This window comes from Pseudophryne corroboree, chromosome 4 (assembly GCF_028390025.1).
Source record: "Pseudophryne corroboree isolate aPseCor3 chromosome 4, aPseCor3.hap2, whole genome shotgun sequence".
Classification (NCBI taxonomy): Eukaryota; Metazoa; Chordata; class Amphibia; order Anura; family Myobatrachidae; genus Pseudophryne; species Pseudophryne corroboree.
Window position 1 is genome coordinate 765,195,086 of NC_086447.1, and position 288,358 is coordinate 765,483,443.

The following is a 288,358-nucleotide window of genomic DNA, read 5'->3' on the forward strand; positions in this document are numbered from 1 at the left end:
TCACTATATAATATATTATGTACTCCTGGCTCCTGCTATAACCTATAACTGGCACTGCAGTAGTGCTCCCCAGTCTCCCCCACAATTATAAGCTGTGTGAGCTGAGCAGTCAGACAGATAATCAGATATATATAATATTATATATAGATAATAGATGATGCAGCACACTGGCCTGAGCCTGAGCAGTGCACACAGATATGGTATGTGACTGAGTCACTGTGTGCTGTGTATCGCTTTTTTCAGGCAGAGAACGGATTATAAATAAAACTGGTGGTCACTATCAGCAAAACTCTGCACTGTACTGAGTACTCCTAATGCTCCCCAAAATTAGTAAATCAAGTGTCTCTCTAATCTATTCTAAACGGAGAGGACGCCAGCCACGTCCTCTCCCTATCAATCTCAATGCACGTGTGAAAATGGCGGCGACGCGCGGCTCCTTATATAGAATCCGAGTCTCGCGATAGAATCCGAGCCTCGCGAGAATCCGACAGCGTCATGATGACGTTCGGGCGCGCTCGGGTTAACCGAGCAAGGCGGGAAGATCCGAGTCGCTCGGACCCGTGAAAAAAAACATGAAGTTCGTGCGGGTTCGGATTCAGAGAAACCGAACCCGCTCATCTCTAGTTTTGGTTTTGTGTTCGGTTCCGCGGCCGTGTTTTGGGTTCGACCGCGTTTTGGCAAAACCTCACCGAATTTTTTTTGTCGGATTCGGGTGTGTTTTGGATTCGGGTGTTTTTTTCAAAAAACCCTAAAAAACAGCTTAAATCATAGAATTTGGGGGTCATTTTGATCCCAAAGTATTATTAACCTCAAAAACCATAATTTCCACTCATTTTCAGTCTATTCTGAATACCTCACACCTCACAATATTATTTTTAGTCCTAAAATTTGCACCGAGGTAGCTGTGTGAGTAAGATAAGCAACCCTAGTGGCCGACACAAACACCGGGCCCATCTAGGAGTGGCACTGCAGTGTCACGCAGGATGGCCCTTCCAAAAAACACTCCCCAAACAGCACATGACGCAAAGAAAAAAAGAGGCGCAATGAGGTAGCTGTGTGAGTAAGATAAGCGACCCTAGTGGCCGACACAAACACCGGGCCCATCTAGGAGTGGCACTGCAGTGTCACGCAGGATGGCCCTTCCAAAAAACACTCCCCAAACAGCACATGACGCAAAGAAAAAAAGAGGCGCAATGAGGTAGCTGTGTGAGTAAGATAAGCGACCCTAGTGGCCGACACAAACACCTGGCCCATCTAGGAGTGGCACTGCAGTGTCACGCAGGATGGCCCTTCCAAAAAACACTCCCCAAACAGCACATGACGCAAAGAAAAAAAGAGGCGCAATGAGGTAGCTGTGTGAGTAAGATAAGCGACCCTAGTGGCCGACACAAACACCTGGCCCATCTAGGAGTGTCACTGCAGTGTCACGCAGGATGGCCCTTCCAAAAAACACTCCCCAAACAGCACATGACGCAAAGAAAAATTAAAGAAAAAAGAGGTGCAAGATGGAATTGTCCTTGGGCCTTCCCACCCACCCTTATGTTGTATAAACAGGACATGCACACTTTAACCAACCCATCATTTCAGTGACAGGGTCTGCCACACGACTGTGACTGAAATGACGGGTTGGTTTGGACCCCCACCGAAAAAGAAGCAATTAATCTCTCCTTGCACAAACTGGCTCTACAGAGGCAAGATGTCCACCTCATCATCATCCTCCGATATATCACCGTGTACATCCCCCTCCTCACAGATTATCAATTCGTCCCCACTGGAATCCACCATCTCAGCTCCCTGTGTACTTTGTGGAGGCAATTGCTGCTGGTCAATGTCTCCACGGAGGAATTGATTATAATTCATTTTAATGAACATCATCTTCTCCACATTTTCTGGAAGTAACCTCGTACGCCGATTGCTGACAAGGTGAGCGGCGGCACTAAACACTCTTTCGGAGTACACACTTGTGGGAGGGCAACTTAGGTAGAATAAAGCCAGTTTGTGCAAGGGCCTTCAAATTGCCTCTTTTTCCTGCCAGTATAAGTACGGACTGTGTGACGTGCCTACTTGGATGCGGTCACTCATATAATCCTCCACCATTCTTTCAATGGGGAGAGAATCATATGCAGTGACAGTAGACGACATGTCCGTAATCGTTGTCAGGTCCTTTAGTCCGGACCAGATGTCAGCATCAGCAGTCGCTCCAGACTGCCCTGCATCACCGCCAGCGGGTGGGCTCGGAATTCTGAGCCTTTTCCTCGCACCCCCAGTTGCGGGAGAATGTGAAGGAGGAGATGTTGACAGGTCGCGTTCCGCTTGACTTGACAATTTTCTCACCAGCAGGTCTTTGAACCCCAGCAGACTTGTGTCTGCCGGAAAGAGAGATCCAAGGTAGGTTTTAAATCTAGGATCGAGCACGGTGGCCAAAATGTAGTGCTCTGATTTCAACAGATTGACCACCCGTGAATCCTTGTTAAGCGAATTAAGGGCTCCATCCACAAGTCCCACATGCCTAGCGGAATCGCTCCGTGTTAGCTCCTCCTTCAATGTCTCCAGCTTCTTCTGCAAAAGCCTGATGAGGGGAATGACCTGACTCAGGCTGGCAGTGTCTGAACTGACTTCACGTGTGGCAGGTTCAAAAGGCAGCAGAACCTTGCACAACGTTGAAATCATTCTCCACTGCGCTTGAGACAGGTGCATTCCACCTCCTATATCGTGCTGAATTGTATAGGCTTGAATGGCCTTTTGCTGCTCCTCCAACCTCTGAAGCATATATAGGGTTGAATTCCACCTCGTTACCACTTCTTGCTTCAGATGATGGCAGGGCAGGTTCAGGCGTTTTTGGTGTTGCTCCAGTCTTCTGTACGTGGTGCCTGTACGCCGAAAGTGTCCCGCAATTCTTCTGGCCACCGACAGCATCTCTTGCACGCCCCTGTCGTTTTTAAAAAAATTCTGCACCACCAAATTCAAGGTATGTGCAAAACATGGGACGTGCTGGAATTTGCCCAGATTTAATGCACACACAATATTGCTGGCGTTGTCCGATGCCACAAATCCACAGGAGAGTCCAATTGGGGTAAGCCATTCCGCGATGATCTTCCTCAGTTGCCGTAAGAGGTTTTCAGCTGTGTGCGTATTCTGGAAACCGGTGATACAAAGCGTAGCCTGCCTAGGAAAGAGTTGGCGTTTGCGAGATGCTGCTACTGGTGCCGCCGCTGCTGTTCTTGCGGCGGGAGTCCATACATCTACCCAGTGGGCTGTCACAGTCATATAGTCCTGACCCTGCCCTGCTCCACTTGTCCACATGTCCGTGGTTAAGTGGACATTGGGTACAGCTGCATTTTTTAGGACACTGGTGAGTCTTTTTCTGAGGTCTGTGTACATTTTCGGTATCGCCTGCCTAGAGAAATGGAACCTAGATGGTATTTGGTACCGGGGACACAGTACCTCCAACAAGTCTCTAGTTGGCTCTGCAGTAATGATGGATACCGGAACCACGTTTCTCACCACCCAGGATGCCAAGGCCTCAGTTATCCGCTTTGCAGCAGGATGACTGCTGTGATATTTCATCTTCCTCGCAAAGGACTGTTGGACAGTCAATTGCTTGGTGGAAGTAGTACAAGTGGTCTTACGATTTCCCCTCTGGGATGACCATCGACTCCCAGCAGCAACAACAGCAGCGCCAGCAACAGTAGGCGTTACACGCAAGGATGCATCGGAGGAATCCCAGGCAGGAGAGGAATCGTCAGAATTGCCAGTGACATGGCCTGCAGGACTATTGGCATTCCTGGGGAAGGAGGAAATTGACACTGAGGGAGTTGGTGGGGTGGTTTGCGTGAGCTTGGTTACAAGAGGAAGGGATTTACTGGTCAGTGGACTGCTTCAGCTGTCGCCCAAAGTTTTTGAACTTGTCACTGACTTATTATGAATGCGCTGCAGGTGACGTATAAGGGAGGATGTTCCGAGGTGGTTAACGTCCTTACCCCTACTTATTACAGCTTGACAAAGGCAACACACGGCTTGACAAATGTCCGCATTTCTGTTGAAATACTTCCACACCGAAGAGCTGATTTTTTTGGTATTTTCACCAGGCATGTCAACGGCCATATTCCTCCCACGGACAACAGGTGTCTCCCCGGGTGCCTGACTTAAACAAACCACCTCACCATCAGAATCCTCCTTGTCAATTTCCTCCCCAGCGCCAGCAACACCCATATCCTCCTCATCCTGGTGTACTTCAACACTGACATCTTCAATCTGACTATCAGGAACTGGACTGCGGGTGCTCCTTCCAGCACTTGCAGGGGGCGTGCAAATGGTGGAAGGCGCATGCTCTTCACGTTCAGTGTTGGGAAGGTCAGGCATCGCAACCGACACAATTGGACTCTCCTTGTGGATTTGGGATTTCGAAGAACGCACAGTTCTTTGCGGTGCTTTTGCCAGCTTGAGTCTTTTCATTTTTCTAGCGAGAGGCTGAGTGCTTCCATCCTCATGTGAAGCTGAACCACTAGCCATGAACATAGGCCAGGGCCTCAGCCGTTCCTTGCCACTCCGTGTGGTAAATGGCATATTGGCAAGTTTACGCTTCTCCTCCGACAATTTTATTTTAGATTTTGGAGTCCTTTTTTTACTGATATTTGGTGTTTTGGATTTTACATGCTCTGTACTATGACATTGGGCATCGGCCTTGGCAGACGACGTTGCTGGCATTTCATCGTCTCGGCCATGACTAGTGGCAGCAGCTTCAGCACGAGGTGGAAGTGGATCTTGATCTTTCCCTAATTTTGGAACCTCAACATTTTTGTTCTCCATATTTTAATAGGCACAACTAAAAGGCACCTCAGGTAAACAATGGAGATGGATGGATACTAGTATACTTATGGATGGACGAGCGACTGCCGACACAGAGGTAGCTACAGCCGTGGACTACCGTACTGTGTCTGCTGCTAATATAGACTGGATGATAATGAGATGAAATCAATATACATTATATCACACTAGTACTGCAGCCGGACAGGTAGATATATTTATTATGTAATGACTGATGACGGACCTGCTGGACACAGTCAGCTCAGCAGCACCGCAGACTGCTACAGTAAGCTACTATAGTAGTATGTATAAAGAAGAAAGAAAAAAAAAACCCACGGGTAGGTGGTATACAATTATGGATGGACGAGCGACTGCCGACACAGAGGTAGCTACAGCCGTGGACTACCGTACTGTGTCTGCTGCTAATATAGACTGGATGATAATGAGATGAAAACAATATATATTATATCACACTAGTACTGCAGCCGGACAGGTAGATATATTTATTATGTAATGACTGATGACGGACCTGCTGGACACTGTCAGCTCAGCAGCACCGCAGACTGCTACAGTAAGCTACTATAGTAGTATGTATAAAGAAGAAAGAAAAAAAAAAAACCACGGGTAGGTGGTATACAATTATGGATGGACGAGCGACTGCCGACACAGAGGTAGCTACAGCCGTGGACTACCGTACTGTGTCTGCTGCTAATATAGACTGGATGATAATGAGATGAAATCAATATATATATATATATATAATATCACTAGTACTGCAGCCGGACAGGTATATATATTTATTATGTAATGACTGATGACGGACCTGCTGGACACTGTCAGCTTAGCAGCACCGCAGACTGCTACAGTAAGCTACTATAGTAGTATGTATAAAGAAGAAAGAAAAAAAAAACCACGGGTAGGTGGTATACAATTATGGATGGACGAGCGACTGCCGACACAGAGGTAGCTACAGCCGTAGACTACCGTACTGTGTCTGCTGCTAATATAGACTGGATGATAATGAGATGAAATCAATATATATATATATAATATCACTAGTACTGCAGCCGGACAGGTATATATATTTATTATGTAATGACTGATGACGGACCTGCTGGACACAGTCAGCTCAGCAGCACCGCAGACTGCTACAGTAAGCTACTATAGTAGTATGTATAAAGAAGAAAGAAAAAAAAAAAACCACGGGTAGGTGGTATACAATATTATATATATATTATATACAATTATATATATATATATATATATATATATATTAAACTGGTGGTGACTGGTGGTCAGGTCACTGGTCACACTATCAGCAACTTGCAAGTAGTACTCCTAAGCAGACAATCACAATATATATTATACTGGTGGTCAGTGTGGTCACAATGGCAGTGTGGCACTCTGGCAGCAAAAGTGTGCACTGTACGTTATATGTACTCCTGAGTCCTGCTCTCAGACTCTAACTGCTCCCCACTGTCAGTGTCTCCCCCACAAGTCAGATAATATACAGTCACACTATCTATCACTTCAGCAAGTAACTAGTACTCCTCCTAATGCTCCCCAAAATAACTACTGTGTCTCTCTCTACTGTCTCACTCTCTTCTCTATAAACGGAGAGGACGCCAGCCACGTCCTCTCTCTATGAATCTCAATGCACGTGTGAAAATGGCGGCGACGCGCGGCTCCTTATATAGAATCCGAGTCTCGCGATAGAATCCGAGCCTCGCGAGAATCCGACAGCGGGATGATGACGTTCGGGCGCGCTCGGGTTAACCGAGCACGGCGGGAAGATCCGAGTCGCTCGGACCCGTGTAAAAAAACATGAAGTTCGGGCGGGTTCGGATTCCGAGGAACCGAACCCGCTCATCCCTACTAAATAGTACACTATCTAGTGCATATTGGGGGTAATTCCAAGTTGATCGCAGCAGGAATTTTGTTAGCAGTTGGGCAAAACCATGTGCACTGCAGGGGAGGCAGATTTAACATGTGCAGAGAGAGTTAGATTTGGGTGTGTTATGTTCAATCTGCAATCTACTTTGCAGTGTAAAAATAAAGCAGCCAGTATTTACCCTGCACAGTCAGAAACAAAATAACCCATCCAAATCTAACTCTCTCTGCACATGTTATATCTGCCTACCCTGCAGTGCACATGGTTTTGCCCAACTGCTAACAAAATTCCTGCTGCGATCAACTTGGAATTACCCCCATTGTACTGTGTGTAAATTAACGTACAATGGGGGTCATTCTGAGTTGCTCGTAGCTGTGCTACGATCATCTTCCCTGACATGCGGGGGGATGCCCAGCACAGGGTTAGTCCGTCCCGCACAAATACAAAAGCATCGCACAGCGGTGATGCCTTTGTATTTGAGGAGTAACTCCCGGCCAGCGCAGCTCCTACGGCTGGCCGGGAGTGAATTGTTGCTGTCACTGCCCCCCCCCAACGGTCCGGCCACGCCTGCGCTGGCCGGACCGCTCCGTTTAGCCCCCTCCCGCCCAGCGACCGCCTCTGTCTCAGAGGCGATCGCTAGGCAATGAAAGCTGCCATGCGCAGGCACACTGCGGCACCGCCGCATGCGCAGTTCTGACCCGATCGCTGCGCTGCGACAAACTGCAGCGAGCGATCGGGTCGGAATGACCCCCAATATTGTATCCGATTTGCGTCATTACAATAATGAGAAGCCATATCTATACTATATCTTATACTAAATCCTATTGTGCTAAATCATATGCTATACTTATCGTGTGTATGCACTATTTAGTGTGTTCAGGAGCTAAGGGAAATAGTGTAGGATATCTTAACCTAGCCAAATTTGTTTACCATGTGTACCCAGCTTTATTCTAGGATCTGGCTATTTGGGTGCATTGTATGTGGATCTAGCTTTTTTTCTGTGCACTGTATGTGGATCTGGATTTTTCCATACACTGTATAAAGATATGGCTATTTCAGTGTACTGTATGTTGATCTGGCTTTTAAATGTATTTGTAAATAGTAGTGATGTGCATCGGACATTTTTCGGGTTTTGTCAGAGCCGGCCTTAGGCATAGGCAAACTAGGCAAATGCCTAGGGCATTTGGTATGCTTAGGGGCACCAGCAGCTTCTGCTGATAAAAATGATATGCGGCATGCCTATATTCTGTGTGTGACTGTGGCTGTATCTGCATACGAAATGCTACGTTGCAGTGTATTCCTGAAAATTACTGTAATGTAGCATTTTGTATGCAGATACAGCCACAGTCGCACACAGAATATAGGCATGCTGCTTATCATTTTAATCAGCAGAAGCTGCTTGTGCATCCTAGCTACATAGTATTGCAAATAAGATGCATTTTCATAAACAAAAGGCGCCCGACGTTAGCAGAGCTGCCAGCTGACTCATGCCAGGCATCAACTAGAGGCAGTGCTAGGGGGCACCAGCCAAAATACTGCCTAGGGCATCATATTGGTTAGGGCCGGCTCTGGGTTTTGTGTTTTGGTTTTGGATTCGGTTCCGCGGCCGTGTTTTGGATTCGGACGCATTTTGGCAAAACCTCCCTGAAATTTTTTTGTCGGATTCGGGTGTGTTTTGGATTTGGTTTTTTTTTTACAAAAAACCCTCAAAAACAGCATAAATCATAGAATTTGGGGGTCATTTTGATCCCATAGTATTATTAACCTCAATAACCATAATTTCCACTCATTTTCAGTTTATTCTGAACACCTCACACCTCACAATATTATTTTTAGTCCTAAAATTTGCACCGAGGTCGCTGGATGGCTAAGCTAAGCGACCCAAGTGGCCGACACAAACACCTGGCCCATCTAGGAGTGGCACTGCAGTGTCAGGCAGGATGGCACTTCAAAAAAATTGTCCCCAAACAGCACATGATGCAAAGAAAAAAAGAGGCGCACCAAGGTCGCTGTGTGACTAAGCTAAGCGACACAAGTGGCCGACACAAACACCTGGCCCATCTAGGAGTGGCACTGCAGTGTCAGGCAGGATGGCACTTCAAAAAAATTGTCCCCAAACAGCACATGATGCAAAGAAAAATGAAAGAGGCGCACCAAGGTCGCTGTGTGACTAAGCTAAGCGACACAAGTGGCCGACACAAACACCTGGCCCATCTAGGAGTGGCACTGCAGTATCAGGCAGGATGGCACTTCAAAAAAATTGTCCCCAAACAGCACATGATGCAAAGAAAAATGAAAGAAAAAAGAGGTGCAAGATGGAATTGTCCTTGGGCCCTCCCACCCACCCTTATGTTTTATAAACAGAACATGCACACTTTAACGAACCCATCATTTCAGCGACAGGGTCTGCCACACGACTGTGACTGAAATGACTGGTTGGTTTGGGCCCCCACCAAAAAAAGAAGCAATCAATCTCTCCTTGCACAAACTGGCTCTACAGAGGCAAGATGTCCACCTCATCATCATCCTCCGATTCCTCACCCCTTTCACTGTGTACATCCCCCTCCTCACAGATTATTAATTTGTCCCCACTGGAATCCACCATCTCAGGTCCCTGTGTACTTTCTGGAGGCAATTGCTGCTGGTGAATGTCTCCACGGAGGAATTGATTATAATTTATTTTGATGAACATCATCTTCTCCACGTATTCTGGAAGTAACCTCGTACGCCGATTGCTGACAAGGTGAGCGGCTGCACTAAACACTCTTTACACACTGGAGGGAGGGCAACTTAGGTAGAATAAAGCCAGTTTGTGCAAGGGCCTCCAAATTGCCTCTTTTTCCTGCCAGTATACGCACGGACTGTCTGACGTGCCTACTTGGATGCGGTCACTCATATAATCCTCCACCATTCTTTCAATGGTGAGAGAATCATATGCAGTGACAGTAGACGACATGTCAGTAATTGTTGGCAGGTCCTTCAGTCCGGACCAGATGTCAGCACTCGCTCCAGACTGCCCTGCATCACCGCCAGCGGGTGGGGTCGGAATTCTTAGCCTTTTCCTCGCACCCCCAGTTGCGGGAGAATGTGAAGGAGGAGATGTTGACGGGTCATGTTCCGCTTGACTTGACAATTTTCTCACCAGCAGGTCTTTTAACCTCTGCAGACTTGTGTCTGCCGGAAAGAGGGATACAATGTAGGTTTTAAATCTAGGATCGAGCACGGTGGCCAAAATGTAGTGCTCTGATTTCAACAGATTGACCACCCGTGAATCCTGGTTAAGCGAATTAAGGGCTCCATCCACAAGTCCCACATGCCTAGCGGAATCGCTCTGTTTTAGCTCCTCCTTCAATGTCTCCAGCTTCTTCTGCAAAAGCCTGATGAGGGGAATGACCTGACTCAGGCTGGCAGTGTCTGAACTGACTTCACGTGTGGCAAGATCAAAGGGTTGCAGAACCTTGCACAAGGTTGAAATCATTCTCCACTGCGCTTGAGTCAGGTGCATTCTCCCTCCTTTGCCTATATTGTGGGCAGATGTATAGGCTTGAATGGCCTTTTGCTGCTCCTCCATCCTCTGAAGCATATAGAGGGTTGAATTCTATCTCGTTACCACCTCTTGCTTCAAATGATGGCAAGGCAGGTTCAGGAATGTTTGGTGGTGCTCCAGTCTTCGGTACGCGGTGGCTGAATGCCGAAAGTGGCCCGCAATTCTTCGGGCCACCGACAGCATCTCTTGCACGCCCCTGTCGTTTTTTAAATAATTCTGCACCACCAAATTCAATGTATGTGCAAAACATGGGACGTGCTGGAATTTGCCCAGATGTAATGCACGCACAATATTGGTGGCGTTGTCCGATGTCACAAATCCCCAGGAAAGTCCAATTGGGGTAAGCCATTCTGCGATGATGTTCCTCAGTTTCCGTAAGAGGTTGTCAGCTGTGTGCCTCTTCTGGAAAGCGGTGATACAAAGCGTAGCCTGCCTAGGAACGAGTTGGCGTTTGCGAGATGCTGCTACTGGTGCCGCCGCTGCTGTTCTTGCTGCGGGAGGCAATACATCTACCCAGTGGGCTGTCACAGTCATATAGTCCTGAGTCTGCCCTGCTCCACTTGTCCACATGTCCGTGGTTAAGTGGACATTGGGTACAACTGCATTTTTTAGGACACTGGTGACTCTTTTTCTGAGGTCTGTGTACATTTTCGGTATCGTCTGCCTAGAGAAATGGAACCTAGATGGTATTTGGTACCGGGGACACAGTACCTCAATCAAGTCTCTAGTTGCCTCTGAATTAACGGTGGATACCGGAACCACGTTTCTCACCGCCCAGGCTGCCAAGGCCTGAGTTATCCGCTTTGCAGCAGGATGACTGCTGTGATATTTCATCTTCCTCGCAAAGGACTGTTGGACAGTCAATTGCTTACTGGAAGTAGTACAAGTGGTCTTCCAACTTCCCCTCTGGGATGACGATCAACTCCCAGCAGCAACAACAGCAGCGCCAGCAGTAGTAGGCGTTACACTCAAGGATGCATCGGAGGAATCCCAGGCAGGAGAGGACTCGTCAGACTTGCCAGTGACATGGCCTGCAGGACTATTGGCTTTCCTGTGTAAGGTGGAAATTGACACTGAGGGAGTTGGTGGTGTGGTTTGCAGGAGCTTGGTTACAAGAGGAAGGGATTTAGTTTTCAGTGGACTGCTTCCGCTGTCATCCAAAGTTTTTGAACTTGTCACTGACTTCTGATGAATGCGGTCCAGGTGACGTATAAGGGAGGATGTTCCTAGGTGGTTAACGTCCTTACCCCTACTTATTACAGCTTGACAAAGGCAACACACGGCTTGACACCTGTTGTCCGCATTTGTGTTGAAATAATTCCACACCGAAGAGCTGATTTTTTTTGTATTTTGACCAGGCATGTCAATGGCCATATTCGTCCCACGGACAACAGGTGTCTCCCCGGGTACACAAAAGAGAAAAGAAAACAGAAACAAAGACAAATCTGCTTCAAGCGCCTAAAGTTATTAATAACTGGTTCAAACAACAATAAAGCGCTGCCAAAAAAGCACTGTGTATGTGCCTTTGGTAATTTATGCAAGAGAAAAAGAGAAAAGATTGGCTGCGCTTACAGTGTTGTTAGTATACCATAATTGTGGAGAGCTGACAACCGAGATATATGAAATATATTTATTAAAATAATAACACACTAATAAAAACTGATACACAATATATAGAAAAATTATAAAATTTGTATATACTCTGAAAAAAACGTAAATATATTTGATAAACAGTGTCCACAAATTAGGGTGGTTTTAGCAATATATGGAATATTAAATCAGTGCAGATATAGATTTGTAACACTGTTTAAGAAATGTATCATTACTATTGCATGCTTTAAAATTGTATCGCTTCAAGAAATTATCTTGGTAACAAATCTTGCTACAGGTGCAGAGGCAACATGCACACTGTAGCTAATAAAACATAGAAGTCCCAGCAATGAGTGAAATGACAGTTATTAGTAGTATGAAATTACCTTTCCTGGGGCTATGAGCACCGAGCGTCCTCGGTGGAGTCCACTGTAGCCCACTAACTAATTGAACAAGGAGAGGAGGTGAGCTGAATTGCTCTAACAGAGGCTGCTACTGTATATTTACCGGCGTCTTTATAATGATTGCCAAGACATTCATATGGTCTCCCGAGGGCTAGAGGAAGTCCTTTAATGCCCACTTGGATGAAAACGTATAATGTCCGGTATTTCCAGTCAAAGGTGCTGCTGATGGCCGCTGTTAATTGAGTGCGCTGTGCAATAGCGCTGGCCGGGGCCGCCGTTAATTACAAAGAGAATCCTCTAATGGCTGTGAGCGCCGTATCGTAGCGCTGGCCGTAGGTGCCCTTAATTACAAGGGTAATCCTCTGTTGGCTGAAGGCGCCGTGCAGTGGCGCTGGCTGGAGCCGCCATTTTATCACAGAAGTTCCACCGAGGTAGTGACAGCCACTGGAGATGGAGGAAAGGTGCTAAGCGGTAGCGTTAGCCGGAGCAGCCTCTTGTTGATAGAGGGAATCTTCTATTGAATGGCGGGGAGCGTCCCCGTAAGTGAGCGATGCTAATAGATTAGATCCGGTGATCGGTGATCAGAGTATAGGGGAGGAGTTCCTCCCCTATACTCTGATCACCGATCACCGAATCTAATCTATTAGCATCGCTCACTTACGGGGATGCTCCCCGCCATTCAATTGAAGATTCCCTCTATCAACAAGAGGCTGCTCCGGCTAACGCTACCGCTTAGCACCTTTCCTCCATCTCCAGTGGCTGTCACTACCTCGGTGGAACTTCTGTGATAAAACGGCGGCTCCAGCCAGCGCCACTGCACGGCGCCTTCAGCCAACAGAGGATTACCCTTGTAATTAAGGGCGGCTACGGCCAGCGCTATGATACGGCGCTCACAGCCATTAGAGGATTCTCTTTGTAATTAACGGCGGCCCCGGCCAGCGCTATTGCACGGCGCACTCAATTAACAGCGGCCATCAGCAGCACCTTCGACTGGAAATACCGGACATTATACGTTTTCATCCAAGTGGGCATTAAAGGACTTCCTCTAGCCCTCGGGAGACCATATGAATGTCTTGGCAACCATTATAAAGACGCCGGTAAATATACAGTAGCAGCCTCTGTTAGAGCAATTCAGCTCACCTCCTCTCCTTGTTCAATTAGGTAGTGGGCTACAGTGGACTCCACGAGGACGCTCGGTGCTCATAGCCCCAGGAAAGGTAATTTCATACTACAGGTTGAGTATCCCTTATCCAAAATGCTTGGGACCAGACGTATTTTGGATATCGGATTTTTCCGTATTTTGGAATAATTGCATACCATAATGAGATATCATGGTGATGGGACCTAAGTCTAAGCACAGAATGCATTTATCTTTCATATACACCTTATACACACAGCCTGAAGGCAATTTTAGCCAATATTTTTTATAACTTTGTGCATTAAACAAAGTGTGTCTACATTCACACAATTCATTTATGTTTCATATACACCTTATACACACAGCCTAAAGGTCATTTAATACAATATTTTTAATAACTTTGTGTATTAAACAAAGTTTGTGTACATTGAGTCATCAAAAAACAAAGGTTTCACTATCTCACTCTCATTAAAAAAAGTCCGTATTTCGGAATATTCCGTATTTCGGAATATTTGGATATGGGATACTCAACCTGTACTAATAACTGTCATTTCACTCATTGCTGGGACTTCTATGTTTTATTAGCTACAGTGTGCATGTTGCCTCTGCACCTGTAGCAAGATTTGTTACCAAGATAATTTCTTGAAGCGATACAATTTTAAAGCATGCAATAGTAATGATACATTTCTTAAACAGTGTTACAAATATCTGCACTGATTAAATATTCCATATATTGCTATAACCACCCTAATTTGTGGACATTGTTTATCAAATATATTTACGGTTTTTTCAGAGTATATACAAATTTTATAATTTTTCTATATATTGTGTATCAGTTTTTATTAGTGTGTTATTATTTTAATAAATATATTTCATATATCTCGGTTGTCAGCTCTCCACAATTATGGTATACTAACAACACTGTAAGCGCAGCCAATCTTTTCTCTTTGTCTCCCCGGGTGCCTGACTTACACAAACCACCTCACCATCAGAATCCTCCTTGTCAATTTCCTCCCCAGCGCCAGCAACACCCATATCCTCATCCTGGTGTACTTCAACAGTGACATCTTCAATTTGACTATCAGGAACTGGACTGCGGGTGCTCCTTCCAGCACTTGCAGGGGGCGTGCAAATGGTGGAAGGCGCAAGCTCTTCCCGTCCAGTGTTGGGAAGGTCAGGCATCGCAACCGACACAATTGGACTCTCCTTGGGGATTTGTGATTTAGAAGAACGCACAGTTCTTTGCTGTGCTTTTGCCAGCTTAAGACTTTTCATTTTTCTAGCGAGAGGATGAGTGCTTCCATCCTCATGTGAATCTGAACCACTAGCCATGAACATAGGCCAGGGCCTCAGCCGTTCCTTGCCACTCCGTGTCGTAAATCGCATATTGGCAAGTTTACGCTTCTCATCAGACGCTTTCAATTTTGATTTTTGGGTCATTTTACTGAACTTTTGTTTTTTGGATTTTACATGCTCTCTACTATGACATTGGGCATCGGCCTTGGCAGACGACGTTGATGGCATTTAATCGTCTCGGCCATGACTAGTGGCAGCAGCTTCAGCACGAGGTGGAAGTGGATCTTGATCTTTCCCTATTTTAACCTCCACATTTTTGTTCTCCATTTTTTAATGTGTGGAATTATATGCCAGTATCAATAGCAATGGCCTACTACTATATATACTGCGCACAACTGAAATTCACCACAGGTATGGATGGATAGGATACTTAACGACACAGAGGTAGGTAGAGCAGTGGCCTACTGTACCGTAATGCAATATATTATATAATGGTGGTCAGCAAACTGTGCAAAACTGAAATGCACCACAGGTATGGATGGATAGTATACTTGACGACACAGAGGTAGGTACAGCAGTGGCCTACTGTACCGTACTGCTATATATATTATATACTGGTGGTCAGCAAACTGTGCAAAACTGAAATGCACCACAGGTATGGATGGATAGTATACTTGACGACACAGAGGTAGGTACAGCAGTGGCCTACTGTACCGTACTGCTATATATATTATATACTGGTGGTCAGCAAACTGTGCAAAACTGAAATGCACCACAGGTATGGATGGATAGTATACTTGACGACACAGAGGTAGGTAGAGCAGTGGCCTACTGTACCGTAATGCTATATATTATATAATGGTGGTCAGCAAACTGTGCAAAACTGAAATGCACCACAGGTATGGATGGATAGTATACTTGACGACACAGAGGTAGGTACAGCAGTGGCCTACTGTACCGTACTGCTATATATATTATATACTGGTGGTCAGCAAACTGTGCAAAACTGAAATGCACCACAGGTATGGATGGATAGTATGCTTGACGACACAGAGGTAGGTACAGCAGTGGCCTACTGTACCGTACTGCTATATATATTATATACTGGTGGTCAGCAAACTGTGCAAAACTGAAATGCACCACAGGTATGGATGGATAGTATACTTGACGACACAGAGGAAGGTACAGCAGTGGCCTACTGTACCGTACTGCTATATATATTATATACTGGTGGTCAGCAAACTGTGCAAAACTGAAATGCACCACAGGTATGGATGGATAGTATACTTGACGACACAGAGGTAGGTACAGCAGTGGCCTACTGTACCGTACTGCTATATATATTATATACTGGTGGTCAGCAAACTGTGCAAAACTGAAATGCACCACAGGTATGGATGGATAGTATACTTGACGACACAGAGGAAGGTACAGCAGTGGCCTACTGTACCGTACTGCTATATATATTATACACTGGTGGTCAGCAAACTGTGCAAAACTGAAATGCACCACAGGTATGGATGGATAGTATACTTGACGACACAGAGGTAGGTACAGCAGTGGCCTACTGTACCGTACTGCTATATATATTATATACTGGTGCTCAGCAAACTGTGCAAAACTGAAATGCACCACAGGTATGGATGGATATTATACTTGACGACACGGAGGTAGGTACAGCAGTGGCCTTCTGTACCGTACTCCTATATATTATATACTGGTGGTCACCAAAATTATGCACTGTACTCCTACTATATACTACAATGCAGCACAGATATGGAGTGTTTTTCAGGCAGACAACGTATACTGGTGGTCACTGGTCAGCAAAACTCTGCACTGTACTCCTCCTATATAATATACTGGTGGTCCCCAGTGCCCACAATAAAGCAGTGTGAGCACAGGTATATGCAGCACACTGAGCACAGATATGGAGTGTTTTTCAGGCAGACAACATATACTGGTGGTCACTGTCAGCAAAACTTTGCACTGTACTCCTCCTATATAATACAGCTGCTCCCCATTCCCCACAATTAAGCAGTGTGAGCACAGATATATGCAGCACACTGAGCACAGATAAGGAGCGTTTTTTTCAGGCAGAGAACGGATAAAACTGGTGGTCACTGATCAGCAAAACTCTGCACTGTACTCCTCCTATATTATACAGCTGCTCCCCAGTCCTCCCCACAATTAAGCAATAAAGCACAATCAAGTTCAACAATAAACGGAGAGGACGCCAGCCACGTCCTCTCCCTAACATTTCCAATGCACGAGTGAAAATGGCGGCGACGCGCGGCTGCTTATATAGAATCCGAATCTCGCGAGAATCCGACAGCGGGATGATGACGTTCGGGCGCGCTCGGGTTAACCGAGCCATATGGGAGAATCCGAGTATGCCTCGGACCCGTGTAAAATGGGTGAAGTTCGGGGGGGTTCGATTTCCGAGGAACCGAACCCGCTCATCACTAGTAAATACTATGGATTCTGGTTTCCTGTGGATGTGTGTGTGAATTTACAGCAGTTTTCTCTCCTTTCTTTCTCTAATTCTATAGTTTAATATATTATATGATAGATTGATTGTAGTAACACCCATCCCCACAGCCCAAAATGTGACTATTTAAACAAAATAAATAAATTGGTTTAAGCACCAATTGATGCCCCACCCCAGGTCCACCCACCCCAGGAGTTCCTGAACCTATTTTTCTACAAAAATAGCAATGTACAAGACACTTGCTTATTTTACCTTGCCACTCTAAAGTGTATCAAATATTGTAGATTTTTTGCCATTTAAGCAACCCACACACAGTGAGATCTAATTGTCTGGATTTAAGTAAAATTATGCTTCATTCATGGGATCAAAATAATGTGGTTGACTGACAATAAATTCACAAATTCCAAATTAAAATTTGCTCGACCCCAGATAAAAAAAAAAAAACTCTCTTTAGATTTGCTAAGGCATAAGAGGCGATTCAATTGTTTCCATTGTTCATTTGTTTTAATGTTCACTTTGTTTGTAAATATAATAGTTTTTGTGCATCTGAAAACTTATTGCACACCCCTTGTATAAAGATTAGCATGTTGCTGTGCCATGAGGTTTGATTCCACTGATCTACCTGCAGAACATTAATTTTGCCTTCTCATACGGGATGCGGTTAATATACCACCTGTCGGCACACCTGCATTCAGAATCCCGACAGGCGTTGAAATGCCGGCGGTCGCAATCCCAACCTCAGTTCTGCTTCCCACTCAGGTAGAGGGTCCACGCCACAACCCAAACGGCAGTATAACCTATGGCGAGCAAAGCGAGCCACTGTGCCCGAAGAGTGGCGAGCGGACTGGCTGCCTATCTGTCGGGATTCTGACACATGGATGCCGTTGTCAGGATTCTGACAGCTGGCATTCCGTCCATCGGCCAATCATACCGAATCCTGTCATACAAGTACTGATTCTCCACTAGCATAATGTACTGTATGCTGCACCATCCCTGTCCATGACAGGAAAGTACAGTTAAAGTAATAATTATTATTTTGCCTTTATATTTAAAGACCATTTCATCTTTTGAAGATTTGTCCTGAATCTTTGCATCCATTGCATTAATATTGCATCTCACAGCCCACTTTTGGGGAAGCGCTTAAAGGATCACTGAATCTCGAATACGAATTGCTTTATATATATCAACTACTTATAAAATACTCAGTTATACACTGTTTGCAAAAATTTGGGGAGTTTAGAAACATTAATTCATATTGCGGGAATTGCGGGGTCGGGATTCCATAAGGAGCTAGGTTTGCACTCTGACCTCATGCATTACTGTTGTGCAGGAAATCCAGTCGGGTTGCCGGTGCCAGCATCGCGACTAGGATCACTATCCTGGTGCCGGTATCCTGACCGCAGCCGTGTAAGGCAACATCTTACCCCATCTGCAGCGCAATATGGTTTTAAAAGCCAATCCCGGTGTAGCTTCAGGCACCATGTGCACCAACTAATAATGTTTACAGTAGTTTATTTCAATAATACTTTGACCATGTGTAAAGCAAATAATTAGTTAATTATATTTGACAAATAGTGTGTTACTGTTATCAAGCATATAAAAATTGTGTTGCCATGTAAAGCCAGTTTTACTCAGCTCCTGGCCGGGATGTAATGAAGTCCGAGTTTGGTGGCTGTACGGGTTACCATATGAATTTGGACTTTTTTTTAAAAGGGGCAATCATGTACAAGGCTAAACCATGCCTTGTATATGATTGCCCCTTTAAAAAAATGTCTGCGTTCGGACGGAATCCCGCACGGCCACCGAACTCTCTGGGTTTATCTCACATTTATAAGTCTTATTTTTAAATTGTGTTTTTCTTTGTTCTTTTATAGTATATCTACATTTATAAATGTTACAATTATACAATGAGATTTGATAACAGTACATTTATAAAGAGCACAGATTATTTGAATTGTAGTTTTACTGTGGTTTTACTAAGGGAAAGTCACTGTCCTTATATAAATGCAGAGCCGGCCTTAGGCATAGGCAAACTAGGCAATTGCCTAGGGCATTTGGTATGCTTAGGGGCACCAGCAGCTTCTGCTGATTAAAATGATATGCGGCATGCCTATATTCTGTATGTGACTGCGGCAGTATCTGCATATGAAATGCTACGTTGCAGTGTATTCCTGGAAATCACTGTAATGTAGCATTTCGTATGCAGATACAGCCGCAGTCGCACACAGAATATAGGCATGCTGCATATCATTTTAATCAGCAGAAGCTGCTTGTGCAACCTAGCCACATAGCAATGCAAATAAGATGCATTTTCATAAACAAAAGGCGCCCGACGTTAGCAGAGCTGCCAGCTGACTCATGCCAGGCATCTCCTGCAGAACTAGTGGCGGTGCTAGGGGGCACCAGCCAAAATCTTGCCTAGGGCATCATATTGGTTAGGGCCGGCTCTGTATAAATGAAATGCTGGGTTTAGTGCAGTCCACAATGAGAATATTCCAAAACATCTCTACACAACTGTTCATCATAATACAGCAATCAATTACCTACAGTACTTACAGTAACATGGAGAGTATTTAAACATCACACAAATTGATTTAATATTACACAGACAGGCAACACAACTAGCACAGCTCCTGCTCTTTTTACCTCTATGAAATACTGAAAATAATATTTTTCAAATAGCACTTTACAAACCCTCTTCTATGGTAAAAAAACCATGAAAATTACTTATACCCCATACCACCATGCCTGCTATACAATAGACACATATACTACAGTACGTGGCACTAATTAAAGTTTCCTTATACAGAGCTGTCTGTAACTCTAATAGGCATAATGCCACTGAAATGTAAAAAGTATATTATTCAAGGCATGGGAAGAAGCATTCAGTGAAAATAATAATAATAATAATAATATTAGTTCCAAAATCTGTTGATAAAGAAAAACATGGCGCCATACAAGGTAAAATACGTGATCAGTTACCAACAAAGGAATAACAAACAGAAACCTTAACTTAAAATGTAAAATTTATTTTTTCTTCTTTGTAAATACTGAGCTAGGTTGTATAATGCTGGAAAAGAGGGGCTGTACACAAACTAATTTACCTTGTCTGCTTTTCTTTGAAAATTAGGATTCAATATGAATAGAAGAAGTAATAGTTAATTAAGTTATTTTTTAAGTTTACTATATTTGTCCCATTAGGTAGCTAATAGTTGTATTATATTAAGGTAGTAATGTACCCAAATTTTGATAAGATTATTGTAATGAAGATTCTGCAAAAAATATATTTCTTATATGTATGTATATATATATATATATATATATATATATATATACACACATACAGCAGCAGCCGGCACTACCACAATGGTTTCAATATGCTCAGGTGCCAGAGATAAAGATAAATATAGCTCCAACCAAGAACGGCACTCAGAGACACTGTAGCAAAAAAAACTTCTATTCCCAACTGTCAACATTTCGGGGCTCAAAGTCCCGTCATCAGGACAAAACAACAGCAGCACACAAACATTAACTTACACTTACCCTCCTAAATACCCGAATGCCGCTGACGCCGGTGTCCTCCTCGTCCACGCCCACATCTCCGGACCCGCTTCCGCATACGTCACTGCACATCCGCCTCCGTTTCCGGCCGTCGCCTAGGGGACCCAATCCTGCATTCCACCTGACTCCGGACTGCGTTTCAGAAGCAGGAAGAGATGCATGCTAGTACCACGGGGCCGGAGGGGCTGAAAACAAGGCAGGAACACAGTAATCAGTAAAAAGACATCAATACAAAAAATAAATACACACAATATATACAAACAACATAAGAAATAAGCCACAAATACACATAAATGGAAAAAGCAACTACACAAAATACAAAAATCAAACAATTCTAACTACACAATCTGATGCATAAACTACAGCAGCATACTACAATTGATTTTTTCATTTAAACCACCCGGGGCACAAGTGCCTAATCTCAAAATCCACTTGGTTTCTTTGGAGCCTTGGCGTCCTACGATGATATTGTAATCAGGCCCGCCGATAAAGGCGGGGCAATTGTTATTTTAGACCTACAGTTTTACAGAGATGAGATTTATGCCCAGCTTGCTGATATGGAAGTATATCAGAAATTGCCTGCAGACCCTACGATTCCTTTTCAGAAAGAGCTTGAAGGGATTTTGAATTCAGCAAAACTGGCCGGTAAACTCCCGGATAAAATCTATAAAGCTCTCAAAGTTAAACATCCTAGGGTTCCGCTACTCTACACGCTTCCCAAACGACATAAGAATCCACATAAACCCCCGGGACGTCCGATCATTTCGGCCCCTGATTCCTTATACAGATCTGTTGCTCAGTTGATAGATTCCATTCTGCAACCATTGCTCTTACATCGAGACTCATTTCTAAAGGATACGACCTCTTTCCTTAAAAAGTTACAAGCTGTATCGGATATTCCTCCCAGAACCGTACTGTGTTGTCTCGATGTATGCAGCCTTTATACGGCTATCCCTCATTCTGAGGGTCTTGCTACTATGAGGAACTTTTTGGAGGCTGAACTTCCGAGGACATTGTTTGATCATGATTTATTTTTGTCCCTACTTGAGTTGACCCTTAATCGCAATTATTTTTTGTTTGATGGTTCCTTTTTTTTACAGCTACGTGGTTGTGCGATGGGGTCCCCTGTGGCCCCATCGTACGCCAATATATTTATGTTTGAGCAGGAATATCAAATCTTTTTCTCTGATTCTGAGATTAGTAAGAATGTTTTACTTTATTGTCGTTTCATAGACGATATATTTCTGTTGTGGCCTTTGACCTGATAATCTTGGTCATTGATGAAGCTAACAAAGAATATCAACGCGGTCGAAAATTGCATCATTTGAATCTGAGTCTTTGCAGAAACTGGAAGATGATCCATCTCAGGATTGGATTAGGAAGCTTGAATCTCAATGCCAACAATATAAAAAGGACTTATTAAAATTCAAGCGGAATAAAAAAATGGCTGTAGATGCGGACTACGAGGACTACCAGGTATACAGGTGGCTGTCAGGGGGCGAGCCTGTGAAAGCCCAGCCGAGGTTCCCTAGAGCTAGGAGACCTTGGCACAAAAATAACGCTGCCAAGGACAGGTATGGACCACGCTCTAGTTCTGACAGTGAATTTGCTGTATAGGAAAGAGAGGATGGATCAGGCACTAAGGAAGCCCCTTTAGGGGAAGGTACCCGGGCCGCTGCAAAACCTACAACCTCTCTGCCACCCGCCAGGGTGTCCAAAACAAAAGGGGTTCATGCCGTAACCCAGAAACAACATCGCTAATCTTCAATTTATCCCAGTGGAAACTAGAGCCGGCTGAAGTGGCGGTATTGAGCAAGGGCCTGAGCTTCGTCCCTACCAATCTCCATGATGTCTTCAGTTGGACCAAGGACATTCATTCCTTTTCACGCAAATTGAGGCTCAAAGAGTTTTTTCAGAATACATCTGAAACCTGTGATACCTCCATCTTTTCCAATTTTCTGAAACGTTCATCTAGATCATCTTTTGACCCAGTTTCTACGAATGCGTCTCTCAAATCTTTCCATCGGCTATTGGACGATTCTATCATTAAATTTTCAGCTGCTCCAGCAAAAATGAAGTTTAACCTCTCTAAGGCTGAAACTAAGGCCTTAGGAGCCTTGGCGTCCTACGATGATATTGTAATCAGGCCCGCCGATAAAGGCGGGGCAATTGTTATTTTAGACCTACAGTTTTACAGAGATGAGATTTATGCCCAGCTTGCTGATATAGAAGTATATCAGAAATTGCCTGCAGACCCTACGATTCCTTTTCAGAAAGAGCTTGAAGGGATTTTGAATTCAGCAAAACTGGCCGGTAAACTCCCGGATAAAATCTATAAAGCTCTCAAAGTTAAACATCCTAGGGTTCCGCTACTCTACACGCTTCCCAAACGACATAAGAATCCACATAAACCCCCGGGACGTCCGATCATTTCGGCCCCTGATTCCTTATACAGATCTGTTGCTCAGTTGTTAGATTCCATTCTGCAACCATTGCTCTTACATCGAGACTCATTTCTAAAGGATACAACCTCTTTCCTTAAAAAGTTACAAGCTGTATCGGATATTCCTCCCAGAACCGTACTGTGTTGTCTCGATGTATGCAGCCTTTATACGGCTATCCCTCATTCTGAGGGTCTTGCTGCTATGAGGAACTTTTTGGAGGCTGAACTTCCGAGGACATTGTTTGATCATGATTTATTTTTGTCCCTACTTGAGTTGACCCTTAATCGCAATTATTTTTTGTTTGATGGTTCCTTTTTTTACAGCTATGTGGTTGTGCGATGGGGTCCCCTGTGGCCCCATCGTATGGCAATATCTTTATGTTTGAGCAGGAATATCAAATCTTTTTCTCTGATTCTGAGATTAGTAAGAATGTTTTACTTTATTGTCATTTCATAGATGATATATTTCTGTTGTGGGGTGGGGGACATGACTCTTTGGTTGACCTTATAAGTGGGATCAATGGGTCTGGGTCCCCATTTAAATTCACGTATACTTGCAGCTTTACTGATATTCATTTTCTTGAAGTGAATATTCATCTTGAAAATGGACATTTGTCTACTCAGGTTTTCCATAAACCCACTGACCGGAACACCCTTTTATTAGCATCTAGTCACCATCCTGAGCCCCTTAAGAAAGGGCTCCCATGGTCTCAGATGATGAGGATAGCTCGCATTGCATCTGATCCCTCTGGAATTCCAGAGGAGTTAGATGCGCTTGTATTGAATTTTGCTGCCCATGGCTATGATTTGAATCTACTTAAAGCACAAAAAGAGGAAGTATTAGGCATGTCCCGTCAGTATCTATTAGAGCCTACTAGTAAACATCATAAAAATAGGATCCCGTTTCCTAGTGATTTTACCTCCTCTAGTGCAGGGATTAGCAGAGCCATGAAGGCCCTTTGGCCCATTGTGTCCTCTGACCCTGAGCTAAAAATCTTTCATCATACTACTCCGTTGATGTCCTTCCGTCGTGGGAGGAACATCAAGGATAGAATTGTGAGAACTGATATTACGGGGATGGGTAACCCCAGACCCCCTAATACTTACTACAAGCCGTCTGGATGTTATCGATGTAGTGGGTGTGTCACATGCAAGTTCATGCTGAATTGTAAATCTTTTAAACACCCCCACTGTGACAAGATCTATGATATTAGATTTGTATTAACCTGCTCTACATCGTATGTAGTTTATATCATTATTTGCCCATGCGGTTTAATGTATGTGGGCCAGACGACCCGCAAATTTTCTGAAAGGATGGCTGCACATAGATTAGCCATTAAGCTCATTTTAGAGGGCAAACTTATTGATCAGCCGGAAGCGAAACACTTCAAGGGTGCTGGGCATACTTTAGAGTCCCTCCGGTATTTCATGATAGACCATGTACCTCTCAGTTTGCGGGGTGGTGATAGGGCAAAGTCCCTTTTAACCAAAGAAACCAAGTGGATTTTGAGATTAGGCACTTGTGCACCGGGTGGTTTAAATGAAAAAATCAATTGGAATATGCTGCTGTAGTTTATGCATCAGATTGTGCAGTTAGAATTGTTTGATTTTTGTATTTTGTGTAGTTGCTTTTTCCATTTATGTGTATTTGTGGCTTATTTCTTATGTTGTTTGTATATATTGTGTGTATTTATTTTTTGTATTGATGTCTTTTTACTGATGACTGTGTTCCTGCCTTGTTTTCAGCCCCTCCGGCCCCGTGGTACTAGCATGCGTCTCTTCCTGCTTCTGAAACGCAGTCCGGAGTCAGGTGGAACGCAGGATTGGGTACCCTAGGCGACGGCCGGAAACGGAGGCGGATGTGCAGTGACGTATGCGGAACTGGAGATGCGGACGTGGACGAGGAGGACACCGGCGTCAGCGGCATTCGGGTATTTAGGAGGGTAAGTGTAAGTTAATGTTTGTGTGCTGCTGTTGTTTTGACCTGATGATGTGACTTTGAGCCCCGAAACGTTGACAGTTGGGAATAGAAGTTTTTTTTGCTACAGTGTCTCTGAGTGCCGTTCTTGGTTGGAGCTATATATATATATATATATCTATATCTTTATATTCAATGGCATCACCGATATTTGGTGGGTGCCATTTTTTCCAGTCGGCCGCGGTGCGCCTTATATCACCCGGTCTCTATTATTATTTATTTTTAATATTAAAGGTTATGTTTTTAATATTGGAAGCTATGTCTTCACGCTACTGTATGTAGTTTGTAACATCATATTTACATGTAGCTTTTTCTTTCCCCTGCGTTTTGAGCCACCGGGCACCCCCCTGACACTCTGTCCACTAGTGATGAGCGGGTTCGGTTCCTCGGAATCCGAACCCCCCCGAACTTCAGCCTTTTTACACGGGTCCGAGGCAGACTCGGATCTTCCCGCCTTGCTCGGTTAACCCGAGCGCGCCCGAACGTCATCATCCCGCTGTCGGATTCTCGCGAGGCTCGTATTCTATCGCGAGACTCGGATTCTATATAAGGAGCCGCGCGTCGCCGCCATTTTCACACGTGCATTGAGATTGATAGGGAGAGGACGTGGCTGGCGTCCTCTCCGTTTAGAATAGAAATAGATAGAGAGTGAGAGTGAGACACTTGATTTACTGGAGCTTAGGAGTACTCAGAGAGTGCAGAGTTTACTAGTGACTGACCAGTGACCACCAGTGCAGTTTTATTATTATTTAATATAATCCGTTCTCTGCCTGAAAAAAAACGATACACAGTGACACAGTATACCATATCTGTGCTCAGCCTCAGTGTGCTGCATCATCTATGTATATCTGACTGTTCTGAGTGCTCACTGCTCACACAGCTTAATTGTGGGGGAGACTGGGGAGCAGTTATAGCAGGAGTACATTAACAGTGCACACTTTTGCTGCCAGAGTGCCACTGCCAGTGTGACTGACCAGTGACCACTGACCACCAGTATATTGTGATTGTCTGCCTGAAAAAGTTAAACACTCGTCGTGTGGTGTTTTTATTCTATAAACGCATTCTGCTGACAGTGTCCAGCAGGTCCGTCATTATATAATATATACCTGTCCGGCTGCAGTAGTGATATATATATATATTTTTTATATCATTATCATCCAGTCTATATTAGCAGCAGACACAGTACGGTAGTCCACGGCTGTAGCTACCTCTGTGTCGACAGTCGCTCGTCCATCCATAATTGTATACCACCTACCTGTTGTGTTTTTTTTTTTCTATCTTCTTGATACTAGTAGCTTACTTTAGGAGTCTGCAGTGCTGACAGTGTCCAGCAGGTCCGTCATTATATAATATATACCTGTCTGGCTGCAGTAGTGATATATATATATTTTTTATATCATTAATCATCCAGTCTATATTAGCAGCAGACGCAGTACGGTAGTCCACGGCTGTAGCTACCTCTGTGTCGGCAGTCGCTCGTCCATCCATAACTGTATACCACCTACCTGTGGTGTTTTTTTTTTTCTATCTTCTTGATACTAGTAGCTTACTTTAGGAGTCTGCAGTGCTGACAGTGTCCAGCAGGTTCGTCATTATATAATATATACCTGTCCGGCTGCAGTAGTGATATATATATATTTTTTATATCATTATCATCCAGTCTATATTAGCAGCAGACGCAGTACGGTAGTCCACGGCTGTAGCTACCTCTGTGTCGGCAGTCGCTCGTCCATCCATAATTGTATACCACCTACCTGTGGTGTTTTTTTTTTTCTATCTTCTTGATACTAGTAGCTTACTTTAGGAGTCTGCAGTGCTGACAGTGTCCAGCAGGTCCGTCATTATATAATATATACCTGTCCGGCTGCAGTAGTGATATATATATATTTTTTATATCATTATCATCCAGTCTATATTAGCAGCAGACGCAGTACGGTAGTCCACGGCTGTAGCTACCTCTGTGTCGGCAGTCGCTCGTCCATCCATAATTGTATACCACCTACCTGTTGTGTTTTTTTTTTCTATCTTCTTGATACTAGTAGCTTACTTTAGGAGTCTGCAGTGCTGACAGTGTCCAGCAGGTCCGTCATTATATAATATATACCTGTCCGGCTGCAGTAGTGATATATATATATTTTTTATATCATTAATCATCCAGTCTATATTAGCAGCAGACGCAGTACGGTAGTCCACGGCTGTAGCTACCTCTGTGTCGGCAGTCGCTCGTCCATCCATAATTGTATACCACCTACCTGTGGTGTTTTTTTTTTCTATCTTCTTGATACTAGTAGCTTACTTTAGGAGTCTGCAGTGCTGACAGTGTCCAGCAGGTTCGTCATTATATAATATATACCTGTCCGGCTGCAGTAGTGGTATATATATTTTTTTTTATATCATTAATCATCCAGTCTATATTAGCAGCAGACGCAGTACGGTAGTCCACGGCTGTAGCTACCTCTGTGTCGGCAGTCGCTCGTCCATCCATAATTGTATACCACCTACCTGTGGTGTTTTTTTTTTTCTATCTTCTTGATACTAGTAGCTTACTTTAGGAGTCTGCAGTGCTGACAGTGTCCAGCAGGTTCGTCATTATATAATATATACCTGTCCGGCTGCAGTAGTGATATATATATATTTTTTATATCATTATCATCCAGTCTATATTAGCAGCAGACGCAGTACGGTAGTCCACGGCTGTAGCTACCTCTGTGTCGGCAGTCGCTCGTCCATCCATAATTGTATACCACCTACCTGTGGTGTTTTTTTTTCTTTCTATCTTCTTGATACTAGTAGCTTACTTTAGGAGTCTGCAGTGCTGACAGTGTCCAGCAGGTCCGTCATTATATAATATATACCTGTCCGGCTGCAGTAGTGATATATATATATTTTTTATATCATTATCATCCAGTCTATATTAGCAGCAGACGCAGTACGGTAGTCCACGGCTGTAGATACCTCTGTGTCGGCAGTCGCTCGTCCATCCATAATTGTATACCACCAACCTGTTGTGTTTTTTTTTTTCTATCTTCTTGATACTAGTAGCTTACTTTAGGAGTCTGCAGTGCTGACAGTGTCCAGCAGGTCCGTCATTATATAATATATACCTGTCCGGCTGCAGTAGTGATATATATATATTTTTTATATCATTAATCATCCAGTCTATATTAGCAGCAGACGCAGTACGGTAGTCCACGGCTGTAGCTACCTCTGTGTCGGCAGTCGCTCGTCCATCCATAATTGTATACCACCTACCTGTGGTGTTTTTTTTTTTTCTATCTTCTTGATACTAGTAGCTTACTTTAGGAGTCTGCAGTGCTGACAGTGTCCAGCAGGTCCGTCATTATATTATATATACCTGTCCGGCTGCAGTAGTGATATATATATATTTTTTATATCATTATCATCCAGTCTATATTAGCAGCAGACGCAGTATGGTACTCCACAGCTGTAGCTACCTCTGTGTCGGCAGTCGCTCGTCCATCCATAAGTATACTAGTATCCATCCATCTCCATTGTTTACCTGAGGTGCCTTTTAGTTGTGCCTATTAAAATATGGAGAACAAAAATGTTGAGGTTCCAAAAATAGGGAAAGATCAAGATCGACTTCCACCTCGTGCTGAAGCTGCTGCCACTAGTCATGGCCGAGATGATGAAATGCCATCAACGTCGTCTGCCAAGGCCGATGCCAAATGTCATAGTACAGAGCATGTAAAATCCAAAACACCAAATATCAGTAAAAAAAGGACTCAAAAATCTAAAATAAAATCGTCGGAGGAGACGCGTAAACTTGCCAATATGCCATTTACCACACGGAGTGGCAAGGAACGGCTGAGGCCCTGGCCTATGTTCATGGCTAGTGGTTCAGCTTCACATGAGGATGGAAGCACTCAGCCTCTCGCTAGAAAAATGAAAAGACTTAAGCTGGCAAAAGCACAGCAAAGAACTGTGCGTTCTTCGAAATCACAAATCCACAAGGAGAGTCCAATTGTGTCGGTTGCGATGCCTGACCTTCCCAACTCTGGACGTGAAGAGCATGCGCCTTCCACCATTTGCACGCCCCCTGCAAGTGCTGGAAGGAGCACCCGCAGTCCAGTTCCTGATAGTCAGATTGAAGATGTCAGTGTTGAAGTACACCAGGATGAGGAGGATATGGGTGTTGCTGGCGCTGGGGAGGAAATTGACAAGGAGGATTCTGATGGTGAGGTGGTTTTTTTAAGTCAGGCACCCGGGGAGACACCTGTTGTCCGTGGGAGGAATATGGCCATTGACATGCCTGGTGAAAATACCAAAAAAATCAGCTCTTCGGTGTGGAAGTATTTCAACAGAAATGCGGACAACAGGTGTCAAGCCGTGTGTTGCCTTTGTCAAGCTGTAATAAGTAGGGGTAAGGACGTTAACCACCTCGGAACATCCTCCCTTATACGTCACCTGCAGCGCATTCATCATAAGTCAGTGACAAGTTCAAAAACTTTGGGCGACAGCGGAAGCAGTCCACTGACCAGTAAATCCCTTCCTCTTGTAACCAAGCTCACGCAAACCACCCCACCAACTCCCTCAGTGTCAATTTCCTCCTCCCCCAGGAATGCCAATAGTCCTGCAGGCCATGTCACTGGCAATTCTGACGAGTCCTCTCCTGCCTGGGATTCCTCTGATGCATCCTTGCGTGTAACGCCTACTGCTGCTGGCGCTGCTGTTGTTGCTGCTGGGAGTCGATGGTCATCCCAGAGGGGAAGTCGTAAGACCACTTTTACTACTTCCACCAAGCAATTGACTGTCCAACAGTCCTTTGCGAGGAAGATGAAATATCACAGCAGTCATCCTGCTGCAAAGCGGATAACTGAGGCCTTGGCATCCTTGGCGGTGAGAAACGTGGTTCCGGTATCCATCATTACTGCAGAGCCAACTAGAGACTTGTTGGAGGTACTGTGTCCCCGGTACCAAATACCATCTAGGTTCCATTTCTCTAGGCAGGCGATACCGAAAATGTACACAGACCTCAGAAAAAGACTCACCAGTGTCCTAAAAAATGCTGTTGTACCCAATGTCCACTTAACCACGGACATGTGGACAAGTGGAGCAGGGCAGGCTCAGGACTATATGACTGTGACAGCCCACTGGGTAGATGTATGGACTCCCGCCGCAAGAACAGCAGCGGCGGCACCAGTAGCAGCATCTCGCAAACGCCACCTCTTTCCTAGGCAGGCTACGCTTTGTATCACCGCTTTCCAGAATACGCACACAGCTGACAACCTCTTACGGCAACTGAGGAAGATCATAGCAGAATGGCTTACCCCAGTTGGACTCTCCTGTGGATTTGTGGCATCGGACAACGCCAGCAATATTGTGTGTGCATTAAATCTGGGCAAATTCCAGCACGTCCCATGTTTTGCACATACCTTGAATTTGGTGGTGCAGAATTATTTAAAAAATGAGAGGGGCGTGCAAGAGATGCTGTCGGTGGCCAGAAGAATTGCGGGACACTTTCAGCGTACAGGCACCACGTACAGAAGACTGGAGCACCACCAAAAACGCCTGAACCTGCCCTGCCATCATCTGAAGCAAGAAGTGGTAACGAGGTGGAATTCAACCCTCTATATGCTTCAGAGGTTGGAGGAGCAGCAAAAGGCCATTCAAGCCTATACAACTGAGCACGATGTAGGAGGTGGAATGCACCTGTCTCAAGCGCAGTGGAGAATGATTTCAACGTTGTGCAAGGTTCTGCAACCTTTTGAACTTGCCACACGTGAAGTCAGTTCAGACACTGCCAGCCTGAGTCAGGTCATTCCCCTCATCAGGCTTTTGCAGAAGAAGCTGGAGACATTGAAGGAGGAGCTAACACAGAGCGATTCCGCTAGGCATGTGGGACTTGTGGATGGAGCCCTTAATTCGCTTAACAAGGATTCACGGGTGGTCAATCTGTTGAAATCAGAGCACTACATTTTGGCCACCGTGCTCGATCCTAGATTTAAAACCTACCTTGGATCTCTCTTTCCGGCAGACACAAGTCTGCTGGGGTTCAAAGACCTGCTGGTGAGAAAATTGTCAAGTCAAGCGGAACGCGACCTGTCAACATCTCCTCCTTCACATTCTCCCGCAACTGGGGGTGCGAGGAAAAGGCTCAGAATTCCGAGCCCACCCGCTGGCGGTGATGCAGGGCAGTCTGGAGCGACTGCTGATGCTGACATCTGGTCCGGACTGAAGGACCTGACAACGATTACGGACATGTCGTCTACTGTCACTGCATATGATTCTCTCCCCATTGAAAGAATGGTGGAGGATTATATGAGTGACCGCATCCAAGTAGGCACGTCAGACAGTCCGTACTTATACTGGCAGGAAAAAGAGGCAATTTGGAGGCCCTTGCACAAACTGGCTTTATTCTACCTAAGTTGCCCTCCCACAAGTGTGTACTCCGAAAGAGTGTTTAGTGCCGCCGCTCACCTTGTCAGCAATCGGCGTACGAGGTTACATCCAGAAAATGTGGAGAAGATGATGTTCATTAAAATGAATTATAATCAATTCCTCCGTGGAGACATTCACCAGCAACAATTGCCTCCACAAAGTACACAGGGAGCTGAGATGGTGGATTCCAGTGGGGACGAATTGATAATCTGTGAGGAGGGGGATGTACACGGTGATATATCGGAGGATGATGATGAGGTGGACATCTTGCCTCTGTAGAGCCAGTTTGTGCAAGGAGAGATTAATTGCTTCTTTTTTGGTGGGGGTCCAAACCAACCCGTCATTTCAGTCACAGTCGTGTGGCAGACCCTGTCACTGAAATGATGGGTTGGTTAAAGTGTGTATGTCCTGTTTATACAACATAAGGGTGGGTGTGAGGGCCCAAGGAAAATTCCATCTTGCACCTCTTTTTTCTTTCATTTTTCTTTGCGTCATGTGCTGTTTGGTGGGTGTTTTTTGGAAGGGCCATCCTGCGTGACACTGCAGTGCCACTCCTAGATGGGCCAGGTGTTTGTGTCGGCCACTAGGGTCGCTTAGCTTACTCACACAGCTACCTCATTGCGCCTCTTTTTTTTCTTCTTTGCGTCATGTGCTGTTTGGGGAGTAGTTTTTGGAAGGGCCATCCTGCGTGACACTGCAGTGCCACTCCTAGATGGGCCAGGTGTTTGTGTCGGCCACTTGGGTCGCTTATCTTAGTCACACAGCTACCTCATTGCGCCTCTTTTTTTCTTTGCGTCATGTGCTGTTTGGGTGGTGTTTTTTGGAAGGGCCATCCTGCATAACACTGCAGTGCCACTCCTAGATGGGCCAGGTGTTTGTGTCGGCCACTTGGGTCGCTTATCTTAGTCACACAGCTACCTCATTGCGCCTCTTTTTTTCTTTGCGTCATGTGCTGTTTGGGGGGTGTTTTTTGGAAGGGCCATCCTGCGTGACACTGCAGTGCCACTCCTAGATGGGCCAGGTGTTTGTGTCGGCCACTTGGGTCGCTGAGCTTAGTCATCCAGCGACCTCGGTGCAAATTTTAGGACTAAAAATAATATTGTGAGGTGTGAGGTGTTCAGAATAGACTGAAAATGAGTGGAAATTATGGTTATTGAGGTTAATAATACTTTGGGATCAAAATGACCCCCAAATTCTATGATTTAAGCTGTTTTTTAGGGTTTTTTGAAAAAAACACCCGAATCCAAAACACACCCGAATCCGACAAAAAAAATTCGGTGAGGTTTTGCCAAAACACGTTCGAACCCAAAACACGGCCGCGGAACCGAACCCAAAACCAAAACACAAAACCCGAAAAATTGCCGGTTCTCATCACTACTGTCCACTAGTATAGATTTGATATGAGGCTTTTGTTAACAGCACTTGTGTACAATCCTCTAACACACGGTTTTGTGCTGGTTAGTGGGCGACTGTTGTCTCTATGACAACGCCTGTGTTTGGTTTCCACCCAGGGGCGGTATCGCCGCTGATGGACAGGGCGTGCCTTCTGCCTCCCGCTATCTCTGGCTTCTGCACGGTCCCTATAGCTAGCAACGGGACGTCACTTCCGCTTTTGCGCTACACTTCCTCCTGGCGCGTGCGTTCCACGGCTTTTGGAACGCATGAGCACTTCCTGGTTCTCAATTTAGCTCATTTCTAATACTTTTATTACAATGTGGTTGGCGGTTTTCGTCCCTATGGGCTCATTGGCAGATGCTAATACCTATCCTGCCAGTGTTTTTCATTTTCAGATGTGTTGTATTACAGATTTGTAGTTGGTTTCATACAATAAGTGACGGTGGGTGTGTCTTAGGTGTGCTCAATTAGCAGGGGTATAAATAGCTCTGTATGTGAATTGGTTGGACATGCTGCGTGTGGTGTCCTGTTGCCTTGAACATTGTTTGGTGTGTTGACAAAGATCACTTGGATGTGATCGAAACGTCGACTTGATGATCTGATAATTAACACTACATCTACTATTTTACCTAAAATTGGTGAGTGCCTTCCTTTACAAATGACTGTTTATTGGAATTAACTGTTCCGTGGAGTGGAGCATCATCTCCTGTGGACTCTGATGGGCAGTTTAGTGCGGACTGTTCCCTAGTCCGTTATTATAATAGGGATGTTATGGCTGCAATTGATATTATCGCCCCTGTGCGTTTAAGACCTCGTAAACCACAACGTCAAGCTCCATGGTTCGACAACAGTGTTAGTGAGCTCAAGAAAAGGGGGCGTAGACTGGAAAGACGATGGAGGAAGACTAACCTAGTGGATGACAAAATAAAACTAATAAAGCATAACGAAGAATATCAATCGACAATCACTCGTAAGAAAGCACAGTTCCTGTCAAATGAGATCACAGCAGCAAACAATAGGCCAGCTCAACTTTTCCGCACAGTGGAGATGCTTTGCAAGCCAGCATGCCTGCAGACTGATGAGACCCTCTCCCAGGCAAGATGCAACGAGTTTGCAAACTTCTTTGCAGATAAAATATCCACCATCCGGGCTGGAATCTCCACAGTGCCATCAAAGGAGTGCCAAACTACAAAGCCTGCCAATATAAGCTACCTGCCTTCATGGACCAGCTTTGATCCAGTGGATGTAAAGGACACTGCTGAAATTGCACGGATTTTGCGTCCCACCACCTGTGATCTGGACCCAGCCTCAACCAAGCTTCTAATAGGTTGTATGGATATAATTGGTCCTGTCTTTACAAAAATTGTTCAATGCTCTTTGCAGACAGGCATTTTTCCTGAACCCCTAAAGGAAGCAATTGTTAGACCGCGTCTTAAAAAAACTAATTTAGATCCCGACTGCATGACCAACTACAGACCGGTATCAAACCTTCCTTTCCTAGGAAAGGTTATTGAGAAAGTCGTTGCAAATCAACTGGAAACCCGCCTGACAACCCATGATATTTATGATCCATTTCAATCAGGATTCAGGAGAAGACATAGCACTGAAACAGCCCTGGTGTGTGTGTTAAATGATCTTCTGATGGCAAAAGACAGAGGTGACTGTTCAATATTAATCCTTCTGGATCTCTCGGCAGCATTTGATACCGTAGACCATGGGCTTCTGATTGAGCGACTGATACATTTCTGTGGTCTGGATGGCACAGTCCTAAGCTGGTTCAAATCATTTCTCACAGGCATGTCACAGAGAGTATCATCTGGATTATACTCATCACCACCAGTGCCATTGCCATGTGGTGTCCCACAAGGTTCTATACTATCCCCCATGCTTTTTGCAGTATACATGCTCCCATTGGGCGAAATAATCAGGCGCCATGGCCTGGTCTACCACTGCTATGCAGATGATACACAACTGTACTTGTCCTTTGCTCCGGGCACTGATAACCCAATAGCAACCCTAAATGGCTGTCTAGCTGAACTACAGGAGTGGATGAGCGCCAGTTGGCTGCGACTGAACCCGGATAAAACAGAGGTCATATGATATGACCGCAACATCAAAGGACAAGACTGCAGCATAGCCAACCAACTGGACTTACACTCGGGGATTACCGAAACTCGGGGAATTACAGACCAGTAATCGTGTGCGGAATCTTGGCGTTGTCCTGGATAGTGGCTTGACACTTAAACATCAGATATCAGCCACAATCAAATCCTCATTCTTTCACCTGAGGAACATAGCCAGAATCAAGCACTTAATTCCCTCAGATGATATGCCAAAAGTCATACATGCATTTGTATCATCTCGTTTAGACTACTGTAATGCCCTCTACCTTGGTCTACCAGCAAAAGAATTGCAGCGCTTACAGCTGGTGCAAAACACAGCTGCCAGGCTATTAACCAACCAGCCCCGTTCTAGCCACATAACACCCATCCTCTACTCTCTTCACTGGCTGCCTGTATGATGGCGAATCATCTTCAAGATTGGCTTACTGAGTTTCAAAGCATTACATGACCAAGGCCCAAGGTACCTGAAACAGCTTCTGACCCCATACTGCCCCACTCGATTACTGCGATCTGTAGATGAAGGACTTTTAGCAGTACCTAGAATCTACCGTAATTCATCTGGGGGTCGAGCTTTTAGTCATGCGGCTCCGACTCTATGGAACTCACTTCCCCGCACAGTGCGAGAGGCCCCAACTATAGAATCCTTCAAAAGTAGACTCAAGACTTTTCTGTTTACTCAAGCATTCCCATAATGTCCCTTTTAGTATCTTCATGCTTCTGTATTTTATGAAAATGTACTTCATTATTTTCTGTACTATATTATGCTATGTATCTGTTAAGCGCCTTGAGTCCTATTGGAGAAAGAGCGCTATATAAATAAAATTATTATTATTATTATTATTATTATTCTCTTCTATATATCTTTATATTCACATATATATATATATATATATATATATATTTTATATTTGTGTGTGTGTGTATATATATATATATATATATATATGTCTCTGATGAATGTTCAGTACTTTTTCTGAATCAGCCTTTTGTGTGCATCTTCCACTGCTTAAAGCATCTGACATTAATAAATAACACTACTGTATTCCGTTTAACAGTTCACAGTGTAAAATGTATTCCTGTTTTCTGTTTTTACATTGCCAGATACGTCCATACTAATTGTTTTGGAGTTTGCAGCATACTGAAGTTTACAAGTATTGTAAGTTTTAAGACTGAATTGTATAATTATATGATCATGGCTTTTTATGATTTTAAGATAGGCACTTAAAATTTTGATGAATAAATGAAAGTTGTTGAGTCAGGAACATTTGGACATAAAATTTATAGAATCAGTGATATTACAATAACTTGTGAAGAATTTACTTTATAATCAAAAGTGCTCATGATTCTGCTGATAATGCAAATGTTTGATATAAAAAAATAAAATTGTTGAAGTTATTTCTAATTAAAACATGAATGATCTAGAGGAAATTAGAATAAACACTTGTTGATTATCCATATAAATATACATATCTGGAGCTATTATTCAATCATTTTATGGATATAATATTTAGGTACCTATCTTTATGCTTCAGTCATTACATAGAAAAGTCAAGGGTTCAAAACTGACATTCATCATGTGCACAGTTAGTTTAAAAGATCCTCCTGAGTGTGCATAGGGCCCATTTCAGACCTGATCACAGCAGCAAAGTTGTTCTCTATTAGGCAAAACCATGTGAAAGCAGGTGGGTAAGACATAAAATGTTCAGAGAGAGTTAGATTTGGGTGGGGTGTGTTCACACTGAAATCTACATTGCAGTGTAAAAATAAAGCAGCCAGTATTTACCCTGCACAGAATCAATATAACTCACCCAAATCTAACTCTCTCTACACATGTTATATCTGCCCCCCCCCCCCCCCCCCCCGCAGTGCACATGGTTTCGCCCATTAGAGTACAAATTTGCTGCTGCGATCAGGTCTTTTTATAGTTATGACTTCATACCGTATTTGTTTCCCATGCGAGTTTAAATTGGAAGCTGTATCCCTGGTGGCTTGTTTGGCCTTCCTTTGGATCAACAGGATTACAAGAATACAGTAGGTTGAATTTTTGTTTTCCACTTTTTCTCAACATGTAACACGTTCTAGATTTATCAAACCTTCTAAAGATGAAAAGCAGATAATTTGCTAATAACAACCAATCATATTCTAGTTGTCATTTTAGAAAATGAACTAGATAAATGAGCTAAAATCCACGGGATCCAGACTATGGATTGATAAACATTAGGTCAACAGTCATTAGGTTGACCCTATATGGTCGACATTTACAAAAGGTCGATATGTGAAAGTGGAGCAGAACGAGACACTGAAGCATGGTGAGGGGGGCATGTTTCTATGAATGGTGGTCCCAGATGAAAAAACTATCCACACTAACCGCAAAAAAATCTAAAAAAAAGTGTCAACAATTTTTTTACCTTGTCGACTTTTTATCCATGTAGACCTTTTCCAGTGTCGACCATATTGGGTCGATCTAATGACTGTATACCTAATTAAATTAGATCTTGTATACAGAGCTGCAACTAGGGGGCACACACAGTGCATGTTTTGCAGGTAACCCAGCAGGTGCACAGGTGTATTAATTACTCACTGACACATTTTAAAAGGTCCACAGGTGGAGCTAATTATTTCACTTGCGATTCTGTGAGGAGACCTGCAAAACATGCACTGTGTGTGCCCCCGAGGACTGAGTTTGAGAACCTCTGATATAGGGTATGTAGTGTAGTAATGTATTGCAGTATATAGGGGCATGTAGTGCACTGATGTGGTGTAGCATTTAAGGGGATGTAGTCTAGTGATGTAGTGTAGCATATAGGGTATGTAGTGCAGTGGATAGTGGCATGTATGGTTGTGATGTAGTTCAGCATGTAGGTGACGTAGTAAAGTGATGTAGTGCAGTGGATAGGGGAATGTAGTGCAGTGATGAAGTGTTATGATATAGTGCAGTGATATAGTGCAATGTATGGGGACACACAGGGGGGCATTTAGTGAAACACACTGCTGGTGGGGCATGTGATGCTTAGGGCATTTGGGGCACATAGGGGAATATTGTCCAATAGTATCCCCTTTTTTTCACATTTTTGGATAATCTGATTATTTTAGTCTGACTTTATTTGTGTCTGTGATTTAGTTTTCTGTCTTATTTTATTTTTTATTGTTTCATTTTTTTTGGGGTGGTGGGGTGCCAAATCACTGCCTTGCTGCGGGTGACGAAAATCCTAGTTTTGGCCCTGTTGTATACCACACCCAAAAGCCACTCTTGCCCTTTAGAAGGTTTGAGAAATATTCCCTTCTCTTCTGATATTCTGATATTCTGATATTCTTCTCTTCTGATAGTTTCAACCTTCTTGTCAAAGTAGGTACTGGATAAAGTTTAACTTCTTACACCTTTAAAATAATGGTGAAAGTTAACAAATCTTTCACATTTTCAGATCTTGTCCATGCCAAATGTCCTTAGGAAGCTGCAAGTACTGATAATAGAATAAATGACTAGTAATGTACAGTAAAGGAGTTTTCATGTGTTTACTCCTTTATTTTCTGCAAATTAAAATAAGATTATTTTTTGTTGTTATTTTAACTTCTTAAGGCACAAATGTAAATATGATGCACTCCATTTCAGAGATAAAGTATATGGAGAAAAAGCACCAACCAGCTCCTGTCATTTTTCAAACACATGGCTCTATTTACTAAGCCTTGGACGGAGATAAAGTGGACGGAGATAAAGTACCAGCCAACCAGCTCCTGTCATTTTTCAAACACAGTCTATGTCACTGTGACATGTCAGTTAGGAGCTGATTGGCTGGTACTTTATCTCCATCCACTTTATTTACATCTAAGGCTTAGTAAATAGAACCCACAACCTGTAACATGGCAGTTAGGAGCTAATTGGCTGGTGCTTTATATCTGTCCACTTTATCTACATCTAAGGCTTAGTAAATAGACCCCACAACCTGTAACATGACAGTTAGGAGCTAATTGGCTAGTACTTTATCTTCATCCCCTTTAGCTCTCTCCAAGTACATAGACCCCTTAGTACCATAAAGTCAGTTGACTTACCCATACTAGGTACAGTTATCTTTGTTTATCTATCTTGCTTGGTAAGTAAATAAAGATAAACTTTTTAAATGGAAATTCATGTATTACTGTTCAATTGCATAGCTAACTTATTTGTTGTTTGCCAGAATGTTAAGTAAAAGTATAGCAAAAAGAAAGAGGTCTAATAACATCTTATGGAAAAACACTTCTAGCAGAAGTAAACTGAGAGCAGTGCTTTAATGTGCATATTGTTCAAATACTGACATAACACCAGCTCTGTACATTGGGCCTGATTCATGATTATAAGTAAAGAAAAAAAGCAAGCAACTGGACATAACCATGTTGCACTGCAGGTGTGGCAGATGTAACACGTGCAGAGAGATTTAGATTTGGGTGGGTTATATTTTTTTCTGAGCAGGGTAAATACTGGCTGCTTTTGCATGTAGCCCACGCATGTTAGACAGCTTTATTTTTACACTGCAATTTACATTTCCGAACACACCCCATCCAAATCTAAATCTCTCAGCACATTACATCTGCCCCACCTGCAGTGCAACATGCTTTTGCCCAGTTGCTTGCTTTTTTGCTTCACTTACAAACATGAATCAGGCCCTGCGCTTTTCTACACGTCTATTCACTATTGGGGCACAATTTTGAAGACTGGTGCAAGACAAATAAGTGGTGCTACCCAAATTAACCATTCAGACGCTTTAATTTTCTAAACTGTACTAGAATTACAGAATTGTATGCATCGGGCAACATACTTTTATTTTGAACAAGCTTGTGAAGGAGTTCAGTAGCTTACTCACTTAGGTCCCATTTACAAAATGGTGAAACAGTTCTAACACTTATCGATTACAAAATAAATTGATATTTAATATGAAATATTTGCATACACATGTAAAAATAAGGTATTTACAGTTAACTAGTTAAAAAAAAATAATGTATAGCGTAGTTGAAAGATCTATAGCCTGGACTTGAGGATACTTGTGTAGGATAATGGAATCTTAAAGACTGATGCAGAAATCATTACTTTGCACATCAGAAAAAAAACACATTGAAGACATGCACACATTGGAAAAAAAACATGTTTTGAGCATGCTAATCATAAGGTATATTGTACACAAATTAACATTGATTTAAATACCATCTCTAAAACCAGAATTAAACACAAAAAGTCAATCAAACTTTAATGAAAACAAAAAGCCTTTGCTGCAAAGCATACAATCACATGTAATATTATTGCAATTAATATTGCAATTAAAACTGTTTTAGCCAACACATACACTAGCTACTGTATAAGGCAATTACATCAAGTAAAGGTATTATGAGCACATTTTAACAATAAGTAGGATGAACAACGCACTACTGTACACATAGTTCAAATCATAGCATGGCCTGGTTATCATTAATCTAGGAGACAATCTGTGAGGATGCCCCTACAAATGCCACAACCAGTCCCAGGCCATGAATGTCACACCTGAGGGTTGGTTTGGCTTGCGTAGGTGTGTGTGAGTGGAGCTGGTACTGATGAAGCGTGAAGAAAGTGGGGAGGCTTGATCCAGCTACAACTCATGTGGACTTGAGAAGAATCGTGGGTGTTCTAGCAATTTCTGGCCCGAAGGCATGAACAGGGAATATAGGTAGATACTTTTATTAGACTGGAACTGTATCTGGCTTGACCATCTGAGTACTGTTGGAGACTGTGAAGACTGGATAGACGATCAGGCAGTAATTGGGTGGTTGTGTTAGAACTGGATTGTAGCGGGTCTGGAACCGGAGGGGTGACCAGAATGGAGCCAGATTGGTGACCAGACTGGAACCAGATAGGTGCCCAGACTGCAACCAGATTGATAGCCAAACCAAAACCAGATAGGTGACTAAACTGGGACCGGAGAAGTAACCGGACTGGAACCAGATAGGTGACCGGACTGGAACTAGATAAAGGGCCGGACTGGAACTAGATAAGTGACCGGACTGGAAATGGAGAAGTGACTGGACTGGAACCAGAGTCTTTGTAGAACCACACTGGAACTAGATTTGGTCAGATTGGAACCACATTAACAAAGAGTATCAGGGAGCTCAGCACAGAGCTGTAACTTCAAGTGAAGCAATATTTTACTGGCAGCTTGAGAGTGTCCAGGAAATTCCCTTTATAAGTGTCAGTATTCCCTCATTGGATGCTGTGGTAAGCTGACTTTAATCAGCGCTCAGAGTGGCTGGAAATGATAATTAGGTGGAATCCAACATGGCTGCAGCCATACTCTGGTTTCGGATGGAGTAGTGGCTTGAAGCCAGTGAACCATCATGTCGCTTCAGGAGTGCAGAGAGAGCAAAGTGCTGTGGGGAGCCACATCCATGGTCAGTAACAGCTGAGAGTGCTGTGCAGAGAAAGTGGTAGCAGATCTCAGCACTATCCAGGAGCGATGTGTTGATGCAGTGCAAGCAGACCTCAGAGCCAGCCGTCTCGGCACACTGCAGCAGTAAGAAACTTGATTTAAAAATGCAGAGTGTGACTATAAAAAGGCTGGCCTGGTCACACTATAACAGGGCATTCTGCAATATGGAAAACCCTCTCATAGTAGGATACCACCTCAGGCTTTTCTGCATGGGGCTGAATTTATTAGAGCAATTCATGCAAACAAAAGCAATGTGCTCCTCAACGTTGGAAAGAACTGCTCTATGCCAATAGTACTGGCTTTCACCCCAACAACCTAGGTCAGTGTTAATTTTGACAAGGATTTTCAATCAGTCGCTTCATTAAAATTGTAGTTGGTCTATAGTCACATTTTAGTATTTTTCTCTTACTTCGTTTTAGTCAAGATTTAGTCAGTGGATCTCAGTATTCATTTTAGTCTAATTTTAGTCAATATTTTAGTCATAACATTTCCAAACGTTTTAATCATACTGCAATGCATTTTGTTGACGAACATTTCTCTAAAATTCCCTTGAGAAGTCTACATACCTTAAACTATGTGATAAGTAACCTATGCTCAGTAGGCTTAGAATGTGGTACATGCTGAGTTTGACTTACCGTAGTGCTCCCATATATCCTTAGTAATCTAGGCTTAGTAGGCTAAGAATGTGGTACATACTAAGTCTGACTTATTGTAGTACTCCCATATGTCATTAGTAATCTACTGTAGGTTAAGTAGGCTGAGAATGTGTTGCATACACAGTCTGACATACCATAGTTCTTCCATATATCATATACAATTAATGCCTTATGTTTGTTAGAACACATAAGTACAATACACAATCCAATATCCTTCACAACAGGTTATATTTATTTTCTGCAAATACTGTATCTAGAACATATTAATTTAAAACCCTACTTCCCATGTTAATTCCAGTGTCTTTGACAAGGATTTTACATTTAGTTTTAGTCACTTTTTTTGCTTTGTTTTAGTTAAGATTTAGTCAGTGGATCTCAGTTTTCATTTTAGTCTAATTTTAGTCCTGGAATAAACTGTAGTCGACAAATACTTTTAGTAAAAATTTTAATTGACAAAATTTACACTGCTTGAGGTAAATTGCTTGAGTATGTGTATTACAAGAACACCCATATCCAACAGATTACACTGGCCTTTGTCGATGAAAATAAAAATAAATACACCATAGTAAATGCTTTTTAATTTAAACACTCATATAATACTCTATTATTCACTTTATGACATTCCTGCAGGAAGCAGGGCCTATATGCCAGAATGAGAAGCAGTTGTTGGATGGTCATGCAAGATGCAGATTATTAATGCCTGTGACAAGTGGCTATCCAGAACAAGTTGTATACTGCTGCTATAACCTCTACAAGAGAGTTAAAAAGCTGGAGCCAATGCATCAACATCTAGTAAAGGAGGAAAAGCTGAAGTAAGCAACTCTAATGATCTATACTCGTCATAATCAAATAAGGGCAATATAAAAGAGAATCTCACTATCAGAGGGCACCTACTAGTCTACTATATAAAAGTGAACATTTGTCTCTCTGTCTTGCTCTACAAATCCACAGTTTACAAGCGAAGATCGTGACATTTGACATACAAGCGTATTAAAACACAGCGGAGGCAACAAAAAAAATTAGAAATCCCTAGCACCCCTAGAGGGGGAGACAGCAGCACAGAGTGTATCAGGAGACAGCATAACTCTGGAATTGCTGGAGCCATGTACTCACAAATTGGGACACATATGCCTCACAGTCTGGGAACAAACACTGTGGGGGGAATACACCCCTAGCACCCCTAAGGGTGAGGCAGCAGCACTGAGTATTTCAGCAGACAGCATAACTCTGGAATTCCTGCAGCAATTTACAACAAACTTGGTACACATATGACTTACACTCTGGGAACAAACACTGTGGGGGTCAGACACCCCATGCACCCCTGGGAATGGGAAAGCAGCACAGCGTATGTCAGCAGACAGCATAACTGTGGAAGGCCTGGAGCACTTTACACAAAACTTGGGACACATCTGACTTACAATCTTTCAACAAACTCTGTGGGGGTTAGACACCCCTAGCACCCCTAGGGATGGGCCTGCAGCACAGAGTATTTCAGGATACATCATAACTCCCGAATGTCTGGACCAATTTTACACAAACTAGCTACACATATGAATTACAATCTGGGAACAAGCACTGTGAGGGTAACACACCCCTAGCACCCCTAAGGGTGAGGCAGCAGCACTGAGTATTTCAGCAGACAGCATAACTCTGCAATGCCTGGAGCAATTTACACCAAACTTGGTACACATATGACTTACACTCTGAGAACAAACACTGTGGGGGTAACACACCACTAGCACCCCTAGGGGTGGCCCAGCAGCACAGACTATTTAAGGACATGCCTAATATGTCAGTAATGATTTACAAACTGATCTATTGTTTTGAAGTTAAAAAAATAAAATGCCAACAAAGAAAATAGCTACAAATGGTGGAAATAAAAACAATTCCACAAGGAATAAAATGTTAGCGGCAACCTGTATGTTTAATCTTTACACTGATTTTTGTAAACAAACATTCTTAAAATCCCGGGCAACGCCGGGTACTCCAGTTAGTATTTACATAAATTTGGTTTAGCTGAGATAATCTGCTAAATGCTTTATTTTCTTTATTGTCCTTGGGCCTTTTCACCGATCGTTATATTGGATATTATAAAGGACATGCACAGTTTAACAAACCAAGGGGGTCATTCCGAGTTGATCGCTCGCTAGCTAGTTTTAGCAGCCATGCAAACGCTATGCCGCCGCCCACTGGGGAGTGTATTTTAGCTTAGCAGAAGTGCGAACGCTTGTGCAGCCGAGCACTGCAAAAACAGTTTGTGTAGTTTCAGAGTAGCTCTTAACCTACTCAGCGCTTGCGATCACTTCAGCCTATTCGTGTCCGGATTTGACATTATACACCCGCCCAGCGAACGCCCAACCACACCTGCGTTTTTTCAGACATGCCTGCGTTTTTGCAAACACTTCCTGAAAATGGTCAGTTGACAACCAGAAATGCCCCCTTCCTGACAATCTTATTTCGGCTGTTAGTGTGAGGAAAAACTTCGCTAGAACCTGAGCACAACCACAAAGGGCTTTGTACCGGTACGTCGCGCGTGCACATTGCGGGGCATACGCATGCGCATAAATGCCATTTTTTCACCTGATCACTGCACTGCGAAAATCGGCAGCGAGCGATCAACTCGGAATGAACCCCCCCCCCCCCCCCCCCCCAGGGCCTAATTCAGAGTTGATTGCAGCAGCAAATTTGTTATCATTTGGGCAAAACCATGTGCACTGCAGGGGGGGGGGGGGGCAGATAGAACATTTGCAGAGTTAGATTTGGGTGGGGTGTGTCAAACTGAAATCTAAATTGCAATGTAAAAATAAAGCAGCCAGTATTTACCCTGCACAGAAACAATATAGCCCACCCAAATCTATCTCTCTCTCTCTCTGCACATGTTGTATCTGCCCCACCTTCAGTGCACATGGTTTTGCCCAACTGCTAACAAATTTGCTGCTGCAATCAACTCTGAATTACCCCCCAAGTACTTCAGCGAAAAGGAATGCCACTTTTATGTGGCTGAAGCGCTTGGTTTAAGTAAAAATAAGGAACAGTCTTACATGCGCTATGAGTAGACAGTAAAGTCCAAATTTCAAGTAACACGAATGGTTCTCCTTATTCCTCGTGGCAGTTCATGTATGGGGAAAAAAGGGGAGAACAGACCGTAGTGTAATAACGTCAGATGATGACACACCCAGCGTGTGTATTCTTCCTAGTAAGAAGTGTGACAGTCCATTCCAAAAGATTCAGAATCCCAAAATTCCTTTTTTTGTTTCCCTCCCAGGTCACCTCACACGTGGTAGAGGAATAAATGGTAGAATGCTCACAAGTATGCTTACTTTTAGTATGCAGGTGCTGTGCTCATAAAGGTATCTTTATCCCCTTTCGTCACTCAGCATAGAGATGATAAATCCATATACAATACAGGACGGTTGAGACAATAAAACATATATTTATTAAAAACAAAAATGAGGTTTAAAACACATAGTAGTTCAACTTTATCACACGGAACAAAACACCAGATGTAACCCGGGTATATAAGGTATAGTTCCCCGTGCTTGTGAACACTCTCTGCCATAGCTCTAGAACAGACACTACTTTCAATGCGTTTCGGTGCTCTGCGGTGCCTTTTTCAAGATAAGTGTCTGTAAAATACCAATATGCCAATATACCTGTATTAAATCTATCTATGTGTACATAAAAAATGAATTAACATTTATAAATGGGTTACAACATGCCTTGGTTTGCTCAGGCCCCCACAAAAAAACAACAACATTTTGATGTGTTTGTTAAACCAAGCTACCAATGTGCTAAAGGCTAACAGTGGATGAGATATTTGTACTCTGGCATTGGAAAAACCCACCTGTTCTAAGTGAAATTTCTCTGACGTCCTAGTGGATGCTGGGAACTCCGTAAGGACCATGGGGAATAGCGGCTCCGCAGGAGACTGGGCACAAATAGAAAGCTTTAGTACTACCTGGTGTGCACTGGCTCCTCCCCCTATGACCCTCCTCCAAGCCTCAGTTAGATTTTTGTGCCCGAACGAGAAGGGTGCACACTAGGGGCTCTCCTGAGCTTCTTAGTGAAAGTTTTAGTTTAGGTTTTTTATTTTCAGTGAGACCTGCTGGCAACAGGCTCACTGCATCGAGGGACTAAGGGGAGAAGAAGCGAACTCACCTGCGTGCAGAGTGGATTGGGCTTCTTGGCTACTGGACACCATTAGCTCCAGAGGGACAGCTCACAGGCCCAGTCTTGGAGCTCGGTCCCGGAGCCGCGCCGCCGGCCCCCTTACAGAGCCAGAAGCAAGAAGAGTCCGGAAAATCGGCGGCAGAAGACATCCTGTCTTCCACAAGGTAGCGCACAGCACTGCAGCTGTGCGCCATTGCTTCTCAGCACACTTCACACTCCGGTCACTGAGGGTGCAGGGCGCTAGGGGGGGGCGCCCTGAGCAGCAATAGAAACACCTTGGCTGGCTAAAAATACATCACATATAGCTCCTGGGCTATATGGATGAATTTTAACCCCTGCCAGATTTTCACAAAAAAGCGGGAGAAAGGCCGCCGAGAAGGGGGCGGAGCCTATCTCCTCAGCACACAGGCGCCATTTTTCCTCACAGCTCCGCTGGAAGGACGTCTCCCTGACTCTCCCCTGCAGTCCTGCACTACAGAAACAGGGTAAAAAAGAGAGGGGGGCACTAATTGGCGGGTGATTAACAATACAGCAGCTATAAGGGAGAAACACTTATATAAGGTTGTCCCTATATCTATATATAGCGCTCTGGTGTGTGCTGGCATACTCTCCCTCTGTCTCCCCAAAGGGCTAGTGGGGTCCTGTCCTCTATCAGAGCATTCCCTGTGCGTGTGCTGTGTGTCGGTACGTTTGTGTCGACATGTATGAGGAGGAAAATGATGTGGAGGCGGGGCAATTGCCTATAATAGAAATGTCACCCCCTAAGGAGTCGACACCTGAGTGGATGGCTTTATGGAAGGATTTACGTGACAGTGTCAGCTCCTTACAAAAGACGGTTGATGACATGAGACAGCCGACTAATCAGCTGGTCCCTGTCCAGGCGTCTCAAAAACCATCAGGGTCTCTAAAAAGGCCGAAACCTCAGGTGGTGGATACTGACGTCGACACGGATACTGACTCCAGTGTCGACGGTGAGGAGACAAACGTGACTTCCAGTAGGGCCACACGTTACATGATCACGGCAATGAGAGAGGTGTTAAACATTTCTGATACTGCAAGTACCACTAAAAAGGGTATTATGTGGGGTGTGAAAAAACTACCTGTAGTTTTTCCTGAATCAGACGAATTAAATGAGGTGTGTGATGAAGCGTGGGTTTCCCCCGATTAAAAACTGATAATTTCAAAAAAGTTATTGGCATTATACCCTTTCCCGCCAGAGGTTAGGGCGCGTTGGGAAACACCCCCTAGAGTGGATAAAGCGCTCACACGCTTATCAAAACAAGTGGCGTTACCGTCTCCTGATACGGCCACCCTCAAGGAACCAGGTGACAGAAAACTGGAGAATATCCTTAAAAGTATATACACACATACTGGTGTTATACTGCGACCAGCAATCGCCTCAGCCTGGATGTGCAGCGCTGGGGTGGCTTGGTCGGATTCCCTGACTGAAAATATTGATACCCTGGATAGGGACAGTATATTGTTGACTATAGAGCATTTAAAAGATGCATTTCTATATATGCGAGATGCACAGAGGGATATTTCCACTCTGGCTTCAAGAGTGAGTGCGCTGTCCATTTCTGCCAGAAGAGGATTATGGAAGCGACAGTGGTCAGGTGATGCGGACTCTAAACGGCATATGGAAATATTGCCTTATAAAGGGGAGGAGTTATTTGGGGTCGGTCTATCGGACCTGGTGGCCACGGCAACTGCTGGGAAATCCACATTTTTACCCCAGGTAACCTCTCAACATAAGAAGACGCCGTCTTATCCGGCTCAGTCCTTTCGTCCCCATAAGGGCAAGCAGGCAAAAGGTTCCTCTTTTCTGCCCCGGGGCAGAGGAAGGGGAAAAAGACTGCAACAGACAGCCACTTCCCAGGAACAAAAGCCCTCCCCCGCTTCTGCCAAGTCCTCAGCATGACGCTGGGGCCTTACAAGCGGACTCAGGCACGGTGGGGGCCCGTCTCAAGAATTTCAGCGCGCAGTGGGCTCACTCGCAAGTGGACCCCTGGATCCTGCAAGTAGTATCTCAGGGGTACAAATTGGAGTTCGAGACATCTCCCCCTCGCCGGTTCCTGAAGTCTGCTTTACCAACGTCTCCCTCCGACAGGGAGGCAGTATTGGAGGCAGTTCACAAGCTGTATTCCCAGCAGGTGATAATCAAGGTACCCCTCCTGCAACAAGGGAAGGGGTATTATTCCACGCTGTTTGTGGTACCGAAGCCGGACGGCTCGGTGAGACCAATTTTAAATCTGAAGTCTTTGAACACTTACATACAGAGGTTCAAATTCAAGATGGAGTCACTCAGAGCAGTGATCGCGAACCTGGAAGAGGGGGACTATATGGTGTCTCTGGACATCAAAGATGCCTACCTCCATGTCCCCATTTACCCTTCTCATCAAGGGTACCTCAGGTTTGTAGTACAAAACTGTCACTATCAGTTTCAGACGCTGCCGTTTGGATTATCCACGGCACCTCGGGTCTTTACCAAGGTAATGGCCGAAATGATGATTCTTCTTCGAAGAAAAGGCGTTTTAATTATCCCTTACTTGGACGATCTCCTGATAAGAGCAAGATCCAGAGAACAGTTAGTAGTCGGAGTAGCCCTATCTCAGGTAGTGCTGCGACAGCACGGCTGGATTCTAAATATCCCAAAATCGCAGCTGGTTTCCGACAACACGTCTTCTGTTCCTAGGGATGATTCTGGACACAGTCCAGAAAAAGGTGTTCCTTCCGGAGGAGAAAGCCAGGGAGTTATCCGAACTGGTCAGAAACCTCCTGAAACCGGGGCAAGTCTCAGTGCATCAATGCACAAGAGTCTTGGGAAAGATGGTAGCTTCCTACGAAGCGATTCCATTCGGCAGATTCCACGCAAGAACGTTCCAGTGGGATCTGCTGGACAAATGGTCCGGATCGCATCTTCAGATGCATCAGCGGATAACCCTGTCTCCAAGGACAAGGGTGTCTCTTCTGTGGTGGTTGCAGAGGGCTCATCTTCTAGAGGGCCGCAGATTCGGCATTCAGGACTGGGTCCTGGTGACTACGGATGCCAGCCTGAGAGGCTGGGGAGCAGTCACACAAGGAAGAAATTTCCAGGGCTTGTGGTCAAGCCTGGAGACATCACTTCACATAAATATCCTGGAGCTAAGGGCCATCTACAATGCTCTAAGCCTAGCACGACCTCTGCTTCAAGGTCAGCCGGTGCTGATTCAGTCAGACAACATCACGGCAGTCGCCCACGTAAACAGACAGGGCGGCACAAGAAGCAGGAGGGCAATGGCAGAAGTTGCAAGGATTCTTCGCTGGGCGGAAAATCATGTGATAGCACTGTCAGCAGTGTTCATTCCGGGAGTGGACAACTGGGAAGCAGACTTCCTCAGCAGGCACGACCTCCACCCGGGAGAGTGGGGACTTCACCCAGAAGTCTTCCACATGATTGTGAACCGTTGGGAAAAATCAAAGGTGGACATGATGGCGTCACGCCTCAACAAAAAACTAGACAGGTATTGCGCCAGGTCACGGGACCCTCAGGCAATAGCTGTGGACGCTCTGGTAACACCGGGGGTGTACCAGTCAGTGTATGTGTTCCCTCCTCTGCCTCTCATACCCAAGGTACTGAGAATCATAAGAAGGAGAGGAGTAAGGACTATACTCGTGGCTCCGGATTGGCCAAGAAGGACTTGGTACCCGGAACTTCAAGAGATGCTCACGGAGGACCCGTGGCCTCTACCTCTACGAAGGGACCTGCTGTTAGGCGCCGGGGTCCGCTCGTCGGTGCGGCCCGGCGCCTAGCAACCAGGGACGCCGTGCGCGTACAGCCGCCGGCTCCCTGGCAACGCTAGACGCCGGGCGCACGGAGCCGCACGGACCCTAGCAACGGGGACGCCACTGGCGGACCGCGTTCCCCGTTGCTGGGTCCATTTAAATTAATAGGGCACCTGTTTCCTGGCCGTGCAGCAAGGCAGCTGCACGGCATTTAATCCAATCAGCCTCTGAACAGCTGATTGGAGGACTCCCTGTTAAGTACACTTCCAGGGCTTCTCACAGACGCCGGTAATAGCTTCCTGCATGCTGTATCTGTTTGCTGAGAGTGTTTCCAGTCCTGCTGTACCCGGTCGTTCCTGTCCTCAGTTGTCCTGTACTCGGAAGTCGTCATCTGTTCCTGGAGTCCTGACTGAGCACCTTTAAACATCCAGTGGTGTTCGTGAGTCACGGCGTAGCCGTGTGTTGCGGCTTGGCCGCTTTATTACTTATTATTTATTATTTGTGTTTCGGAGCTTTTGCGGAGGATTCCGCTCCCACAGATCCACTCTGGTATCCAGCGGTGCTGGGTAGGAGTAACGGACTAGTGGATTTTGGTTGTCCTTTTATCTGGCGGTTTTTCCGCGCATACTTCTGGTTTGGTTAGTTAGCTTGTTGCCCCTGGCCTGTTGTCAGTCAGAGGTCCTCTTGTCATCATCCTGCCTCGGATTTCCCTTTGTCTCTCACTAAGACCGGGGGGCACCGGAGTTGGGCAGACATAATCCGCCTTTCAAACGTGGCTGCCAGGGGCTCAAGAAACCATAGTCTCGCAAGGGATTTTCGATAGCACGGGTGAGACAATAGAGTTAGGGCGCCAGGGGCAACTAGTCTTTCTAGCTCCCGTAACCAGCATTCCCCTTCCAGTACTCTGGCCATTGTCATTAGATCTGCTCCGGTCAGGAGTACTGGAATCATAACATTATTACCGGCCTTACCAAAACTTAAAATTAAACAGGGTTTGATTTTTTTCTTATTCAGTTTTGTAAGAGTTATCGGCCTCATGAATCCCACAGGTTTAGGGCCAAATCCTGGCCAGCTCCTAGTCAGCCAGATTCAAGAACTTACTCAGATGGTTCAGGATCTTTCCCTTCGGGTGAAGTCGCAGGAAGATCTTTTACGAACTTCCCCGAGGGTAGTCCCTGAACCAAAAATGCACTTACCTGACCGTTTTTCTGGTGATAGGAAGGAGTTTTTTAATTTTAAAGAATCCTGTAAACTTTATTTTCGTTTAAGACCGATCTCCTCAGGTACTGAATCTCAGCGGGTCGGAATTATTATTTCTTTGCTCCAGGGGGATCCTCAGACCTGGGCTTTTGGTTTAAAAGCAGAGGATCTGGCATTGTTGTCAGTAGACGCCTTTTTGGGATCTTTAGGGCTTTTGTATGATGACCCTGATAGAGAGGCATCCGCTGAGAGTCAGTTACGCGCTCTCAGACAGGGTAGAAATCCTGCAGAGGTTTATTGTACAGAGTTTCGCCGTTGGTCGAACGACTGTGGCTGGAATGACCCAGCCCTGCGCAGTCAGTTTCGCCTCGGCTTATCTGAGTCTATAAAAGACAGTCTCCTTCAGTATCCCGCTCCTGAGACTCTCGATAAACTCATGGAGCTTTCTATTAAGATTGATCGTCGTCTCAGAGAGCGGAGGGCTGAAAAAGGAGCACCTGTCAGGTCTACTCCATGTGTATTTTCCATTCCTGAGGACATAGAGGAGCCCATGCAGATGGGTCTCTCCCGGCTGTCTCCAGAAGAAAGAGCCAGAAGGCAAAACTCTGGTCTTTGTTTGTACTGTGGGGGTAAGGGACATTTTGCCCGTAATTGTCCGAACAAGTCGGGAAACGCCTCGACCAAGTGAATTGTGAGGGGGTTCACTTTGGTCTGCAGCTTATCTCCTCGAATAACTCCCTTTTAGTCCCAGCTAAAGTTTCCTTTGGCAGCCTCAGTTCTTCGGTGTCGGCTTTCGTTGACAGTGGAGCTGCAGGGAACTTTATGGACTTAACGTGGGCCAAAGCCTTAGGTATTCCTCAGTTAGCCTTGGGTAGGTGTATCACCATGCATGGTTTAGATGGGAGTCCCTTGTCCAATGGGGTTATTTCCCTCCGTACACCCCCTATACTACTTACGGTAGGAGCTCTTCATTCCGAAAAGATCGAGTTTTTCCTTACCCATTGCCCAGCAGTTCCAGTGGTTCTGGGTCACCCTTGGCTGGCCTTTCATAATCCCATCATTGATTGGCAGTCGGGGGAGATTTCACAATGGGGTACCATCTGTAATAAGGAATGTATTACGTTTCCCGTCAGAATAGCTGCTGCCATTCCCGAACTCATTCCCGTGGAATACCAGGACTTTGTTGATGTGTTTTCCAAGGGCAATGCGGACATTCTGCCTCCCCATCGGCCTTATGATTGTGCTATTGAGCTAATTCCTGGTGCCACATTGCCAAAGGGAAGGTTATATGCATTATCCGGGCCAGAAACTGCGGCCATGAATGAGTATGTTAAGGAGAGCCTAGGGAAAGGATTTATCAGGCCATCTAAATCCCCTTTAAGTGCAGGCTTCTTCTTTGTGGAGAAAAAAGATGGATCACTCAGACCTTGCATTGACTTTAGAGCCCTGAATAAGATCTCAGTTAAGAATACTTACCCTCTGCCGCTGATTTCTGTCCTCTTTGATCAGCTGCGTTCGGCTGTGATTTTTTCTAAAATTGACCTGAGGGGAGCGTATAACCTCATCCGAATCAAGTCGGGAGATGAGTGGAAGACGGCTTTCAGTACTCAGTCGGGTCACTACGAGTATCTGGTGATGCCGTTTGGCTTGTCTAACGCTCCGGCAGTTTTCCAGGATCTCATTAACGATGTGCTCCGTGATTTTCTAGGAAGATTCGTGGTCGTTTACTTAGACGACATCCTGATCTATTCTGACTCAATTGAACAACATGTTACCCAGGTGCGTCAGGTTCTTCAAAAATTACGTGACAATCACCTATATGCCAAGCTGGAGAAGTGTGAGTTTCATGTCACGGAGGTATCCTTTTTAGGGTACATTATTTCCCCTCGGGGATTCTGTATGGAACCTAAGAAGCTCCAAGCCATCCTTAGTTGGGCGCAACCCACCAACTTAAAAGCAATTCAGCGCTTTTTAGGGTTTGCGAATTATTATAGAAGATTTATTCATTCTTTTTCAGACCTGGTTGCTCCCATTGTGGCACTGACTAAGAAGGGAGCGGATCCTACCAACTGGTCACGTGAAGCTGAGTTATCCTTTCAGGCCTTGAAACAAGCTTTTGTCTCAGCTCCAGTCCTCAGACATCCCAACCCAGAATTGCCCTTCATTGTTGCGGTTGATGCCTCGGAGGTTGGAGTGGGGGCTATCCTATCTCAGAAGGATCCGGACTCTCTGGAACTACATCCTTGTGCCTTTATGTCCAGGAAATTCTCATCTGCTGAATCCAACTACGATGTTGGTAACCGGGAGTTACTGGCTATTAAATGGGCTTTCGAGGAGTGGAGGCATTGGCTTGAGGGAGCAACACATACCATTTCAGTATTGACTGACCACAAAAATCTTCAGTACATCGAATCAGCTAAGCGGCTGAATGCCCGGCAGGCTCGTTGGGCTTTATTTTTTACTCGTTTCAAGTTTATTATCACTTTTAGGCCAGGTTCCAAGAATACCAAGGCGGATGCCCTGTCACGCAGTTTTCTTCCAGTTCATAATAACAGTCCTGTTACTCCCATACTTCCGTCTTCAGTCATTTGGGCAGGCCTCACACAAGATTTGTTTACCCAGTTAAAGCAGCTTCAACATCAAGCTCCTGGAAATACTCCTGCTGGTCGTCTTTACGTCCCTGAGTTTTTGAGAGCTACTGTTTTGACTGAGTTTCATGATAGCAAAGTTGCCGGGCATCCGGGGATCTCTAAGACTTTGGAATTAGTCTCCCGCTCAGTATGGTGGCCTGGTCTTTCTAAAGACATTAAGGAGTTTGTTTTTTCTTGTCAGGTCTGTGCACAGCATAAGGTTCCCCGTTCCTTGCCTATCGGGCAACTTATGCCCTTAAATGTTCCTCTCAGGCCATGGTCTCATATTTCCATGGATTTTGTGGTAGACCTCTCTCTGTCAGCCGGATTCCGAGTCATATCGGTGGTAGTGGACCGTTTTAGCAAGATGGCCCATTTCATTGCTCTTCCCCGACTGCCATCTGCCCAGGGATTGGTTGTTTTGTTTCTCCGCCATGTTTTCAGACTTCATGGGTTGCCCACTGATATTGTTTCTGATCGGGGTCCACAATTCATTGCACAATTCTGGAAGTCTTTTTGTGCCTCATTAAAGATGAAATTGTCTTTAACATCCGGCTATCATCCCCAATCCAACGGGCAGACCGAGCGAGTTAATCAATCATTAAAACAGTATTTGCGTTTGTACTCAGCCAAACTCTAGAATGATTGGTCCGAGTTTCTTCCTTTGGCGGAGTTTGCTTACAACAATTCTTGTCATTCCTCCACTAATGTGTCTCCATTCTTTTCAGTTTTTGGTTTTCACCCCAGAGCTAATTCTTTTTTTCAACATTCCTCTGTTTCCTTGCTAACCTTAACCTCTCATCTCAGAGTCATTTGGAAAAAAGTGCACCTTGCTCTCAGAAAAGCGGCATTTCGAGAGAAAAAGTTTTCTGACAGGCTCCGGCGTCCTTGCACTTTTAAGGTGGGAGACAGGGTATCGTTGTCGACTCGTAACATTAGACTTCGACAAACCTCAGCTAGATTGGGCCCCAAATTTATTGGACCATTTCATATTATTAAAAAAATCAATCCAGTTGCTTTCCGGTTACGTTTACCAAGAGCTCTCCGAATCGGAAATACGTTCCATTGCTCCCTGTTGAAACCATACGTTTCTTCCAGTAGATTTCCTCGGAAGATCTCTCAGGGGAAATCACCAGTAGATGTACAGGGACATCAGGAGTTCTTGGTGGAGAAGGTTCTCGATTCCAAATTGTCCCGGGGTCGGCTTTATTTTCTGGTGCACTGGAAGGGCTATGGTCCAGAGGAAAGGTCTTGGGTCCTGGATAAGGATCTCCATGCCCCGAGGCTCAAGAGGGCATTTTTTCGGGAATTTCCTCGGAAACCTGGCTTTAGGGGTTCCTTGACCCCTCCTCAAGGAAGGAGAGGAGTAAGGACTATACTCGTGGCTCCGGATTGGCCAAGAAGGACTTGGTACCCGGAACTTCAAGAGATGCTCACGGAGGACCCGTGGCCTCTACCTCTACGAAGGGACCTGCTGTTAGGCGCCGGGGTCCGCTCGTCGGTGCAGCCCGGCACCTAGCAACCAGGGACGCCGTGCGCGTACAGCCGCCGGCTCCCTGGCAACGCTAGACGCCGGGCGCACGGAGCCGCACGGACCCTAGCAACGGGGACGCCACTGGCGGACCGCGTTCCCCATTGCTGGGTCCATTTAAATTATTAGGGCACCTGTTTCCTGGCCGTGCAGCAAGGCAGCTGCACGGCATTTAATCCAATCAGCCTCTGAACAGCTGATTGGAGGACTCCCTGTTAAGTACACTTCCAGGGCTTCTCACAGACGCCGGTAATAGCTTCCTGCATGCTGTATCTGTTTGCTGAGAGTGTTTCCAGTCCTGCTGTACCCGGTCGTTCCAGTCCTCAGTTGTCCTGTACTCGGAAGTCGTCATCTGTTCCTGGAGTCCTGACTGAGCACCTTTAAACATCCAGTGGTGTTCGTGAGTCACGGCGTAGCCGTGTGTTGCGGCTTGGCCGCTTTATTACTTATTATTTATTATTTGTGTTTCGGAGCTTTTGCGGAGGATTCCGCTCCCACAGATCCACTCTGGTATCCAGCGGTGCTGGGTAGGAGTAACGGACTAGTGGATTTTGGTTGTCCTTTTATCTGGCGGTTTTTCCGCGCATACTTCTGGTTTGGTTAGTTAGCTTGTTGCCCCTGGCCTGTTGTCAGTCAGAGGTCCTCTTGTCATCATCCTGCCTCGGATTTCCCTTTGTCTCTCACTAAGACCGGGGGGCACCGGAGTTGGGCAGACATAATCCGCCTTTCAAACGTGGCTGCCAGGGGCTCAAGAAACCATAGTCTCGCAAGGGATTTTCGATAGCACGGGTGAAACAATAGAGTTAGGGCGCCAGGGGCAACTAGTCTTTCTAGCTCCCGTAACCAGCATTCCCCTTCCAGTACTCTGGCCATTGTCATTAGATCTCCTCCGGTCAGGAGTACTGGAATCATAACACCTGCTCCAACAGGGACCCTGTCTGTTCCAAGACTTACCGCGGCTGCGTTTGACGGCATGGCGGTTGAACGCCGGATCCTGAAGGAAAAAGGCATTCCGGATGAGGTCATCCCTATCCTGATAAAAGCCAGGAAGGATGTAACCGTGCAGCATTATCACCGTATTTGGCGTAAATATGTTGCGTGGTGCGAGGCCAGGAAGGCCCCTACAGAGGAATTTCAACTGGGTCGTTTCCTGCATTTCCTGCAAACAGGACTGTCTATGGGCCTAAAATTAGGGTCCATTAAGGTTCAAATTTCGGCCCTGTCGATCTTCTTCCAAAAAGAACTGGCTTCAGTTCCTGAAGTTCAGACGTTTGTCAAAGGGGTGCTGCATATACAGCCTCCTTTTGTGCCTCCAGTGGCACCTTGGGATCTCAATGTGGTTTTGGGGTTCCTAAAATCACATTGGTTTGAACCACTCACCACTGTGGACTTAAAGTATCTCACATGGAAAGTGGTAATGCTATTGGCCCTGGCTTCAGCCAGGCGCGTGTCAGAAATGGCGGCTTTATCCTATAAAAGCCCTTACCTAATTTTTCATACGGACAGGGCAGAATTGAGGACTCGTCCTCAATTTCTCCCTAAGGTGGTTTCAGCGTTTCACCTGAACCAGCCTATTGTGGTACCTGCGGCTACTAGGGACTTGGAGGACTCCAAGTTACTGGACGTAGTCAGGGCCCTGAAAATATACGTTTCCAGTACGGCTGGAGTCAGAAAATCTGACTCGCTGTTTATCCTGTATGCACCCAACAAGCTGGGTGCTCCTGCTTCTAAGCAGACTATTGCTCGTTGGATTTGTAGTACAATTCAGCTTGCACATTCTGTGGCAGGCCTGCCACAGCCAAAATCTGTAAAAGCCCATTCCACACGGAAAGTGGGCTCATCTTGGGCGGCCGCCCGAGGGGTCTCGGCTTTACAACTTTGCCGAGCAGCTACTTGGTCAGGGGCAAACACGTTTGCTAAATTCTACAAATTTGATACCCTGGCTGAGGAGGACCTGGAGTTCTCTCATTCGGTGCTGCAGAGTCATCCGCACTCTCCCGCCCGTTTGGGAGCTTTGGTATAATCCCCATGGTCCTTACGGAGTTCCCAGCATCCACTAGGACGTCAGAGAAAATAAGAATTTACTTACCGATAATTCTATTTCTCATAGTCCGTAGTGGATGCTGGGCGCCCATCCCAAGTGCGGATTGTCTGCAATACTTGTACATAGTTATTGTTAACTAAATCGGGTTATTGTTGTAGTGAGCCATCTTTTCTAGAGGCTCCTCTGTTTATCATACTGTTAACTGGGTTCAGGTCACAAGTTATACGGTGTGATTGGTGTGGCTGGTATGAGTCTTACCCGGGATTCAAAATCCTTCCTTATTGTGTACGTTCGTCCGGGCACAGTATCCTAACTGAGGCTTGGAGGAGGGTCATAGGGGGAGGAGCCAGTGCACACCAGGTAGTACTAAAGCTTTCTATTTGTGCCCAGTCTCCTGCGGAGCCGCTATTCCCCATGGTCCTTACGGAGTTCCCAGCATCCACTACGGACTATGAGAAATAGAATTATCGGTAAGTAAATTCTTATTTTAAGATATACGCTTAGTTTGTGGACCTGGTTTATTAAGGGCTCTAATTATGGCTGATTATTAGTAATATACTCTTGTTTTGTGCAGGAGAGTAAATAAATATTTGAGCTTGACCAAGATATAAGATAAAGAATATGTAAAAGTTTATTTAAGTAGCACTACAAAATCTGGGTGTTCAGTCCTGAACTCCAGAACAATTGGTTTAATATTTGTCTGCTGAGTGTTAACTTCCTCACTTGAAGAACAGACACGCAAATTAATGTAATTGGAGCAGATAATGAATTGCAAAGATATAAAGGTAAAACAAAAGATGTGTCACGGAATGAGATAGTCTGTGATCCGTATTGGGACCCTTGGGCTCTGCTGACGTAGGCATGTGAGTGACATGAGGAGGATGTAATATGGACATGCTCACGGAGTGATAGTGAATGAGGCTTGACAGTCAAAGGCTATCTGGGCTATGATGAATGACAACCCCAGACCCTATATAACCACCAGGATACCAGATTGTAATCCCGACAGCCTTATCCAAACCTGAATAGGTGAAGGACAGACCGCACGGAAAACTCAGTGTGGCATAGTACTGTACCTGAACCGCTTTCCTAGTACAGGTTGAGTCTCCCTTATCCAAAATGCTTGGGACCAGAGGTATTTTGGATATGGGATTTTTCCGTATTTTGGAATAATTGCATACTATAATGAGATATCATGGTGATGGGACCTAACTCTAAGCACAGAATGCATTTATGTTACATATACACCTTATACACACAGCCTGAAGGTCATTTTAGCCAATATTTTATATAACTTTGTGCAGTAAACAAAGTGTGTCTACATTCACACAATTCATTTATGTTTCATATACACCTTATACACACAGCCTGAAGGTCATTTAATACAATATTTTTAATAACTTTGTGTATTAAACAAAGTTTGTGTACATTGAGTCATCAGAAAACAAAGATTTCACTATCTCACTCTCACTCAAAAAAGTCCGTATTTCGGAATATTCCGTATTTCGGAATATTTGGATATGGGATACTCAACCTGTACTGACTACCAGTAAGAGAGATAGTAGGGAAGATAGCTAAAAGGTTTAGCTTCCCTGGGAACTACACCTACAGCACTTGTAGGGAGCAAGGAATAGAAGTAGAGACTCAGAGATGGACAAGGAGACACAACCCCCAGGACATCAGCACCGCAGCTGAGATATCCTGAGAACTGGAAACCTTCCAATCCTGAAATTAGGTAGGAGAACCAGGAACAGCCATTAGTGGAATCTGAGGTGGGGGAATCACCTTAGACATGGGCCTGTGTAAAAACCAAAGACAGCACATCACATATGACACACATGCGTATGCATCACAGCATAGATGGTGTGACTAGTGTGACCTTAAATGAGACGCACATGCCATTTATCTCTATCGGTGAGCGCCTGGCTGTGACTAGTCGCAGCCTGGTGAATTCTGTAGCTTGCTGTAATGTGTATGCCCGTACATATGCATCTCAGCATAGATAAGCATGTCTACATCTGTAGGTGTAGAAGCAATGGCTGGATAAACAGACACACAGGATAGTGCTGATTTTGATATTAGATGACTGGTGTATAGGAATGACAGAAGAAGCAGAAGAATGCAGTAAGCAGGACAGTCAGATACTGTATGCTGGGAATGTTAGGAGGTGCCAGGATATGCATTTATTTACTAAATACCCAGCATGTTGGCTGTGACCATCTTGGACTTGTCATGTGATTCATTTAGTCAACATCAGTGCAGCAGCAGTGTTCTGACTTCATTTACCAATGGACTTCTGCCACTTCCTATTTAAACTTGAGACTCCTCGCAAACGATGTAAGAGCAACGCCTTCCCTCTGGGATAGTTCCTGATCACAGGTCTCTGTTACCTGAACGCTGCCAGTGCTATAGCGGTGTTCCTTCTTAGTGACATTGTGTTTCTTCCTCCAGCTTCTCCATGTGTCCTGTGCAGCACTGCCTCCAGCATTTCCATATGCCCTGTCTGAAGAGCTTTCTCCAGCTAATATGCATATCATGCATCTGCTACATCTCCAATTTTCCTAGTTTCCTACACCCGCAAACATCTCCAGTACAGTATATCTGGATACCCTGCATCTGCCAACATCTCCAGTATATATGCAGATCCTGCTTCAGCAAGTGTCTTCAGTATATCTGCATATCATGTACCAGCAATCATATTCAGTATATCTGCATACCCTACTTCAGCAAGTGTCTTGAGCTTACAATCTATATTCCGTACCTTCTGTACAAGCACCCACATTCATGCTATGGTTAATTTTGTTGGGAGACAATTAACCTACCAGTATATTTGTTTTGCATTGTGGGAGAAAACCAGAGTACCCAGAGTAAAAGCATAAATTCAGAATTTGGTGCGCTATATAAGAAACTGTTAGTATATGTTGCCAGAGGTCCAAGAGGTGTCCTTCACCTTGCTTGAGGTCCGAGAGGTGTCTGTCACCTTGGCAGTGGTCTGATATTTGAGTGGTGCCTACTGCTTTGCTAGGAGGCTGAAAGGTTTCCCCTGCTTTATCAGGGGCCTGAGAGATGTCAGTCACCCTGCCAGAAAGGTGCCCAGTACCCTTCCAGCAGTCCAAGAGGTACCTGCCAACTTTCCAGAGGTTCAAGTGGTGTCTGCCACTCTGCCAGAGGTCCAAAGGGTGTCTGTCACCCTGCCGGAGGTCTTAGGGGTGCCAGCTACCTTTTAAGAGGTCTGAAAGATGCTTGCCACCTTGGTAGAAGTCCACACGGTTTTGTCTGCCCATACCTCCTGGTGTGAGGTCTCTCTCTTCTCTGCCACCAGTCTGGTTGTTCCAGCATCATCTGCCCCCAGTCCGGTGGTTCCAGCCTCATCTGCTGCCAGTCTGGTGGTTTCAGTATCGTTTGCCAGTCCAGTGGTCCCAATCTTGTCTGCTGTTAGTTTGGTGGTTTTAGTCTCATCTGCCATCCATCCAGTGGATCCATCATCTGTCCATCATTCTTCAATAAATGTCTTCATATACAGTATTTCACCATTTATGAAAACAGGATGACTCAGTCTCAAGAATCTGTGAAGTTTTGTGAAGACAAAATTTGTTCTTCAGCCTTAGTCTTATTTTTGTGCACTAATTTGCCTGTCTTAGAGTTGACACATCTAGACTCAGAGCAAGCTGGTGCATATAAAGTTACAAACGTTGCCTGACTGTGCTTGGCCCTGGCTTTCCCAATATGCATTCTAGTGCATGAAAGCAGTAGCCAGACCACTACTCACAAATATAGGACATGGGCCCTCATTCCGAGTTGTTCGCTCGCTAGCTGCTTTTAGCAGCATTGCAAACGCTAGGCTGCCACCCTCTGGGAGTGTATCTTAGCTTAGCAGAATAGCGAACGAAAGATTAGCAGAACTGCCACTAAATAATTCCTTGCAGTTTCTGAGTAGCTCCAGACCTACTCCTAGATTGCGATCACCTCGGTCTGTTTAGTTCTTGGTTTGACGTCACAAACACGCCCTGCGTTCGGCCAGCCACTCCCCCGTTTCTCCAGCCACTCCTGCGTTTTTTCCTGGCACGCCTGCGTTTTTTAGCACACTCCCTGAAAACGCCAAGTTGCCGCCCAGAAACACCCACTTCCTGTCAATCACACTACAAAGACTCGAGCGTTGAAAAAACGTCGCTCGAGCTTGTGTAAATCTCCAAATTTTTGTGTTAAATTACTAAGCGCATGCGCGCTGCGTACCATGCGCATGCGCATTTTCCACCTAATCGCTGCGTTGCGAAAAAAGGCAACGAGCGAACAACTCGGAATGACCACCATGGTCTGAGACTTTCCTTGCCACTGCATGTGGGTTATGGCATGTTGCCAATTATATAATTTTGAGAAGAAACCTTTCCCTAGTTAGCGTGATGTTTTCTAAAAGATTGTTACATTTTGTTTAGATTTGGAGTGCCCTTTTTTACATCTTCTTCTTAAGGTGCATACACACGGAGAGATTTTAACTATGAGAGATTTTGACTGAGCATTTTCCCTTGAACTGGCAGTAGGAGATTTTGGCTAACTTTTCCAGCGATTTTGGCTCTGAGTGATTTTGGCTAACTCATTTAAGCAAGGGGATGCTTTTTCTTTTCCAGCGACCTAGCCAAAATTGACTTGCCTGTACAGTCTATTTTTAGCAGCGATAGTGACCTGGCGGGGAAGCGCATCGCTATCGCTGGCTGTGTACACACAGGGGGTCATTCCGACCCGTTCGCACACAGCGGTTTATCGCTGCGGCGCGAATGGGTGCGGAAAGCGCATGCGTGGCGGCCGCAGTGCGCGCGCGCCACGTTGCCTGGCAACCGTTACGTCGCGGCTAACGAAGGAAGCGGTCACAGGGCCGACCGCAAAGAAGATTGACAGGAAGAAGGCGTTCCAGGGCGGATCCGGACCGTTTGGAGCCGTTTTCGGGGAGTGCTGAGTAAAATGCAGGCATGTCCAGGAGGGCGGATGTCTGACGTCAAAGCCGGACGGGGTAAGTATGTCCAGGCCTACTGTAGTCTTCTTTTGCTTGAATTTTTTTTAGCTTAGTAGGGCTGCACAAGCGATCGCAGCCCTGCTAAGCTAAAATACACTCCCCCATAGGCGTGTACTAGTTGATCGCAGCAGCAGCAAAAAGTTGCACTAACTTTCTGAGCGATTTTGACTGTATAGTCAAAATCACTCAGCTATATCACTCCATGTGTATGGACCTTTACTGTACTTTGACCTTTTTTAATCATACCTCCCAATTTTGGAGAGCCGGTAATACATGCTCATTCTCAAAAACACACAATATTACCTTGAGACCAGAAAAAAAAAATATTTTCTCAGTATTTATTATTTATATTTATATTATTTTGTTATTTACAGTTTTTATTATTTATTGATTACTGCACCCAGTAAGTGTAGTAATCAGAGTACTGTCTCTGCCCTCATATACACAATATATACTGCAGTGTAGATAGATACCCTTGTGAAAAACAATTGTAAGTACAGTAAGTACAGCTCACTTCAACTTCAAATAAATCAAACATACTGGAGGAGCCTGTATTGCAGATTGCAGTTGCCAGTGTCTGATTCAGACCTGATCAAAGATGTGCGAAAAAACGCGCATCTATGATCATTTTCTCTGACATGCAGTCCGCCAAGCATGTCGGGTCCTGCCTCCCCCCGCAGACATGCAAAAGCAATGAACGGTGGCTATGCTTTCACATGGTTCCAGTAGCCCTCTGCCTACGCAGCCTAGGCATACAGCTACCCGCCATGTTTTGGGTTGCAGCTGCTGCATGTGATGTCATGCTGCCACCACGACCCGCCCCAGCAACGGTCTGGACATGCCTGCATTGTCCGGACTGTGCGAACTACGACGCCCACAAAACGTGCTGTATTATGTGAGGGCCCCGGGACAACCACACCCTGTTGCCCCTCCCTTAATTTGGCCCTGGTTATGTCAGTTAGTCTTTGTTTAAATCAACAGTGCTTTCGAGATCAGTGTCCAAATAAAATTGAAAATGCAATACACCTGGGATGTTAGTAAAGAACAATAAGATGGTCAAAACGATAGCCTTAAGAGGAGGTGAGTCACCTGTGTGCAGGAAAGGTGTATTGCATTTTCAGTTACAGTAAATGTTATTTCGTGTTGGCTGTGTTATATTTTGATGCTGTCTTTGGTGAACAGGTGGGGGAGAATTTTAAAAAGCTTATACTTCACAATAAATAAAACCCTTGTTCTCTTCAGTGACGTGTCCAGTAAAAGTTGCAGAATCCTCTCACTGTGTTTTCCTAAAGTGCTTGGTGTAATTACATTATTCCCTTAGGTACTTAAAAAGCTGAAATTAATTTGCACCTCTCTCTTGAAAAGCACTGAAATATGTATAATTAGGAGGTCTATTTTTCTTCTTTTCAATTGAAGTTCTACTATGAGAACTGAAGGGAATGCAGATAATCTTTGAATTAAAATCAAATAATGTCAGGGTTAATCAGTTGGGGTAAAAGTGTAATCGGAAAGCAAGAATTTTAGCAAACATGTTTAAATCAATATTTAATGAAGATATAGTATAGGTATGTCACTAGCACATAATGGCCCTCATTCTGAGTTGATCGCTCGCTGCCAATTTTCGCAGCGGAGTGATCAGGTAAAAAATGGCAAAACTGCGCATGCATACGGGCCGCAGGGCACACGCGCAACGTACTTTCACACAAAACTATGCAGTTTTACACAAGGGCGCGCAATGTTTTTCAGTCGCTCTGTTGATCAGTGAGTGATTGACAGGAAGTGGGTGTTTCTGGGTTGTAACTGGCCATTTTCCGGGAGTGTGCTAAAAAACGCAGGCGTGACAGGTGAAAACGCAGGCGTGCCTGGGGAAACGGGGGAGTGGCTGGCCGAACGCAGGGCGTGTTTGTGACGTCAAAGCAGGAACTAAACTGACTGAAGTGATCGCAAGGTAGGAGTAGGTTTGGAGCTGCTCAGAAACTGCATGAAACTTTTTACGAGCAGTTCTGCTAACCTTTCGTTCGCACTTCTGCTAAGCTAAGATACACTCCCAGAGGGAGGCGGCCTAGCGTTTGCACTGCTGCTAAAAGCAGCTAGCGAGCGAACAACTTGGAATGAGGGCCAATGTGGGATCTTTACATTTTCTGGGGCAGATGTATTAAGGGGCTGATTCAGGTCGCATCGCAAACGCGTCCTGTCCTGCGCTTGAGCCCACAGTTAATGCGGTCGGCCCGCATTAACCGTGAACACCTCTATCTGATTGACAGGAAGAGGTGTTCGCAGGGTGGGGGGGGGGGGGGGGGGGCGGGGAACAGGGGCGTGTTGGTTACATTTTTGGGGCGGCTGCGTGTCGTCACACGCAGCCGCTCTGATAAAATAAATGGCGTCGCTACTCCTGCCGTCGCAGCCAACCTACACAAGCAGGTGGCTTCACCTGTTTCTGCGACCATGCTCTAATTGCGTTGCGATCGCAATTAGAGTGTGATCGCAGTGGGTGGGCAGGGGGGTTGGCGCATGTGGACGGCCTTGCCCTGCAGTGGACGGCCCTCAGCATGTGATTGCAAGGATTGCAGAATCTGCTACTCTTACTCAATGAGGGCCTAAGCCTGAAGAAGTGATAAAACAGTGATAAGAGGAAGGTGATAACACACCAGCCAATCAGCTCCTAACTGTAATTTTTCAAACCCGTAATGATTGGCTGGTGCGTTATCACCTCTCACTTATCACTGCTTTATCATTTCTCCAGGCTTAGGCCCTCATTCAGGGGTCTATTCATGAAGCAGTGAAAAGAGTGGAGAAGTGAGCCAGTGGCGGAGTGGTTGCCCATGGCAACCAATCAGCATTGCAGTAACATTTATAATTTGCATACTATAAAATTATACAGAGCAGCTGATTGATTGCCATGGGCAACTTCTCCACTGGCTCACTTCTCCACTCTTTTCACTGCTTTATGAATAAACCCCTCAGAATAGCAGATTCTGCAGTCCTTGCAATCACAGGCTGGGGGCCGCTCATCGCAGGGCAAGGCTGTCCAGCATGCGCCTCTCCCCCCCACCCATCAACTGTGATCATACTCTAATTGCGATCGCAACACAATTAGAGCATGGTCGCAGAAACAAGTGAAGCCATCTGCCAGCATACCTTGGCTGCGACGGCAGGAGTAGCGCCGCCATATCTACCGTTATGGCAATGACCAGTGTTTGATGAATTAACATTTAATACATTAATATGATGATATGTTAATTATCTTCAAACTATTTAGAATGGTATGTAGTCACTATGTTGATATTCAGAATGTCTGCATTGACAATGTCAGCAGAAGGGCGACATTGATGCCCGCACAAAGATTTTCTTGTCTATGCATCCTTACAAGGAACATGCAAATGACAAAGTTGTTAGTAAAAGTGTCTGAAAGCTTCTGCTATATAAGGTGCAGAAATTTTTGTTTTATTTGATGACTTTTTAATAGTATTATTGGCCTTGGCAGAGAGGAGAGAAGGTGATGCCCAGTAGTGCATAATTGATTTACTGAGCCTCAATATGTTCATTAAAAATCTTCATTAATAGTAACAATAATATTTGATCTGACAGTTCCTCACACCGAGGTTTGGATATTAAGGTGTGTACATGCGGTAAGATAAATCTGTAAGATTTAGACTATATAGTCAAAATCTTAAGGAAAGTTAGTGCATAGCTCAAGGTTAGGCAGCTTGCGATACCGATTTGATCCCGATGCGCGCTCCCGTGGGGTCGCTATTGCAAGACTAGATAGACTGTGCAGGCAAGTCAATCTTGACTATCTAGTGTACTATCTAGTACAAAGTATAGTCAAAATTGTCATTTAGTCAAAGTCGTACATAGACAAATTCTCAAGTACAGATAGTCAAAATTTGTGCTATCTGTGCTGTCTGGGCTCTGGGGGAGTTCAAGGGAAATTGCATAGTCAAAATCAGCCATAGCAAGGATCTCACCATGTGTATACACCTTTAGTTATCATGGCATATCACTTTGAAATTATCACACTATTTACACATTTTTTAATTATCATACTATGTTTTGTAATGCCTCAACCAACCTTACAGTAAACATCTATCCTGTTGAGGAGAAAAGGAGCCTGCAGTGTTTTTTTGCAGTAGGCCCACTACGGGTGTAGTATGGAAGGTACATAATAACTAGGTTTACAGTGTCTAGGTTGACCACTATTGGTCGACAGTAACTAGGTCGACAGGGCCTCTAGGTCGACAGGGTGTCTAGGTCGACAGGTCAAAAGGTCGACATGATTTTTTAAAGTTTTTTTGTGTCGTTGTTTTTCGTAGAGTGACCGGGAACCCCAATTAGTGCACTGTGTCCCCTCGCAGCTTCGGGCAAGGTGCCTCACTGCGCTTGGCACAGGTTACCATTCCCAATTGTAGTCCACGTGGATCGTTAAGTATGAAAAGGTTCAAAAAAGAAGAAAAAAACCATGAAAAACTCATGGCGACCTTTTGACCTGTCGACCTAGAACATGTCGACCTAGATACCCTGTCAACCTACTTACTGTCAACCTAGAGACCGGATCCCGCCCACTACACATGCCGATAGAGCCAAGGCATGTGTTGCATTGTAGGAGAAAGCAGGAAGAGAGTGGTCTCTTCCTACTTTTCCTCATTGAAGAAAGACATAACACCATTTTCAGGTGACTTTAGGGGGTCTATTTACTAAGCCTTGGATGGAGATAAAGTGGTCAGAGATAAAGTACCAGCCAATCAGCTCCTAACTGCCATGTCACAGGCTGGGTTTGAAAAATGACAATTAGGAACTAATTGGCTGGTACTTTAACTCCGTCCAGTTTTGTCTCCACCTAAGGCTTAGCAAATAGACCCCTTTGCCTTACAATAGTTTCTATTGTGTGCTCTAGAAATTATGCAGTACCTGAATCCCATTCTAAGCTATGAGACCGGCTCTTCCACTATCAGAGAAGTGACTCTGCAGAAATCTGACTGCTTCACTGGTTCAAGTTTTTACAGGTAGTCAGAACTTATTTATCCTGCTAAAAAGCAAGAGAAAAGGTGTTTATTACTTTTAGAAAGAAAACCCTTAGGGTCAAATGCAATTAGCTGCAAAATTGTGGTATTGAACACAAAAGAGTAGTCCTTAAGCATTGTTAGAATCAGATATAGATGTCCCAGATAGGGCTTCCTGTACGATTCAACAGACAGTGGTTAATAACAAGGAGATCTGGTTATTCAAGTATTAATACTGTATCTTCATGTTTAATTGTCAAAACCCTTTGAATCACCCCAAATCAGTGAGATGTGTTCACATAAAGGTTTCTTTCACACCTTCCTTGTTATTCACCCTTCATAGATATCAGCTCAGATTTTTCTAAAGAGTTACACTCACCCAGAATAAAACTCCTAAATTCATCAAAAAGGTTTCTGTGTCACGATTTCCCCAATGGATGGTATCACTGCATCATTTACCGTGATTGCCATTTTCGCCATTATTGCATCTTTTTTTCCCGCAAAAACTGACTTATTGTGTGCATGAACGCTCCCTTGATTCACCATATTCAATTGCATATTCACAAAAACGGGATTACCGCAAAAACTGTTGGTGAAAAGTGAAAAATGGCTAAATCTGTCCATTCCCCCCAAAAAGGCTAAAATAACATCGTAATACAGTATAAAAGTTTATTATTGATTATAATAAATGTATTTCTGATACTTAAATAGGGGCATGATTGTCTAAGTCGACCTGGAAAAGGTCGACAGTGACTAGGTTGATCCCAAAAGTTCGAAAGGCACAAGGTTGACACCCAAAAAAGGTTGACGTGACTAAAAAGTCGACACAGAAAAGGTTGACACAGAAAAGGTTGACATGAGATACAGTATTAATTTATTTTTGGTGTTTACCTTGTAAAGTGACTGGGAACCCCAATTAGTACACAGCGTCCCCTCCGCTACCGCTGCACTCGGCACACGTTACTATTCTCAGTTGTAGTCCATGTGGATCGTAAAGTATGAAAAAAGTAAAATAATTGTAACAAAAAGGTCATGTTGAGCGGTTTCTTGTGTCGACCATTAACATGTCAACCCTTTGTCTATATTGACATTTTAATCATGTCGACCTAATGCCTGTCGACATTTTAATCATGTTGACCTAATGAGTGTTGACCATTAGTGGTCGCCCTATTGACTGTCGACCTCATCCATGTGACCTAGCATACAGATATCCTTAAATAGGGTCAAATGGCTGTTACGTGTATTTTTTAAAAATGTAAAAAATTCTTGAAAGCTATGTTTTTCATCCAAATAAGTGCTATACTTATACATAAAAATGGGTATAAGTATATATTTGGGTTATTTAGGGGATTTTACTTTAAAAGTGGAAACAGACCGACTACTCCCATCTGCAAGTCTACAAACCCTTGTCCCACTCACAAAGCACTACAATATACCTTTCCCATACCTTGTACCCCAATTTCCATCATTTTGCCCTTTTTCACCCCAAAAATGACATGTCATTATTGGACAATTACAAATAAATAAAAATTTCTAAGATCCTAATTAGTCATTTAGGGGTGTGTCTCAGGGGTTCAGAACCAAATCCTAACATTTTTATTTTAAAATAGGGATTTTCCCCAAGTTTATCACCTGCTCAGAGTTGGTGAATTGAAATTTGCAATAAAATTACTGCAAATCTGTTTTCAGAGGTAATTGAATAGGAGCTTTCGCAAATTTACAGTGATTTGTGGTAAATGCACAGTTTTCGCAGTTAATTGAATTCGTCCCTTAATATTGATAAAATGTTTATGCATGGCCAATGCTTTTCTCTTTCCTATCCTTTTATTTCCCTTTCCACCAGTTTTTCTATCCTCTTCTTTGCTTTTATTGGTCTTTAGTTGTCCGCTAATTTAAAATCTTTGTAAATCTGTTATATCATTTAAATAAAGATTATATACTGTGTGAGTGTTAATGGTGAATTTAGTGATTGCAGGACTTTTACTGTATATATATATATATATATATATATATATATTTGTTATCTATTTATCTATATCTATTCATACATACAGATAAATACTGTAATAAATTATTTATTAACATGGGTCAAAATCAGTGATAAAAGGCTAAAGAAACAACTTGACAACGTCAGTATTAATTAGTAGTCGGTTGAGTAGAAGCTGCTACGGAATTCTTACAAATTTAATGAGGTCAGTGCAAAATATTATGTATTAACAAGGATGGAAGTTATGCTAATAAATAAGCCTGAAAATGAGGTGCTCCTGTAGTCCCCCTGTAGGCATGAGGATGAAAACTACAAGATGATTTCGTTTTTTTGTTTATTTTTGTTTTAGCTTTTGCTGCTTTCACTTGATGAGTGATTGAGAATTTAGGGGATGGTTGATGGAAAAAGAGATAGCTATAACACTAGTCATGTGACATGATAGTAAGAATTTTATAAAACAAAGTTAAATTAAAATCTGCTCAAACACCTGTAATTGCAGCCTGTGAATGACAAAAATGGAGCCTCCACCATTACCTCCAACAAGTAAAAACAGTTTTGTTAGAAACGTCACACAATGGCGCATCCACAGTACAAATAGATTAACTCTGGTGTCTATTTGCTAAGCCTTGGAAGGAGATAAAGTGGATGGAGATAAAGTACCAGCCAACCAATTGAATATCCCCGGTGGGTGGCCAATACGTTTGGATGCCCACATAACTGAATTGATACCTCAGAGTCCTGCCAAAATATACTCCATTTTAACAACTATAGTATGACCCCTTTTTTTCTCATACTGGTCCATGGCATTCCTTGCTTGTGTAAATTTTTATTTGTGCTGCTGACACAGATGTTTTGCTTCAGTGTTATAATCGATTTTGCATTTATCACTTACTGATCATAATGCCACTAAACAGTGGTACTTCCTCCATTTACTTATATGGCACTTGACAATTTTCTGTAGCAGTAGTTTTCCAGCCCTCAAGTACCCCCAACAGGTAATGTTTTCTAAATTCCTGTGGAAAAAGGCACAGTAGTGTATTTATTGACCCAACAAAATAGATAAACTTACCTTTATATGATTAAAGAAATCCAGAAAACATGATTGTGGGTTGGGGACACATTTTGGATTGGACGTGAAAACCACTGGTCTAAAGTTACCCAATTAATTGAACAATATGAGCATTTCTCTACATTGTACAAAATGCTGAGAATATTCAAGCTGCTTAATGAACCAGTAACTTCTATACAAAGGGGATATGCCAGAAGAATATTTGTTTGATCTGTGCTGTGCAACTTGGTAAGTGATGGAAGAGTGTGGGACTAACAGTGGCTAGCTATGGGGGTATCCTTGTTCAATGTAAGATTGGCAAAGAACATATCTCTGCAATGTATAACTGCCAATGGGGATAATTATGCACAATATACTGTATGACTGGAAATGTAGGTGTATCTCTGTGTTATGTATGGCTGGTTGGGTAGAATTATCCCCATTGGCAGTTATACATTGCAGAGATATGTTCTTTGCCATTGGCAAAGAACATATCTCTGCAATGTATAACTGCCAATGGGGATAATTCTACCCAACCAGCCATACATAACACAATATACTGTATGAAACAGAACAAAATGTAAGTTGCTCAAATCAATTAGGAAGTACAATTCAGGTGCATGAAAGGGAGGGGGTAGTCTGGCTAGAAATACATTGGGGATAAACCTCTGGTGTCCCCCAGCACACCGAACTGTACCTGTACCAAGACATGAAATACTATATATATATACATACCCAGACCTAGACTTAGGGACCACCAGCATCAGAGGAGCCTTGTCGGGGCCTGGTGGCTTATCATACGTTTGCAAACTGTATGTAATTAAGACCTCTGGATTTCTATTATATGTATATATATAGTCTTTCATGTCTTAATACAGGTACAGCTCGGTGTGCTGGGGGACACCAGGGGTTTATCCCCAATGTATTTCTAACAATATACTGTATGACTGGAAATGTAGGTGTACCTCTGTGTTATGTATGGCTGGTTGGGTAGAATTACAATGGGGAGTTTATCTCCGTGCAATATATGGTTAGATCATTGGAACATTTGCAGCATTATGAAAAAAATTGATTCTCCAGTTGTATATTGTAATAATATATGTACCTGTAAATTGTGGCAGGGTGATTGGGGGTATTTTTATTATTTGAAGCAATTATTCACTTATTCAGTGTGAAATGTGTGCATATTGTACATGGGTCACGTGTTAAATAATATTTTATTTGCCACTGCTAGGGTAATTCCTGGTATCTATCGCCGTCTTTGTATTTGTCTACAACTTGTAGATGTCTCGCTAATATCACAATGAATCTTCAGATTCAACAGTGTCAAAGCTTTGAAAATGCAAATATAATTAGCAATTAAAGGCTTACAAACATATCACAATAGTATATCTATATTCTAAACATATGAATTTAATGAGACCAGGTAAGGGTATTTTAAGCAAACAATATGCTCCTGTTTACAGATAAAAGTGCTATACAGTACTTTTTAATTAGAAACCTTGTGTCATGTACAGAAAAATATATGTAAGGCCATGTGTTACCTGATAAAATATCCATTTCAATCCTTATTTATAGCAGTGTTCTTCATTATCAATTCCCAATACACATACCTCTTTCCAGAAACTGAAAATAAAACAACCAGCAGCATATTGCCCTATGACATTAGTCATAAAATTGGATACAGTTTGTAAGAAAAATACAATATCTTTCCCCTGTTGGAGGTCTGTACTTCATTCGATAGTGAGACTGAAAGTGTAAATCAGTAATCCAAATATGTACAACTGTACTGTTTATAAAGTATTTTCTAACACAAATGATATATTATAATTTACTGTCTTAATTAAATAAGTAATGCTTTCCAAAACTGTTATGACTTAATGCATTTTGCTGGAGCTATAAGAAACTATAAATGGTTAAATGGGAGTAGAAGATTCAGTGAGTTCCCTATATTGGTAGCCTTGAAAACTGTCTTTGCCCTGGAATACTGTAGCAAGTGCAGCTTCTTCTCTCAGACAGTCACATAACATTGAGCTTTGGGAGAGCGCTAGTTCTATCCTAAGAGACAGAATTTATCAAACAATTTATATCATATCAGGCCAGGCTTGTCTTCCTCAGATACTGTACTGTAGCTGCATAGGAAAGGAACCTGTATATAGTTTAATAGGGTTGTAGGGTTATAAGGTCTCACATCAGGCATGTTCTCTGTGAACCAGTGTCTTTAATGGCAGCAGACACTGCACTTTAACATGTGTAGACATAGATCTGGACAAACAGGCACATCAAATAAAACAAAACAGGTAAAAGTAAATATCCCAGCACTAAGGTGCCTAACAATCATGTCATCAGTTCCTGGTGCTACGGAGACACGCTGGCCTACTTACTGGCTGCTTTCTGGCTTCAGTGCACAGAACACTGGGTGTATGAGAGTTTTAAACCTTCCTGTCTCTCAGTGATGAGTTCCTGCTGGATATGTGCAGCTTGGAAAACCCAGAATTCCAAACCTCCATTGCTTGTGCAGACTGCACAGGTTTTACTTTGTGCCTCTCTTGGAGGAAGCTGATCCCACAGGAATGTTGGTAATTCAGGTGAGACAACCCCTCTCAGCACGATAGTTATACCTAAATGCTGTTACAGACAATAAAATGTGTGTATGTGACTGACTGCATATTTAAATTTTTCTAGTGTCTTAGTGTTTTATAATATGAAAATCTGTATGCTTGGGTTAGATGTCTATACATGCATGATGTATTTTAGCATGTTGTTCAGTGTGCCGTGACTGAAAAAAAGGTTGGTTTTAACCCATCTACTATCCAAGTCACATATAAATTATGTACAACCTTAATAAGTGTTAATAAGAATATGCCACACATGTGTTATGAACCACAGGTAGTGGTTCATTCCTATTTTATGTTTATAAAGTTGTCTTGCATGCCAGGATTTCCTGTTGCTCTGTTTTAGAATACTCTTGTCTGCTGCCGCTGGTGAGTCTGTGTAATTGCAGCTTGTTCCCATGTGTTCAGCCTCACCTGGCTGCTAATTGCATCTTGTAAGTTTAGAGTCATGCAACAGGGCAGCTGCATGGGATTATTAATTAGGCCTCTCTGTTATATGCTGGCTGACTGCAATTCACAGATGCTGGTGATATTTCTTGGTTTTCAGTCTGTTTGAAGTCTGTGCTGGTTCCTGCCAGTCCCTGAGCTCCTGTATAGCAGTATCTGACTAGCTGCTTCCTGTGTTGATTCCTGTGTCAGTTCCTGTGTTGATTCCTGTGTCAGTCCCTGTGTCGATTCCTGTGTCTGAGCCCGTGTCCTGCTGTGAGGCGTTCCTGCCCTGATGTCCAGTGGCTTTGCCTATCCCTGGTCAAGTTCCTGGTTCCCTGGTGTCCACCGGTCTGTCGTTTGGGATTCTGCCTGTCCTCCAGTTCTGAGAGTGTGTGTCGGCATCATTGAGGGTTCCTGTCCGTTTGCCAGTATTCGTACCGGTTCCGTGAGTAGCGGCTCTGCCGCGTCCGTTGGCCTAGGCCGCTGTATTCCATTATTGTTTCTGTCCCTGGTGTTTTGCAGAGGGTTCTGCTTATGCTGTCACCGCCGGTACACAAAGGTATAGTGTCGGCGTGTGATCAGCATTTCCTTTGTTGTTCTTTTCCTTTGGCGGTTTCTCCGCACATACTTTAGGTTTTTAGTTAGCTTGTAGCCCCTGGCCTGTTTGCTTAGTTAGAGGGCCTCTTGTTATCATCCTGTCTCGGATTTCCCTTTGTCTCTCACTAAGACCGGGGGGCATCGGAGTTGGGCAGACATAATCCGCCCTTCAAACGCGGCTGCCAAGGGCTCAAGAAACCATAGTCTCGCAAGGGATTTCTGACAGCACGGGTGAGACAACAGAGTTAGGGCGCCAGGGGCTATTCCCTTTCCATTCCCCTTTCCCAGCGTTACGTCCTGGTGCTCTGGACTCACTTCATGAACATCTCCCTTGTTCTGAGCACCAGGAACCTAACATTATCACCAGCCATACCACAAAAAGAAATAAAACTTTTTTTTCTTTTTTGGCCCAGTCCAGTGTCTAGTCTAGAATCCAGTCCTGTCTTGAATTCAGTGTGCAGAATCCAATCCGGTGTTTAGAATCCAGTCCTGTCTAGAATTCAGTGTGCAGAATCCAGTCCAGTGTTAGAATCCAGTCCGGTGTTTAGAATCCAGTCCGGTGTTTAGAATCCAGTCCGGTGTTAGAATCCAGTCCGGTGTTTAGAATCCAGTCCGGTGTTTAGAATCCAGTCCGGTGTTAGAATCCAGTCCGGTGTTTAGAATCCAGTCCGGTGTTTAAAAAAAAAAAAAAAAAAGAAAAACTCTTGTTTTGTTTAGCAAAATTTTTGTCTTGCTTTGTCTAGTCTTGCCTTGTCTAGTCTTGCCTTGTCTAGTCTTAAATCCTCCTATGTCTACTATGCAAGCCCTGCAGGCATCTCTCGCAGCCCTGAACTCTGCATTCAGTGCTTTGAGACCAGAGCGACTAGAAGTTTTGCAGCAATCCCTAATGCAACTGCAAAACCTTCTGACTAAAATCTTGCTCATCTTGCCAGAAGTCGTTGAGAGTACATCTATCTCTAAAGAGACTCTTTTTCACAGTATGGTGACAAGAGAATCCTCTGGTTTAATTGAAGAGAAAAGGTTTAAAAGTTTTCTGCGGCCCAGGCTCTCAGAAGAGGAGCGTCTGCGTCGCAGAAACTTAAACTTATGCCTATATTGTGGGGGTTTAGGCCACTATCTGCAGATCTGTGAGTTGCGCAAGCCAAAGTGTGGTGACGAGTCTTGCCCTCTGGCCAAGTTGAGTCAGGATACAAGACCTACTCCTGTCTCTACTGTGGCAGAGGTACTTGTCACACAACCCACACTAAAAAGCTCTCTGTCCTATAATTGGGGTCCTTGGGCAAGGGAGCCCCATTATAGATTCAGGAATCAAAAGAGAATGTTTCTCTCCTCTCTTGAGGTTCCTGTGGAAGCGGAGTTGCAAGCCCCTAGAGTGGTGCCCGATGCCCAGGTTCCTGGAGTGGTGCCCGATGCCCAGGTTCCTGGAGTGGTGCCCGATGCCCAGGATCCTGGAGTGGTGCCCGTAGCCCAGGGTCCTGGAGTGGTGCCCGTAGCCCAGGGTCCTGGAGTGGTGCCCGTAGCCCAGGGTCCTGGAGTGGTGCCCGTAGCCCAGGGTCCTGGAGTGGTGCCCGTAGCCCAGGGTCCTGGAGTGGTGCCCGTAGCCCAGGGTCCAGGAGTGGTGCCCGTAGCTCAGGATCTTGGTGCGGTACCCGATGCCCAGAGTGCTGGTGCGGTACCCGATGCCCAGAGTGCTGGTGCGGTACCCGATGCCCAAGCTTATAGAGGGACATCAAATATTGTACTTCAGGTGTCCATACCAGAAGGGGTCTCAGAAGCTATTACCCCAGGTAGGGACTTGAAGAGCGCAACCCTAGAAAGGGTCTCTAAAACCATGGTTCTTGAAGGGAACTCGAGAAGCAAAACCCCAGAAGGGATCTTTGAAGTAATATCCCCAAGTGGGGTCTCGAGAGACGCAGCCCCAAAGAAGGGTCTAGAAGTCGCTTCCCCAGGAAAGAACTTAAGAAGCATAGCATTAGTGGAGGATCTGAACGTTATTGCTTCAGCAAAAGTCCCGGAAGTCATAGTCCCGGGAGAACTTTCGATAATTATCGACTCAGAGAGGGAGGCCGATGGCCCGATCCCAGTCAGGGAGGCCAACGGCCCGGTCCCAGTAAAAGAATCCGAGGTGCTGACCCCAGCGGGGTTCCCGGAGGCCACTGCCCCAGCGGGGTTCCCGGAGGCCACTGCCCCAGCGGGGTTCCCGGAAGTCACTGCCCCGGGTGGGGTTCAGAAAGTCACTGCCCTGGGTGGGGTTCAGAAAGTCACTGCCCCGGGTGGGGTTCAGAAAGTCACTGCCCCGGGTGGGGTTCAGAAAGTCTCAGCCCCAGGTGGGGTTCAGAAAGCAACTGCCCCGGGTGGGGTTCAGAGAGTCTCAGCCTCGAGTAAGGTCAATAGTGACCAGGTCCTAGCAAAGCACTCCAGTCAGTCAGATGAGAAGGAAACAGATCCTGACTCTGATATCTCAACATCCATAACCTTTGATGGGGACTTAGCCCAATTTCTGGTGCTTTTCAAACACTATTACACTATTATGTTGTCTAGACCATTTCTGGGCATCACTTCAGAAAACCTTGGGCTCTATCTGATTTATTCTTTTAGAGGAGAGCCTTTTGAGTGGGCGACCAGCCTAATGAAAGCTGAAGATCCCATTCTTCAGAATCCCCTAGCATTCTGTGATGCAATTATTAAAAGATATGGTTCCAAAGAAATTGGTTCAGGTTCCTCTAAGTCACCCGTCTTGTCTGCTGAGAGTCCACCAAATACTGTAAACTCGGCACAAGAGTCCCAGCCCGTTGTTTTGACTGCAGGATGTGCTTTTCTGACTTCTTCTTCTAATAATAGTACTTTACCAGAAAGTTCAGCTCCCAAGGGTAAGAGACCTGTCTCTGATTTGAACGCAGCCTTGCTGGGTGGTACCATCAGTTCAGACAATGTTTGGGGAATTACCTTGGTCAGACCTAAAGAGCTTTGTAAAAAGAAGAAGAAGAAAAAGAAATAATTTTTGACTCTTGCCTTGATAAAAAAAAAAAAAAAGATTTTTTTTTTTCCTTGTCTTGTGTCCAGTGGCCACCATCAAGGGGAGGGCACTGTTACAAGTTGTTGCTACAGCTTGTTTTTTGTTTTCTTGTCTGTTAGACCAGTGTGTCAGGTTTTTTTTTTGTATCCCTTGTTCTGGATAGTCTGAATTTTGGGGTCTTTTGACCCCTCCTCAAGGGGGGGGGGTAATGTTATGAGCCACGGCTGTGGCTCATTCCTGTTTTGCATTTTTGTTCTGTATTTTATGTTATACTTCTGTTTATGTTCCCCGTGGGTGTCATGGGGTGCTCGGAGCTCACCCTTAAGGAGGGGATACTGTTATGAACCACAGGTAGTGGTTCATTCCTATTTTATGTTTATAAAGTTATCTTGCATGCCAGGATTTCCCGTTGCTCTGTTTTAGAATACTCTTGTCTGCTGCCGCTGGTGAGTCTGTGTAATAGCAGCTTGTTCCCATGTGTTCAGCCTCACCTGGCTGCTAATTGCATCTTGTCAGTTTAGAGTCATGCAACAGGGCAGCTGCATGGGATTATTAATTAGGCCTCTCTGTTATATGCTGGCTGACTGCAATTCACAGATGCTGGTGATATTTCTTGGTTTTCAGTCTGTTTGAAGTCTGTGCTGGTTCCTGCCAGTCCCTGAGCTCCTGTATAGCAGTATCTGACTAGCTGCTTCCTGTGTTGATTCCTGTGTCAGTTCCTGTGTTGATTCCTGTGTCAGTCCCTGTGTCGATTCCTGTGTCTGAGCCCGTGTCCTGCTGTGAGGCGTTCCTGCCCTGATGTCCAGTGGCTTTGCCTATCCCTGGTCAAGTTCCTGGTTCCCTGGTGTCCACCGGTCTGTCGTTTGTGATTCTGCCTGTCCTCCAGTTCTGAGAGTGTGTGTCGGCATCATTGAGGGTTCCTGTCCGTTTGCCAGTATTCGTACCGGTTCCGTGAGTAGCGGCTCTGCCGCGTCCGTTGGCCTAGGCCGCTGTATTCCATTATTGTTTCTGTCCCTGGTGTTTTGCAGAGGGTTCTGCTTATGCTGTCACCGCCGGTACACAAAGGTATAGTGTCGGCGTGTGATCAGCATTTCCTTTGTTGTTCTTTTCCTTTGGCGGTTTCTCCGCACATACTTTAGGTTTTTAGCTAGCTTGTAGCCCCTGGCCTGTTTGCTTAGTTAGAGGGCCTCTTGTTATCATCCTGTCTCGGGTTTCCCTTTGTCTCTCACTAAGACCGGGGGGCATCGGAGTTGGGCAGACATAATCCGCCCTTCAAACGCGGCTGCCAAGGGCTCAAGAAACCATAGTCTCGCAAAGGGATTTCTGACAGCACGGGTGAGACAACAGAGTTAGGGCGCCAGGGGCTATTCCCTTTCCATTCCCCTTTCCCAGCGTTACGTCCTGGTGCTCTGGACTCACTTCATGAACATCTCCCTTGTTCTGAGCACCAGGAACCTAACAACATGTATTTCCCCACACACCCTAAAAATGTATGGCCTGCCAGGACCTGGAAGGAAGTCATGTATTTTGCCCAAGTCAGTTGTCCCTCTAGTCCTTCTGCACCCACATCTACACAGTGTCAGAAGTTGGCAGAAATGGCTCAAGGTCTCCACTGCATTGATCCTCTCATCCTTGATGAAAACATTATTGACAACTGAATCTTTTTCAGAAAGGAATGGAAAGTATACTGTATCTCTGGACTGTCTGAGAAATCGAAGAAGAGATAGGTATACAATTTATTAAATCTGGCTGGAGCGGAGACAGTCGATAAAGCAGGCACATTTCTATACAGTATGAGGAAGAAGATAAGGAAAACCCTGAAGTGCTGTTACGAAAGTTTTAGAATATATATTTACCTGAAAAGAATGTTATAATGTATATATAAATGCAAAAGCCCTCACTCACTCACTGACTCATCACTAATTCTCTTACTTCCCAATATGTTAGGAGGCTGAAATTTAATATAGGTATTCTTCAGGTGGGAAATACTGTAGTAAAACTACGTAATTTTAATAAACCTCCCTTAAGGGGAGGAAAAGGGGGTTGACATAATGACGTCATTACCTATACGTGGCTTGCGTTTCATGAACGATAACGCCCAAATGGACAACTGGATCAAAACTTGTATTGCACCTCCAGTGTGTAGAATTTAATAATCTATAAAAATGTGAAAGCCCTCACTCACTGACTGACATCACTAATTCTCTTACTGCCCGATATGTTAGGAAGCTGAAATTTAACATATGTATTCCTCAGGTGGAAAATAGGAAAACTACGTTATTAGAATTTTAATCAACCTCCTCTAAGGGGATGAAAAGTGGGTTGACATAATGATGTCATTACTGATGTGTGGCTTGCGTTGCATGAACGATAACGCCCAAACGGAAAATCGGATCAAAATTTGGATTGCACATCCAGTGTGTAGCATTTAATAAACTACAAAAATGGTCCTGTCACTTTTTACCATATCTTCAGGCACAAATTGACCAGGCAGGTGCTGTTGTAACTCTGGTAGCGTATGGTGGTCAAATCATGAAAAACATGGGCAAGGCCACTTTAGAATTCATGTGTGCACCATTATTGTTTCAGAGTATTGATTGTGACGTCAGAACACTACTCTGAATACCTGATTGCATTAAACTGGGCTTGATATACGTGGGTGCCAAAGTCTATGTGGTACAGCTAGGAACTCCAGAGCTCAAGGTATTCAAAGATCTGTTCAACTGTGATACCACTGGGAAACTCCCTGTCGTTTACCACATGTGACTGGATGAGTCTATTGTCTCCACAGTGTGTGCATCCTGATGCATCCCGGTTGCCATGAAGGACAAAGTGTTTGCTGAATTAGACAGCATGATGAGGCTTGGCGTAATTACCCTAATAATCAGGTAGCTGCTGTAAAAAAGATGGGTTTGTCAGAATATGTATAGACCCTGTGCACCTCAGCAAAGCACTGTAAAGTCCTCACCATCTATTGAGAACAGTTGAATATGAATTGCTGACAAGCAAAGATCTACAGCACCCTTATGCTAAATACTAATTCTGACAGATACCTCTGGACAAAGAGTCGTCCAGGCTCACTGCATGAATGACACCCACTTGACGATATACTTTCTTATGTATGTCATATGGCCTGACCACCAGCAGCAAAGTTTTCCAACAATGCATGTAACAGGTGTTTGCAGGATACTAGTATGAATTCATTGTCGATGACATCCTCATCTGGGGTCGCAATATGCATGCCTCTGTCAAGTGCTGGAAAGGATCTGTGCCATTGATTTAAGGCTCAAAACAAATGCAGGTTGTAGAAAGTTTAATACATTGGTCACTTTTCAGGGGTTCAAGCCAGACACTTGAAAAATGGCAGCCATTCAGCAAATTCCACCCCCTGAGAACATACTCTGTTTTCTATGCTCCTGGAATGACAAACTACCTGTCTAAATTTCTTCCCAACTGCACCATTAAAAACAGCTTCTACATCAAAATACAAAATGGTGCAGGAGTAACACCAGGCTGCAGTAACAAAATGAAACATGCTCACAAGCCCTACAGTACTGATCTATGCAAATGACTATCTCACATCATACTACAAGGTTGTCCAAGTTCTCTAGGTAGATCTCCCAGGATCTGTGCTATTTTTTTGCCATAGATAAATCATCTTGTCTGATGAAGTCATCCTGAGAGATCAAAGTTTCATAACACAGTACACCCTGCAGAAGTACCCTACAAAGTAGCTCCACCAGGGCCTCCCAGGCCTTAAAACCACCAAGCACAATGGCAGAAAATTGCTATATTGGTCCACCATGTTCAGTGACATTCAGAGAGAAGTCTCCATTTGTGGTTACTGCAATGCTCACAAAGAACATCAGCCGAAAGAACCTCTGCCTCTACACAAAGTTCTAAACCTGGTATGTCACTGCTGCTGATGTCTCTGAATTGAGAGGAAAGGAATATATACAATAATCTTGGTGGACTCCTATTCAGGGTGGTTTGACAGTACTTACCTGACTAATCTCACCAGTGCTACTGTTACTGCCAAACTCAAGAGACATTTTGCTACATGTGGCTTCCCACAACAACTCAACACAGACAACGCCATGCAATTCACGAGCATAGAGTTTGCAAATACCTGGGTCTTTACGTACACACACCTCAAACAGTCCCCACTATATTCAATCCAATGGGCTAGTAGAAAGAGTTGTTGGCTCAGCCATACACTTGTTGGAAAAATGCACATGTGATGTCACCAAGATATTTGCAGTATTGCTTAACTTAAGAAACACACAATGGGCTAGTTTACCATCACCTGCCTAGTGGTTATTGTCACACCGCACCAGGACTGTCATTCCTGTCACAAAGCAACAGCAAATAAATACACAAGAACAATACTTTCCTCAAAGTGGCTGTCTAACAAAAGATGTTATGACTGAAAATAACATCATCTTTCATTTCATGTTCCAGGTTAATCAGTCCAAATGCAAACTCCTTGTGTATATAATAGACCTGCTACCGTCCTCGGAGAAGCTGCTCATCTCAGCAGGTATGTAGCACTAGCTGAGGGTGCCACCTATGAGCATAATCGTTGCCACCTGTTGAGTGTGCCTGAAGAAGTTCCTCCTGCAACCAACCCCACCATGGTTGACCCAGATCTCATTCGCACCTTATGGAAGTCAAGATCTGAAGGGCCTGACTATACATTCAGGCTCAAGACCATCACTTGGCTTGCCTGAATGGGCTTGTAGGAACTCATCAACTTATGACATTTCACATTGTAATGAGATCTAGTCGGGTATTCAAGCCTAACCCTAATTTCCAGAACAATACCTAATTTAGTGGAAATTATTCCTTAACTCTCTTTTTTCTCTCTCCCACTAACTTGCTGTTCCTTCCTACCCCTCTACCTCTTTAGAAATTATCTATTATTTATATCATGAAGAGAAGGATGTAAATGTATGACATGCCAGTACCGGCAGGAAGTGATGTATTTGGCATGCATGCTGGTTGATTCCTGTTTCCCTGAAGTCAGTCTAGTAATGGATGTGATGCTGGGCAAACACGTTCTGTTTCACTCCTGAAGTTGTCACTCCAGTCCTTCTACACCCACATATGCACACCAAATTATCACTCAAGTCCTTCTTCATCCACATCTACTAACCAAATTATAGAGGATGCATGTGCATCTCTTTGATGCTTAATGCAGCCTACACCCACACTGCACTGACTAAGCAGAAATCACAACCTGACCAAGCAGAGATGCACACACATCCACACAGCCGGGCATCGGAGATGCATGCTAAGTCCAGGGACACACATATAATCAATACTATACATTCCACTGACACTATGCCCCCAATGACACAGGTGTACCCATATCAAAAATGTGTATTTTTTCAGAATTTGCTCTAATAGTGTAAGATATGCGTGGAGTGTATCATGCACCAACGTCTTATCACTACAGCGGATATTCCCCATGGTCTGACTTCAAACTCTGGGAAATTCCTACTGTATGTTATAAGTAGAAATGTTACACCCGGGCTGTCTATATGGATCAAGTACATTACTCATCTCTGAGATGTTTTAAACTTTTTGGATAGAAGAGGATTACTCCTGAACAACAACTTAGGTGAGCAATAGATTGGGGAACCATGATTTTGTATGGAGCCATATTTCTGTCTAAAAATTTTTTTCTTTGTGGTCTATATTTTTAATGTGGACATGTTGGCACTGGTTGTTACATGCAATCATGGCTATGCTGGCGCTTGAATTGCTACAAGCACTGACATGTCTACCCACTTAAAGGCAGCCAGGACATGCTTGGAACTGTAGTGCACCACAGAAAAAATTAGGATTTAACACAATAATTTTGTTTATTAACACAACCAATGCCCAATAGTGTGGTAATAGCGCCACTTCTATCAGCCAGGGGAATTCAACATGTTGGAATCCATGCTAAAATACAACCTTCAGTCCTCCCGGCCCCCCGGAAGAGCAGGCAAGTCTCCCGATTTCAGGGGTCCCCTCCTGCCCGGCCGCCCACTTAGCGAGTAAAGTGGGTGGTCCAGGAAGGCGATGATGCAATTCTTGTTGAATCGCATAATCATAGCCACGCCCCCTGCTGTATAATGCTGGTAATAGCGGCATTGCACAGCGGGGGGCGTGGCTTGCATGATGCGATTCCCGCAGCCACGTCCTCGCTCCGTCTCCACCATTCCCCCGTACCGCCTCTGGCCCGCCCCCCTCTGCACAGCACGTCGCAGCCCGCCCCCCTGCTGAGCCGTCCTGGCTTCTCTATCCCGGAGGGAGCAGCCAAAAAGTCGGCAAGTATGATGTACTGTAGGATGGGTTTGACGATCTTGAAATAGATAAACAATGGGGTAAATTAGGACTGAATTAGGAATGAGTCAATCAGGTGTCAACAACAAATTAAGCAGTTACAATCAAAAGGACGGTTTGGTAGCAGAACAGTGCATGAAAAAGTGCCGACAAATCTGCATAATATATAAAATGTAATGACAAAACTGAAACTAAAACATTAATTAACAGGTTGCTCAGACTGAAACTGAATAAAAACAGAATGAGCAGACTGAATTCCCCTAGAGGGGTGGGCAATGGAACTAAATATGGTACATAAAGAAAGTTAAGTTAATAAACCAGTGGAAGTGGGAAAAATAATTATTCTGGCCTATAATAAAATAATAATGTATATGTACAGTAAGAAATGCTGAGTGTTAAGTTACATGGTGTATACTTTATATACTGTAGGGCAATATTAGAAAATCTTGTGTAATCAGTTAATATTAGAAATACATAATAATCTGCATGAGGTCAGCATGCAAAAAAATGCCTTTGTTGGCATTGCCGATGTTATAGAGTGGGAAGGAGCAGAGTGAGTGCTCTGCTAAATTGATTTAGTAAATGTATTTATTATTTATTAGCAGTTTCTTATATCGTGCAGCTACAATTGGAAACAGTGATGACATAAAACAAAACAATTGGAAACATCAGTTTAAAAACAAGTCTGGGAAATAACAAACAGTCATAGAGGTAGGAAGGTTTACAATCTATGGGGAGGTAGGCAATACACAAAGATTGGTGTTATCTATTGTATAAAGGTTCACCAGATTGCAAATGTTCTTGGTGGGCTGTATGATGTGGTCACACAGCAATGTTAGCCTGAGTCGGAGAAGGATTGGAAAGTGAAGAACAGTAAAATATCTGAGGATATGAGTGGACTCTATAGTGGGAAGATAATTGGATAGGAAAGTTTATGGAGGTTATGTGGGCGATTCTGGAATTTAATAAGCATGCCTGAAGAGGTGAGTTTTCAGGGAATGCTTGAAGGTTTGGAGACTAGTGGAGAGTCTTAGTGTGGATGAGAAGGCATTCCACAGAGTGGTTGCAGCCTGAAGAAAGACCTGCTGTCATGAATGGGAGCGAATAATGAGTCTGGATGAGAGACATAGATCTTGTGAAGAGCGAAGAGATCAGGTTGGGAGATATTTTGAGATAAGCGAAGAGATGTACGTTGGTGTACATTGGTTAATGGCCTTGTGTGAGTGTGTGAGTAAAATTATTTTATATTGAATACGATAGAATACAGGTAACCAATGGAGGAGCTGACAGAGGTGCTCTGCAGATGATGAATTTCTAGCGAGGAAGATTAGCCTCGCAGCAGCATTCAGAATGGATTGTAGTGGTGAAAGTCTCTTTTTGGTAAGACCAGTAAGAAGACTGTTGCAATAATCAATATGGGAGCTAATAAGAGCGAGATTAGAGTTTTAGCAGTGTCTTGTCTAAGGTATGGTTGTATTTTGGATATTTTTTTTAGACGCATGCAGCAAGATTTAGAGAAAGATTGAATGTGGGGAACAAAGATAGTAAAGATGTAGGCTATATGGGAATACTATGTATATTGGAGTACGGGTAGAGCCTTTGCTACAGTAAATCTACACACTGAGATGTATGGTATGAAAAGGATAAGACCATGTAGGCATAGAACATTATTAGACAATGTTCAGGACATGCGAGATCTGATGTAGATCAGTGAAAAGGACAGGTCAAGCAGAGGGTGAATGAATACAGAGGGTATGGTTACAGGCTAGGCGAGGTGACAGATTAACATGGTAAACCAAAAGTGCATAGATTGGGGATGTAGTGAGGGCAGACTAAGACAGTACATACTGTGTACATACTGTGCTGTACGTATAAGGTGCTTGGTTAATTTTTCTTTTTTTATTGTGCAATCTGTGTTTATTGAAGTAAAAACAAAAGTTACAAGGTACAAAAAAGTAAAAGAAAACACTGGGGGCAGCAAGTACATCTAAAGGCATTACATGCTGTGTAGCAAGAACACAAGACAAACAGAACCTGAGCATATCAGGAAAGCCAGATTGAAGATAGACAGTAACAGCTGCTTAGTCTAACACAATATGAGTATGACAATGAAATTCACAAATTTACACAGTAAATATATCTTGTAAAGAGAGAAGATAACAGACAAGAATGGAAAACAAAGCAGAGAAAGTAAGGAAACTGGGAGTAAAAGAGAGGGGGGACGTGAGATCCTCCATGGTCAGGTAAAGGTCAATCCCTTGGAACCACTGGGAGATAGAGGGTTGGGAAGGGGACCTCCAGTGGCAAGGAATAACCACTCTTGCTGCATTCATGAGGTGGCGGAATAAGGACTTCTTAAATTGTGAGATGGGCATGTCCATTAAATTGAGAAGCCAGAACTCAGTTGTGTCTGGGAGTGAGTTAACAGTGATCTTTTCCGAGAGTGTTCGGACCTCACGCCAGAAGCAGCACCAAACATAGTGCCTAATTCAGACCTGATCGCAGCAGCATAATCTTACTCTTATGGGCAAAACCATGTGCACTGCAGGTGGGGCAGATATGACATATCCAGAGAGAGTTAGATTTGGGTGGTTTATTTTGTTTCTGTGCAGGGTAAATACTATATGCTTTATTTTTGCAGTGCAATTTAGATTTTAGTTTGAACACACCCCACCCAAATCTAACTCTCTCTGCACTTATTATATCTGCCCCACAATTGCACATGGTTTTGCCCATTGAAAAAAAAAACTTGATGCTGCAATCAGGTCTGAATTAGAACCATAGCCACCAAATGTGGAGTGGAGTACCAGGCACCTGAACACACCTCCAGCAGAGGTATGGGAAAATCTGGTGGAGATACACAGGCCATCTATACCAATGAGATATCTTTTTTTTTAAACATTAAATTTTTATTGAAAGGTGAGAGGGAAGAAAAAAAGGAATCCTCCTCTCTCTTTTTTGTACAAATAAGTCAGGGAAACAGAAAAAAAAAGAAGTAGGGAAAACATTGGAAGAGGGTTCAGAGTCAGACATAAAGTGAAATACACTACAATACATGGTTACATACTTTTGGTTAAGTGTACAAAAATATACTGTAAAGATCTACGATAGGCACATATGCATAAATAGGCTAATGCACAGGATACAGAGAGAAATAGGCGGTCAGGGGGCATTGAGCTCATTTAACTCTGTCACAGCAAATAGCGGGGCAACTACAAATGAAGAATCTAGTTCGGTATTACATGTAGACCATTTGGACCATTTCATGAGAATAGAGGAAGAAGAGGGCAAGTATCTGGCTTCAGCTGTTTCATAAACAAAGTGCCTATGGACTTTTTGTTGCATAACTACCAGGGACGGGACATTATCTGTTTTCCATAATTGAGCTATAGCAGCTTTAGTGGCAACTAAGATCTGGCCCAAGACGTATCTGTCGCCTGGAGGGAGGTGGTCTGTATGAAGGTGGAAGAGCGCTAAAGCGGGGTCCATAGGGATAGAGGAGCCCAAAACCGTATTAATCAGTTGGAACACATCACTCCATAGGCGGCTGAGTAAAGGGCATTTCCAGAAGACATGAAAGATGTCTCCTGTATATCCGCAGTTTCTCCAGCAGAATTTGGATTGTGAGGGCCAGATTCTGTGTTGCTTTTCTGGGGTAAAGTAAGCCCTCTGTATGAGCTTAAAGAACATTTCAGAGTGATTTATGCATTTTGAAATTGTGAAACAGGATCTAAATATTCCGTCCCAGTCCTCATTCGAGAGGGCTCTGTTTAAGTCCCTCTCCCATAGAGTCTGTGCCCTCAATTTGGTATGTGTGGAGTTTGCTAATTGGAGTTTATACCACCAGGAGATCCCGCCCCTATACCTCGGTGACATCAAATGGAGCTTAATATATGCTGGGAGAGAGGTTCTAGAGCCAGCAAACTTAGGGAAGGAGTGTATCCAACTCCTCAGCTGTAGGTATTTAAAAAAATCTTGAGACCGTATGCCATATAGCTCCTGTAGTCGGGAGAAGGGGAGAAGGGAGCCTGCCACATACAAGTCACTTAGGGAGGAGAGGCCTTTCCTCCTCCAGTCGCTGAGGTCTATATTAAAAATCATGGTAGAGAAGGAGTCTAGCGATAGAAGGGAGCATGTCAAAGTAATCTCATCTGAAGACAATACCAACTTGTGCCACGCACCCAGAGTAGTTTCAACTGACTTACAGGACCTTCCCTTGGCTTTCGCAACGGAAGGAGGCATCCACAAGAGATCAGGGAGCGCAACCGGGTGCATGCAAGTGGCCTCCACCATCACCCATGATTTCGGATTCTCGACGGTGAACCAATCCCTAGTTTGGTTCAAGATACAGGCCATATGGTATAGTTCCAAATCTGGAAAAGCAACGCCACCCGCACTTTTGGGCAAAACCAGGGTCTTTTTAGCAACTCTTGGCCGGGAGCCTCTCCACACATACTTGGTTATGATTTGATTAAATTTAATATATAACAGCTTGGGGAGGGGCCTCGGTATGGCACGAAACAAGTACATAAGTTTGGGGAGGAGCACCATTTTAGCCGCGGCAATCCGACCTAGCCAGGAGACCTCATGCATCATCCATTCCCCAGTCAGCTCCGCAAAAGCTTTTAATAAAAGGTCAAAATTACGATTAATCAGCTCCTCCTCTCCAGCCAAATGAATCTCTAAGTACTTCAAGGAATGGGTCTGCCAGGCATATCTGTATAGGTCTTTCATTCTAGAGATCGCGTTTAAAGAAATGTGGAACGGAAGGGCTTCCGTTTTAGAGGTGTTGAGTCTATAATATGAAACGTCTGAGTATTGTTGAAGGACCGAGTGTAGGGTCAGGAGGGAGTCTTCGGGATCTGTTAAGCATAGTAAGACATCGTCTGCAAATAGGCTAACTTTATGTGCTACACCTCCTATAATTGGTCCCTTAATCGAATCATGAGATCTGATCCTAGCAGCCAGGGGTTCAACTGCCAAAATAAAAATAAGAGGGGATAGAGGGCAACCCTGTCGGGTGCCGTTAGTAATATCAAAACTCGGAGAGGTGCATCCGTTCACATAAACCCTTGCCGAGGGCAAGGAGTATAATGCTAGGATAGAGTCCATGATCCGTCCGGCGAAGCCAAACTTCTCCAGCGTCAGCTGCATGAAATCCCAATTTAGTCTATCGAACGCCTTCTCGGCGTCCAATGAGAGAACTAGAAGAGGTTCCCGTTTTGCTGAGCAGTGCTCAATGATGTCTATTACCTTCCGTGTATTGTCCGGGGCTTGGCGGTTCGGCACAAAGCCAACCTGGTCAGGGTGAATTAGGGAAGGGAGAAGAGGACTAATACGATTAGCGACCATTTTGGCGTATATCTTAAGGTCTGAGTTCAGCAGAGCAATTGGTCTGAAGTTTTGTACAGAGGTATGGGACTTCCCTGGTTTAGGGATGGCTACAATTTGAGCTTCCAACATTTCTTTGGGGAAACTACCCCTCTCTGAGGCCTCATTGAACACTGAAAGCAAAACCGGGGCCAGACTGTCTCTGAAGGATTTATAAAAAGCTGAGGGATAGCCATCCGGGCCCGGTGTCTTATCTTTAGGTAAAGAATCTATAGCTATTTCTATCTCGGTTAAGGTCCAGGGGGAACCAATATCTCTACACATTTCTGGAGACAACGAGGGGAGCTCGAGACTATCAAGAAAGTCCCGGATGGCACCCCTAGTGGGCTGGAAGGTAGAACTGTCGTCTTTTAAATTGTAAAGTTTAGAGTAGTAAGTCGCAAACACTGTCGCAATTTCGTCCGGATCATGGACTCTAGCACCCTTATCCGAGTAAATAGTATGTATCTTACCCCTAGCCTTTCTACCTCGTAGTTTGCTTGCCAGTAGTCTACTGGCTCGGTTTCCATGTACATAGAACTTTTGATTTAACCTGTGTATGTTACGGTGGACCTCCGCCAAATAGAAGGAGTTTACCACATCTCTAGCAGTCTGCAGCTGTTTCAAGAGAGTCCGGTTATGCGGGTCTCTTTTATGGGAGACTTCCAAAGAGGAAACTTTGCGTTCAGCAGAGGCAAGGTTTTTTCGGTATTCCCGTTTGAGTCTCGCCGCTATTTGTATTGCAGTTCCCCGAAGCACTGCCTTAAGGGCGCACCAAAAGTTAAAGACTGATGTGTCCCGAGGGCAGTTCTCAGAGAGATAATGGGTTATAGTAGATTGGATAGCCTGCTTAGTTTCTGGGTTGAGAAGACTTTGTTTACCCAAGCGCCAGGGACCAGGAGAGACGAGTCTATTGGCTATGTGCCACTTAATAAACAATGGGGAGTGATCGGACCATGACATGGGGAGGATAGATATGGCGCTAATGGACTGGGAGGTCCATTTGTCTGCTAAAGCAAAATCAATTCTGGAGTAGGTGGAGTGTACATGTGAATAGTATGTGTAATCCCGGACGGTCGGGTGTTTAACGCGCCAGACGTCCAGCAAGTCATGTTCCACCAGCAGTTGGCGGAATCCCTGCGCATTCCTACGAAGCTGACCGGGACACGGAGTCTGTCTGCGGGAGTTGTCAATTTCAGGGTCAGCAGTGAGGTTAAAGTCGCCTAGCAGGAGCAACGCGCCTTTGGACAGTTGTCGTACCTTGGCGCAGAGTTTTCTACAAAACGTCAGCTGTTTAGTATTAGGGGCGTAGCAGGACACTAAAGTTACCTCCTTATTTTCAAGTTGACCTGACACAATTAGATATCTCCCTTCGGGGTCACTATATTGCGAGGTGAATGAGAACGGACAGTGCTGAGAAATCAGAATTGCAACCCCGGCCTTCTTTGCCGAGCCATTTGCGAAGTAACAGTGTGGGAATCGCGTATTAGAGAACTGCGGGGGTGCAGACTTAATAAAATGTGTCTCTTGGAGGGCAACTATGTGCGCTTTAAGTTTATGAAAGTAATTGAGGGCTAACTTCCTTTTATGGGGGGAGTTAAGCCCCTTCACATTCATAGATACTATGTTAACCATTGTAGTATTACAAAAGATAAAATAAAGACGTATGCAACCAGACCAATAATTACAACTTTGACAGTATGACTCGAGAACCCGGGGGGACTATCTAACAGAGGGGGGCGACGGAAGAGAAGAAAGAGTAGACAAAGCAGAAGGAAATAAAAATTCGCCCCTCTCGGGGGCACATTTGGACGCCTAACCATGGCGTCTCTAAACTAGACTGGGGGGTTAGTGGCCTAACTGCCCTCACCTTTAAAGAAACAAACATTTTAAGACGTAGCTCTACCATATTCCATATCTGTACCCTCGGGCCTCCCCCGCTCCCAGCCAAGGTACCCTCTGCATGAGGATCGGGTGAAACAGAGAGATGGGACTGAGGGCACCCAGGATGGGCAGGAGAGACACCCAGGGGATACACATGAGGACCTCAAAACTTCCTAAACATTATTGGAGCCCGGTGCTGAAACAAAATGAGATCCCACAATAAATACATCCAACATTGTAGAGCTACTAGTAAGACATGACTAAGGTAAACATGAACAAGAACAGTGCAAACAGGAGATAGAAAGTATACTCAAACAATCGCCACCGACTAGGCCCAGTCCCGCTGGAGGCCACCGTCAGAAGATGCTTGTGGGGGAAGGCTTGCAATGTTCCATTTCGCGAGGATCCTTTTACCATCCTCGACATTCGTAATTGCCACAGTGGAGCCCTCTCGGGAAATCAGCAATTTTGTAGGGAAGCCCCATCGATACATAATGTTCTCTTTACGTAAAATGGAAGTGATGGGGTGTAGAGAGCGTCTTTTAGCCAAAGTGTCACGGGACAGGTCTCCAAACAGCTGTAACTCTCCTAGGACTTCTGAAGAATCTTCCGAGGGCCTGGCAGCCTTTAAGAGGGCCTCCTTCACGTGGTAATAGTGCATCCTCATGAGCACGTCTCGGGAAGCTCCATCCGGAGCGTTCCTTGCCTTGGGGAGTCTATGAATACGGTCGATAAGGAAGTCTGCCTGTTTGTATGATGGGAGAAGCTTGCCGAAAAGTGACACTGCAAAATCATTCAAAGCACTGTTGGAGACATTCTCTGGAACACCGCGTAGTTTCAAATTGTTCCGTCTCGATCTGTCTTCTGCTTCAGAGATTTTATCTTTAAGGGCAGAAACTTCGGCCTGTAACAGCTCGTGGGAGGAAATGAGGTCGTTATGGGAGGTCACTACTTCTCCCATTTTTGTTTCCAGGGTGTCAGTGCGGCCCCCAATATCATCTATCGACTTCTGGCATTCTCTCATAGTGGCCCTAAATTCTGCAGCCATTTCGTCTTTAAACTGCGCCAGTACACTTTTCAACACATCCACCGTAAGAGAGACAGTGTCCCAGAGGGAGCCGGCAGGGCTGCCGGTTGCAGCAGGAGGGGGTGGCTGTGAAGGTGGCGAAGATATGAGGCTGGTATCCTTGGGGGCCTTGCTTTTTTCCTCCTTGGATTTAGAAGCCATAGGAGACGGTCTGAAAAACGCTACCTGGGAGACCGCCTTGTCCCCTTTATTGCGTTTAGGAGGCATGGTGGGTACTATGCGGAATAAAACGGTACGTGCTAGAGAGATATCCAAGAAATCAAACAGAGAGGGCTCCACGTGGAAGGCAAAGTGTCATGTCATAGCATAGAAGGAGTAGGTGAGGCAGACATGCGGTGAGTAATTCACATCAGGGGGGAGCAGCAGGCAAGAGTTGTTGTGTCAATTTCCCAAGGGTTAAACACAGAGACCCCCTGTAGAAGCTGCTGCAGGTGAGATGGATATGATAGCAGGTCCAGGCAGCAGAAGGGAGAGTGTGACTTGCAGCGTGTGCATCCACAGTGACATCTAGAGAGCCTCAGGAGCACTGCATCAGGGTGTACCAAGATGGCCGCCGCCGGGAGCACAGGCAGGGGATTTCACTCACTAACTACAGCCACAGCAGACAGGGAGGGCGCTTCCCAACTTCCAAAGGTACCTGAGGGTTTTATGTAGGCAGGAGACTCTGTGTGGGTGAGTTCAGGCAGGAGGGGGGGCAGCTGCAGGTCCCGTTTTGGCTGCAATCCAGTCCTGGAGCTCGTTTCTGGGCAGGCTCTAAACTCGAGGCCCCGGCTTCACAGCAAAAAGTAAGCCTCAGGCAGTGAACAGCTGTAAAAAGCACCCGGCGGCAGCCCCGAGCACAGGGCAACGTCTCCAGCAGTGGGTAAGGCTGGGCTGGTAGACAGAGACACAGGGGTAGGCAGCAATTGGTGATATTAACCCTGTGGTGGACAGAGCTCTGTGTCAGCACATCCACTCAGAGCAGCATCCAGGCTACGCCCCCAATGAGATATCTTGTATTAAGTCTCTAGTACCTGTATCGAAGAGGAACTGGCAAAGGTGTATATAAACACCCGAGACCACTGCTCTTTGTTCAGTTCTCTAGATAGCTCCTTTTGACATGTGAGGACATAATTTAGCAAATTGTCTGTGAAGCCAACCAGACATGATTGGTATAAGTTATATATGAGATGTCTAGGTGGGGATTGTTAGAGGCATAGTGATTTGAATGGTGTTGGGTCCCAAGTTACTGTGTGGTTTTCTTTTTAATGTTGCTTTGGAAATGTCCAAAATCATTAAAGGTAGTGATAGTTTTTGATGAGAATTAAATAGAAGCTATGAACTGATTGTATTGTGGGATGTCAGGATGAATAAAACCCATAGATTCTGCATCATGTTAACAGATAAGAAAAGCCATATAGTAAGTGAGACTGCAGACTTGCATTTGTTGTAGATACCACAGACCTTACCAGGGAAGGGAAAACTATATAAGCATAACAGGACAGACTATATACAGGTTGAGTATCCCATATGCAAATATTCCGAAATATGGAATATTCCGAAATAGAGAATTTTTTGAGTGAGATTGAGATAGTGAAACCTTTGTTTTCTGATGGCTCAATGTACACAAACTTTGTTTAACATACAAAATTATAAAAAATATTGTATTAAATGACGTTCAGGCTGTGTGTATATGGTTTATATGAAACATAAATGAATTGTATGTACACAAACTTTGTTTAATGCTCTAAGTTATTATACATATTGGCTAAAATTACCTTCAGGCTGTGCGTATAAGGTGTATATGAAATATAAATGCCTTCTGTGCTTAGACTTGGATCCCATCACCACGATATCTCATTATGGGATGCAACTATTCCAAAATACGGATAAATACGATATCCAAAATACTTCTGGTCCCAAGCATTTTGGATATGGGATACTCAACCTATAGTAGAATGTGACTGACAGCGGTAGCAAGAGGACAAAGAGTCCAGGGAGAAGAGGACTGATGAAAATAATTCAGTGTGGTGAGGGATGCAGGGAAATGGCAGAGTAAAGACAGATAGCACAAGCATTAATTTTCAGACTAGGATATGAGTGAGTTGTGTATAGTAAGAGCAATGTAAAGGATGATACATGCTAGGTAATTAACTTACAGAATTGCAGATTAATGCACTGAAGGCTGAAATCACTTCTGAGATTATACCTTGTTGCTGGGGAAGCACTGCAGTGGTTATGCTCTGAGTTCAAGGCTAGTGGGCTGACGTGAAAGGGGCTTCAGGTACAGAACATCCCAAGACAGGACAGCAAATGTATATCTCAAAGATCCCCATAATTGTAACAGAGAGTTGGACATGGGACCTACAATACTAATGAATCAAATTAGTAAAACTAGTTTTCTTAGACTTGATTGAAGTAGAAAATTAAAGCAGAGGGGCATAAAGTGTAAAGTTTACAGCATTGCTAAATATGACAGTGTTAGTCAGTGTGATTAGTGAAGACTGGGGAAAGCTGCAGAAATTAACAGAAACAGTAACAGATATTTAGGGGATGAATTTGTAGCAATAGACTACAGATTCCGATAACAGTATGATTAAGAAAATGAGACATTCTTACAAACGCCTATTCAGTTATGAGTTGGAGGTTGTAATCTCTGGTCTGAGTGAGTGTGATTTAGGGGGGGATGTATAAACCTCCAAAAGAGAATAGGTGAAAAAATTGCCCATAATAGCCAATAAGCATCTATATATAATTTTATAGAATGTACAATATTGGTTGCTATGGGCACTTTCATCACTTGTACTCTTTGGAGGGTTTGGTACATATACTCCTTAGATAGAAGGTTGAGAAAGCAGGGAGGGTGCACCAGTGTTATTAGTATTGGATGGAGTAGGGTAGACTTTAATAAGGGATGGGATTACAGATAGTATTTTAAAGTCTGGAGACTTGGTGGTCAGGAGTCGTAGGAAAGTCTATATTAGGTTACTGAGAGGTAGTTTGAGGAAGAGTATTAAAAGGTTGGGTTTGCCATATGATAATTTCTGCTGTTATTACAGATTTTATAGTTGGGGGTATGTATTTGAATTGGATTACGGGGGATCTGTGCACCCAATATAGGAATTTGCAGATGAGAGCAGTGAAATGGAGCATCAAGAGGAATATCAGTCTTGCCACCATTACTAAGGTGAATGGAGGCTAGGATAGATAATTTAGAAGAATGGTAGGTTACCCACTAAACTTGAAAATCTGAAAAGGGATTTATTTTTACAGATGTAACATTTGAGATTTACACATTACCACATAATTCAAAGTGAAATGATGTTCTCTTAGATTTGTGTGTTTTAATATATGTTTACTTTATTCACTATCTTAATAATGTAAATACTGTCATCAAAAAAAGTACTAAACCTCAAAATAAAATATACTCATGCATTGAGTTTATTTACATTTATTTTTTGCCAGATGATGCTGTGGAGATTGTTAAAATCTCAACAATATGCCAAGAAAATGGGCAAGAGGTAATAGAGATTTTTAGGCTTACAGGATGAAAAAACTTAGAAATACTTAGATATGAAGAGTCATAGCTCATTATTTTTCAGGATGTGTGAAAATTTATTGCTTGAAGAATATATAAAAGTTAACACAAGAGAGGGAGGAGGTAAAATTTAAGTGGACCAGAACAGAGGCAAAACGTGGGCGGGAGTGGGATCAAGAGAGCAAGTAGTAGCCAGCGAGGATGATAGCAGCAGGGACACGTCTTCCTCTGTAACAGAAGGAGCCAAGGAAGACAGAAGAGTTTAAAAGAGGTGGTGGATATAGAATGAACATACCGATTAAATTTCTTGACAAACGGAGCTCACCTTAGATTTGGAACAGTAAGTATCTTTTAGAGGATTATTGGGGGGGAACTGCGTAGTTTCTGGAAGAATTTCTACAGGTGACACTAAGATAGAAGAAAAGGCTGTACCAGGTAGACAAGAGATTATCTCTGAGGACAAGAGTGAAAGACGTTTGAAGATAACTTTTTATCGCAGGAAATTAGAATGTCATTGCGTATGCTCTTTGCATTCTTAATGGAGAGCCTAACAATGGTCCATTTGAGATGAGCTGAGTTCTAGAGTTGGATATTTCATAGCAGTGCAATAATGTTCAGACCTAAGATGCCATTGCTTGCTTGTAAATGTAGACAATATCAATATCTAACGCGCGCAATAGATGTTACCATTGCAGCAATTGTCAATGAAAGATTATTATGACGTGTAAAATGTAATTGATGCAAGATGAAAATTTCTAACCAGACTGATTCCATCAAGTATTGCTCATGTAGCTTTATTCTGCTTTCATGTTGTAAGCATCATTATTGTACAGACAACATTACTAATAATTGCATTTTATAAGTGATACAAAATACATTTCATGTAACACAGCCTTGACCAGAATGCATCACAATACACATACCTTCATTGTAAGAACACTGAAAGCATTATGCTTTTGTCTGGTTTTCCGTTATTAATGCTTAACATTATTTAGTTTTATTATAGGCTATCTACTGTATCTTTTATGTTTAACAAATAGTAACTGAGAATGTATCTGCTTAAAGGATAATTTAGTCATTATGTACACTGCTTTTTGTGAATTATATTATATTGCTGTTATATTATCATTTATTTTTTTAGATAAAATAATGCTGCAGATAGACAGACAGACAGACAGACAGACAGACAGACAGATAGATAGATAGATAGATAGATAGATATGCAATAATAGAAGAAAAGGACAACATAAAATAAAATACAACATATTAAAATCAAGTTGCTTTTCAAGAAAATCAAGACACCGTGGGTTAATAATTGTAATATTTATTAATGACTTTTAAACATTGCAATCTAACAATGACATTTTTGTACTATGCTTTTAAATATTACTATGTGCTATTAAAAAAATTAGTTTAAGTTATTTTGTTCTTCCGAAATGGAAACATGTTTTTTTTTCACAGAAAAATACTTCTATTTATTGTGATCCTATATAGTGCAGACCAGGCTGGAAGAAAAATGCACCTTAATGTTCTGTAGTGCAATTTATCTAACGTGCCTTGCATTATAAAGTTTTGCATACTCTACATATTTTTAAACTTTTTAATTCCGCTTGGCATTTTCAGTACAAAAGGAAATATAAGATTTAAACAGTTTATGGAACATTTAAATAATATAATAATGATCTTGAATGGTCACCGTGGGTGAGCTTTGCTTTAAAAGAATATAAATATACTTTTCCTGAACTCCTTTAGTTTGCTACCTCGTATCAGCTTAAAGTACAGGCTATCAGCCTGTGGAGCTTTAATTCTGGTCGCCTTCTCAGCCATTGTTGTGTTACAGCAGTTCAGGCTGCTGCGCATTAAGCCTCCATTTAGCCAAGCTTTTATGACAGACAGAAATATATTTTCATCCTTGTCACAATGAGAAATTGTAGCACACACTGTGTATTGTTTACTAATCCAAGCACATAGCAATCTTATGTTTTACAATGAAATCTAAGCCTCCTGCGTTTTAGCTGTGAGACCTGCTTAATGGTCTTCTGAACTCTGGTGCTATATTTGAAGCCCTCTCACTATGAGCATGGGCAGAAAAGGTAGGCTTAAAAGTTGGTAGCTCATCATTAAGAAAATGAGATAGGATCAGGATTCACTTTCCTCTCCTCCCATTTAGTCCCATTATAAGACTTTTTTTTTGTAAACCTGTAATATAAATGATTATTTTTAGGTATGATAGGCCCCAGGAAAGATTAAAATGGGTAAAAGACATCCTGGTTCTTGATCTTCTTTTCTTCTCATCTCAATCTTTAGAAAGTCTTTATAGAAGAACACAAGCAACAGCAGGATGGTTTGTTGCAGACCTTTGAGACCTCCTTCCAATCAGATCCCAGGGGAGCAAAAATGGTATACCTCTGAGGTTCAAAAAAGTCTTTGGACCAGAATAGGGCCCTTTATCTGCTAACATATCAAACATATATAATCAGATATTGATCTCGAAAATCATGCTCTCCTTTTGTATGTAGAGGAAATTAAATTAGTACCTGCTGAAGATCTAAAAATGGTGTTCCTCAAGATGATGACAGGGTACCGCAGGCAATGCCAAAGTTCAAAGACATTTATATGGACACCAAACTGATTTAACATTCTCTGTAATGCATGGAGAAATAAAGAGCGAAAGATCTGCTTGGCAAATGGAATGCATTGGAGACAATCTCATGTGGCGAGACCTTGCATCAAGAAGTCAGGTTACGGTTTCAAATTCATCTCATCTTTGACTTAAAAGAAATGGAATGCATTTTATTTCTTCTTGAATATAGTTTTTTTTTTTTTATAACACCGAAACTGTTCATAATGTTCGTTCACATGGTTAGACATAATAACCTCTGGCTCATATATTTTTTTTTCTTATTTCTTTTGTCGCTGAATTTCATGATGTGCCTCATTTTCATGGAACACGAATGTATAGCACAATAGCACGTTGTTTTAAAGAATTTATTTAATATAGAGAACTATATTATTTTTAGCTCCGCTACTTTTCATAAAATAAATATATATTAGTTCAGAACCATCTGTTGCAGAAATAATTTAGGTACCAGGGACAAAGGCCGGCACAAATGATGTATACAATGAGAGCCATTTATTTTTTGAAGATAAAGTCAGAGTTTTAATACTGTGTGGTAAGTAAAACTTTACGCATTTATAAGACTTTGATGATATTAATGTTAATTTTGTTTTATTAAAGTGATGATTTCAGTTATACAAAAACATTTAATAGCACTTACATTTGAAGATATTCTATATGTATTATACATAGGAAACAAAATATGCTTTTTTTATTACCAAATTTAACTACTTCTTGTTGGATTTATGAAATGTTAGCGGTTATCATAGAGCTTTAGGCCACGTTGTGCATTACAGTGGCATCACAGATTTTTATCTGAGAAATACATAGTAAATTGAGCATTTCAATTTAGAAAAGTGGTTCCTGCTTCCTGTTGTATTAGTTTTGATATTATATCTTTGAACTGTGCTACAAAGTTTGTGTGGCACTGTATAAATAAATAGTAATAATAATAATAATAATAATAATAGTAAGATTAAGAATTTTAATTTAAGAATTAAAAAAATTATTTCAAGTATTTGTAACATTTGTAATTTTGAAAACTTTTTACTTTATAACTCAAAATATGTATTGTACTGTACATCTAAAGCTTGCTATAATTCTGGGACACATTCTAAATACTTATATGGTAAAATATCACATTGTATAACATTATCCAGTACTTGGGTGACATCAGAGCAGCAAATACACCATGTGAAGTAGACATCTGCATAGTTATTCTCAAATTAACAGCAGAAATGCTAAAATCTCTCATTGGTATAGTCAACTGAGAGATGGGCATTGTATATAGTTGTGCTTTTGGTTTTCTAACACAGTACTATCAAAACAGCCATCTGAAGTGCATGCACATATTAAGTAAGAATAACAGCCAGCAGAAAATAACAGGGATTTATTGGGAGATGGACTGTATCAAACCATCCAAATCGGACTTGCAGCCAATAAGATTCTGGCTATCATTTTATGGAATGTAATAGATAAATGATAGTTAGATATTAACTGGTTGCTATGAAACACACCTCAAATTGTCCTATTAGAAGGTTTGATACATCTGCCAATTAATAGTAAAATAAAGGAAACTATTCAGGAGAAAACAGTGTGAGATTACTTGTGAGTTACTGGTAAACACTGGTTTAAATGAAAATAAAACATCAGCCTCTATGTACACAAGTTATACATGTGGCACGTCACTCTACACCAAAATATCGGCATGATGTGGCTGATTGTTGGCATGCCTTGCCATGTTGTGAGTGTGCTTTTACAGAACCAGTGATATTTTTGACAACGTAGTTTCAGAACTGTAGTTTTATACTGTACAATATAATCCCATTTGACAATAAATACAAGGCAAGGCCTCATGATCTTGTAAGTTTTCTAACCTTCATTCCAAACAACCAAGAGTCCAACTTTGCGCAATCACACAAACAACCAGCACTGACAGTGGCTACAACAGATTCTTTATCACAGAATGACAAAAGCCATTTACAGTTCACTGAGTGAGCTATTTCTAGTTTCTGGAGATATTTTGGAAAGATAAACTACCAATGACCACAGTTGACCACACTTTTTTCTTTACTTCCAGACACAGCCAAACATGAATAAATTGTCCATAAGAAAAGCTGCTGCATTAAGGCACTAAGGGTTGTATCCAGGAAAGTAAGTTTTTTTTTTTTACAAGTGGAGATGTTGCCTACAGCAACCAATCAGATTCTACTTATCATTGATCTAGCACCTTCTAGAAGATAATAGCTAGAATCTGATTGGTTGCTATGGGCAACATCTCCACTACTAAACACTTACACTTCAGTAAATATACCCCTAAGTGTAGAATTTGAAAGTGTTTGAGCTCAGTTTTTGGTTTATGTGTCAGAGTTAATAAGTCTATTTAGAGAAATTATGGTATTTAAAAAAAATCAGATCCATGCTACAGCATTACAAAAAATTGATGCAAACTAGGTTGTGGGAAATCTATTGATGTTAGTGCAAACCACAAAAATGGCACTCTACTCATACATTAGAAAGTATTTTGTCCCCATTTTAGATGTTGCAATCAATATGTCTATAATCTAGTATTCAAAAATTGCCAATACAAGAGATTTCTCATTATATATATTTTGAATTGCTCCAGAACAAGTGGTTATCATAACTCACACCTACACAATAATTTTTTTTATTGTATTTTTAATTTTTAATAAACTAGTATATTTGTTGTAATACATGTAACGATATTAATTTAGTTTGTGGCATGGTGTGTATAGCATTGTCACTTTAAAGAGACACACAATTACAGTACATTAAGTCTCTTGTTTTATTACATTAAACAACTTCAAAGATTATGATACCATTTGAAAGAGCTGATGAAGCTTAGAAAAATGGCACCATCATAAAAGCATGGTATATTAGCTATCAACATTTTATTGTGCAACGGAAACATGTTTTGCCATTTGACTATGCAAAATATAGAGGCTTTTCTCCCTAAATGGATTGCATACTTGATAAATAACAATATTACTTCATAGTGTTATGATGCCACGTGTATTACTTTTAATTGTTATCTACCATTATGCAGAACAATTAAACTTGATCTTACCCAAGTTGTGTACTTAGAAAATATAAAGTATCAGCATAAATATAAAGATGCATTAGTATAGCTGTGCACTATGTAGACTAATTAATTTACCTTACAGCTCTAGCTGAACTACATAGCACAATAAAGCCATTTAAATGCAAAATAAACTGTTAAAGGGACAATATCACTTAGAAATGTCTACTTTAGTTTTTTACTAGGTTATGCACACACCTAATGATACAGTAGGGTGCACCTGGTTCCACAAGGATCAAATTATTTACAGATATGATGCTAGTCCTTAAGATACACTAGATAGATAGATAGATAGATAGATAGATAGATAGATAGATAGATAGATAGATAGATAGATAGATAGATAAAAGGGGGGAGTACAACCTCTTAATCCACTGCGTTCATAAAATGCAGGGTAAATAGATTTAATTGATAGCACCTTCCAGCCTCTTCATCCAGGTATCCAAAAATGCTGGGACCTGGAACATAATCTACAGTAAATATATAAAACCACTATCAGAAGTCCTGATGAAGTTTATTTAAACAAAGCATGTTGGGTGACCTCTTACTATTATTGCATTATTGTACACCAGGGATTCCCAACCCAGGTCCTCAAGGCACATTAACAGTCCATGTTTTAAGGATAGCCATACTTGAGAATAGCTGATTATTTAATTAGTACCTCAGGCATGCTCGGGCATGACTTAATTTGTGTCAGGCATGGATATCACGAAAAACTGGACTGTTAGTGTTTCTTGAGGGCCGTGATTGGAAATCCCTGTTGTACACTAATAGTGTGACGATTTTTGACTGTTCCCTTCTGGCTCTTCCGCGGTAATATTGTAATCTATATTTCCAAAGAAGTGGGTGGGGTTACAGCACAATCCTGCACATCATTTTCACTTCACTTGGAGCCAAACAACACCATCTCTCTAAAATACTAAAGCCCCATCTACCCAACAGATATGGTGGGGAGGCAGTATGCGTGGTTCTAGAAATGCAGACTGTGTGGAGGAAATGTTTGCAGACAAAGATGATTTATGATACGTATACTACTGTAAGTGCTATTTGCAGGATTTAAAGGTACCTCTGCTCATATTTTGCAGAAGATAATTTAGTTCTCCTCCTCCATGGCTGTAACTGGAGTTTTGTGAACACGTGTAGGTGCCTATGAGCCTTTTTGGTTTTTGAAATCCTAGTTAAATGAATAGAAAGTTTCACTTAAAAGTAGTCTCTCAGGATGTAGCCTAACCATATTATTGCTGGTCTACTTCTTACTTTTGTGCGTAGGAGCAATTTTATCTCTTCTTCTTATAGGTGATCACTATGATGTAATTGCAATATACTGTACCTAACTAATTAACCTATGGGGTATATTCAATTGAAGTCGGATCCATTCCGACATTCATTTGTCAGAATGGATCCGACCTGGGCTATTCAATGCATTCTCAATTCGACCTTAAAAAAAGTCGAATTGAGATGCGGGAGCATAGACGGGGGAAAGCCGCGGGCAGATGGGGGAGAGCAGCACTACAGCAGCGGCTATATACCCGTCTGCCCGCAGCTCTCCCCCGTCTCCCTCTGTCTCTCTGCCTTTCCCTGTCCCTCCTTTCCCCATCCCCACTCAAAGCTACCACTCACGGCAGCGTCTACCCCGCTCCAGCAAGCGAGGTCTCGCTTGCTGGAGCCGGGTGGACGCCGCTGTGAGCGGCGGCTGTGACATCCTCCGGTTCTGCTCTCCCCGTCTGGCTGCCCGCGGATCTCCCTGTCTCTGCTCCCGCATCTCACTTAGACTTTTTTTAAAGTCGAATTGAGATGGTCAAGGTCTTGCTTGCTGGAGCCGGGTGGATGCTGTTGTGAGCGGAAGCTGTGACATCCTCCGGCTCTGCTCTCCCCGTCTGGCTGCCCGCAGCTATCCCCATCTCTGCTCCCGCATCTCACTTTGACTTTTTTTAAAGTCGAATTGAGATGGTCGAAAAATCGGCACCGTTTTCTAAACAAACACGCGGATCGGCAGCTATTCCGCCGATCCACGTGCTTTTCGACAAGTCGAATTCCTCGACTTGTCGAATAATTTGGGGTTAGATTGAATAGGGCAGAACCCCTTCCGACCTAAAAATGTCAAAAACTGTCATCTTTTCGACAGACGGCAGCTTTCGACTTCAGTTGAATATATCCCTATGTTGTAAAAACCATAGTAAAAAACTACTTATAAAAATATGTCTAAAGGCTTTCAATATAATTAGATATGACTAATAATAAAAAGTCAACTATTGAACAATGCAGTCCTTGAAAGATATTTTTACTATATAAACTGAATAGGTTGGAAATTATTTTTACACAGAATAATATTAACATTAAATTTACCTGTTATAAACCCTGCTGCTGAGCTAGAAATGTACTGTAAGCCAATGTGAAAGATTACTCAGCAGCAAGAATACACATACAACTATTCCCAAACCTTCATATTATAAAGGATACAGGGGAATTCAACTTTTAAAGTGATTTTTTTCTTATTCAGTTATTCTCCCCATAAACTCAGTTTGTTCTGCTAAGAATAGATTGAAGGACATAATTAGGAAGAAGTAAGTTTATTCCATAGTAGTCATTTTTATTTCTTTTAGAGCTACAATAACGATGGGGACTAGTGACCGACCCGCTGCGAGGCATTTTGTTTTGGCAAAACCTAAGTACTCCACCATCCGGTATTGCATTATTGATCAAATTCCACCGTTACCCAAAAAGGGTGATAGGGGTAAATTGCTATTACAGCTAGAGGCAAAGTGGATTGAGATACTAGGCATAGTGGCACCATGAGGCCTAAATGAGACATTAGGCTTGCATTGCTTTTTAAGATTATATGTTCCTGTTCTACAACATACAGTATATTAATTTGTCCTTTTACCTAAATTACTTTTTTTGGGGTAGCCTTTATATCAGCATCCTTCTTATCGGGTTTCAGACTGTAGAAATATTTTGTGCATATCAATCATGAGATGTTCTCTCTTTATGTAGGTGATTTGCCAATATACAGTATGTCAGTTTAGTACTGTGTTTGGGACATAGGGACTAATTCACGTTTGTAAGCAAATGCAATTGCTTTAGCAAATTAAGCTGCCGCTCAGCAATGATAAGAGACGCCCACCAGAATCATCACAAGCTGAATCGCAATTGCGTAAACCAGTGGTTCCCAGAAATTTAAAAAGAAATATTCATTTAAATTAATTGTGCTTCTGTGTCATCCTTAGGTTCAATTGTGTGGTGAGGGACAAGATTTGCTTCTGTTTGTCCTCATATTTTATGATTTACAGCCACCAGCACTGGTTTTGTCTATTACATTGGCCATAAATAATTTGGATTGGGGCCGAATCACCAACCCAGGGCACCTCTGGAAGTGCCCTGAGGCACACAGTATGAGAACCTTTGGCATAAACATTAGCGGACTATAGGCAATTACAGAGAACATCAAAGCTAAGGGTTGGTCTATGGCCACGCAGACTGGCCACAACAGTAGTGGCTCAGACGCCATGTATTCGCACTTACGATCACACAGCCATCAGAAGATACATGCCCCGAAAATGGCGATGACACGCCTGCATTTTCCCAACCCCTCCCAGTTAACACCTCAAAACTTCCACTTCTGTCAATCAGTCTGCAACAAAGTTCTCAGTGTGAGCAGGATTGCAGCGGCACCCTCGCACATGCACATTGCGATCGCAACACATGCACAGTCTGCCGATAATCGCTCCATTGTGTGAACATCGGCCAATGTGTACAAACATGAATTAGGCCCATAGTGCAATAATAGTGCATCCTATTTACATTTATGATTGCCTTTTCATATATTGTATCATCTACTAGACATATTAATCTATTTGAGCCTATTAAATTATTTTCCAAGATATATGTAACCTTCTGTACCTGTCTTTTTTTGTTTAAGTTATTCACTATTAATTTTGGCACATTTGTTTTGGCTAGCTTGTTTGCTTAGCAACAGGGCACACCTAGCTGATGGTACTTCCCTGCGATGTCCTTACCGCCTGGATGGTGGCTGGGGTATTTAGAATTAAGTCCTGGATTATTTGTTATGCTTTGATACTCCAGATGAAAGCGCAACAAAAGTGCTGAATGTTGATGTTATTCATGCTGTATTGAGCTTATTTTTTATACACCCAGAGTGCCGGCATAATCCATAAATATTTATATCTCAGCCTGAATGCTGTTAATAAGGAGGGCACCCGGTAAGCAAATCTCACAGATGCCAGACCAAGTTTATATGAGTGCAGCATGGCTAAGCAGATGGTGGCTGTTTTTGTGGCCAAGACTGGTCATGTAACTACTGTACTACTGGCGCTGTAGCGCACCGTTACTTGGGACTGGTACGCTAACAAATGCCTGCCGCAAGTGCTGGAAGCTATTTCCAGGTGACGTACTAGAATTTGCGCTCATGGCGCCTTTCTCCATCATGACAATGCACCTGCCCACAAGTACAGGAAAGTGGTGGATTTTCTGACACATGAACGCATCCAGTAGCTTGGTCATTCGTCCTACAGTCCAGACTTGGAACCCAGTGACTTCTTCATGTTCCCACAAATCAAGTGCAAGAAGTATATGATTAATTTTGAGTCACCAGTAGATGCAGTGGATACCTTCATCCAGCATGTAGAAGTCAGTATCCGGTCTTTAGGTCGACAGCACTTAGGTCAACACTATTAGGTCGACCACTGTTGGTCAACATGCATTAGGTCAACATGGTCTATAGGTCAACATGACAAAGGTCGACACATGAAGAGGTCGACATGAGTTTTTCACTTTTTTTTTCATTTTTTTTAACTTTTGCATACTTTACGATCCATATGGACTACGATTGGGAATAGTAACCTGTGCCGAGTGCAGCTGTAGCAGTGTGAGCCACATTGCCCAAAGTATGGTGAGATAAGCGAGCCATGCAAGGAGATATGGTGCACTAACTGGGTTTCCCAGTCACTTTATGAAGAAAACAACACCAAAAAAATACAAAAAACTCATGTCGACCTTTTCCCAGGTCGACCATATCCAGGTCGACCTAATGACTGTGCCGACCTATTTCAGGTGTCGACTGTCGACCAATTGTGGTCGACCTAATGACTGTCGGCCTAGTTACTGTCGACCCTATGATCCACACCCGTAGAAGACACAGCTGCATCAGACTTGTTCACCGTCTTCACCAAGTGGTTTGAGCGCATGCAAGTTTGCATAGACTCCTCTGGCGAATACTTTGAGAACTTTTAATGTTCACTTTGTAAATATAATACTTTTTATGCATCCAGAAACATATTTCAAACCTCTCTTATATATGTAAGTATGTGAAAACAAAAGACAATCTGGCACCCTGTAACAAATGATATATCAATAAATATACATGAGAGATTTTGTGCACGCCGCCACTGAATACATTTATACAGGGTAAGCTCACCTGCTAAATTGAAGACAACTCCTATAGGCAAGTCCCTAGCATCTCTAAGAAAAAGTGTACTGTACTCAGGATGTCTCAGTACAGACCTTCCATGATTCTCCATTTATAAAGTGTGCAGCAGCCATGTGGGGAGGGGATTGACTCCCAGATCTCATCAAATTAAAAATCAGTGTAAGCCAGGTGCGCAACTTTTAAATGAGATATGTGTATATAAGTATATAAATAAATTCATTTGAAATAGCAAATCCCTATAACTTTACTGCCTGGTCTGGCACTGTGCATGTGTGGCTGTGAGGTTGCATATGAGCAGTAAAGTGGCAAATGCAAGAGTACTAAAAAGGGGTTTCCAATTCATATGCTTAATTTTAGAGCAATTGGAGAAAGCCCAGGACTCCAGTCCCTGGACATGTACAGATTGGTCCCCTTATACACTAGATACAGTAGTGTACTGTATGTAAAACACTACTAATAATTAAAACTGTAGCTGGTCTTCAGTATAGGCTGTATGTGAGAAAGTCTAAAAAAAAATGACTTTCTGTATTAAACATTTATCTCATATAAATAGCATAAGTGGTCAGGAAAAGGTTAAGCATCCCATAATAACCATAGATGCATAATATAACCAGTAGGAGACTGATCTGTCTAAGCACTTATCCTCCCACCTTGTGGTCAGACACCCATCTCTTCTTGCTGGCAACTGCCCTCTGGTGTCTCTGGGCTTGTGTGCCAATTTTGCGCTCAGATCGACACACCCAGCAGATATGGCAGTAAAAGCTGTCACCCCTGGACATTTGCAGTAGCTCCATTTTTCCCATTGTACTGCTAGCACGTCATTAGGGGCCTGTTGATTTGTGTCAAGGCTTCTTGGTCTAGCAGTATGTGCTGGAGTGTAAGTGAAGCTGGATGGCCTGTTAATGCTGTTCCTTAGCAGGCCACTAGTAGTAGCAGAAAAATGATGCAGCAGAATGGGAAGGACAGATACTGACATCTGCAGGCCGGCAGGATGGCCTGTGGCTGTAACAGTATGTAGGATATTTTAGAGCAGACTGCAATACACTGCACATGGGTGTCAGGAGCACAACTGAAGCAGGCTGGAGGGAACACTGGAACAGGGTACTTGAATCAAAACTGAAGCAGGCTACAGGAAACACTGGAACTAAGTGGATCTAAGGAATTATGGAGCATGACTGAAGCAGACTGCAGAAATACACAGAAACCAGAGATGAGCAGGTTCGGTTCTCCGAGATCCGAAGCCCCCCGAACTTAACCTATTTTACACGGTTCCGAGGCAGCCTAGGATCTTCCCGCCTTGCTTGGTTAACCCTAACGCACCCGAATGTTATCATCCCGCTTTCGGATTCTCGCGAGATTCGTATTCTATATAAAGATCCGCGCGTCGCTGCCATTTTCACTCGTGCATTGGAGATTGAACGGAGAGGACGTGGCTGCGTTCTCTCCCTGGAAAGCTCTGTATCTGTGCTCAGTGTCTGCAAATATCTGTGCTTAGGTGGTCATTCCGAGTTGTTCGCTCGCAAGCTGCTTTTAGCAGCTTTGCACACGATAAGCCGCCGCCTACTGGGAGTGAATCTTAGCTTATCAAAATTGCGAACGAAAGATTAGCAGAATTGCAAATAGACACTTCTTAGCAGTTTCTGAGTAGCTCGAAACTTACTCTGCCAGTGCGATCAGTTCAGTGCTTGTCGTTCCTGGTTTGACGTCACAAACACACCCAGCGTTCGCCCAGACACTCCTCCGTTTCTCCAGCCACTCCCGCGTTTTTCCCAGAAACGGTAGCGTTTTTTCACACACACCCATAAAACGGCCTGTTTCCGCCCAGAAACACCCACTTCCTGTCAATCACATTACGATCACCAGAACGAAGAAAAAACCTTGTAATGCCGTGAGTGAAAAACCTAACTGCATAGTAAATTTACTTGGCGCAGTCGCACTGCGGACATTGCGCATGCGCATTAGCGACTAATCGCTCCGTTGCGAGAAAAAAATAACGAGCGAACAACTCGGAATGACCCCCTTAGTGTGCTGAAAATATCTGTGCTCAGTGTGCTGAAAATATCTACGTTCTGTGCCTGAAAACGCTCCCTATCTGTGCTCAGTGTGCTGCAAATATCTGTGCTCATTGTGCTGCATTGTGGGGACCACCAGTATATCATTATAGCAGTACAGTACAGTAGGCCATTGCTGTATCTTGCGGCTCTGTGTCAAGTATACTATCTCTGTGCGGCATTATTGTGAGCAGTATATAGTAGGACAGTGCAGCATTTTGCTGACCAGCAGTATACATATAGTACAGTAGGCCATTGCTGTATCTTGCAGCTCTGTGTCAAGTATACTATCTCTGTGCTGCATTATTGTGAGCAGTATATAGTAGGACAGTGAAGCATTTTGGTGACCAGCAGTATACATATAGTACAGTACAGTAGGCCATTGCTGTATCTTGCAGCTCTGTGTCAAGTATACTATCTCTGTGCTGCATTATTGTGAGCAGTATATAATAGGACAGTGCAGTATTTTGGTGACCAGCAGTATACATATAGTACAGTAGGCCATTGCTGTATCTTGCAGCTCTGTGTCAAGTATACTATCTCTGTGCTGCATTATTGTGAGCAGTATATAGTAGGACAGTGCAGCATTTTGGTGACCAGCAGTATACATATAGTACAGTAGGCCATTGCTGTATCTTGCAGCTCTGTGTCAAGTATATTATCTCTGTGCTGCATTATTGTGAGCAGTATATAGTAGGACAGTGCAGCATTTTGATGACCAGCAGTATACATATAGTACAGTACAGTAGGCCATTGCTGTATCTTGCAGCTTTGTGTCAAGTATACTATCTCTGTGCTGCATTATTGTGAGCAGTATATAATAGGACAGTGCAGTATTTTGGTGAGCAGCAGTATACATTGATAAAGCTAAATATTTATCGTATATAAAACACTTTAAGAGGTCTAAGAACACTGTACGCTATCTACGTAGGAAGTACCGTAAGGGTACGCAAGTTGCGTAGCGATCGCTCAACCGTAGTCGAGACGCTCAAGCGTCACGTTCGCTTACGGCCCAGAGATCACAGGCAGGCACGCTATTGGCTGCCGACTAACGTAATGATTTGCTATAGCGTAGCGGACGCTCGGGACCACGAGGAGATCACCAGCGGTGCAGACGCTCCCAACGTTAAACCTTTATATCTATACCTTTAACAATGAAATACACAGTAAACCTTAGTGTGGTGATAGAGTGTAAGTGCAACCTGGTGTAACCTGATTAACTACAAAGCTGCTTGAGCGTCACCGACGCTCAGGGAATACTTAACACTATAAGAAATACACAGATACCTGGGCTTAGGGTCCAAAACCTATTATATGTATTATGACTATTATACTTGCAAAAGAATCACAGTACAATGCATACACTACAATATAACATAGACTAACTAACCAGATAACTACCCAGGAAATACAATGCAATACAATACAATACAATCAAGGGAAAATAAGGGAGAAAGAGGGGAGAGAGAGATGGCTCACAATAACATCAAGACAATATGATTGCGGAGAAACACTTACGCACAAGGGGAAACGATCGCATGCGCCTCGATATCCAGCTCCCGATTATCAGCAATGAGAACCGTTGAAGAGAGTGTCCTGGATACGGTCGGCCTGCCTATTTATGCCCCACACACAATACAATTCAATGGTCCCTACAATCTCATTGTTCATTGGACACAGGAATTCGGCTTCGCATTATAACAAAAGGTCATAGGTTGATTCATACAGGTGGGCTGTGACTGTTTCCAACTGTCCAGGTGGGTGGGATACTGGGTTTCCCGCCGCATGACTAAGTAAGAACAAATAATAGTAAATGGACATAAACTTCTTATGTCCATAACTATTCGCACGAGCGATTAATCCGCTCCACACCAACACCGGAATATTGCTATTTAAATACTCTTCCGATGGGTACCAAACACTACTGTATGACCCCTGTTAGACCCTTCGTACAATACAAAGAGGGATCTCTCTGTTCAGGAACATGCTATGTTAACTAAACTTTCAGTATCTATCAAAGGGACCATGATCTACAAAATACATTATTAGTGAAAATATGTAACGAATGAGTCGCACGCTACGATTACATAAACTCTACCGTAAATACGCATACCGTGCGCCTGCGGGTGCCCGCGACTGTGAGTATGTGCACGTACGGGAGAGCGTACGCATGCGCAGCGCGGACCAGTATGAGGTGCAAATATGGCAGTGTGTGTAGAGATGTTTTTCTGACTTTGACAACATATAGTACAGTAGGCCATTGCTGTATCTTGCAGCTCTGTGTCAAGTATACTATCTCTGTGCTGCATTATTGTGAGCAGTATATAGTGGGACAGTGAAGCATTTTGGTGACCAGCAGTATACATATAGTACAGTACAGTAGGCCATTGCTGTATCTTGCAGCTCTGTTTCAAGTATACTATCTCTGTGCTGCATTTTTGTGAGCACCATACAATAGGACCGTGCAGCATTTTGGTGACCAGCAGTATACATATAGTACAGTACAGTAGGCCATTGCTATTGATATATTACTGGCATATAATTCCACACATTAAAAAATGGAGAACAAAAATGTGGAGGGTAAAATAGGGAAAGATCAAGATCCACTTCCACCTCGTGCTGAAGCTGCTGCCACTAGTCATGGCCGAGACGATGAAATGCCATCAACGTCGTCTGCCAAGGCCGATGCCCAATGTCATAGTAGAGAGCATGTAAAATCCAAAAAACAAAAGTTCAGTAAAATGACCCAAAAATCTAAATTAAAAGCATCTGAGGAGAAGCGTAAACTTGCCAATATGCCATTTACGACGGGTTCACTACGATATGCCGGCGGTCGGGCTTCCGGCGACCAGCATATCGGCGCCGGGAGCCCGACCGCCGGCTTACCGACAGTGTGGCGAGCGCAAATGAGCCCCTTGCGGGCTCGCTGCGCTCGCCACGCTACGGGCACGGTGGCGCGCTACGCACACCACGCTATTTTATTCTCCCTCAAGGGGGGTCGTGGACGGTATGCCGGCTGTCGGGATCCCGGCGCCGGTATACTGTGCGACGGGATCCCGTCAGTCGGCATACTGAGGACCACCCATTTACGACACGGATTGGCAAGGAATGGCTGAGGCCCTGGCCTATGTTCATGGCTAGTGGTTCAGCTTCACATGAGGATGAAAGCACTCATTCTCCCACTAGAAAAATGAAAAGACTTAAGCTGGCAAAAGCACAGCAAAGAACTGTGCGTTCTTCTAAATCACAAATCCCCAAGGAGAGTCCAATTGTGTCGGTTGCGATGCCTGACCCTCCCAACACTGGACGGGAAGAGGTGGCTCCTTCCACCATTTGCTCACCCCCTGGAAGTGCTGGAAGGAGCACCCGCAGTCCAGTTCCTGATAGTCAAATTGAAGATGTCACTGTTGAAGTACACCAGGATGAGGATGTGGGTGTTGCTGGCGCTGAGGAGGAAATTGACAAGGAGGATTCTGATGGTGAGGTGGTTTGTTTAAGTCAGGTACCCGGGGAGACACCTGTTGTCCATGGGATGAATATGGCCATTGACATGCCTGGTCAAATTACAAAAAAAAATCACCTCTTCGGTGTGGAATTATTTTAACAGAAATGCGGACAACAGGTGTCAAGCCGTGTGTTGCCTTTGTCAAGCTGTAATACTTTGGGTGACAGTGGAAGCAGTCCACTGCCAACTAAATCCCTTCCTCTTGTACCCAAGCTCCTGCAAACCACACCACGAACTCCCTCAGTGTCAATTTCCTCCTTAGACAGGAACGCCAATAGTCCTGCAGGCCATGTCACTGGCAAGTCTGACGAGTCCTCTCCTAACTGGGATTCCTCCAATGGATCCTTGAGTGTAATGCCTACTGCTGCTGGCGCTGCTGTTGTGGCTGCTGGGAGTCGATTGTCATTCCAGAGGGGAAGGCGGAAGACCACTTGTACTACCTCCAGTAAGCAATTGACTGTCCAACAGTCCTTTGCGAGGAAGATGAAATATCACAGCAGTCATCCTGCTGCAAAGCGGATAACTCAGGCCTTGGCAGCTGTGTTGGTGTTAAACGTGTGTCCGGTATCCACCGTTAATTCACAGGGAATTAGAGAATTTCTTGAGGTACTTTGTCCCCGGTACCAAATACCATCTAGGTTCCACTTTTCCAGGCAGGCGATACCAAGAATGTACACAGACGTCAGAAAAAGAGTCACCAGTGTCCTAAAAGATGCATTTGTACCCAATGTCCATTTAACCACGGTCATGTGGACAAGTGGAGCAGGGCAGACTAAGGACTATATGACTGTGACAGCCCACTGGGTAGATGTATTACCTCCCGCAGCAAGAACAGCAGCGGCGGCACCAGTAGCAGCATATCGCAAACGCCAACTCGTTCCTAGGCAGGCTACTCTTTGTATCACCGCTTTCCATAAGAGGCACACAGCTGACAACTTCTTAAGGAAACTGAGAAACATCATCGCAGAATGGCTTACCACAATTGGACTCTCCTGGGGATTTGTGACATCGGACAACGCCAGCAATATTGTGCGTGCATTACATGTGGGCAAATTCCAGCACGTCCCATGTTTTGCACATACATTGAATTTGGTGGTGCAGAATTATTTAAAAAACGACAGGGGCATGCAAGAAAAATTGCGGGCCACTTTCGGCATTCAGCCACCGCATGCCAAAGACTGGAGCACCAGCAAACACTCCTGAACCTGCCCTGCCATCATCTGAAGCAAGAGGTGGTAACGAGGTGGAATTCAACCCTCTATATGCTTCAGAGGATGGAGGGGCAGCAAAAGGCCATTCAAGCCTATACATCTGCCTATGATATATGCAAAGAAGGGGGAATGCCCCTGACTCAAGCGCAGTGGAGAATGATTTCAACGGGTTCTGCAACCCTTTGAACTTGCCACACGTGAAGTCAGTTCAGACACTACCAGCCTGAGTCAGGTCATTCCCCTCATCAGGCTTTTGCAGAAGCAGCTGGAGAGATTGAAGGAGGAGCTAAAACGGAACGATTCCGCTAGACATGTGGGACTTGTGGCTGGAGCCCTTAATTCGCTTAACCAGGATTCACGGGTGGTCAATCTGTTGAAATCAGAGCACTACATTTTGGCCACCGTGCTCGATCCTAGGTTTAAAGCCTACGTTGTATCTCTCTTTCCGGCATACACAAGTCTGCAGATGTTCAAAGACCTGCTGGTGAGACACTTGTCAACTCAAGCGGAACGTGACCCATCAACAGCTCCTCCTTCACATTCTCCCGCAACTGGGGCTGCGAGGAAAAGGATCAGAATTCCGAGCCCACCCGCTGGCGGTGATGCAGGGCAGTCTAGAGCGAGTTCTGACATCTGGTCCGGACTGAAGGACCTGCCAACGATTACTGACATGTCATCTACTGTCACTGCATATGATTCTGTCACCATTGAAAGAATGGTGGAGGATTATATGAGTGACAGCATCCACGTAGGCACGTCAGACAGTTCGTACGTATACTGGCAGGAAAAAGAGGCAATTTGGAGGCCCTTGCACAAACTGGCTTTATTTTACCTAAGTTGCCCCCCCTCCAGTGTGTACTCCGAAAGAGTGTTTAGTGCAGCCGGTCACCTTGTCAGTGATCAGCGTACGAGGTTACTTCCAGAAAATGTGGAGAAGATGATCTTTATCAAAATGAATTATAATCAATTCCTCCATGGAGACATTCACCAGCAATTGCCTCCAGAAAGTACACAGGGAGCTGAGATTGTGGATTCCAGTGGGGACGAATTAATACTCTGTGAGGAGGGGGATGTACACAGTAAAAGGGGTGATGAATTGGACGACGATGAGGAGGAGGTGGACATCTTGCCTCTGTAGAGCCAGTTTGTGCAAGGAGAGATTGATTGCTTTTTTGGTGGGGGCCCAAACCAACCAGTCATTTTAGCCACAGTCATGTGGCAGACCCTGTGGCTGAAATTATGGGTTTGTTAAAGTGTGCATGTCCTGTTTATACAACATAAGGGTGGTTGGGAGGGCCCAAGGACAATTCCATCTTGCACCTCTTTTTTATTTTATATATCTCTGCATCATGTGATGTTTGGGGCTAATTTTTTTAAGTGCCATCCTGTCTGACACTGCAGTGCCACTCCTAGATGGGCCAGGTGTTTGTGCCGCCCACTTGGGTCGCTTAGCTTAGTCATCCAGCGACTTCGGTGCAAATTTTAGGACTAAAAATAATATAGTGAGAGGTGAGGTGTTCAGAATAGACTGGAAATGAGTGGAAATTATGGTTATTGAGGTTAATAATACTATGATATCAAAATTACCCCCAAATTCTATGATTTAAGCTGTTTCTGAGGTTTTTTTTTAAAAAAACCACCCGAATCCAAAACACACCCGAATCCGACAAAAAAATTTCAGGGAGGTTTTGCCAAAACGTGTCCGAATCCAAAACACGCTCGCAGAACCGAATCCAAAACCAAAACACAAAACCCGAAAAATTTCCGGTGCACATCTCTAACAGAAACTGGGTTCTGTAAGTACAACTGAAGCAGACTGCAAGAAACACTGGAACTGGATACTGGAGCAGTAATTGAGCAGTCTGCAATGGTACTGTATATGCTGTCAAACAGTTACTAAAGCAGGTGTGCTGGAACACACTGAGACAGAATGTTGTGAAGCAAATACTGAAGCAGGTACTGACATACATACCTACTCTCCCATATCCTGTGGGAGACACATGAATTTGGGGTAGTCCCTGCAGCCGCAGAATAGTGGGCAGCTCTCCTGCATCCTGCCCACTCTCTAGTGAAGTGGGCAGAATGTGGAGATTGATGCAAAAAATTCTGGGGTCCTTGAGGAGCAGATGGGGTCTAGTTACACATTTCTTTGCAAATATGTAATTTGCTTAATTTTGCTATAGCCCAGACCCACCCTCCGTCACCGCCCTGCATCTCTTCTCCGGGCTTCTCCCGGAGAGGACAACAGCAAAGCAGGAAAGTATGGGTACTGAACCAGGAGCCAGGACATTGATCCTATGAGAGAGATGTATTGACAATGAGCTGTCAGCAGTTCCTGGTTTAAATAGGGTGCTCTAAAAACTGATATGCTAGGTGAAACATGTGACTGGAACTGCAGTTAGGTAGATAGACAGCGTGGATCAGGATATATAGTCCGATATGGCAATACCCATAATGCAGAGCATTGGTCACTACTAGGAGTAGAACGCCAGCCACATTTATAGATAAGTGACTAAACACTTTGGGGGTTCTGCAGGAGGCCAGCGGGGAGATGGATAGTTCAAAGTGACAGTGTTGGACCCAATAATAGGGTCCCAGACTCCAGCATGTGACAATTGTATGTTACATCTGCAGCTTTTATGGAGAACACTACTGCCATTATGATAATGATCTGAGCTAATGTCCAGGACGCAGACCCATAACACTCCCCCCCCCCTTCCTCCTCCCCACACTCACAGACATTTCATCATGTAGTATAAAGTTGCAATTCTCCAATAAGGGTGGAGCGTTGATACTACAGTACTGTATGCTACATTTTTCAGAATGTGACAAAAATCATACCTATAGAAAAGCAGTCCAGATCACAGTCCCCATTAGAACTGTGGTCTACAGCATATTTTAGCCTAATAGCTCCATTATCGCTAAGGATTTCTTAAATTGCATGATCCGTAAACCAGTTGAAAACAGCTCTATCTACATGGTTTTACCTTTAATAAAGAGTATAATAAGTGAGACAGCTCTGAGTGATAATAGTTGGTTTTAAATAGGTGATATGGCAACCCTACAACAGACAGATTATCTAGAAGTATGAAATGTGCATTGAGGCTTAGGCCACAGGGAAGTTTCTGTGCTCATTACTGAGAACACTTTAATGACAAAAATCATACCCATGTTGTACAGTATTGTGTGTACTTTATAAATATTGATGCAGAGTATACAGCTTGAATACTATAGATTTTTGCATGAATCTGAAAAATGCACCTGCCCTCAAGTATAGTTTAGCCAGTTTCGTATGAAATACCAGCGGCCAGGATCTGTCAGTATACCTACAGCGGGATCCCAGCCACCAGTATGCTGGCAGTGGGGTGAGTGCTAGAAAGCCCCTTGTGCTCGCCAAAGGGGATGTTCTCCCTCTATAGGTGTTGTGGACACCCACAGAGGGAGAAAAGCCTGTGGCACCGGCATTTCACCCCTAATCGGGATTCAGGTGTCAGCATTGTGACCTCCAGGATTCCGACTAGCGGTATTGTAACCGCTTCCCTTTGAGGCTGTTTATCCATTTAAGAGTGTGTAGTTTAATACCCCAGATTAATCAGTTCAAAAACTGTCAAACATGAGATATCCACACAAATAGTGGTAGCTGCTCAATCATTCCTGGAAATATTTATATCAGGTGCTAGAAAAGGGGAGGGGTCACAAACAAACAGCTGACATAGAGGGGGGTGCTCCCCCCCCCCCCCCCCCCGGTATCCCCCAGCACACTGACTATTACCTTTAACAATACTTGAACCTATCTGGTGGTAATAGAATTTCATAGAATTAGTAACATGCGTTTGCAAAGACATGGTTAGCTGCTGAGCCGCGTCAAGGCTTCTCCAATATCATCAGTCCTAACACTGCATATTAGCAGTGCCCACATAGGGCCATGTGATTTGTATACAGTAAGGCCTCATGATAAAGGCTCATACAAAACCGCATCCAGACTGAGGGCTAGCTTACCTGAGAGCCACCCCTAAGATCTCCCATTAGCACTACAAGGACCAGCATTCCTTCCAAATTGCTGCTACCCATTCAATGCCTTCTCACACATGCAGACAAACAGTGGTAGCTGCTCAATTATTCCTGCAGATAATTATATCAGGTGCTAGAAAAGGGGAGGGGTCACAAACAAACAGCTGAGATATTGCAAAAACTATATTTTGAGTTTTGCCTACTTTAAATCAAACCTAGCAAATAAAAGGATTAGTGTGTAGTCAAGTGCATACCCCCCTCCTTCATACCCACACACCCTTTCTAACTGACTGCTGACAGTACTATCATTTCATCAATATCATTGTAAATATAGTGCCACTGCCAGCCCGGTAAAAATGTCCTGGGTGCAGGATATGCATTCTGCGGCACCCTTTGGTTCATGGGCCCATGTGTATCACAAACCTTACAATCACTGTAGTTTCACCCCTGTTCTGAAGGTTCAACAAAACTAGTGTATGTCTCAATATATAAAGACTAGCTGTGTCTACCTGTCGTTGCCAAGTGATTAATAATTTTATTCAATGATACATTTTTTCTTTCACATTTTTGTATTTCACTTGTCTGTTTGAATATGTTCTCGGTATTTATTTGCGTAATACTTTTTTCTTTTAGCAATTAAATACTGTTGAAAAATGAAAATGAATCTTAACAAAAATACAAAGATGTCGTAATATGAAAATTCTTAAAGATTGCATGGACACATCTGACGCTTAAGGAGCCCACATGCACAGTGCCCATGTGGCTAGGAGTGCTATAGCTGTAGACCTGAGTTTGTATCTTGCACACATTGGGGGTCATTCAGATCTGATCGCTGCTGTGCATTTTCGCACAGCAAGCGTTCCGATCCGAACTGCGCATGTGTATGCACCGCAATGCGCAGGTGTGACAGACGGCTGCAACGGGGATCGCCGGTCAGCGACGGGATGGTGCGAAGGATCCATTTGCACGGGTGTTTGCAAGGAGATTGACAGGAAGAGGCCGTTTATGGGTGGCAACTGCACATTTTAAGGGAGTGTCCGGAAAAACGCAGGCGGGATCAAGCATTTTCAGGGAGGGTGCCTGACGTCAAATCCGGTCCCGATCAGCCTGTTCTCGTCGCACTGAAAGAGTAAGTCCTGGGCTGCGCAGAGACTGCACAAAATCAGTTTGTGCAGATCTGCTACACATGCGATCGCACACCTGCACAGCGAAGACCCACTCGCCCTGTACGCGGCGACTATATGATTGCAGGGCAGCATAAAAAAACCCGAAGCCCAGCGATCTGAATGACCTCCATATTTCATCTTGTGTGTGGTGTTGGTAGTGGTACGTCAACAATGTATGCACGCACAGGCAGATTCGGGGGGAAGGAGATCCAAGGCATATGCCCCCCATCATTAATTTTCTTTTACTCAAGTGCAGCAACAGTGTGCAAAGATGCATGTATTTGTAGGCAAAGGGAATGGTGTTTTTGAGTGTCCAAATATGTACACCTTTTAATGGTAGGTGTCATGGTTCTAAGGGAATTCTGGACTTTTAAATCTATTAGCTAGTATTAGCACTAGGGGGGTAATTCTGAGTTGATCACAGCAGGAACTTTGTTAGCAGTTGGGCAAAACCATGTGCACTGCAGGGGAGGCAGATATAACATGTGCAGAGAGAGATAGATTTGGGTGTGGTGAGTTCAATCTGCAATCTAAATTGCAGTGTAAAAATAAAGCAGCCAGTATTTACCCTGCTCAGAAACAAAATAACCCACCCAAATCTAACTCTCTCTGCAAATGTTATACCTGCCCCCCCTGCAGTGCACATGGTTTTGCCCAACTGCTAAAAAAAATCCTGCTGCGATCAACTTGGAATTACCCCCTAGAAGTATTAGAGGCACATAGTGTAACTCTCACAAGGAGGTTTGGACTTTGCTGCTCACAGTATGTAGATCACAGCCCAATGTACTGGTTCCTAGCATGATTCTGTAGGTTGGTGCTGTTATATACTGAGTGAAGTCTGCAAACCTAGGACTGGTACAATGGAGTTCATGGATTTTTGAAAGGGAATATGCTGAGGAGAGTCGGAACAAGATAGAATTCACAAATGAGAGGTCACAGATTTGCCACAAGGATATTACTTAGATGAGTCTAGAACAACCCAAGGGTCATGCAGAGAGAAGTCAAGAAATATCCAAGGGTCATACACAGGAGTTTTGCACAGTAACATATCCCTAGAAAGCTGGAGCAAGGTTGTGAGTCTAATACTGTACAGGTTTGTGAGAGTGCCGCATGCCCATCCTTATTGAAAAGGGGATGTCCTTGTTACAAGAATTAGTGTGGCGTTAGTGGAGAGAGCCACTATTGGACCCAGCATGTGAGAGCTGAGTGCTGAAGGTGGCAATTTGTAATTTTTACCCCCCCCCCCCCCCCACACACACACACACACACACACTTAGGACACTGAACACTGGGGTTGTAGTCATTTGGTCGACATTTACAATGTCAACATTCATAGGTGAGAATTCAAATGTTTGAAAAGTCGTTTGGGTGTCTATTAGATAGGAAAAAACAGACATCCCACTGACTTTTCAAACATTTGAATATCCCCCAATATGTCTATACCACAATATTGACGGTTATGATGTTTACATTGTCAGAATGTCGACAAGTGAAATATCAACATTGTCAGAAAGTTGACATTAGGGTTAGGCTGCAGGACAGGGGGTCAGTCTGCTAGGGTAAGGTTAGGGTTAGGCACTAGAGGGAGTGTTAGGGGTAAGGATGAGGGTTTGGGATAGGAGGTTGTCATTGTTCTTTGACTGATTTAACATAGTCATCACATATAATCTAGGAAATAAAAATGTCAAGGCTGATGCCCTGGGGGGAATGTAATAGGGTGTGAGAATCATGAAGTGAGAGATTTTTTAGAGTTCTCCTGTGTTTTTAAAGTGGCAGTAATTTACATGTCAAAGTCAACCTAGTTTTGCCAAGTAAATGACTGCCACTTAAAAAAAAACCAGGAGAACTCTCACAAAATCTCTCACTTCCTGATTCTAACACCCTATTACATTCACCTGCCATCTCTCTCTCATTCTGTACCACTTAGGTAGTTCCTTGTGAAAATAAAACCATTTTGAATCCAACTTGCTTAATTTCTGTGGTTAATAAAGTAAGGATTTCTCCTGGGGAATAATTTGTATCACCTGAGCTTCATCCAAAGCTATTCCAGTGGGCACATGCTTCATGTTTCACTGACCATGTGGGAGGTGCAGAAAATATTGGACCTGATTCTCAGGAACTTTTGGTGGCCATCAGTGTGTTGGAAAGTAAAAGACTTTGTGGCAGTCTGTTCCATCTCTGGTAAGCACAATATTCAACCTGGGGTTCCTATAGGACCTCAACATCCTCTAACGGCTATTGATCATCCATGGATCCATATTTCCACGGACTTTATTATGTGACACTGACTACCCCCTGTCAAAGATTTAATACCATCTGGGTGGTAAAGGACAGTTTCTTTAAAGCAGCCCATTATGTTTCCTTGAAATAAATAACTTTGACTTCAAAGCAACAGGTAATATGCGTACCGGAGCTGAACAATAAACTTTCTCATCTGCAATTAACTGAATGGCATTTCCCACGAACACCTCGATTCAGGATTCTTTCCTTGGCCCGACGTTCAATCACAAATGCATTTTTGGTGTAGTAAACATTTATACAGGTGAAACTCAGAAAATTAGAATATCATGCAAAAGTTCATTTATTTCAGTAATTCAGCTTAAAAGGTGAAACCAATATATTATATGGACTCATTACATGCAAAGTGAGATATTTCAAGCCTTTATTTGTTATAATTTTGATGATTGTGGTTTACAGCTTAAGAAAACCCCAAATCCAAAATCTCAGAAAATTAGAATATTGCATAAAATCAATAAAAAAAAGGATTTTAAATACAGATATGTCAGCCCTTTGAAAAGTATAATGTTGCATATGTACTCAGTACTTGGTTTGGGCCCCTGAAAACGCTTAGACACGCCTGCGTTTTTCCAGACACTCCCTGAAAATGGTCAGTTGCCACCCACAAACGCCCTCTTCCTGGCAATCTCTTTGCAAATGCCCGTGTGATCGCTTTTTTCACACCATCCTTTCGCTATGCACCGATGCCCGGTGCAGTTATCCAATGCACCTGCGCATTGCGGTGCATACACATGCGCAGTTTGGACCTGATCGCAGGCTGTGAGAAAACGCAGCCTAGCGATCAGATCTGAATTACCCCCTATGTTTGGAATTAGGGTGTGCAGTCCAAGGTCCGCCCCGCACCCTCAAATATATATATATTTTTTTAAAACACATAAGTCTTCTTATCCACTACTATAGGAAGTAGGGTTAAAAAAAAAGTTGCTTTAAGTCCCATATTGAAATTGTGAGAAATTAGAAAAATTTAAAATGTGAAAAATGAATAAATGTTAAGGTGTGTACACACGGCGGGATAGATCTGTACGTTTTGACTATATAGTCAAAATCTTATGAAAAGTTAGTGCATATCTCAAGATGTTAAGGTGCATACACACTGGGCGTTTTTCCCCCCTGCCCAGGGATGTCAGCAGGGGTGAGCGGCTTTCCATAGCAGGAAGCAATGGAAAGCCGCTCTCCCCGCCGTTCATGAAGCGGGGGCGCGCATGAGCGATCATCGCTGGGGAATACACACTGGGTGGTTTTGAGCTGAAAACACCAAAAGTGAGCTGTTTCAGCTCAAAATCGCCCACAGTGTGTATGGTCCTTTAGGCAGCTTGCAAGATGGCTATTGAATAGCCCTTGTCGGATCCATTACGACAAATGCATGTCGGTATGGATCCAACTTCAATTGAATATACCCCCTAGTGTACTATCTAGTACAAAGTATAGTCAAAATTGGCACTTAGTCAAAATCGTACATAGACAAAATCTCAAGCACAGATAGTCAAAATCTGTACTATCTGTGCTATCTGGTCTCTGAGGGAGTTCAAGGGAAATTGCATAGTCAAAATTGGACATAGCAAGGATCTCACCGTGTGTACACACCTTTACTGCTGGAAGCGGTTCTTTGTATGTGATTTATATGAATATACAGTATGTAGGCTTCCCCTTCCCTAATTGTGCATTCATCAATCTTTAAAAAAAACAAACCCAAAAAACAAAGGTTACTTGCATTGTTCTATGACATTCTAAACAGTGCTCCTGCTGTTTTGTTAAATTTGAATAAATGGGTTTATTCTACACCATTGGACCAATCGGATGCGGCCATCATTAGTAGCTTTGCAGTCATCACTGTCAACTTTTACACATTTGAGACTTTTTGGTGGCCATGTTTGCTCCATGTTTGTGATGACAGTCCCACAACATGCCCTTATTGTACTTTTGTTGCAACTGCACATTTACTGCAATCACATTGACAATATGTTATGTGAGTTACACTCATTCCAGCCCTGGTCTCAGTCTCCTAGTTGCATAAATGTCCAGTCAGAGTTGAGAGAGATTGTGAAAACTAACTCATGCGCAATGTAAAAAATTGCAGTTTCTGAATGAAAGTCTTATTTTGAATAAGGTACTTTGTTAAACTTTACATTTTGCACCTTTTCCGGTTTACTTGTAAAACCACAAAGCTGGGCACAGGTTGATTTTCTGGGGACAGTTCTTGGAACAGTGTAGTGTGTGGAACATACTTGACTACTTTTGAAAACTAGTTTCAGGGAGATTCCAGGTGGGAGCAGAATGTGCCGTTGAGGGGTGTTTCATGGTCTGCCCAAAGGGCGTGTCTAGCTCTACCTATGGGCATATTTATTGCCATTTAGGGGTGTGTCCTACAATGGTAGAAGAAAATTATAGTACTAAATGCAGCAGCAAAAAATAAATAAAAAAGAGTACTAATATAGGTACACTATATACCGTGTACATTTGTGAAAAGAGACGGAGAAATAGAAAATCTATATACACTGGTACGGGATTGATATATATTACACCCACATAAACAGTAAATACATATTACATCCAGTACACACAGCACCATAATACATTACATTGGCCCTCATTCCGAGTTGATCGCTCGCTAGCTACTTTTAGCAGCCGTGCAAACGCATAGTCGCCGCCCACGCGGGAGTGTATTTTAGCATAGCAGGAGTGCGAATGCCTGTGCAGCAGTGCGACTGCAAACACATTTTGTGCAAAACAAGACCAGCCCTGTAGATACTTATTCTGTGTGATGAATGCTGCGACGAGTGACACGGTAATGACATCAGATACCCGCCCAGCAAACGCCCGGCCACTCCTGCGTTTTTCCAAACACTCCCAGAAAACGGTCAGTTGCCACCCAGAATCTCCCACTTCCTGTCAATCTCCTTGTGTCCACCAGTGCGACTGAAAGCGTCGCTAGAACCTGTGCAAAACCACAATGCTCATTGTACCCGTACGCCGCGCCTGCGCATTGCGGTGCATACGCATGTGCAGATTTGCCCTTTTTTAAACTGATTGCTACACAGTGAACAACAGCAGCTAGCGATCAACTCGGAATGAGGGCCATTATACACAGCCCCTCTCCCACTTATTACACCCAGTACCATATTACATTACATTATACACACACTCCCCTCCCCTATATTACAAACAGTACCAGGGCCGGCCAGAGGGCAACTATTTTGGTAAGTTAATATATACTTTGGTGCCCCTGGATTAGTTTTGTGCATGCCAAAGGTGCATGCTTGAAAAAATAAAGGCGTTGTGGTCTTACAAAAAAGCCCAGTTGTACTGCTCCTCACACGTTATGCCCACATTAATTATGCCCCTTACATTATGCCCACAGTAGTAGTGCTCCTTACACATTACGCCCACATTAGTAGTGCTCAGTACACATTGCGCCCACATTAGTAGTGTTCAGTACACATTACGCCCACATTAGTAGTGCTCAGTACACATTACGCCCACATTAGTAGTGCTCAGTACACATTGCGCCCACATTAGTAGTGTTCCGTACACATTACACCCACATTAGAAGTGCCCCTTACATTATACCCACAGTAGTAGTGCTCCTTACACATTACACCCACATTAGTAGTGTTCCGTACACATTACACCCACATTAGTAGTGTTCTGTACACATTACACCCACATTAGAAGTGCCCCTTACATTATACCCACAGTAGTAGTGCTCCTTACACATTACACCCACATTAGTAGTGTTCCGTACACATTACACCCACATTAGTAGTGTTCTCTGTACACATTACACCCACATTAGAAGTGCCCCTTACATTATACCCACAGTAGCCCCTTACATTATGCTCACTTTAGTAGTTCTCCGTACACTGGGCCTAATTCAGACCTGATCACTGTGCTGCAAATTACATTGTCCTGCGATCAGATAGTTGCCTCCCAGGGGAATAAAAATTTGCCACGTGCAAGTCTGAGATTACATGTGTACGCCGTGCGAAAATTCCTCTCAGTCAGAAGACAGCTGCAAAACCGTTCACATCACACTCACCATCAAAAGTTTTCCCATTCTGTGCAGTCTATGCGTTGCTACGTCTCCAGTGCAAAGAAATCATGCTGATCTGTGTCGGAGCTGACATCACACACCCTCCCTGAAAACGCTTGGGAACGCCTGCATTTTTCCTGACATTCCCAGGAAACGGCCAGTTACCACCTACAAACGTCCTCTTCCTGTCAATCACCTTGCGAACACCCGTATGATTGAAATTTTTGCACCATCCTGTCGCTGTTTGGCGATGCACGTGCGCATTGCGGTGCATATGCATGTCAGGGACGTGCAGTAGTTCGATAATCTAACACAGCAGCGATCAGGTCTGAATCAGGCCCACATTACGCCCACATTAGTAGTGCCCGTTACACATTATTCCCTATCTTTCAGGAGTGAGGACATTTCATGGTACTGGGAGCCTGGTCTGCAGTTTTGAGGGGCGCAGCTCACCGCCGTCGCTGATAGCATATGCATGCACGCTTCGCAGAGTCCTCAGGTCAGGGACTCCTCACAAACCTCCCGCCACAGTCCAATGCCAGTGTGATTCGATGTCGCCTGGAACAGCAGACGCCTAAGCAAAGGAGCTGTAGCTCGCCCACAAAAACAATGGCACTGTGCAGGCAGCTGTGATACAGACTGACACTTACCCCACTGGAGCTTACTTTTGCATGTGGCTGACCTATCAGGGCGCCCTCCTCTATGCAAAGCCCTACTCTTGTGCGTACTCAAAGTATCTAGAGAACTGTCCCTGTCCAGTACACATTACATTATTATACACAGCATAAAGTACACAGCCCCCCTCCCTCATATTACACCCAGTGCATTATATTAAACACAGCATACACAGATCCCCTACCCCATATTACATTATACACAGCATACACAGAACCCCTCCCCCATATTACATTATACACAGCATACAGTACACAGCCCCCCTCCCTCATATTACACCCAGTGCATTATATTAAACACAGCATACACAGATCCCCTACTCCATATTACATTATACACAGCATACACAGAACCCCTCCCCCATATTACATTATACACAGCATACAGTACACAGCCCCCCTCCCCATATTGCACCCAGTACTTTACATTAAACACAGCATATACAGACCCCCTCCCCCATATTACACCCAGTACATTAATATGCAGTACATAGCACCCCTACCCACATTACACCCAGTGCATTACATTAAACACAGCATACATAAACCCCCCTCCCCCACATTACATTATACACAGCATTCACAGAACCCCTCCCCCACATTACATTATACACAGCATACACAGAACCCCTCCCTACATTACATTATACACAGCATACACAGAACCCCTCCCCCACATTATATTATACACAGCATACAGTACACAGCCCCCCCATATTACACCCAGTGAAACATTACATTGCAATATACCATACCCTCCAACATTTTACACATAAAAATCGGTGCAAATTAGAAAAGGGGGAGTGGCAACGGGCAAAGGGGGTGTGGTCACGCCCCTTTTCCTATACTTTCGATGAAAGTATGGAGAGCCAAAAATTGGTACAGACCATAAAAAAGGAGATTTATTGTAGACTTACCATTGTTAAATATCTTTCTGCGAGGTACATTGGTTCCACAGGGAAACATCGGGGTGTACAGATGGATCTTGATCCAGGCACCAACAGGCTAAAGCTTTAGACTGTCCCTGGATGCATTGGGGCCTCCTCTATATCCCCACCTCCAGGCACTGTGAGCTCAGTTTCATTAACCAGTCCAATGCAGGAGCAGGTAAAAGAGAAGGTAGATGTTAGTCACATAGAACCACGTTCTCATGACAGGAGAAGGGACTAGCAGCTAATGCCATACAAACCCATAGAAGCTAAGTGCGTCAGGGCAGGCGTCCTGTGGAACCAATGTACCTCGCAGAAAGAGATTTAATAATGGTAAGTCTACCATAAATCTCCTTTTCTGCAGCGGGGTACATTGGTTTCCACAGAGAAACATTGGGGATGTCCTAAAGCAGTTCCTCATGGGAGGGCGATGCGCCGTAGCGGGAACCCCGCGTCCAAAGGAAGCATCCTTGGAGATGGAAGTATCAAAGGCATAGTACCTGATGAACATGTTCACTGAGGACCACGTAGCCGCCTTGCAAAATTGTTCAGCAGACGCACCTCGGCGGGCCATCCAAGAAAGACCAACAGACCAAGTAGAATGGGTTTTCATAGCAGCAGGAGCTGGGAGTCCAGCCTGTGCATATGCTTGTGCAATCACCATTCTAATCCATCTGGCCAAGGTTTGCTTATTCGCCAGCCACGTTTGTGTAAACCAAAAAGTACAAAAAGGGTATCTGACCTCCTGAGAGAGGCAGTCCTCTCCACATAAAAACGGAGAGCCCTTACCACATCCAAAGACCGCTCTTTGGAGGACAAATCAGAAGAGATAAAGTTCGGAACTACAATCTCTTGGCTAAGGTGAAAAGATGACACCACCTTAGGCAAATAACCAGGGCGAGTTCTCAGAACTGCACAGTCACGGTGAAATATCAGAAAGGGTAGACGACAGGACAGAGCGCCTCGGTCTGACACCCTCCTAGCAGAGGCAATAGCCAGTAGGAACAGGACATTGACCGTGAGCCATTTAAGGTCCACTGACTCAAGAGGTTCAAATGGAGACTCTTACAGGGCATTCAGAAAAACAGACAGATCCCATGGAGCCACAGGATGGACATAGGGAGGCTGAGTCAGTAAAACACCCTGAGTGAAATTGAACATCAGGAATAGACACAATTTTTCTCTGAAAGCACACCGACAAGGCAGAGATATGAACCTTGAGGGAGGCCAGAAGAAGGCCTAAGTCCAGGCCTTGTTGCAGAAAAGCCAGAAGTCTGGAAATACTGAATTTGTAACAGCCTCTGAGATTTCTTTGGCCCTCAGGAGTAAAGCTTCAAGAACCATGCCGTCAAAGCCAGTCTGGCCATGTCCAGGTAGACACAAGGGCCCTGAACGAGGAGTTCTGGGAGTTGAGGAAGTAGAAGAGGACGCTCTATCGATAGACCCTGCAGGTCTGAGAACCAATGCCGTCTGGGCCATGCTGGAGCGACTAGAAGTAGTTTTCCTCCTTCTTGTATGAACTTCCATTGTACCCTGGCCAGAAGTGACACTGGAGGGAACACGTAGGGCAGCCGAAAGTTCCATGGAATTGCCAGTGCATCCACGAACACTGCTTGAGGATCTCTGGTTCTTGATCCGAAGACCGGAACTTTGTGATTGTGTCGAGACGCCATCAGGTCTACATCTGGTAGGCCCCACTTGTCCACTAGGAGTTGAAAGACTTCCTAATGAAGACCCCACTCTCTGGCGTGCATGTCCTGACGACTAAGGAAGTCTGCTTCCCAGTTGAGAACTCCCGGAATGAACACTGCCGAAATTGCTGGCAGATGGCGTTCCACCCAACAAAGGATTTTTGACACTTCCATCATTGCCATGCGGCTTTGAGTGCTGCCTTGATGGTTTATGTACGTCACCATGGTGGCGTTGTCTGACCATACTTGAACAGGCCTGTTCCTGTATCAGAGGCAGGGCCAGAGACAAAGCATTGAACACTGCAATTCCAGAATGTTTATCATGAGGAGTGATTCCTCCATGGTCCATCAATCTTGGAAAGAGTGTTGCTCCAACACCGTGCCCCAACCCCGCAGACTGATGCCCGTAGGCAGTAGGACCCAGTTGGGTATCCAGAAGGGACGGCCCCTGCTCAACTGCTGGTCCTGTAGCCACCAGGTCAGTGACAGACGAACCTCTGGAGTCAAGGGGATCATGTGAGACCTGATCCGATGAGGCAGGCCGTCCCACTTGGAAAGGATTAACCTCTGCAGAGGGCGGGAATGAAATTGAGCGTACTCTTCCATGTCGAAACCCGACACCATGTGGACTAGTACTTGCATCGCCAAGTGTATCGACACTCTTGGGTGAGAGAGGAAGTATCTGATCCTGTTCTGAAGTTTCAGGAGCTTCTCTGGAGACAGAAACAGCTATTCACTGTGTGTGTCCAGTAGTGCCCCCAGGTGCACCATGCTCTGAGCAGGGACCAGCGAGGACTTCTTCCAGTTGATGAGCCACCCGTGGGCTTATAGGAAGTTTACCGTCAGTTGTAGATGACTGAGGAGGACATCTTGGGAGTTGGCCAGAATCAGGAAGTCGTCCAGATACAGCAGGATCCTAACTCCCTTACGACGGAGATGAGCCATCATAACAGCCATAACCTTGATGAAGATCCGAGGGGCCGTGGCCAGTCCAAAAGGCAGAGCCTGGAATTGATAGTGAAGGTTGCCAATAGCAAACCGCAGATATTGCTGATGCGATATGGCAATATAGCTGTTCGTCTAAACTGAGCGATCGGGGGAGAAGAGCCCTAGTCAGGAAGGTGACCAAGAACTTGATGTTCACTCTGTCAGAGCTACAGCATTCCTCTGTGGAGAGAAGAGAACCTTCCAGAAGGACAACCATCTTTACAACAACCTACCAATCAGGCCTGTATGGTAGAGTGGCCAGGCGGAAGCCACTCCTTAGTAAAAAGCACATAGCAGCCCACCTGGAGTTTGCCAATATACACCTGAAGGACTCAGACCATGAGAAACACAATTCTCTAGTCTGATGAGACAAAGATTGAACTCTTTGGCGTGAATGCTAGGCGTCATGTTTGGAGGAAACCAGGCACAGCTCATCACCAGGCCAATACCATCCCTACAGTGAAGCATGGTGGTGGCAGCATAATGCTGTGGGGATGTTTTTCAGTGGCAGGAACTGAGAAACTAGTCACGACAGAGGGAAAGATGAATGCAGTAATGTACAGAGACATCCTGGATGAAAACCTGCTCCAGAGCGCTCTTGGCCTCAGACTGGGGCGACGGTTCATCTTTCAGTAGGACAATGACCCTAAGCTCACAGCCAAGATATCAAAGGAGTGGCTTTAGGACAACTCTGTGAATGCCTTTGAGAGGCCCAGCCAGAGCCCAGACTTGAATCCGATTGAACATATCTGGAGAGATCTGAAAATGGCTGCTTCCCATCCAACCTGATGGAGCTTGATTGGTGCTGCAAAGAGGAATGGGTGAAACTGCCCAAAGATAGGTGTGCCAAGCTTGTGGCATCATATTCAAAAAGACTTGAGGCTGTAATTGCTACCACAGGTGCATTAACAAAGTATTGAGCAAAGGCTGTTTATACTTATGTACATGTGATTTCTTAGCTTTTTATTTTTAATACATTTGCAAAAATCTCAAAAACTTTTTTCACATTGTCATTATGGGTATTGTGTGTAGAATTTTGAGGGAAAAAATTATTTATTCCAGTTTGGAATAAGGCTGTAACAAAACAAAATGTGGAAAAAGTGAAGCGCTGTGAATACTTTCCGTATGTATGTTTTTTAAGCCTTGGAGAGTGATAAAGTGGAGAAGGATAAAGTCCCATCCAGCTTCTAACTGCCATGCTACAAGATATGTGTTATGAACTACTAGATCCTTGGACTTGCAAGATGCTGAAGAGAGCTCCAGTGAAGGATCCTCCAAAGTTAATTGGCCTTGCAGGTCGTCAGCAGGCAGGTCAGGTGTACTGGATGGACCAAGGCTTGGGGGGAGATGTACTAAGTATGCTTTTTTAAAGCAGCAAACATTTGCAAGGCAAACCCAGGTTGGTTTTTGCCTTGAAAATGTTTGCTGCTTTAAAAAAAATTTACGAGTTCGGACGGAATCTCGGAGTTCCGGCTGTCTCACACTCCATTACATCCGGCTCATAGTGACCACAAAGCACTTACCAGTCTGTCAGTAGTCCTAGAATATTTGTACACGTTTAAAACAATAATTGTCTTGTTTGCTTTGACTTAAATTTGTGCTTGAAACTTTATAGGTAACAAAAATGTACTGTAGCACTTTCACATGTACAAGTAGATGCCTGCAACATGTAGTATTTTATTAGAGGTATTTACATTTATGTTCTTAAATCCACTTTGCCACTAGCAGATTTTCTTTTATCTGGTTAGTAACATTTTCCACATTTAGGATAAGAATAGCATTTGTCTAAAGGTTTCTACTCCATCCTTATAGTAATTTAATGAAAAGTACTTTAACACTAAATTAACCTTACATGTGGCTAATAATCTATTTAATGCAGGAGAAATAACGTGTAGGTTTTGATGCTTCATTGAGGACTCAATTAGCTTTTATACATAAAGAATGAATATTCAGGCTGAAAACAAGACAATAAATGAAAATAATCATGGCGGACCATATAATTGAGCCTAATTAGCGCAAATTCTCATTGCTTGTAATATTTTTGAGATTTATACATGTTTATGCCCTACAAACTAAGTTTTAAACAATTAGCGAGTGTGGTTTAGCCTGGATCTTTGAAAAATACATGTTTATGCTTAATAATAGCTGATATAAAACTGCTAAAATATGCATGGAGATCTAACCGGCAACTTGCTCATTGGGGAATGGTTTCAGCAAGAGCTTATTGCTACTTACTTTATATAGCAAAGAAATGAGGATAGTAAAATTATTCTAGTTTTCAATATGCTAATAAATGTTACCAGCTGAGATAACAGATATGATCTAAATTAACATCAACACAGTAATCTAGTCCTTTGAATGCAACTTTAGTAAAAATGCCCTATGATATCGTTCAAGCAAGATTCATGTGCACTTATATAGTACATAGGCACTGAAAAGAGGGGGGTCAGGGGTTGGCTCACCTACCCCAAATTTGTGAGATGCGCCAGTCAAAGTTCTGGGTCATGGAGCACATTGCAGCCACCATCTACAGCTACAGGCTGTGTCAGGATGGGGATAATCCCCTTTCCGGTTGCCCAACCTCCTCCTCCCTACAGCCCTTCTCTGCCTGCCTTCAAGGCCCTACTCCTTCCTGAACCCCTATTTACTGTAGGCTGGCCTCTGCTCTGGGATCAGTCGTGTGCCCTTCTCACCTCCCATTTCATATGTTCCTCTTCTCTTCCCCCTCAGTTCCCCTTTCTCCTCCCACCCCCTTCCTTGTTGGCACCCCCTGTCCTCCCCCCATTTCCAGCTGGGTTCAGCTGAAAATGTACTCTGTAAAGACTCATTACCTTCCATGCACAGCGTCAGTTGGGGTGTGAGCTATGATTGGATCCTGTCTCATCAACTTGTACATAAAGTCATTCGCATGTTACAGTTATGTTTTTGTGGCATATTTATTATACACATTTTATGGTATATCACCCGAAAAATCAAGATATAAGTATCCCCTAAAAATATTACAGGTAGCTATCTGCTGCACTTTCCCTGTTTCCCATTGCAATAGTGATGGCGTTAGCCATTGTAGTCTATGGGCTACATGTCGCACAATTTATCGGGAGAGGGATTGTCCGGATCCCTCCCCAGTAACAGCCACTGGTCTAATAACCACATATGTGCAGTAGGTTTGCAACATAAAGTAAAGTGATCCCTGATGTAATCACTTTAGTTTACACATTACTGGGATGGGCTCCTATCAGTGTGTCTGTCCCTGGATGTGATTTGCGTCTTTGCGACAATGAATTTCTTATTGCCGAAATAGCAGTTATAAGAAATTCTATTTAACTAGTCTAAACCTCAATATACAATAAAAGGGTCCCTTAATAATTTAATGCAACATACACTATTATCTGCATTCCCCATAGTGTCCTTGAGTGTCAAAATTCAGCAATTTAGGAGCACCAAAATTAAATTATATCTTGCCATCCCCCCAGTCAAAACGATTGTGGGACCCCTGGTACAGTATGTAAAAGATATTCAGTAAACTGTGTGTGTGTGGGAGGGGGGGGAGGAGGAAGGGGGTGTATGTATATCTGTACAGTAAATAGTAACAAAAGAAAAATATAGAGAGGGACATTTACTTAACTATATAGAGAATTGTACTAATCAGATTTTTTTTATTATTTTTGAAATTTTTTATTTCTTGTGTATTTCTATTTCTGGACACATGCATGCTTTTGCATAAAATTCACATTGTACAAAAGAAATTACGCTTGTTTTCGTATATAGATTCAGTTGCATATTACGCTTACATTGCCCTTTGCTTAGAGAGGCAGACCATGGATTGAAGAGGCAGGAAAGCATAGTGCAAGTACAGTGCAAGTGTATGCATCTGACGTAGACATGGATGGATGGGTGGTCTTCTGTATGCCGGCGGTCGGGCTCCGTAGTGAACCCGGATAGATGCATATCCACCTGTCAAGAGAAGTAGCTCTGGTGCAATACATAAACTGGTGATGATTATGATGATGCCAGTTGTCAGCCACTTCTGATTGGCTGTTGTGTCTACACCAGGATGGCAGCATTTTTATGATGGTGGCAGTTGTCTTTAAAGGGGAAGATTGTGGATGTGTTTTATTTCATCAAATGTAATGTATACTTATAGTTTTTATTTGTGTATGTATTTATTTGTATTTCTCATCGTAAATATGACGCTTCCATTTATTAATAATACCATCCAGACACAGTAATTGGTTAATGTCATTTTACTATTTTCATTTATTAATAACACTATCAAGTCATGTCTCTATGCTTTTCTTTTACTGCTGGTGTAAACCAATAACATATACTACTGTTTTCTCTTGGCATGACCCTGGTATATACTGTTTACAGTAGTACTGTTTTCTCTTGTTGTAAACTTGGCGCATATGCTACTGTACCAGGGTTCAGTATGAATTACAGACAGCGGCATCCTGGCCATCAGTATGTCAGCAGCGGGACGAGCGCTAGAAAGCCCCTTGTGGGCTCGCTGCGCTACGGGCACAGTGACTCACTGCGCTTTCCACAGGTTATATTCTCCCTCTATAGGTGTCATCGACACCCACAGAGGGAGAATAGCCTGTATCACCGGTATTCCGGTGGCTACATTTCATAGCTATTTGGTATTCCGGCGTCTGCATTGTGACTGCCGGAATCCCGATTAGCCGTATTTTAACCTCTTACCCTGTAGCACATCTGGACACTTCAGTATGGTATGCAGTTATAATCCTGACTGTCGGGATCCCAGCGGTCGAAATCCTGATGCCGAAATCCCAACAGCCATTGAAATGCCAACGGTCAGAATACCGACTGCCGGCCACAAATCCCTCTTGGGTTGTGGTCCACACCACCATCCGAAGGAGAATAGAACCTTGTGCGAAGTTCGCCACCGGGCCCGAAGCGTGACATGCGGAGCGAGGGAAAATGCTGCGCCTGAGGTCGGTATTCCAGTGTCGGTATTTCGACCGCTGGGATCCCGTCAGTCGAGATTTCATACTGATCCCTACAATATACATCCAGCACACCATATATATAAAATTGTGACTTTTTTCTGACACATTTTACTCCTGCTTTTTTTATTTTTCAATAATAAAGTTTTCTTTATTGAGACAAAGTGAATATACAAGTCGATGTAAAGCAATGTAGAGAACAATTGTACATCGGATGTTTACAGGAGATTGGCAATAGTGGGAAAACCAAAGTATGTGTACGTACCAGAAGTCAAATTTGAAAAAACATTTCAACATAAAATTTTGAAAATTGCATTACAACAAAAGTAAAAACTGTAATAAACCAGTAGTAGAAGTGTCTATATGAAGCTTATTACTTGCAACATCCTGGAAATGCCAGAGGGAAGTAGCCAAGAAAGGAAGATAAAAACAAAAGAAGGACTGCAAAGTAGGGGGAGGAAAAGGAAGAGGGGAAGTCGGGGGGAAGGGTAACCCCTGATGAGTCGGGAGATAAGAGGAGTCACACAAAAAAGAAAACAATTGTGGGGGGGGGGGGGGAGGGGGAGAGAATAGAAATATATTGTAGTCGAGTCTTGTTGTTAACCAAGACCTGGACGAGAAGAATTGTGGCGTCTATACCAGGGGAGCCAAATAGGGTGGAATTTTCTTACTGTATTGTTTTGTAGGCTTGTGATGTATTCCATTTTGGTAATGAACCAAATCCTATTCTTTAATTCCTGATGGTTGGGCCCTTCTAAAATTTTCCAATGACGGGCTATTTGATATTTGGCCACGCAGGATATGTGGAGAATCAGTTGGTTTGAGTCTTTGGGAGTTTGAACCAGTGGAGCGCATAGAAGCAAAGTGGTAGGTGAAGGAGACACCGGTAGATCAATCAATTGAGTGAGGAGAGTGCGGTCCATTTCCCAAAAACGCATAATCACTGGACAAGACCACCAAATGTGGTAGAAAGTTCCTACCTGACTGTAATTTCTCCAACAGAGATTAGAGGTACCAGGGTACATCCGGTGTAATCGTTCCGGAACCAAGTACCATCTTGTGTAAACTTTATACAAATTCTCACGGATAGCCACGCTGATACAGGTTGAGTATCCCATATCCAAATATTTCGAAATACGGAATATTCCGAAATACGGACTTTTTGGAGTGAGAGTGAGATAGTAAAACCTTTGTTTTTGATGGCTCAATGTACACAAACTTTGTTTAATACACAAAGTTATTAAAAATATTGTATTAAATGACCTTCAGGCTGTTAGTATAAGGTGTATATGAAACATAAATGAATTGTGTGAATGTAGACACACTTTGTTTAATGCACAAAGTTATAAAAAATATTGGCTAAAATTACCTTCAGGCTGTGTATATAAGGTGTATATGAAACATAAATGCATTCTGCGCTTAGATTTAGGTCCCATCACCATGATATATCATTATGGTATGCAATTATTCCAAAATACGGAAAAATCCCATATCCAAAATACCTCTGGTCCAAAGCATTTTGGATAAGGAATACTCAACCTGTAGAACATTTCAAAATCGTGGTACGAATTATGTCCCAGTCTTCTACTTCAAGGTGTAGTCCTAGGTCTGTTTCCCAGGCCTGTTCATGCGGTTCAAGGGGAGGGGGCTCTGGGGACAAAATGGACTTGTAGAGGAGCGATATGGCACCTCTGTCAGTGGGATTGTGTATGCAAAACCTTTCAATGGGAGAGGAGGTTTGCAATGGATATAAGAAATGGAGAGAGGAGAGAAAGTGAAGGATTTGCAAATATTGATAGTAGTGATGTGCACCGGACATTTTTCGGGTTTTGAGTTTTGGTATTGGATTCGGTTCCGCGGCCGTGTTTTGGATTCGGACGCGTTTTGGCAAAACCTCCCTGAACATTTTTTGTCGGATTCGGGTGTGTTTTGGATTCGGGTGTTTTTTTACAAAAAACCCTCAAAAACAGCTTAAATCATAGAATTTGGGGGTCATTTTAATCCCATAGTATTATTAGCCTCAATAACCATAATTCCACTCATTTTCAGTCTATTCTGAACACCTCACACCTCACAATATTATTTGTAGTCCTAAAATTTGCAAAGGTCGCTGGATGACTAAGCTAAGCGACCCAAGTGGCCGACACAAACACCTGGCCCATCTAGGAGTGGCACTGCAGTGTCAGATAGGATGGCACTTAAAAAAATTGTCCCCAAACAGCACATGAGGCAAAGAAAAAAAGAGGTGCACCAAGGTCGCTGGATGGCTAAGCTAAGCGACCCAAGTGGCCAACACAAACACGTGGCCCATCTAGGAGTGGCACTGCAGTGTCAGACAGGATAGCACTTCAAAGAATTGTCCCCAAACAGCACATGATGCAAAGAAAAAAAGAGGTGCACCAAGGTCGCTGGATGGCAAAGCTAAGCGACCCAAGTGGCCGACACAAACACCTGGCCCATCTAGGAGTGGCACTGCAGTGTCAGACAGGATGGTAAATTTAAAAAATAGTCCCCAAACAGCACATGATGCTAAGAAAAAAAGAGGTGCACCAAGGTCGCTGGATGGTTAAGCTAAGCGACCCAAGTGGCCGACACAAACAACTGGCCCATCTAGGAGTGGCACTGCAGTGTCAGACAGGATGGCACTTCAAAAAATAGTCCCCAAACATCACATGATGCAAAGAAAAATGAAAGAAAAAAGAGGTGCAAGATGGAATTGTCCTTGGGCCCCCCCACCCACCCTTATGTTGTATAAACAGGACATGCACACTTTAACAAACCCATCATTTCAGCGACAGAGTCTGCCACACGACTGTGACTGAAATGACTGGTTGGTTTGGGCCCCCACCAAAAAAGAAGCAATCAATCTCTCCTTGCACAAACTGGCTCTACAGAGGCAAGATGTCCACCTCCTCCTCATCCTCTGATTCCTCACCCCTTTCACTGTGTACATCCCCCTCCTCACAGATTATTAATTCGTCCCCACTGGAATCCACCATCTCAGGTCCCTGTGTACTTTCTGGAGGCAATTGCTGGTGAATGTCTCCACGGAGGAATTGATTATAATTCATTTTGATGAACATCATCTTCTCCACATTTTCTGGAAATAACCTCGTACGCCGATTGCTGACAAGGTGAGCGGCTGCACTAAACACTCTTTCGGAGTACACACTGGAGGGGGGCAACTTAGGTAAAATAAAGCCAGTTTGTGCAAGGGCCTCCAAATTACCTCTTTTTCCTGCCAGTATACGTACGAACTGTCTAACGTGCCTACTTGGATGCGGTCACTCATATAATCCTCCACCATTCTTTCAATGGTGACAGAATCATATGCAGTGACAGTAGATGACATGTCAGTAATCGTTGGCAAGTCCTTCAGTCCGGACCAGATGTCAGCACTCGCTCCAGACTGCCCTGCATCACCGCCAGCGGGTGGGCTCGGAATTCTTAGCCTTTTCCTCGCAACCCCAGTTGCGGGAGAATGTGAAGGAGAAGCTGTTGACGGGTCACGTTCCGCTTGACTTGACAATTTTCTCACCAGCAGGTCTTTGAACCTCTGCAGACTTGTGTCTGCTGGAAAGAGAGATCCAACGTAGGTTTTAAATCTAGGATCGAGCACGGTGGCCAAAATGTAGCGCTCTGATTTCAACAGATTGACCACCCGTGAATCCTGGTTAAGTGAATTAAGGGCTCCATCCACAAGTCCCACATGCCTAGCGGAATCGCTCTGTTTTAGCTCCTCCTTCAATCTCTCCAGCTTCTACTGCAAAAGCCTGATGAGGGGAATGACCTGACTCAGGCTGGCAGTGTCTGAACTGACTTCACGTGTGGCAAGTTCAAAGGGTTGCAGAACCTTGCACAACATTGAAATCATTCTCCACTGCGCTTGAGTCAGGTGCATTCCCCCTCCTTTGCCTATATCATAGGTAGCTGTATAGGCTTGAATGGCGTTTTGCTGCTCCTCCATCCTCTGAAGCATGTAGAGGGTTGAATTCCACCTTGTTACCACCTCTTGCTTCAGATGATGGCGGGGCAGGTTCAGGAGTGTTTGCTGGTGCTCCAGTCTTTGGCACGCGGTGGCTGAATGCCGAAAGTGGCCCGCAATTCTTCGGGCCACCGACAGCATCTCTTGCACGCCCCTGTCGTTTTTTAAATAATTCTGCACCACCAAATTCAATGTATGTGCAAAACATGGGACGTGCTGGAATTTGCCCACATGTAATGCACGCACAATATTGGTGGCGTTGTCAGATGTCACAAATTCCCAGGAGAGTCCAATTGGGGTAAGCCATTCTGCGATGATGTTCCTCAGTTTCCGTAAGAGGTTGTCAGCTGTGTGCCTCTTATGGAAAGTGGTGATACAAAGCGTAGCCTGCCTAGGAACGAGTTGGCGTTTGCGAGATGCTGCTACTGGTGCTGCCGCTGCTGTTCTTGCTGCAGGAGGCAATACATCTACCCAGTGGGCTGTCACAGTCATATAGTCCTTAGTCTGCCCTGCTTCACTTGTCCACATGACCGTGGTTAAGTGGACATTGGGTACAACTGCATTTTTTAGGACACTGGTGACTCTTTTTCTGAGGTCTGTGTACATACTCGGTATCGCCTGCCTAGAGAAATTGAACCTAGATGGTATTTGGTACCGGGGACACAGTACCTCAAGCAAATCTCTAGTTTCCTGTGAATTAACGGTGGATACCGGAAACACGTTTAACACCGCCCAGGCTGCCAAGAGTTATCCGTTTTGCAGCAGGATGACTGCTGTGATATTTCATCTTCCTCGCAAAAAGGACTATTGGACAGTCAATTGCTTACTGGAAGTAGTACAAGTGGTTTTCCGACTTCCCCTCTGGGATGATGATCAACTCCCAGCAGCAACAACAGCAGCGCCAGCAGCAGTAGGCGTTACACTCAAGGATGCATTGGAGGAATCCCAGGCAGGAGAGGACTCGTCAGACTTGCCAGTGACATGGATAATTGGGAATGGTGTTGCGCTCAATCCGGGTGATTGGTCTGTTTATCCAATTAGTTGGTTAATAAGATATGAGCCCTTGATTTCTTCAAGTATGGATAAGGATAAATAAATAATAAATGAGTAATTGGATTGATGAATAGTTAATGGTTAATTGAATATAAACCCTTAAATTCAGCAAATACTGGTGCATATGTGATAAAATGATCAATGCATATAGATTTGAATGAGAAACGAATAAAAAAAAAAAATCAAATAAATGATGTATCAATTGGGTGCTTGGTGGTTCTATGTTTCAGATTGAAATGTATTGAAATCAATGATGATCATAAAAATTAGGTACAATGTAACAATTTATTGTATTTAACTAAATAACTAAATAATGTGAAGAGGAGTGCTGGATGGCACTGATACGTAATGTCACTCTTGGTCAGCAAATAGTTTCAAACTAGCGGCGTCCCGCATGCATTTATTACTGTCTCTGTTAGAGTGCACTCTAGTTTTTCAGTCTCACAAATAGCGCTTATTCTGTATGTGCCACACTTGGAATCTTCACGGTGTGGGTATAGGGCAATTACACATGGAAGGTATGATAGGGAGGCTCTGGACTAATCTTACAGGCCGGTCTCAGCTTCCCGTGGTGCGCCTTGGAACAGACACCCCCTGAGAGCCGAGGCGCCGCACCGGTAATCTCGTCTGGGGCGAGGGAAAACTCAGAGAGCGCTCTCCGGAGCCGCCTAGTGAGTGACCCTCGCCGCAACAGAGGCTCGCTTCCTACCTTCTCCTGTGTTTGCCCAGTCCCGTCACCGGCTTGTCCGTCTTCTGTTGCTCAGCAACCTGGTCCGCTTCCGGGTTTCTCCCGATCACGTGACCGGGTCTTGTTAGATGTGAAGCTCGATGCAGGCCATGTCACTATTGCCAGTGACATGGCCTGCAGGACTATTGGCTTTCCTGTGTAAGGAGGAAATTGACACTGAGGGAGTTGGTGGTGTGGTTTGCAGGAGCTTGGTTACAAGAGGAAGGGATTTAGTTGGCAGTGGACTGCTTCCGCTGTCACCCAAAGTTTTTGAACTTGTCAATGACTTCTGATGAATGCGCTCCAGGTGATGTATAAGGGAGGTTGTTCCTAGGTGGTTAACATCCTTACCCCTACTTATTACAGCTTGACAAAGGCAACACACGGCTTGACACCAGTTGTCCGCATTTCTGTTGAAATAATTCCACACCGAAGAGGTGATTTTTTTTGTAAATTGACCAGGCATGTCAATGGCCATATTCGTCCCACGGACAACAGGTGTCTCCCCGGGTGCCTGACTTAAACAAACCACCTCACCATCAGAATCCTCCTTGTCAATTTCCTCCTCAGCGCCAGCAACACCCATATCCTCATCCTGTTCTTCAACAGTGACATCTTCAATTTGACTATCAGGAACTGGACTGCGGGTGCTCCTTCCAGCACTTGCAGGGGGCGTGCAAATTGTGGAAGGCGCCACCTCTTCCCGTCCAGTGTTGGGAAGGTCAGGCATCTCAACCGACACAATTGGACTCTCCTTGGGGATTTGTGATTTAGAAGAACGCACAGTTCTTTGCTGTGCTTTTGCCAGCTTAATTCTTTTCATTTTTCTAGTGGGAGGATGAGTGCTTCCATCCTCATGTGAAGCTGACCCACTGGTCATGAGGAACATAGGAGAGGGCCTCAGCCGTTCCTTGACACTCCGTGTCGTAAATGGCATATTGGCAAGTTTACGCTTCTCCTCAGATGCTTTTAATTTAGATTTTTGGGTAATTTTACTGAATTTTTGTTTTTTGGATTTTACATGCTCTCTACTATGACATTGGGCATCGGCCTTGGCAGACGACGTTGATGGCATTTCATCATCTCGGCCATGACTAGTGGCAGCAGCTTCAGCACGAGGTGGAAGTGGATCTTGATCTTTCCCTATTTTACCCTCCACATTTTTGTTCTCCATTTTTTAATGTGTGGAATTATATTCCAGTAATATATCAATAGCAATGGCCTACTGTACCATACTGCTATATATTATATACTGGTGGTCAGCAAAATTATGCACTGTCCTCCTACCACTGCGCACAACAACTAAAATGCACCACAGGTATGGATGGATAGTATACTTGACGACACAGAGGTAGGTAGAGCAGTGGCCTACTGTACCGTACTGCTATATATTATATACTAGTGGTCAGCAAAATTATTCACTGTCCTCCTACTACTGCGCACAACAACTAAAATGCACCACAGGTATGGATGGATAGTATACTTGAGGACACAGAGGTAGGTAGAGCAGTGGACTACTGTACCGTACTGCTATATATTATATACTGGTGGTCAGCAAAATTATGCACTGTCCTCCTACTAATGCGCACAACAACTAAAATGCACCACAGGTATGGATGGATAGTATACTTGACGACACAGAGGTAGGTAGAGCATTGGCCTACTGTACCGTACTGCTATATATTATATACTGGTGGTCAGCATAATTATGCACTGTCCTCCTACTATATATAATGCACAAAACTTAAATGCACCACAGGTATGGATGGATAGTATACTTGACGACACAGAGGTAGGTAGAGCAGTGGACTACTGTACCGTACTGCTATATATTATATACTGGTGGTCAGCAAAATTATGCACTGTCCTCCTACTACTGCGCACAACAACTAAAATGCACCACAGGTATGGATGGATAGTATACTTGACGACACAGAGGTAGGTAGAGCAGTGGACTACTGTACCATACTGCTATATATTATATACTGGTGGTCAGCAAAATTATGCACTGTCCTCCTACTACTGCGCACAACAACTAAAATGCACCACAGGTATTGATGGATAGTATACTTGACGACACAGAGGTAGGTAGAGCAGTGGACTACTGTACCGTACTGCTATATATTATATACTGGTGGTCAGCAAAATTATGCACTGTCCTCCTACTATATATACTGCACAAAACTTAAATGCACCACAGGTATGGATGGATAGTATACTTGACGACACAGAGGTAGGTAGAGCAGTGGACTACTGTACCGTACTGATATAATACTGGTGGTCACTGGTCAGCAAAATTCTGCACTGTCCTCCTACTATATACTACAATGCAGCACAGATATGGAGCGTTTTTCAGGCAGATAACGTATAATACTGGTGGTCACTGGTCAGCAAAACTCTGCACTGTCCTCCTACTATATAATACTGGTGGTCCCCAGTCCCCACAATAAAGCACACTGAGCACAGATATTTGCAAGCACACTGAGCACAGATATTTGAAGCACACTGAGCACAGATATTTGCAGCACACTGAACACAACTGAGAGAACGCTGCACACGTCCTCTCCCTATCATCTCCAATGCACGAGTGAAAATGGCGGCGACGCGCGGCTCCTTATATAGAATACGAATCTCGCGAGAATACGACAGCGGGATGATGACGTTCGGGCGCGCTCAGGTTAACCGAGCAAGGCGGGAGGATCCGAGTCTGCCTCGGACCCGTGTAAAATGGGTGAAGTTCGGGGGGGGTTCGGATTCCGAGGAACCGAATCCGCTCATCCCTAATTGATAGGGTAGGAAGTTAGGTAAATCATACTTATCTTGCAAGTCAGAAAATTATTTGATAGCATGTGCTCCTGTGAAATGATGAACTCTAGTGATACCCGCTGTAGTCCAAGGAAGAGCCCCGGGGAAAGGCAGGATTGTTCCAAATAGGAGTTAAGGGGGAGGGATAAACAAATAAGTAAAAAATTTTAATCAGAGACTCCCAACATCTGAGTGTTATCTCCACTACAGGGGATGGAAAGTTCAATTGAGGGTAACATTTGCGAGGGATCCAAGGCAAATATGATATCGATGGTAGGCCTAGTAGGTCACTTTCCAGGTCGACCCATCTTTTGATGTGTTTCTGGGCATGCCAGGTGACCAGTTGGCTTAATCTCGTTGCGGTAAAGTAGCGTTGGAGGATGGGGAGGCCTAGACCCCCATTCTGAGAGTGTTTGGCTAGGATTTTCCGTCGAATCCGAGCTTTCTTATGGTTCCATATGAATTTGAAAAGTGTAACTTGGAGGGTGTTGAGAGTGCACGGTGGGACCTGAATTGGGAGTGTCTGAAATAAATACAAGAGTTTAGGAGACACATGCATTTTTATTGCATTGATGCTTCCAACCCATGAGAGATAGTAAGATTCCCGTTGTTGGACATCTTTGAGGATAGACCTAATAGTATGGGGATAATTGGCTTGGTAGAGAGAGCTATATGATTTTGTAATAAGGACTCCTAGATATTTTAGTGAGTGTTTACGCCAGGAAAATTCAAAATTTGTCTGTAATTGGGATTTAGTATGTCCAGAGATTTGGAGGAAGAGAGCCTCAGAATTCGTCTGATTAATTTTATATCCTGAAAAATTATCATATATAGCTAGTTCCCGAAGAAAATTCGGAAGGGAAATATTTGGTTAATCAGTGTGAGGAGTATATCGTCAGCAAATAAAGATATAGTATACTGAGAGTGGCTAATGGTAACCCCAGAAATATCTGGATTGGACCGAATACGACTACCGAGTGGTTCGATTACAAGCACAAAAATGAGAGGGGACAGTGGGCACCCTTGTCTGGTACCCTTTGAAATTGTAAAGGGGTCTGACAATAATCCGTTGGAGAGTACTGAAGCTGATGGGTTATAGTACAGGGCCTGTATAGCCTGGAGGAATTTCCCTGAAAATCCAAAATGTTGTAAGGTTTGTAGCATGAAGGGCCAGGAGACCCTCTCAAAGGCCTTCTCCGTGTCCAGAGCAAGCACCAGAGATGGGGTTTTGGTAAGATTAATGTAATTAATGATGTCAACAATACGTCTGTTGTTATCGAGTGCTTGTCTGAACGGGATAAAGCCCACCTGATCAGGGTGGATCAGGGAGGGAAGGAGTGGATTAAGTCTGTTAGCCAGTACTTAAGCAAAAAATGTTAAGTCGTTATTTAAGAGTGATGTGGGCCAGTAATTGGATATTAAATGAGGATCCTTGTTGGGTTTGGGTATAACAGTAATAGTGGCTTTAGTAGTTTGAGAGTGAAAAGGAGAGCCTTTTAATATGAGACTGAATAATGATGAGAGGTGTGGGACTAAAGAAGATTGAAAGGTTTTATAATAGGACATGGGAAAGTCGTCCGGGCCTATCGCTTTCGACGGTTTCTGAGATTTGATGGCAAAATGTATCTCTTCCTCGGTAATAGGCCTATCTAAGTCAGATGAGGTCTCTGAATCTAGACGGGGTAAATTGCAAGACAATAAGTAGTCGGGTGACGTCGAGTGGTTTGGAGCTGACGTATATGGTGTACCTGGTAAATTGTAAAGCTGTTCGTAATAAGTTGTGAAAAGGGAGTTAATAGTGACCGGGTTACATTGGAGAGGGCTGTTACCGTCTTTTATAGCTGATATGGCAGTCTGTGCTTTCTGAGCTTTTAATCTATTGGCTAGTAATGTGTCAGCTTTATTGCTCTTTTCATAAAATTTTTACTTTAACCTGTGCAAAGATTTCTCATTTTTTTTAACTAATAAAGCATTCAAGGCCGCTAAGGCTGTTGGGAGAATGGAGAGAACGCGAAGGTTGTTTTTTATGTCGAGTTTCTAGGTTATGGACTTCATCCGTGAGGGAGGCTAATTTTTGCCTGTGGTATAGCTAATGATACGACCCCTTATAACAGCTTTATGGGCCTCCCAAACCAAAGGGGTGTTAGAGGAGTCACTAATATTTAAGGTGAAATAGTCTGCAATGGCCGATTTAATTGTTTCCCGGAACTGAGGGATTTTTAGAAGTGTTTCATTTAGATGCCAGTTGGGTCGGGTAGCGGGAGAATCTAAAAAGTCAAATGTGGCAGTTATAATGGAATGGTATGACCAAGGATTGGTAATAATGGACAAACTTAAAATGTGTTTGGAAGCCAAGGTGCTGCAACAAAAGAGGTCAATACGAGAGTATGACTGGTGTGGGGTTGAGTAAAAAGTGTAGTCCCTAGATGTGGGGTTGAGAGCGCGCCAAACATAAAAAAGTCCAGATTCTGTAATACGTTTGTTCAAAGAGTGAGATAAAGAATCACAGTGTGAAGGAGATGAGCAAGAGGATTTGTCGAGAGAACTATCTAGGACGGTGTTAAAGTTTTCTCTGATTAGTAAATAACCCTTTCTAAGTTTAGACAATTCGTAAATGAATGAATTAAAAAAGGAGGCTTGTCCAGAATTGGGGGCATACAAATTGGCAATTGTGCATTTTAAATGTCCAATCATGCCCGTCAAGATATAATATCGACCATATAAGTCTGTGTGAACAGAATGGAGAGTAAATGGGGTTTTGTTGCTAGTCAAAATTGCGACTCCATTGTGTTTAGATTGGCTTGAGGAATAAAAAGTTGTCAGGTAATGTTTGGAAGCTAGGGTTGGGTGCGATTGGGCTTTGAAATAGGTCTCTTGAATGAAATGATATATGCTTTGAGGGTTCGTAAAGATCGGAATAATGACGAGAATTTCTGGGGAGTATTAAGTCCCTTGACGTTCAATGAGGCCAAAATTAGGGGCATTGTAGATATAAGTTAAGAGGAGAAAGAGGGGAAAAAAAAGGGGGGGGGGGAGAATAGACAGGGGCACCTGACTCATCAGAGGGGGGAGAAAAAAGAAAAAATGAGAGAAAGACACAGTTGAAAGGGAGAAGGCGCTAGAAGAAAGAGGAGTCTGTGCAGGAATTCCTCACGACCAGTGGAAAAAAATATACACAGAGGTTAGGATCAGTTGATCCAAATTGGAGAAGTATCGGGTGAATACCGTACTTCCTCCAGGAGAAATGAAGTGGCGAAGGAAGTAGATTGAAATTTCACAGTACAAGAACTCGTGCTTGTGGGGGTGATAGGTGGAATAGAGGTTCATGACCCTCCAGTGGTTTTGTGAACAGAGAAAATGTAGGAAGCGGTCAAAAAGTAATGGCCATTGAATACTAAGAACATATTAAGCAGGAAGAAAAATAAAAAACGGCAGTAACGCTGGACTTATACGGCAGTACCCCTAGACTTATATGGCAGCACCACTGCACTGGACTTATACTGCTCCACCACTGGACTGGACTTATATAGCAGTACTCCTGGAATTATACGGCAGCACCACTGGACTTATATGGCAGCACCACTGGACTGGACTTATATGGCAGTAATCCTGGACTTATACGGCAGTACGGCTGGCCTTATATGGCAGTACCCCTGGACTTATATGGTAGCACCACTGGACTGTACTTATACAGCAGTACCCCTGGACTTATACAGCAGTACCCCTGGACTTATACGACAGCACCACTAGAGTTATATGGCAGCACCACTGGACTGGACTTATACAGCAGTACACATGGACTTATACGGCAGTATCGCTGGACTTATACTTCAGCACCACTGGACTTATATGACAGTACCCCTGGACTTATACAGCAGTACCCATGAACTTGTATGGCAGCACCACTGCACTTATACGACAGTACCGATGGACTTATACAGTAGTACCCTGGACTTATACGGCAGTACCCCTGGACTTATATGGCAGCACCACTGGACTTATACGGCAGCACCACTGGACTGGACTTATACGGCAGTACCCCTGGACTTATATGGCAGCGCCACTGGACTTATATGGCAGCACCACTGGACTGGACTTATAAGGCAGTAATCCTGGACTTATACGGCAGTACCGCTGGTCTTATATGGCAGTACCCCTGGACTTATATGGTAGCACCACTGGACTGTACTTATAAAGCAGTACCCCTGGACTTATACGACAGCACCACTGGACTTATATGGCAGCACCACTGGACTGGACTTATACGGCAGTACCGCTGGACTTATATGGCAGTACCCCATGACTTATATGGCAGTACCCCTAGACTTATACGGCAGTACCCTTGGTCTTATATGGCAGTACCGTTGGACTTATATGGCAGTACCCCTGGACTTATATCACAGCTCCACTGGAATGGACTTATACGGCAGTACCCATGGACTTATACGGCAGTATCGCTGGACTTATATGGCAGCACCACTGGACTGGACTTATATGGCAGCACCACTGGACTTGACTTATATGGCAGTACCCCTGGAATTATACGACAGTACCCATGGACTTGTATGGCAGCACCACTGGACTTATATGGCAGCACCACTGGACTTGACTTATACGACAGTACCAATGGACTTATACAGCAGTACCCTGGACTTATACGGCAGTACCCCTGGACTTATATGGCAGCACCACTGGACTGGACTTATACGGCAGCACCACTGGACTTGACTTATACGACAGTACCCCTGGACTTATACGGCAGCACCACTGGACTTATATGGCAGCACCACTGGACTGGACTTATAAGGCAATAATTCTGGACTTATACGGCAGTACCATTGGTCTTATACGGCAGTACCCCTGTACTTATACGGTAGCACCACTGGACTGTACTTATACAGCAGTACCCCTGGACTTATACAGCAGTACCCCATTACTTATACGACAGCACCACTGGACTTATATGGCAGCACCACTGGACTGGACTTATATGGCAGTACCCCTGGACTTATACGGCAATACCCCTAGACTTATACGGCAGTACCCCTAGACTTATATGGTAGTACCCCTGGACTTTTACTGCAGCTCCACTGGACTTAACGGCAGCACCACTGGATTGGACTTATACGGCAGTACCCCTTGACTTATACGGCAGTACTTCTGGACTTATTCGGGAGCACCACTGGACTGGACTTGTACGGCAGCACCACTGGACTGGACTTATACGACAGTATCCCTGGACTTATACGGCAGTACCCCTGGATTTATGGGGCAGAACCACTAGATTGTACTTATACGGCAGTACCCCTGGACTTATACGGCAGTACCCCTGGACGTATATGGCAGTACCGCTGCACTTATATGGGGATCCAACCCAGACTCGGATCCTATATTTTATATATATATATATATATATATATATATATATATATAAAATATAGGATCCGTATCTGTATCTTTTGAGTAAATACTGTTGATGCATTGGACCACAACATTACATTTAACTACTGGTGTCGCATTCCATTCTTGTTTGGGGATAAGGTGTATTCAGCCACACGTGTCGCTGCATTGTGCGCATAGGGTGTCGGCGTGTATACGCAACGTGCATACATATCTTAGCAGTTATTTGCTTATGTTTAACGGGCGCAGCGGCCCGAACCACAATGTGATTAGGTATTGCTTTTCCTTGTAAAAGAATCAAACTTCACAATGCGTTAGCAATTACTTCTCTATTCACATTGCAGGAACGGCTCCTACCAGAGCATGTACTAATACATTCAGGCAGTATGGAATTTCTTATTGCCATGAATAGCTGTGATAAGAAATTCTAATTACCTGGTCTAAAACCTGATAATTAACAAATTGGCCCCGAAGTGTTGAGGTCCATATCCCATTCAGTCCTGATTTCATTGGCTATAGCACAGTACCATGAATCATACCAGTATGAAGGGTGAGGTAATGAGGCAGTAGCCCAAGGTCACAGGTTATGGATGCCGCGCATGTCTGAATTCTAAATACATTTTTAAAAACTGCATGGGCCAAAGACAATGCATGAAATGCTCATGTTATATTATTTATATGCATTAATATTAGAGATGAACGGTTTGGTTTTGTTGAAAACCGAACACACCCAAATTTTGGGAATCTGAGTATGTGCGTTTTCTCACAGTGGGCGATCAGCGATAGACTACGCATGTGTATGCACCACAATGCACACGCGCATCGCCAAATAACAGGCATTGCCGACCAGCGGCAGGATGGTGCAAAAGTTCGGATCGCACGGGCATTTGCAAGGTGATTGACAGGATGAGGCCATTTGTGGGCGGTAACTGACCGTTTACTGGGAGTGTCCGGAAAAACGCAGGAGTTTCCAAGCATTTTCAGGGAGGGTGTCTAACGTCAAGCTCCGGCTCCGAACAGCCTGTTCTCATCGCACTGAAGCAGTAAGTCCTGGGCTGCACACAGACTGCACACACTGGATTTTTGCAGCTCAGCATACACATGAGATCGCACACTTGCACGGGTGAATTTATACTCCCCTTGGGCGGCGACTATCTGAACGCAGGACAGCAAAATTGGCAGCCCAGCAATCAGGTCTAAATTACCCCCCAAGTCCTGAGTCTGATCTTTCCTCAAGTTCGGAACATGGATTTAAAACCAAATCTCAAGTTCTGGATTGCATGTAAGCCCCTCCCTCATGATTTTAGTTACCATTTGACTCATGAGAATATGCTGAGGTGGGGAAATGACTGGAAATTAATGTCATTGATGATAATAATGCTATAGGAACAAAAGCAGCTCCAAGTTATATTATTTTAGCTGTTGTTACTTTTTATTATTGATTTTTACAGAAACCCAGATCCAAAACCAAACCGAAAACTGAAGCCGAAGCACTCAAGGGTGGTTTTGCAAAACCAAAACATGAGGATCTGTGAGGATCTGTGGACATCTCTAACATCTCTAACATCATAAAGGACTTGAGATATTGCTTACCTTTCTTGTTTTAAAATCAGCCAGGAAGCTCACTGAGTAATCCTATGATACCTTCAGAATACTTTTCGTTTCATTTGTTAGCGTCTCCAAGTATTTATTTTTTTTGTGATAGATTGGAATCTATTTGAAAAGAAATCATTAACAAATACTGTATCCTTCTATTTTCTAATGAGCACACTGATAAACATAGTGTAAGTACATTTTCCATAAACATTAATCATGGTTATTTTCAAATATCAGTGTAATCATCAGCAAATTCGATCAATTTCTCATATTCAATTGAAATTCTACCTTCAATTTGCTTACTTTTAAATCCATATCTTATCATTTTAATGTACTGTAGTGCAGGGGCCTCAGGTTTTCATTTTGCCTCAGGCTCCATGCATTATTGAGATAGCCTGCTGCGGTTGATTATGGTGAGCAGTTTCAAGGTGGTTCCGATAATCCATACTCATATTCATTAATTTTATTGTGTGTGATTGAGTTTATTAGCCTTATAAGATCCGACATAGAGTATAGCTCCCAGGTTTTTATTTTATTATATATTTTGTTAAATTAGTTTATAGCTGTGGGTTCAGAGATTGTATCTAGCATTTGTTTGAGCAGGGCTCAACTCTAGTTGCTGCTGCTGACAATGGCATATGTTTTGTGAACACTATGGGCCTGAGTTGCATGTAATGCAGTTGCAATTTCAACTGCTTTCAGCAATCGGTAGTCATATGTGAACTTCTGTCTGTATTCAGATGCATCATGTGACTGCTAGTACTGCAAATGGGCAGCAGTATGCATGGTTAAACCTGTGACATCATGACATCACACTTAGGGGGTGGGGCCATCAGCTCTGGGAAGTATAGCACTGGCCAGATTGTCCTAAGGATGCTCCAGGCAGCTCCACTGGCTGCAAGGTGCCTGTCCCTTACTTGCTCTGAGTAGTGCTTCTGGATGTGGGGTGTTGTTCCAGGCACTGTGCAAGCCACTTGGAGGTCTTGTGAGGCAGCAATGGTGTACCGCCAGGGCCCTGTGCAACAGCACCACTAGCATACCCCTAGTTATAGCCCCGGTGATCACACTGACCCCATCCCTCCTGTCATGAGAACAGCTACTGTCACTAGTGGCACCTACCCACACTTTGTGCAGTGGTGTCATGATCCTGACTTATTTCACTCATTTATTTTAAGTAATTTCCTTGGGAATTACTGTTGCCACCTTTCCTTAGGTCAGGATATTCTGCTATACCAAGTTTCTTGCCTAAAAGTCTGCTTTGCACAAAAGCTCGATACATTCAGTGTAAGCGCAATACTGTGTTACTATTGCTACACTTCCATCCAGGCTGATTACTCACCTCTGGGTTCTTCTGTGTGCGCAGTCTGCATGATTCCTAATTGTAGCTGTGTTATCAGTCCAATTAGAGTGCTGTCTCTGAACTGCAGATATCATGAGGGTACATTTACTTTCAGTCTCATAGAGTCTGCTGCTGCAAAAGTGCCTCCCGCTTTCTACTGTACCTCATAAGTTTTCCCTCCATTTCTGGCTACTGGGCATTACCGTGTTGCTAGTGATCAGCTGACCACTATTCCACCAACCACGGTTCTGTCAGCTGATTTCCACAGCCAGTCACAAGTGAGCAAGGGGTATAAAAGGAGAGCCTTTTGCTCCAGCAAGCTGCCAGTACAAAGTCGCTTTTCCTGAAGTAACAGATCCCGTTATTCCAGTTCCAGTCTGGTTGTCTAATAGACTCTGCAAATTATATCCCAGTTCCAGTCTGGTTGTCTATAAACTCTGCCATTTCTATTCCAGTTCCAGTGTGGTCATCGTCCGGTTCCAGTCCGGTCACCATCTGATTCCAGTCCTGTTATTATCCGGTTCCAGTCCGGTAACCCTCTAGTTCGAGTCCAGTCACCATCCAGTTCCAGTCTGGTTACTAATATGGTTCCAGTCCGGCCACCAATCCGATTCCAGTCCGGTCATCAGTACAGTTTCAGTCTGGTCACCTACTCAGTTCCAGTCTGTTATAAATCCAGTTCCAGTCTGGCCATCTATCCGGTTCCAGTCAGATCAGCAATCTGGTTCCAGTCCACCCACTGTTCCAGTCAGGGGCATAGCCAGAACTTTGTGGACCCCATAGCAACATTTTGTGGGGCCCCTGCTTCTAGAGAGACACCTCTCTGCAGCATTTGTTAATTTTATGTCACATAAGAGTGCTCTAGTTCATTTTCTGAACCATAGTAGTGCTTTTATTAATGTTATGCCCCATAGAAGTGCTTTAGTATATTTTATGAATCATAGTAGTGCCCTAGTTCACATTATGCCCCACATTGTAGGGCCACCAGTACACATTACACAACACAGTACCTAATACACATTAAGACATGCAGTGCCTCTAGTTCATATTATGCCACATTATAGTACCTCCACTTCATACTGTGCCACATTACAGTGCCCCAGCATATATAATGTAACATTTTAATACCCTCCTGTTAATTTTTTACCACATTACATTGAGCAGGGGCATAACTAGATATACTGTAGGCACCATGGCAAAAGTTTGTAAGGGCCCTTATGTACTATTCAAATATTCAAATGATATATCACACCTAATCTCCTTTCTAAAGTCATCCCCGTTATCGCACATATCGCGCCAAAGTAATCAGGTTTCGCTGCATAAAGAGTTATGGCGCCTTGCTACCCCGGGGGTAGTGATTTGAAATGATGAAACCACGCCTGTTACCAGAATCAGAACGGGTGTGGAAAGGAGTGAAAAGAACTGAATACCGCCTAAAGAACGTTTTTTTTTTCAGTGGGGCCAATGTGTGCGTTTCTCTCGTGCAATGTTTTTCATCTGCGCATGTATCTGATTTGCACAGCACATGCATTCTGACGGTGTTTGTACTGAGCTGCAGTACAGAGTCAGGTGCATCCATACAGAAGTGTATCAGAAATGTGATGGAGGCGATTACAGGGGGTTGGCTAAACAGACGCATAAAAAGTAGTATAGGTATACTATTGGAGTGACACAGGTGTGTTGCTCAAAGGGTTTGCAAATAGAGACACCAAATCATTGACATTGGAGGCCATACTCAGACAGCCATATGCTAGTATGGTCTTCACTTAGTTATACGGCTGGTGCATGTTTCAGTGGTGTGAGTGATAGTGACATCTATGAGGATGTATCCCACGCCCCCATGACAGACCCTGCCCTTAAAACAGCTCCCCCCCCTCCCCACCATCCAATTAGGGCTACTTCCAGAAATTTCCTGGGCTGGTTTTCCATCCCAATCCGCCCCTGTATAGGTCCTCATTCAGAGTCACACATAATAATGCAGATGTTCACAGAGTTCAGCATTTTTTTTCTACTGCACATGTACTAAAATCCTTGAAATCTCCTGTGGTGCATGTGTTGCACACAGTGATAACAGTGTGTTATGAGAGTGTGATGGGTGTATTTCTGAACTGTCTGCATAATCAAACACACAGTCATTAACTTTAGAGGCCATACTAAGATGGAAAATCTCCAGCTACCATAGTCAGGGTGCACATTTCGATGGTGGCACCTAAAGACGCACCAGGTAGAAGTGGGCGTCTCAGGCCTTGCGCATAAATGCACACAAATGTACACCAGGGAAGGACTTTGTAGTACCATTTGCTTAAAGTTGCAGATGTACAACCACCAAAAGACTCAGGGGTCTATTTATGAAGCAGTGAAAAGTGTGGAGAAGTGAGCCAGTGGAGAATTTGCCCATTCAGATTGATTCAGACCTGATTGGTGCTGTGCGTTTTTGACCATTGGGGGTCAGGCCATGGCGGCTGTGTGACTTTACCCGCAGCTGCTGCGACGAGTAGCTCCCTGTCAGCGTGCAGGAGATGCGCTGGCTGGGAGCTACTCTTGAAGTACAAAAGAACCACCGCTGTGCGATGCTTATGTACTTGTGCAGGGGGGGTCGGGCCTGACATGCGGGGCGGGCTATCCCTGTGCTGGGCATCCCCCCCCCCCCGCATGTCAGTGTGACTAATTGTAGATGTACTAAATTTAGCACATCTACGATCAGGTCTGAATTAGTCCCTGTGTGCGGCAGGCTGTTCAGTGAACTTCAGCTTGGGAGGTGGAGCACCTGCTGGCGTGGATACAGAGACTTCAGGTCAGCCTCCCCATTGTTACCATCCGTGAAGGAGGCAGTTCTTCAAGTCTTGGCTCCCTTGCTGGGTAGAGCCAGAGACAGAACTGTAGATGCGACTGTTGTGAGGTTCCCGGTGAAGAGAGCAGGGCTGTGTTGTTGAGTTGCTGTTACCTGCTGCTGGAGGAGGTCTGAGTCCGTGAGCTGTGCTACCTATCAATCGAGATGCCAGCGGTCCTGGATAAGAGAAGCATATCCCGTCGGTGAGCCTTTGCCTAAATCGAAAGTACTGACACAAGGCTATTACCCAGAAGAGGGCATAATAGCATTCAGTGGAACCAGAGCACAATTATTATTGCCTGCAGACTTTACAAGGAATTATGGGGCAGATGTATTAAGCCTGGAGAAGTGATAAAGCAGTGATAAGTGGAAGGTGATAACACACCAGCCAATCATTACAGGTTTGAAAAATGACAGTTTGGAGCTGACTGCCTTGTGCGTTATCACCTTCCAAATATCACTGCTTTATCACTTCTCCAGGCTTAATACATCTGCTCCTATGAGCCCCATTTATCGAGTGTTAAGGGTTTTATTTAACACACATTGCATAAGATAAATGCAGGTCCTGCTAAATTGTCTGTCTGCTTTTCTTTTATCTAGCAGCGCTATTCAGTTATCTCATGCCCACCTACTGTATATTTGATGTCACAATGTCATTGGGAAGGGGGGGCTGCCTATTTTGTCAGTCCCTGGCCCCACAATTTCTCATGGCGGCCCTGCCCATACTGTAAGTCAAATAACATGGAACAGCAATTAGTAGAGGGTTTATTTACAATACTTTTGATCGTGTTTATTTACAATATTTAAAAGGATAGTGCTCTACTAGGCGTGTATTGCTAGTAAAAGCATTGCCCTTTTAAATGGACATGATCAGAAGTGCCAGGTATTACAACCCAACGCTTCGTAAATAAACCTCTCATGCCAAAGTATATTGATGGATGACACAAAGAGAATACCCCTCCTCTAGACTTATCTTTGTAGCAGATAACAGAGCTGTACTTTCTCCAATGTTAAACCAGCAGAATAAGGAGAAATCAGTCAATAAATGTTCCCCGCACAGTAACTATGCTGTCACTGTGTGTAACTGACAGACTGCAGGTTGTGTTTCGGTACAGAATGTACTTAGTTTTTAGCTATAGTCATTTCTGTGACATAAATAGTCATTTTATGTAACGTAGTAATGGATTTACCTTACATATATACTAATTGCTCATTTAAAATATGGCCACAAATTTGTCAAATTCCCTATATTTTGGTGTCTACAATAGTTCCATGTCTGCCACATTTTCCCTTACAGTAGTTTTATTTATTATTACTATTATTATTACTACTATTATTATTATTATTATTATTAATAATAATAATACAGGTTGAGTATCCCATATCCAAATATTCCGAAATACGGAATATTCCGAAATACAGACTTTTTTGAGTGAGAGTGAGATAGTGAAACTTTTGTTTTTTGATGGCTCAATGTGCACAAACTGTGTTTAATACACAAAGTTATTAAAAATATTGTATTAAATGACCTTCAGGCTGTGTGTATAAGGTGTATATGAAACATAAATGAATTGTGTGAATGTAGACACACTTTGTTTAATGCTCAAAGTTATAAAAAATATTGGCTAAAATTACCTTCAGGCTGTGTGTATAAGGTGTATATGTAACATAAATGCATTATGTGCTTATATTTAGGTCCCATCACCATGATATCTCATTATGGTATGCAATTATTCCAAAGGGGGTCATTCCAAGTTGATCGCAGCAGGAATTTAGTTAGCAATTGGGCATAACCATGTGCACTGCAGGGGAGGCAGATTTAACATGTGCAGACAGAGTTAGATTTGGGTGGGTTATTTTATTTCTGTGCAGGGTAAATACTGGCTGCTTAATTTTTACACTGCAAATTAGATTGCAGAGTGAACACACCCCACCCAAATCTAACTCTCTCTGCACATGTTAAATCTGCCTCCCCTGCTGTGCACATGGTTATGCCCAATTGCTAACTAAATTCCTGCTGCGATCAACTTGGAATTACCCCCAAAATACGGAAAAATCCGATATCCAAAATACCTCTGGTCCCAAGCATTTTGGATAAGGGATACTCAACCTGTAATAATAATAATAATAATAATAATAATAATAATAATAATAATAATAATAATAATTTACTTACATTTATATTGTGGTGTGGATGCAGTGGTTCTGTAGTGTGGGGTATCTTGCTAATTGTTGTAATATGGTGGGTATTGCTTCTTGCTGTAATGTATGCTGCTATTGCTTATTGCTGTAGTGTTTGTGTGTGGGGTTATTCATATAGTGTGGGTGGGGGTGTATTAATATGATGGAGCACGGGGGCTTTAATGCTGGGGGACCTATGGAGATGTACGTTTATCTGTTTAATGTTAATTCTGTTGATCTGATGTTAGAGCTGATTGGGGGGCTTAGAATATTTATGCTGCAATTTCCAGGACATGAATAGTATTTATCTCTTTTCTTAACAGGGCTCCAACCAGGGGCGTAGCCAGAACTTTGTGGGCCCCATATTTTATAACATAGTTGGTGAGGTTGAAAAAAGACTAGTAGTCCATTGAGTTCAACCTGAATTATATTATATTCCCTATTCTATTCTGGTTAAAGGCTATATCCTGAGATATCTTTTTCCGTTAGAAATTTATCCAACCCATATTTAAATGCATTGACTGAGTCTGCCATTACAACCTTCTCTGGCAGTGAATTCCATATTCGTGTTGCCCTTACAGTGAAGAATCCCTTCCTGAGCTGAGTACGAAATTTCCCCTCCTCAAGCCTTAGTGGGTGTCCGCACGTTCTGGGTAGAGGCCGCTCAATAAACATATCACCTGATAGCTCCGCGTATTGTCCCTTTATATCAGGCCTGGCCAACTTGTGGCTCTCCATCTGTTGTAAAACTACAAGTCCCATCATGCCTTGCCACAGTTTTGCTATTAGGGAATGCTAAAATTGTGGCAGGGCATGCTGGGATGTGTAGTTTCACAACATCTGGAGAGCCACAAGTTGGCCAGGCCTGCTTTATATACTTGTAAATATTAATCATATCTCCTCTTATGGTGTTTACACACGGTGAGATAAATCTGTAAGATTTTGACTATATAGTCAAAATCTTAATGAAAGTTAGTGCATATCTCAAGGTGTTAGGCAGCTTGCAATACAGATTCAATCCCGATGCGTGATCCCGTGGGGTCGGTATAGTAAGGCTAGATAGATTGACTATCTAGTGTACTACCTAGTACAAAGTATAGTCAAAATTGCCACTTAGTCAAAATCGTACATACAGCAGACAAAATCTTAAGCACAGTTATTCAAAATCTGTGCTATCTGCTCTGGGGGGAGTTCAAGGGAAATCACATAGTCAAAATCGGGCACAGCAAGGATCTCACCGGGTGTACACACCTTAAGTCATCTAATTTCTAGTGGAAACATATCTAATCTAGAAACTTAAGCACTACTCCTTCAAAATGTTGCTATGGGGCCCACAAAGTTCTGGCTACGCCCCTGCTTCCCCCCTACCATCCTAGCCCTAACCCTCCCTTCCCGCAGCCTAACCCTAACCCTCCCTGGTGGTGCCTAAACCTAACCTCCCCCTACCCTAACCCACCCTTCCCTGCAGCCTAAGCCTAACCCTCCCAGTTGTACCTAAACCTAACCTTCCCCCCACAGCCTAACCCTAACCCTCCCAGTTGTACCTAAACCTAACCTTCCCCCCACAGCCTAACTCTAACCCTCCCTGGTGGTGCCTAAACCTAACCTCCCCCTACCCTAACCCACCCTTCCCTGCAGCCTAAGCCTAACCCTCCCAGTTGTACCTAAACCTAACCTTCCCCGCACAGCCTAACCCCAGAAGTGCCCAGCATATGATCGGGATGTTGACTGTTGGGATTCTGGCTTCTTCATTTTGACTGTTGTCAGTGTTCTGTCATCGGTCTTCTGGCCAAATATCGGGATTCTGGTGCAGGATTACGACTGCTGTCATCTCGACCACCAGCATCCTGAATGTATCCCAGATAAACCTCTTACATGTTAGTTACTCCCACATCTGCTGAACCACAGCACACTCACTGGTGGTCCACTTCCTTTCAATTTAGTTCTGCCTACCTATGCATTAGCCCCACCTAAGAGACCACTTTCAGATTTCTGATCTGCCCCTGTCTGTAAGTGTGCTGAATTTCCTTCTTGAAATAATCAATGGGAACAATCCCAATTCATTAGGACTTAGCACATAACTGAGGTATTCACTGTGAACTCTTGATTATTCTTCGCAACCCTGGATGTCCTTGTATAATCTACCTTCATTACAGGTAGAAACAAGTACAGTAGGATATAATTTTGTTATTTAGCAATCTATTTGTATGTTACTCTACTTTTCATGTGACTCTTTACTATGATGGTTCTTCGAGATTTGATCTTTATTGCACTTTTCCAGACCAGTACCAGTCCTACAAGTACTGTGAAAAATCGATTGGCAGATGTGACAAATCGATTTGCAGACTCCTCTACTTATGAAGTGCTGAGGCTCTTTCCTCTTTGTTACTGGTGAGTATGCATTTTTAATAGATCACTCCAGGATTCCCTACGAGTACTTTTCCTATGGTATAATAATGTAGAGCTATGCACTGATCGTGAGTTTTGGTTTGGATTTTGGATCTGTATTAACTGAATGTTTTAGTTTTGGTTTTGCCAAAACTGCCCTCACGTGTTTTGGTTTTGGATCTGCATTTTCTCTTTTTTTTTTAACATAAAAAAAGCTAAAATCACAAAATTTGGCCTTTTTTTGTTTTTACAGTATTAGTAACCTCAATTACATTAATTTCCAGTCAATATTGACCACCTCACAGCTCACAATATTGTTTTCATCCACTTTAGGCCTAAAGTTTGCACCAAGCTGGCTGACTAAGGTAAGTGACAGCAGTGGGTGGCACAAACACATGGCAGTTCAACTTCAAACATGTCACATCTAGGAAACAGAGTGGCACTGCAGTGGCAGACATGATGGCAGTTTTAAAAATGATATGACCCCATAGAAAGTAACCAATAATGTTTTCATTATTCAAGAACTAGCTCAGAGACCTGAGGGAAGTACAGGGAAATGGAGGTGGAGTATATAGTGGAAGGCTGGTAAAATAATAGCTTGATAGAGTATTTAAAAAAATTCTGAGATGTGGACTACAGTATATCAACCTTCTGTTTGGCAGCAGATAAGGAGAGAAAAGGCCATTAAATAAATAATGAATGATTGATCAATTGATTGGTTAATTAACATTAACACATGTGGGTCCTAGATCAAGAGTTGTAAGTTGTTTTACTGGGGATAAAACTGGAAGCAGTTAAAATACAATGCTGACACCGGAATCCCGACTAGCGGTGAAATGGTGCCATCAGAATCCCGGCGACATGGGCTATTCTCCCTCTGTGGGTTTACACGACACCCATAGAGGGAGAATAGAACCTGTGGTGACCCACTGTGCCCACAACGTGGTGAGCGCAGAGAGCCCGCAAGAGACTTGCTACCGCTGCCGGCATTGCTGCCGGCATTATGGCTGATGGGATCCCGCTGTTGGGATCATGACAGCCGGGACCCTGTCCTTCGGCATTTCATATGGATCCCGAAAAAAAGGCCATAAAATACAAGAATGATTGATTGATTGATTGATTGATTAAAATTAACATGTGGGAAGCAGCACATAATTTGATGTAAGAGTTATTGTGTTTCAAATAGGTAATGTGAAAACCATTCCCAATGCCCCCCAAAATACATCCCATTATGAAAAGAACAGTAGTGCAATATAGATTTGTCCTTGGACTTTCCCATCCACGGCCAGTCAGTGAAAGAACAGAGATGACCATCAGTTGTGGAAACCATTGATGGTTATCCACTGTATAGCCATGGATGGTTACTTATCATATTACCATCGATGGTGACTATCGATGGCAACTACACCGATGGCCATAACTACTAAAGGCACTGACAAAAAAAGAACACCAGTGTGCATCAAGGGTTGATGCTGCCCCTGTTTTAGGAGCTCTGGGCATTACTCCAGGCAGTGACAAAAAAAAGAACACCAGTGGGCACCAAGGGTTAATGCTGTGACTGCTTGTGCACCAATAAGGGTTCCTCAATAATGGTGTGCTCTCTGTTTGGTGTCCCGTGTGAAATGGCTCCCGCGAGGGGGGACTTATATAGAATCCAAAACCCAAGAGATCAGCCATCGGAGAGATTAAGTTTTGCCTTGTTTTGGAATCCCAGCAAAGCAGGAAAAATCGAGCCAGTGCTCAATTTCCCTCAGATCCTGGAAGTTTCGATAACCCTGTTCTCAGATAACTGAGCCCGCTCATCTCTAGTATAATGTATTACTTGTTTTTTTTATTGACAACAGTTAACCTTTGCCCATAACTGAGTCTTATATGTGTTTATTGAGATTATGTGTAACAATTTTAAGACCTCTTTCTCTAAACAGTGTTGTCCTAACCTCAGGCATTAGCAGGCAAACAGAGGTGGGTCTCAGATAATAAATAAGTAAAGTAGCAGATTATGCACATATATTTTTGTGCAGTGCTCACATCCAGTGTGGATTACAGAAACAGGAAGTATAGGGGTCCTGGCAGGATCTGGTTACCTTATGTTTACTTGTCTGCAGCTTCGGTGATGGATGTAACCTAAAGCTTCGATGTTTGTCTGATAAAGATGAAATGCAAGAAAAAAGAACCAGAAATTACCCTAGACAACACTGCAAAGGACCAACAAAAGAGTTTTAAATACTACATAATAATATTAATGCAGAGCTCTCAGTTGCATATATTTTGCAAACATACTGTATGGTAAACCACCAGCTATGCCAAGATGTCTCTGCTTTGGTGGTCCCTATGCTATATGATAATATCACCCACTTTGGGACATGCATTTATATATTTTCTTATGCTACATGATAATAACACATACAGTACAGGGGTTTTGCAATAAGTTTCCAGATGTGTAGTGCATAGGTAGTGTAGACACATTCTGACTGTCTGGTTGTGATCTGTATTCTTGGAAGCTCTTGTAAAATGCCAAGGCATAGAACCGTATATACAGTAAGCAGCACTGCACACTGAAGAAGTCAGCATGTTCACTTCCTTCACAAGCTCGTTATGGAGCACAACAGAGACCACTGGAGATCTATGACCTTCTATGACTACAAGAGTGGTCTGCAATAGAAGGAGAGTTTTAGACTTATGACTGACTATGAGCTGCTTTTGGGGAGGAAGCACAGTCCCAAACCACCGTGTTTTTGTGATTTGCAGAATTTCAGCGTGGGAGACGGTCCCTGGAAGACGAGGAGTGCTGTTGCCAACCTCTGTCTACCATCACCGAGCACAACATTGCTGACATGTGGGCCATAGTTGGTCCAGTTAGAGAAAAAGATAGGCATCTTATTGGGATCCATCTGCTTGATACTTGACAAAAAGCTTGACCTGAGTAAGGATTCTGCATGCTGGGTGCCCCATCAGCTGTCTCAAGAGCAGAAGGAGGCTCGGGTGACTTGGTGCCAAAACATGCTTGCCAGGTTTAATGACTTTTGCTCAAACTCTGCCTGGAAGTTCATCAGTGGCAATGAATCCTGGATCTACCACTTAAACCATGAGAGGAAATAACGTTCGGTCCAGTGGACCCCAGTTAGAGGTGAGCTGCCATAGATGTTCTGATGTGAGTGCAATGTGTCCAAGCAAATAGTGACTGTTTTTTGTGGCCAAGACTGGTCATGCAGCTACCGTACCACTTGTGTGGCAGCACACCGTCACTAAGGACCGGCACACAAACCAATGCCTGCCGCAAGTGCATGAAGCATTCTCCCGTATGACAATGCACCAGCCCACAAGTCCAGGAAAGTGATGGATTTTCTGGCTCATGAACACATCCAGGAGCTTCGTCAACCACCATATAGAACAGACCTTGGCCCCTGTGATTTCTGCATGTTCTCACAAATCAAGATGCATGGGATTTGTTTTAAGTCACATGAAGCTGCAGTGGAGACCTTTATCCAGCATGTAGAAGACATAACTGATTTGGACTGGTCCAACTGCTTCACCAAGTGGTTTGAGCACATGTAACTTTGCAAATTTGGAAACTTACTGCACTCGTACATTAATAGATTTCTAAATTGAGACTTAACTCACCAGGAGGGACCTCAGGATCCTCCCACATGGTACTACAAGGACCAGCATACCCTCCAACTACTAATCTCATCCATATCTCTCAGAGCCGTGATACATGAGAGAGAGAGATATAGAGAGAGTGACAAAAACTATGTAGGAAAGGGACAACATGATTCTTTATTACATGGTGAATGAATACAATCTAATATAAATGAAAATGCATTAGTGTTAATTGATAACATATATTGCTATTTTCTGTGTCATCAACATTGGAGAACAACTGTATATTTTATGAGCCCATACAACCCTATCAATAAAATGTTACATGCGTGACCCGCTTGATATTAATAACAAGAATTAAAGGCTTGATGGATTTTGTTAAGTTAAAACTAAAACACTTTTAATTGTATTAGGTTCAGCATGAGCTTATTTCTTCTACATGTTATAAGTCTTTATGAAGCAAAGAATAAAAGAATATAAAGAGAGAATTTCAGACCATTTTCGGTCAAGAATTAGGTTTAGCTTAATGGATCAATTCTTTTCTTATTAAAGTGAGTCTGACCAGTGGCAAGTAATTCATTCAGCATTGATCTCTGTCTTACCCTGGAGTAGCGTGCATTCTCTTACATGAAAAATAAGGTGCTCAAATGAAAACAATGGTATTATAATAAAAATATATTTTTTTCTCCACTTTTTCTTTGTTTGGAATTCTGAATGTTTTGGTCTTTTGATTTCATCATATGTATTTTATAGATAAGAAGAAATAAAGAATTAAATGAATTACAAGGCTTTTATAAAATAATTTAGCTCAGCTGGAAGAAGTCAAAACCATTGTTTAGATCACATTCTATTAAGAAAAAAGAAAGAAGAGAAAGTTAAGGCTTAATTAAAAATACAATTTAAATGAAGTAACATGGAGATTAACCATGTATGTCTATAAAGCAAATTCACTGAATATTACATTAGTATTTTTTTATTATTATTCTCCACATGCATTAAAAAAGGAAACTTTTTTTATTTTATTTTTTTAATTTTCAGCCTTGACTTGTTTTCATTATTTTTTGTTTAAGTGAAGTGATGTATATATTGTGGTTTAATATGTTGTTCATTAATTTAATCAAATTCTATTTTGTTTTCCATTGACATTTAGAATCAAGTCACATGACCACTGCCATCCCTTTTCTTATCCACATGAATTTTGATGTTATGTGTTTCAAAGGTGTACTTACCCAATCTCCCAGAACATCCAGCAGACTCACAGATTTTGGTGAGTCCCGCAGACCTCCGGAAGAGTAGCTGGCTCTCCCATGTACAACCCACTTCCTAGTGAAGTGGTCAGGACAGAGGAAAATAATACGAAGAATTGAAGTTCTATGAGAAGGGGCCAGGATCAATGTGATTCCACAAAAAATTGTGTCAATTTGGCCCCATCCCCTCTTCATAAATGTGCAAATCACTGCATTAGGATGTGCAGCAGCCTACCCTATTAGTTGTCATCTACTTATTCTCTCAACGTTTCTCTTGGAAGATAGAATGTAAATTTGGTAAGCAATGTGTCAGAAAAAATGAAAGCATTCTGGATTACATATGCATGTAGTAATCTTGCCTATCCATGAAACAAGCAGGCTTTTCTGTAGAAAGAGGTCACAGGAATGATAGGAATGAGGGTTAAGTAATCACTTTAGTATTATTTTTCTGCTCAGTGGTGTGTATGTACGGGTATTTGTCTTCATGTGGAACCATTATATATTACATTTTGCTTAAACATTTTTTTGTAGATTTGAGGATATGAAGGTCTTGAAGTTTTTCTCGGCATTGATTGTAAGGCTGAATTGGGCACTAAATTAATTAATTTCATTGAAGAGATTGGGGAATGAAATATGGGAGTTTGTTCATGTGGGGATGATGGGGGTCATTCCGACCCGATCAATCACTGCAGTTGTTCACAGTGCAGCGATCGGGTCGGAACTCTGCATGCGCCGGTGCCGCAGTGCGCCGGTGCATGCTGGACGGCCGAAGGCCGTCGTACCCTAGCGATCGCCTCTGCCTGACTGACAGGCAGAGGCGGTTGCTGGGTGGGAGGGGGTGGCACGGCGGCCATTTTGCGGGCGCAGTCCGGTCAACACAGACAATTCTTATATATATGTTAATTCTTATATATAAAAGTCACTTTCTAAAAGCAGAAATTCTCTTGACACATGACACTTTTATTGGACTATCTTTATACAAGACTGTGACTGTTATATTATTGAATTAAAATCCAACAGAAAGGCAGATGTGAGTAAGACGCCACAGGGCGCTTTGCACTACCTTATCAAATCACCACGGAGTGACTAATTTTTCTGTTTTATCTTTGTTTATGTGTTGTCTGTATGTCTTTTGGTGTGTGTACCGGTACTAGGTTGTATATAATAACGGCAGCAGTATTCATTATACCGTAATTGATACATATATATATAATACAGAATCCATCTATTACAGTGTATTCCATAAAAGTCTAATAAAGACATTCATTTAAATAAAATATTTTTATTACACAAAGTTGATTGTAGTGTATTTACTGTGGAGTGTATTGGTACAATGTCTAGATTCTAAATCAGGATCCATAGACAGCTTTTCTGGTGAATAAATAAAATAATTCAGCTTTACTCTCAGCGGTCAACAAAAATGAACAGAAAATAAAAAACAGCCTAGCCCCCATTCAGGGCACTGACTCACTTCTTCACCCTTGACTATCCTTGGGCAGCTAGTCTGGAAACAAGGTCTCTAAATGTCTTTCCCTCCCTGTCTCTCATAGGAATATCACAGGCTCCAGCCTGGATTGGCTGCCACTGCTGCTCTCATATATAAAGTCTCACAGTCTGGCCTTCTTCCTGGCTGGTAACACAGGCACCTGCCTGGCCTGGCTTAATGCCATAGCACCAGGAGTGCAGTTTATTCCACAAGGCTTATTCCACAAGGCTTGATAGCCACCCTGCCACAAGCAGGCACGGACTGACTTCCTGGCCCTCAGTAGCCTCCTAGCATACTGAGCTCTGACTCTAGTCCCACTTGAACTGTGTGTCTGCTCCAGTCCCACCTGGACTCTGTCTCTACAGAGCAGCATTTTCTTCCCTGTGTGGGTGGATCTCTCCTGATGCTCTCTATACCACACTAATAATAGATATTGGCCACAGAATATACTATGACAGCAGCTGCAGCCCCCGTAGGTTTCTGTTGAGGACTGCAAGCTCTCAAATTTACCAAGATCTTGAACGTAAAGGATTTGGGCTATTATTTCACCAATTTTTCCAAAGGGGGAGACTCCAGCTCACTTTCTGTCAGCCCTTGGTGACACATGCACCAGCTGATGGTCACACATTTGCATTGGTTGCGGTGACTTGAAACAGGAAACATCAAGATGGCATTACTCTATCACACTGCTTCAAGTTCTTTGCCAGGACAGGCTCTTATAGGGGCCTATCTCTTCACAAGGGTGCATTGGTAAATTTGCATCAAGATATTTATTTTTACTTTGCAGATTTTTCACAAAAAAATATACTTCACATAATGTATGCATTAAAAATGAGGATTGTGATGAATATGCCCCATAATGTCTTTGTGTTTCTTGTACCAATTTTCAAAGACATAATGGGGCAATATATACTTTATTTGTCAATTAACATTTATCCAATAATCATTCTGTGAACTAAACCAAGTGAGTTTTCCTCATCTGTAAATATATCAAAATATATAAAAATGTGTATACAGCAAGTAGAAAACTTCAGGTTCTTCTAGGTTATATTTTTTACATTTAGCTTGAGGTGCTTAATGTTTTATAGTGGAGGAATGTGCAATAAAATTTGTTTTTAAAATTATATCATATTGATAAATGGAAGCAGAGAACAGAAGTCTGGAATATTTACCAAACAGTTGAGTAAACCTAAATAGACACCCAACAAAGTAAATTATTTTCTTTTTTACATGTCAGTGCTCTTAAGAAGGCGAGTCAGATTCAGAAGATCTACTTCTCTGGCATGATTTTCTAAGGGGTAAATTTACAGGGGCATTTCATGAGATGTGAGGGCCTGTCTCCAGTGGGAACCCTTGTTGTGCAGCGCTCTCTGCTCCAATATCTGTAAATGTGGTAACTTCAACTTGTATGCTACCCTGATACTTGCTCCAGCTGTATGCCCATCTTTCTGTTGATCATGTAATCAGATGGTGCATACCAAGAAGACAATGTGCTCTATGCTGTGACAGAGCCATCATTCCAAATACATCGCTGGAAAGATCGCTGCACCAAAGGTCAGGGGTCTTTCACAGATATTGCCAAATATTTCCTTAGTGCACCCATTTTATACAGTATACGATGCTACAGAAATTTACTAGTGGTAGCTTTTACCACTGATATTAAAAACAGAATACTGCCAAGACAATGTCAATTAGCATTAGCTACAACCTTAGTACACTTAGCCACAAAACCAGGTTTCATCCAAAAAATTGAGAAAATGTATAAGTGATGCACATGCAGACATGCACATTATTTCTTCTTTGCTAAAAACAAACTTAGGAGTAGGGTATTGAAAGACATTGAAGGGTCAAACATATCATGTGACAGACACAACATTTTTTTTCAATAACATTTTGCAAATACTACTGAAAACTATAGACTTTAAGTTACGGTCATTGGGGTAACAGGGGTCCCAGCATGTCTGCCCAATATTTAAAACATCGGGCAGACACACCAGGAAACTGCAGATGCCTGCAGTTCACAGGCTTTGCATTTACCCCATTAACCCAACACTGCCAAAGTTTGATAGAGCTCATACTGTATGTTACTACAGTAGCTCTTATGACTAGAGATGTACGGCGGGCACTTTTCGTGTTTTGTGTTTTGGTTTTGGTTCCATGCTCGGATTTTGGATCTGAATTGGTTTTGCCAAAACCACCCTTTCGTGTTTTGGTTTTGATTCTGGATCTGGATGATTTAAAAAAAAAAACATAAGAACAGCTAAAAATCACAGAATTTGGGGGTCATTTTGATCCTACGGTATGATTAACCTCAATAACATTCATTTCTACTCATTTCCAGTCTATTCTGAACACCTCACACCTCACAATATTGTTTTAAGCCAAAAGGTTGCTCCGAGGTGGCTGTATGACTAAGCTAAGCGTCACAAATGGGCGGCATAAACACCTGGCCCATCTAGGAGTGGCACTGCAGTGTCAGACAGGATGGCAGATTTAAAAAATAGGCCCCAAACAGCACATGATGCAAAGAAGAAAATGAGGTGCATTGAGGTAGCTGGATGGCTAAGCTAAGTAAATCAAGTGTGCGGCACAAGAACCTGGCCCATCTAGGAGTGGCATTGCAATGGCAGACAGGATGGCACTTAAAAAAAATAGTCCCCAAACAGCACATCATGCGGAGAAGTAAAAGAGGTGCAATGAAGTAGCTGTATGACTAAACTAAGTGACACAAATGTGTGGCACAAACACCTGGCCCGTCTAGGAGTGGCATTGCAGTCCCACTGCACTAATGGCAGATACCGGATGCACATCTAACACCAGCATAGTTGTTATGGCCTTAGTAATCTGCTTTGCAACAGGGTATGTATATAGTGCAGTATCACTGGAATTAGATGGCAGTACCACTGGACATATACGGCAGTATCACTGGATTTATATGACAGTACCACTGGACATATACGGCAGTATCACTGGAATAACATGGCAGGATCACTGGAATTATACGGCAGGATCACTGGTTTTATACGGTAGTAACGCTGGACATATACGCCAGTACCACTGGAATTATACGGCAGGATCACTGGAATTATACGGCAGTACCACTGGACTTATACATCAGTACCACTGGACATATACGACAGTATCACTGGACTGGATTTTTATGCCAGTACCACTGGAATTATACTGCAGGATCACTGGAATTATACGGCAGGATCACTGGAATTATAAAGCAGTATCACTGGAATTTTATGGCAGGATCACTGGATTTATACACCAGTACCACTGGAATTATACGGCAGAATCACTGGAATTATACGGCAGGATCACTGAACTTATACGCCAGTACCACTGGAATTATACGGCAGGATCACTGGATTAATGCGCCAGTACCACTGGAATTATACGGCAGGATCACTGGATTTATACTCCAGTATCACTGGAATTATATAGCAGGATCACTGGAATTATACGGCAAGATCACTGGATTTATATGGCAGTACCGCTGGACATATACAACAGTATCACTGGACTGGATTTATACACCTGTAGCACAGGAATTATATGGCAGGATCACTGGAATTATACGGAAGATCCCTGGAATTATATGGCAGGATCACTGGATTTATACGGCAGGATCACTGGAATTATACGGCAGGATCACTTTAATTATACGGCAGGATCACTGGATTTATACGGCAGTACCACTGGAATTATATGGCAGGATCACTGAATTTATATGCCAGTACCACTGGAATTATACAGCAGGATCACTGGAATTATATGGCAGGATCACTGGATTTATACGCCAGTACCACTGGAATTATACGGCAGGATCACTGGATTTATACACCAATACCACTGGAATTATACGGCAGGATCACTGGATTTTTACACCAGTATCACTGGAATTATGCGGCAGGATTACTGGAATTATATGGCAGGATCACTGGATTTATATGGCAGTACCGCTGGACATATACGGCAGTATCACTGGAATTATACATCTGGATCACTGGAATTATACGGCAGGATCACTGGAATTATACGACAGGATCACTGGACTTATACGCCAGTACCACTGGAATTATATGGCAGGAAGAAAGGATTTATACGCCAGTACCAATGGAATTATACGGCAGGAATACTGGATATATACGTCAGTACCACTGGAATTATACGGCGAATCACTGGATTTATACGCCAGTACCACTGGAATTATACGGCAGGATCACTGGAATTATATGGCAGGATCAGTGGATTTATACGTCAGTACCGCTGAACATATATGGCAGTATCACTGGACTGGATTTATGCACCAGTACCATTGGAATTATATGGCAGGATCACTGGAATTATACGGCAGTACCACTGGATTTATACTGCAGTACCACTGGACATATACGGCAGTATCACTGGACTGGATTTATACGCCGGTACCACTGGAATGATACGGCAGGATCACTGGAATTATATGGCAGAATCACTGGAATGATACGGCAGGATCACTGGATTTATACGCCAGTACCACTGTAATTATACGGCAGGATCACAGGATTTATATGCCAGTACCACTGGAATTATATGGCAGGATCACTGGAATTATACGGCAGTACCACTGGACATACAGTATTTGGCAGTATCACTGGACTGGATTTATACGCCAGTACCACTGGAATTATACAGCAGGATCACTGGAATTATACGGCAGGATCACTGGATTTATACGGCAGTACCGCTGGACATATACGGCAGTATCAATGGACATATACTGCAGTAACACTGGACTGGATTTATACACCAGTACCACTTGAATTATATGGCAGGATCACTGGAGTTATACAGCAAGATCCCTGGAATTATATGGCAGGACCACTGGATTTATACGGCAAGATCACTGGAATTATACGGCAGGATCACTTTAATTATACGGCAGGATCACTGGACTTATACGGCAGTACCACTGGAATTATATGGCAGGATCACTGAATTTATACGCCAGTACCACTGGAATTATACGGCAGGATCACTGGATTTATACGCCAATACCACTGGAATTATACGGCAGGATCACTGGATTTTTACACCAGTACCAATGGAATTATACAGCAGGATCACTGGAATTATACGGCAGGATCACTGGATTTATATGGCAGTACCGCTGGACATATACGGCAGTATCACTGGAATTATACATCTGGATCACTGGAATTATACGGCAGGATCACTGGAATTCTACAACAGGATCACTGGATTTATACTCCAGTACCACTGGAATTATATGGCAGGAAGAAAGGACTTATACGCCAGTACCAATGTAATTACTAATTATACGGCAGGAATACTGGATTTATACGTCAGTACCACTGGAATTATACGGCGGATCACTGGATTTATACGCCAGTACCTCTGGAATTATACGGCAGGATCACTGGAATTATATGGCAGGATCAGTGGATTTATACGTCAGTACCGCTGGACATATACGGCAGTATCACTGGACTGGATTTATACACCAGTACCATTAGAATTATATGGCAGGATCACTGGAATTATACGGCAGTACCACTGGATTTATACTGCAGTACCACTGGACATATACGGCAGTATCACTGGACTGGACATATACGCCGGTACCACTGGAATTATACGGCAGGATGACTGGAATTATACGGCAGAATCACTGGAATGATACAGCAGGATCACTGGATTTATACGCCAGTACCACTGAAATTATACAGCAGGATCACAGGATTTATATGCCAGTACCGCTGGAATTATAATGCAGGATCACTGGAATTATACGGCAGTACCACTGGACATACAGTATTTGGCAGTAACACTGGACTGGATTTATATGCCAGTACCACTGGAATTATACGGCAGGATCACTGGAATTATACGGCAGGATCACTGGATTTATACGGCAGTACCGCTGGACATATACGGCAGTATCAATGGACATATACTGCAGTATCACTGGACATATACGGCAGTAGCACTGGACATATACAGCAGCACAGGGACACCACCACTGGACTGATGCAGGACAACACAGCACCACTGCAATGGACTGGATTTATACAGCAGCACTGGACATATGGCAGCAGAGGACACCACCACTGTGACTGGACTGATGCAGCACAATACACCATCACTGAACTGATGCAGCACAACACAGCACCACTGGACTGGACTTATACAACAGCACTGGACATATAGCAGCAGAGGACACCACCACTGTGACTGGACTGATGCAGCACAAGACACCACCACTGGACTGATGCAGCACAACACAGCAACACAGTGGACTGGATTTATACAGCAGCACTGGACATATGGCAGCCGAGTACACAACCACTGTGACTGGACTGATGCAGCACAAGACACTAACACTGAACTGATGCAGGACACCGAGGACGGAGACACGTCCTCTGTCTACACTCTCCAATGCTGGAGTGAAAATGGCGGCGACGCGCGGCGAATTATATGGAATCCAAACCCCGCGAGAATCTGACAGAGGGATGATGACATTTTGCCTCGTTCTTGTTTCCGAGTCAGGCGGGAAAACCCGAGCCGGGCTCGGATCTGCGCTCGGGTCGTGATGTTCGGGCGGGTTCGGTGCTCTGAGAACGGAAACCGCTCATCTCTACTTATGACCCACAGTATGTCTGTGCCATTATCACCGTATACTTTTAATAGAACTTATTTTTTGAAAGTACATACAGTAAGTACACAAATAAATTTAGTCTTCTAAATGATAACAGATAGAAGCAATGAATACAGGTCAAAAATATCAAGCCCTGCTTTCCTAGTTCCAAATATCCACTTAGAAATTACCCAATTATCCCTAGCTATGAACGTCAATCCAATAGACTTAACTTCTACTGGAAACATAGGATGGTCCAACAAAAGTTGGTAAAGCTGAGATGTGCTACAGTATACTGTATAAAGAATAAATAAGGGATACACTTGAACAGTGGTTTTTAACCATCCCTCTTGATGATATGGGAACCATATAATGGGGGTATGAGACTTGGGGGCAGATTTATCAAAGCTTGGAGAGAGATAACTTTATCTCTCTCCACTAAATCTCTGAATTTTTTAAAAACAGGGTTGTTGGATTAGAATGAAGTATTGCAATAATGATCCTCCTGCAACTGTAGTGAAAACAATAAAAGTGTTGTGAGTGTTAAAGTCTGCTGCGCCTTGTCCCTACCTGCTAGACACGCCATAAATTCTCGTGGGAGCGTTTGCCTCTCTATGCAGAGCCATATTGACCCATACCGGGTCCGTAGGCTTTCAGGTATTTCTGTCCCCCTCCGGCTCTTCAATCTTTCACCCCACTATAGCTGACAATTTGGAAGAAGAGTTTATGCCATAATTTATCATTTCAGTTTTCACACAAACACCAATACACAGTTGAAATAGTCTGCTGGCCTCTTTTCTCATGTCGCAATTGTTCTTCCTTTTCTTTTCTCTTTAGAAATACCGCTAGTATGCTATTAGTCCGCTGTCCACCCCCATTGTCTCAATCCAAACCTCTGCTGATTATTAGTGTGCCTTGTTAGGGCGCAGTGTGCACTGGTAACAGTGCCTCAGCAAAAAACTTGATGGGCCCCTAGTCCTTGTGGGGCCCCCAGGCTTCAGCCAAGAAAGCCTTATGTATAAATGGCCCTGCCACTACGCGCTCTCATTATTAATAGAGATGAGCGGGTTCGGTTTTACTCGGATTTACCCGAATCCCCTTATTGGCTCACGGGCTTCACGTGTTTTGGTTAGCCAATAAGAAAAATCAAGAAAACAAGAACTTGCGATAATTCTGGTGTTAAGAACCAAGCAAATCCGAACCCGATCATCTATAATTCTTAACACAGGACTGTCATCCATGTGCTCTGGTGTTTAGTGGCCTCAGACACTAGACGAGACGTAGTTGTGTTATGTCGATGCTCCTTCAAAAGGTAAGTTAATGCGCATTATTGAACCTATAATCATAGTGGGAAAATCGACTTGATGTGTCAGATGGCATGTGAGTAACATTATCAGTGACTATTCCTCGGTTCCATGTTTAACTAGGTGTATCTAGCTTGTTTTTTTGTAATTTACATTTTTTTTTCTAAAAATAAATATACAGTAGTAAAATCCATGTTTTTTCTTCCAGCTATTTGTTCCTAGCTATCCATATGTAAAGATAAACTGAGCTATTGACATTTTGAAGTCACATTTGTACCTAATAGGACTGGAGATGATAATGATGATTTTGACAGTTTGGTGGAGGGGGTATGGAGAAATGTTGGGCATTCCATTTCTGGGTCTGCACTCATAAAGAAGTTAAGTAGCCCTGCAATAGATTAATTTTTCTATATAAAAAAAAGTATCTTTTTATCTTTTTTTTTAAAAGCAAAAATAGGAGCTGAGCAAACAGAAAATCCCAAAGGCTGACAAGGCGACTCAACTCTTCCTTGTGGAAAACAAAAGTTTTGTTTGTTTTTAAGCAAGACAGGATAGAGCGCTGGTTTAGGACAAATACATTTACTAATAATTAAAATACTCATAAAAAACACATAAATCCAGGTCTGTATAATTAAATACATCTATAAATACTGCATATTAGACCTGTGTACACAGAAATAAACTATATATGGTTAAAAAAAAAAAAAAATGCCTATGCTGCGCAGGTAAGTGTGCCAGTTGATATAGGCAAAAGCTCCTATGGATTAGTGGTACTGTATCAAGCACAAATGTTAACAGTGGCTGACAGTCTCTAGCTCCAAAATGAGTAGTAGCAGTGGCAAACGCAGGATTTCTAGAGGGGGGGTTTCCAAATGAAGTCTACAATCGCCCACTCTGCGGAACATTAGAGCAAGTCCGGGAGTCTGGGGGAGCAGAAGCAGAACCTACTAACGATCCTGGACATTAATGTACACATTGGTCTTTTTATACACTGGATACTGAATGGAATACAGCATCAATATTTAACACTATAGATGGTCTCTAACTATAGATGGTCTCTAGTATAGGCTGTATCAAATTTAAATAATATAAATAAGTGATCAGGAAAAGGTTAAACATACCATAATAAATGAATATAAAAACATAATAGAAACAGTACTGCACTTTCTAAGCACACATTCTCCCACCTCACGGTAAGGCTCCTGTCTCTTCTTCCTAGTAGCTGCTCTCTGATCCAGTGCACTGACTGAGGACTCAGACCTACACACACAGCAAACTGGTAGAAAAAGCTGCTACCACTGGGCATGTGCAGCAGCTCTGCTCTGTCCCTTCATAATGTTGCTGCAGCTCTTGTATTATATACCATTGCTATTGTCATAATTTGAGGCACTTGCTAAGTGAAGGGGGGTTTCTGGGCAACCGGAAACCCCCCTGCGTTTGCCTATGAGTATCGAGCACTTTTATTAGAGCAGCTGATGTTAAATGTATCTACTATGGGACTGATTAAGAGATGAACGAAGATGCATGTCCGAACACAGTGGCCATGTCCATCTGGTCTGTGCACGCGTAGGAAGGATGTGGCCGCAAGATGATCGCCAGAGGCGGGTGTTTGCGGTGTGGTGAAGTGGTGTTGGTGGGGAGGCGTGGTGGGTCAAACAGGGGTGGGTCAGGAAAGTTTTCGGGGCAGCTGTGTGACATCACATGCAGTCGCTCTGATTTAAAAAATGGATACAGCCAGGCTGCACTGCCAGGGGTCAGCCTTGATGATTCAATGCATTGCGGATGCTTTGGGAGGCCTTGCCCTGTGCTGGGCAGCCCCCAGCATGTGAGAGGATGGTCGCAGGTCTGGCAGCGATCTGCATTCATCTCTGAATAAGGTCCTATGAGCATAAATTGCAGATATTAGTGATGTGTTCACTAAATAAGCCAATATAAGCCAGTGTAGCCAGTGCTTCTTTTAATCAGCTGGTGAACAAAGAGCGCAGGCTCCTCTTGCTGAGTACATGAATGTGTACAGCTTCAAGTCACATGTAATCAATGCCAGATGAGGAGTCCAATGTTGCGGTCACATCAGCAGTGCGGTGGTGGAGCCTTGTATACGACAATGCAAATACTGACATTCATTGTGTATCCTTGTGTTTAAGCAGATGTAATAAGCATTAAATGTATACTACTTTTATTGTATCATTGTTACTCTGTTGTTTTACATTATCATATTAACATAATATCTTGACATTTTTTTTATTTATTTTTATTTGGGTTACCAGTTGTTACTGTTAGAGGAATTCTTGCTGCACATTATTAGAGGCCCTCATAATATTCTATTCAACTCATTCATGATATCACTATTGTGTCCAGTGCACTAATGTTGCAGCTGTTATACATGCACTCATCAGACAGAGTGGTAATCATTACACAAACAGGGAAGAAAGCTTAATTCCAGATAAAATATTATTCCTAGATTTAACACATAAAGGGTAGGGAACCGCACATTTTACATTTATGCTTTATGTTTAAATATTTTAACAGTACTCATAAATGACTGGACTGTTGTAGATTTCAGTCAGATAACATCCCTTTCCAATATTTGCTGTACAGTATCTTATCCTTATTTTAATTTATTAAATATAACTCCACTGACTGATGTGAATGACTAAATATTCTCTTTAAGGCAATGTGTAATGGGATGCAGTCAATATACCGTCTGTCGGGATCCCGGCCTGCAGGAGACTGGCGCCAGAATCACGAACTGAGTGGGAATAAAACGTGTGGCCCGATGTGTGGTGAGCGCAGAGAGCGCGATCCATGGTGAGCGCAGCTAGCCCACATGTAATAATACTGTATATTTAATATAATGTGTTTACTTTATGAGAACAATTTCCTCCCAATTTAAACAATATTGTGTCAATGTATCAGTTTGTATCAGTATCAGGTACATAAACTTTTTTTGGAATAATACATTTGCTTATTTATTTACACTATTTTGGTTTACATATGTGTTTTAATTAATACCCCTAGACAGTAGGAAGGTGATTCACAGGTGGTTGCCTTTGCAAACTTGAAGCAACTATGGCTTCTTTATGCTAATGCCATGGCAGATAAAATAAATCCACTGACATTGGAGCAACCCTATGGGTATATGCAGTTCCGGACGAATTGCGCCTTTTTTTCGTCCGTTTTAAAATTCGACTGTACTCGACAGCCGCAGCCCTCCCGCCGGGACCATGAATTCACCATATGCAATACAAAACGCATTCGACACTCCCCTTGTCGAATAACGGACCAATCGTCGAGTAGTGGGCGTCCTAAATTCGACTTCCCGACGTTTTGAGCCCTTTATTAGGGCTTGTTTGCTGCGTGCTCAGCAGCCATTTTGTGAACCTGCAGAGAGGTGTGTGGAGGTGCAGAGCTAGCAAATTGGTTGTTTGCTGTGGTATCGTTTGGACACCCAGCAGGCTTTAATCCAGGACAGACAGGAGGATACATGTTACCTCGGAGGAGAGTCGTTTTTGGAGTGATTTCTACATTTTTAGGTACAGATGTAGCCACCTTTATCTTGAGTGGCCGCGGCGGTTGGCCCGTTCGACCATACGCAGCGTACTGTGGCGTAGCGAGGCGCGCCTAGCCACAGAGAGGCTATCTAATCGCACGGAGACAGACATTTGACGTTTGGCGTTACCTTTACGTGTAATACCTGCGATCAGCCACCAGATGTCGCTTTTTACAATCACCACTGCGCATGCGTGTGGTCTCCCGTAAAATACAATACTGACATACATAATAAGGACTACTTTACTAAGGCGTCTCATTACGCTGCATACAGCAAATACTGTACTCATTACGCTGCATTATTTAATACAGTACTGTACAGTATATACAGTACGACACCGACGCAAATACAGTAGTACAGCATACAGTATATGATCCATCTACAATACTTTATGAATACTGTATGTGAGCGTGCAAGTCCCGCAGACAAAACACAGTACTGTAAAACCAGTAGTGTACACTGTCGCAAATGGATGTGTGTTACAAGTTCACTATTGCCTCTCAAGATTAGGAATTTTCTACAGTGTTATCGTCCTAATCCCGTAGCCATTACAGCATAATCAAAACCAACGGATTTATACATTTGTCTGCGGCGAAGTGGTGAAGTGTTTCGCTTCCTATACTCAGAGTCCAGGGTTCGATTCCTTAAGTACTGTACGAATGCATGTTACTGTAGTTTTTTTCAGACACTTTATTATTTTTTTTATTCACATACTGCAAACCAGGGCATACAGTAGCTGCATGAGCGGTTCTATGCGATCGAGTCCGGTGTACCATAATCTGCAGGTTCTATGCAGGTTAAGGTACTATGCTCCGTACACAGTACACATACAATTCTGTAGCTGGGCAGACTGAATAGAAATGGCTACCACCTATGACTCCTTGCCCCACAGAGGCCCTAGGCTACGGAGCAAGTAATAGTCCAGATTGTACAGACTATGGGGCAATGCTGAATGAGCGTCACAATCCCCTAGCTAAAATACACAGTATGCATATTATGGTACACCGGACTCGATGACATACTGTAGCACACTGGCAAAATGGCCGCCGCCCCTGAACCCTTGTGCAGGTTATGGGGCTATGCTGAAGGAGCGTCACAATCCCCTAGCCAAAATACACAGGGGAGGGATAAGCTACTGTAGGATTGCATACAGTATTACGGTACACCGGACTCAATCGCATAGCACACTGTCAAAACGACCACTACCCATGAACCCCCACCTCCTGAACCCCCACCTCGTGGCAGGCAGCAGTTGGGTATGGAATGAGAAATGGCATAAGCTGTGCAGGCTACGGGGCGATGCTGAAGGAGCGTCACAATCCCCTAGCCAAAATACACAGAGATACTGTAAGCGAGGTCTATGCACATTACAGTACTGTACAGTACGTTACACCGGGCTCGGTCGCATAGCAAACTGACAAAACACAAGTTTTACAGTACATACAGTAAAGCAGGCCAAAGCTGCAGGAGAGTTTCTACTGTAAAGGTTCTATGCACCGTACGGTAATGTACACATACCTGTACAATTCTATAGCAGGGCAGACTCAATTGAAATGGCTACCGCCTGTGACTCCTACAGTAGCTCCTAGGAGGCACTCAGCTATGGAGCAAATAACAGCACAGATTTTGCAGGCTACGGGGCAATGCTGAAGGAGCGTCACAATCCCCTAGCTACAATACACAGGGGTGATAGAGATAATCGAGTGGCTGGAGGGGGGTCCCCTTGATTTAAGGGGCCCCCACTCCTCCAGGGTACTCCGGCCAGGTGTGACTAGTTGGGTATTTAATTCCATGGCCGCAGGGACCTGTATAAAAGTCTCCCCCGGCTGTGCATTATCTGTCCAGCTAGTGGAGCCCAGTGCTGATTCAAAAAATATGGGGAACCCCTACGCTTTTTTTGTCCCCCTTATTTTTTGCACCAGGACCAGGCGCAGAGCCCGGTGCTGGTTCTAAAAAGATGGGGGATCCCGTGTCCATTTTTTCCGTATTCCTTCCGGAATTCGACTGCAATTGCATATACAGTACTGTACCCCTTAATGTCACTGCTTACAGTATACAGTATTTAGACATGAGCTTGTGTACAGTATCTGTCATGAGGTGCTTTTTTCACTGACACTATAACTTTTTTCTATTGTGATATACTGTACTGTACAGAGGCGGCAAACTAGCCAAACGGGAATAATCAGCTTCTGCAGAATAAAATGAGATGCTACAGTACATGCCTATATTCTGTGAGTGACTGCGGCTCTATGAAATTAAATCAGAAAATTTAAATATGAAATGCATTACTAATGTGTGGCATTACTGTACTGTATGTGTATAAGGTGTACTACAATATTTTCTGGTGTAACATAAGGAAAGGGCACTACTGCATGGTCTAATGCAGTGGTTCTCAAACTTGGTCCTCAGGACCCCACACAGTGCATGTTTTGCAGGTAAACCAGCAAGTGCACAGATGTATTCATTACTAACTGACACATTTTAGAAGGTCCATACAGTAGGTGGAGCTAATTTTTTCACTTGTGATTCTGTGAGACCTGCAAAACCTGCACTGTGTGGGGTCCTGAGGACTGAGTTTGAGAACCTGTGGTCTAATGTAAATAAAGATGAATGTGGTGGGGTGTAATGTGAATAAGGGGCATTACTGTTAGGAGTAATGTGGTACTATGATATGATGTCATGAGAATAAGAGACACCACTGCATGATATAATGTGAATAAAGTTGCAGTACTGTGTTGTGTCATTTCATCTTCGGGTATTATTGTGTTACCATGCCCCTTCCCAGCAAGAACATACTGTACACTGTTTTGGGCTGGCACTAAATGTGCACATTGTTCTTATTTAGATTATAGGGGGTAGGAGCGCCAAAATGGGTGATGGTGCTGGGAAAGGGGTGCAGGGTTAGAGGCGGAACTACGTAGCATCTGTGCAAGAGGGCATCAGCCAAAATCTAGCCTAGGGCATCATGTTGGTCAGGTTTGGCTCTGATAATACTGTATACTGTACTCTTACTGTACTTTGCATTCAATACAGATACTGTTTGCACACAGGTTTTACATGAATCATTGGCAATGCTGCAGGAGTGTCTCATTAGGCAATCTAAAATATACCACGACTATGGGTGGGGATACAGTAGGGAAGTTCTGTCACCATAAGCTGTCTGCTGTGTATAGCATATTTCCATCTGAGATGCATTTGTGTGTTTGTAATAAGAAAAAAACATTTTACTGTACATTTAGTGGATACAGTATTTCTCCCCCATAATGACGTATCATACTGTACAGGTACCCTCATGTACTGTACCGTACCATACTGTAAAATTGAATATTTATTGGAAAAACATCAATATTAATGTAAAAATAAAGTATTACAACATCCGATTCCATGTACTGCACTGATCAAAATGTACAGTACTCTTATTCAGGACTTATAAAACTGAAAATAACTGTTCATACAGTACACATCAATAACATTACTACTGTATAATATTCTACATTAGTTTATGCAATAATCAGACAAAGGCAATTTTATCATTTTTTTTAATAATGCACCAATTTAAAATTTTAAACAGAAAATACAGAACTACATATTTGTGGCTTGACCATTTCTTTCAACTACAACAGGTAATACTTTATACAGGTGATTTATATAATTATTACAATGTTCAGGTGTGAGTACTTCTAGCCAAAATTTCTTTATCCCATCCACCAGTTGCTGTTTTGTTGTTGGCTTTGCAACACTCCTAACGTACCTCTTCAATTGAGCCCACACTAATTCGATTGGGTTCATGTCTGGTGATCTAATTAAAAAAAAAAAAAAAGCGTATAGAAAAAATTAATTACAGTACATTACAGTAAATAGAGAAAATTAAACATACAATATTGTACTGTTTATTAAACAAAATTTTTTTTTACAGTACTAGAGTGCTATCCAAAATTTTACTTGTACACTGTTGAAAGAATACTCACTCTGGTGGTGTGCGTTCCCAATTCATACCTTTCTCTTCCATAAATTTGGCTGAGGCGGAGTGTTTAGGATCATTGTCTTGGAATATCCTATGGTGAGTTGGGTAATATTTATTCACAAATGGCACCATACATTTCTCTACTATTGTTTCTTGGAAATATTTCTTATCCATGATTCCTACAGAAATCAAAAAATGTTGTTCATTAATAAGCAACTCCTTTTATTGTGCAGTTACACGTACTCTACAGTACAACATGTATTTTTACAGAACACAGGCACAGAATAAAGTATAGTACTGTACTGTACCTTCGAAAAATAATAGGGGACCAGCTCCTAATCGTGATATGCCTCCCCATACATGGATTTTCAATGGATGCTTTGGGCGTGGTTTTAAAGAGATATGGTTACGTTTCCTGAATGACATTCTGGAGAACCGCTCAAGGGCAACAGACGATTCATCTGTGAAAATGATTCATCTGTGAAAACGCCGCGTGAGGATTGGTGATCCAGAAAAGAGGAAGATAAGGGATACCATAAACTCTGTGCTGAGAACGAAGAGGAAAATGACTTGGAAGCTCGACTATGATGAAACCAGATCATTACCTACCTCCTAGCTTCAGCACATCAGCTTCACACAGCTGAAGCTAAAAAATTGTGTCAATGTACCTGTATGACCTGTACATTTTCTGGGGCTGCATGCACTGTGCTGAATCCACTTGGAGCAGCTCGGTTACTCAAAGGGGAGTGCATGAACTTGGCTCACCACATTCCTGGTAATGTAAGGGCCTGTTACAAGTTGCCCCTTTTATTCCTGTTGATTTTTTGGGCGCTGCTGTATCTATCCAGTAGCAGCCGAGTCCATTGTGCTGTGTCCATCTGGGGCCTTGGGCTGCGTTTCCATCCAGGGGCTGCTGTTGTCAGTCCTCTATTCTGGTGTCCGTATGCGACAGTGTTAAAAAGCAAAAGACAAAAACGAAAAATAATTCAAAAAAGCTAAACCTAAAAATAAAGTACAAAAACCATTACCCCGCACCACCACCACAAAAAAATAAATTATAAAAATGTTAAAGTTGATATTGTTACTGTATTTGTGCTGTTACCTTTTGATTAAAGTACCGTACAGTATGTGTGATGTTGGCTTTATTACAATACAGTACAGTATGTGTGATGTTACATGTTCCAAATGATTTTGTCCGTAAATAAAGTGTTTCTTAAAATAAACATGACGTGGTTTCCAATGTTTGTATTCCCAACTTCCTGTACTGTATAAATTAGTACTACTGTATGATGGGAATTCAATTAAGAGTGGTATACTGTATGTAAAACAACTTGGTTAGGCATCTTGCATTTCATATTTTAATAAAAACCACAGGAAACTTCTATTTTTAAAAGTTTATTGAAGAAAAAAAAGGTGTTTTTTTTTAAATAAAGTTTGAAAGTTAATTAAAACAAAAAAGTAGTTTGTTCTTCGTTACATTCTTTTCTTGTGTATATAGATATCTGTGGGGAAAAAAAAAAAAAAAGTATTAAAGTAAAGACACTCATGTTCATTTGTTTTCCAAGAAAATTTGTGGAACCACACAGCCCAGCAATAAGTCATGCTGGGCTGTGTGGTTCCACAAAAGGCATGCGGTACAAAGTGAAATAGTGGTGTCAGTGGTCAGCACTTTGACACGCTAACATTTGTGGAACCACACAGCAATGCCTGACACACACAAAATGCCTGACACACACAAAATGCCTGACACACACAAAATGCCTGACACACACAAAATGCCTGACACACACAAAATGCCTGACACACACATGCTGGAGTGAAAACACATGTTTGCCAAACAGTCGACAGCACATGTCGGCCAGATGGCCGACCAAACTTGCTCCAAATCACCCCAAACTGGCCAGAAAGCACCCCAGCACACTCAGGAGGTACTGTACACCACAGCTAAATTAGGAGAGAATTTCATTACAAACAGCCAGATCTTGCAGATTATCTGCCAGATAATTGTATGGTGTACAGTATGCCTATCTTATACAGTAGAAAAAGATACTATACAATGGAGTACAAGAACAAAAATTTTTATTAAATAAAATTAAATTAATCGCAATAACAAATTAAAAAAGTGGTCCACTAGGAGGTGGACCACCACCCGCAGGAGCTGGATGGCACGCTGCAACTGTTCTGTGGGAAAAAAAGGACAGTATTACAAAACAAATACTGAATACTTTACAGTGTAGTAATGGCAATACAGTACTTTACTCTACAGTATATTAGACAATATTGTTATTTACTGTACAATGTACAGTACTGTATTGTCAGTACAGTAAATCAAACACTACTGTACGCTGTCGAGGTAATTTAAACATTGCTTTAGTTTACCTCTTGTATAAGTGGGCTGCTGCCTGCCCGCTTCTGGGCCAGCCCACCTATCTTGCCCCTGTCTGGGGCCCCCATAAATAATTGGCACTATATTGGAGAAAAAAAAACATTTAGTCACATTCAAATAGTAAACAATTATTACTGTATACTGTAGGTACAGTATTATACTGTATTGCTGGTATTCAAAATATAAAGTACTGTACAAGAGTTTAGCTTCAATAGGTCATAAACAAATTGTCAAAGGAATTAAACACCACAGTACAAATACTGTAGACATTTACTGTATGTATTAGCAGTCATGACATTTCATGACCGCTTCAGAAAAAAGAGGGTTACAGTACTGTAGGTGGTGTTGTAGGGAGTACTATCCATAATAGTGGACTGTACTCAGAGCCAGCCATAAATAATATGATTCCCTAGTCAAGTTTTTGGATGCTGCCCCCTTGCACAGATGCTATTTCCGCCTCTGAGCCTGTACCCCTTTCCCAGCACCATCACCCCTCAACCATAGCAGTCCTCATTTTGGTGCTCCTCCAACTTACTGTACTGTATGTTTAAAATAGCAACAGTGTGCACATTCGGTGTGCATCCCAAAACGGTGCATGTTCTTGCTGGGAAGGGGCAAGGCCACACAGTAATTCCCCAATCTGAAATGACGCCACACAGTACTGCAACTTTATTCACAACATATCATGCAATAGTGTCTCTTTTTCTCGTTACATCATATGATAGTACCACATTACTCCTCAAAGTATTCCCACTTATTCACATTGCATCACATCATATTGCTCTTTGTTCACATTAGACCACACAGTAGTGCCCTTGCTACAGTATATGTTACACAACAAAGTACTGTATACACATAATGCTGCACATTAGTAATGCATTTTGTATGCACAGAATATACTGTAGGCATGCTGCATATCATATTAATCAGCAGAAGCTGCTTGTGCCCCTGGGCATTTGGCAAGTATGCCTATGCCTAGGGCAGGCTCAGACTGGAGATCAGTACGTAATCCCGCTGGACGGGATCCCGGCAGTCAAAATACAGACGCCGGAATCCCGACCACACAATCCCGACATGGGCGGCGAGCGGAAAGCAGCCCCTTGCATGCTTGCTTCGCTCGCCACGCGGTGGGCACGGTGCCTCGCTACGCTCTACACACTATTATATCAGTAGTCAGGAAACGCAGCATGCATTTGTGGAGTGAAGAGGGTGAAAAAGGAGAGAAAGTACAGTTTGTACTGTAAGGTTATGTCAGAGGGTGTGAAGATGATCAGCTCAGTGTTATACATGTTACAGTAAGTTAGAATACAGTACAGTGCATTATGTATTTCTATTTTATTACCAGGTGTCTCCTCCACTGGTTGGCGACGGACTGTAAAAAGATAAAATACAGTACAGTTAGTCATATCAGTTTGACTTAAAATAATGTTGGAGAAAAAAAAATACTGTAATTACAGTACCAACTATTGCTACTGTACAGTATATTTACCAAAAATGTATTCTGGCTCGTCGTCTGTGGGTAAAAGAGAAGAATATTATAAGATACAGTATACAGTAAAAAGTATAGTAATAGTACACTAGTGTCCAGGCCCAGTGTCAGGTGGGTAAAAAAAGGTATGCTTGTGACAGGCATGGTGATTCCAAGGGACCCCACCGAGACCATCAGAAAATTTGTGAGTGACCCGTATGCCGGTGATTATGACTAGAATAAGGTACTGTAGCAACTCTTTTTTCTTTTGAATTATGTATACTGTACAGTACTGTATGTGCATATTGTACAGTACACTTAAAATATTTAGCAGTTACTGTAGTGGTAATTTTTGGGATGACAGTATTAGCATACTGTAAGCATCCAACTGAGGCCCCCAAACAGATGCCGCCACTAGGTACAGTACGTGCCTCTCGTGCCTAATGGGAAATTCATCACTGACAGTATCTAGAGAGATGAATGGAGAGACAGTGACAAGGGGTGAGAGAGAGAGAGAGAGAGAGAGAAATTGAGTAAGATGGGTGTTTTTTTTAGAACAGGATGTTGTCCATACAGTAGCAACCAATCAAATATTACCTACTGTACTGTATTATCGTCTGTAAGTGTAACTAGATACTGTAAATGTTAATGTGGGATGTGATCGGTTGCTACTGTATGGGCAATATCACCAGTTCAAACAAAAACAATTTTCATCCGATTTCTACGCATTTGCCAGAAAAATCTGATGAAAAGTGCTACTCTGATGGCATCAGATCAATGTCAGTAATAATTCTTACCACTAAATGCAGCAGCATCATCATCATCCTCCTCCTCCTCCATGGCCTGTTCCAGTGTAGGGCCTGTGAAAAAAAACATTAATGTGAAAAAAAAAAAAGGTTCATTCCAGGAAATACACATACCCTCCAACATGACCCGCCCCACTAGGTACAAAATGCTCTGGTTCTGGACTTCCCTCTTAATTTATTATTGCCATCACCTGTGAAGAAACAGCTTTCTTATCATATAACTAGTTCAACACAGGTGATGGAAATCATAAATTAAGAGGGAAGTCTAGAAACAGAGCAGTGCGGCGGGTCATGTTGGAGGGTCTGCATACAGAAACATAGAATTTGATGACAAATACTGTAAGAACCACTTTGCCCATCTAATCTGCCTCTTTTTTTTAACCTTTTTTTTACATCAAACCTTATAACAATTTTCCCCAAACATCACATGATGCAAAGATAAATAAATAAAAAAAGAGAGTAGATTTCGCACACAGAGACGAGAATGTCGAGGCCAGAATCAGGGGGTAGTGGAGGAGGGTTAGGATACCGTACCTCACCCTGTTGGGATTGCTGCAATCAGGATGCCACTGTCGGTCACCTGACCGCTAGAATCCTGACTGCTGGTCACGCAAACCCAACCCATTGGTTTAACACAATGTACAGTACAGTACAATACTGCAGTTTACTTACCAAGTTGGGGAGAGGGTTGTTGGGGAGAGGGTTTTTCATCCTCATCCTCACTGTCAATAATTACTGAGTTGAAAATAAAAAAATATTATAAACAAAATACAGTAGAGTACAGTTACTACAAAATTGCACAGTAGTACAGTGCTACAGGAGGCAGAGATATATTCATAATACAGTAGGAGCAGAATGACTGTCCAGCGGTAGGGGACATACAGTACTGTATTTAAAAGACCTGCTGTCTGGATCCCGGCATTCAGAATGCAGAGTGTGGATTCAGAGTATGATTGGAGGGTTAGGCTAGTGGAGGGTGGGTCGGATGCACAATTTTGGGCACCATAATACAAAATGGATATCGTGGAACTACAAAAGGTTTAGAGGCGGGCGACCAAAGTGATGAAGTGGATTGAGAAGATGGAATACAAGGAAAGGCAGGCTAGGCATGTTTACATTGGAAAAGAGGAGATTAAGAGGGGACATGATTAACCTTTACAAATATACTGTATACAGTAAGGGGACAATACACAGGAACGGTTTTTGATAAGATGGACACAGAGGACACGTGCACAGTAACTCTTGTTGAAGTAGAGGCGATTTCGCACAGAGGCGAAAAGGGGTCTTCACAGTGAGGGAAATACTGTACAGTACATGTTTGGAATTCCCTGCCTGAAAAGTAATAAAAGTGGACTTGGTCAATACTTTTAAGAATGGGCTTGAGAAAATCCTACTGTACTTACTATAATCTGGCTCCTCTTCCCCCGAATCAATGGGAATGAGCTCCTCCTCTGTATCAATTACGAGGCGGTCTGTGTGTAAAAGATGACAAGTATTGTAAAATACAAAAATTACAGTAATACTGTAGGAAACTAGTGTGTCTGTAACAAAAAGTAATTATTACCACTTCCGGAGCTCTCGGATGCAGCAGCAGGTGGTGGTGGTGGTGGTGTTGGTACTGTGGGAAAAAAAATAACAGTACTGTAAGTGAAGCTGTCAATTTGAAACATGTACTGTACAGTATCCAGGACACATGTACAGTAGTGTAACAACGATGACAGTAGCACCAGAATTCTCGTTACACAATACCTGGCAGCGCAGCAGGTGGTGGTGGTGGTGGTGGTACTGTGGGAAAAAAAATAACAGTACTGTAAGTGAAGCTGTCAATTTGAAACATGTACTGTACAGTATCCAGGACACATGTACAGTAGTGTAACGATGACAGTCACACCAGAATTCTCGTTACACAATACCTGGCAGCGCAGCAGGTGGTGGTGGTGGTGGTGGTGGTGGTGGTGGTACTGTGGGAAAAAAAATAACAGTACTGTAAGTGAAGCTGTCAATTTGAAACATGTACTGCACAGTATCCAGGACACATGTACAGTAGTGTAACAACGATGACAGTAGCACCAGAATTCTCGTTACACAATACCTGGCAGCGCAGCAGGTGGTGGTGGTGGTGGTACTGTGGGAAAAAAAATAACAGTACTGTAAGTGAAGCTGTCAATTTGAAACATGTACTGCACAGTATCCAGGACACATGTACAGTAGTGTAACAACGATGACAGTAGCACCAGAATTCTCGTTACACAATACCTGGCAGCGCAGCAGGTGGTGGTGGTGGTGGTGGTACTGTGGGAAAAAAAATAACAGTACTGTAAGTGAAGCTGTCAATTTGAAACATGTACTGTACAGTATCCAGGACACATGTACAGTAGTGTAACGATGACAGTCACACCAGAATTCTCGTTACACAATACCTGGCAGCGCAGCAGGTGGTGGTGGTGGTGGTGGTGGTGGTGGTGGTGGTACTGTGGGAAAAAAAATAACAGTACTGTAAGTGAAGCTGTCAATTTGAAACATGTACTGCACAGTATCCAGGACACATGTACAGTAGTGTAACAACGATGACAGTAGCACCAGAATTCTCGTTACACAATACCTGGCAGCGCAGCAGGTGGTGGTGGTGGTGGTACTGTGGGAAAAAAAATAACAGTACTGTAAGTGAAGCTGTCAATTTGAAACATGTACTGCACAGTATCCAGGACACATGTACAGTAGTGTAACAACGATGACAGTAGCACCAGAATTCTCGTTACACAATACCTGGCAGCGCAGCAGGTGGTGGTGGTGGTGGTGGTACTGTGGGAAAAAAAATAACAGTACTGTAAGTGAAGCTGTCAATTTGAAACATGTACTGTACAGTATCCAGGACACATGTACAGTAGTGTAACGATGACAGTCACACCAGAATTCTCGTTACACAATACCTGGCAGCGCAGCAGGTGGTGGTGGTGGTGGTGGTGGTGGTGGTGGTACTGTGGGAAAAAAAATAACAGTACTGTAAGTGAAGCTGTCAATTTGAAACATGTACTGCACAGTATCCAGGACACATGTACAGTAGTGTAACAACGATGACAGTAGCACCAGAATTCTCGTTACACAATACCTGGCAGCGCAGCAGGTGGTGGTGGTGGTGGTACTGTGGGAAAAAAAATAACAGTACTGTAAGTGAAGCTGTCAATTTGAAACATGTACTGCACAGTATCCAGGACCAAAAAGGGGTCCGGCCAATAAACAATCTGCATCAGAGAAGCAAGATACAGTATGCTTAAAGTATACAGTACTATATACTAGATCGCCAACAAACGTAAATTAACAAACAACTATCACTGGAATTTACCATCCTCATCCCGTAGCGAAGCACGGGTATTCAGCTATCTACAATGTTATTTATACTTTGTGTTTAATATTTACATTTAGTTTTGTAAACAGACATTCTTAACATTAACGGATTGCAGCGAGTTATCTGTGATGGTCAGGACAGGGGGTTGGGACTATAGAAATCACTATGTACTGTACACTACTGTATTTGACAATACTTACCAGCTTGGCGGCGCCTGTCCCGCCTCCTGTGACGTCGTGCTACCAGCCCTGTAAAAATATATATACAGTATAATGGCAGCATACTGTACAGCCAATGAAATTCAACATTGACAGCATCTTTATGACATCACAATAAATGGAATTGTTCATTCTAGTACCCTGCACCTAATCACTCAGGAGGGCATAGTGTACTGTACTGTCTTCAAAACTTAAGGGGCACATTTCTAAATGTGACATACAGTACACTTACAGTATCGCTACAGTACAGTAGGTCCAGGGTATTAGACAGAACACTACCTTTATAGACATTGTAACACACATAAGCATTGCCCTTATAAACATTATGACACACATCAGCATGCAGCCCTCCCACCCTTAACCATCTCAGTACTGTTCATTACTGTACATTACAAATTGATTTCATGACAGATGATGCAGTACTCACCTGAATTCATCTTATTCACGTCATGTCACAGTAGTGCAGTTTATTCACGTCACATTACTGTCCTTGATTCCCGTTGTGTCACACAGTAGAGCACCGTATTCACGTCACAGTACTGTCCTTGATTCACGTTGTGTCACACAGTAGAGCACCTTATTCACGTCACAGTACTGTCCTTGATTCACGTTGTGTCACACAGTAGAGCACCGTATTCACGTCACAGTACTGTCCTTGATTCACGTTGTGTCACACAGTAGAGCACCTTATTCACGTTACTGTACGTCACAGTAGTGCAGTAGTATATCCACATTACGTCACAAAGTAGAGATCTGCCAGTCATGAACCTTATGCAAGAGTAATGCACGTCAGAACACATTAGGCCACTGTAACATCCCTTAGAATAATTTCTGCCAAAGTAACATCCCTTAGAACACTGTACTATCTGAAACACAAATTTCGGCACACTGCAATTAAACCACACAATGCACTGCACGACTGCGTGATATGACAAACTGCACATTTCCCTGCAAAATATGATACAATGTACACTACACAAAAAACTGCAATTACCACATGTGTATACAGTACACTGCACGACAGTGCTGGCCCTAGCCAGGTACAGATACAGCCGCAGTCACGCAAAATATAGGCATGCCGCATATCATTTTAATCAGCAGAAGCTGCTGGTGCCCCTAAGCATAGCAAATGCCCTAGGCATTTGCCTACTGTAGTTTGCCTATGCCTAAGGCCGGCTCTGCTGCACGATGTGATTCACTATGTATTACAATCACTGCACAATACCATATTCTGAATGTACACTGCATGACACGCTGCAATTACGCAGCACGATACACTGTGATACATTGCATATACTGTACACTGCATGATACTGTACACTGCACAATCGTAGACCACCTGGATTGTAAAGAACTACTGTATATACACAAGTTTAAAAAAATAACAATTGTTTTTGTAAAACGCATGTCGATCTTTTTCCATGTCAACTTAACGACCATGTCAACCTACAGTAACTGGTGTCAACCAATTTCAAAAGCCGCACCATCTAGGTCGACGCAAAAAAACAAATTGACCTTTTGACCCGGGTTAATGTTTGGTCCTTGTTTAACCATTTGTTTACCACAAATACTGTACAGTGCTGTATAGACCGGATACCTGCTGCTACAGCAGCCCCTGCTATAATGTACTGTACCTGTAACTACAGTAACTTAAAGTACAGTTATCTACAGTAATGTACTGTACTTACAATCCCTTATGGCCTGCAGGCGTCGTGGGGTCCGCCTCACGAGGTCACTCCACCTCCTCTGGAGAGACCTCACCGTTCTCCTCCTGTTATACTTCCGGAGGATGTCCCTGCTGGCCCTCCGGTATGCCCTCACTTTCTCCTCGTTGCTGGCGAGAGTTCTGTCCCGCCAGCGAACGAGGAGACGCAGCTCACCAAGAGCATAGGGACGGTCCCGTGCAGCAGCCATAACCGTCCTTATGCTCAATGAGCGTCTCAGACGTCGTGCGCCTCAGACGTCGTGCGTCTCAGACGTCGTGCGGTCCAGGCATTCAACGTACAGTACTGTAGTTACTGTACTTTGTGACAGTTTCCCTTAGTTTTAAATATGCCCTTTCTTTGACCACAGTATTTTCCACTGTCTTGCCCTACGCCCTTCCCTCCTGGGAGCCTTCACAGGTCTTATGCAATACACAAATACCGAAGATGCACAGTCCGTCAGAATACACTCATTTCATTCCCGCTGTTTAGGTGCATTTAGCGTAAAGAATCGCTCCTGCAGATGTACTTTGATTTATGTGAAACCTGTGTGCATCCTTCCATTGACTGTCTTACAATGTAAATAAAATAATACAGTGCATTATTACAGAAAAAAAAAAAAAAAAGAAAGAAAGCACATCAGGTCTCGAACCCTGGACTCCCAGCGAGGGAGGTGGGAGCCTTCACCCCTAGCCCACGACGCCTCATGAGAGATTTCCAATTTCATGTGTGAAAGTACTGCAAACAGCGCCCGGCCCCCGCCCCATTGCTGTTGGTTTATGCCTTAGAGGACTCGGACGCTCGCATTTGTAAAGCACGGTGTTTTCCTCCGCCTCCTGCTAGCCTGTTGCCCTTCCCCCATGGGAGCCTGCACAGATCATGCAGTAGACAGGGAGGGAATGCAGGTCATGTGCAATACACAAACGCCCACTGTAGTACTATTTTGCTCACTTACAGTACCGTACTGTAGGTTGCATTTAGCGTAAAGAATCGCTCCTGCAGATGTACTTTGATTTACAGTATGTGAAACCTGTGTGCATCCTTCCATTGGATGTACTGTATTGGAGAGAATTTTTTTTTTTTTAAAGTGAATGTCACGGGAACACATTAAAAATAAGGTTGGCACTTCCTTCCCATTGGTGTTGGTTTACAGTATGCCGTAGTGTACTCGGACGCTCATGTAATTGCATTTCAAAGGCACAGTATTTTCCATCGTCTCCCCCCTACCCCCATCGCCCTTCCCCCCTGGGGGCCTGCACAGGGAGGAAATTCAGGTCCTGTGCAATACACAAACGCTGAAGATCTACAGTACTGTTTTGCTCAGTTGGTAGCGTCAGAATACACTCATTTCATTCCCGCTGTTTAGGTGCATTTAGCGTAAAGAATCGCTCCTGCAGATGTACTTTGATTTACAGTATGTGAAACCTGTGTGCATCCTTCCATTGGATGTACTGTATTGGAGAGAATTTTTTTTTTTTTAAAGTGAATGTCACGGGAACACATTAAAAATAAGGTTGGCACTTCCTTCCCATTGGTGTTGGTTTACAGTATGCCGTAGTGTACTCGGACGCTCATGTAATTGCATTTCAAAGGCACAGTATTTTCCATCGTCTCCCCCCTACCCCCATCGCCCTTCCCCCCTGGGGGCCTGCACAGGGAGGAAATTCAGGTCCTGTGCAATACACAAACGCTGAAGATCTACAGTACTGTTTTGCTCAGTTGGTAGCGTCAGAATACACTCATTTCATTCCCGCTGTTTAGGTGCATTTAGCGTAAAGAATCGCTCCTGCAGATGTACTTTGATTTACAGTATGTGAAACCTGTGTGCATCCTTCCATTGGATGTACTGTATTGGAGAGAATTTTTTTTTTTTAAAGTGAATGTCACGGGAACACATTAAAAATAAGGTTGGCACTTCCTTCCCATTGGTGTTGGTTTACAGTATGCCGTAGTGTACTCGGACGCTCATGTAATTGCATTTCAAAGGCACAGTATTTTCCATCGTCTCCCCCCTACCCCCATCGCCCTTCCCCCCTGGGGGCCTGCACAGGGAGGAAATTCAGGTCCTGTGCAATACACAAACGCTGAAGATCTACAGTACTGTTTTGCTCAGTTGGTAGCGTCAGAATACACTCATTTCATTCCCGCTGTTTAGGTGCATTTAGCGTAAAGAATCGCTCCTGCAGATGTACTTTGATTTATGTGAAACCTGTGTGCATCCTTCCATTGACTGTCTTACAATGTAAATAAAATAATACAGTGCATTATTACAGAAAAAAAAAAAAAAAAGAAAGAAAGCACATCAGGTCTCGAACCCTGGACTCCCAGCGAGGGAGGTGGGAGCCTTCACCCCTAGCCCACGACGCCTCATGAGAGGTTTCCAATTTCATGTGTGAAAGTACTGCAAACAGCGCCCGGCCCCCGCCCCATTGCTGTTGGTTTATGCCTTAGAGGACTCGGACGCTCGCATTTGTAAAGCACGGTGTTTTCCTCCGCCTCCTGCTAGCCTGTTGCCCTTCCCCCATGGGAGCCTGCACAGATCATGCAGTAGACAGGGAGGGAATGCAGGTCATGTGCAATACACAAACGCCCACTGTAGTACTATTTTGCTCACTTACAGTACCGTACTGTAGGTTGCATTTAGCGTAAAGAATCGCTCCTGCAGATGTACTTTGATTTACAGTATGTGAAACCTGTGTGCATCCTTCCATTGGATGTACTGTATTGGAGAGAATTTTTTTTTTTTTAAAGTGAATGTCACGGGAACACATTAAAAATAAGGTTGGCACTTCCTTCCCATTGGTGTTGGTTTACAGTATGCCGTAGTGTACTCGGACGCTCATGTAATTGCATTTCAAAGGCACAGTATTTTCCATCGTCTCCCCCCTACCCCCATCGCCCTTCCCCCCTGGGGGCCTGCACAGGGAGGAAATTCAGGTCCTGTGCAATACACAAACGCTGAAGATCTACAGTACTGTTTTGCTCAGTTGGTAGCGTCAGAATACACTCATTTCATTCCCGCTGTTTAGGTGCATTTAGCGTAAAGAATCGCTCCTGCAGATGTACTTTGATTTACAGTATGTGAAACCTGTGTGCATCCTTCCATTGGATGTACTGTATTGGAGAGAATTTTTTTTTTTTTAAAGTGAATGTCACGGGAACACATTAAAAATAAGGTTGGCACTTCCTTCCCATTGGTGTTGGTTTACAGTATGCCGTAGTGTACTCGGACGCTCATGTAATTGCATTTCAAAGGCACAGTATTTTCCATCGTCTCCCCCCTACCCCCATCGCCCTTCCCCCCTGGGGGCCTGCACAGGGAGGAAATTCAGGTCCTGTGCAATACACAAACGCTGAAGATCTACAGTACTGTTTTGCTCAGTTGGTAGCGTCAGAATACACTCATTTCATTCCCGCTGTTTAGGTGCATTTAGCGTAAAGAATCGCTCCTGCAGATGTACTTTGATTTACAGTATGTGAAACCTGTGTGCATCCTTCCATTGGATGTACTGTATTGGAGAGAATTTTTTTTTTTTTAAAGTGAATGTCACGGGAACACATTAAAAATAAGGTTGGCACTTCCTTCCCATTGGTGTTGGTTTACAGTATGCCGTAGTGTACTCGGACGCTCATGTAATTGCATTTCAAAGGCACAGTATTTTCCATCGTCTCCCCCCTACCCCCATCGCCCTTCCCCCCTGGGGGCCTGCACAGGGAGGAAATTCAGGTCCTGTGCAATACACAAACGCTGAAGATCTACAGTACTGTTTTGCTCAGTTGGTAGCGTCAGAATACACTCATTTCATTCCCGCTGTTTAGGTGCATTTAGCGTAAAGAATCGCTCCTGCAGATGTACTTTGATTTACAGTATGTGAAACCTGTGTGCATCCTTCCATTGGATGTACTGTATTGGAGAGAATTTTTTTTTTTTTAAAGTGAATGTCACGGGAACACATTAAAAATAAGGTTGGCACTTCCTTCCCATTGGTGTTGGTTTACAGTATGCCGTAGTGTACTCGGACGCTCATGTAATTGCATTTCAAAGGCACAGTATTTTCCATCGTCTCCCCCCTACCCCCATCGCCCTTCCCCCCTGGGGGCCTGCACAGGGAGGAAATTCAGGTCCTGTGCAATACACAAACGCTGAAGATCTACAGTACTGTTTTGCTCAGTTGGTAGCGTCAGAATACACTCATTTCATTCCCGCTGTTTAGGTGCATTTAGCGTAAAGAATCGCTCCTGCAGATGTACTTTGATTTATGTGAAACCTGTGTGCATCCTTCCATTGACTGTCTTACAATGTAAATAAAATAATACAGTGCATTATTACAGAAAAAAAAAAAAAAAAAGAAAGAAAGCACATCAGGTCTCGAACCCTGGACTCCCAGCGAGGGAGGTGGGAGCCTTCACCCCTAGCCCACGACGCCTCATGAGAGATTTCCAATTTCATGTGTGAAAGTACTGCAAACAGCGCCCGGCCCCCGCCCCATTGCTGTTGGTTTATGCCTTAGAGGACTCGGACGCTCGCATTTGTAAAGCACGGTGTTTTCCTCCGCCTCCTGCTAGCCTGTTGCCCTTCCCCCATGGGAGCCTGCACAGATCATGCAGTAGACAGGGAGGGAATGCAGGTCATGTGCAATACACAAACGCCCACTGTAGTACTATTTTGCTCACTTACAGTACCGTACTGTAGGTTGCATTTAGCGTAAAGAATCGCTCCTGCAGATGTACTTTGATTTACAGTATGTGAAACCTGTGTGCATCCTTCCATTGGATGTACTGTATTGGAGAGAATTTTTTTTTTTTTAAAGTGAATGTCACGGGAACACATTAAAAATAAGGTTGGCACTTCCTTCCCATTGGTGTTGGTTTACAGTATGCCGTAGTGTACTCGGACGCTCATGTAATTGCATTTCAAAGGCACAGTATTTTCCATCGTCTCCCCCCTACCCCCATCGCCCTTCCCCCCTGGGGGCCTGCACAGGGAGGAAATTCAGGTCCTGTGCAATACACAAACGCTGAAGATCTACAGTACTGTTTTGCTCAGTTGGTAGCGTCAGAATACACTCATTTCATTCCCGCTGTTTAGGTGCATTTAGCGTAAAGAATCGCTCCTGCAGATGTACTTTGATTTACAGTATGTGAAACCTGTGTGCATCCTTCCATTGGATGTACTGTATTGGAGAGAATTTTTTTTTTTTAAAGTGAATGTCACGGGAACACATTAAAAATAAGGTTGGCACTTCCTTCCCATTGGTGTTGGTTTACAGTATGCCGTAGTGTACTCGGACGCTCATGTAATTGCATTTCAAAGGCACAGTATTTTCCATCGTCTCCCCCCTACCCCCATCGCCCTTCCCCCCTGGGGGCCTGCACAGGGAGGAAATTCAGGTCCTGTGCAATACACAAACGCTGAAGATCTACAGTACTGTTTTGCTCAGTTGGTAGCGTCAGAATACACTCATTTCATTCCCGCTGTTTAGGTGCATTTAGCGTAAAGAATCGCTCCTGCAGATGTACTTTGATTTATGTGAAACCTGTGTGCATCCTTCCATTGACTGTCTTACAATGTAAATAAAATAATACAGTGCATTATTACAGAAAAAAAAAAAAAAAAAAGAAAGAAAGCACATCAGGTCTCGAACCCTGGACTCCCAGCGAGGGAGGTGGGAGCCTTCACCCCTAGCCCACGACGCCTCATGAGAGATTTCCAATTTCATGTGTGAAAGTACTGCAAACAGCGCCCGGCCCCCGCCCCATTGCTGTTGGTTTATGCCTTAGAGGACTCGGACGCTCGCATTTGCTAGTCCTCCATTCCCATTATGCATTAGCGAACTCAGACGCTCATATATTTTAAAAGCACGGTGTTTATACATTGTACTGTACATTCTTCCTTTTACACAATTACTGTAGTTGCGTCTCCATACACATACTGTACAGTACTCCATACTTTTTCCACCGCCTCCCGTTACGCCTACAGTATTGCCAGAGCTGTAGATCAATCCGCCGCTATACTGTACGATCGAAAGTACTTGATTAGTGGAGCATTAGCGACACAGTGGTGGAGATGTGTAATGCATGATGAGTATCTAGATCGTCTCAACGCGCCTGCCTGTGATGAAACTCAGCTATCGCCTTAGCGTGGCTAAACGCCCGTCTCGGCGGAGAAACAGTCAAGGTAAAGGTGGCTACATCTGTAAGTACCACATGTGGGTCTGGTGTTGCATGTATGTGTTTGTGTAGTGGGGGTAGCCATGAGGTGTACATGGGGTGTTTGGGGTATATCTTTGGGGTGTTTGGGGTATGTATATATATGTGTGCAGGTATGTGTATAGCTCCTGCTTGTATTGCTGCATTTTTTGGGGGAGTTTTGTGTTTTGGGGTAGTTTTTCACGTTTTTTTTTTTCTTCATAAAATGACTTTTTGGGTCATGCTTTTGCATTGGTGTACCTCCAGCATGTGCAGGGATGTTTTTTGTCTTGTTTGGGGTGATGTTAGTGCGTGTCGGTATCCATGTTGTTGACATGTGATGTCGTTTGTTTGCCAAAACAGGTTTGTTTGCTCCTATTTTAGCACTGGTGTACCTCCAGCATGTGCAGGGATGCTTTTTGGCTTGTTTGGGGTGACTTGGAGCAAGTTTGTGTCAGCCATGCGGTCGACATGTCATGTCGTTTGTTTGCCAAACATGTTTTTTTGCTCCTATTTTATCACTGGGGTACCTCCAGCATGTGCAGGGATGCTTTTTGGCTTGTTTGGGGTGACTTGGAGCAAGTTTGTGTCAGCCATGCGGTCGACATGTCATGTCGTTTGTTTGCCAAACATGTTTTTTTGCTCCTATTTTAGCACTGGTGTATCTCCAGCATGTGCAGGGATGCTTTTTGACTTGTTTGGGGTGATTTGGAGCAAGTTTGTGTCAGCCATGCGGTCGACATGTCATGTCGTTTGTTTGCCAAACATGTTTTTTTGCTCCTATTTTAGCACTGGTGTACCTCCAGCATGTGCAGGGATGCTTTTTGGCTTGTTTGGGGTGACTTGGAGCAAGTTTGTGTCAGCCATGCGGTCGACATGTCATGTCGTTTGCATGTTTTTTTGCTCCTATTTTTGCACTGGTGTACCTCCAGCATGTGCAGGGATGCTTTTTGGCTTGTTTGGGGTGACTTGGAGCAAGTTTGTGTCAGCCATGCGGTCGACATGTCATGTCGTTTGTTTGCCAAACATGTTTTTTTGCTCCTATTTTAGCACTGGTGTATCTCCAGCATGTGCAGGGATGCCTTTTGGCTTGTTTGGGGTGACTTGGAGCAAGTTTGTGTCAGCCATGCGGTCGACATGTCATGTCGTTTGTTTGCCAAACATGTTTTTTTGCTCCTATTTTAGCACTGGTGTATCTCCAGCATGTGCAGGGATGCTTTTTGGCTTGTTTGGGGTGACTTGGAGCAAGTTTGTGTCAGCCATGCGGTCGACATGTCATGTCGTTTGTTTGCCAAACATGTTTTTTTGCTCCTATTATAGCACTGGTGTACCTCCAGCATGTGCAGGGATGCTTTTTGGCTTGTTTGGGGTGACTTGGAGCAAGTTTGTGTCAGCCATGCGGTCGACATGTCATGTCGTTTGCATGTTTTTTTGCTCCTATTTTTGCACTGGTGTACCTCCAGCATGTGCAGGGATGCTTTTTGGCTTGTTTGGGGTGACTTGGAGCAAGTTTGTGTCAGCCATGCGGTCGACATGTCATGTCGTTTGTTTGCCAAACATGTTTTTTTGCTCCTATTTTAGCACTGGTGTATCTCCAGCATGTGCAGGGATGCCTTTTGGCTTGTTTGGGGTGACTTGGAGCAAGTTTGTGTCAGCCATGCGGTCGACATGTCATGTCGTTTGTTTGCCAAACATGTTTTTTTGCTCCTATTTTAGCACTGGTGTATCTCCAGCATGTGCAGGGATGCTTTTTGGCTTGTTTGGGGTGACTTGGAGCAAGTTTGTGTCAGCCATGCGGTCGACATGTCATGTCGTTTGTTTGCCAAACATGTTTTTTTGCTCCTATTTTAGCACTGGTGTATCTCCAGCATGTGCAGGGATGCTTTTTGGCTTGTTTGGGGTGACTGTGTGTCAGCCATTTTGTGTGTGTCAGCCATTTTGTTTGTGTCAGCCATTTTGTGTTAGCACTGGTTGACCTCCAGTATGTGCAGGGATGCTTGTACGGGGGTTTTGGCTTATTTGGCTGTTTTTTTTTTTTATGTGTGTTTGGTACTGCTTGAGAACTGGGGTCCCAGCAGCATGACGTGTGGTTGCATGTAATTTTGTAATGTGTGTTAAATTTGTAAAAATATATATTTTTTCTTTTTACAACAGAGATGTCCAGGGACAAGCGGGCCCGATCCCCCCCTTCCCCTCAGAAGAACTTTCCCTGCATAGCAACGAGGAGTGGGAGCCGACCCAGGAGGAGGATACGACCGACCAGGCATGCAGTGACCAGCCGCGGTCGTCAAGGGACCAAATGGAGAAGTCAAAGAAAAAGAAAAAGCCTAGAAAGGTAAATACTGACAACACCTGCAGACACAATAGCATCCAATTTGACACACCCTAGTTTGCGCACTGCCATGCACACCTACAGGTATCTTTGTGCACTGCCAGGGATACTGACACTCACAGGTACATACCGATCTTAGTAAATGCATGTTTTTTTTTTTTAATCCCTAAAGGCAAGAAGCCAGCCAGAGGAGCAGTCGGAGGAGGAAGCCTCTGGTGAAGATGCAGGACCGAAGAAGCCGCGTGGACCCAGATACACTGAGGCGGAAAACTGTGCCCTAGTGGATGGCGTCGACAGGTCCTACGACGTTCTGTATGGACCAAGGGCACAGACCACAGCAGCTAAGACCAAGCGAAACATCTGGGATGCCATCGCGAGACAAGTCACTGCAGTATCTGGAAACCGCCGGAGCACCAGAAACTGCATGAAGCGGTACAGTGATTGCCGCAGACAGACCAAGAAGAAGATGGGGATTCAGCGCCGACATGAGACAGCTACGGGAGGTGGTCCGGCTCTCAATCTGAAGTGGCTACCCTGGGAGAACGTTATTAAAAGGCGCATGAACCCTGCCATGGACGAAGGAGTTCATGGAGGTGTGGACTCTAGCCGTCCTGCTGGCTTTCCCGAGGAGGAAAAACTGCCCAGAAGACGGAAGACGGCAGGAGACAAGCAGTCCAGAAGGAGGCCTGATGGTAAGAATACATTCAGATGAGCTGTACTAAATCTTTTTGTATTTTTTTTGTATTTGCTAATGTGTTTTTTTTTTCCCACAGACACGCCTGCCCAGAGGACATCACCTGCGCGCAGGACATCGACAGCGCGTGGACCATCACCTGCGCAGCAAGCATCGAGAGCGCGCAGATCATCACCTGCGCGCCACACATCGTCATCGCGCAGAAAGTCACCTGCGTGCCAGACGTCATCAGCGCGCAGACCATCACCTGCGCGCCAGACATCAGCGTGCAGAACGTCACCTGTGCGCCAGACACCGTCGGCGACCACACCACCAGATGGGCGCCAAACTACATCTCCTGCGCGCAGACCATCACCAGATCGTCATCTCTCCAGGAGCTCTGGGACTGTGACCGAAGAGCCTCAACAAGACACTACCCTTGTGGACCCATCACACGAACTGTTTGAGTCTACAGGGTTAACGGATGAGACTTTTCTTGGGTTTGAAGACAGCCGTGCAGAAGTATCCAGCCGGACCCTTGAAAAGTCTCCAGAATTGAGGACAAGCGAAGCTCCTGGAGCAGCGGCACCTCTGGATGGAGAAGGTTTGTATTTACTTTTGGGGGGGGGATGGGAGGGGGGGGGTGTGCACCAGTTTTGTATAGTTTATTAATTTAATTTTTTTTTCTATTGCAAACAGAGGTGCCACGGACCAGCAGAGGACTTGCGTCGGGGATTGGTCCCTTCTACAGGCCGGATCTCCTACAGGATTCATCAGAGGATGACGAGGTGGAAGTGCAGCAGCCTGCTGTTTCTACATTCCTGTGTAAGTAAATATCGAATTGTGAGCCTTCAAACAAATGTATGAATGTGTATAATAATTTCTAATTTTCTTTTCAGCTGCACAAATGCAATTGGTGGCAGACGTACAGGAAGGGCAGGATCCCTCATATATTCAGAGGGTACACACCCTGGCATCCCAGATTACTTCCCGCCAGGATACTTACACGAATGTCGTTGGAACCAGACTGGACGCCATTGAGAGTACAATAGAGAAGATGGCAAACGGTCTGGTTGAAATGCAAAAGGCTCATGCCGACAGCACGGCCGAAATTCAAAAGACCAGACGAGAAGATCACAGGGAGACTATGGACATCCTTCACATTCTGGCCACATCCATGAACCGGCTGGTGGAGAACACATCATGCCTGGCACACAGCGTTGACAACATGTCGGAGAGCCAACGACATTCGGCATCCAGCCAACAGATCATCGCAACCACACTGCAGATGATGTACGATAAGCTCCCAGAGCCAGCTCATCAACACGCTGGTGATCCACCACTTCCGCCATCACAAGCCACATGGACGCCTCCCTCCCTTCCTCCACCACCATCCTGGTATAGACGGTCACAGCTGTACCAAGGATATACAGGGATGTACCCCACCCACCAGATGCCTCCACCACCAACACCGGCCGCAACATCTACACCCGCACGGGCACCGAGGCCAAGTCAACACACTCCCCAGCCGCCCAGGGCATCGACGCCCCATCAGGAGGAAGAAGAGGATCCGGACGGACAACCGCCATAAGCCCGGTCATATTGTTTTATTTACTGTTATGTTTTTCATGTATCCCTTTCTCCCCCTCCCATTAGTTTTTTTTTTCTAACTATTGTTTTATATTTGTGTTGGGCTCCCCCACCCGTGACCGGGTACTACCAAGGAGCTTTATGTCTAGGCATACATGCGCGGGCATGTATGCGGGCACGTGTGGTAACGGATGAAAGCTCCTTGTGGCTACATGTATGATTGGCCAAAGAGCTATTCTGATACCACTTTTTTTTTTTTTACCAAAAAAATCCTTTTTGTATTGGTGTACAATAGGCTTTCACTGTTGTGTGAATTTACTATTCACTAGTGTTTATTTTTGGCTTATTCATAGGATTGGGTGGAAAATTGAAGTGGACGGCATAGTTCGTGTTGTGCGTACCAAGGTGAGTAAAGCCATGTTTCAATGTATATATTCAAGAAACTTTGGACCGCCTGCCCTTGTGAAACCACACAGCCCAGCAATGGGTCATGCTGGGCTGTGTGGTTCCACAAGTGCAGGCGTGTCACAAAGTGCTGACCACTGACACCACTATTCCACTTTGGACCACCTGCCCTTGTGGAACCACACAGCCCAGCAATGGGTCATGCTGGGCTGTATGGTTCCACAAGTGCAGGCGTGTCAAAGTGCTGACCACTGACACCACCATTCCACTTTGGACCGCCTGCCCTTGTGAAACCACACAGCCCAGCAATGGGTCATGCTGGGCGGTGTGGTTCCACAAGTGCAAGCGTGTCAAAGTGCTGACCACTGACACCACCATTCCACTTTGGACCGCCTGCCCTTGTGGAACCACACAGCCCAGCAATGGGTCATGCTGGGCGGTGTGGTTCCACAAGTGCAGGCGTGTCAAAGTGCTGACCACTGACACCACTATTCCACTTTGGACTACCTGCCCTTGTGGAACCACACAGCCCAGCAATGGGTCATGCTGGGCTGTGTGGTTCCACAAGTGCAGGCGTGTCAAAGTACTGACCACTGACACCACTTTTCCACTTTGGACCGCCTGCCCTTGTGGAACCACACAGCCCAGCAATGGGTCATGCTGGGCTGTATGGTTCCACAAGTGCAGGCGTGTCAAAGTGCTGACCACTGACACCACTATTCCACTTTGGACCGCCTGCCCTTGTGGAACCACACAGCCTAGCAATGGGTCATGCTGGGCTGTGTGGTTCCACAAATGTTCTTGGGAAAGGAATGAACATGACATCATTAGTGTCTTTACTTAATATGTTTTTTTCCCCCACAGATATCTACACAAGAAAAGAATGTAAAGAAGAACAAACTACTTTGTTGTTTTATTACATTTCATTTTTTATTTAAAAAATAAAATACAATTTTATATATTTCTTCAATAAATTTTTAAAATGAGAAGTTTTGTGTGGTTTTTATTTAAATTATTAGTAAATACAATGTAAAATATGAGATGCAGTGGTATTGTGTTAGGTCGCCCATGGTACAGCAGGGGAACTGTCATGTTCCTTTTCATCCATGAGGATTCAAGCCACTTGGGAAGGATACTCCGCAAGACCTGTGGAAGAGAATAGTATGAGGTTCCAGCTATTGGTAATAGTGTCACCCTTCTATGGAAAAGGAAAAGGTACAAGCAACACGACACAAGCAGTTTACAGCGGCCCCAAATGCAACCCTCCGGCACTTGCGTAACTACACATCCAAACATTCCCTGACGCAGCGTAAGCATTGCTGTCAGGGCATGATTGGATGTGCAGTTTTGCAAATGCCGGAGGGCTACACTTGGGACACGCCGGGGTGACTTTGGACAAGAGGGAGTTTTGGGCAATACATCTCACCTGAGCGGGGTTGTCTGCTACATGGCGGAGGTTCAGGTCCACATCACAAGTAGGTCGCCCATAGAACATCAGGGGAATGTTGTGTCTCTTCACATCCACGCCACTTGGGAAGGATACTCCGCAAGACCTGTGGAAGAGAATAGTATGAGGTTCCAGCTATTGGTAATAGTGTCACCCTTCTATGGAAAAGGAAAAGGTACAAGCAACACGACACAAGCAGGTTACAGCGGCCCCAAATGCAACCCTCCGGCACTTGCGTAACTACACATCCAAACATTCCCTGACGCAGCGTAAGCATTGCTGTCAGGGCACGATTGGATGTGCAGTTTTGCAAATGCCGGAGGGCTACACTTGGGACACGCCAGGGTGACTTTGGACAAGAGGGAGTTTTGGGCAATACATCTCACCTGAGCGGGGTTGTCTGCTACATGGCAGAGGTTCAGGCCCACATCACAAGTAGGTCGCCCATGGAACATCAGGGGAAATGTTGTGTCTCTTCACATCCACGCCACTTGGGAAGGATACTCCGCAAGACCTGTGGAAGAGAATAGTATGAGGTTCCAGCTATTGGTAATAGTGTCACCCTTCTATGGAAAAGGAAAAGGTACAAGCAACACGACACAAGCAGGTTACAGCGGCCCCAAATGCAACCCTCCGTCACTTGCGTAACTACACATCCAAACATTCCCTGACGCAGCGTAAGCATTGCTGTCAGGGCACGATTGGATGTGCAGTTTTGCAAATGCCGGAGGGCTACACTTGGGACAAGCCAGGGTGACTTTGGACAAGAGGGAGTTTTGGGCAATACATCTCACCTGAGCGGGGTTGCCTGCTACATGGCGGAGGTTCAGGCCCACATCACAAGTAGGTCGCCCATGGAACATCAGGGGAAATGTTGTGTCTCTTCACATCCACGCCACTTGGGAAGGATACTCCGCAAGACCTGTGGAAGAGAATAGTATGAGGTTCCAGCTATTGGTAATAGTGTCACCCTTCTATGGAAAAGGAAAAGGTACAAGCAACACGACAAAAGCAGGTTACAGCGGCCCCAAATGCAACCCTCCGGCACTTGCGTAACTACACATCCAAACATTCCCTGACGCAACGTAAGCATTGCTGTCAGGGCATGATTGGATGTGCAGTTTTGCAAATGCCGGAGGGCTACACTTGGGACACGCCGGGGTGACTTGGACAGGAGGGTGTTTTGGGCAATACATCTCACCTGAGGGGGGTTGTCTGCTACATGGCGGAGGTTCAGGCCCACATCACAAGTAGGTCGCCCATGGAACATTTGGATAACGGGTCCAATATTTGCGGCAACCCAACAACAGGAGAAAACAGGGGTTAACAGGTCGTCAATAGGACGAAACTTGGAAAACAGGCATGGGAAGGTGCGTCAACAGGACGTAAAACTCTGAAATATATAAATAAAGAGGTTTTTTTAGAATATTACAATCTCAGTTTACACGATAATACAAATGTTACAAGTATACTCACAGGCAACGGAAAAAAAGCTTTGGATCAATGCCCGTCGGGAATCATCTCCTTCGTCCATACCCACCGGTAGAGCAGAAGAACGGTTCCCGCATCGGAAAGCACTGCGACGAAGAGTCACCGGCAAACGGTTTGCGACACATATGTTGTGTAAAATACAACATGCATTTACCATGCCGCAAACTTTTGCCGGTGAATACAAAAAAGCACCACTGGAAGTGTCTAAACATCTAAACCGGCTTTTAAGTACACCGAAGGCACGCTCAATTATTTGCCTCGATGCTTTGTGTGTCTCTTGGTAACGTTTTTCTGCTCTACCAACAGGATTAGACAATGGGGTCAAAAGTAGTGATGAGCGGGTTCGGTTTCTCAGAAACCGAACCCCCCCGAACTTCACCCTTTTTACACGGGTCCGAGGCATACTCGGATTCTCCCGTATGGCTCGGTTAAACCGAGCGCGCCCGAACGTCATCATCCCGCTGTCGGATTCTCGCAAGATTCGGATTCTATATAAGCAGCCGCGCGTCGCCGCCATTTTCACTCGTGCATTGGAAATGTTAGGGAGAGGACGTGGCTGTCTCCTCTCCGTTTATTCATTGTTGAGTCGATGCAAATATTTGTGCTTGCTTATATCATTGTGGGGACTGGGGAGCAGCTTTATATTAATATAGGAGGAGTACAGTGCAGAGTTTTGCTAATCAGTGACCACCAGTTTTATCCGTTCTCAGCCTGAAAAAAAAGCTCATCTGTGCTCAGTGTGCTGCATATATCTGTGCTCACACTGCTTAATTGTGGGGACTGGGGAGCAGCTGTATTATATAGCAGGAGTACAGTGCAGAGTTTTGCTGACAGTGACCACCAGTATACGTTGTCTGCCTGAAAAACACTCCATATCTGTGCTCAGTGTGCTGCTTTATTGTGGGGACTGGGGAACACCAGTATACTATATATATAGGAGTACAGTGCAGAGTTTTGCTGACCAGTGACCACCAGTATATAATATATAGCATTACGGTACAGTAGGCCACTGCTGTACCTACCTCTGTGTCGTCAAATATACTATCCATCTACATTCTATACCTGTGGTGCATTTTAGTTTTGCAGTTTGCTGACACAGTGACCACCAGTATATATAGCAGTACGGTACGGAAGGCCTCAGCTGTACCTACCTCTGTGTCGTCAAGTATACTATCCATCTAGATTCTATACCTGTGGTGCATTTTAGTTTTGCAGTTTGCTGACACAGTGACCACCAGTATATATAGCAGTACGGTACGGAAGGCCACTGCTGTACCTACCTCTGTGTCGTCAAGTATACTATCCATCTAGATTCTATACCTGTGGTGCATTTTAGTTTTGCAGTTTGCTGACACAGTGACCACCAGTATATATAGCAGTACGGTACGGAAGGCCACTGCTGTACCTACCTCTGTGTCGTCAAGTATACTATCCATCTAGATTCTATACCTGTGGTGCATTTTAGTTTTGCAGTTTGCTGACACAGTGACCACCAGTATATATAGCAGTACGGTACGGAAGGCCACTGCTGTACCTACCTCTGTGTCATCAAGTATACTATCCATCTACATTCTATACCTGTGGTGCATTTTAGTTTTGCAGTTTGCTGACACAGTGACCACCAGTATATACAGCAGTACGGTACGGAAGGCCACTGCTGTACCTACCTCTGTGTCATCAAGTATACTATCCATCTAGATTCTATACCTGTGGTGCATTTTAGTTTTGCAGTTTGCTGACACAGTGACCACCAGTGTATATAGCAGTACGGTACGGAAGGCCACTGCTGTACCTACCTCTGTGTCGTCAAGTATACTATGTGGTGCATTTCAGTTGTGCGCAGTAAATATAGTAGTAGGTCATTGCTATTAATAAAAGCATATAATTCCACACATTAAAAAATAGAGAACAAAAATGTGGAGGGTAAAATAGGGAAAGATCAAGATCCACTTCCACCTTGTGCTGAAGCTGCTGCCACTAGTCATGGCCGAGACGATGAAATGCCATCAACGTCGTCTGCCAAGGCCGATGCCCAATGTCATAGTAGAGAGCATGTAAAATCCCCCCAAAAAAAGCTCAGTAAAATGACCCAAAAATCTAAATCAAAATCGTCTGAGGAGAAGCGTAAACTTGCCAATGTGCCATTTACGACACGGAGTGGCAAGGAACGGCTGAGGCCCTGGCCTATGTTCAAGGCTAGTGGTTCAGCTTCACCTGAGGATGGAAGCACTCATCCTCCTGCTAGAAAACTTAAAAGAGTTAAGATGGCAAAAGCACAGCAAAGAACTGTGCGTTCATCTAAATCACAAATCCCCAAGGAGAGTCCAATTGTGTCGGTTGCGATGCCTGATCTTCCCAACACTGGACGGGAAGAGGTTGCGCCTTCCACCATTTGCACGCCACCTGCAAGTGCTGGAAGGAGCACCCGCAGTCCAGTTCCTGATAGTCAAATTGAAGATGTCACTGTTGAAGTACACCAGGATGAGGATATGGGTGTTGCTGGCGCTGGGGAGGAAATTGACAAGGAGGATTCTGATGGTGAGGTGGTTTGTTTAAGTCAGGCACCCGGGGAGACACCTGTTGTCCGTGGGACAAATATGGCCATTGACATGCCTGGTCAAAATACAAAAAAAATCAGCTCTTCGGTGTGGAATTATTTCAACACAAATGCGTACAACTGGTGTCAAGCCGTGTGTTGCCTTTGTCAAGCTGTAATAAGTAGGGGTAAGGACGTTAACCACCTAGGAACATCCTCCCTTATATGTCACCTGGACCGCATTCATCAGAAGTCAGTGACAAGTTCAAAAACTTTGGGTGACAGCGGAAGGAGTCCACTGACCACTAAATCCCTTCCTCTTGTAACCAAGCTCCTGCAAACCACACCACCAACTCCCTCAGTGTCAATTTCCTCCTTACACAGGAAAGCCAATAGTCCTGCAGGCCATGTCACTGGCAAGTCTGACGAGTCCTCTCCTGCCTGGGATTCCTCCGATGCATCCTTGAGTGTAACGCCTACTGCTGCTGGCGCTGCTGTTGTTGCTGCTGGGAGTCGATCGTCATCCCAGAGGGGAAGTCGGAAAACCACTTGTACTACTTCCAGTAAGCAATTGACTGTCCAACAGTCCTTTGCGAGGAAGATGAAATATCACAGCAGTCATCCTGCTGCAAAGCAGATAACTCAGGCCTTGGCAGCCTGGGCGGTGAGAAACGTGGTTCCGGTATCCACCGTTAATTCAGAAGCAACTAGAGACTTGACTTGAGGTACTGTGTCCCCGGTACCAAATACCATCTAGGTTCCATTTCTCTAGGCAGGCGATACCGAAAATGTACACAGACCTCAGAAAAAGAGTCACCAGTGTCCTAAAAAATGCAGTTGTACCCAATGTCCACTTAACCACGGACATGTGGACAAGTGGAGCAGGGCAGACTCAGGACTATATGACTGTGACAGCCCACTGGGTAGATGTATTGCCTCCCGCAGCAAGAACAGCAGCGGCGGCACCAGTAGCAGCATCTCGCAAACGTCAACTCGTTCCTAGGCAGGCTATGCTTTGTATCACCGCTTTCCAGAAGAGGCACACAGCTGACAACCTCTTATGGAAACTGAGGAACTTCATCGTAGAATACCTTACCCCAATTGGACTCTCCTGGGGATTTGTGACATCGGACAACGCCAGCAATATTGGGCGTGCATTACATGTGGGCAAATTCCAGCACGTCCCATGTTTTGCACATACATTGAATTTGGTGGTGCAGAATTATTTAAAAAACGACAGGGGCGTGCAAGAGATGCTGTCGGTGGCCCGAAGAATTGCGGGCCACTTTCGGCATTCAGCCACCGCGTGCCTAAGACTGGAGCACCACCAAACATTCCTGAACCTGCCCTGCCATCATCTGAAGCAAGAGGTGGTAACGAGGTGGAATTCAACCCTCTATATGCTTCAGAGGATGGAGGAGCAGCATAAGGCCATTCAAGCCTATACATCTGTCCACAATATAGGCAAAGGAGGTGGAATGCACCTGACTCAAGCGCAGTGGAGAATGATTTCAACGTTGTGCAAGGTTCTGCAACCCTTTGAACTTGCCACACGTGAAGTCAGTTCAGACACTGCCAGCCTGAGTCAGGGACCTGAGATGGTGGATTCCAGTGGGGACGAATTAATAATCTGTGAGGAGGGGGATGTACACAGTGAAAGGGGTGAGGAATTGGAGGATGATGATGAGGTGGACATCTTATTTTTTTGGTGGGGGCCCAAACCAACCAGTCATTTCAGTCACAGTCGTGTGGCAGACCCTGTCGCTGAAATGATGGGTTCGTTAAAGTGTGCATGTCCTGTTAGTACAACATAAGGGTGGGTGGGAGGGCCCAAGGACAATTCCATCTTGCACCTCTTTTTTCTTTCATTTTTCTTTGCATCATATGCTGTTTGGGGGCTATTTTTTTGAAGTGCCATCCTGTCTGACACTGCAATGCCACTCCTAGATGGGCCAGGTGTTTGTGTGGGCCACTTGAGTCGCTTAGCTTAGTCACACAGCTACCTCATTGCGCCTCTTTTTTTCTTTGCATCATGTGCTGTTTGGGGACTATTTTTTGAAGTGCCATCCTGCCTGACACTGCAGTGCCACTCCTAGATGGGCCAGGTGTTTGTGTCGGCCACTTGTGTCGCTTAGCTTAGGCATCCAGCGACCTTGGTGCAAATGTTAGGACTAAAAATAATATTGTGAGGTGTGAGGTGTTCAGAATAGACTGGAAATGAGTGGAAACTATGGTTATTGAGGTTAATAATACTATGGGATCAAAATGACCCCCAAATTCTATGATTTAAGCTGTTTTTTAGTGTTTTTTGTAAAAAACACCCGAATCCAAAACACACCCGAATCCGACAAAAAAATTTCGGTCAGGTTTTGCCAAAACGCGTCCGAATCCAAAACACGGACGCGGAACCGAATCCAAAACCAAAACACAAAACCCGAAAAATGTTCGGTGCACATCACTAGTCAAAAGCCACGATTTGTTGGGATAACCCGCATCGCCTATGGAAAAGAAAAAAATGGTGGGTAATATAAAAAAAATAATTTTTTTTAAATAAATAAATAAATAAAAACAATTAAAATAAATACCTAACAGCCAGCCACCCAGCATGTTTCTTGTTTCGAACTTCTCAAACAGCGATGACTGACTTAGGATGAAGGAGTCGTGAGACGATCCAGGAAATCCCACAAAAATATTCAAAAATTTCATGTTGACATCACAGACCGCCTGTACATTCATGGAATGGAAATGTTTTCGGTTCCGAAAACACTCTTCCGAATACCGTGGCGGTCTGATCTGCACGTGGGTACAGTCAATCACGCCCAGAACATTGGGAAAATTGTATTTGGTAAAAAAGCCTAATTTGATCTCACGACATCCGCTGTCCGTATCTGGAAATGTGATGAACTGGATTGTCAATTTGCGGAAAGCCCTAATGACCTGGGTTATACAGCGCGACAGTGTCGACTGTGAAAATCCGCATGTTTGAGACAGAGTAGGCTGGAATGTGCCTGACGCCCAAATATGTAACGTAGCCAGCAGTTTCTGGAAACCGCTGACTGCGCGATTGGTCCGTGCCCGAGGTTCCAGGTCGGCCTCCAACAGAGCGTACAGCGAATATATGTCGCGAGTCGATAAGCGATAATTTTGAATCACCTCGAACTCGCTGAGATCCTCCAGTTCATGACTAGTGCGATACTGGCGTGGATGTGGAAATTAAACACGCAATACTGACTCACCCAATGCAGACATTTGCTGACTTTGATCCTGATGTTCACCAGCCCTTTCTTCCTCCATGCTTGCAGCCAGCATGAACATCACAATCTGGTCAGAAAAAGTCTCCATTATTGTAGTCAGTACAAAAATAGGATATAAATGAGTAAAAACGCAGGGATTGTCCTAAAAAAATGATTCCACAAGAGAGCTGACTGTAATGGCTCCTTCTCCCTGAAGTCTCAACCAGGAGTGAGGAGATAGGAGGGGCTTTGCAGAAGTGTATCCTGGGTAAAACTGTGAAATCATGGGTACATTTCCCTCAGCAGAGTGAAGAAAAAAAATATTCTTTTAAAAAGTCAATTAAATAATACTTGTGAGTCAAAAAAGACAAACCATGTAGATAATCCCTTCAAATATAAATAGATATGCTATTAGCAATCCAAAAAGCAAAACATTTTTTAATTAGATCCCGCCAGCAAAGTGAGGCGGACTGAAAATGACGAATTTGCTATCGAAAAGCACTGTTGTCGAATTGTCATTCTTCAATTGAATATACTTTTGTCGAAAAGCCGCATTTTGACCATTGCAGACATGTCTAATTTTGAAAATGTCGATTTGCAAAAAGTCGAGTCTGAAACGGAAGATATTTTACGAAAAGTACTGTATTGCATTGACGAATCCAATTCGAGATGTTTTTTTTGTCGAAAAATGTCCAGTTTTTCGACTTTCGCGTCAATTCGATCGCAATTGCACATACCGAATGATGACTGGAACATGGCTACTGCTAGTCCTTGATACTGCCCCCCCCAATACACACACATGAATGCCACCAGTAACCACCACTTCAGTCACCACTTAGTAACACCTACAGAAATTTCATGGCTCACCAAATAATTCCGGTGTGCATCTCCGGCGCTAACCACCAGGACAAATATACAGTGCGTCTCAGACTCATGCACAGAATTAAAACATTGGGCAATTAAACAATCCTATGTTTTAATTCCATTCCATTTAGGTGAGAACACTAGAAAGCAGTCCACAAAGAGTGCAGGATTCTGGAGTAATGATATTAGCAGGTAGAATGGCACAAATAAATAAATAAATAAATAAATAAATAAACAAGCTAAGGTACAATGTAAAAGGCATAAGAATAATAACTATGTACACTAGTCCAAGGTCAGGGCAGGTGGCAGACAGTCTAAAAACATGATCTGGGGTCAGGGCAGGCAGATCCAGAAATTGGCCAAAAAGTGGGTAGGCAAGATCTGAGTCAGCAGCAAGTCATCATAAAGCACCTGGGTGGCAATGCAATGTAGCCTGCACTAACCATAAATGAAGGTGATTTAAAGGCAAAAGACCAATCTAATGGAGTCTGAAGGACCAGCTGAATAGACAACACATAATAAGCATCCTTGTGACAGAGAGATGCTACCTGCATCTCTTACATAACCATCACTGCTGAACAGAAGATCGGTGGCACATAAACAGCTACAGTGCAGCTTGACAATGGTTGTGGCTCTGATAGGTGTGGCATTTCACAGACTGTCAATTAGTGACCAGATCTTCAATTAACATAATATTTACTCTGCAAATACTGTAGGTTTGTTCAGAGAAATCAGATGCTGTTCTATTTTGTGTAGACCTTTTATTTACAGTACAGTTATTTCTGTTAAGTGGTTTCTAACATATTTGTTTCTGGCAGGCAATGTTCCTAGACAAAAAAACTTGCGTTGTTTGATATTTTTTAGCATGGCCATTTCATTTGTTTATTGATCACAAGAAGATAGAAGAAAGAAGATGTATAATAAAGTAATTAAAATACATTTTTGGGGAGTATTTTATTCCATTAAACATTTTCAAAGCTATTTGACAGTGTTTTATTTACTTACTTACACTATAATAGTATAATGGGGGAATGGTCTTCATGACCTATTTCATTAAATTTGGACCATACAGTATGGGTAGGTCGCTACTCTAGGTACCAGTATTACTATTATTCTGGTATACATGACACAGGCATTCAGAGAACAGGCATAGCATTTTCAGTGTACAACTTCTAGACTTTTTAAAAGTGCAGCTCTGCATTTTATATACTGTGGCCACATTTACTACACACACTCCTGTCCGGTGCTGACCAGGCTAGGTTTGGCCCCAGCCATGATTGATGGATCACATGATGCTGGTCTCCCTGTTAAAATAATGAGATTGTGTAGTCTGTGTACTCTGGGACTGATTTCCACTTTTACAAGGTGATACAAAACTAATTTTCCCCTAGATTTACTCTGAACTAGCACTTGCCATGATAAATGAAGAGGAGCATAATGTGTTCCTTTAAATATTGCTATATATGTACATGATATTGATCATCTTGTGCATGCCTAAGGTTGGGTACACATTTTGCGATATATCATTCGGTTCATCGATGAATTATATATCACTAGCGTATAGGGGTGTGTGTACAGCTGCTATGCCTGTGAACGACATTATTTACAGACATATCGCGTCTGCCCTGGAACACAGCCGATGCCTATATATCATATAGATTAATCAGTGCATCTGCATGTGTGGACGGATGATTCGCCAACCTACCCATTATGTGGCAGCAGGAACCACCGAAAATTACATTAAAATTGGGTAGGCAAATTTAAATGTCCACCCAGTTATAATGCATGGCCAGACATATCGAGAAGTCAATTCGTAAGTATGTATAGCTTATGAAATAGTCCGTCAGTCAGCGGATCCATTGTGTGCCCAGCATAATAGTGCAGGTTCTGAATTTCAGGGAAGGGCCATTCTTCCTGTTTTTATTTATCATGGCATTTCAGTGATAAATCTAGTAGATGCACATGCAGATTGTTTCAGTATAGTGTCACCTGGAAGATAAAGGGTACTGCAGATAAAAAAAAAAAAATAGTTTAGCCTTAATGCTTGGGGAGACAAGACACACTTTACATGCAAACTACAGTAGTTCATGAAAACATGATATTGTACATTAATGGCAGTCTGACGCACCAATGGAATACATATGTTTAACCAGCAGACGGGAAGCCCGCTGTCAGTTTGTTGACAATGGCATCTCTATTGGAATCCCAGCAAAGAGGGAGCGAGTTCCCTCACTGCGCTCATCACACTCCGGCTTGGTTGCTCACTTTGCTTGCCACAGGTTTTATTCCCACCCAGTTAGTGACGTGGACCTACCAACTGAGTGGGAATAACCTGCGGTGGTTGGGATTCCGTTCGCCGGTATTTCACCAGCTGTTGGGTGTTCGCATTGTTCTCCTGATTGCCTGTATTTTAAGTGCATCCGACATCAAGTTTTCCTTTACTTATCTGAGCATTTATCATCTTTAACATTGCTTAATCTTTGTTCTTTAGACTTGTAATAAGACACGTCTCTGTGCGAGCTGCCCCATTCACACTTTGGCAAATATAAGTGGTACTTTTAAAAACTATATTTATTATTTCATCTAACACAAAATTTGGCTGATGACCCAATGCCCTTCAATGAGATATCATAGTAAATGCGGTTTTGATCACAAAATATATATTTTAAGGGAAAAGGTCATTTGAGAAATGACAAATCCATTAGCACTCATATAATTGCATAAAACTGTCATAATCTACATTACCAGCTTAAAAGTTGAATTAATTAATGTGGCCTATTTCTTCCAAGTTCTTCTATAGAATTTTATTGAATGGACATATTTCTATACTGTATCTCATATTTGACATTTTTTATTGGAGAATCTAGTTTTTTTACATTGTGCTTCTTCTATACTTCCATTAATTGTCTAGTGTATAAAATGTATGATATTTTAAACAATATGGGCATTACATTGTAATAAATTGACACAACTAAAGAAACAAATTAAAAGTATTGTTAAAGCTTCATGTATTAAGTACTTTTTAGCAAAAAGAAAAGATGAACATTAATTACATTAAAAAAAAAATCAATCAATTAAAACACCTTGTACTTGGCTTCAAAGAGTTTGATTCTCATAGAATTATTTATTCTAAAAATGTTTAAAAAACAGGACTTTTTGTAGTTATTTATAGTTTCTGTTGGAAGAAAGAAAGAAAGAAAGAAAGAAAGAAAGAAAGAAAGAAAGAAAGAATAAGAAAGAAAGAAAATTGTGATTTTACAAATGAAGTAGAACAAAATTATAATTTTATCAATAAAGTTCATAAGGTAAGGAAGAAACATTGAATATACTGCACTATTTAAAAACTATTTATTTAAAATGGGTACTGAGGACTCAACCATATGTAAATTCAATACTTCCCTAAAAATATGCTATAGCAGATGTAATATATGTAAAGCTATTGTTGTTTACATATTAAGAAATTTAGCAAGGACACATTTCTAATGAGCCTATGTATCCATCTTGATTGTGAGTGATACTATTCAATGTATGTGAACTTTCAAAAGCAAGAGAATAAGAATTTCACTAGCATACGGAGATCGGTACATACCCTGGCACCGATCTCCAACATACATACTCAGTGGGTGCAAGGGTGCGCATTACCCCTCCTATGGCTCCCATTGCTAGAGTGATGAGATAGACATTAGACAAGCCGGATATGGGGAGGACCCACAGGGTAAGTATGTATCAGGGGACAAAAAGGGGGTGGGGTGGAGCAGCATGCAGACTGATGTGACCTGTCATTATTTAACTAGGTATATTTCTATTCAATGTTTCAGTACACATTTATAAAATACAATCCTCCATGTATGTTTATTTTTTCTGTTTATTTATTTTTTTAACTTATTGAATCTCATTCACACTTATCGTATAATAGCTATTTCTCATACATCCTAGAGGATGCTGGGGATGCTTCAAGAACCATGGGGTATAGACGGGATCCGCAGGAGACATGGGCACTTTAAGACTTTGAATGGGTGTGAACTGGCTCCTCCCTCTATGCCCCTCCTCCAGACTCCAGTTTAGATTCTGTGCCCAGTGAGACTGGTCACACACAGGGGAGCGCTACTGAGTTTCTCTGAAAAGACTTTATGTTAGGTTTATTATTTTCAGGGAGCACTGCTGGCAACAGTCTCCCTGCATCGTGGGACTTAGGGGAGAGAAGCAGACCTACTTCTGTGAGTTTCAAGGCACTGCTTCTTTGGCTACTGGACATCATTAGCTCCAGAGGGTCTGATCGCTAGGTACGCCTAGATGCTCATTCCCAGAGCACGCCGTCACCCCTTTTGCAGAGCCAGAAGTCAGAAGACCGGTAAGTAGAAGACTTCAGTGACGGCTTTGAGGTACCGCACAGCGGCCGCGCTCTGCGCCATGCTCCTACACACACAAGCACTGTCGGGTGCAGGGCGCGGGTGGGGGGGGGGCGCCCTGGGCAGCAGATAAATCCTCATATAAGACTGGCAAAAGATAATATAGGTGCCTAGGCACTATATACAACCCCCGCCAGTATAAATATTTTAAAGAAAAAGCGGGGCTGAAGCGCGCCATTAAAGAGGCGGGGCTTAGCCCTCACAGCTTGTTTCAGCGCCATTTTCTCTTCATAGAGACGCTGGTCCTTCCACACTACTGTACAGAGGGAAAAACAAGGGGGGGGGGCACAGTTGGTTGGTGCAATATATGTTAAAATAAAAAAGCACAATGTATAATGAGCGCTGAAAAATGAGCTGGTTAACTCTTTCTGTGTTTCCCTGACAGAATGTGCTGAGGTCTATCCCTTATAGCCAGTGTAATGTCGGTAGGTGTTAGTACACGTGTGTCAGCATAACTGAGTGCTCTGCCACAAATGGCTGGGGGAATGACTCTGTTGGCACCACCGACTCCTGATGGTACTTGGTACATGTAAATAAGTGTCAGTATGTAAGTAGAGGTATGTTTTCCCAAAAGAAAACTATATGGGAGACACAGACGTTTGGGGGTGACCCTGTCGGCACCAACAATATCTGCCTGGGTACAAATTGACATGATTAATGTGATGCATATCAGAAAGGACTATACCTATATGTATATGTATGTATAGTAGGGTTGCATAGGTCTGTGGCACGAACACAGACGTAGTAATATTTATGGAGGGTATCATATTCATAGAATATATTTCCCTCAGACCCCTCGGGGTCGCACGAACACAGACGTAGTAATATTTATGGAGGGTATCATATTCATAGAATATATTTCCCTCAGACCCCTCGGGGTTGCAAAAATGTTATTTTGCCCAGTTACTACTCCCTGAGATCGACACGTATACTGTTTCTTATGTCGACCATATTGTTTCCTGATCAGATCCACAAAATCGGCATTCAGTACAGGTTTCATACACATTAATAACGTATTAACGTCACTAGGCACTCTGCTGTTCCTGACAAAAGGATATATATGTATATGTGTTTTATATATATATATATATATATATATATATATAGATAGATATATATAGATATATGTGTGTATGTGTGTATTTGAAAATATATAAAATATTTTATAATGAATGCTGAGGTAAAGTTATTCCTTCTCATGTGCTGAGAGCTCTGTTGAAAAAACTCTGGGTCAGCCGTGACAAGATGGTTTCAAATTCTCATGAGAATTCCTAGTGTTTATTCTTTTCCCACCGTGGATAAAATAAAGTGAGAGTCACCCCCTGTTCTGCACGGGGCCCTGTCACAAAGGATCATATGCAGGAAGCTATGTGATACTCTAATTATGTGTCCACGTGTGCATTGATTATACTTGCATTACATGCGCATGGGGGAGTAGTTGTATGCAGAAATGGTCGGTTACCTTGTCATCCCAGATAGTTACCCTGGGGAGAGATTGGGTACTCCTTGAGTTGGGTCATATCTATAACATTGCAGCATACTGCCGTGCGACCACAAGGGATATAGGACTCTTGGGTTTGCGGGCCAATTCCATGGCGGTCTCGGCTAGGAGGGCTGTGTGGATTCACCAATGGAATGCTGATGCTGACTCCAAGAAGAACTGGAGTCTCTTCCCTATGAAGGTGAAGCTTGGTTTGGTGATGGCCTTGTTAAGTTGATCTCGGCAGATGCCACTGGTAAGTCTACGTTCTTGCCCTATGTTCCCTCACAACGGTTGGTGACGCATTATTGTAGGATGAAGTCATTTCGGCCGAATAGATACGAATTTCCCTTTCTTTGCAGGTAGAGGAAGGTGAAAAGGTAAGAGGTCAGCGGCCTTTTCAAGTTCGTGGAAGCAGAAATCATCCTCTGTTCTGCCACATCCACCGCATGATGCTGGGTCTATCTTGCGGGAGCCCACACCGGTGGGACCACGTCTAAAACTCTTTAGTCAGTCCTGGAATGGACATGGACCAGTGGGTTTTAAGAATAGAGTCCCAAGGGGGACATACTGGAGTCTCCAGACGTTTCCCCTCACCGATTTTTCAAATAGAGCTTACCGATTCTCCTCTGGACGGGGAGGTAGTATGCAACGCAATACAAGAGTTGTGTCAGGATCAGGTCATTGTCCTGCTCTCCCGGTCACAAAAAGGGAGGCTGTTATTCAAGTTTCTTGTGCTCCCGAGGCCGGACGGCTCGGTCAAACTAATCCTATATCTGAAATCCCAAGATTTCTACTTAAAGAAGTTAAAATCCAGGATGGGATCTCTCATGGCAGGGATCTCCAGTCTGAAAAAGGAGAAAGGAGGTCTAATTACGGTTTCTTTCGCATTAGGCTTACCTGGGATTTGCAATTCAGGATTGTCATTACCAATTTCACCAAGTTCAGGGCGGTATGATGGTTGTCCTTTGATAGTAAGGAGTCATTATTATTCTATACTGAGAAGCTCTCCTGATTACGGCGAGGTCAAGTAACCAAGTGGTTGTTTTATTCCAGTGGGAAAGGCTCTGAGGATCCAGAGTCTGGTCAGACCTGCAACAGTGTCCATCCATCAATACATTCAGTTGCTAAAAAAAATAAAAAAAAAGATGGTTGCAGCCTACGAGGCCATTCAGTGGGCAGGTTACATGCCAGGGTGTTTTTAGCGGGACCAGTGGACAATCGGTCCGGTTCCCACCTGGGATGATCCTGTTTTCAAGACCAGAATTTCACTGCTGTGGTGGCGGCGCAGTTCTCATTTCCTAAGCGCAGGTTTGGGTTCCAGGACTGGATCCTAGTGACCACGGATGCATGCCTTGGAGGCGTGGGAGCTGTCACACAGGAGGAAAACCTCAGAGGAAGAGGGTCAAGTTGGGATACTTGTCACCACATTCCCGGTCTAGAGTTAAGGGCCGTTTATAACAGAACAAGAAATGGCAGAAGCCAGAAAGATTTTCTGCTGGGCGATGAAACATATACGCGCTCTGTCAGTGATGATTGTTCAAAGATTGAACAACTGGGAAGCAGACTTCCTCAGCAGACATGTTCTCCATCCAGGAGAGTGGAGTCTTCATCAAGAGGTTTTCACAGAAGTGACAAGTCATTGGGGAATTCCTCAAATAGACATGATGGCGTCTCGCCTCAACAAGAAACTTCAGAGATATTGTTCCAGGTCAAGGGACCCTCAAGCAATAGCGGTGAATGCCCTAGTGACACCGTGGGTGTTTCAGTCGGTCTATGTGTTCCTTCCACTTCCACTCTTTCCAAGATGCTAAAGATCATAAGGCGAACAAAGGTTCAGGTGTTCCTCATTGTTCCAGACTGGTCAAGGAGGGCTGGTATCCAGATCTTCAGGAATTACTCAGAGGAGATCCCTGGCCTCTTCCTCTGCGAGCGGATCTGTTACAGCAGGTGCTGTCCGTGTACCAAGACTTACTGTGGTTTCATTTGACGGCTTTAAGGTTGAACGCCGGATTCTAGCCCGAAAGGGTATTCCCAGTGAAGTCATCCTACTCTTCTTCAGGCAGAAAAGGAGTACCGTCAAAACATTACCACTGTATTTGGAGAAAATATGTGTCTTGGTGTGAATCCAAGAAGGCTCCTACGGAAGAATTCCAGTTGGGTCGTTTTCTCCATTTTTTCTTACAAGATCATGTGGATGCAGGTCTTACGTTGGCCTTGAATAAGGTTCAGGTTTCAGCCTTGTCGGTTTTCTTCCAAAAACAATTGGTCTCCTTTACAGAAGTTCAAGCTTTCGTAAAAGGAGTGTTACACATCCAACCTCCCGTTGTGCCCCCTGTGGCACCATGGGATCTTACCGTGGTGTTGCAGTTCTTGCAATCTCATTGGTTGCACCTTTACATAAGGTTGAGTTGAAATTCCTCACTTAGAAAGTGGTCATGCGGTTGGCCTTGACAGCCGCAAGGCGGGTGTCTGAATTAGCGGCTTTGACTAACAAAAGCCCTGTTTAATCTTCCATGAAGATGGAGTGGAGTTGAGAACTCGTCAGCAATTTCTGCCAAAAGTGGTTTCATCGTTTTACATGAACCAACCTATTGTGGTACCGGTGGCTACCGGCGCCTTGGCGGAATTGAAGTCTCTTGATGTGGTCAGAGTTTTGAAAATTTATGTCGCCAGTATGGCTCAGATTAGGTAAACGGAGGATCTGTTTATCCTGTATGCTCCCAACAAGATTGGGGCTCCTGCTTCCAAGCAGACTGTTGCACGCTGGATCTGTAATATGATTAAGCATGCTCATTCTACGGCTGGATTGCCATTACCGATATAGGTGAAGGCCCATTCTACCAGAAAGGTGGGCTCATCCTGGGCGGTTGCCCGAGGGGTCTCGGCGTTGCAGCTTTGCCAAGCAGCTGCTTGATCGGGTTCAAACACTTTTGTGAAATTTTACAAGTTTGATACCCTGGCTAATGAGGACCTCTTGTTTGGTCATTCGGTGCTGCAGAGTCATCCGCACTCTCCCACCCATTTTAGAGCTTTGGTATAAACCCCATGGTTCTTGAAGCATCCCAGGCATCCTCTAGGACGTATGAGAAAATAGGATTTTAATACCTACCGGTAAATCTCTTAGTCCATAGAGGATGCTGGGTGCCCATCCCAGTGTGTACTGTATCTGCAGTTATTGGGTTATGATTACACACATGTTGTGTTGCGTTTAAGTCAGCCTGTTGCTGACGTTATTCATGCCATAGCATGCGTTCTGCTGTTATTGGTTGTGTTTACACACAGGTTGTGTTACGTTTTATGTCAGCATATTGCTGCATATTCTTCATGCCGTCGGCTGGTGTTCTATTGAATGCCATGTTCTGCGGCATGCTTGAGGTGTGAGCTGGTAAGATGCTCACCGTGGTTTAACAATAAATTCTTTCCTCAAAATGTCCGTCTCCCTGGGCACAGTTCCTTAAACTGGACTCTGGAGGAGGGGCATAGAGGGAGGAGCCAGTTCACACCCATTCAAAGTCTTAAAGTGCCCATGTCTCCTGCGGATCCTGTCTATACCCCATGGTTCTTGAAGCATCCCCAGCATCCTCTACGGACTAAGAGAAAAGGATTTACCGGTAGGTATTAAAATCCTATTTTAAAAAGACCTATCCACTGTGACATGCCTTTATTAATTAATTATAGGACATTGGACATTTTTGAGGCTCAATGGTCTGTATTTAACAAAAGAAGACACCCAGGCAGTATGGACTTGTCTATAACTGTCTTGAATTGTGCAGGAGGCATACACTACCATTATTCTGCATGTAGTGTAAGTTACACAACTGACACCCAGTTTATGGTAGTGGAAAGTGCTGTCTCATCAAATCATTGGGTGGCGACACAAGATACAGATACTTAAAGCTATTAAGCAAGTTTGAAACTCAAGTAAACAAATTTCGTTCGACAACCACAAATTTTATTGTGGCTCAGTCACAATTCTTATGCAATTGAAGTCACCTAAAATCGTAAGTGCACAAGGTTATGATAAATTGTCCATAATAATGTTGATAAATTGAAGGTAAGACATAAACTAGAGATAGTAGTGGTACTAGTGTTGATAAATTGGATATACAAATTGAAGGTACAACTAGTGATGATTTGGATGTAAAATAGAAAAAGGAAGTTGGGTTCATGGCTTGCATGCCAAAGAAGGAGGCACCTCTTGGTGCCGGAGCTCCACTTTTAATAATTTGCAGATTCCACCCAGAGACCTGCTGTGCTGCTTACCTATGGCTGCCCTGCCTTGTGAAAACTGTTCTGCTCTAAGGGTCAGTGATTCGGGCACCTGACTGGCACTCCATTCTAGCTGTGGTGGTGATAGTATCTATGGTGTCTGTGGCCTACAGTGACCAGTAACCTGATTCAAATGTGTTTGGAGGAACTATTGCTGCTGCTTACATGCCTCATGCATGTATTATTGATCTGTACTAGGATGCAGCATCAGATCAACTGCAACACCATTGGCCAGCTGCCTGACCCATGGGGTTACGCAAGCCGACTGCCATAGGTCAGAGCAAGAGGCCAGGAAATCTCTATCCTCAGACGGAGAGACTGACCTCATCCCTCCCCAACAAAATTAGTGCATGCATCTGTTTTAAAAAACGGAGGCCGTCGCCATCCCCAAATGACATCAGACTGTCAATCACTGAAAATTTGATGCCATAGTGCAACCAGCACATGTGCAAAGTACTGCAGAATTGTTGGGTCCTAAATCAGTCCCCAGGTGCAAGGCTGCACAGCTGAGTACCTCTGGTCTCTGTGCCCCCTCTGCTCCTGCCCACTGCAGAATCTGTGTTTGGCTTGCACTTGGCTCCCACTGGTTGGCTTTACCACAGCACTGTACCCACCCTCCAGAGATACACTGGGCCTAGCCTTCTCTCCACATCCTGAGAACACCATATTGAAGCTTTGTACCTGCCTGCTATGTGACTTCACACGCCTTTCCCCAGACACTGCTTCTTCCCAGCCACCAACCTTCCAGTTGAGATCTCCATCTATATACAGTATGTCTGCGAGATGTCTCTATTGTGTGACTTTGGCTGTTATAAGATCCCTACCTAGTGGTCATTCCTATATGTGCTGTTGTTATATGCAAATTACCGTACATAATTTAATTTACCAGAGATGTGGATTTTTTAGACAGTTTTTATTATATCTTCATCTGTGTTTCTTGTGTGATGCAAAGATCTTTTCAATGTGCCTCTTCTCATTTCTCATACAGTGAAGCAACAGTGCTCATGCCTACAAACATGCTAGGGCCCCCCAAAGTAATGGGCACTGTACTGATGCCCCCCCCCCCCTGTGAGGTGAATGCCTCTGCCTGTGCTATATTTCAACCATGGATCCTCCAACTTATCCCATTACTTTTTTGGACAGGGTTCAGGCTATTAAGGAAACAATGGAATCTCTTATGCAGGTGCAGGCTAATAAATTTGCTGCATCTCTCCAAGATCTTAAAGTTTAGCTGCAACACATCTCTCAGCATGCAACTACAAATGAATAGTGCATTGGAGAAAATGTAAAATATATTTCTGAGCTTAAAGATCTAGTTTCTCATCTGCATAAATCTAATCACCAAATGAGAAACAAATTGGATGGCCCAGAAAATAGATTGTTTGCTTGATGGGTCTCACAGAATCCTTTTAAGTACCTACTCTGCTATCCATCTTATGGAATGATCTTCCTGCGGTGTTGGGGTTCACTGAGAAACTTGAGCTCATTGCTTTGGTACATTCTGAAATGGCCTAAATACCAGATCCAGAACTGTTATCTTCTGATATCTTAATTTTCATCACAAGATGATATTGTGGTTTACGGCCTGTCAGGTTGGTCGGAATAAATTAAATGACCTTATCCTCCTTATGTTTCGTGACTACTCTGCGATGTTGATAGGACTTATCATGATATGGCTCCCATCTGTACCAAGCTTGCAAGGGCCCATTGTAGATTTGTGCTACTTTTCACAGCTTGCCTCCACATCTACGAGGGCAAGGAGTTTAAAGATTTTATTACTCCTACTGATGCTCAGGATTTCCTCATATAGGAGGACATGGAGAATTCAGAATTGGCTGACCATACTAATGCTGACTGCCCAAGCTGAATATTGGCCTGGGAGTAAATCTTGCCTTATAGATGCAAGTTTTTGCTTGATGCTAAATGAAGACTCTGCTTAAGCAGACTCTACTTGATATGATTATGTTTAGTACATTTTATACTTAATACTGTATATATTTTTCTACCTCTAGTTCTACAGTTAACTTTGTGACGAAACTGTTTCTACATTGACGTTAAAACTCCTTTTTATTGCTACTCATAATTTTAATAGGTACTGTTGTTCATTTGCATTGGTTGTCTTATACACACATGCTTTGTTCTGTCTTTTTCAGATATTTATGACCACTAGAGGGGCTGACCCTCTTCTTTCCTCCTAATTTTCTTCCTATTTTCTCGCTCTTGAGAGCTTCTTGTTGCTTGTCATGTGGATTCTGTCCATGTTTTCACTCACCTTTTCCTCCCTTCTGTCTTTTCCTTACCTCTTTTTGTTTGTTACTTTGATGTTCACTCAACATGGTTTAGTTCAGTTTACACCCACTCCTTGGACCTCGTTGTCATTCCTCCTTTTTCTTTTGACATATGTCTAGTGTATTCTTGGAATGTCAAGTGAGTGAATTCCCCCATTAAGAGAAAACAAATTTCAATATTTCTTGATAAGGCTTGGGCTGATATCTCCCTCTTGCAAGAAACCCACCTCACTGAGGTGGAACATGTGAAAATGAATATGCATAGAAACAAGGTTTTGGCCTCTGCTTCCTTCTCTTCTAAGTCAAGCGGTATTGTATTAGCTCATAAGGATTTAAGAGGTATCAATTATACTAAGGTTTACTCAGAGGGCAGAATTGTGATTTTGGATGCCTCTATTGCGGGTCTCCAGTATACAATTGCAAATATTTACTTATTTTCTGAATCTTATTAACAGCTCTTATCCATTTGTGGATTCTCATATCCTTTTCGGTGGTGACTTAAAATGGTGGCTTCCAATTTTCTAAATCGTAAGACTACAATGTCCACTTCTGTCCAAAACCTATAAATTAGGCATAAAAGATATATTAGTGAACAATTTCAGTTACTGATGCCTGGAAGTTATGACATCCTAGTGACAGGGATTTCACTTTCATTTCACCCCAATTTATCCTTTCAAAGTTATATTATTTACTCCTTTCCTCCAAATTGAATGTTCAAGTACTAAATACGTGTATGGATGCCATTTCTGTATTGGCTCATGCTCCCATTTGGGTTACGCTACAAAGCTTTAGTAAACTAGACACATGTGAAAAATGGCACTTTCCATCCATATTAGCAGGCTCCCAAAACTATAAGAGATGCTATTGGCAGCATGGGATACATTTGCCTTTTCAAATACCCCCATATTAAAGCTCCTATATTGTGTTGACAGGCTGTCAAGTCATCTCTTCGAGGTGTCATTATTTCTTATACCTCAAAATTTAGGAAAGATTTGTCTACTTCGCTTCTTATGGCACAACAGACTATGGCCCAGATTTATCAAGCATGGAAGAGTGATAAATTGCACAATGATAAAGTAACTGCCAATCAGCTCCTAACTGCCATGTCACAAGCTGTGTTTGAATAATGGCAGTTGGGAGCTGATTGGCTGTTGCTTTTTCACATTCTATTTTATCACTTTCCAAGCAATGATGCATCTGGCACATTAACTGATACTTACCGTGGCCATTTTCAGGGCCGGCTAAAGACATTGCCTGCATTTCCTGTGTGCGGAAACATGGCGGTGCTGCCCCAGCCTACCCAGCCTGTCTGTGTAGGCAGGGGTCAACTTCTATTCAATGTAATCACAATTGATTTGTGATTGCATCGTGGGATGGTGCCTTGTCTTGTCTTGTACTGGGTGGCCCCAAGCATGTGAGTGTATGGTCTCAGATTTTGCTGCGAGAGCAAAATCTGCGACCATCTCTAAATAACCCCCTTAGCCCAGTACATAGTGTATACATTGATTATTCCACCAAAATGTTAACAATGCTTGCTACCTATTCTGATTAGTCCCATAGGCTCAATGTCACTGCAAATGTCACTGTTTCTTAATTGTTATAAAATCAGTGCATTTAGCAAACTGCTTTCCTCAACCAGTATATTCTTAGGGATAGGTTTAAACTGTAAAATTGGCTACAAATACTGCTGCACAGCTATACAATCGGTAAAAGTACATGCAGCTGGGAGTAGAGAGTTAACAAGCGGGGTTAGGTACTTTAAGTAAGAGTTTTATCCAGGTTCCTTTACACACTAGTTTTGCCTAATGTACAACTAATGTATGTAGTACATACTTTAATTAATGTTTAACTGACTTGTGCTAATAAATATCACATTTTAATCTTATCCCAGGATAAAAATACAATACACAATTTGGCATTGTTAGAATCTCATCCAATATACAATAAAGTAATTTGAACTACACAAAAACGTCAACCTCAAATTATTTCTATGCCTTAAAATTGATACTTCGAAAGCTCTTAAAATGGCCATAAAATTGTTTTTAATTCTTACTGCAGAAATGATTAATGCTGCTAAAGTAATTATGTTCCATTAGGCTCAGATTCACACATTGACTGTGTTAGTGAAATAGGGCAACATCAAATAAGTAAGATCTAATCACTAAATCTTATTTCTAAAACATGGACCTTAATATTAACACCTGTTTGTTTGTAATATGTTATCTATTGAGGTATTGTTTCATTAAATCTAACTTATATATTATTTAGTCAATTAAAGAAATATGTAAGTATTGTTTGCAAGGCAGCAAGTGGTGGCTGGTAAAGTTATCACTTTTCCATTTGCTTTCATGAGAGAATGTTACATTTAGCTCCTGGCATTATATTTCCTAAGAACACAGCCAAAGCCACTCTGTTTCCTGCTGTTTTGTAGCTGTAGATCCTTAAAGACTAGTATTATAGTAGCTGATGAACAGTTTGTCCCTATTCAAATGGCTGCTGTGATGACCCACATGGGAGGTAATGGTTAGGTGGTGCTAACAATGTGACCAGGTGCTGTAACATAAGCATTTCATTAAATATTGAAAGAATGATTTTCTGTTTTAGTGGAGAGAAAAAAAAAAGAAGAAAATTTGATCTCTGTTTAAATATACGTCCGTTCATCTTTTTTTCACTTTAATTTTTATTCAATCAAATTATTTTTTTAAGTGACCTTTATGTCACTAATTATCTGCCTTCTTTAAAGGCATCATGGACAATTTTCTCCAAGATAAACCAGCATTATTTAATGTTCCATGTTGTTCATTCATTCATGAAATAAGCAATCCATTGAAAAGAATCCTTGTATGACTAAAGTTAGATTCTAGCAGCTCAATTGCCTAATAAGTACCATGTAAACCTGTTGTCACAATGGCTATGGAAGCAGGAACCAACACAATTGCCCCAGCAAACAAATATTCTTGTAAATATTAAAATAAAGTCCAGGCGCCATATACATATGATCTTTTCTTCCCAAATGCATTTAAAAAACACAAAAACAAAGAAAAGGAAAATGATACAAGTACAGGTTGAGTATCCCATATCCATATATTCCGAAATACGGAATATTCCGAAATACGGACTTTTTTGAGTGAGAGTGAGATAGTGAAACTTTTGTTTTTTGATGGCTCAATGTGCACAAACTGTGTTTAATACACAAAGTTATTAAAAATATTGTATTAAATGACCTTCAGGCTGTGTGTATAAGGTGTATATGAAACATAAATGAATTGTGTGAATGTAGACACACTTTGTTTAATGCTCAAAGTTATAAAAAAAATTGGCTAAAATTACCTTCAGGCTGTGTGTATAAGGTGTATATGAAACATAAATGCATTCTGTGCTTAGATTTAGGTCCCATCACCATGATATCTCATTATGGTATGCCAGGTATTCCCAACCACGGTCCTCAAGGCACACTAACAGTGCAGGTTTTAGTGATATCCAGGCTGCAGCACAGGTGACTTAATTAGCAGCTCAGTTATTTTGATTTAATCATCTGTGCTGCAGCCTGGATATCACTAAAACCTGCACTGTTGGTGTGCCTTGAGGACCGTGGTTGGGAATGCCTGTGGTATGCAATTATTCCAAAATACGGAAAAATCCCATATCCAAAATACCTCTGGTCCCAAGCATTTTGGATAAGGGAGACTCAACCTGTAATAGGAAAATAAAGACATATTTCACATTATATGCCATATTATTTTGGGAAGCGGTCACCATGCCGCTATTTGGGATCCCGGACATCACAATGCTGATGCCGGAATCCAGATTAAATAAATCCCGCCGGTGGAATCCTGCTGCCAGAGGCTTTTCTCCCTCTATGGGAGTCCATGACACCCATAGAGGGAGAACAAAGCCTGTGGTGAGTGCAGCAAGCCACCGTGCCTGCAACTTGGGGAGCGTAGCGAGCCCGCAAGGGGCATGCTAGCGCTTGCCCTGCTGCAGGCATACCAGTGGCCGGGATCCCGCTGTCGGTATACTGACAGCCGGAATACCGGCTGCCGGTTTTACATACTAATCCCATCATTTTAATGTACCCCTCTAGCAACTGACTCAATTCATTTGTTACTATTAATCAAAATACATGAATTTCATTGTTTCAATATCTATTATGTTTCCAAAATATTTTCCCTATACAAATCTACAATTTAGGCTACTTCCAATGGTTTTCTGATTTTTTTTCTAAGAGAAGTCATTGAGTCTTTTCTCTCCATGTAAGTTGTAGACAGATAAAAAGGAAAGTCAAGGTGATGTTTGGGTCTTTGTGTTTTGTATATAAGCCAAGCCAGGGTTTGGGTTGAAACTGAGCAATAGCTGCTAGAATGAAGGTTTAGAATAATAGTTAAACATAATTAACAGAAGCCTGATTTACTGTGTAATGCCTTATGTGAGAATCCATAGGGCTAATGTATCAGCAAGTGGAAACCCGTGTCACCCATTGATTTTACTACAGCTGCCACAATCAGCATCACTAGTTTCGTGACTTGCAGCAGCCTCATGCTAGGGGTAAGAGAACCATCAGAAACAGACTTCCCCTCCCCGTACCATGACCAACAAGTCAGGGTGGATAAGTGTGCTCACATTGTTGCCAGCATGAAACACCCAATATCACATAAAGACAGATGACCCGGCCAAGTTCAACTCAGAATAGGATAGACATACAGAAACGACTACAATCCGCATTTGCTCATGCGCTTTGTGCAAAACGTACCTTTTGTACCTATATACAGAGATCCTTCTGACTTTAGCTCCATATTATTTACATTGAATAAAACACTAGTTATGCAACATGTTGATTATGGAGTTCAGTTTTATAGGGATCAGTACTAAATGCCGCCGGTCGGAATCCCGGCGGTCGAAATCCCGACGCCGGAATCCCGACCACACAATCCCGACAGGGGTGGCGAGCGGAACGCTCGGCACACTATTATATTCTCCCTCTATGGGTGTCGTGGACACCCACGGAGGGAGAATATGTCGGGATTGTGGCGGTCGGGATTAAGGCGTCGGTATTTCGACCGCCGGGATTCCGGCCGGCGGCATCTTGACCGCATCCCGTTTTATATACCTCATTATAGGATATAGGGGAACTCAAGTGGTACAGAGATGTGCTTAATTAATGAGTATTAATAAATGCATGTTTGAGAAAACGATTTTCAAATAAGTTTCATACCAAGGATCACAGAGAGGACAAAGGTTTAACAACGTGAATACAGAAAGAAAGTTTGACCATCAGTACACAGTCTGTACAGTAAGGGAGGTAAATTCCTTTCCACATGAGATGCTGGTGGCTAATTTAGAACTGTAAAGCCCGTACGCACCGCGATTTTCATCTTATGGCCGATATCGGCTAGAAACTGCCCGGAGGTATGAGCCTTCGATCTAGCCAATAATATCGTCCCTGCCTGCCCAGTCTATTTTTTCTGACGATGCCGATCCTGCAGGAGCGCAAATTGGCATCGCAAGGTCCTACACATGGTGCGATTTGCACTAACTTTTCTTATGATTTTGACTATGTAGTCAAAATCTTAAGGACAAATTGTACTGTGTGTATGGTGCTTAAGACAATTGGATGACTTTATTTAAAGTGCTTGTAACCGTAGTTAGAGCACATACTTGGATGAATCATCTAGGGAATTTATGGTACAGAGAGAATGTTTTGTACCAAATTGAGGGTATACATATTGGCTACCATAACACTATGGTATGTCATGCCTTCAGTACCTCTGAATCAATGCATAATAATTAGAACTTATGAAAGGTTGAAGTAGTTTGATTTGTTTCTTTTCTCAGCTTTACTACGTTCCTGATTCTGAGTCAAATATACTGTACTGGAAGGCGGTCAAAATTCAACCCACTTCTAGTAATTGGCAAGCCCATCCATACATCTAACTGTATTCTGACACATCTATCGGACTGCACTGCCCTCAGCCCTCCGTCTGCGAGAGCAGCTGATATGTGCCGCAAACGGGGGACCTGGACGATTGCTGTGGTGGACACTTGCAGGAGACTTGGAGCTGCAGACCAGGACTCTTTCTCGGACTCATGCTTTTAAGAACTGTCCGTTGCCAGTTCTTTACCACCAACTGGTAATTATTTCCCCCAGCAGTAGATCCAGGATACCCCTCCACATTCTACATTGTGTATGCTGTATTTCCTAATTGATATCATATTACCTTTCATGCGGGTTTGAGAACTTTTAAAATGGTTCTCTTATCACATTGGTAATTGCATTCATCTACCATTCTATTGTGATTTTACTGGATCCATCATTTTTAAATGTGTTTGTGATTGTCAATTAGATATGTTTTATTAAACAAAACATTTTACAAAATGGTATTACACTATGATACTTTCTCTTTCCTCTGATCCGCATGACATTTGGAGTGAGGGAGGAAGATAAGGAATCTATCCTAACATTTGAAACTAAGTGTACATTTGTCATATTTATGCGCTGGTGGAAATTGTTTCTTCACTCTTTGTATCACAGCTGATATGTCTGTCATCAGCATTTGCACTAGCCCTTTCCTTGGGCTGAAAGCATACACTCATCTCAAAATAGCTCTCATTTAAACTCAGAAACAAAAGGCCTGATTGAGAGATGTAAACACAATATTATTATTATTATTATTACTACCAGTTATTTATATAGCACACACATACTCTGCACCGCTGTACAGAGAGAATATTTTGGCCATTCCAATCAGTCCCTGCCCCATTGAAGATTACATCTATATTCCCTATCACATGTAAATGCACACTCATTCCCCCTAGAGTAAATTTTGTTGGCAGCCAATTAAACTACCTGTATATTTTTTGGGGGTGATTGTGGGAGTAAACCGGAGTGCCTGGAGGAAACCCACGCAAGCACAGGGAGAAAATACAAACTCCACACAGAGACATGGTGGGATTAAAATCCATGACCTCAGTGCTGTGAGGCAGTAATGCTAACCATTACAACTTGTGTGCTGCCAAAATGCATTCACAGATGTGAATGTGTACGCAGTGTGGGCATGTGTTAATAGGCAAATGTCACAGCTGCCAGGAGCTGTATAGAGATGCCTATAATCAGCGTCTCTGACTTGCTTCTTGCATACAAAGATGAAACTATTGGGCGGACATCAGGTGAACATGGTCACTCAGCATGGGCCACTGGAAGTAAGATGCCGGAACCATTGTAACTGCCTACGGGATCACAGCTGTGGCACATGCAAAAGACATCTGTGGCACACCTACATTTAAGTCTCCACTGCCCCCATTACATCCCACAATGGTCCCTGACTGTCAATCCTCACTGCAGCCGCCATTACAGACCATTATGTCAGTTATATGCATGTGCATTGCCAAACTGGCTTCTCCCACAGGAGAGAGTGCAAAATTGGTAATTATGTGTTATTGTTAGGCTGTGGTTAGGGTTAGATGGTATGGTTGACAGTCTCACCATCAACATTCATAATGTCAACATGCGAACATGTCAGTATAATGTAAGTATCGACTTAGTGAATGTCAACTTTTTGGAACCCGTCGACATTCACAATCCCAAATACCACACCCATTGCTATAATACTTATTTATTCAATAATGAGATAAAGGGGGTAATTCCAAGTTGATCGCAGCAGGAAATTTTTTAGCAGTTGGGCAAAACCATGTGCACTGCAGGGGGGCAGATATAACATTTGCAGAGAGAGTTAGATTTGGGTGGGTTATTTTATTTCTCTGCAGGGTAAATACTGGCTGCTTTATTTTTACACTGCAGTTTAAATTGCAGATTGAACACACCACACCCAAATCTATCTCTCTCTGCACATGTTATATCTGCCTCCCCTGCAGTGCACATGGTTTTGCCCAATTGCTAACAGAATTCCTGCTGCGATCAACTTGGAATTACCTCCCATGTGCACTGCAGGGGGGGCAGATATAACATGTGCAGAGAGAGTTAGATTTGGGTGGGGTGTGTTCAAACTGATATCTAAATTGCAGTGTAAAAATAAAGCAGCCAGTATTTACCCTGCACAGAAACAAAATAACCCACCCAAATCTAAAGGCCCGTACACACTGGTCGATGTTTCGGCCGTTCTCTTGAACGGCCGATACATCGCGGGACCGTCGGCCAGTGTGTACGGGCGATACGTCTGTGAACTCCGTCGTTCACAGACGTATCGCGTCGGCCGCGCAGCACAGCCGACAGCCAATATATCTAACGATATATTGGCCCGTCGCTGTGTGTGTACGGGGCGGTCGTCCGACCGCCCGTACACATGCTGCGGCGGCCGGCGGTGATTGACAGGTGAACTGGGCGGGCGCGAGCGCCCGCCCGCCCAGTTCATGACGTCAGTCCCCCGACGGTTCGGGCTGTGTGTATGCACAGCACACTGCCCGATCCGTACATAGATATATCTGCAGATCAATTGATCTGCAGATATATCTAATAGTGTGTACCCACCTTAACTCTCTCTGCACGTTATATCGGCCCCACCTGCAGTGCAAATGGTTTTGCCCAATTGCTAACAAAAATCCTGCTGCGATCAACTTGGAATTACCCCCAATGTGCACTGCAGGGGAGGCAGATATAACATGTGCAGAAAGAGTTAGATTTGGGTGGGTTATTTTATTTCTGTGCAGGGTAAATACTGGCTGCTTTATTTGTACACTGCAAATTAGATTGCAGATTGAACACACCCCACCCAAATCTAACTCTCTCTGCACATGTTATATCTGCCTCCCCTGCAGTGCACATGGTTTTGCCCAATTGCTAACAAAAATCCTCCTGCGATCAACTTAGAATTACCCCCAAAGTCCGGAGACCCAGTAAATAATGGGTCAAAAACTTAATTCTTAATCCATCTGGCTGGGGTGCAGCTTCAATGCATTGCAATAGAATCCATACTTATAATTTTCCAAAGAAAGGCACTCACCAGTGTCTTTGCAGCATATTCCAAAAAAGATTTATTACTCACAAAGTGGAAGCCATTATGGCGGTCGAATTTCGGTCACTGACAGTGACCTTCCTCAAGACACTATCCCACAGAGAGGCAGGTATCCCTACCCAAACACCCAGCTCCCCCTGGCAATCAGTGATCGTCTAGCCACATCCACTTCTGTCTAGCGCGACCGGAAGTTGAATATATTACCTCAATGTGGACAAAGTATCCATATTAAAAAAATAAACAACTTATCTTCATAGTCAGCGGCAGTGCCACTATAACATCCACCCATAGTGGGGTCTTTCAATGCTCCGGTTAGCAGCAATCTCGTATTTGCGGCTTCTGAACTTCTGGTCTGCGTTCACACACACAGACACACACACACATATATATATATATATATATATATATATATACAAGAAGATAGTACAGCGCCACTTGTGAAATGAAAGTCTCAGTAAGGCTATGTAAACGTTAAAAGGTTTCACCACACAAAAATACTAAAAGCCCATTTTCCCTTATAAAAAGGTGTCAGCCAAACCCTAAAAATACAACAATGGTATAGTGTTGTTAAAAATGCATAAAACAGGGGGGATAGGGATACCGGCGACTAATGTGGCTAAAAGGTCGTGTTTAAAAAATGTTTTGTTTTTTTTTAAATGAAAGCCAAAAAATATAAAAGCAAAAAGTTTTTAATACATGAGAGTAAAATCAGTTTTTTAAAAATGTTTGGTGTACAAGCAAAGATTTCATATAAAATAAAGTACAAAAATATAAAAGGGTAAAGGATAGGAAATAAACTTAACTTGAAAACACTGGGTGGTCAGTACAGGCCCAACGTGTTCTCGTCTCAACAGACTTTGAGTCTGTATTGATGAATGTAGAAATGTACTGTGCTGAGATTTATAGTCAGCTAGCAATGGCAAATGTCTACATGCTGTTACCCTCTGACCCTACTAATATGTACAAATGTGAAATTGATTCAATTCTAGATAAAGCCGTACAGGATGGTGTCATTGAAACTGAAGTGTGCAGCTTTTTAAAGGTTGATCAGCCCAGAGTACCGCTGCTGTATACTCTGCCCAAGATCCATAAAAGTATGTGTAACCCACCTGGACGACCCATTGTTTCAGCCAGGGAGTCTTTGTATAGCAATATATCCATATTTTTGGATCATTTTTTGCAACCTTGCGTCCAGGCGGGTGACACATACTTAAAGGATACAACTGATTTGTTATTGAAATTGGAGGATTTGGGTAAATTACCCCAGAATACATGGATGTGCACCTTGGATATAAACAGCCTCTATACCAATATTCCCCATGAGGGAGGGTTGGAGGCTGTTGCTGTCACTTTAAGGGACAATCCATTGTATGAGGGTCCGGATGTGGAATTTTTTCTTGTGTTACTTGAATTGGTACTTAAGCGCAATTATTTTTATTTCAATGGCAAGTACTACAACCAGTGTTCAGGCTGTGCCATGGGATCTCCTGTGGCACCGGTGTATGCCAACACCTACATGTCAGTGCTTGAGAAACAATTGTTTTTCAACCGTGAAGTACGCGACTATATGGTGTTTTACAAGTGCTATATAGACGATGTGATATTATTCTGGAGTGGATCGTACCCTGATTTAGTGGAATTGATGGAACGAGTAAATGGTTTGGATTGTCCCATCAAGTTTTTTTTTTTTTTTTTTTTGAAATAACGTTTTATTGATTATATAAGCATATAAACAGACAAATAAATCGTTGTAAACAGTAAAAGGCATATGAAAGAAAACAATGGGATATTATGATAAGGAGGGGGCGCTCAATAGACGTATCAATTAGCAGATATCAAACATGCCTCCGTGTAAACAGGATACATAAACTGTTACAAATATCAATTAAAGTAAAAAAGGGAAGAAAAAGAATCAAGGTACATAATGGAGAAGGATACAGGGTAGAGAAGAGAGAATAGTGGAAGGAGGGGATTATAAAGAACAGGGGAAGGGAAGAGAGAGAGAGAGAGAGGTCGGCCAGTCAGAGCCATGTATAATAGTAAGTTTGTGGCATAAATATAGTATAGATTAAATATTAAATATTAAATAGTTGTCAATGGTGGTTCAGCATTAAAGTGTAGGGTCCAAGGTGTCCATGTCTCAGTGAAGGATACTGGGGAGTCACGGAGGGCAGCAGTAATTCGCTCTAGCTTATATGTGAACCAAATTGCATTAATAGTAGCGGTCAAAGTGGGAGGGGTCACGGATTTCCAATTAGACGCTATTTGACATTTAGCCGTATTCAAAATGTGTTTGATTAGGGTTTGTTGGTGGCGTGAGGTGTCAGGAATGGGACGGGAAAGTAGCGAATAAAGAGGCGAGTCAGGGACGGTTATATGTGTAACCTCTAAAACCAATTTATGGATTTGTCTCCAATATTGGCGGATCGATGGACAAGACCACCAAACATGCAGCAGGGTCCCCCGGCACCCACATAGTCTCCAGCACTTATCCGAGCACGTGGGATAGATAGTATGTAGTCTAGTAGGAACCAGATACCAGCGGTAGTACAGTTTATATGAATTTTCAGCGATTCGAACTGAGATAGAGCTTTTGGTAATTTCTTGTCTAATGTCCTCCCAGTCCTCAATGGTCAGGGTCTCTCCCACCTCTTTTTCCCTGGCCAGTTCGTGACTCTCTTTAGGGGGGACATTGTGTGTCAGTAACACCCAGTAAATGCGAGAGAGCAGTCCCTTCGTTGAGTGAGATCCGCAACACCATATCTCCAGGGGGGTAGCAATAAAATGATGGGTGGGTTTAGTGAGAGTTCCATAGAAATGTCTAATTTGCAAAGTCTGATAGAATACCGAGTGGGGGAGCGTAAAGCGGGATTGTAGATTTTAGCAAAAGATGGGAATGAGGAAAGAGGAGCTACGTCCTGTAGAAAAAGAATATTGTGCGCGGTCCAATGGTGGAATGCAGAGTGATTATTGCCTGGAGGGAATTGCGCATTGTTCCATAGAGGAGTTGAGTAGGGGTTGTGAGAACGGAGTTGATAGAAGCGAGTACAAAAATCCCATATTGACAAGGAAAAGTGCACTGTTGGCAAGAGAAGATTAGAGGAGGGTCGGGAGCGGGATGGGCACCATAACAGGGTTGAGGATGAGAACATATGGAGAGAATGCGCCTCAAGAAAAGTCCACGTTCTCTGTGCCGGAGGTGAGTGCCAGAGAACACAAGAGGCCAAATGCGTGGCACGGTAGTAACGAATAAGGTCTGGAACACCAAGGCCGCCCTCTGAGCGGTGTTGTTGGAGCAGCCGTATCTTGACTCTGGGTTTTTTCCCAGCCCAGATGAAGTTAGATATATCTCGCTGAAGATTCTTCAGTATCTTAACGGGAATGTGAATAGGCAGGGTTTGCCATAAGTACAATAACCGCGGCAATAGGTTCATTTTGACTGCCGCGATGCGACCAAACCAAGAAATAAATAATTTATTCCATGCGGTGAGATCGGATTTTAGTGAAGATATTAAACGTGGGAAATTGGCAGCATATAACGATGAATAGGATTTGGTTAGGTAAATGCCTAAATATTTGAGTTTAGTACTTTGCCATTTAAAGGAATGGGAGGAGCGTAAAAGTCTAAGATCCCGTGGAGTGATATGTAGATCTAGAACCTCTGTTTTGTCGGCATTAGGTTTATAGTTCGAGATGGAGCTATATGTTTGGATCTCCTCAAAGAGATGTTGTAGGGAAGTGTGTGGGTCGGTCAGAGTCAAAATTCCATCATCTGCATATAGTGCAATTTTATATTCATGGTTGCCTACCAAGATACCTGAGATGTTGGAGTTCAGTCGGATTTTCGCCGCCAACAGTTCCATTATCAGGGCAAAAAGTAGGGGGGAAAGTGGACATCCCTGTCGGGTGCCATTTCTAATAGAAAGTGGCGGGGAGGAAAGACCGTTAACCAGGATAGACGCTGAGGGGTTAAAATAAAGCGATGTGATGGCATTATAGAATGGACCATGAATTCCTACAGCCTGTAGGGCTTGCTGCATGAAGGGCCAGGTTACCCTATCAAAGGCCTTTTCCGCATCAAGAGCCACCACCAGAGTCGGAATGGAGTCCCGATGGGAGAGGTGTATGAGATCAATAAGGCGCCGTGTATTGTCTGCAGCTTGACGATTGGGGATGAAGCCCACTTGGTCCGGGTGAATTAATGTGGAGAGATAAGGGGCGAGTCGGTTTGCCAGGATTTTAGTGAATAGCTTTAGATCTGTGTTTAACAATGAGATGGGCCTATAGTTTTTCATTTCCAGGGGATCACGATCAGGTTTGGCAATAACTATAATATTGGCTCTGGTGGTGGCTGCATCGAGGGAGCTCCCCTCCATCAATGAATTGAAGAGTGAGTGTAACATAGGAAGAAGGGCTTGGGAATTTTTTTTATAATATATGGCAGTATACCCATCAGGACCCAGAGCGGAAGAGCGGCGAAGTTGCCCAATTGTAGTAAGGATTTCCTCGTGAGTAATAGGAACGTTGAGTGTCTTAAGATCTGCTGTAGAGAGTGTCGGTAAATGACAAGAGGAAAGATACTGTTGGATAGCTGACACATGGTGTGGAGCGGTAGAGACCTCGGAGGGGAGGTTATAGAGGGAAGCATAATAATCTTGAAAAAGGGAAGCCATCAGTTTAGGGTCACACGTTGTGGATCCATCAGGGCACCTCAAAGCCAGTATCCGATTGAGCGTGCGTTTCTCGCGCAGTCGACGGGCTAACAAGGTATCTGCCTTGTTTGATTTTTCGTAAAATTTCTGGCGGATCCACAAGAGTGACTTGATCGTTTTCTTGGTGAGGATTTGTGACAATTGCCCTTTCAGGGCAGGTATCTTTAGGTATAGTTTGCGTTTGGGGAAACGCTGATGGCGAAGAGTCAATGAAGCCAAGTCAGCCTCTAAGTCCGCGATCCGTTTAGACTCAACCTTCCTCTGGATAGACGTAAGGCTAATGAGGAGACCCCGCAGTGTTACCTTATGTGCTTCCCATAGTATTGCTGGTGAGATGTCAGGGGAGACGTTATCAGCAAGGTAGTGATGGATGGCGGCCTCTATTTGAGACACGTTAGAGGATTTAAGAAGCAGGGACTCATTAAGGCGCCACTTGCGGGAAATTGAGGGTTTATGAGAAAAAGCGAAATCAAGTAATATCGCATAATGGTCAGACCAGGTGATCGGAACTTCCTGGGCGCCCAAAAGGGTTTGAGTGGAGTCCCTATCTACAAAAACGTAATCGATACAAGTATATATATCGTGTTGTGGGGAATAGTGCGTGTAGCGCTTAGCGGACGGGTAAAGTGTTTTCCAACTATCATATAAATTGTGTGCCGTGATGCATGACTGGAGGAGTTTAGACAGTTTTGTATGGAGAGAGGGCCCCACGCATGGACGGGATCTGTCAACATGGGGGTCCAATGTAGCATTACAATCACCGGCCACAATAACCCAGGGATTCGAAAATTTAGAAAGATGGTCAGAGAACGTCTTAAAGAAGGAACCCTGCTGCATGTTCGGAGCGTAAACCGACGCCAAGGTGATGGGGGTTTGATTAAGGAAGCCGGAGAGAATCACAAATCTGCCATGGTCATCGATATCTGTGTCCTGGACAACCAGGGGCAGAACCAGGATGGCAGTGCCTCTGCGCTTAGCTGACATTGTGGAATAAAAGGCATGAGGATAACGCTTGGAGCTTAAAGAGGGATGAGGGGCCCTAAAATGGGTCTCCTGTAAGAATATGATATCCGCTTTTTGTCTGGCAAAAAACTGAAATGCCATGGAGCGCTTGGTCGGGGAATTGAGGCCATTGACGTTAATGGACAAGACTTTTAAAGTCATGGAGGATGAAAAACAGCATAGCTCAGTAGAAAGAATAACCCTTGACATGGCCGACCAGGGGACATTAAAGAGGGAAGGAAAAGACACGAGTAACAGGTGAGAGAGATCGTAAGTACGAACTTAAGGGAAAGACCCTTTCCTAGAAACGGGTTGGGTCCAGGATTGAAGGGGCGGGTGCCAAGCGGGCAGCCCCTTCGGTGTGGGGGGTAGCGCCAATAATAACAAATAACAAGGAAGAAGAGGAACATACAGAAAAAAAGGGGGAGATACATTCTGCGAGCCAGGGTAAGGGGTGTGGGAGAATCAGGTCAGGGAGTAAAGAGGAGTAGGAAGAGAAGAGAAGACATTGCTATCAATATCTATGTTAATAATAACAGTACCTTAAGATGTGAATTCAACCAAGGCATTCTAAATATAACATCAATTAGACCTATAACAATGCCTTGATGAATCAGTGGTGGTATGCGACAACAACAGCAACCAAAACAATCACTTCCAAATTCTAGGCCAGGGTGGTCCCTCAGGATTGAGCGGTAGATTAGCCTTACCATTTCAAGGCACGAGACCAACACAAAGAAAAGGGACCATCCAGCACTGGTGTGTAGGAGGTCTAGACACCATGTAGACCAACCAGCCACCAAACTCAAATGTGGAAAACAATGTAATAGGAAGAGGGAGAAACTAGCATGATATAATAAACATAGCGAGAGGACATTTAAATGCGAAATAGCTAACTCCTCTAAAGAAAAGGCGAAAGTAGGCAGGTATACATTGAGAACTAAAGAAACTATTGGCAATCTGTAAAGAACCTAACATTTGGAACGGATAAACTGTTTGTATAAGACTATGCCGTCCCCTGGTGCAGAGCGGCACAGCAGCCGGCCCACCCCAGGGCACGCAGCCATCATAGAGATGGGGTCACCATGTGGCATTATGCAGGAGTCAGGAAGAACTCCTATTCCACTAAATCATAAAGGTCAAATATGCGAAACAATATATAGTAAGACTAATATGATAATAAAGGGGGGGGACTAATGTGCAATGTCCATTATAATTACTGATCCGGAGAGGGGATTCCAACCGCTCATTTAGTAGACCATTCGGGGGTAGGAGCCACGGGTCTTCTAGGGGAGGTGATAGTGAGCTGATTCCGGATCTCATCAGGAAGAGACTCAAAAATGCCCAGGGACCTGAGAAGGTCATAGCCCTGGGCGGGCGTTTTAATCGAATGGTGAGAGCCATCTTTTGTAACATGTAGTTGGAACGGGAAGCCCCACTTGTACTTGATGGGGTTGTCTCGAAGGACTTTGGTGATAGCGGTAAGGTCCTTGCGTTTTCGAAGTGTGGAGGGGGCCAAGTCCTGGAAAATCTGCAGCTGGGCCCCAGAGTAAAGAACTGATTGATGTTCCCGGGCCGCCATCATAAATTTCTCTTTTGTTTTGTAATAATGGAACCGCAGGATGACATCCCGCGGGGGTTGGGTGGGTGGAGGACGTGGGCGCAGGGCTCTATGCGCTCTATCGAGAAGGAGGAAATCTTTAGAGACCTCAGGAATCATAGTCTGCAGCAAGCCCTCCAGAAAACTTGGGAGGCCCTCCATAGAAACGCTCTCCGGTATGTTGCGGATCCGGACATTGTTCCGGAGATTCCGGTTGTCCATATCCTCCAAGTGGTCCTCCTGTTGGGCCATATCCGCGCTAATCTCCGATAGCTCCTGTTCGACCACTACCCGATATTGGCAGACTTCATCCACTTTACGTTCCAGGGAGTCTGTGCGGGTGCCAAGATCAGCGAGTTCAGTTCTGAATTCAGCTAGGACCGACCTCATTTCCGTCTGAATGGTCTTAGTGACGATAGCAATTACATCTTGGGTCGTGAGACCTGTCTTCGGAGAAGGAGCATTATCGGCATCCGACATGGGATCCACGGTGGGGGAGCCGCGAGGTGTAACGCCTGCTTTTTCCCATGCGCGGAGGATACTAGGCTTAGCCTGAGCAGGGGTTTTGCGGTTCCTCAGTGACATAGTGGAATGAGAAAGGTAGATGGGTAGCAGCTGATGCTATCAGTTCAGCGGAATAGGTGGCACAAGTGTGAAATGGGTTGATGCCGGCTCCCCTAGACCTTATAAGTGGTATCAAGATGAGCCCCTTAGCGCTGCCTGGCCACAGAATGATTAAGCATAAAACAGGCATCATGTGATCCTCACATCGTAGAGGACGAGATAAGTAGTAATCAGGTGTGGAGTAAATCAGTATTGCAGAGCAAGGTAAGTAGCCTCCACAAGTCACGGTAGCCAGGAGATGGGGGAGAGCACGCCAGCGCGGCCATGGACCAGCCAGCGACCGGCGGCAGTGCAACAGGGCTGAGTAGAAATATATGTGCTTTATCTGCTTTCCTGCACCTCGGTATCCCAGTGGTGGCAGGGAGCTAATCCCAGTCAGCCGAGCCCAGGAGGGGGGGGGGGGAAGGAGCTAGGCCACTGCCCGGTGCAGCCAGAGTGAGCCTTCCGGCCCATGCGGTTATGGAGCCCCAAGGAGAGTGGTCACCTATGCAGCCGGCAGCGGGCAGCGAGGACCGCGGCGAGCTGCCCCCACTCAGGGAGCTCCCAGGAATTCCACTATTACATTCACCTGGGAGCAGATGCAGAGGCACCTCAATCTCCGGATCCAAGATGGCCGCCGACTTCACAGGAGAGACTGGAGGGTCTGGAGTCCAGTGCCCCATCGTCACTGATATCTCGGCTCTCCGGGCGGCTGAGGGTGGGAGACAGGTGGCGCTAGGTGTGGGGAGCAGGAGGGAGCGCTTCCAGGCCAGCTGCGGGAGAATCAGGCCTGATCGCGGGCCACCGGAGGTGCGCGGCTGCCGCCGCCGATACCACAGTCCCCGGCTCTGGGAGCATATGCAGGCCGCGGCACGGACCCGCCGTACGGAGCACGCCGCACGGAGCCCGCTGCATGGAGCCCGCAGAGTAGCCTCAGCGCCTATCCAGCCACACACGGAGGGTCCTCAGCGGCGGGGTAAGGCACCAGGGGAAGCTTTCCTGACGCGGGTCACGGCCGAGTCTCCCGCCCGGGGGGAGCCCAAACTTTAGTCCCCGGCTGCACAGGGAGGGAAGGCCACAACCCGCAGGGACCCTTAGAAGAGTCCCCCGGCTCCGTGACCAGATACCCTTAGTGCCAGCTGCTGCAGGACACACTCCACAGACGATGGAGGGGGTATAGGGCTTCCCAGGGCACATTTATATATAAAAACTGTAACAGGGCTGGCAGGAGCTCATAGAAGTTCTGTCCTCACTGCTAGCAAGCCAGGCCACGCCCCTGTCCCATCAAGTTTACTTATACAATTAGCTGTGAGGAAATCACATATTTAGATGTAAGGATTCAATTAGATGAGGACAACAAAATCAATACCAACATATATTCCAAAATTACTGATAGGAACACTCTGTTGAGGGCAGATAGCTTTCACCCTCAAGCTACCATCAACAGCCTACCATTCTCTCAGTTTTTGAGAGTTAAGAGGATTACTAGTGACGAAAACATGTTGTAAAAAAACCTTGACACCATGTCCAACAAATTTAGGACACGGGGTTACAAGGATGTGACTGTAAGATCAGCTAGGAACAAGCTTATGGCCAAATCACGAGATAGTACATTTGTAAAGAGGGCCACCGATGGGTCCAAGGAATCACTTAATTGGGCTCATAGGTATACAGTTGCACACAAAAAGATTAGAGAAAGTAGTGCCAATCTCTGGCCTATAGAACAAAATGATATTAAGAATCTTAAACATACCAGAATTAGACATTGCTACCAGAGGGGGAGGAATATCCGTGATTGGACTGTACGTATTGATATTACGAGGCAAATGAAAGTTAAGGATGGTGTAACCGGACGCATTAATGGGTGTCATAAGTGCACGGGTTGCACCACCTGCAGCCATATGATAGCAGGCAAATATTTTTTCCATCCTCACACTGGTCGTAAGTATGAGATTAGGCACGCTCTCACATGTACTAGTTCGTATATAATTTACCTCATTAAGTGTCCCTGTGGACTGTGCTATGTGGGGAAAACCATCCGCACCTGTAGGGAGCGGATGGCCCTGCATAGATCAGCCATTAGAGCTTCGCTGGGTGGGAAGGGATCTGACCAACCCATAGCGAGACATTTTAGGGAAGCGAGACACAGTATGGCCAATTTGCGCCATATGGTAATTGACCATATTCCGGACGATGGTAGGCATGGTGATCGACAGAAAAGGCTGCTGCAATGTGAAGCCAAGTGGATCTATTTGTTAGATACAGTTAAACCTAAAGGTTTGAACGATCAACTGAATTTGAATGTATTTATATAAATAGTATACTTGAGGTATGATCTACTACTTTTGCACTATCTATATTACATCATCTCTAAGATCTCTCATGATATGATTAATCTTATTACATTTTGTCATTGTGTATATGTGAGTTGGGTTTCAACTGTTTTTATGTATATGTTTCATTCATTTTTAAATGTATTGTCATGCACTCTTTCGTTTGGTTCATCCTCTACCCAGATGCCTGGATTCTCCTACTCCGCATGAAATCAGTCCGTTACGTAGCTGGACCCGGGGGGCTCTTTCCTTCAGTGTGTGTGGGCGCCGTGTAAGGACCTTGGCAGCTGGCGTCACTAGATGTGTTCGCGGGTTGCCATGGTAACGCATGGTGTACTGTGTGCGGAGGAAGAAGTATGCTGCACCAGGAAGCCGGCAGTGACGTGCACGGACGCGGCTTGGAGCCCGGGACATGAGGGAGAGGTAAGGGTATTTAAGTAATATTGTGAGCACTGTTTGGTTATTATGCTGCTTGAAAAAGGCTAATAAAAAGCCGAAACGTTGCTAAGCTAAGCAAGGCTATTGGAATTATTGATTCGGTTGATTAAGTCCGCAGAGTGCCGTGTTTTTGGACTGTATATATATATATATATATATATATATACACCTCAGAAGTGACTATTGGGTTGATGTATCAAACAGTGAAAAGCGGAGAAGTGGACCGGTGGAGAAGTTGCCCATAGCAACTAATCAACTTTGATTAAGCATTTATCTAATATATTCTATGAAATGATAAATGCTGATTGGTTGCTATGGGCAATTTCTCTACTGGTCCACATCTCCTCTCTTTTCACTGCTTGATACTGCAACCCTGCCGCTATGTGGTTAAATATCCACTGTCATATTCAGTCTTCCTCACTGACCCTATCGTTATCTTTTCTAGTTCTCTGATAATTGCACCTTTCATTAACAGTCATTGGTAAACTACTGCACTAAATTCATTTCAAAGTATCTTCCCACAAATACAGAGTTTCATGTACGTGCTGTATATTTATATTTTATAGATAGTTCAGAAAATGTGAACTCACAAGTAAAATTTTTACAGAAAATGGAATACAGTCCTTACACTAATCTTAGCATTGAATACCATGCTGCACATTGCTGAATTCAGTCACATATTATAGAACTTATATTCTTGATTGTTTATTTTAACTTTTTTGTTTTTGTGATACTGTATGTCACCTGAGAATAGTAAACTAGGAAAGGGGAAGCCCCAATTCCCTATCTAATTTAAACAGAATTAGGGTAGATGTTTCAGCCCTAGGTCATGTATTAGCCTAGATAAGATTATTTATTTTCTTCAACATATTTTTAATTCACATCATCGGGGATAAAAAGAGTAAGAAAAAAAAATCAATGACTTATTTTATGTTACATCATTCCAATATCCAGTATACAAATCTCTGTATTAATAGAGATTAATACCTGCTGTAAAAAGTTGTCTGCTGTAAAAGACAACACTTTGTATAATATGAATTAAATGTATTACTGTACTGTATAGCTAAGTAGTAAAGATTTCCATAAAAAAGGCATAATGTAAAGTATCTAATTAGTTTGAAATTAACATCATTTTGAGATCATTTGCATTTTTTTAAAGAACATTCTACTGACAAATACTTAAAAAAAAGAAGAAAAGAGAAAAAAAAAAGGACCGTTAAAGAGCTGTGAAATGAATGAACACAAACGGCCTAATGCTGAGTTAAATGTATGCCCATTTGTGGAGCATTTCTTGTTAGTTCCTGAACTGTGCGTGCTCCAGGACAGGGCATACAGGACTGTGGGCAATACAGGAGAAGGGGTATATTTTTACTAATGTGCAAGTTTTTTGGAAGTGGAGATGTTGCCCATAGCAACTAATCAGAATCCAGCTATTGTCTTCTAGAAGGTGCTAGATGAATGTTAGAGAGGAGATAGAGAGGACAGTGATAGAGAGGAGATCCAAATAAGTGCTCGGTTGGAAAAGGGCAGTGGGCTTCTCTTGTGCACAATGGTGGTCCCAGGGGTCCATTTCTCCGTGTCCTCAACATGTTTCTCCGCACACATGGCGGCTTTGTCAAGAGGCAGAGTTACTCACTTGCACATTGTGCACAGGAGAAGCCCACTGCCCTTTCCAACTGGGCACTTATTTGGCTCTCCTCTCTGTCACTGTGCCACTGCTATCACTGCATTCAGGCTGATGGCGCCTTACATCCGGCTTCTCATACTGTCACTGTGCCGCCGACATCATTGCATCCAGGCTGACGGCGCTACATAGCGGCTTCCTGCACTGACGTACCTGCCGCACAGCCACCAGCAGCTCTGTGCAGTAATCCCCTGCAGCCAGATTCTGGCTCATAGAAGCCAAGCACAGTGACTGCTTACACCGCCTCACCAGCGGCTAGCACAGTGAGCGGTCGAACTCTGCTGCATCAGCTTACACAGTTCACATTGCTTACTGCATATTGAAATTATTCGGATCGCCCAGCCAGAGGATTCATACACCGTACCTTTTCATCATGGGCTACCCACATGGATTAAGGTGTCAGAGACTGACTGAACATTTCTGAGAGTCTCCACCTAATACTATCACCAGTGGTAACTATAATTGAATATATGATTTGATCATTCATAGCATTTTGGGACTTCCAGGGATTCCCCTCATTTATACAATTTATGTATTTATGTCCAATTATTACAGATCTTTATGATTCAGCTCATCATTTGAGATCTAATTGTTCTAATCATTTTTTATTGTTGTTATTGTCTGATATTAAAATTGTGTTTTTATTAAGGCTGCCTCTGTGGTTCTGAGCGCCTACCTGGTATAAATTAATATACTAGTGGTTGCTTTTTTGAGGAGGTTGGCTGCCCCCTCACCAGGTGGCTGCTGATCCACAGGTGTCAACGTACACTGACATACACAGCACTATCAAACCTTTTACTTTTCTTGTATTTGTATCCATTGTGTGTTAGACACTTAGGTTTTGCAGAAAGTTTTGTGTGAAAATAGTTAACATGCTAGTATTGGTGCGAATACTAATGTACAGTAACCATGTCAGATGATGGTAATGGGGTAACAGAGCCGTAACTAGACTTTTTGGTGCCCTGTGCCAGAGAGAGAATTGGCACCCCCCCTCCATTTTTCCAATAGGGACATAAGGTGCATGCCTTGTGGGGAATGGGCATGACAAAATTAATCCCAGAGAAAGCCCACATTTTATATCTATTACAATATATAATATATAATAATATATTATATATAAATAATACACACACATTTATAGACCACTGCAAGAAAACAAATTTGGATACAAATCTTCTTTATACCACATTCATGCACTTGACTTGGGAACTTGTTGTTAATCAATTACAATACCCTTTATTAAATAACAAATTTCAATATTTTGCAATACACAGGATTCAAACCTATGACCTGCTGAATTCTCATCAAACACCCTACTCCTTGAGCTATTTGATCCTGCATAAAAATCTATATGAAGCTACTGGTACTTTACAAAAAAATAATCAGCATTGCAATTAAGCAGATCTATGTAGTGTGCGGCCACACATCCAATCTCTTGCAGCCACACACTACATAGATCTGCTCAGCTGCAATGCTGATAATTTTTTTTACAAAGTACAAGGCAAGCTTCAAATAGATTGAAATTCTCTATCTTAGAATTATCTACCTTTCTATGCAAGGGCAGATAGCTCAATGAATAGATTGTCTGACTGTAATGCCACAGGCAATGGGTTCGAATCCCGGTTAGCATCTTGCAATGTAATAAAGGACAGTATTACTGAATAACAAAGAACTCTCAAGTTAAGTTCATGAATGTTATATAGGTGATAGCGACATGAGGGGTCAGGGTAGGAGACAGGGGCAGTCAGGAGATGCTAGGCTTCAAAAGAGGGGAAGCTGCTAGCGAAAGTAATTAAAACAGATAATTCACAAGTGCCACCAGCAGAGCCCCATACCTTGCAGCGCTATGTGTGGTGCCCCCTCTGCACAAATCTAGTTACGGCGCTGTGAGGTAGAATAGAATAGAGTGGTGGTAATTATGCAGAATAGTCTTTGGGGGTTAATAGGGTACAAATACTTTTATTATTTATGCATGCAGAGTAAATACTGGCTGTTTTTTTCATGCAGCCCACAAATGCTGGACAGTATTTTAGATTTCAGTTTGGACATGCCCCTCTCACATCTTATGCTGGGTATACAATAGAATAATAAAGGCAGGATCAGTGCCCCCAACCCCCCCCCCCCCCCCCCCCAGATTCTGCCACTCCAGGCAGCAGCCTAATGCTGTCTAATGGTAGAGCCAGCCCTGACGAGAAGACATGACACTGAAAGTTGCTTCTGCATCCGAAGTACCAGGCAAGGATGTTAAACACCCAGGATCCACAACACCTGCCCAAATTCTTAAAATACTGACTCTTTACTCTAAAGGAGCATGACAATACAAATGAGAACAATATATCACAGATTGTAAAAATCATGACAAACAGTGGAATGCTTGTTTGAAATACCAAGCAGTGATGAATATATTTCTCAATTTGCATATTAATTGGAGTCATTCACCTATAAAGTGCATGTTTTTCAAACCAATTCCTTCAATCTTTGAATCATAGATAAAGTTTGAGACATGTACGTCAATCTTGTTATGGTACTTGTTTTTTCACATAGTATACAGGCACAGTTCAGTACTCCAACTCTTCCATATATAGGTGGACTTTCAAATCACGTCCTTCTACAAAAATGAACAAATGCAGATTGGACAGACATCTTCCAGACATTACGTGCCCACTGCCATATTTCTTCACTGGTGCCTTGACATTTCACTTACATAAAAAAAACATCTTTAGTACAAACAAACTACTTTTGATCTAAGCATTTACCAGTCATGGTATTTATCGATTAAATTAAAAAAAAATCTCTAAATCATTTTTTCTTTTTAAATTTTTTTTTTTATAACATAACTCTTTAATAAAAAAAGGGTTTTCTGACCAAATACTAAACATTATTTTACAATAAGTTAAAATTGTTAAAATGTACAATGAATGTAACAATTGAAATTAACTGAATGACATTGCAACTATACAGTTCCCTGGTAGTTGTGGCAATTAATTTTATGATAATATCAACTGTTATGTACAATGCAGTTTCCATATTACCTAGATAACATATTGCCAGAACAGCAGGTAAGAGTTAAGGGTGGCAAGCATTTTTGCTTCCCCTCAATTTTTAGAGATATTTCTCAATGCCAAGTCCTGTAATGTCCATCCACAGCAGTCTGCTATTTCTGTAGGCTATGGAGGAAATGTTTGATAGTTCTGCAATTATGATAGCAATGCATCTCATTTTTATGCGGGCAATTTTTATTAGATGCATAAAATTTTAGATTGTTTTTGTATGAAAATGCACTTTCTAGATTACATCATAAATGTTGAAATATTTCTGTGACTGATAGGAAGTCAGATTTCTATGAAAGCACCAATCTATTTCTATGAAAGTCTGAAACAGAATTTAAGGTTACAGCCTTTATTTCCTATAGCATGTCTTCTTTTAAAGTTTTCTTTGATTACTACTGTTTAATTTGTATTAATCTTTTCTTTAAATGGTTCTCATATAAAATGCTATGGAAATCTAATTACTGCTCTAATCTTTTTTTTATATACGGTATAAAAGTGCTGCTGATGCGTTCCCTACATAAAATGAGTATTTTACATTTGGTCCTCCTCTTAATGTTTGAGCTTCTGTACATCTTTTGTGATGTTTAATGTCCATGTGATCACAATTGCTGTATACAAATAGAGCATTTACAAATTTGAAAGGCTTCTTCTAACTTCTGCCTGTAGGAAATATTGTTAGAAAATGACTGTTTATGCTAAATTCACTACAAAATTAGAGAATGCACTAAAATAATTATTGTTCAGACAATGATTGCAGACAAAACAGGATCTAAACTTAGTGCTACAAATATTTTCAAATACTACCCCAAAGCCATCCTGATTTCAGAGTTAACAAAATGTATGTCTACCCAAAGTTTACTGTGCAGTTAAGCTCTGGGTTTGCCTATTTTTATTATTCATTTTTTTTTTTTAAATTCTACATTCACCCTACATGACAACTTTGGGCCTAATTCAGATCTGATCGCAGCAGCAAATTTGTTAGCAAATGGGCAAAACCATGGGGGTCATTCCGACCCTATCGCAGCGTGCTTTCGTTCGCACAGCTGTGACCGGGTCACTACTGCGCATCCGCGGGGGCCATAATGCGCACGTGCGTCGTTACCTGGCGATGGGCGTCGCCGGAAGATGACGCTGACTACAAAGAAAGTGGTCGCAGCGGCGACCGCAAGAAGATTGACTGCAGGAAGGCGTTCTGGGGTGGCAACTCACCGTTTGGAGCCATTTTCGGGGATTGGTATGGAAAACGCAGGCATGTCCAGGCGAACGGAGGGCGGATGTCTGACGTCAAAGCCGAACCCATCATCGCTGGATCCGTCGCACAGGGTAAGTATGTCCAGGGCTGGTCTTGGTCTGCAGGAAACTTTTTAGCATAGCAGGGCTGCACAAGCGATCGCAGCCCTGCTATGTTAAAATACACTCCCCCATAGGCGGAGATTAGTTGATCGCACCAGCAGCAAAAAGTTGCTTGGTGCGATCAACTCGGAATGAGGGCCCATGCGCACTACAGGGGAGGCAAATATAACATGTGCAGAGAGTTAGATTTGGGTGGGGTGCGTTTAAACTTAAATCTAAATTGCAGTGTAAAAATAAACAGCCAGTATTTACCCTGCACAGAAACAAAATAACCCACCCAAATCTAACTCTCTCTGCACATGTTATATCTGCCCCCCCCCCACCCTGCAGTGCACATTGTTTTGCCCATTTGCTAACAAATTTGCTGCTGCGATCAGATCTGAAACAGGGGGACATGTACTAAGCAGTGATAAAAGCGGAGAAGTGAGCCAGTGGAGAAGTTGCTCATGGCAACCAATCAGCTGCTCTGTGTACATTTATAGTATGCAAATTTAAAATGTTACATCAATGCTGATTGGTTGCCATGGGTCACGTCTCCACTTTTTTCCCCGCTTAGTACATGTCCCCCTTAGGCCCTTGCGGAATCTATGGATTCCCCCTGCATTAAGCCCTAGAAGGTGCATTTACTGCAGATTTCCCCTTGCAGCTTTTAGAACTGTGAGGAAAAATCCATTTTAAGTGCACCTTCTGGGGCTTCTAGTTGAGTCTGCCCTTATCAGTTAAATGCTAGAAGTCACTGGTACAGTATATAATTTGGGTAGATTTATTTTCCTGAAAAGGGAGTTATTAGTGTATTTTAATGTGGCTATATAGGGGCATTTTAACAGCGGAGGGGGCCGTGCGCAGACTCTGTGTGGACCGCCTCCTCTCCACGGCATAGTAGGCTTCAGCATTGTGCCGGAGTCTACTGCACATGCGTAGGTCTCTGGGAAACTTGACGACCACCATATTTCGGAGACTAATTTCACTATTGTGCATGCACGGTGGACATTTTGGCTGCAATTTTTGCCGCAGTTGCAGTGCCTGATGCAGGACCCATTATAGAAATGCCAATAAGTTATACAATCCAAAAAGAAACCAATCTGCTTACGCACAAGATCACACCACCAACAAGTTTATTATTGTTGGCTGTTGGCTTTTTTTCAAATTTAGATTAACCACTCCCTTACATGCACCTGTGTTGGGCTAATAAATTGATTTGAACAAATTCCATTTTGTGATTCAAGTTTATTACTGTTATTGAACATTATGTAGATTCACCAGGGGGGAGCTACTGTACCTATAGAGATGGTTGAGTTTATCATAGTTTCCTAAATGCTGGCAAATAGTAAATGTAGATCTTATAAGCGGAGGCGTAATAATCCTGTTACAAACCACTGAGTGTCTTTCTTCTGTCACGAGTCCTGTTTGCTGCTTAGCAACCGGGATGTTGCATATTCCGACCCTTTGTGGTCCCTGCTCAACCCTTGGCAACCAGGACACCAGACAGCAACTGCATCCCTGGTTGCCTAGCAATTCCAGAAGGAAGTGGCTCATTGATAGTGGGTCTTCTGGTGTACATTCAGTGCTGCAGCTGCATTCATTTATTTCATCAAGTGTCCCTGCCTCCCTGTCAATACTATTGGTGGATCTCCCTGTTATAAGGCAGCAAGGTCAACTCCTCCCGGCCAGTTATAGTTTATGCTGTGGTACTGTATAAACCTCTGGTATGTATTCCAGGTGCCTGCACCCCATGCCTGTCCTGTGGATACTTTGCCCATCTGCCAGATTATCTGACTGTCAGAAGCCTAGCTTTGCCTTGCCTGTACCCATGACCTATTAAAGTATTGTTAACCTCTTGTTTACTTCCCCAGTGTCTACCAAGTGCTTAGCCTGCAAGATATATACCAACTGCACAGTACTCGTATTCCACCTCACTGTGCCTCCTGTGCCTTCACTGAGGTTCCGTCCCAGTCCTGTCCTTAATCCCAGTGTTCCAGTCTAGACCGTTACTTACTTTCATATATTACTCCAGCTTCCTATCCCGTGGTCTCCAGCCAATTGTGTAACCCTCTACTGCCAGAAATATAACACCTGGTGGCTTCTTAATTGCCACTGTGTGTGTGTTGTACCCTAAGGGAACAACTGGTGGCTTTGTAGGTGGAAGACCCTCACCTGGGCTCTAGAGATCTTATCAATAGTGCTGGAGTTCCATAACAAAACCAAGGAGGGAGATGTACAGTGTTAAGCCTTCACGAGTGATAAAGTTACCCAAACCAACCTGTCAGATTGTAACCATTAGTTTTTTACTGACCGTGCTAGATAAAGTTAGAAACTGACTGATTTATATGAGCAACTGTCTCTCAATGGATTGATACATCTCCCCCATAGTAACTATCAGCAACATTCCGAAAATAAGTTTTATAGATTTGATATTGCATTACATACTTTACACTAATCTATATATATATATATATATATATATATATATATATATATATATGTGTACAAAAAGTGCAGATAGCGCTACAACCTGAATATTCTATAACCAGATATCCCTGAGATGGGAGATCATAAGTTACACATGAAATAGTGCAAAGCAAATTATTAAATTATTTAGAGAACACTCCCAGATTAAATGGTGTCGCAACCAGATTTCAAAATGTCCAATTCCCAAGGGAACTTAGTTTTCAAATTTGTTCTAGTGATAAATCAGTTGCGCCTTCAGTGTTTGTGAATAAAACGTTGCAAATCCTTAAGTGATAGTTAAAATATGCGTACCAGACATATGCAGAACATTCGCCTTGTTTATGGTGTCTTTGCATCTGGATGTTCCTTACTCGTACTAACTCTCCGTTCCCATCCGTCCAGGCATTGGTGTGGAGTTTGTACGTATATGCAAGACAATGTGTCAATATACTGCTCTTAGAAAAGTTACTTGGTGCTATTTTTGTGCAAAGTTAGCAGTAAAGTGAATATGTGCAGAGAAAGTGCTGTAAGTGCTTATTAAAAATATATGAATAAAAATGAATATATTACTGGCAGTGTGCTAGTTCCCTTTTTTTCTTAGGTAATGTGCTTAAATACCACATGGTATTATATATATATATATATATATATATATATATATATATACCCTAATATTGCATCATAATGACAGTTGTTTTAGAGCAATGTCTGAATATGCTTCATTCATTTCCAGACACTGTGGGAAAAAAACTGTTGCTCATTCTTAATGTGTCTTGAGCTATACAGGTGTAATGGCCATCCACTCACTACTTAAATATGAAATTAACCTGACTATAATAGTGATTTTTTTCATTACTCGTGGTTGTGGTTCATTCATACAGGGCTGCCATCAGAAATTGTGGGGCCAGGTACAAATGACAAAACAAGATTCCTACAACCCCCACAGTGATCCAAATACATCCTTATACAGATGTGGCTATCTAGAAGTACAGCAATTGTACAGGCAGTTTGTGGCAAGAATAAGTGGCACTGATAGGTCCACTTACTGGTGTACCCCCAGTACCCCCCTGAAGGCAGCCCTGTCATATATCAAGTTTTGAACTTTTCAGTGCAGCAAACTGCAAACTTTGAAAAATGAATGCAGTCTTTTGAACACAAGTACAACCAGGTGACTTTAGAATGTAAACTCTCACGAGCAGGGCCCTTTTCCCACATGTGCTTATTACTTACTTCTTACTTTAATAATCTTTGACTGCACCAAATCCTGCAGTTTTCTGCCACCCTGATAATTATTTCAGTGTCATCTGCTAATGAAGCTATGTTTATTTGCCCTGTACTTGTCCTACTGTATATTGTCTTCAGCTGTATGTCACTGTTTTCCTGTTTTGATTATTTGTTTGTGTACTCTGCAATTGGGCGCTGCAGATCCCTTGTGGCGCCATATAAATAAAGGTTAATAATAATAATAATAATAATAATAATAATAATATTGTATAATTGTTGGCGTAGTTCCTCGCACTTCAAACTTATTCTAAATGCACAAACCTCCAAGCAAGTTACACATATACCTTTAAGGGATACAAATGAATGATCAAAGTGATCTTAAGGGGGGTACTCACGGAGCGATATTCTAAGCAATCTGACTAGACTGCTTAGAATTTAAGCATTATCGCTCCATGTGTACGCCCTACAGCGATAGCGATGCGTAGCCCCGCGCATCGCTATTGCTGCTGCTAATCTAGCGGGTCGCTCACTTCACCCGCTGGGTGAAATGAGCGGCCCCCCCATCTCCCCCTGCACTCTCAGCACAAATCGCGCTGTGCTGAGCGGGGGGAGAGATGTGTGCTGAGCGGTTCGCTCAGCACATATCTCTCCCACATCGGCCCGTCTATATGGGCCTTTACTCTAGCAAATAGGTGCTCTGATTGTAGTCAGATACAAATACAAATAACAATAAAAGCATTTATGAAATAACTGATAAACCTGGCCATATACAGTATTACATTCAGCATTGTACCAGAAAATGCTTATTTGTCATTTGAAGTGCACTTTCCCATACCACCCATTACAAACAATACATCTCTTACAGTGTTAAATATTCATTTAAATAGTACAGCAGCAGGCAACTCCCATCACATAATCTGTAAACTGTAACCCTAGTTTTGCATTATTTAAATTGGCTTCCGTAGCATTGTATTAAAGACAGCAAGTCAACTTAGCCATTTATGTTTTTTTCCTGTCATGGATATATTAGTAATACATGATGCATACTAATTATGAAGTTGGCTGTAACAAGAGTTCCTCTTGTGAATCCATTTAAGAATGGATTGTTTACTATCTTTTTCTGTAAGTATAAAATTTTAATTATGTCACTGACAGGAACTGTGCGTGATACAGTGCTCTACATCTATCACTGGGAAAGGGCCGATTGCAGAGCTGTTTGACTTTGGAGAAATCCTGATGCGTTTGCAATGTTGAGCAGCAGGTGCCACATTATTATGTACAGAAAAGCAATTAGGAAGCATATTGGATGAATGGCGAGTGCATTAATATTAGCAAGTACATTTGTCAGTGGTTTTGATGCAAGTCTTTTCTTTTCTTTATGCAACATTAAGATTGTGGCTGTCATAAATTCTTCCTTTAAATTGCCATCTGTTCCCTTGTCATGCTGTAGAGAGGTGGAGAAAAGTTGTTTTTTCCCTTTTATTTAAAGCTAAAACAAAGAATAGTCCAAGTAGAAGACTCAGGAGTTATTTGAAGAATTGTACTGTTTAAAGTGTCCATACAGCTATAATGTTATATAATATATTTTTATGAATAATACATATTTTTTTAAAAAGTATTAAAGAAAGGAAATAATTTCTAGGTGCAATTAAAATGCTAATTTGAAGTTGCCACGGAATACACCATTGGAGTTTATTTTTTTTGTATTAAAGGTGATTACTATTCTAGATTTTTTTTTCTTTTTCAGGCTGAACATTATATTCTTCACAAAACAGTTTGTAGCTCATGTAGGGCTGCAATCCTAAAAAAAGGAGCATTTTCATTAGGTTGAAAAGTTCACAGCGTTGACAGATGCATGCAGCGTAATAAGAGTCTCATATTCAACTGACTTACTCCTGGAGAGAATGGTAGTATCTACCCCTGTTTACTCCAGGAGATGTGGCAAGATGGTGGTAGTACTGTACAGATGTGTCCTTATTCACCCATCCTTATTGAGCCATGTGGCATGGTGCAACTTAGATTCTCTACCACAGGTACCTACTGTAGATCAGGAGAAGTGGAGGTCCCATATGCAGTATTTGTTTGGGCCCCCGCCTCTCTGCAGTACAGTAGACTCTGGCATTGTTCCAGAGTCTATTGCGCATGACCAGGTCTACGGAAACATGGTGCTTGAGCCTTGAAATATCTGGGAAAAGTGGCACTACACAGGCAAAAGAAAGTGTGGGGGGTACTCTTAAAGAATATACAGTACAGTTATAAACAAATAAAATGTATCCATACGCATTAAAAGCTATACACAACATAACATAATAAGTCTACGCCATTTTGTAGGTGATTTGTGCAGGGCCGATGCAAGGTTTTTCGGCACCCTTAGACCCCCCCCCCAAAAAATAAAAATAAATAAATACAAAAAATACAAAAATAACAAACCCTCCCAGGCTCTAAAAATTATATTTAAAAAACCCACTATGTGTGACATTTTGCGGGGACCCCCAGACAGGCTGTAATGTGTCTGAGCACCTTAGGATAGATTACTCCTGAGTGCAGCCGATCTGAAGATTTATATATTCAATGCCATGCAGTATACAGCGGAGCGCGATGGGGTATATATTTATGCTATGTAATTGCGTGCCAGATATTAACTGAATATATATATATATACACACACACACACACACACACACACACACACACACACACACACACACACACACACACACCCAAATCACAACCACAAATACAAATTCTGCTACAGTAGAGGAATGGAGCACTGAGCTTGCAATATAAGGGCACCTTTATGTCTGCTGGAGAAGGAGTCCCAGTAAAGAAAAGACTCTGCCCATTAAAATGTATAATAGGGACCAATCCGAGGCGACTAGATTGCAGGCTGCAGAAGAAGAGGACTGTGATCCACTCAGACAGGGAGCAGCAGCAGGGGAGCCGCCCACAGTCTGCTCCGCAGTGTAGCACCAGTCCCTCACTTAGCACAACATAATCATCCCCGCAGAACTCCCGTATGTAGAGTCTGATCTTGTGGTGCGGGGCGGGAATATGTCGGCGCAGAGAGGAGCAGAAGAACTGTAACAATAGCCGGCAGCATGCTGCTTACTCTATGTGCATAGAGTATCAGAGCCGCTGCTGATGGGTTACACTCACACTGACAGCGCTGGCGGGCGGCTGATAACAGTTGGGCGGCCGCGGCATCCCTGCAGCGCTGACAGTGTGAGTGTAACCCATCGGCAGCGGCTCTAATACTCTATGCACATAGAGTAAGCAGCATGCTGCCGGCTAGTGGTACAGTTCTTCTGCTCCTCTGCGCATCTCCTGTAACACTTCACATATTCTTCCTCTTAAGGAAGAGGAGGAGCTGAGCAAAAGAACCAAGGGTCAGGGAAGCATTCATCAGCAGCGTGAGCTGCCGCCCTCCAGTGGCTGCTGCCCATAGGCAGCTGCCTAAAGATGCCTAGTGGTGGCACCAGCTCTGGATTTGTGCTGCTGCAGCAGCGCCAACGTGGGAGAGATAAGTATTAAGTATTAAAGTATTAAGCATAGGTGCAGGGTGTGTGGTGCACCACACCCCCTACACCCATTCTAAATACACCAAACACCTATAACTTTATTTAGTATCTGTGGCGCATTGTAGCTTCATCCAGAGTCACTTATAGTGTACTGTGTCACTATAAGGTTTGTCACAATCGAGTTGGTATAAAGTCGCAGACTACGAACAATGCTGTGTGATAGGATGTATGATGCAGCTTACTCGTATCAGTCCTCATTCTACTGCCATATTTCCCAGATCAGCCACTGAGTCACACATTGCTATTACATACTAAGCCAGCGGCAGTGTTTGGGGTATTACTGCTATGTACTTTTAGCAAAATTGTGGTGCAAATAAGAAGAATATTTGTTACAAACTGTGTGTGGCATAGTGAGGACACTTCTGCAGTAATTGGTACGGTACACAATTCATATACAATGCAGTCTGTCTTTGAGGGTACAATGTTATTAATGCATAATAAAGTTTTAAATACAAAATTAAACTACTTATTAAATGCATATAAATAAAAACATCTATTGTCTACCCCTTTTAAAGATCAAGTGGGAATCTGCTTTTTGTGCGAGGACAGATTAAAAAGATCAATGTAATAAGATGAATAGATCTCAGAAGCCATTTTGCCCCAGAGGTTATGCATACTGTGCATGTTTTTGTTGTGGTCAACCTGGGATGCATTCGTGTGAACAGGCCCCTTCTCTACTTGCACACCCCCTCTAACCTCCTTTCAACCTATCTAAGCATAAGGAGTCTAATCACAAAATGCGTCCCAGTAGCCAAAGGGCTGAAGGCATAAGAGGTTTTAGTGAACTGTAGAAAAACACCCAATTTGCTATGAAATAAAATGCTCCACTGTACATGAATCCAAGGCTACTGAGATTTCCGTCAGGCCTGAGTGATGTAGCGGGACATAGATATAGGAATTGGCCAGGTTATGACCCCATATTCACTACTAAGCAGTTATGTGTGCCAATGTAAATGGTTGGCAAACATTTTTAGTTAAAGCTTAGTTATTGTTTATACAAGCTGCTAGTCTCTTTGTATAAATGTATCAAACACAACTGCACATCAAATTCATGACAATTCAGAGACATAAATAGTGATCAAACCCAGGGATTATTTCTAGTTTTAGTCTAATTTAAGGATCCAAAATAACTTAATTCCTTTCATCCCTTTCTTTATGTTGCTCTCTTTGTTTCCATACCCTACACACATTCCCTCATACTGAAGATGCCCATACAAGTTGCAACTTGATTGTTCTTCCTGACTTCCAAACAACTTTACCACAACTGTGTGGCTAAATTGCATAAATCTGGTTGTTTAAGTTCTTTGCTACCTTTAATGCAGGTTTAAGCTCCTCATTATTTATTTCTTTATTACCAGTTATTTATATAGCACACACATATTCCACAGCGCTTTACAGAGAATATTTGCCCATTCACATTAGTCCCTGCCCCAATGGAGTTTACAATCTATATTCCCTACCAATGGAGCTTATAATCTATATTCCCTACCACATGTACATGCACACACATTCACACTAGGGTTAATTTTATTGGAAGCCAATTTACCTACCAGTATATATTTGGATTGTGGGAGTAATAATAATTAATAATAATAATAATGTTATTTATATAGCGCTCTTTCTCCAATAGGACTCAAGGCGCTTAACAGATACATAGCATAATATAGTACAGAAAATAATGAAGTACAGAACAGATTTTCATAAAATACAGAAGCATGGAGATACTAAAGGGACAATTATGGGAATGCTTGAGTAAAAAGGAAAGTCTTGAGTCTACTTTTGAAGGATTCTATAGTTGGGGCCTCTTGCACTGTGCGGGGAAGTGAGTTCCATAGAGTCGGAGCCGCATGTCTAAAAGCTCGACCCCCAGATGAATTACGGGAGATTCTAGGTACTGCTAAAAGTCCTTCATCTACAGATCGCAGTAATCGAGTGGGGAAGTATGGGGTCAGTAGCTGCTTCAGGTACCTTGGGCCCTGGTCATGTAGTGCTTTGAAACTCAGTAAGCCAGTCCTGAAGATGATTCGCCATCTTACAGGCAGCCAGTGAAGGGAGTAGAGTATGGGTGTTATGTGGCTAGAATGGGGCTGGTTGGTTAACAGCCTGGCATCTGTGTTTTGCACCAGCTGTAAGCGGTGCAATTCTTTTGCTGGGAGACCAAGGTAGAGGGCATTACAGTAGTCTAATCGAGATGATACAAATGCGTGGATGACTTTTGGCAGATCATCTGAGGGAATTAAGTGCTTGATTCTGGCTATGTTCCTCAGGTGAAAGAATGAGGATTTGATTGTGGCTGATATCTGATGTTTAAGTGTCAAGCCACCATCCAGGACAACGCCAAAATTCCGCACACGATCAGTGGTTTGTAATTCCGAATCCCGAGTGTAATTCCAGTTGGTTGGCTATGCTGCAGTCTTGTCCTTTGATGTTGCGGTCCTATTATAAGGACCTCTGTTTTATCCGGGTTCAGTTGCAGCCAACTAGCACTCATCCACTCCTGGAGTTCAGCTAGACAGCCATTTAGGGTTGCTATTGGGTTATAAGTGCCCGGAGCAAAGGACAAGTACAGTTGTGTATCATCTGCATAGCAGTGGTAGACTAGCCCATGGCTCCTGATTATTTCACCCAGCGGTAGCATGTATACTGCAAAAAGCATGGGGGATAGTATAGAACCTTGTGGGACACCACATGGCAAATGGAACTGGTGGAGATGAGTATAATCCAGATGATACTCTCTGTGACCTGCCTGTGAGAAAAGATTTGAACCAATTTAGGACTGTGCCATCCAGTCCACAAAAATGTATCAGACGCTCAATCAGAAGCCCATGGTCCACGGTATCAAATGCTGCAGAAAGATCCAGAAGGATTAATATTGAATAGTCGCCTCTGTTTCTTGCCGTCAGAAGATCATTTAACACACACACCAGGGCTGTTTCAGTGCTATGTCTTCTCCTGAATCCTGATTGGAATGGATCATAGATATCATGGGTTGTCAGGCGGGTTTCCAGTTGATTTGCAACCACTTTCTCGATAACCTTTCCTAGAAAAGGAAGGTTTGATACCGGTCTATAGTTGGTCATGCAGTCGGGATCTAAATTAGATTTTTTAAGAAGAGGTCTAACAATTGCTTCCTTTAGGGGTCCAGGAAATATGCCTGTCTGCAGAGAGCATTGAACAATTTTTGCAAAGACAGGACCAATTATATCCATACAACCTATTAGAAGCTTGGTTTAGACCGGGTCCAGATCACAGGTGGTGGGACGCAAAATCCGAGCAATTTCAGCAATGTCCTTTACATCCACTGGGTGAAAGCTGGTCCATGAAGGCAGGTGGCTTATATTGGCAGGTTTTGTAGTTTGACACTCCTTTGATGGCACTGTGGAGATTCCAGCCCGAATGGTGGATATTTTATCTGCAAAGAAGTTTGCAAACTCGTTGCATCTTGCCTGAGAGAGGGTTTCATCAGTCTGCAGGCATGCTGGCTTGCAAAGCATCTCCACTGTGTGGAAAAGTTGAGCTGGCCTATTGTTTGCCGCCGTGATCTCATTTGACAGAAACTGTGATTTCTTACGGGTGATTGTCGATTAATATTCTTCATTATGCTTTATTAGTTTTATTTTGTCATCCACTAGGTTAGTCTTCTTCCATCATCTTTCCAGTCTACGCCCCCTTTTCTTGAGCTCACTAACACTGTTGTCGAACCAGGGAGCTCGACGTTGGGGTTTACGAGGTCTTATACGCACAGGGGCGATAATATCAATTGCAGCCATAACATCCCTATTATAATAACGGACTAGGGAACAGGGATCTTCACAGGCACCCAGTATAGCAGAGAGATCCAGATTTGCTGTACCCAGGAGAAACCCATAAAAAAATGGGGAGAATATACAAACTCAATACAATTAGGTCCATGGTGGAAATCGAACACATAGGGGTAGATTCAATACCAGTTGGATCCTTTCCAGTGGAAAGGATCCTACAGGTCAGTATTCAGTGCCGCGGCCAAACCCGACAGGTTTGTCCCGTTCCTACACTGCCACTCCGACTTTTTTAAAAGTCGGATTGACATTGTCGGAAACGGGGCTAAAACCTGGCCGCGCTTCCGACAATACACATGGCTCGGCGGCTGAAGCTGCCAATCTGCGTGTATTCCGACAGCTTTCCGACAACAATGTAAACAGAAAGTGCTGACAAACTCAGTTATAAACATACAATTATTTTTTATTTGTTGTTTTTACATATACAAAAATTGGTAGCTACTTCATAAACTAATCAGCCATTTTTTTCATGAACAGATTTTTTTGTACACAATAATACCACAATAAGCATACAAACAATTAATACATTCATGTTGATCTGGCAACACTTTTGTTACAAAGATATAAGTATATTTAATTCTCTTGAAGCAAATAGAATTTGTATCCAAGCAGACATATATGCCAGGTGTTAATGGTCAGAAAACAATTGCAACATAAGTCTCTGTGCCAAATATTTAGATTATATGGATAGTATTGCTAGTTAGATAGTTTTGTATCCAAACGAATGTTAGTTGTTAGTAACTGTCGAATGTTAGTTGTAAGTAACTGTCCCACTTTGTAGATATTATAGCAAAGCTTTTCTTAGCAAAGTGTTAACATCATAATTAGCATGCAAAGCCTGGAACAGTTTTAGTATGCAGGGTAATTGGCCATGTTGTTAGCATATATTTATTACCATGTCCTTTTAGGATTTAAGATTGCTCCCTTTACTCCCTTCTCTGGTGCTCCAAACCTTTTTGAAAGCCTTATCTGGAGATAGGTGCTTATTCCCTTGATGGAAAAAAACGGTCTCTTATTGAATAGGTCAGAACCCCTTCCCACTTAGATCTGTCGGAAACTGCTGTCTTTCCGACAAGATGGCAGCTTCCAATACTTATTAAATATACTCCATAACTGTAGTGTTGTTAACACATAACCGCAGTATGGTAACCATTACAGTGTCCATGCTGCCCTCATGCAACACATTTTTTTCTGGTCTGTGTTCAGTCATGTATTGCTTTGTGAGCCCCTCAGTTGTACAATGTTTGTTCAATTCTATTACATTAAATCAGACATGTCAAACTCAAATGCCAAACTGGGCCGAATAATCAAGGTCTGAGATTAAGTTCGCCGCAAGAAAAAGAAGAAAATCCTCTATGCAATTTTGAAAGGTTCCCAGCCTCAATATTGGTGTGCAGTGGTGTGCGGCATTTCTTCCTTGCAGCCAGCGTGATGTCACTGGTGCAATGGTCCTGCTTATGGGTTGAGAAGGCACGCACATGGGGAATAAAGAGGGGGTGCCCAGGTATAGTGCTCAGGTATAGTGGCAATCTAAGTGGCATCCCACCTGTGTAGCTCACTTACCCGTTCCCCGGTGCAAGTGTTCCTCCTTTTCTCCTAAGAGGCTTTGGATTGCAGGGCAGAGCTGTAGCTGCTGGATGTAGGTTGCCTCTCTCATCGATTGCCCTATTTCTTCTCCTGCCCCAGATGTGTCTATGGACTGGTAACTAGTGACCGGATGCCGGAGTCCCCTGCCATGGCTGCGGAAGCCAAAGTGCCATTACCCGCAGCTCGGACTTCCTGGTTCCTGGTCATGTGATTGGCACAGATCTCATGGTACACGGGATCTCTCTTCTCTCCAGCTAGAGCTATTGGGGGGTGGGAGTGATTCTGGCTTTGATACAATCTCTCAGCGGGATGGTTTACCTAGTGGCAATGCGTGCATGAGGAAGGTTTGGGCCACATTCCACCTAGTTTAAATTACTATTGTGGGGCCACAAGAAGTATGCATTTGGGCCACATGCAGCCCACAAGCTGCTAGTTTGACATGTCTGAATTAAATAATCATCACACTATTGCAAGATTTATTAAAGCCTGCTCTCCAGTTATTATCATTTGACGTGATTGGTAGTTACATCATTTTAAGGGTAACTAGGACACCCAGGTTACATAGTTACATAGTTACATAGTTTGTCAGGTTGAAAAAAGACATCCATCCATCAATCGAGTTCAACCTATTTGTGGTCTCCTACTCTGTATTATTTTCAGGATTAATTTTATCTGTTGATAAAGTCGGCCGTTGTGTTGTATTCCCTCATTTTATTATAACTATGGTACGTGATCTATCCACCATAACCCTGTATATCCTTATCCATTAGGAATTTATCTAGGCCATTCTTAAAAGTATACAGTTGACTAAGTCTGCCATTACTACTCTCTCAGGCAGGGAATTCCAAACTCGTATTGTCCTTACTGTGAAAAAACCTTTCCGCCTCTGTGCGGCATCTCCTCTCCTCTAACCTAAGTGGGTGTCCACGTGTTTTCTGTGCTGGTCTTAACAAAAATAGACCCCTGACAGTTCTGTGTATTGTCCCCTTAAATATTTATAAATGTTGATCCTGTCCCCTCTTAATCTCCTCTTTTCTAGTGTGAACATGTCAAGCCTTGCAAGTCTTTCCTGGTATTCCAGCGTCTCTATCCCCCTAATTAGTTTGGTTGCCCACCTCTGAACCTATTCTAGTTCCAGGATATCCTTTTTGTAGTAGGGTGCCCAAAATTGTGCGCAGTATTCCAGATGGGGCCTCACTAGGGCTTTATATAATGGGAGTATAACACTCTCATCCCTTGCATCAATACCCCTCTTTATGCATGCTAATATCTTGTTAGCCTTTTTTGCCACTATCCTGCATTGGGTGCTGCTGCTAAGTTTGTTATCTATATGAACACCTAAATCTTTTTCCAGTACAGAGTCCACTAAAATAACCTCATTAAATATGTAGGTGTAATTTTAGTTCTTGCTACCAATCAGGTGACGTGAATTTGTTAGTTATGAACAAAGGATAGCCCTTTTCATAAAATACAACTCTGCAAATATAAATATATCAGATGATTCAGTAATGATAAAAGGTGCTCTCAGTTGAACCATTCCAATAGTAAATAAATTGACTGCTCTGGAAAACTATGTGACATAGAAGCACTACACAGGTGCATCATGGGAGATGTATAATTTAGCTGTAATCAAAGTCCCATTTCTGCTATAGTGTTTATCTCATGCTACTACAAAAACCTCATTATTCTTCATTCACAATATATTGTTTTCACCTATATAAACTATAGATTTTTATGCCATGCTTTTATGCTAAGTAAAATAATATGAAACTGAATGTCATTTTCATAGCATCTCGTTGATATTTTCTTGCAGTGGAATAAAGCAGACGTAAATAACATTGTAGTTTTCCAGATGGTAACTGGTATTTACAATATGAAATCATAAATATGCAATTCAATCAAGTCTCACTCAGATGCTTTGAATAATAAAATATTGTGACACTTGAAAGATAGTGATAGTAATCACAAAGTAATTCATAGTAGCTATCCTAAAGTTTTGGTGAAATGCACCATCAAAGGGAAGGAGGCCTATTCCCATTATCAGGGATGTTTGTACCCTTACCCATGAACCTCTCTGTTTTACATTTCTTGCTTTACACACAGGCAGCACATTTTCTGTCACAAAAGGAACACAATATATTTTATGATATCTCATGACTCCTGCCGAATTACATGGATGTGTGCAGGGGTGCCAGAACATTCTATAGGTCGGGTGTGTGGGGGGGGGGGGGGGGGCTATGGCGTCGGGGGAGAGAGATATAATTTCATTATGGCACCTATGTATATATATATATATATTTATATATATATATATAGACAACAGGCGGGTCCGGCTCTCCCATTAAGGTGAACAACAGCACTGGGTGCCTCCACGGGAACACGATACACAACACAGGAGGTGCGGCACTCCAAACGGCGGGGACAAATGAGCAGTACTATCCAATATGTGGACAACGTTTCAATGCTGTTTAATGAATTTTCCTCAGGTCACTACAACAAACCAAATAAGCTTACCTAAATACCCAGAGTGTGCAACCTCCATCCTGCGTTTCCGGAACTCAGCCAGGTCCATCGGTGCTTCAACGTGATGTAATCACTAAGTGCCCATAACCATGGTAACAAGAGTGTACACAGGTTCTGCAGAATGCAATCATACACAAAGTAAACATATGGCAAAGTAGGCATAGTACTGGCAGCATAATAGACAACATACAGCTACAAAGTAAATGACAGCTACCATCAACAGAACTAATTGCACATAAACTATTAAATCAGTCATAAATGAAGGATAAGCACAGTGTATAAAACAAGCATTATCATAAATGGGTAATAGCGACAAGCCTACTCATCTACAAAAATTAGAGATGAGCGGGTTCGGTTCCTCGAGATCCGAACCCCCCCGAACTTCACCTATTTTACACGGTTCCGAGGTAGCCTCGGATCTTCCCGCCTTGCTCTGTTAACACGAACACGCCCGAACGTCATCATCCCGCTGTCATATTCTCGCGAGATTCGTATTGCATATAAAGAGCTGCGCGTCGCCACCATTTTCATTGAAGATGATAGCGAGAGGACGTGGCTGCGTTCTCTCAGTTTCTGTGTTCAGTGTGCTGCAAATATCTGTGTTCAGTGTGCTGCAAATATCTGTGCTCAGTGTGCTGCAAATATCTATGTTCTCTGCCTGAAAACGCTCCATATCTGTGCTGCATTGTAGTTGTGCACAGTATATAGTAGGAGAACAGTGCAGAATTTTGCTGACCACCAGTATATATATAGCAGTATGGTACAGTAGTCCATTGCTCTACCTCTGTGTCCTCAAGTATACTATCCATATCTGTGCTGCATGGTAGTTGTGCGCAGTATATAGTAGGAGGACAGTGCAGAATTTTGCTGAACACCAGTATATATATATATATATATATATATATATATATATATATATATATAGCAGTACGGTACAGTAGGCCATTGCTATTGATATATTACTGGCATATAATTCCACACATTAAAAGATGGAGAACAAAAATGTGGAGGGTAAAATAGGGAAAGATCAAGATCCACTTCCACCTCGTGCTGAAGCTGCTGCCACTAGTCATGGCCGAGACGATGAAATGCCATCAATGTCGTCTGCCAAGGCCGATGCCCAATGTCATAGTAGAGAGCATGTAAAATCCAAAAAACAAAAGTTCAGTAAAATGACCCAAAAATCAAAATGAAAAGCGTCTGATGAGAAGCGTAAACTTGCCAATATGCCTTTTTACGACACGGAGTGGCAAGGAACGGCTGAAGCCCTGTCCTATGTTCCTGGCTAGTGGTTCATCTTCACATGAGGATGGAAGCACTCATCCTCCCGCTAGAAAAATGAAAAGACTTAAGCTGGCAAAAGCACAGCAAAGCACTGTACGTTCTTCTAAATCACAAATCCCCAAGGAGAGTCCAATTGTGTCAGTTGCGATGCCTGACCTTCCCAACACTGGACGGGAAGAGGTGGCGCCTTACACCATTTGCACGCCCCCTGCAAGTGCTGGAAGGAGCACCCGCAGTCCAGTTTCTGATAGTCAAATTGAAGATGTCACTGTTGAAGTACACCAGGATGAGGATATGGGTGTTGCTGGCGCTGAGGAGCAAATTGACAAGGAGGATTCTGATGGTGAGGTGGTTTGTTTAAGTCAGGCACCCGGGGAGACACCTGTTGTCCGTGGGACGAATATGGCCATTGACATGCCTGGTCAAATTACAAAAAAAAAATCACCTCTTCGGTGTGGAATTATTTTAACAGAAATGCGGACAACAGGTGTCAAGCCGTGTGTTGCCTTTGTCAAACTGTAATAAGTAGGGGTAAGGACGTTAACCACCTAGGAACATCCTCCCTTATACATCACATGGAGCGCATTCATCAGAAGTCATTGACAAGTTCAAAAACTTTGGGTGACAGCGGAAGCAGTCCACTGACAACTAAATCCCTTCCTCTTGTAACCAAGCTCCTGCAAACCACACCACCAACTCCCTCAGTGTCAATTTCCGCATTAGACATGAAAAACAATAGTCCTGCAGGCCATGTCACTGGCAAGTCTGACAAGTCCTCTCCTGACTGGGATTTCTCCGATGCATCCTTGAGTGTAACGCCTACTGCTGCTGGCGCTGCTGTTGTTGCTGCTGGTAGTCGATCGTCATCCCAGAGGGGAAGTCGGAAGACCACTTGTACTACTTCCAGTAAGCAATTGACTGTCCAACAGTCCTTTGCGAGGAAGATGAAATATCACAGCAGTCATCCTGCTGCAAAGCGGATAACTCGGGTCTTGGCAGCTGCGGTGGTGTTAAACGTGTGTCCGGTATCCACCGTTAATTCACAGGGAATTAGAGAATTGTTTGAGGTACTGTGTCCCCGGTACCAAATACCATCTAGGTTCCATTTCTCTAGGCAGGCGATACCGAGAATGTACACAGACGTCAGAAAAAGACTCACCAGTGTCCTAAAAAATGCAGTTGTACCCAATGTCCACTTAACCACGGACATGTGGACAAGTGGAGCAGGGCAGACTCAGGACTTTATGACTGTGACAGCCCATTGGGTAGATGTATTGCCTCCTGAAGCAAGAACAGCAGCGGCGGCACCAGTAGCAGCATCTCGCAAACGCCAACTCGTTCCTAGACAGGCTATGCTTTGTATGACCGCTTTTCATAAGAGGCACACAGCTGACAACCTCTTTCGGAAACTGAGGAACATCATCGCAGAATGGCTTACCCCAATTGGACTCTCCTGGGGATTTGTGACATCGGACAACGCCACCAATATTGTGCGTGCATTACATGTGGGCAAATTCCAGCACGTCCCATGTTTTGCACATACATTGAATTTGGTGGTGCAGAATTTTTAAAAAAACGACAGGGGTGTGCAAGATGCTGTCGGTGGCCGAAGAATTGCGGGCCACTTTCGGCATTCAGCCACCGCGTGCCGAAGACTGGAGCACCAGCAAACACTCCTGAACCTGCAAAAATTATTATATTTGACGAAGCTGCCTGGAGCGGCGAAACGCATAATGGAACACTGCTCCTGACCATTGGACGTTATTTAAGACAGCTCCATCTGGCTCCAAACCCAGGACAACCCATCTTTATGCTACAGGTGAACCAGGATCCCGACTCCAGCTTGGTCTAATAAGGAATGAACTCCCCAGGATTCATCTAAAAACGGAACACAGTGTGCTGGACATTAAGGTGTCAATTCAAACGGACTGTGAACCAGAATCCATTCTACAAGTAAAGACCTGGATCCGGATCCGTGCATTGGAACACTTGATGGGTAATTAATCATACTGGTCTTGGTGAAAAATAGACTTTGTGTCCAAATATTATCACATGGACCTTTGCCTTAACAAGGTTTTTGCTGAGGAGCTTATTATATGTCCATGAATTGGTCTATGAGCATTTATATTTTATTATGAATTTTATTTACATTTGATATATCAGTCAGTTTTAATGAATAAATCTACATATTATTAGCATCAGTTGTATTAGCGCTGTAATTTTTCTTATTTATACTCCTGAACCTGCCCCGCCATCATCTGAAGCAAGAGGTGGTAGCGAGGTGGAATTCAACCCTCTATATGCTTCAGAGGATGGAGGAGCAGTAAAAGGCCATTTAAGCCTATACAGCTACCTACGATATAGGCAAAGGAGGGGTAATGCACCTGACTCAAGCGCAGTGGAGAATGATTTCAATGTTGTGCAAGGTTCTGCAACCCTTTGAACTTGCCACACGTGAAGTCAGTTCAGACACTGCCAGCCTGAGTCAGGTCATTCCCCTCATCAGGCTTTTGCAGAAGAAGCTGGAGAGATTGAAGGAGGAGCTAAAACGGAGCGATTCCGCTAGGCATGTGAGACTTGTGGATGGAGCTCTTAATTCGCTTAACCAGGATTCACGGGTGGTCAATCTGTTGAAATCAGAGCACTACATTTTGGCCACCGTGCTCGATCCTAGATTGACAACCTATGTTGTATCTCTCTTTCCGGCAGACACAAGTCTACAGAGGTGCAAAGACCTGCTGGTGAGACACTTGTCAAGTCAAGCGGAACGTGACCCATCAACAGCTCCTCCTTCACATTCTCCCGCAACTGGGGCTGCGAGGAAAAGGCTAAGAATTCCGAGCACACCCGCTGGCGGTGATGCAGGGCAGTCTGGAGCGAGTGCTGACATCTGGTCCGGACTGAAGGACCTGCCAACGATTACTGACATGTCGTCTACTGTCACTGCATATGATTCTGTCACCATTGAAAGAATGGTGGAGGATTATATGAGTGACCGCATCCAAGTAGGCACGTCAGACAGTCCGTACGTATACTGGCAGGAAAAAGAGGCAATTTGGAGGCCCTTGCACAAACTGGCTTTATTTTACCTAAGTTGCCCCCCCTCCAGTGTGTACTCCGAAAGAGTGTTTAGTGCAGCCGCTCACCTTGTCAGCAATCGGCGTACGAGGTTACTTCCAGAAAATGTGGAGAAGATGATGTTCATCAAAATGAATTATAATCAATTCCTCTGTGGAGACATTCACCAGCAATAGCCTCCAGAAAGTACACAGGGACCTGAGATGGTGGATTCCAGTGGGGACGAATTAATAATCTTTGAGGAGGGGGATGTACACAGTGAAAGGGGTGAGGAATCAGATGATGAGGAGGAGGTGGACATCTTGCTTCTGTAGAGCCAGTTTGTGCAAGGAGAGATTGATTGCTTCTTTTTTGGTGGGGGCCCAAACCAACCAGTCATTTCAGTCACAGTCGTGTGGCAGACCCTGTCGCTGAAATGATGGGTTTGTTAAAGTGTGCATATCCTGTTTATACCACATAAGGGTGGGTGGGAGGGCCCAAGGACAATTCCATCTTGCACCTCTTTTTTCTTTAATTTATCTTTGCATCATGTGATGTTTGGGGCCAATTTTTTTAAGTGCCATCCTGTCTGACACTGCAGTGCCACTCCTAGATGGGCCAGGTGTTTGTGCCGGCCACTTGGGTCATTTAGGTTAGTCATCCAGAGACCTCGGTGCAAATTTTAGGACTAAAGATAATATTGTGTGGTGTGAGGTGTTCAGAATAGACTGGAAATTAGTGGAAATTATGGTTATTGAGGTTAATAATACTATGGGATCAAAATGACCCCCAAATTCTATGATTTAAGCTGTTTTTGAGGGTTTAAAAAAAAAAAAAACACCTGAATCCAAAACACACCCGAATCCGACAAAAAATTTTCAGGGAGGTTTTGCCAAAACGCTTCCGAATCCAAAACATGGCCATGGAACCGAATCCAAAACCAAAACACAAAACCCAAAAAATGTCCGGTGCACATCTCTAACAAAAATGCATTGAGCCCTAGTTGTTCATTGAGACCCTTGGGGTATAGGGTCCCAAGACAATTAAACCATCTAACCTCTAATTGCAACAGTTTAAGACCCATATCACCACCACGTGTGAGAGGGGGGACGTGGTCTATCATACGATAGTGCAAAGCAACAAGTGGATGCCGCGCTTGGGAAAAATGTCGGGCGACAAGCTGATCACTGGAGCCCTTATTTATGGCCGATTTAATGGCCGACCTCTGGGCTGCCATACTTTCCTTGAACATTCTCTCCGTCTTGCCCATGTAGGACAGCCCACAGGGGCATAGCAGTTGGTACACAACAAATTTCGAGGAACAAGTCAAAGTATAGTTAATGGTCATGGAGCATCCTGTAAGTGGATGTTGAAAAGTCCTGCCACTAATCATGAACTGGCAGGTGGTGCATGTGCATCTAATACAACCTCGAGGATTGCTATACACCTCAGCATATGGATTAGGTGAGATATCAGACTTAACAAGGATATCTCTGATGTTTCTCCGCCTGGTATAGCAGGACATCAATTTTGTCTGTTGTAAGTGTAGGTCCTGATCAGATTGAACTTTATGCCATAGTTTTTTGGATATTTGATTGATACCACTACTGGCAGGGCTATACTGGCCTACCCAGGGGATCATCTCACCTGTGTAAGAGACTTTTGGGTCTCCATATAGGAGTTGCATACGATCTAAAGCTAAATCTTTAGATTTGGCTTGTTCAAGTAGCTGTGGTGGATACCCCCTCGCTAAAAATTTGTCAATCATGGCAGACATCTGGATCTCAGCCTTAATAGGATCAGACGTAATCCGGCGAATTCTCAATAATTGAGAATATGGCAGACCACGCTTCAGCAGAATGGGAGGAAAGCTAGAAAAATGCAACAGGTTATTCCTGTCAGTAGGTTTACTAAACAGGGAAGTTTGTATCCAGCCATCTTGGATGGATATATTTACATCCAGATAATTAACTGATTGCTTACTCATAGAGTATGTAAATTTGACTGGATGGTCACAGCTGTTATGTGCATCAATGATCTGCTCTAAGCGCTCTTGGGTACCCTTCCATAGGATACGTAAATCATCAATGTAGCGATAGTAGGTAATTATATCATCAGCTATCATGGGTCATCAAAAAATACTTTCTGTTCTACCTTGAACATGAAAATATTAGAGTAATCTGGAGCCACAGGGGACCCCATAGCACAACCAGTTTGCTGAAAATACATGTTACCGTCAAAGAGAAAGAAATTCTTAGTTAAAGTCATGTATAGCAAATCCAGACACAACTGTAAATCAGGGCCCTTGAAGTCAGGGTGACCATCCAAAAAACCATATACCGCCTCCATACCACTAGTGTGGGGGATTATAGTGTACAGACTCTGCACATCAATACTACAGAGAATCACTTCATAATCAAATCTACCCAACGTATACTACTTACGCAGTAAGGTATTAGTGTCCAATAAGAATCGCGGATGTGATTGAATGCACGGCTGGAATATTGAGTCCAGAAATAAGGCCACTGGTTGGAACAGGGATTTATTGGCCGATATAATGGACCTACCCGGGTTTTTTTTTATCAAACTCTTATTGATTTTTGGAGTGGTATATAATAATGGTATGATAGGAAATTTGGGCAACAATGCATTACGCAATGTGTTGGAAATAATCCCTGTTCCAACCGCCTCCTCCAATCTGATGGACACCTCATTCCTAAATCTCAAGGAGGGGTCAGCCGGCAGCAAGCTGTACGTCAAAGGGTCTTCAAGTTGTTTAATAATTTCAGCTTTATAGTCAACTAGATCCTGCAACACCAGTGCACCCCCCTTATCGGCAGGTCTAAATACAATGTATGGGCAAGTAGCCAGTCGATCTAAGGCCAATTTCTCAGCTCTGGTTAAATTACACATCGCTGGTACACAAGATGTGGGCACCAATGGCAGAGGAAGGGGCAGAGTAGGGCGGCTACCCAAGAACACAAGACAACAGAGAACTTAGTCATCAACCTTTCCAGCTATGAGCTCAGTGATGTTGAAAAATCTCTCCTCTCTAGAGGTCTGTCCTTTATACCATCCTGTCGTCAAGACCCGCTACAATGGAAGGCAGATAAATATCGCCTCCATCGTCAGCTTAAGCTAAAAGAACACTTTGCTAGGAATCCCACTACAGCTGTTGAGAACTCTGACATACCCGCTAAACTTAAGAAAATACTACCAAGGTCCACGTTTGAACCTCAGATGCATAATGCGTCCGTCCGGACCTTTATGCGGTTATTGGAATTAGAGACAGACCAACATATTTCTGATCTACCACATGTAGGAATAATTTAACCAGAGCTGAGAAATTGGCCTTAGATCGACTGGCTACTTGCCCAGACATTGTATTTAGACCTGCCGATAAGGGGGGTGCCCTGGTGTTGCAGGATCTAGTTGACTATAAAGCTGAAATTATTAAACAACTTGAAGACCCTTTGATGTACAGCTTGCTGCCGACTGACCCCACCTTGAGATTTAGGAATGAGGTGTCCATCAGATTGGAGGAGGCGGTTGGAACAGGGATTTTTTCCAACACGTTGCATAATGCATTGTTGCCCAAACTTCCTGTCATACCATTATTATATACCACTCCAAAAATCCATAAGAGTTTGATAAAAAAAACCCGGGTAGGCCCATTATATCGGCCAATAAATCCCTGTTCCAACCGGTGGCCTTATTTCTGGACTCAATATTCCAGCCGTGCATTCAATCACATCCGCGATTCTTATTGGACACTAATACCTTACTGCGTAAGTTGTATACGTTGGGTAGATTTGATTATGAAGTGATTCTCTGTAGTATTGATGTGCAGAGTCTGTACACCATAATCCCCCACGCTAGTGGTATGGAGGCGGTATATGGTTTTTTGGATGGTCACGCTGACTTCAAGGGCCCTGATTTACAGTTGTGTCTGGATTTGCTATACATGACTTTAACTAAGAATTTCTTTCTATTTGACGGTAACATGTATTTTCAGCAAACTGGTTGTGCTATGGGGTCCCCTGTGGCCCCAGCGTACTCTAATATTTTCATGTTCAAGGTAGAACAGAAAGTATTTTTTGATGACCCTATGATAGCTGATGATATAATTACCTACTATCGCTACATTGATGATTTACTCATCCTATGGAAGGGTACCCAAGAGCGCTTAGAGCAGATCATTGATGCACATAACAGCTGTGACAATCCAGTCAAATTTACATACTCTATGATTAAGCAATCAGTTAATTATCTGGATGTAAATATATCCATCCAAGATGGCTGGATACAAACTTCCCTGTTTAGTAAACCTACTGACAAGAATAACCTGTTGCATTTTTCTAGCTTTCCTCCCATTCTGCTGAAGCGTGGTCTGCCATATTCTCAATTATTGAGAATTCGCCGGATTACGTCTGATCCTATTAAGGCTGAGATCCAGATGTCTGCCATGATTGACAAATTTTTAGCGAGGGGGTATCCACCACAGCTACTTGAACAAGCCAAATCTAAATATTTAGCTTTAGATCATAGGAAACTCCTATATGGAGACCCAAAAGTCTCTGACACAGGTGAGATGATCCCCTGGGTAGGCCAGTATAGCCCCGCCAGTAGTGGTATCAATCAAATATCCAAAAAAATATGGCATATAGTTCAATCTGATCAGGACCTACACTTACAACAGACAAAATTGATGTTCTGCTATACCAGGCGGAGAAACATCAGAGATATCCTTGTTAAGTCTGATATCTCCCATAATCCATATGCTGAGGTGTATAGCAATCCTCGAGGTTGTATTAGATGCACATGCACCACCTGCCAGTTCATGGTTAGTGGCAGGACTTTTCAACATTCACTTATGGGACACTCCATGACCATTAACTATACTTTGACTTGTTCCTTGAAATTTGTTGTGTACCAACTGTTAAGCCCCTGTGGGCTGTCCTACATGGGCAAGTTGGAGAGAATGTTTAAGGAACATATGGCAGCCCACAAGTCAGCCATTAAATCGGCCATCAATAAGGGCTCCAGTTACCAGCCTGTCGCCCGACATTTTTCCCAAGCGCGGCATCCACTTGTTGCTTTGCGCTATCGTATGATAGACCACGGCCCCCCTCTCACACGTGGTGGTGATAGGGGTCTTAAACTGTTGCAATTAGAGGTTAGATGGATTAATCATCTTGGGACGCTATACCCCAGGGGTCTCAATGAACAACTAGGGCTCAATGCATTTTTGTAGATGACTAGGCTTTTTGCTATTACCCATTTATGCATTAAATAGCATTGAAACGTTGTCCACATATTGGATAGTATTGCTTGTTTGTCCCCGCCGCTTGGAGTGCCGCACCTCCTGTGTTATATATATATATATATATATATATATATATGCATACATAGAGGTGGCACTCGGATGGATACAAATACTGCACCAAGCAAGATTGTGGATCAACAGTTTTTACATTGTCGTCATGAAATATATATATATATATATATATATATATAAAACAATAAAGAAATTGGTGCCCTAGGGGAGGTATAGGATACGAAATCGCTCCATTCCTATGAAATAAGTTCCCGTGGTCGATCAATCTGGTTTTTAAAATCCCGTTCCATTCTTTAAGCACTCCGCACTTTTCTAGTACCTTAATTGTAAAAACACTATGTACTGTATAGTATGTCAATACCTCTAATAAAAAAGGATTATTGTGTCTCTGAGTCACTTCACCACAAGATACAGTCATACCACACTGGTGGACGCCCAATCTCGACCGATCTTGGAAGCTAAGCAGTGTAGGGCCCAACCAGTACCAAATGGGGCACCATTTGCGAAGATTGGGTACTGTACATGGTGGGCCATGGTGGCCGGAAAAAGATTCCTGAATATTGACACACCAATGGTCCATTAGTTCACAATAGATATTATCTATATTATCACTAATGTTTAGCAATCACTGTCTGACATAAACACGCGCACTAGTAACATACACAACACGTATAGTCAAATATGGCAGACCTTATATAGCATTCCACCTTAATACTTGCACTTATGTACATAGGAGTGTGCATGTATATTTGTGTACGTGTAAATGTATATATATATATATGTGTGTATATACACATGCACACCAGACTATATTAAATAATTGTATGCACTGTAATAATCTACGGACCATTTTAATAATATTTTTAAATAGGCACTTATATATATTAAGTATATTATTTTTATGCTCACTGCACTGGGAGTATATATCACTCCCTTAAACTTATCGGAATGGGCAACAATATATAAGCTACAACAACTGTAAACAACTCCGGGTATACGTTCATGGCACCTTACGGTTAAAAAACCCCTTCATTTTCATATGTTCTAGTAATGAATCCGACCTATTTTTCTACCCCTTTATTGTCCAACGGACAGTCGGGCAAGGGACAGTATACAATATCCTTGCCTAAATAAATGTTTACCTGTTCATAATTAATATATATATATTTATTTGTCACTCTCCAAACATCGTATATATACATACACCATCTATATTTAGCAGCATTATTAACCTCTTTATTATAATTTACTAAATCTAAATCTCCATGGTGTTCTAACATATGTCTTTATTTATATTTCATCCTACATCGGTTTCCATGGAGACGTCGCTTTTATTCCTTGAACCTACATTTATGACAAATACGTCTGCAACCCTAAGAACTCCACTAAGATGGCCGCCGGGTGATTGACAGCTCCCCTAAACCAATGAAACCAAAGGAGCAGTCTGCCCCGCCCTGACAGGAAGTGTGGCACTCGTGATCAGTTTACTCAGAAGGAAGTGGGGAAGACACAACACACGCAGCCGGACGCTGTTACCGGAAGTGCGGCATGACGCGCATGCGCACATCAATGCGGCGGACACCGGAAACGGGGCGGAAGTGACGCGGAATGCGTCCTGGAACTTCTATGCCCAAAAAACATCATTTGTAGGACTCGTTTTAGACTACAAAAACAACACATGGACTGTTAACTCTAATTCCTTAGGATAAACGTATTAATACTTAGGTTTGTGAAGTTAAACACAATTTATAGCTCCAACAGGAAGTGATGTCACAATTACCAATTAGCACTTGTACCAGCTATAAATAAGTCCCTTGTTCAGTAGTACCTAACCCCTTGAAGAAGTCTGAACGGACGAAACGCGTTGGGAGTACCTCTAATTGACCCTCCATTTTTTAAAGATAAGCACTATTCTTTTATCATATCAGATTTTGATACTCGGTATTTGTATGTTTTGTATTTTTTTTATATATATATTTTTACTTCATTTTATGTCCTCCAGCTCTCTTTTTTATGTCATTTTTTACTTTTATTCTACAACTTTTTGATATTTTAAATCCCATTATAAATAAATGTAATTTTACTTTTTAATCTGAACGTATCCAGCCACTTCTTATAGAAAATATTTTTAGACTTATTTTGACACCGTTGGTCGCTGGCGCCCCCATCCCCATTTCTCTATCCCTAAATCTAAGGCAGCTTATCACTGCCTGTATCTATTTTGGGGGCTAGCTGACACCTTATATCTGTTAAGGAGTGTCCACGATTCATCATAATTCCACTTACTTTATTCGCATACACCTGTGGCGCCATACTACCACTATTCCACCATATATATATAACAATAAAGAAATTGGTGCCCTAGGGGAGGTATACCCCTGACCCCTCTTTTGTTAAAACATTGCTAAGATATAAATAATGTCCTGATATGGGATCCGCCAATGATACAGGTTGAAGGTTACATCAAAACATAATTGAATACTCAACACATTTCATCAGATAGACTTCATCAGGGGTTTTGATGTAACCTCCAACCTGTATCATTGGAAGGAGGATCTCATGAAAGAAGCAATCTGTTCATCTATGAGAAATCAAACCTCCATGTTATGTGAGGAGGCTGTCATCTGTTAATGCATCTAAGGATATAATGACATTATTGATATTTTAGCACTGTTTTAATAAAAAATCTGTATATTGGAACTCACTGTGTATTATATGCTCTCTGTAAGATATATTGAAAGGGATATTAACAAAAGTGGGGTAAGGAGTATACCTCCCCTAGGGTGCCAATTCCACTATTGTTGTGTCTGTTTGCTTTGGTTCTGAGTAGCAGAGAACCTAGTGTAATAAGGCAGCCCACAAATCCTTATCCACATATTTTTTAATACAGCGCAATAAGGGAGATTGTGTTCTATATATATATATATATATTTATATATATATATATATATATATATATACTCCCTTGTGGCACTCAGCTCTAGCAAATGAACAGGACAAACATTTCATTAAGTCAACGTTTCATTAAGTCAACGTTTGCTTTAATGCACTATCATCAGGATAATGATAATCCTGATTACTTCAATTACTGTGAGGGCAGCAATGCTGGTTTCTTTGTTATTTGGAGCGTACAGTATTTATAGAGAAATAGCCCCAGGAATTCTTCCCCTATTGCCCTAGTGGAGAAATAAATGCCCATATATCATGTATGCATAGCGGTATTCACGGATCTTCCAATAAAGACTTCAGGTGACAAACTGTGACTACTTGTCCAACATTTCAGTTTCCATGATGTGAGTGCCACTCATAATAACCCTAGATGGTGGCTGCACTGTGTTCCATGACCCAGTACAGTGACTGGCACCTCTCAACACCTATGGCAGTGAGTTATGTCTGGCTGCTATAGTTAGCAAACAGAGGACAGTTATTTGCAAGCACTAAAGCTCATTAATAAGAACCATAATGTCCTCATGGTTCTCTTACACTTTTCATTTTTTTAATTCCAATTTTTCCTACTCTTGCATTATAAGCTATGTGGTGATGATGTCAATATTTACTATGTGGACAGTCATAATGTCGACACTAGAATGTTACATTTTATTACTTACAGTATGTCCACATTGTTGAAATGTTGACATTAGGATTAGGGCTAGGGTTAGTGTTAGAATTCTCACCAGGATCCGTCGGCACTGTGAACACTGGGATTCTGCAGTCGAAATTCTTTCCATCATGATCTTGACCACTGGCATATCATGCCCAACACATTTGAAGGATTCTGAAGACTATTTACTTTATAAAACATTTTGATAGGGAGATGTATCAAACCTTTTAAAAGGGACAAGTGGATAAGTTGGCAATTTGCAACCAACCAGCATCTAGCTATCTTTTATCAAGTACACTTTATAATACTATAGCAAGAAGCTTATTGGTTGTTATAGCAAGCTCTCCACCTGTCCTCTTTAGAAGGTTTTATATATCACCCCCTTGGTTACTGTTTTTCTTTAATTATTGGGTATTTTTGTGGAGCTACATTTTTTCGAATTGGCCTTGACTGTCAGAGCAAAATGGTGCATGAAGTTTAACAGGGGGAACCCATTATACTGGTCTTCTTGTTATAGTGTGATCAGTCCAGCCCAGCCTGTATTGGTATTGCTTTTTCAGGGGTGACTCAAGTGTTGCCTTTATTTCATTAGAAATCTACTTTCTTCATACTTGAAGTAATCCATTTAGGAAATAATACATGGGGGCTTGCTGCTCGTAGAGCTAAGATGAGAATGAACTATTTTGACTTAGAGCGGGTCCATATGGTAGTATATACTCTTTGCCACCATGCTTAAAAGGTAACCATCCCAGGTAATAGGACTGGTGCTGGTCACTTTTTAGTAGAGACATGCACCGGACCCCATCATGGGTTTTGGTTTTAGCTTTGGATCTGTATCTCTTTTGTGTTTTGTATCTGTATTTGATTTTTCCAATACCGCCCTTGTGGGTTTTGTTTTTAAATCCGTTTTTTTTTTTACAAAACTCATAAAAACAGCTAAAATCACAGAATATTGCCCAGTTTTTGTTCCTACAGTATTATTGACCTCAATACCATTCATTTCCAGTCATTTCCAGTAAATTTTGACCACCTCTCAAATCACAATCTTTTTTTCATCCAGTTTAGGCCAAAAGGTTGCAATGAGGTAGCTGCGTGACTTAGCTAAGTGACAACAGTAGGCAGCACAAACCCTGTGGCACTTAAAGTTCCAACATGGCACATCTAGGAAACAGAATGGCACTGCAGTGGCAAACAGGATGGCAGTTTAATAAACTATGAAAATGTTTGTCACAAGAAGACAATCAGCAATGTTCCAAACAACGCAAGTTTTTAGCCAAAGTTTCTGAATTTGACAAAAACTTTGGATGAATGCACTGCAAGTGACATAACAGGGAGGAGGTTCCTAGATGGTTAGGCCCCTACCTGTACCTACTCTTGCTTTACAAATGATACTGTACAGATTGCTTGACAACTGTTGTCCGGATTTGAGTAGAAATAATTCCACACATAAGAGGTGGCTTTTTTGGCTTTTTGGCTTTTGCCAGGGCAAAAAATATGCCTTTTCATATCATACACCAACTGTTTCTACTGGTGCCTGATATATATAAACAACATCCTTGGCATCAACATCATCAGTATCACAATATGTATATGATTATACACTGTGGTCTGACCAGCAGTATCACAGAAAAATAATAGTATAGTACACTGGGTTATAGCACTATACAAATATATATATATATATATATATATAGAGAGAGAGAGAGAGAAACAAAAAGTACAGCACTCACCAAAATGAGCTCACTTATCCTCACAACATCTATGGCTAAATTAATAAATGATGGGGGTTTAGTTAGTGAATTGGCCAATGCACGGAAGCCTGCATACCGCTCCAAGGTACCCCACCTTCATGCAGGTCCTACACTATCACCAAATCATCAAAATTAAAACCTGGCAACTGTATCACATAATATAACTGCAAAAATGCCCACTTGGTGTAAGGTGTACCTGCCATGAACTGCATGGCTTTTAAAAGGTACACTAGTCACCTGACACTGGCTAATAAATTACTAAAGGGCAGCTGACACAGGTTTAGGATAATTGGGGTGCATGAACAAAGTTTGTGGCCATAGTTAATGAGTTAACCAGGGATTAACCTTAAAATATACCCGCAAACAGAAAACCACAGCACTCGCCACCCCAGAAGCGGGGTACAGTATCCGCACTCGCCACTAATAGGGTGGGGTGCATGTAGCCCATGGCCACCTACTCAAAAATATAGAAACAAAAAGTACAGCACTCACCAAAATGAGCTCACTTATCCTCACAACAGCTATGGATAAATGAATAAATGATGGGGGTTTAGTTAGTGAATTGGCCAATGCACGGAAGCCTGCATACCGCTCCACGGTACCCCACCTTCATGCAGGTCCTACACTATCACCAAATCATCAAAATTAAAACCTGGCAATTGTATCACATAATATAACTGCAAAAATGCCCACTTGGTGTAAGGTGTACCTGCCATGAACTGCATGGCTTTTAAAAGGTACACTAGTCACCTGACACTGGCTGATAAATTACTAAAGGGCAGCTGACACAGGTTTAGGATAATTGGGGTGCATGAACAAAGTTTGTGGCCATAGTTAATGAGTTAACCAGGGATTAACCCTAAAATATACCCGCAAATAGAAAACCACAGCTCTCGCCACCCCAGAAGCGGGTTGCAGTATCCGCACTCACTACTAATTGGGTGGGGTGCATGTAGCCCAGAGCCGGATTAAGACCATGGGGGGCCCGGGGCACTTAAGAGAGTGGGGCCCCTAATAGAGAAGGCAGAATATATATATATATATATATTTGCCTCCCCAAGCAGCACACAGCGGACCTCCTGCCCTGCACTCCCGTCCCCTCTGCAGCAGCGGGCGCACAGACAGGACAGCTGAGCTGAGCTGAGGGACGGCTCAGCTGTCCAATAAAGTATGAATGAAGCAGCCTGCCGCTCAGTCATTGGCTGGGCACGCAGGCTGTTTCATTGATACATTAGTGGACAGCTGAGGCCCAGGGGCAAACGCAGGATTTTTGCAGGGGGGTTTCCAAAATAATAATAACAATAAAAAATTATATATATATATATATATATATATATATAATGTGTGTGTGTACCCTGAAGAAGGGTGTTAATCGATGGATGATTCACAGACAGAGGAGTGCCATAATTGATTTTATATATGCAGTATATATATATATATATATATATATATATATAAAATACAGCTATATAGATATGGCACACATGTATGTCTGACACACACGCATACAGCTGTATATATAGCACACATGTATGTCACAAACACACACACAGCAATATATGGCACAAATGTATGTCACACACACACACACACACACACACACACACACACACACACACACACACACACACACCACAGTTACAGTATATAGCACACATGCATGACACACACAACGCAGTTACAGTATATAGCACACATGTATGACACACACAACGCAGTTACAGTATATAGCACACATGTATGACACACACATCGCAGTTACAGTATATAGCACACATGTATGACACACACACACAACGCAGTTACAGTATATAGCACACATGTATGACACACACATCGCAGTTACAGTATATAGCACACATGTATGACACACACACACAACACAGTTACAGTATATAGCACACATGTATGTCAAACACACACACCACAGTTACAGTATATAGCACACATGCATGTCTCACTCACACACACAGTATATAGCATGTCTCTCTCACACACACAGTTACAGTACATAGCACATTTACACTGTCACACACACACACCTTTTTCACAATAAAATAAAACAGCCATGTAAAGCAAGAAAATAGTAAATAAGCACCCATTATTTATAAAAGTCCCCCCCCCCCTGCCCCTATATACCCAGGAATGTGAGTCAGAGTAAGACACACTCCTGCAGATGGGATTACTGAGTACTGACCCAGCCAACATCAAAGTCACCCACACATCACTCTCCCAGCCTGGCTCCCCCGAAAGAGACACAAACCTTTTGGCTTCTGCAGTCCGTGGAGCCTCACATCCGTACAGCCTAACCAGCTCTCCCCAAGGGAACTTCCTGAGAGGAGCTCCCTCTACTGGTCATTTGCTCAGCTCAGCTGTCCTGTCTGTGCGCAGCTGCTGCAGTGAGGACGGAGCCGAGGAGCACAGCACCGCAGATCGGATCGGAAGAGAGATCTGATCTGCGGTGTGGCAGGGGGCCCTTTTGGAAAGGGGGGCCCGGGGTACGTATCCCCCGGGCCCCCCCCTTAATCCGGCTCTGATGTAGCCCATGGCCACCTACTCAAAAATATAGAAACAAACAGTACAGCACTCACCAAAATGAGCTCACTTATCCTTACAACATCTATGGATAAATGAATAAATGATGGGGGTTTAGTTAGTGAATTGGCCAATGCACGGAAGCCTGCCTTGGAGCGGTATGCAGGCTTCCGTGCATTGTCCAATTCACTAACTAAACCCCCATCATTTATTCATTTATCCATAGATGTTGTGAGGATAAGTGAGCTCATTTTGGTGAGTGCTGTACTTTTTGTTTAAATATTTTTGAGTAGGTGGCCATGGGCTACATGCACCCCACCCTATTAGTGGCGAGTGCGGATACTGCACCCCGCTTCTGGGGTGGCGAGTGCTGTGGTTTTCTATTTGCTAATATATATATATATATATATATATATACCAAGCAAATAGGCACATGATAAATAGATGATAACCACGGTATATATAATATATATATATATGAAATAACCTGCTGTTTCTGCCATTATTTCTGGGTGCCGCCGACGTCCGTTCTGTATATATATATATATATATATATATATATATATATATATATATATATATATAAATAAACTGTAATTATATTTTTGGTTACACCCCTAGGTTGACATAGCTCCCCTGGATGAACACAGCAGTCCCTTGTCGGGCACAGCACCCCTTTATGTACAGCAAAGCACGCCTGCGGACGGACCATCTACAGTGTCAGATTACATGTATGATACACTGTGGTTGACCGCTGAAGCCCATAGAAGCTGGATTGGGCTGACTACCAGGCAGGGAGTATCTTCCTACAGATAGCCAGCTCTCTGCTAATCGCAGTCCAGTTTGGCAGTCCCGGAGGGATGAAACACCTCCCAATGGGACTGCCTTGTGTGTTTGTGACTGACAGATAGGACAACCAATAGGAAGTCACTGCCAGTCACAGTGCAGTCATGGACTGCATCTGTCTTCACTGACACTAAGCTGGGTGGTGGTGACAGTCCTGCAGGCCACAGGTAAAATCCGCAACAGATACCAAACCAGTTTCAGTTACATTGCCTGTCAGTACTATTTGTAAACTACCTGCCATTTGTCTTGCAGTTTGATATGCAGTTTTGTGGGTTGTGAACTGACCATTTAAAAAAAATATTAATAAGGATATTTCAAGCCATGCGGGTTCAAAAACATCCTATACTATGTGCAATTATGCCTTTAGTAGATGTCATGTTTTAAAGGCCACAATATAAAATAGACAAAAAACTTAAAATCTAGCAAAACTGTATTTTAGTACATTCCATCCTAAATGTACTGTAGAGGTGAGGTAGAGATTGCAAATCAGCATCAGGTCAAAATCTCCCTGACTATTGATTAGCCTCTGTCATATAAATTAGTGCAATTGCAGGCAAACAAGCCAAAATGGTTTTACATAATCGCAGTTAAAATGTAATGTTTGCAAGTCATGAATGTAGACAGTGGAAAAAAATGTAAATTTGGATACAGTTTGTATTGCTGTAAATTTGTGTGTACAAAATTTTATTTTACACTTTGACTGACATTTGAGCATACCAATAATACATATCTTTTCAAACAAGTCAGTTGGAAATGTTTAAACATTTGTCATTTTTACAAAGCATGAGACAAAGAAGTCAAATATAGTTCTTTCTGTACTCTTTTATGGTAGAGAAATGTAGTAACATTGAGCCAAAGACACAGGCAGCTGGCTGTGTTCTATGTGGCAAGATCCTCTGTGCTACAGCCAGGCAAAAGTCATTCTTTCGTACAAGAGAAAAAATAGACAAAGATCAGTAACAAAAAGGACTAGCTAACTAAATATTTTTGTGATAGCGCAATCAAGGAAAATTGGACTATTAGCACAATTTCCTGCAATTATGAGAGAAAGTCATTAGTAAGTCAGGGCCTTTGTATTCTACAATATATATGAAATTATATAGTGCTGAGACAATATAAGCACTTCAGAAAAGTGTGAAAGACTTGCTATTTAAAACACTTAATCTCTGTATCACATTTATTGAAGTATTGTCATTTTTTTTAAATTAAAATCACTGCTTCTTTAAATAAGCAATATTAACATAAGTCATGTATCAGATATAATTAGTCTGTAGTTTTAGATTTTTAAGGTTAATTAAAAAGCCAGTCTCACCCATGTAGTAGACTATATATTCTAAGTCTCTCAGGTCCTTGAAGGCTCAATACACAAAGCTGTGTCCTACGTTGGCTATGTCTTCTGATTTTTGTCACTACTGTGCTTCATACATTTTACCTTCAAAGTCCTAGTGCCAATGGTGTCAAACATCATTGACCTGAACTGGTACAATGAGGAGGGCAAGAGTTGATGCCGATACAACACCTTGCTTAGAGGCTAATGCATATATTCCTACAGCTGTGGTTGGTCAGTTATAAAATATCTAGAATTATTGAAACATACCTGATTTGTCTTCCCATCCTTCTCCCTTAATTATAATCTACTGTTATATTGCCAGATGAAGCTTTACCAAAATTATTACAATTTGCCATTAAAATGTTTTGCTGTCCATGTGAAAATTTGTGAACAATAGATAACCCCATGCAGTATTCACAACAACAAAAAGACCTGTAAGCCAGAAAACATACTGTACCTGGAAGCAGTATGTGTGTTATATAGATGCAACATAAAAAAAATGTTGTGATGTCTGAAACAATATTATTTTATTAGCAGAATCCTTGTGAAATATGTTGACTTATACATTTAGAAGTTTATAGCAAGGCTCAGTGCAAAGGTACCAGTGGCAGACTTTGCCTAGAGGATGTAGTGCTGCAACCCCACAGTAAAATTCACCACTCAGAATAATTGCACTCATTGAAAGCACGTTCTGTTAAAAGTGGGTGAGAGCTGCAGAGGCCTGAGACTAGATAAGAGTCCTGACATTTTTGTAACCGACTAAGGGATGTGAACCTGGTACTAGATAGATTTTGTGTAGTTATGTTTTATTTCTCATTTGACATTTTGTGATCTATAGGATTCATAGTGGGATGGTTATGTTTGGTTATCCCGTTTGGTTGTATATAGTGGTACACAAGTTAGACACCATCTTTTGCTGTATGGAAGGCTGAGTATCGCATGTTGATCTGAGCTCCCCTCAGAAACATTTGTTCCATTTTCTGACTTAATTTTGTTGTAAAATCCTTCCCCTTTCTTTTTCTCATCTCTCTAATGTCATCATTGGTTTTTTTCTATACCTTATTACAATTTTGTTTTTCACATTCTCCTTTATTCACCCTCTTTTTCAGCCTGTTCATCTGTTTTCCTCATTTTTCACCCTCCCTACCCCCTTTGAACCTGTGACACATTAATTTCTTCTAGCCACTCTACTTACAGCAATGTACCACCCAAAGAAAGCAGCGCCCTCCTTTCTTGTTGTTTACCTGAGTCAGCTCACCCACTGACATTACCTACCTTAAGTTTGTACTGGCAGCAAGTGTCTGTGGTGGCGGTGCAGGGCAACCTGTGGACACTGTGGCCGCAGCATCTGTCACAAGCAGCCTGCTCCTAGCTCATAATGTAGCTCATAATGAACATACTGTTCGGCCACTAAGGAGTTCTGCCTGTCATGCAACTCTTGCTGTGAGTCAAAGGATTTTACAGATGTGTCCTCTGTCATTGTTGCTGCAGACACGTTAAACAGCCTTCTAGCCACGCCTAGTTGCGAGCACATTTACTAATGCCTAATGCCACAATGTGTATTATTCACATCATTATGTGAATAAGATGCACAAGCAGACTCTGCTGAGTAAAATGATACGCAGCATGCCTATATTGTGTGTGCGACCATGGCTGTATCTGCATATGAAATGCTACGCTAAGTGTTTTCCTGAAAAACACTGTAACATAGCATTTCATATGCAGATGCAGCTGTGGTCGCACACACCATATAGGCATGCCACATATTTTCTTTTTTTAATCAGCAGAGTCTGCTTGTGCATCTTATTCATAGACACCTGACATTAGCAGAGTAGCACGGGAGCTGCCGACTCACTCACACCAGGCATATGTATAAAGACACATTTGTAACTCCGGTGGGCAGTAGTCAAATGCCGGAGCACCTCGCGGGGACTGGTCATCCGTGGGGGCACCTGACAACCAGTGTAAACTGAGCTCTAGTATTTTAAATTGGATACATTTCTTCTCAGTGCTGCCATTAGTGACCGCCATGTCACTGCCGGTAACCATTTTGGATAGGGTGGATATGAGTCACAGATGCAGTGGCAGTCTGCCATTACAGGGGTGCAATCTGTATTGGCCCCTGAAGCCAACATGTTAGAATTAAATAATTTTAGTTAATCTCAGGCTGCACCTCAGACTGCTTTGGACCCTGGGGTAACTGATACAAGGAATCTACCTGTATCACATTCCATATTTCAGGCAGCAGCTGAGCCTGCACTGGATGCTTCACACAGGCCTATTGTGCAGCAAGTTTGTATCTGAAGACACTACCTGAGGAACATCTTATTGTCATCAAATACTTTTATTTGGTGCATGAGATGTTTTTGAAGTCTAAGGGTTCTGTGTGGAGAGGTTATGATGAAATATTTTATCATAAACATGATGAGAGACTGATCATGGCTTTCGGCTTTAAAGATGAGGCGGTTTGGTTACAAATCACCCCTCAGTATAAAGCCCCCCAAGAAGAATCTCATGCTAAGCGTAGTGTATCGGCTAGATTCACAGCTGTTGTCAGAAAAAGGAAAATGTTTTGCTTACAATAACTTTCACCATGGTTGATGCGGGCACCCAGCAAATGATTATATAGGGGGTAAACCCAACAAGTCTGGGGATAAGTGACAAGGGAGATGCTTCCTAAGGCTACTTCGCCAATTAATTTAAGAGAACTTGAGAAGTGGCTGGGCTGGTATTCTCTGCGAGACAAAGACAAATTTTTCTTCGATTACTTTACATATGGTTTTACGTTACTGCTGAGATTGGTTTGAGGTATATTTGTGGCCCTCTTTCTCTTTATTTCTACTTCCAGGTTCATGGATTTCCCTGATAGGCGTGACTCTGGTATGCGGTCAGCATACCACTCTGCGAAATCCCAACTGTCACAATACCGATGCTGGGATCCCGACTGGGGCACCATACCTATGCTGGTATACCGGCGAGGTAGGTGATTCTTCCTCTATGGGTGTCTACTACACCCATAGAGGGAAAATAGAACTGCTTGCCACCATGCCCATAAAGGGCTTCATTGCGCTCGCCCCCCTGCCAGCATTCCACAGCTCGGGATGCCGATGTCAGTATACTGACCATCGGCATCCCATGTGGCGGTATACCATACTGATCCCGTGGTTCCTAAGAAAGTACTGGGTAAATACAGGTTAATAAAGCATCTTTCTAATCCACACAGGGCATAATTTAAATGATGCCATTCCTGAGCATGGCTGCAGTGTGCATTATCTGTCTTTTGATAATGCATTGGCCCTGATACAAGGTTTTGGTAGGGGTGCTTTAATGACAAAGTTGGATATGAAATCAGCCTTTCGACTCCTGCCTTTGCACATAGAATCAGATTCATGGGTTTTAAATTGAAGGGGCAGTTTTATGTAGAGACAGTAAATATTTGGCCATGGGTGGCTCTGTGTCTTGTGCCTATTTTGAAAAATGTGACTTATTTTTGTATTGGTGCATCCAGGCAGGTACGGGTCATGCCGGGATAGCACATTATTTGGATAACTTTTTGTTTGCACATATATCTTCTTTTAGCACAAGCCTTATTTTGGGTTTTAGAGGTGCATATTGCGCAGGACAAAACGGAGAGTCCCTATTCCTATTTGTCCTATTTAGACATTGAAATAGAAATGGTGGAAATGTGATGTCGGTTTCCATTAAATAAAGTTGTTGATCCGTTGTTGCTTAGTTTCTGTGAAGTTAAAACGGTGAGTGCTAAAAGAGTTGCTAGGCTCGCTCAACTGTACTTGCTGCATTATCCCGATGGGGCATGTTTTTTGCAGGAAAATAGAACATGCGACAGCAGGAGTAACCACACTATCACCATATGCATATTTCCAAGGAGGTCAGGGATGATCTTCAAATTTGGGCATTTAGTGGATTTTAAGTTAGAGAGGATTTGGCCCAGTAGCATGCCTGTAAACAATGCTTCATTACAGCTTTTCACTGACGCAGCAGGTTGTTTGGGTTTTGGGGCTGATTTAGAAAGGTATTGGTGTCCGGCGACATGGCCAGTAGTGCCAAGCAGGTTTCACTGCTAATATTAAATATTATAATTGATGCAGCAATTTGGGGGTTGTGCATGCAATTAATAATCAGCAGTCATCTTCCCCTCAAACTTTGCAGCTTCTGAGACACAGTAGTTCTAAAATGTTTACATTCAAATATAGGTTTTAGAGCTAAATATGTGTTGAAAATGCAATAGCCAATGCTTTGACACGTTTCAACTTCGTAAAGTTTTGTGCTTTGGCTCCCAAAGCTAAGGCAGAAAGATTAATTTACCTTTATCATGTCTGACAGATTATCGAGCAGGTATAGAAGCACTTGCATGGAAATCATTGACACAGGCCACAGTAAAG